At 42.0% G+C, this 214,992-nt stretch overlaps 1 protein-coding gene and 1 long non-coding RNA gene across 3 annotated transcripts; both read right to left on the minus strand.

Annotated features, from left to right (window-relative positions):
* Window positions 1-29,566: 29,566 nt before the first annotated feature.
* LOC123370205 lies at window positions 29,567-88,712 on the minus strand. Its single transcript, XR_006579308.1, has 4 exons — window positions 88,602-88,712; window positions 56,153-56,227; window positions 30,052-30,314; window positions 29,567-29,760 (listed from the first exon to the last, which is right to left on the minus strand). It is a non-coding gene; the product is annotated as an uncharacterized LOC123370205 (long non-coding RNA).
* A 26,490-nt stretch (window positions 88,713-115,202) lies between these two features.
* Window positions 115,203-208,473, minus strand: PAPOLA (poly(A) polymerase alpha). Of its 2 annotated transcripts, none has more exons than XM_045013933.1 (22): window positions 207,890-208,473; window positions 178,474-178,647; window positions 176,214-176,280; window positions 174,651-174,732; window positions 173,990-174,099; window positions 173,544-173,597; window positions 171,874-171,985; window positions 168,315-168,404; window positions 168,072-168,210; window positions 165,627-165,699; window positions 163,860-163,980; window positions 162,810-162,894; window positions 157,662-157,715; window positions 156,670-156,789; window positions 144,398-144,507; window positions 132,857-132,978; window positions 130,304-130,446; window positions 129,069-129,166; window positions 127,830-128,050; window positions 124,008-124,070; window positions 122,366-122,443; window positions 115,203-117,388 (listed from the first exon to the last, which is right to left on the minus strand). In XM_045013933.1, the coding sequence occupies exons 1-22, from the start codon at window positions 207,895-207,897 to the stop codon at window positions 117,293-117,295; spliced, it is 2,220 nt and encodes a 739-aa protein (XP_044869868.1). In that variant the 5' UTR covers window positions 207,898-208,473; the 3' UTR covers window positions 115,203-117,292. The 2 variants fall into 2 exon arrangements, with proteins under 2 accessions (XP_044869868.1, XP_044869867.1); XM_045013932.1 differs by having other exon boundaries at window positions 129,069-129,169; window positions 207,890-208,467.
* Between the last annotated feature and the right edge of the window lie 6,519 nt (window positions 208,474-214,992).

Consider the following 214,992-nt stretch of genomic DNA (forward strand, 5'->3'; position numbering starts at 1 on the left):
CAGGAAGCAGCTCGCTTTGCAAACATCTTGATTGTTTCACTCTCCATTGCAAACCCAGGAGGTGCTCTGATAGTGGGCTTGCAAATCAATGATCAGAAGAGAATGACTTAACCTTGACCTGAGCTGCTACTGTCCGGAAAGGGGGGGCTTCCATTTTTCAATAGAGCGGATTGCAGATTATTGGGATAGAGAGGACTAAAGAAGTGGTTCTGTGGAATAGTGAAATACTTCTGACTGACTCCTGGGACCTGAGTCAAGTGGAGCTGTGTCTACACTGCAAAGCAATGGTGCTCAGGCCTGGGTCCTGGCTTAACCCGAGCTCAGACTCTCTAGCCCTGAAGGGTCCCTTGGTCTGAACCCTCGGTTAGCACAACTGCAGTGTAGCACAGACTGAAGTACGGGCTTATGCTGCAGTGTAGATTTATCCTCTGTGGCCAGAAAGGGAGAGGACAGGGTAAGAAGCAGCTGATAGTCGGGTCACTGAATTACATTAGTGGCAAAGGAGGCCCAGTCAGCAAAGGCTGACCATGAGGTGCCCTGTAGAACTGCCCCTGCCAGACAACCTGACCCAAACTGAAGGATGCTGAAAACACCAAACCCAACACCTAAAATACCAAAATATGAATCGTTTGGAAGATCAAAACAATAAATTAAATTGTTACAGAACCACACGACTGCAGACCACCTCACCCCAGTGACATATGCAAAGCTAAGACAGACTCTGACCAAACACAGAATACCTGACCATAAATTAAAGGTGAGAACCATGACACACAAAGCACCATTCAAGCTAAGAAAACAACTGCAAGCAGACAGTGTGATAGAGGAAAGATTGAAAGGAAGAAGCAGTTTCTACTCTAAGGTCCAAAACACAGGGGAGTGTGAGAAAGATATTTACACTAATTATCAGAAATAATGAAAGAATTTTCATCAAAAAGTGATAAGGGGAAAAAAACCTGAGCAGAACTTTGTAAGAAAGAAAAGACATGGCAAGGAAAGCATCATGCTGTGTTGCAACCTGGCACCAAATCAGGAAAAGACAAATGGGCCCAGAGAATCAAACCTCAGACCCACTGAGCTGGACGTTTCATACTTTAGGACAGATCGCCTGGAGATCCATCCTTCTTTTATGGTCTGGAATACTTGTGTAGCTTGTCATGTCAGTAGAGTATTACTGAACTGAAAAGAAGAAAGGCTGGTTTTGTTGTTAAGATGGACAGAAGATCTGGGTTCAATTCCTGATTCTCCTACAGAACCCCATGTGACCTCGAGCAAGTCACTTCATCTCTCTGTACCCATCTGTAAAATGGGAATGATAATAATACATCCTTTCTCCTACCCTTTGTCTGTCTTGCCTTAGATTGTGAGCTCTTCATGGCAGGGACTGTCTCTTACTTATGTGTGTTTATAGTATGCCTAGTACAATGTGGCCCTGATCTCAACTGAGGCTATAGATGCTACCATAAAGTTCTACTACTAATAAATTGTATTAAACCATTCTTCATGACCTACAACTGACTCAGTGTAAGTGGCCAGTGTTAAAAGTGCTGAAAGCAAGCACCCCAGCCATTTCAAAGAGAGAAGAGCCTTCTCCGTTTAAATTAATCAAGTACATTTTGTTCACACACACTCATGCACACACACACACGACAGTTTTTCAAAAATGAGGATGCAGATGAGAGACTCAAGGACAGTTCTAACTTGCCCTCTGTCAATTTACAAGAGAATTTATTCCAGACTATTCATACATGAATATTTAGCATGGCAACAATTACATCCAATGACACCCATGAGATACATAGTACTGAAGACCCTCTCCAAGGAACATACACAATGCTTGATGTCAATTTTAACTGGTCTGACTGCTTGAAATGCAAGAATTAGCTTATTTCGTGAGATCTTTCAGTAATCCTTTTTTGAAATTGTTATATTAGTTTAAGAGAGTTTTCTGCCATGTTTGATACAAAAAAGAGGTGTTATCAATTCAGGGTACCAGAAAGGAGTATGTGATAGAAAGTTAAGGGGGGCTATGGTGGTTGCTCAGGTACATTAAATTAGCCTGTGGTCAATCTCATTCTTAATGCAAAGTCCTTGGTTTTGTTAAAAAAGGGGGAGTTGTTAGGGATATAAGCTGGTGCTTAAATACCACAATCTTAAGAACACAAGAAACAGAGGGTATCTACAAGCCACCTAATAAGGTATAAAATAAAATATAGTTGCAAACATAAGCTCACTATATATGGGTCAGGAGAACAAATTTTCTGTCTGTATGTTTTTTACTTTCCACATTTAAATACTCTCTTCCCATTCCTGGCCCTAGCTGCTGCTCAGCAGAGTGGTATCAATTAAAAAAAGAGGGGGGGGGGGGAGGGAATGCTCATTTATGATAAATATTCCACTTGCAAATCCAACAACATGAGCATGATTTACCCCTTCCTTTCTCATGACAGTTTGTTGCTGGGCTTCTGGTCTCAGGTTTTGGTCATTAATGTTTTTATTTGTTGTACAGAAACCAAGGGAAGGATACACTGTCCCCTTTGGCAGTTTAGAGGGGTGGTAAACTTCCAACACAGCCAGAGGAGAATCCCTCTGATGTAGGGACCGCATCCATGCACGTCCATATGCTGGTCCTCCCACAAACCTAATGGGGGGATGCTGGGAGTAGGAAGGCACACAGGGCCAAGGTTCATGCCACTGCAGCTATTCTGACTTGCACAGCAAGCCATAGGCAGAACCAGGGGGCTGCTATGACTTAGAGCGGCACCAGGGCAGTTCTAAGTTACCCTGGGTGTCATGGCAGCTTGCACTGCAGCCCAGAATTGGGAGGGCATAGAGGTGACTTTTAGTCACCTTTGCCCATCCCCTGCTGCATTTGGGCTGCCCCACCTGGGAGGTGCAGCATGGAATCTGACCCCAGGTGTTTTTGAAGAGGGGTGCTTAATACAAGATTTTTAAATACATTAAGGGTGAGCTTGAGTCTGGGCCTAGCTGGGTCACAGGGTATGGCAGGGGAGACCCTTGTGCTCATCACTCTGTGGAGAGGCTGGGTACAATCCCAGGCCTTGCACTCACATGAATTATTGTGTTTGGCACCACCAATAGAATTCCCCAAATGATGTGAGAGTGGGGCAGGCTGAAGACAGGATCACAACCCTGCACCTTCCTCTCTAGCCACAGGAGCCGCCCCCTTGCAGGGGGAGTTCATGTTGTGCCATTCCAAAGGTGCAGCACTGGCTGTGCTCCCCCTGCACTCCTGAAGGCATTCTGCTTCTGTGGATCCTCTAGTTCTCCCGCTGCCAGGGCAGGGATAGTATGCTGGGGCTGCTATAAAGCAGAAATAATCTCCACAGCGCAGCTCCCCAACCTCAGGGGAGAATTCCCCATCCTATGCAGGCTAGGTGCTAAGTCCAAAGTCCCAGGATATGACCCTAAATGTGTGACATGCTTCACAAGTGTTCATGTGATCAACATACTTATCATATGTAAAACTTACAAAATACATGAGTAATGTATTGACAGTTGTGTTAAAGAGCCCGGTAAGTCTCACATACATTTATAGGTTTCAGAGTAGCAGCCGTGTTAGTCTGTATCCGCAAAAAGAACAGGAGTACTTGTGGCACCTTAAAGACTAACAAATTTATTGAAGCATGAGCTTTCGTGAGCTACAGCTCACTTCTTCGGATGCATAGAATGGAACACACAGACAGGAGATATTTATACATACAGAGAACATGAAATGGTGGAAGTATGCATTCCTGTTGGTATGCATACTTCCACCATTTCATGTTCTCTGTATGTATAAATATCTCCTGTCTGTGTGTTCCATTCTATGCATCCGAAGAAGTGAGCTGTAGCTCACGAAAGCTCATGCTTCAATAAATTTGTTAGTCTTTAAGGTGCCACAAGTACTCCTGTTCTTTATACATTTATAGGTGTTTCCTTTAAAAAAGAACTATTTTCCCACCTTACAAATGGATTCCAAAGAAGACTGCTTGGTAGAAACTCTGTTCCTAACTTTTGTGCATGTGGTTTTAGTGCCTGTGAAAGATGCTAGTTTGACAGAGGCAAGGACTCGGTTTATCCACAGGAAACATGCAGCAAGTGTTCATGTGATCAACATACTTATCATATGTAAAACTTACAAAATACATGAGTAATGTATTGACAGTTGTGTTAAAGAGCCCGGTAAGTCTCACACACATTTATAGGTGTTTCCTTTAAAAAAGAACTATTCCTCTTACTCTGGGTCCTTGTGACAGGGTGTCATATAAAGTTCCCGTCACTAGGAGCAAAGTAGATTTAGGGCCATTTCAGCCACACTGTGGAGTCTGATAGCAGACTAAAACAGATTCCTCAGCAAAACAGTCTTCTACTGGTGCATCTTACTTGGCTAAAATAACTTTTTAATACTCCATCATTTATTCTATGGAAAAGATAGACATCTCTGTATGATCACAATAAATTGTGTTAGGACAATTAAATGTAACAATACTTTCTTGTGAGGTTTTATAGCCTTCTGGAGATGTGTTCTTCTTGGTAATAGTAACATTAGAGGCTCTTTTACTCCATCCTGTAAAAGTCACCATAGAGCATATTCCCAATAAGTGGGAATCATTGTGTCATCCACAATTATTTTGCCAATGGGATACAATCTCTAACAGAAACTGATTTAGAGTCCAAACTACACCGGCCACTTGCATGGCTAGGTATTACATTATGAACCCAGCTATGATGAGGTAAGAATGAATATGTTGCACAATCTTACTCACTGATTTAAAAAAACCCACCTAAGATGACGCAGCAGTTCTGGGTAAACCAGAAAGCTTGTCTCCTTCACCAACAGAAGTTGGTCCAATAAAAGATATCACCTCAACATAAGAACAGCCATACTGGGTCAGATCAAAGGTCCATCTAGCCCAGTATCCTGTCTTCTGACAGTGGCCAATGCCAGGTGCCCCAGAGAGAACGAAGAGAACACGTAATCATCAAGTGATCCATTCCCAGTCGTCCATTCCCAGCTTCTAGCAAACAGAGTCTAGAGACACCATCCCTGCCCATCCTGGCTAATAGCCATTGATTGACCTATCCTCCATGAATTTATCTAGTTCTTTTTTGAACCTCATTCACCTTGTCTCTCTAATATTTAAAAATCACACATTTAAAAGTAAAATACAATTGGAAGTCCTCCTGTACTAATAGGATAAGAAGATAAGCTATTAAGGGATTAGATACTACTGAACAGAGTAATGCAACAAAGTCAAGAGATGAGACTAAGCCTTTTGGCCCATCACTGCTCCTTTAAAACAAAACCACAATAACAAGGCACCGAAAGAGCAGAGCTAGCAAAGAAGAGTTAATGCCATCTCTGTGAAATGATCCTAGTCCCTGATCATGATGGGGAAAAGTCAGATATTTTCCCACCTTACAAATGGATTCCAAAGAAGACTGCTTGGTAGAAACTCTGTTCCTAACTTTTGTGCATGTGGTTTTAGTGCCTGTGAAAGATGCTAGTTTGACAGAGGCAAGGACTCGGTTTATCCACAGGAAACATGCAGCACCCGTAACAACAGAGCAGGCTTTCTTCTCATTGGGCCTAATTCAGAGTCCATTGAAATCAGTGTGACTCTTTTCGTTGATTTTAATAGGCTTAGAATCAGACCCATGTTACCCTGCCAACTTGCCTCAGCACTAGCCTCTAATAGTTTGAGGATCACTCCAGTCTTACTTTGCACTGAGAGGTGCTTGGGTCTTTGGCTGAGACTGCAAACAAAGACACCAGTTCTGCTGGTGGTTTTTGTAATGTGTGCATTTGTCCAGAAGAATGTTGACTGAGACCACAAATCCAAAGCACATAGGCCACCAGACAGATATTAGTGACTTTCTGTTACTATATGGGTCCAGTCTGGATCTGAACTGCTAATCCTGAGATGCCATATCCCACCTCTTGAGCCGTCCAGTCCTCAAACAACCTATTTTATATTTCTGTCCTGCATTCAAAATCACCCTGTTGTTCCATTTGCAGACTGCCTCCGTGTTACATTTGGGCCAATACTGCTACCCTTTTCCTCCACATACAGATGTACACGCTGTCCTTATTCTTTGGTCCCTGACCACTAATCTGTTCTCTTTTCGTACTCCGTCCTCTGAGATTCCTTTTATTTAGGTAATGCTAACTGGAGTTCAGGATTGACTTTCCCTGCCAGAGTATTCATTGGATCTGTTAGACATGGGTACTACAAGTCCTGAATGATTCTTATATAGTAAACATGAAGGACAATCTGTGCTGCAGGACATAGTAATTGGCCAGCGTAACCCAAAAATCCATAGAGAATCTCAGCTGTTTGCCCTTGAGTGTGTTTGCAAAGTGCACATTAAATGCTATTTGGCAAATTGATGCCTAATCTGTAAGTGAAACAGACCTTGGCTACTTCGTGCCACTTTGCTTCCTACAATCAACCTACAAGTTTCAAACCAATTTGAATAGTTGCTGCTTGGAAAAAAATGTCACTTTCACTTTAGAGACTGGCCCAAACCAAATCCCTGGATCTGAATTCCCCGAATCTTTGGGGAAGTTTATTACTATTTATGATTGATATAGTGCAACAGCATGCTGGGCTTTTTAAAGACACGTGCAGAGACCTGGGAATCCAAACTTAACAGCGGGTCCCTTATCTCTATAATGGGCCGATGCAAAATCTCAGTTAACACAATAATGAGATTAGTATAAATATACAGAGACACACATAGAGTGACTTTGGGAAAATTCATACCAGAATGGGAACATTGCAGCTCAGGCTAATCTTTATTTCAGTTCCAATTTAGGTATTTAATTGTACTTATTCACACGTATAAAAGTATTGATCCAAAACAAGCAAAAAAGTAACATGCACATGCTTCAAATTAACTGAGATGTGTAGTTTTTCTCTTTTGAGTGTGAATCCTCTCAGATGAGGCCACATTACAACTAGCAGTTTTAATACAATGGTGGTATGATTCGAGTACCTGAGGTTGTGCATTGTAGTTGGTTATATGCTGGAAGTGCAGAAGATCTTGTTATTGATGGAAGGCATTGAGGGTATAATGGTAGGGTGATGCTGGGGTGTTAAGGCACATACATGAGAGTTGCCTTAACTGGTGATTTCTTTGGTATTTTGTCACTGTATTGGTGGGATTTGCACTTGAGCAGCCTTAGTTCTAAGTAAACAAGGATTTGAGTTTGGGACTTGTTACCATTCTGGAAATTTTAAAAGTGTTTGAATATTTCTTTACTCCTATTACTTTATACTGGAGCTTTTTTATTCTGTTCCAGCACCCGGACTGGTGACACTATTTTCAGTTTTTAGCTTTCTCTTTTGCTCTTCCTCCACTTCTTCTGGAGTGTTATCACTGCTCATTCACTGTACTCAGTGACAGCTCACTCTGCTCCTGGGTTCATCACAACTCCTTGCCCTGGGCTTTTGCTTTTCCTCTCTCCTCAAAAATTCTCTATCTAGCTCTGACCCTGAAAACATTTGAAATATCTTGGGCTGTTCTGAATAAGTAAGTAACGAAGTATATACTGCCTTGAAGACTAGCCAGCGTTCTTACTTTCTTTTCATATGACCATTGGAAAAGTGAGACATTGGACTTTAATTGTTAGAGCTGAAGTTTAATGATAAAATGGGTGACATTGATCCTTCTTTGCCATGCTTAAAGAATAGACTCCCCTCACTATAGTCTGCAAATCATGGGTTTAAATCTCATGACTTCCAGGGGATTACAGAACAGTTACTATGGGTACAATTTGGTCCAGTATATTTACATAAAATTCAGCCCAATGTCTCTGCATGTTTTGCCATCCATCACAGGTCATCCTCAGCTCACTTTATGGCCCGGATCCCCAGCAATCAATGCCGCTCAGGCAGACTACTGCATCTACAGAGAGCTTTACTGGAGTCTATAATGAGACTTCCCTTGAGTGCAGGGATATGCCCATGCAAAGATCATTGCTAGACTGGGGCCATAGTGAACCCCCAGTAGCTTCCTTTCATTCAATCCATGAACTCATAGATTCCAAGGCCAGAAAGGACTCATTGTGATCATCTAGTCTGACCTCTTGTATAGCATAGGTCATAGAACTTCCCTCAAAAAATTCCTGCAGCAGGCCTTTTAGAAAAATATTTAATTTCGATTTAAAAATGTTCAGAGATGAAGAATCCACCACGACCCTTGGAAATTGTTCCAATGGTTAATTTACCCTTACTGTCAAACATTTACACCTTATTTCTGGTATGATTTTGTCTAGCTTCAACTTCCAGCCACTGGATTGTGTTATGCCTCTCTCTGCTAGATTGAAGAACTCATTATTCAATATTTGTTTCCTATATAGGTACTTATAGACTGTAATCAGTCACTGCATAATTTTTCTTTGTTAAGCTAAAAAGATTGAGTTCTTTGAGTCTGTCACTATAAAGCTAGTTTACTAATCCTTTAATCGTTCCCATGGCTCTTCTCTGAACCCTCTCCAATTTATTAGCCTCCTTCTTGAATTGTGGGCACCAGAACTGGACACAGTATTCCCGCAACAATCACACCAGTGCCAAATATAAAGGTAAAATAACTTCTTTACTCCTACACAGATCCCTCTGGTTATGCATCCCAGGATCACATTAGCTCTTTTGGCCACAGCATCACACTGGAAACTAATGTTCAATTGATTATCCACCATGACTTCCAAATCGTTGTCAGAGTCACTGCTCCCCAGGATAGAGTCCCCCATCCTATACGTATGGCCTACATTCTTCGTTCCTAGATGTATGCATTTACATATACGCTTCAAATGTTCGTGGTTTTGGTCTGATCGTTTCTACACTCATTTTTCTCCAGTGAGGCTAGCAGGCGCTCAAGAGCAGCAAGGTTCCCATAAGTTCTTATGATGAGTCTTCCCTTCACCCAGGAAGCACTGTGGCCCCATTCTTTAGTGGCTATTGATTATTGTTTCCAATTAATTCTGTTTTAAAGAGCTGGGGGATTGTTGGGGTCCAGTCCCAGAATCAGGCATATCACGGTTACTAAATTCAATGTCTGGTTGGGAAACCCAGTGTACACAACAGAGACACTCATACTGAGGGTAACACAAAGCTTTAACCACTTCTATTAGCACAATTAGTAAAGACAGAAAAGCTCCAAACCACATAGAAAGATAGCAAAAATACAGATTTGAGGTGATATCTTGCATCATTCCTCACACATATGCTTACACCCTTCCTTGGGGATCTGGTGGTAAGGGACAAAGATACAGCCCTGCCCCATGCATGCCAAACAAGAGTGATGGTCCAGATCCACCCACCCACCACGCACATACACCCCTACCTTACATGGTGGTCTGGCCTATTACAGGACATAGGGCCTGTCATGAATTCATTCGAATGCCCAGTCTCGCTTGTCCATATCTAACTTCCTTACCCTAATAATGTTGGGGTGCCTTTTATCCTATAGGTTAGTATAGATAATATGATTTTAGCTTATTACCATATACATCGACTCGTTGCCAAGGCAAGGTCGTGGTTAAGCATCTGCCAGTCTATCCTAAAATATCCAAGCATAGTACCAGTTCAATATTCCTGAGGTTACCTAGTATTGTTATGTATAAATGCCCCCCTACCACCCTCCAAACATGCTATTTCCAATTCCGCAAAACTCAGGGTAACTTTTGGGCCATTTATCTATGCTATAAGTGATAGTATAAAAGCTTTATGCTAACTTACTTATGCCATATGTTGACTGCTTAAGCTAATGTCTTACAGAATACAGGCCTGTAGGTTTCTTGAGTTACTGCTAAGTAAAAATAAAATGCTAACACTAGCTCTATGGGCTACAGCATGCTCACAAAAGTCTTCTTGTCCGTGCTTATTTTAACATTAAAGCCACTATACACCCCTCTAAAATATTTTGAAACCCTATAAGTTAAATAAAAAGCTCATTAAGAGAAGCAAGATGCTAACCAATGAGCAAAGGAAACAACTCAAGAAGCACTATCTGTATCCAGTTAAATTCAGTCGTTCACAGAGGTCCTCATGAAAGCACCCATTTACATCCAGACTCTGGTTTCTCAAAAACCCAACATATTTTGGCAAAGCAGAATATTTTAACCATTTTGTTAAAGAGAACTTTCAATTTTATACACCAGGAGCCCAGTTTTCTACACCATTTAAAGCTCCTTTTCGGTCTGTGAAAATAACCCAGTCAAACTCAAATAGTTGAAAGGTACAATGGTTTTTAAAGAGAGAATTAAAAAGAAAGAAGGCGCATTCTCCTTTGGAACTTGCCTCCCACTGAAGTTTCTTTTAGTCCCTTCAGATAATCACAACAGGTCTTTTCCCCCAGTGTCAGTTCACAGCAAATGAGCATCCCCACAGTCAGTGAGTTCCAGCAGTGTACTGACTTCTTCCTCAGCAGGACATTCCCACACAGCCAGGGTAACTGACCTACAATCTCCCTCAGCTTGGTACCTTTGAAAATCTCTTTCTGTAAGTCAGGTGGACATTTGGAGATTTGCTGATGAATTTTCCCACATTTTATGCCGAGAAACTGAAAAGGCAAATGAGCCAGAGGCATCAACTAACTCATATTAAAATGGTGAATAATACATATAATGTCCTTCCGCAAGTCAGTGGGCTCCAAAAGCACGCATGCAATGATTAAAGAGAGTATTGTGAATGGCATGCATCGGAAGGAGATGCAATATTACTCTGCCCAAAGGAGCTATTGTCTTCCTAGCCTCCACTCGGATAGTCAACAACGTTCGCTTGATCTTTAGTTATGTGTTTTACTCTGGAACCCCCTCAGTAACCAAAGATTGAGAGGAATTATAAAACAGGTCACTCAAATTACCAAATTACACTAAGCCACTGCACTAAAAGCCCACATCTACTCAGACTGGGAAGGGGGAATGTGAAGGGGTAGTGCAGAAGGAAGGGTGAGGGAGAGTCAGTTGTGTTTGGAGAGAATAGTTTGGTAAAAGGGGGTCTTGAAAGGTTGGCATCACTAGAGCACACAGTTAAAGTTGTGGTGCATGGCCCCGTGGTGTACAGTAGGTCTGGTAGTGGCAAGGGGTGTGCCTGTGGGGTAGAAGAATAGAGGACATGTATTCCGCAGCTTAACTTTTCCTTTCTTTGCTTTTGTGGGTTTGTGTCAGGTGTGTGGCAGCCTTAACTGTTAGAACACAGTGAAATATGTTTGTGTATTAATTTGATGTTGAGTCTGCTCATTCCTGTGGTCTGTAAACCTGAGGGTCATAGCAAATAGGAAGCCCTCTAGGTACTAAGAGGCAGCATATTGTCTGATGTCAGGGAATGGCCCTTTGAAATGAACTACTGGCAAAGATGGCAAGTGCAGTCCAGACTCCTGACTGGCGTAGAAAGGGCATAGGGATGCTAGTTGGCTTCAGATGTGAGCCTGCATTACTGACCTGTGCCTCAGTGGGGCTGAAGAATTCTTCCTGAGTTCATAGGAGGATAAGGACACCTGCTCCTCTGAGCCTCTAACTCCCTTGCCTGCCATTTTCTTTTGCTCAGTTGTCTCATTACATACAGCCGAACAACGATCAGACATTGCACTGCACCCTTTCCTCAGTGTTACCCTCTTCCCTCTCCCAAACATCCCCAGTAGCCTTCTTCCCCAAACTGTGGTATGTGTCCCCCAATTCTTTCTCTCCTTGTTTCTCCTTGCCCCTGCCCTAAATACTGACTCTCCTCCACCTTCCCTATACCAGTCCAGTCAGACCTCAGTAAATCCATCTCTCTTTCTTCATAGCTGACTCTCCCTCCCCCCCGCCGTCTTGTGGGTGTGCAGGGGGGATCCTTACCCTATGCGCTGTCTGTTTTCAGACTACGCAGGCTGCAAAAGACCCAGTATGAGGGTGTACTGGGGCTAATGCTTGAGCACATCCTGGTTGGGGAGCGCTTCTGACACAACTGCCTCATTGTCCTCCTTCAGATCCTTCTTTAAAACTCTCCTCTGCCATGATGCCTACAGAACTTAACAATGGCCAGGCCACTGGTGTGCTGAGATCACTGCCTATTGTGCTGACGGATATTGTCTCCTAGTTTTCTTGTACTCCCCCATCTATCTGTATCCACCTGTTGTCTCTTGTCATGTAGTTAGCTGTAAGCTCTCTGAGGCAGGGACTGTCTTTTTGTCCTGTGTTTGTACAGCACCTAGCACGATGAGGTCCTGGTCCATGATTAGGGCTCCTAGGTGCTATAATATTAATTATTACTTATTTCTATTATTGTAGCACCTCAGAGCCCTAGTCATGGCTCAGGACCCTGCTAGGAGTTGTACAAACACAGAGCAAAAAGACAATCCCTGCCCCAAAGAGCTCATAATCTATAAATAAGAAAAAATATAATAAAATAATAAATAATAAACAATAATAATAATTAATAATAAAAACACAACAACTAACTTTTGAGAGTTCAGAGAAGCCCTTGAGCATGCCAGGGCCTCTGAAAATATCGTTCCAGCATCTAGCTTCCAAATCATATCCCTGTATTGCTCCCTTGGAGCACTTGACAGGTTGGATGTCATCAAACACATGCACTGGGAACATGACAAGTGCTCAGCTCCCACTAGAGCCCCTAACTGGTGCCCAAACACCTTATTGTGCCCACTCAAATTTGCAAATGTTGGCCCCAATCATTCCGTGTTTCAGCTCTCCGCCTGTAAAACAGAAATACTTCCCTACCTTGCAGGGTGTTGTGTGTGTGATGCTTTTGAGGTGGTTGGCCACCATGGCTAGCGCTGACTGGAGGATGATCATTCCATTGACCAGCAACTTCCTGGGTTTCAAAATTCGATTTTGTTCCACATTGCAATGAAGACAAAAACCTTTCACAAAAATTGAGTTAGGTTGCGCACGTGTGTCCAGCCAAGGGGGTAGGACTCTGGCCTGGAATGTGGGAGCCCAGATTCAAGACCCTGCTCAGCTTGATTCAGAGTGAAAAAGGGACTTGAACCTGCAGCTTTTACATCCCAACCCATGCCCTACCCACCAAGCTGTAGAGAGCCATTTTTGTATGCACACAAGAACTTTGTTGAAATTCATACATCTCAGTGAAACATTTCAGCTTCAGTAAAACAGCATATTTCACCAAAAAGAAATTTCAGTGGAAATATTCCAAGCACCTCTTACCATGGTGATGAATGCTATGGAAAAGCCTATAAATAAAAATTCTTGAAATATCTATTTTAAACAATCCACATTTTCCCCAATTTCAACATACATTTCTCCTAGTAAACATATTCGGCTGGATTTTGATTTCTTCAATAGAGATACACTGATTTACACCAGCTGAGGATCTGGTCCATTATGTCGTACTTCTCATATTTTCAGAGTAGCTGAGAAGGTTTTGTGATTCTAAAGCAACATAGAGGTTTTATTAGTTTCCTGGAAGTTTCAGCAGTGTTCTCTCTCTCTCTCTCTCAAGAACAATCAGAATGATGGAAAATATACAATGTAGCTATGACTACATCCTGTTTATCCATTGGTCTAATTTTTCTTACGCTTTTGTTTATAGCTTTCTGGAAGTAGGAATTCTTCTTTGAACTAGAATCCTTAAAACAGAAATTATAGTCATCTCTCACCTAATGCATCACAGAAGAAGAAAGAGGATTTATTATCCCTCAAGTATTTTTTCACAAAGAATTATCCCAGCAGGTGGACTCAGGGTATGTCTACACTACCCACCCGATCAGCGGGCAGCGATCGATCCAGCGGGGGTCGATTTATCACGTCTAGTCTAGACATAATAAATCGATCCCCGAGTGCTCTCCCATCAACTCCTGTACTCCACCGCCGCAAGATGCACAAGCGGAGTCGATGGGGGAGTGGCAGCAGTTGACTCCACCGACGTAAAGACACAACGGTAAGTTGATCTAAGTACGTCAACTTCAGCTATGTTATTCACATAGCTGAAGTTGCGTAACTTAGATCGATTCCTCCCTCCCCCCAGTGTAGACCAGACCTTAGTCTATGTGGGGTAGGTAAGAGTAAAATCTGACCCACAGATTTTTGAGCTACTCTAAAATAGGCATTTATGTTGGTACCTTTACTAATAAGTGATTGGATTTATATTGAAAGGGATTAAATTTAAGTTCCTCTACTTCTTGATGAAGTAGACTTGGATAAGTGAGGGTTAAAACTATTTTGTGACTGAAAAGAAGGTTTATTTCCTTAGACAAAACTACATGTATATTACACATTAAGAAACGTTATCCTCTTTCTGATTTTGTATCCTCTATCTGTATATTAGCTGCTAATTTTTGAATTTATCAGTTAGTGAGCGGAAATGGTTTTAGTCTTTGCAGAACTGGTCAAGGATAATAATACCCAGCCTCTTGACAAAAGAATCTCTCAGCTCTTAATCTTCTAATTCAGTTCTAATTATTGAATCATTACAACGAGAGACTTTATTTTGCTTAGTCGATACTTTCATAGCAGTTGGATTACCGAAATTGCCAGTGGGGTTGTTATGGGTTCTACACTGGCACTGTCCTAGGCTTATAATAGAATTTTCTAAAGTAATAGCCTTTTCGTTTCATTCTGGAAGCAATCTACACATCAGCTGTTTTAAGAAGAACACTCAGAGCTGGCATTAGCATTTTTGGGTGGGCCTGGGAAACTTCCCAAGTGTAACTGTCTGCCATGCACCGTGTTCACAATTTCAGCACATCATCTCTTTGCCAAACACCCACAGAATAATGAGATGTCCAAGAGAACTATTCAGACAGAGAAAAATCTATTAAAGAAAGCTTAAATACCTATCAACCTACATTTGTAAGTGGCCTCCACATTATCAGAGCACCTGAAAATAAAGATCTTTATCTAGTTTTGCTGAAACTTAGAAATACGTGACAGAAGGATTAGCTTTTCCAGCACAAATGCTAATAGGCAGATGAACAGGGACTTCACTTCTAATAAGACTTGACTTACACAAACCCAGGGAAATATTAGACTTACAGATGCTATTGGAGAAAAAGCCAAAGAAATGCACAATATTATTGTTTGTTTGTTTAGCGATAGCATCTAGAGGCACTAATCAGGGATCAGGGCACCATTACACAGACATATATAACAAATTAAGTCCCTATGCCAGAGAGTTCACAGTCCGTATTAGAGACAGACAAAGCAGGTGAGGTATCTTTTATTGGACCAACTTCTGTTGGTGAAAGAGGCAAGCTTTCCAGCTTACACAGAGCTCTTCTTCAGATCCATATGACAGATATACTAATCCACTGGTCAAAGTGACAGTTAAGCAACCAGTCCATCTGAGAACAGACATTCACAGCTGGAAGCTAACAAAAGTTGTTACTCCCACAGCACAGTTGTGTTCCTATATTGTGGAAGCAGTCAGCGGTAGTACAGAAATCAATGAGATTTACTGGAAATGCCTGGGATGTCCCAGACACCTGTTGACATAGGATTAAAAAGGTGGAAACTTGATTCCTCAAAGAACGATCATGGAATGAGGTCATCTATACCAATGCCTGAAGAATTATCAGAGGTATCATGTTAGCACCACAAAAGTCACCACATGCATGATCATTATGGATACACTCATTGCCAAAGTTGCTAAATCCAAGCAGCACCTGGATGAAGCTAGAACATCATCATCCTGGAGTGAGTCAGGCTGAAATAAGCAACAATTAACTAATCAGATGACTTTGGAAAGTCATTTCAGGATTTGTTGGCCAGATGTGAGTTATGTTATTTCAAAATTAAGAGTGTTCTCTTCCTCATAGAGAAGAATTAAATGGGCAGAGCCTTTCTGCTCTCTTTGTACCACTCTGGAGCAGAATCTGGTCTTATGTTCCCACGTGGTGATTCCTGCTGACATGAGGGAGACTTCAGAGAGCACAGAACCAGCTTAGCTAGCTCCAATGCCATTCTTATGCATGCAGCTACAGCATAGGGCATCTGGAGAGGGAATGAATGGCTTGGGATGAGATTTATAATTGGAGATATACCCAATCTCCTAGAACTGGAAGGGACCTTGAAAGGTCATTGAGTCCAGCCCCCTGCCTTTACTAGCAGGACCAAGTACTGATTTTTGCCCCAGATCCCTAAGTGGCCCCCTCAAGGATTGAACTCACAACCCTGGGCTTAGCAGGCCAGTGCTCAAACCACTGAGCGATCCCCCAGATGTGCCCAGAGTGTTCCCAGCTGGTGACCATTACCAGCTGGAAGAGTTTAGAGCTGCTTTAAACTCCACCAGCACCTGCAACTGGCATAAAACAGTCAAAGAGTCAAGGAACTGTAACAATTTCCCAGACACCTATGGCAGAGGGCTGAGAGCCAGAAACTGACCCAGCACTCTGGTCACTGTAAGACCAGCTAAGTTTTCCTGGCAAAAGGCCTGATTGAGGGATGCTGGGGCTAATTACTAGATCAGTCTGAACTGGACAGAGCTAAGGAGCTCATTAATTCTTTAACTGGAAGAGTAGAAAGGCCCACCAGAAAAAAGTGCAAGGGGGGGATGAAAGGGAGATAGAGAAAGGGTAGCAGGCCCAGAGTAAAGGGAGATCTCAGCATGGAGAGAGCTCTTCCCTCTCTGCTCTCTGGCGAAAGGGGATGATATTTGTATGTCACTGTAAATAGAGTTCGGCATGGATAACACAACCAACCTACATGTTGGGGTTTACAAACCAGAGATGTGAAAGTCATTTGCACATGAAGATGGGAGAAGATGTCACAATGCCCCACCCCCTGCTGCACCCAGCCCCAGTAGCTAAAAAGGGGCATGTAAAGAGATGTAACAAGTGAACAGTATGGGAGTGACTACCCAAATAAGATTGCGCCATGATATTGTGGGAATGACTATGCCAGTACCTGTATTAGACCACTAATTAAATGCTTCCAGACATCTGACCAAAGCCAACATGTTGGTTGCAAATTCTGCTTAAGGCTGTTTATTTTTGTATTTGTTTCCCTTTGAGTTTAGAAAACAAAAAATCACAAACACATTCATGTTGGCCTTAGCCTCAGTAAAAGCTTATTTTTACAAAACCCATAATTTGAGTCTAATTTGCCCTGACAGAGTCAACTGACCATGCAACTACTTGGCATCTGCTGAATGCTTCCCCATTAAGCAAAATTTACGCTAATGAGCAGCGGTCACTACCACTTGCTATCATTCGATTAAATCAGTTACCTGAAACACCTTCTGATAAAGCATAAATCCTGATACCGCAAGTGCCAGGCAAGAGCTAAATTCTAAAATCTTTCTCGGTCTCCTTGATGAGCTAGATTGTACTTTCCAGGACCTCCTTCAGCCAATGGTGGTGCGCAATTTGCACCATCCCAGAAAGCTCTGTAACTGCAGAGCTGGATCAAAAACATTTGTATCAAAGAGGGGAGCGAGACGTCACTTTGACTTGAGGAAAAACAAATAAAACATAAGCTAGGTATATTGACTTGGACCAAGAGGCTTTACCTGAGGATGAGCAGTAGCACCCTCTACTAAGATACCACGGCAGGTGAATAATGAATCAAAAAAGAAGTAAATTTTTAAGGTGCAGGCCTGTATGCCAAAGATGCACGTGCACTTATCTATCCACATTTGTGTAGGCAAGTACCACAATTTCAACAACTAATCAAGTATTTGCATAAGGAAATGAGGAGCTAGGCATCTGCACATCAACCAAGTTAGCACACAGAATAGCAATGATACACACTAAAACAGGTACACATTTGCATGCGTATGTTTTGTGCCATTTAAAAACTACGACCCTTAAATTTCCCTGCATTTGCTAAAATAAACCTGATGACCGCATTGTATTATAGCAATACTTTTAAGAGTCATGATAATGAAAATCTGTCACTTTCCATCTATGGTGGATCTATTTTAGGCTATCATGAGCTGTCCATTAAAAGTGTCCTTTCCTCTGACAGGTTGTGTACCTAGTGTTAAATTCTTTGTACATAGATGTTTATTTTTAGAGATTGTCTATATTGTTTGTTATTGAATGCCTAACTTTCACTGAGGGTCAGAAAAGTCCTTCACTAAAGAAACTCCATATACATTAACAACTCTGCCATGATCTCTTATTTAAAAGAAAAAAATACATCTAATGAAAAAATAATTCTGAAAGAAAACAGATACATCTATTTCTATTTAAGCCTCAACTATATTAAATAAAGTTTACTTTTCTGACTATTCTGAATGACATATGTAAAGAATAACACCAGAGAATGTTCATTGTCTAAAATGGTGATGATAATGATTTTACACTCTGAGACAAAAAGCTTTGTGAGGTAGACTTAACGTTGTACATATATAGCAATTAAACTAAAATAACATGGTTATAAAATACATTTATTTAGTATCGAATTAGAATAAACAAAGGAAGGTCAAAAAGTTCATCCTTAAGGTTTCACAAGCATCCATAATCCTTACCCTGCATCCCTATACACCAGCTACTTAGCTTATAGTGTACTGAGGTCAGAGCTGGACTTTGCAAGTCTGTGGTGTATTCCAATCAATATAGCTTTTAGTGAGTGGATGAGGCTGACTGGGCTCTTTGACTCACAGCAGAATAGTGGTGTGGATCAGCTTTAACCTCAAGTCTGAGAAATCATCAAAGACTCCTCTTATGCAAAACAAAACAAAATAAAACCTTCTTGATCGAGGCGTTGATATTGGTGTTAAATATTAACAAAATACACACACACAGTCCAATTCTGAGTGATCAGAATTCTGTCTCAGAAGCCACCCTGCATTTCAGTGCCGGCTACTCAAATAATTCAAAGAGTAAACAAAAATAACCTACACTGTGCATAGACTTGATTTCCAGGGACTGCCCCCATCTCTCTCTCTAGGCACATATATCATGTACATCACCATGGAATCCAAACTAGTAGACTTCCTGAGCTCCTGAGGGAAATACAGAGCCATTCCCCTGGCATTTCCTTCCTCATAATGGCTGCCCTGTCTTTATGAGCACTGTCATTAGCAATGAAGTGCAGCTGTCATTTGTGGATCAAGCTCCAGCGGGACCCAACTGTCCTATGTTTACTCCCAGAAAGAGAAATTCCCCAGCATCCTAGCTTACCCTGAAGCTTTACCATCCCACTATTTACTACTACTTCCTTTTATTAGGGAACGCAGAGCAGGAATGGATTGTGATTATGAGGGCCCTTTTTAGAGTTCCAAAGGACATCTACAAACCATCAGAGCTGAATATGGAAGGATAGAGATGAGATGTTGGTACTGATCAGTCAGTGGGGTAGTTGAAGTGGAAAAGGGTGTGAGTTCAGATCCAGAGTCTTTATGTGATGTGATGTGATGCGAGAGGAGAGGGAGACTTGATCGATCCCCTCCCAGTGTAGAACAGGCCTTTGTTTCTGCAGTCTGACTGATGTTATTTCCAGTAGGCATTGTAGTCAAAATTTCAGAACCCCACTATTGGGGCAATCCCAGTAGCTCAGATTCTTTATACTTTGACAGGATCTCAAAGTGCTTTGAAATATTAATAAATTAAGACTCACAACTTCCCTGTGTGATCAGTATTATTATTGTTCATTTTATAGGTGAAGAAATTAGGTACTAAGTAACCTGCCCAAGGTCATGTAAAAAGTCAGTGCCAGAGCTTGGAATAGAACCAAGCTGCCCTGGCTCCCACTCCAGTGCTTTAATTACGATTCTATCAATACACTACTTGGCCCTGGTCCTGACATGTTTTAAGGAACCATAACATCCATTGAAGGCCACACCCCACTGTGGAGTTCTCTGGATGGTTGAGGCTCTGATGGTGGGATGCTGAACTGTCTGAGCTGCATCTGTCCAAGTCTACTAACCTTTCATTTCCATGGAGGGATATCTGCAGTGCCATTAGATTTGGTGTGCAACCGGTTTTCCACCACCCTTCTGAAGAGCACAATTAGCTCTTTACATCCTAATAGCATTCAAGTATGTTTTCAAACATGGTGTTTTGCCAGTGGGGCTTGGGCATCCCGGCGTAAATGACATTTGGTCTGGTGAGTCATAAGAAGTGACTATATCTTAGAAAAGTTCCCACGGTTCATAGAAAGTATCAAGGTGGCCTCAGAAATAAAGAGGGATTTTTTTCATTATCAGACTAAATAGGATATTTGGTGTGCTCATTTACATGTGATAGAATTGCTTGGGTAGCAACAACGTCTAGAAGCACATCTAATCCTTCTCCCAATAACACTGACTCGCCTCCTGCTCACAGCTATTTTGTAGCCCTGCAGTTGTGTGACATTTGAGAGCCAACTGAAAAATTTGGGCATGTTGATGGGTGGCCTGAATTCTTTTCTGCATTCTTTAAAAATAAAATAAAATAAAATAAAAATAAATAAATAAGCAAGCAAGCAAGCTTTTTTCAAGCTAAAATGCCTGAAATGACTTAAGAGAAAATGAATTGTTCGCAAGAATTCCTACTGAACGGGGGAGGGGGAATTGTCAGAACTATTTTTAAAAAAATAAAAAGCTTTAATGGACAAAAAAGAAATCAGTTATTTTTAAATGTTGCCTTTTGTGCAGTTTCTGGTTTTCCCCTCAAGCTGTGTCAAGTGGCATAATAAAGTTGCTGCAGACATGAGAGGTTGTAGTGCTTTCCCCCAGCTTTTCATCTCTTTTCTATAGCAGCCCCGCTGCTGTTAGTAATGCTCGTTTTGTAGCAAAGCTTCTTTGGGTGGGAGGGGAGAGGGTGGGAGAGCTGTGTAGAAGGAGAAAATTAAAATAACAATTGAGTCCTGTTGTGAGGTTCAACCTTCTGACACTGACTCAGCAGGCCTGTGTATTTTTGTCATGGGGGCAATTGTCCAAGTGACACATGCAGACCTGGTTGACTCAGTTAAAGCATTTGAAATGAAAAGTTGCTACAGACTTAAAGCCCTGTGGGGTCCTAAACTATGCAGTGTCTTCCTAAGGACTTGAGAAGAGCAAGAAATACATAAAGTGGGTGGGTGGATATAGGGAGAACTATAGAATGGACAGTAATGTTGCAAATCATTTACAATTTAATATGTTCAGAGGTTAGACCAGGGGAGTAAAAAGTGAAAGCACCACACAAACCATACCCACAATCCAAGAGAGGATGGCTCAGAGCCGCCAATTCTAGCACAGCTCCATGTGTAAAATTTCCCAGCGATAAGGAAAAGTCCTTGATTCCCCCCAAGCAGTGGCAGCAGGATGCAGACACCTATTCCTTACATACCTCAGCAACAAGGGGGATTGCAGAGGTGAGCCAGGAGTAGATGGGGGCATTGGGGAAGCCAGTAGGAACAAAGACATTAAAGTCAGGGGCTACCTAAAGAGGACACTGTATGAGACACAACCCCTGGGCAGCTTGGGAGGATGTTCCTGGGGGGCAATGTGAACCTTAGGCCCCATGGGGCAGCCCCCTCCATCTGGCCCCTAATTTCCCTTCCCTCTATTCTGTCTACCACTTCCTCTCTTCATCCTCCATCAGGTCCCTAGATGGATCTGTGGGCAGCAGGAGGAATAGAGATGACTCTGCCTTTCCTCAATCTTACTGCCTGAACCCAGGCATCATTACTGCCCCCAGAGTCCTAGAGGCATTGGGGTGAAGGGAGAGCTCAGTGGTTTGAGCATTAGCCTGCTAAACCCAGGGTTGTGAGCTCAATCCTTGAGAGGGCCACTTAGGGCAAAAAATTGGTCTTGCTAGTGAAGGCAGGGGGCTGGACTCAATGACCTTTCAAGGTTCCTTCCAGTGGGGTATATCTCCAATTTTTTTTATTACCACTGCAGCTGACTCCTGTAATCTGTCTTGTTGCAGCTGGGGTTTGGAAGGTATGAGGGGGCTGCCTGACATGACACTTGTTGGCAGCCTTGCTGGATATGTCAGCTAAAATGAGTGAGTTAACATTCTGTTGAGGTGAATGGGAGCAGTTCACAACTGCCAGAGCTATTAGGCCATATTTGGAGATGCTGTGTAAGAGGAGAGTGGAAGGGTTTTTCTACATGAACATTTAGTTGATAGCAAGATAGGATGTGAATCGACCCCATCCTTGCCTGCCAGGGACCAACTGTCCACATAAACCCTGCTGACATGCATTAACAGTTTGTTAGTGTGATTTGAGCTACTCCCCTTTGAAATGGGAATAGATCAAAGCACATTAACAAAACATTAATGAGTGTTTGCAGGCTCCGCACAGACAGTTAATCCATGGCCGGGAGTAGAGACACATCCCAGCTTTCTGCCAACTGAATGTTCATACAGACAAGCCCTAATTTACATGGGTAACATGGACATGTTGGAGGGAGTCTAGAGGGAATAATGTGAACATTTCACTAAATTTAATCTCCTTCTAGATTCACTTGGCCCTGGTCTACATGACCAATTTATGTCAGATTTAATTACGTCACTCGGGGTGTGGAAAATCCATGCCCCTGAACGACGTAGTTATGTGGACCTCACTCCCAGCGTAGACAGCGCTATGCCAGCATGAGGGCTTCTCCCATCGACATAGCTACCGCCTCTCAGGAAGATGGAGTTCCTACACCGATTGGATAAGCTCTCCCGTAGGCATAGGTAGCATCTTCAGCTTAATTTGTAATGAAAGACATGCCGGGGCCTCAAGCAATTTTTTTACATTCTTAACTGACGCAGCAAACCCAGAGGTGCCAGGGCTATGAACTGCCATGCCTAGAGGTGCTGGGGCTCAGCCCTGGCACAAATTAAGCACCAGCTCTGCAGTGGTGCAGCTGTGCCGCTGCAGCACTGTAAGCGTAGACAAGACCTTGGACTTAGCTCTGAAGGTGGCCTTATTGGACATCTGTCCGAAAACATGGACAAGCAGAATTGTATTCATTCACATATGGAAGGTTTTCATAACAGCTAGTCCAGAACACCATCAGTTACCACTGGACTCACCGTTGATTTGGTTGAAGTAAGCAATTTGCTTGAATTAGAAGCACTGATTTGCAGATTTCTCCACACTATTACCTGTTTTCTAAGGTTACATCATATACAGTAGCATGGGCTGATTTGGAATAGTCTCCTTGAAAAGAAAACATTTAATTATTGAAAAAGTTCATTTGGAAGCAATGTTGTGTAACACACTGAGTAGAACTGAGCTAACCGTTCTGAGCAAATAACTTATTGATTAAACAGTCTTTTTTTTCTGTTTGGCAAATCCATCCAGGAACAGATCATTATTTCTACATACTAGTTATTGTTAAAATAGCATTTCCTTCAAATGTATTTCAGGCTTCGGTTTTCTTCACGGAGACCATTGCTCTGTGCGAGCATTTAATATTCATAATTCTAAATTTGGGCACCTCCATCTCAGCTATTGTTTCTGTCCCCAAATTGGATGATTGTCAATCTTAGGCTGACCCTGGGGATTTTAGAACATTTATAATCATGTCTTTTTTGCTTCCGCATAAGTGCTTTATATTCTTACTACATACATAAGCTGGAAATTTAAAAATAGTTGGGATCCTTCTAACAGTGCCTGGAGCCCCCACCCTTCCTCACTACTGCTCAACTCTTTTTTTAATGACAATTGGTTGGTTGCGAGACAGCTGCCATCTTAGCAGACACCTCAGGAAATAAACCAGGGGCCTACAGAGATAAAAGCATGATCTACTACAGCTCTCTGTCGGGAATAGTAACACACTCTCATCCTCTGTGGATCCAGCACAGAGCTGGCGGGGGGGAGATCTGTAACACCACCCTCACCAATGGGTTATGTTTTCTCTTCTCATACTCTCCCTGTCTCCTACCATCCTCACTCCTAAAAAAGAGGATCTTTGCTTTGGTGTAAGCACTTGTGATATATTCTCATGAAAAACACATGTATACACATGTGATGCACATTTGCACAAATGTGAGCCTCTGCCCAAGCTCACCACTTCTGAAAGGTTGCCAACCCCTGGTATAGATCTATTGAAGTCAGCTGACAATCCGGTGCTGGCACTAGGCAGAGGGGGACAGAGGTATACAACATGTCTGAGCTGTGGTCCTGACTAGACTTGTTCTGTGAAACACCTCTTTAGTTTACTGTAGAACCACATCTTTTGTCTCAATTGAGCAGGACCTGGCACAACAAAAGTGAAATATTTCCCCTTCACTGCTGCTTAGGAACCAGATTCTACTCCCATTAAGGATAATGGCAAACCTCACATAAGCATCACTGATGTACAGTCAGGGCCTAGGTGTCTAGGGAAGAGAAGACTAGAGAAGGGATCTGCCCAGACATGCTCGACCGTGTCAAGTTAAGACCAGAATCTGAAAGCTGTGCCTTACCCTATTTTTTAATAGGGTCTTTAAGAGACTGAGATATGGTAGAGTGACTGTGGAGAATCCAAAACTTTGACGTTCATATGGGATGGAACTCATCCCTGTACAGGGGACTAGCACAGGAACACTTAATTCTTCCAAATAGGGTCTAAGTGGGATATAAGTGCTGCATAGGATTTCTTCTGGCCCTCTGCACTGGGGTGAATTTCACCCTATATATCCATTATGGCATACCAACTTGAAAAGCTCCATGTCTTATTTGTCTTTGAGATAAAAAAAAGTGTGAAATTTACCCCAGTGCAGAGGGCCAGAAGAAATCCTATGCAGCACTTATATCTCACTTAGACCCTATTTGGAAGAATTAAGTGTTCCTGTGCTAGTCCCCTGTACAGAAGGATGAGGCGTGACCTCTCAATGCTGGACGGTTCGCCCACAGATAACGTGTACACTGTTTTGCCCAGGGCCATGTTTTTCCCTCATCTGAAAAACTCTCTCTCTCTATTTTCTGTAATTATAAAGTTCTTTTGTCAATGATGAAGCCTTCTGCAGTAGTGCACATGTTCTCAGAGTAAACACTCAGTGCAAGTCAGGTACAGAGGTGTATGTTTCTCTGAAGCTGCCCACTTCAGTTTTCTCTTTATCAAATAAATTAAAGGCACTTCATCTATACTTATAAGTACATCATTACTTCTGAGTGCTATATCATTATTATCAAAGTGTTCTTACACCATCACAGAAAGACCTTGACATGCTGTAAATAACTTTGCCTCTTGCTTTGATACTACACAGACTCCTGAAATTGTGTTTATTGTCTGCAGCCATTATGGATGCCTAATGTGAAAGAGCTGGAGAGCACACACTCAAAATGAATGGATATATATTCTATTTCTATTCATAACCGTTCTCTCCCTCAGATAGGGTTTGATATATCTTCTCGAGCTTTGAGGCTGAAAAGGGAAAATAAACTAGACTGATTATTTCTTTGAGAAGTTTATCTCCCCTCCCCCACCTCGCCTCAATAAATGGAGGGGAGGAAAAGGATTGTGGGAATAGTGATGGCTGAACCTCAAAAGCTTCAGAGGTTCAGTCTGAAAGTTTATTCATAAACTTACCCTGACCCTCTTTGATTTGTGAATCTTGTGTGAAAGCCTCTATCATGAGATTTCAAGTACTTGCTACCCCAAGTTGGCCTGGACCTACCAGACACAGTCACAGTTGTTTAGTACTTCAGTGTCCAGTCCTAGACAAAACCAAGAAGTTCAGAGGTCTGGAAAGGAAATATATGAGAGCCAATTAATGGATCAAGCCCTAGATACACTGAAGACAAAATTTTGAGCTATGAACCACTATAATAGTTAGACTCCTCTGCGACCACAAAGCCAAGGATGAAGCATGTGGCAGCAGGGGACAAAGCATTCTCAGTCAAGGGGATTGGCTATGGAACCAGCTTCCAGAGGAGCACAGGAGAATCCAGAGTCTGTCCATATTTTGGAAACACTCTAAAACCTTCCACATTGAAAAGGCCTTTTCACCATAAGAACGACACAAACATTGACACCCTCTCAAAAAACCCCAGTGTGATGAGTTATTACTAACCCCACACTGGAGAGCAAGGGGTTAAGGAACAGCTCTGGACCCAGGCAGCCTCACCCAGCCACCCCTGAAAAGTCCACACAAGCTGGAGGCAGGGCTTTAAAAAGGGGAGCGGAGCAGTTCAGAGATGGGCAGTGGAAGGGAGCAGAGGGTTGCTCTGAGTGGAAAGTGCTGCCTAGGAACTCATTGCCTGAGAACTGACCACACAGACCTGTGCAAACCAAGTGACTGTGTGTGCAGGTCAGAGACTTGATTGGAGCAATTTACTCTGGGAAGCTAAAGGGGACTGGAATAGGAAGTGTTCGGGGAGGCAGCAGCTTAGCACCCCAAGGTATCAGGCGGAGCCGCCCGCCCTCGAGCCCTGGACCAGTGCCCGGTGGAGAGGGCAGTCCCGGGCTCCCCTACCCACTCTGAAAAGATACTGCAACACCTGGAGTCTTCACCTAGGTGAGAGATGGGCTGAAAAAGGCCTTGACTGCTCAAGGGCTCAGCCCCCAATAAAACCTCTGCGCTAAAGGGGGGGAATAGAAACCCTTGGGGCAGAGGCACTGAAGGACCAGACTGTGCTTTTCAATGGAGAGGTGCCCTGCCAAACCTCTGCCTAACCATTATGTATCACTCTTGGTGATTGTGCACCTTAATCTATACCCAGCCAACCCAAAACAAAAGTAAATTAATAAAATCTAAATACAAACAAAAACCCTCCCCTAAGCAGAGTTTTTACCCTGAAAAGGGAGATGGGCCAGACTCCATGAAATCCACTAGGGACTTTGCTATTGCTCTCAATTTTACATGCAGGCGCTCAGATGACAGGTAGGACATAGATTAGACAAATAGATCAAACATTTTAGAGCATTAAAGAAATCCTAAACACATAGGGAGGTCAAGTGTACAGTGAACCGTAAATCCTTACCCAGACTTTCCAGAATAGCCAACAAATAAGAAATGGCAGAAATATTTTCCGGCACTACTAGTGAAACAACTCGTATGTGGAATGTCAGACAAAGTCCTCGCACCTATTTTTTCCACTAAACTCTCTCATTCAGTTCTAAATCTTGCTCCCAGTAAAGGCTAATTGCCTCCAACAGACTATACCAGCCTGAGATCTCATAGCATCATCATATAAACCAATGGTTGACAAAGGATCGAAGGCAGCAAGGACATTAGAGTTCAGAGAAATGTCATAAAGCCACCAGTACTCCCACAGCAAAGCACCCTGGTGGCTATATAGCCAGTGAAGATGGAGAGATAGGACATTTAAATAATTGTTATTCTGGTTACTAAGGAATGCCATTCTGCTCACTAGATCTGTTCTACAGGTACATTTAAAAGCAGTTTTACTGACTAAAATAAGTTTTTGTCTCCTTTTCATTCCTGTTAAGGCAGAAGGGCCAATACAGCCTTGGAAGAGTCAGCTGGATTCTAGTCTGCTTTAATTTACTAAATATTGATTGCAGAACCTTTATTGTTGGTGAGATATAAACCAGAAATAACTCAGCTTAGAAAAAAACCTGTTTTTATTACTCTTTTACTTATTGTCTCTCAGTGATTCCATCTCAAGTCTGTCCAACAGGGGCTTGAACCTACACTAAGTGCAGACAATGGCAAAGCTCCCGTTGACTTTAAAGGTATGTCTACACCTACAGAGTTTTTGCGCTGTCAATGAAAGAAAAGCGCTGGTTTGTGTACTTACTTCCACAGGCATCAGGTAGTGTTTACATTTGCAGCACTTCCATCGCCGATGAGAGCAGCGTACCGAGGGCAGCTATCCCACAGTGCAGCTTTCTCCATTTTGATGATAGGTCTTGTGGAAAGTGGGGGGAGGGGGGAGTGCAAGGCATTCTGGGTCCCCGCTCAGTGACCTGTGATTCACTGCTTCATGTCCCAGCAGCCCCATTACTTCCTTGTTTCTTTCGCGGCATTTTTTAAACACCCCTTGCTATCTGGCTACTTCCCCCGCCACATCTACAAGCAGGAATGGATCCTGCACTGCTGTCCACTGCTCTGATAGCGGTCACTTGCATATCACGCGTGGCGGTGCAGCTGTTCTTTAACTTGCAAAGAGAACTGCAGTCAGAGAAGCCTGATGAGTTGCCTGAAATGGAAAGCAGTAACGTTCGATTGCTTTTGGCATTAACTGAGGAGCTGAGCACTGTGGAACGGCATTTTGGGGCTAAGGAAACTAGCTCAGAGTGGTGGGATCGTATCATTATGCATGTCTGGGATGAAGACCAGTGACTTCAAAACTTTCGGATACAGAAAGCCACCTTCATGGAACTGTGTGCTGAGCTTTCCCCAGACCTGCATTGCAAGAACACCAGACTGAGAGCTGCACTCACTGTAGAGACGCGTGTGGCAATCACGTTGTGGAAGCTGGCAACTCCAGACAGCTACCAGTCGGTTGCAAACCAGTTTGGAGTGGGGAGATCGACCGTTGGTGCCGTGGTAACTCAAGTGTGCAAGACTGTGACTCTTGGTAATGTGCATGACATTTTGGATAGCTTTGCAGAAATGGGCTTTCCTAACTGTGGTGGGGCGATAGATGGAATGCACATCCATCAGCAAATGTTGCCCCAGCCTACCTTGGCATCGAGTACATAAATTGTAAGAAGTACTTCATGCTTTTGCAGGCACTAGTGGATCACCATGGGCATTTCACTGATATCAACGCTGGATGGTCCAGAAAGATGCATGATGTACGTATCTTTAGAAACACTGGCATGTACAGAAAGCTGCAAGCGAGGACTTTCTTTCCAGACCAGCGGATCACTGTTGGGGAAGTGGAAATGTCCATTGTGATCCTAGGAAACCCAGCTTAGCCATTAATGCCATGGCTCATGAAGCCATACACTGGAAACCTAGATGTCAAGTAAGGAACATTTCAACAACAGGCTGGGCAGGTGCAGAATGGCTGTCGAATGTACATTTGGCCATTTGAAAGCATGCTGGAGATGTTTGTACAGTAGACTGGAAATGAGTGAGGAAAATATTCCCCTGGTTATTGCGGTGTGCTGTTCGTTACATAACATTTGTGAGGGGAAGGGCGAATGGTTTACTCATATGTGGAACGTGGAGGCCGAACACCTGGCTGCTGAGTTTCTGCAGCCAGATACCAAGGCTATTAGAGGGGCGCAATGTGGGGAAGTTAGGTTCTGGGATGCCTTGAGGGGAAAGTTTGAAAATGAAAATCATTAAACTTTGCTGCTGTGCTTGGGAAAGGAAGTGTTAACAGCATGTGCTGTGCTACATGGCAGTTCTGTATGTAATTTCAGTGAAGATGAAGTGCTAGTTGACTTGTAGCTGTGATGACATGTACAGAAATGTGAACACACAAATAAAGCTTGCTTCTTTTTGAAAAAAATTGTGCTTTTATTTTTTAAAAAAAAGAGAAAATACCACATTCACATCCTCAGTGATGGTGGTGAACAGGGTGGGGGACCAGTACACCTCACAGTTGTGTAGAACTCCAGCTGTCATTTGACAAGCTGTCTGTGGATTGTGGGGGAATGGAAAAAATTTGCAGCGAACCTATAAGAATGTGCAGTGGGAGTTTGGGGAGTGCATGGGAAAGAATTCTGCACTTGCTGCAATGGGGGGGCAGGCAGGAATCAGGTCACTCTGCAGTGTAATGAGAGAATGCAACAGATCTGTCTGACCCTCCAAAACCTTGATTAGCCTCTCCGTGGCTTCCCTATGGAATGTATTATTCTCTTTTCGGTCTCTGTTCTCTCCCTTTTCCCACTTTGACATGGTTTCTCTCCATTTATTTTTATCATGTATCTCCGCTTGCGAGTGCAGAATCACGAAACATGTCTGCTTTAGTGCATCTTGGCTGCTTTCTAATGCATCGCAGACGCTCTGCTACAGTGAGGGGTGGGTCTTCCAGAGTCATTTCTAGGGAGACAAAAGCAGCACATTACTGTGATACATACATACAGGAATCACTGTGTACATTGCAATACACCACCGGTAAGAAATCACTGTCTTGGTGACAAAAGTCAAGCACCCATGGTGCACAAGAACCCACCAATGGTGAGGGAATGCCAAGTTCTAGGGTTTATTGCATACACCCATTCTGAAAAGGGCAAGCCTGAAGGGAGGACACCCAGCACACAAACACAGCCGCCTTAGTACTCTTCTGTGCCCTCCACATGCATTATGCATTGTCAAAGCAAAGCAACTTACCAGAGCTCTGCTCTCCTGCCTCTGCCTCAGCAGACAGTGGCCGCTCACACTGGCTAGACACCTCCAGAGTGGAGAAGGGGTCCTGAGTGCACACAGCAACTGGCTCCACAGCTTCCTCAGCCTCCTTCTCTTCATCTATGACCTCCTCCTCCTCCTCCTCCTCCTGGCTAAGGCCACTTGCCACTGTCTCCGGACATGCAGACGTATCCACTGGGCTCTTTGCAATGGAGGTGGGGTAAACACTTAGGATTGCATCCAACTCCCTGTAAAAACGGCAGCTTTGGGGCGCAGGACCAGACTGAGGTTTTGCCTCCCTCACCTTGTGGTATGCGTTCCTGAGCTCCTTCACCTTCGCTCTGCACTGCAGGGTGTCCCTGTTATGCCCCTTCTCCTGCAAGCTGTGTGCAATCTGCTCATGGGTACTGAAATTCCTATGGCTGGAACGCGGCTGGAGCTGTACAGCCTCCTATCCCCAAACACTGATCTAGTCCAGTGGCTCGGCATTGCTCCAATCGGGGGATCGTTTGCTATGTGGAGCAGCCATGGCCAACTAGCCAGATGAGCACTTGCAACAGGAAAGGGAATTTCAAACTTCCCAGAGCTTTACAGGGTGAGGGGCGGACATCCGTTTACCTGGCGTCAGAGCAGCAGAGGTGCTGGCCAGAGTTGGTCACCTAGGAACTGTGGGTTAACCTCCAGAGGCTAAAAGCTGTTTACACAGGAAGAACATGTCTTCACTTACACAGCACCACAAAAGGATCAGCAGTAAGAGCTGTATGCCTCTCCTGGAGGTGGTTTTCTGTTTGTGGTGAAACTTCCGAATTTCATTGCAAAAAGTCATTAACCAGTGTAGATGTTCCCGTGGTTTTTGCGCAAAAAAGGGACTTTTTGCGCTTTAAATAGAAAGTGCAGATGTGCCCTAATGCTGCTGGTTTAAGTAAAAAGATAGCTAATTCTATCCTAATCTAGTCAGATTTTAATACTGTGTCTACGACCATGGTCTCTAAGCACCCTGCTAACTGAGCTAAGGCAAGTTACGGAGCCCAGCCAAAAACACTGACATACAACCAGCACAGCAAAAAGCACAACTGAGTCTACTGGAAATTTTGCCTGGGTAAAATCTGAGTAAGGATATCAGAATCTGGCAGCACTTCTAACCACTAATGTCAATCCCTAAGAACTGATTTGAAATGGACATTTTTAAACAGCACCTTAAAGACTAACAGATTTATTTGGGTCAAAGCTTTCATGGGTAAAAAGCTTATGCCCAAATAAATCTGTTAGTGTTTAAGGTGCCACTGGACTCGTTGTTGTTATCAGACTATGTAGAAAGCTTCACATTGGTCAATGATAAATCAATGACTTCTTGTTTTAGTTGTTTTATTTTTCAGGGAAGAGAGGTGTTATTTTCTACCCTGCTAAAGAAAAACCTCCCAGCATACCAGCAGATTGTAATAATGTCCTAATGTAATGCCTGGTAGGTTTCCTCATTGGGAATGAGACACAGTGGAAGGCCTAGTTCAGTCTAAAAGAAAAAGAAAATTATTCAAAATTCAATGGCACTACTCATCATATGATCACTGCCACCTAAGCAATTAAATTAGTTACCGTGGTAACCACAGGTTGCATCATTAAGAATTTTTAAAATGTTGACAGTTGGGAGGCAGAGCTTGAAACACTAGGAGAAGAGCAGGAGAGAGGAAGGCTTGAGAGAGGTATCAGAAGGAATCAAAGGGTTGAGTGCTTTCTGTAATGCAAGAGATTGGATAAGGAAACAATGTGGGGAATGGGAGGCATAGATATATTAAGTGCCTTTTCTGTTTTCTCTCCTAGAATCATCGAAGCAGAGAGGAGAGGGAGGGGAACCTATTCCCCTCCATATTTCTCCTTTGTCTCTCTTCCCAATTTGACAGACAGATGGACAGAAGGGAAAGAAAGAAAGAAAGAAAGAAAGAAAGAAAGAAAGAAAGAAACCTGTTAACTGCTAAGGTTGATTGCTAATAATCTCATTCTGCATTGTGCTCATGAGCCTAGTGAGAAATGTACACAGCTAGCCAAAAAACAAATTTCACCTCCATGAAAATTTTTGAATCTTTGGAAAAATGTTCATCCCAAATCAGGATGAAAAGTTGGAGACTTTAAATTTTTCACAGAACTGAAATCCTGCAATATTTTAATTTGGAAACACTAAAACATTCCCATTGCTGGAACTGTTTAGCATTTCTAAAATAAAATGTTTTCTGGGATTAGCAGTTCTCCTGTCCCAGAGCCAAGGAGTCTGGAAAGTGGAGATCTACCACAATCCACCCAACAGGCTGCCAAGGAGTGGGGGAGCCAGAGCCAGGAACAATTTTCTGATGGGAAATATTTTCCATGGACAATTTCAATTTTGTGCAAAGTGATTTTTCCATTAGAAGATTCCTCAGATGGAAAATTCCCAATCTGCTCTAGAAATGTAAAATGAAAACTTTAGGGCCAGGACTTGCACACACTCCCTCCTCCCACACCTGATTTTTCTTTTAATTTTTTCTTTGTTATATATGAAAACAGATACAAAAGTTTGGTTTGTAGAAAACATTAGATTTGAGTGTGTTGTTGTTCTCAGTAAGACATGGAGAGCTTGTATTTAATCAATTATTTTGCAGCATAGAACACAGTAAGCTGAGCAGCTGATCTCTTAGTGGCAGTCTGCAGTTGTTCACTGATCTGTCCCTATACCATCCTAGATGCCGCATGATCTTTGGTCTCTGAATCCATACCCCACTTCCTTACTCAGTGACAGATGTTCCACACATTGATATACAACAAGTATATTTATAACCACATGGCCAGATCCTGAGCTGATGTAAATTAGCATAGCTCCACTGATGCTAATTGAACTGTACCTGTTTACACCATATGATCATCTGTCTCACTCTTTATTGATTTGAAGAAATTTAGTCACAAAATCTGTATCGAAATATTACATTCCGCCAGACAATCAAACCTTTCTTTGCCTTCATTTTCTTTTCCTAACTCTTATTTCTCCATTATCTCCTTTGAATCTTTATAGAACCAATTTTCCAATGTTGAAACAGTTTCTTTAGTGAATTTCTAGGGGCATTGCCATAGTCAGCAGAGGAAATAATTCTGGCAAACCTCTCTACATTTTTAACATCCAAAAGGCTCTTACCTTGGTTCTGGGAGCTTTTCAATGCTCTTAATTGCTCTGAGGAAAGGTCAAGATCCTTTCATGTGTTTGTAGGTCCCTGTCAAGTACTGAGTTGTTATAACTTCCACAGCACACATGGGTTGCCTTGGTGGGAAACGATGACTGAGTGCTAAGGCGATGATCCCATGACTATTGTTTATTGTATCCTTATACTTTCTCTCTCTTCTGTTTCCCCATTTAGCAACTAAACTGAACAAATAATCGGGATAGTGACACAGCCTTAGGTCTGGTTTCTATCTGACTTAAGAAGGGGCGAGCTGGCTTTTTAGCCCAGAAATGAGTGGATTTCCTCTAGCCACAAAGACATTTTTCTTTCATTTCCCTACTTCTTCCTCCTACCTTCCCTGGTGGACTCATGCTGGCAGCAGCTGAATGAAGACAGCCAGTGAGAGTTGGAAGACAGGCTTGTGTTGCAGTTTTCAGTCCCCCACACCATTCAGTCCCTTCTGGCTTTTGCCTCACACAACCTTGAAGTTGTTTCTAACAGATTGGCTTTGGAAGTGAAAGTTGGAAGTTGGAGTGTTTATCTAGGCAATTTAATAGCAACATCTCAGGAAACGTCCAAAAGGAAGCCAAACGCTGCAGGAAGGTTTTGTGTTATTAGTTCCCTGGTTTTTACAGGCAACAAATACATTTACATTTGAATGCTGTAAACAGACATGAAGTAACATTCAGATCCAAATAGAAGTGAGTGTGTCCCATGACCCTTTGGGGAACAGAATCTCTCACTGAGAGTCACTGCCCTGTCCTTTATGCCAGTCCTGCATTGTCACTAAGTTTCTTCCTATCGACTGACTTCCAAAGCAGCCAGCTTTACAGTGTTTCAGTGAATCACATCCACTCACCCACCTCCTTGCAGAAATCTCTATTTGACATATGTAAGGGATATTTTTAAAACAACACTCACAATTTGAAAATCTTGGAATCCACAACTAGCAGGACTCTGAAAAAAATTCTAGCATTCAATGTGCATTGATAAAGTCTCATTTCCAGAGCCTCCTCAGACACTCAGTGGCATCTTTTAATTAGAGAATCTAATGTGTCTCGTGGTTAGAACAGGTGACTGGGACACAGGACTTCTCTGTTCTCATCTCTGTGAGGAAGCACCATCCAGTTACAGTCAGGACTCCTGGGTTCTATTCCCAGAGCCACAATTCGCTGGCTGTGTGCTTGGGAAAGCCTCTTCATTTCTCTGGACCAGCTGAGAGCAAGTTCTTGCAAGAATTTTGAAACAGTGCTGAACATGCTTTGGTCTTGGTTGTGCTTGCAGTCTAACCATGTTCAGCAACCATTGCTGACACCTGTTGTTAGAAATGAATATTTTCCCTAGCGTAAACCAAGTTAATACATTCATATTCCGAGAGTTTAAGGTGCAAATTTTACCTTCCTATGAGTTTGTCTGGCCAATCCGTTATCTTGGTATCAAGTAGCCCACTATGCCTGGCCCTGCAGGTTCGTAAGTATCACTCTAAAACTTTAGGAATATAAAATATGAATTTCCATCCAGCATTATCACTAATTTAGGATACAGGACTTAAACAATCATATTAGCAAAAAGCCTGGCTGCCGTGAAACTATTAATGGAGATGAACTTTAAAAAATACTTTATGAGTAGGTATGCTCATTTTGCTATGGAATAATCAATAGTTGCACCTATATGTTAAATTAATTAGCATACCTATGAAATGCAACTGTGCAATCAGGACAAGAATGAGTACTGGATGCATATTTTCAAATTAAGAATAAGCAATATGTCAGGAATATATTAAACTGAAACATTATCTATTTCTGTGCAAAGGTGGCTAGTTTGTTTTTTAATACATTAATTTGTCTCACAGATATATGCATTAACATGCCTCCTAAATAATACAAGAAGAGATCTTTCCTGGCCAGGGATAATGCCTGAAGTGGGTGTGGTTGTAAATCAATTGTAAATAACAGACAAAAAAATTAGGAATTTCATGCTAGCTGTACCAAATAAATGTGCATTACCGTTGTGATAATAACGAAATACTACTTCATTGGCACAAGTATGTGAACTCACTCTAATGTTTGAAGATTTACATGAAATTGTTCAGATTAAAAACTAATGAATAAATCAATCCAGTCCTTAAACAAACTACTTTCCTCTTAATGCTGTTAGAGGCATTTTAGTTTACAATGGATGTGTAATTTACAGAGTCAGGTAGATGTGTTTCCCATCAGAAGCTGCCTCACAAATCTGCTAGGACGTTCAAACTTTTTTTGCCATAGGAAAGATTCCATGGGAATAAGAGCTTCTTCCAAAATCATTTCCCCATTTTTGCTCTTTTCTAATATTTCCCAAGTTCCTTTCAACAGCTGATCTCAGATTTCAGTGATGATGAGCAATGATCAGATTCAACTACTCAGCTGATGCCTGTTTGACCCTTCTGAGGGGCCAATCCTGCAAGATGCCCTGACTCATCTCAGCAGAAATTGAAGCACTTTGCAGTATTAGAGGTTAGAGCTTAACTTTGGGCCCTGTCCTGCAAGATACCGAGGGGTCCAGGATGACCTCACTTTGAGTTAAAAGGGCTCAACACCCCCCAGGAGGTGCTCAGCATCTTGCAGGGGCCAGCCCTTTTTCAGGAAGCACTGTAGTATCTAAAGGGACAACCAACTGGAATTTTGTTGATTTCACTCTAAACATTTTCTTCTTTGTTACATACACAACATAGAGAAATTAAAGAAAAACATAAATACTGTTGCTGGAAGGTTGCAATATAATACTTCTCTGTATCTTACAATTCAGATCAATAAACATAAGAACCCAGAAACACACGGAGAAAAGAACAGGCTGCTCCATAAGGCAGCAAGGCACAACTCACCTCACCTTGTTTTAAACTGGCTCTTTCCAGGCTGATGGATTGATCACATGGTTTACTTCAGAGCCCCCTAGCCTGCAAGAAGGACCACGGAACTCCCCCCACCCCCTCTTCCCCTGCACCACACACACACACCCCACCCTCTTAAAGTAACAACTTGCAGTTCCAGCAGAATCCTCAATTCACCACATTTTTCTCTTATTTTGAGATTGCTGGCCAACTTGATCCACAGACCAAGATCATATTACACATCTACCCACATCTGAATGACACCACCTACATCACAATTGGTGGAGAAATGGAAGAGACTTCCACTGGATATTTCTATAGGGTTGGGACATCATAATGTCCATGAATATTCCAAAATATTGAAACAAATTGATTTGGCTTCTTTTTAAATTTGACTTTACCAAATAAAATTTTCCTCCCTGTGTCTTGCCTCTTGGGACAGGCAGTATCTGAAGCTCTATGATCTCTTCTATTCTGGCTGCCATACTTAGCCTCTTTTTATCCCAGCTTGAAAGTTAGGCCAAAGGCCATTTTTATCAGAGCCCATCCTCTCATCACTCTTAATTGGTTAAGTCCCCTCTGGAGCTGTCCACCAATTGTCAAACACGACAGCCGTTGATAAGGATGGCAATACAGCTCCCAGAAGGGGAGGCGAGTTTAAAGAGTGGCTTGCATCTAAGGCCTTGTCTACACTACAAAATTAAGTCGATGTCAATTAGGTCAATGTACAGCCACCACAGTAATTATCACCATTTTTCATGTCCACACTACCCTCCTTCTGCTAGTGGAACGCCTCCTCCTCACCAGGAACGCTTGCACCAACTTAAGTGGGGCAGTGTGGGGGGCTGACAGTCCGAGCTGTCAGCTGGGGCTGACAGGTGGAAGCCCGCCACCCTGAGGCTGACAGCTGGACCCCGCTCTGCTAGGGGCAGTGGGGGGGACTCCAGCTGTAAGCCCCACGCAGGGCTGACAGGTATAACTAGTATTCTGCCTCTCGCGGAGGTGGAGTTATTAGGTTGATGTAGTGGGTGACTACATCAGTGGGAGCAACATTGTAGCATAGACGCTTATGGAGTTAGGTCGACGTTAGCTGCCTTATGTCGACCTAACTCTGTAGTGTAGACCAGGCCTAGCTCTTAGCACAGTTCCTGCTGCCTATGGACCATAAAGCTTCTGGTTGAAGTCTCAGCTGTGATATTTTGAAGGACATTTACACAGCAATTCCAGACACCAGATGAGTGGCTCTGTTAATTGCTTTGTGTCAGGACACCAAAGTCCCAATACAGCAAAGCACCTAAGCATGTGCTTAATCTTAAGCATGCTCAATGAAGTCTACTTACAAGTCTAGACCCATTTAAATCAGTTGGTCTACTCACATGCTTAAAGTTAAGCACATGCTTGAAGTGCTCTCCTGGCTCATGGCCCAGTTACCAGATACAACATATATAGTCAGTCCTCAATTTGCAGATAGCCATTGCCTGAGGGCAATGGTTTAGCACTCTGCCCAAAGACCAGCAGAAGAGTGTCGTGAATGGAGACTAGATGCTACTTGAATGATTTGAATGATTCTGCTAAAGACTAGGCTAGACCTTGCATCTCCTGGACCATCTTATCCTACCCCAGCCAGGACACTTGAACCCAGCTCTACCTCATGGAGACTGTTCGGCTTTTTTTTTTTTTTTTAAATCTGTTAATAAAAGTGCTTTCCTAGAGTGCAAAAAGTACAAGGCAACAGGACATAATAACATGTATTAGCAGTCTCTGATATTAATAGCACAGATTGTCACATGATATGACAGTGATTAAAGTGGGCATGGATGGAGGTCTCCCTTTCTTCTAGGACGCACTGTTCCCCCATGCAAACAGAAAATAAACACAGCCCTTCCAGAGCATAAATGCCAATAACTGTGAAATTTTGATTAAATAATAGATATGTGTTCAGAAGCACTTCTTTATAGTATGTGATTAAGAAAGATAACTAGACATCCTTACAGCTATAATGATAATAATTACCACAACACATAAAGTGTAGAATATGACACTGGAAAGGCCATTATTAACCTTTCCCAGGGTTATTTTTTGGTGTGTTTTTGACACTATGGACAGCAGTGTTCAGAGAACTAAATAAAACTCTAGCCATGGCAATTCTTTCCAGCCGCCTCTCTAATATGTTAAAGAGGAGGGAGGGAAGAGTGAAATATCTTTTATTCAAAACAGATGTTTGTTTAATATCAAACATCTGGGCAGTTTTACAAAGATTATTGTGTTAAGATTTCTGCAACTATTGGTAATTCAAAAAAACTGACAAAAGGCTTCCCTGTTTACATTTTAGCTATAAATAATAGTGCTGTGCCTCAGACCCAGGCCCTTTTATTCCTAGCAAACAAGTTTTATGTCAGTAAAGCCCCATACCGCATTGTTCAGCATATCACATACATTATCAGGTAATGCTAATCTGCAAATTTCACATTATGACACCAATTCACTTTTGCAGCTCCAGTGGTGATCAAATCATGAGCTATTGATTAAAGTTCTACTTTGGTTCTTACCGGTATTGCTGTATATGGTTGGGCCCTGGAGAAAGGTTGGATTTAATGGCATCTTATACCATCAGGTTTTTTAGCATCAGAAACAAGGATCTGCAAGACGTTCTGAGAGTTTAACTGAGACCCGAAAGCAAAAAAGAACACATGGCCATAAAATGAATAGGCTGACCTGACACTGGTATGAATTGCTCCAAAATTTCCAAGGTTGAAAAAGTGAGAGCCATTTACAGAGCTTTTGTAATCCACCTGTAGGAAAAAGCTAGCCTCTGTAAATCAATCGAGGTTTGGGAGCTCACCACAAATGATTAAACAGCCTTCCATGTGTTCAGCTCCACTTTTCATATGATAAAAAAAGGCCCTATTAGTCAAGAGTCTTCGCATCTGCAAAAATCATTTTGCATGAAGGCAAGAAGATGCCATTACTTTAAATTATGGCATTGGTGTGTGATAGATAGAGTGTGGGAAAATCATAAATCCTGAGTCAGTCTGTTCTGTAGTGTCCTGTAAATAACATCAGAGAACCAATAATCCGAGTGGCACAGGATAGTACTTTGAAACGGCTCTAATTAAGTCAGATCGAACCAAACCCAACTAAGCCAAGGTTTCTTCAACAATTTATTATTGAAAATACAATTAGCTGGTGGCATTCAGAGGAGCTTTGTGAAATCAAAGGCTGCACTGTAACGTAAAGTAAGTTTCTAAGTCACCAACTCATTAATAGCAGAGAAGGGTTGCATGGCTGAAAGGCACCGAGTCAGATTTTAAAATATGGAACCATTGGTGTCATTTTTTGATCAAAATACAAATAATAAAATAATAATAATAATAGAATCATAGGACTGGAAGGGACCTTGAGTGTCTGTACACTGCCTTTTCCCCCTATTCTTAGCTTGCCTTCAATGCTGAAACTTAGAACTTATGTACATCTCTTGCCTGGATAAAGGGATGTGTCTGTTTCAGCGCTTGCATTAGGAGTTCTGTTCGATCCCCAGTTATATAGGTATATGTGGTATGAACTTCACCAACCTGCTGTTAAAATCCATTTAAAATTATTCCACTACTAGTTTGAAGTGGAGGTACAGCTACTTGCTTAACTAAGAAGGATTCTTCCTTATTCTTGCATTCTTTAGAACATCCACACTGTCCTTGGTGGGATCCCACACAATCATAAATGAAAGGTAAAAAAATTATGCATCATCTGCCATTGTCACAAAAGATTGACTTTCAATGAGACTTGGGCTCCTGAGTAGTGCGGTTTGGAAATGTTTTGTCAAACTTTTCTTTTCCTAAATGAAAAATGCCATTTTTGTTGAAATTGAAACAGTTCACAGAATGTCTATTTTGATGACAAGTCCCATGGAAAAATATTTTTAAATGATTTTTTTTTCCATTTAGGAAAATTTTCATCTCAGGAAACACTGAATTTTCTTTTCAAGTTTTCTTTTATGCATTGGTTTTCCTTTTTATATTGTTTTTATTATTTTAACATTATTTTATAACAACACTAGTAGTGCAATAGTGCATAATCCCAATCTGAAATGAAAACCAAGTTTGGAATGTTGAAATTTCCCACAAAACAGAAATTCTGAGTTTTGACTAGCTCTGTTCCTGGGCGCCTAAGTCACTTTTGAAATTGGGACCCTAAGTCACTGAGGACTAGGCACTTTTTAAAATGTAACCCTCCCCACCCTATGTTGTGCTGAAGACAGAGGGAATAGGATTTAAGGAGCTTCTTCCCAACCCCAAGTACACTCAAATGAACCAAACCCAAACAAGAGCTTTTTTCTGTGTCTCCCCTTTACTTGCAGGATTGAGCCAGGAGCAGAAACAGTTGACATACTACAAGTAAAGATGGTCTTGTCATATAACTTTCAGCATAGCAAGTACTACTAGAAATCTCACAAGAAATCCTATTCTGGTTTCATAATTTTCTAGATCCAAGAGTTTTCTATTAACCTTGCATTTCGGGGGCATGTTGCTGCTGTCTTTGGCTCCAGCACCTCCTGCTTGTGGCCCCAAGTCTTCTGCGAATCAGCCCTCCGGCCAAGTCACCTAAGACCCCTTCCAGGATATCATAAACAAGTCCAAACAAAAGTCCAGATGAAACTGAATAATTCTTTTCCCCTCTTGGGCTACTGAAGTCTTTCCTTCTCTACTTACAAACTATCTCACGGCTCTCTCCCACAGGATCTACTCTGCCCTCTGTGAGTTTCCTTCCATAGGAGAGTCCTGCCTCTTCTTCAGTCTCTCCCTTGTACATTGTCCCCTTTTTTCCAGGTTCCACCACAGAGACCAGTCCTGTCCTTATGGCCTTCCTTAGTCTGCCTACCCCGGTCCTCTATCAGAGAGAGGGGACGGAAGGGAACTCATTACGTCCTCTCTCCTGTGTCTTCCCTCCCCAACTGAGCTCCCTCAGTCTACGTATAAGACCTAACCCTGCCGCTTCTGGCCTGGATGCAATTAGTTAATCAGCCATGAACCAGCTGCAGCACATGACTAATTGGGGTTTTATCCCTTACCTTGTAGGTGATGGGGGTTAAGCCCCACCATAGGTCATTTACTCAAATCAATCTGAATTTTTATTTTCCCAAGCTATAACTAGCGGCTAATAATAATGAAATTGTGGGTACAAATTTGCATATTTCCATGCAAATACTTTGCATCTGCAGTGTTCCATCACCCATTTTATCATGAGTCTCATGATATTTGTTGTTTTTATCAAAGCCCCAGTTCCTGAAGTCATGTGACAAGAAAATCTGAGATTTTAAAAAAAAAATTAAAGGAAGTTTCTAGGTTGTGGAGAAAAAGTTGAAACTGTTAAATTGCTAAAGACTCAAAATCAGAAGACAAATGAAAAGAATCCAAAATACATCTTTTTTTTTATCATAGGAGTAGTCGTGTTAGTCTGGATCTGTAAAAAGCGATAAAGAGTCCTGCGGCACCTTATAGATTAACAGACATATTGGAGCATAAGCTTTTGTGGGTGAATACTCACTTCATCAGATGCATGCCTCATTATTTTTAAATCAATCTAATCAATTCTGGGGGCTTGGCTCATGGTTTATCAATGCTTGGGGTTGGCACTACTTTACCTGTAAAATTACAGGTGCCAATGTGGAGATCTGATTGAGTTTCCTTTGAAAATTTGCCTGTTGATGATTTACCCCAGGTTTGAGCTAATGATCTGAAACATCAGGCCAAATTCTACTCTTAGTCACACAAGTGGAACCACACTGATTTCATTCCTGTGAAATAGTATCAGTATAATATATATATATGGTGTCTCTATATGTAAGAAGTAATGGATTACCGTGTATGTACAATGCAATCATATGGAGTCAATGGAGTTGCACCAGGGTATATGAGAAGAGAATTCAACCCATAAAATTCAGGCAAAAGATCTAGTAAGGCCAAGAATACTGAGGGGCAAATCCTGAGTGGTGCTGAATAATTGCTTGATATCAGTGAAAGTTGTGATGCTCAGCGGCTCTCAGGATTTAGCCAGAAGTATTGAGAGAGGCTCTAGTCCCTGCTTATTCTTTGTATTGCCACAAAAATAAGGTACTAATGGTAAATGTATGATCTTCATAAATTGGATAAAGAAGCTTAAATCAATAAAATTAGAGTCAATAAAGACAATATGAAGTGGTTCACTTAGGAAAGGACTTACCTAATGCACAGTTACAGACTGTCTATGCAGTAGTTCCACAGAGGAGAATAAAATGGTTACTTACCTGTACAATAACTGTGGTTCTTCAAAATGTGTTGCGCACATATACATTCCACTCTAGGTGTATATATGTCCAATGCATTCGAGTCAAAAGACTTTTGCCAGCAGTACCACTAGGCCACACACTCGCCCCTGCTCTCCTTGTGCACCAAGTCAAGGGCATGATATGGGCATAGTTGCTGTCTCCTTCTCCATTCCTTTGCACCACAGTCTATCTAATGTCTAAAGTAGCTGGGAAAGTGGGAGGTTTGTGGAATGTATATGTGCACGACACATCTTGAAGAACTACAATTACTGTACAGGTAAGTAACCGTCTTTTCTCCTTTGAGTGATTGCTCACTTATACTTTCCACTATAGGTGACTCACTGGCAGTTCCCTGACAAGTAATGGGACTCTAGATTATTTGAAACGAGTTTGCAACTCTGACTTGCCGAAGTTGGTGTTGTCTCATAAAGCTTAGTAATAGTGCCTGGAGAAGGTATGAATAGATGACCATGTTGCTGCCTTGCAGCTATCTAGTACAGGACTGTTGCTCAGTAAGGCTGATGAAGTGGACTGAGTCCTAATAAAGTGGGCAGTTATCCCTGGTGAAGGAGAGACTTTAGCAAGGTCATAGCAAAGTTTAATGCAGTCTGAAATCCAATTCGAGATGCATTGAGCAGTAACTGTTTGGCCTTTAACTTTCTTGGCATAGGCCACAAAGAGCCTGGGGGAGGATCTGAATGATTTTGTGTGGTCCAAGTAGAATGCCAGGTAGAAGACTGTGGAGTCTTTGTTAAGCTTTGGAAGTGTGGGGTATGGGGAATAATACTGGAAGGTGGATGGCTTGATTGAGATGGAAAACTGATACTACCATGGGGATAAATTTAGAGAGTGGCCTAAGAGAAACTTTGTCTCAATGGAAGACCATGAAAGGAGTGTCCGCTAGGACAGCCTGAAGTTCTGAAAATCTCCTTGAAGAGATGATTGCAACCAGAAATGCTGTCTTGATAGGCAGTAGTGATAGTGAAGTTGTTGACAGAGGTTCAAAAGGGAAACCCATTAACCTAGATAGGACTAGATTGAGATCCCATGAAGGTAGTGGACTAGGAGAGAAGATGTTGACTAGACTCTTTAGAAATCTAGAAACCAAAAGGATGAGAAAAGATAGAAAAGCCATGCAGAGATAGAAGCCAAGTGGACTCTTAGTTTTTATCCAGTATATGTGTAATCTCTGTGTGATTAGGCAGTAACTGGTGAGACTGCACCCAGGTCAAAAACCTCATCCATTGTATGATGTATGTAGCCCTAGTGGAGTCCTTTCTGCTGCTCACTAAAATGGCTGAGACCTCTCTGGAGCATAATCTCTTGGGAGTATTCAACCAGAAATCATCCATGCAGTGAGTTGGAGAGACTAGAAGTAGGGATATAGAGACTTGCCCGGGTTTTGAGCCAGGAGATCCTTGAGTGGATGTAATTTATCAGGGGCTGGATGGAGAACTGAGGTAAGTCCATGAACCATACTTTCTTCAACAAGCTGGTGCTCTGAGGCTTAATGTTGCCTCGTCTCTTTTCAGTTTCCTGAATACCCTCAGAATGAGAGTAACTGGAGGGAAAGCTCAGAGCAGATGATAGGACCAAGGAGGATGAAAGGCATCTGCAATGGAACCTGGGCTATAGCCCACTATGGAGCAAAATCTTCTGCATTTGTTGAAGTTGGTTGCAAATACCCCTGCTGTTGGAAGATCTGAAGGAGACTGTCCTTTCTGTTTAATCACTCATGCTTGTCTATTAAGTCTCTGCTGAGGGGATCTGAAATAGTGTTCCTCACCCCTGGAGGGTGAAAGGCTTTCAGTGAGACCTTGTTTCTTATTCAGAGATTCCTCAGGTGGATCACTTCTTGGTACAGCTGAGACAACCTTGCACCTCCCTGCTTGTTCAGTTAAAACATGGCAGTGGGAACTTGAACCAGTTGGCTCCCAACAGTGGACATAAATGTCTTGTAGGCTCAGTGAATAGCTCGGAGCTCCAACAGATTTATGTGGAGCAACACCACCTGGGGTGACCCAAGAGCTTGCACCTGGAGTTGACTGAGATGGGCCACCCAGACTTTGATGGATGTCTCTGTTACCAGAGTCATGGTACTAGTAGCCAAAAATGGAACCCCTTGCAGATGTTCGCTCCCAACTCCACAAGAAACTGCATTTCCTGAACCAATACAGTCACGAGAGATGAGTCCATGAAAAGGACAGGGGAAGTGGGTTGGGGAAGGGGAGGGACTTGAACTGGATGATGTATCCCTCCTTTATGGTGTTGAGCACCCAATTGTCCTATATGATCAGTTTCCAAGCACTGTAAAAGACAGATAGGCATTGTCTAAAGGGAGATGAGATATGGTTGGTGTTCTGTCCTTGATGGAGCAATCAAAATTGCTTCAAAGCTGCCGTGATCTGACGAGAAGGGCCTGTTGTGGATGATGCCAATAGGCGATGTCAAGGAGGCTTAGTATTTCTTTTGAAGGTGTCCTGAGACCTCTGTTGACAAGAGGGTCTTTAGTACAGCTAAGCTTTAAACTGTTTCCTCTTTGTTACTGGGGTGTAAACCCAGAGTGAATGGAGGGTTGCTCAGAAATCTTTTAAGGTATGCATGATGTCATCCATTTTCTGGGGATACAGTTTGGACCCTTTGGAGGGTAACTCTTCAATGGAATTTTGCAGCTCCCTTGGGATGCAAAGGCTTGCAGCAAAGAGGAGTGCCTCATCGAGATGGCTGTAGCCATGGAGCATCAAGCCATGTCAGCAGCGTCAATGGCCACTTGAAGCAAGGTTTGGGCAGTGAGGTGTCCTTCAGAAACTATGGCCAAGTACTGTTCTCTGTATTCCTCAGGCAATTTGTCTGTACATTTGGAGATTGCGCTGACCAATAAATAAAGGTGCATTCAGACAACAGTGTCTGGCAATTTGACATTCCAATCTGAAGGCTGGCAGCAGTCTAGGCCTTCATGCTACATAGGTCCAGTCTTTTAAACTCCTTGTGTTTAGGAGAGGCCATAGCCACAAGAGAGTCTAGAGTCGGGTGGGTAAACAAATCATCAAAGTCTTGCTGATGAACCTGATAGTGTCTGTCTACCTGTTTGGCAGTGGGTGACACAAACCGGGTGTTTGCCAGAAGATTTTGGCTTCATTAATGGGAAGGGCGACCCTCCCTGGGGCAGGGGCCTGTAAGATATCTAGGAGCTTGTGTGGGTATCCTGTACAAGCTCTGCCTGCACTCCCAGAGATGTGGCCACCCTTCTCATAAGGGTCCTGGAACACTTTAAAATCTTCCTCCTCTGGAGATTGACAGCCTTGTCCAGGGAAGATCATGATGGGAGGAGGGGGGAGGGAGAGAATATCAAGTGGTTCCTCTGTTATCTTCCCTTCTTGCATAGGTTCCAGCAAAGGAGGAAGCTGATGGATGGTAGAAGGGGATTCTCTAGTATGGGTGAAGGCAATCTCCTTCTAGACTCAGAGGGGTAGCCGTGTTAGTCTGGTTCTGTAGAAGCAGCAAAGAATCCTGTGGCACCTTATAGACTAACAGACGTTTTGCAGCATGAGCTTTCGTGGGTGAATACCCACTTCGTCGGATGCAAGTGGTGGAAATTTCCTGGGGCAGGTATATATAAGCAAGCAAGAAGCAAGCTAGAGATAACGAGGTTAGATCAATCAGGGTGGATGAGGCCCTGTTCTAGCAGTTGAGGTGTGAAAACCAAGGGAGGAGAAACTGGTTCTGTAATTGGCAAGCCATTCACAGTCTTTGTTTAGTCCTGAGCTGATGGTGTCAAATTTGCAGATGAACTGGAGCTCAGCAGTTTCTCTTTGAAGTCTGGTCCTAAAGTTTTTTGCTGTAGGATGGCCACCTTAAGATCTGCTATTGTGTGGCCAGGGAGGTTGAAGTGTTCTCCTACAGGTTTTTGTATATTGCCATTCCTAATGTCACAAAGGAATGGCAATATACAAAAACCTGTAGGAGAACACTTCAACCTCCCTGGCCACACAATAGCAGATCTTAAGGTGGCCATCCTACAGCAAAAAAACTTTAGGACCAGACTTCAAAGAGAAACTGCTGAGCTCCAGTTCATCTGCAAATTTGACACCATCAGCTCAGGACTAAACAAAGACTGTGAATGGCTTGCCAATTACAGAACCAGTTTCTCCTCCCTTGGTTTTCACACCTCAACTGCTAGAACAGGGCCTCATCCACCCTGATTGATCTAACCTCGTTATCTCTAGCTTGCTTCTTGCTTGCTTATATATACCTGCCCCAGGAAATTTCCACCACTTGCATCCGAAGAAGTGGGTATTCACCCACGAAAGCTCATGCTGCAAAACGTCTGTTAGTCTATAAGGTGCCACAGGATTCTTTGCTGCTCCTTCTAGACTGGGACTCCAGTAAGGCCAGAGGGGATATTCCACTCTTAACTGCCCATGGTGATAGGAACCATATGGGGCATCCTTGTAAGAGTGCCAGTCAGGGATTTTAGATTTAGTATCTCCAGAACAAGGTCTATACAGTGATCTAAAAGACCTCAGAAGGGATATTAGTCACTCATAGTTCAAGTCCAAAAAGGAGTTGCAACTCTCCTTGGTAAATTGAAAACAGTCCCAACTGGCATTTGTGGAGGTTTCAATGTTGGAGAAACCCAGTGCTTCCCTATTGGCACGGACAGAGAGGAAGTGTCCAAGGGAGTCAGCAGCAGTGGTTCAGGCAGCCAAAACACCAATAGCTAAGTTGCTGCTGATGGAGCCATCATAATGATCAATATCATTGATGGCACCAGCGGTGTTGAGACTGAGACCATCGGTGCTGGATGGTGCAACAAAGGAAAGTCTGATACTGGCAAATGCAAGAAGTCCTTCCATGCAAAGAAGGCCCATGGAGTAGAAGGTACCTAAAAAGTTAAGTTTTCATCTAGCTGAGCCAACGGTACTGTGCCAATGGTGCTAGCATTGATGGTGCTGCAGAGAAAGGACCCAGTAATGGTGAAGACACTGGTCCTTAATGGTCCAGAGGAACTGGAGTCTACAGTGCCTGCAAGCAGTCCTCGGCACTGGAGGACTCACTCGAAGCCTGTGTGATGAAGGGTGGGACTTGACCATTTGTGAGGCGCAGACAAGGCTAGTTTAGAGCACTTTGAGGAGGTTGCTGGGGAAGAGGAGGAATGGTTTCTCTCTTCAGATTTAGGATCGAAAGCCAGGTGTTCCAAGGGGGCACTTCTTGTGAATGAAGTGTCTGTTCTCTTATGGTCAGGGTCTGGTTCTGAAGAAGGATGCATCACCTCCTCCATAAGGTGGTCTTTTGAGGTGGAAATCCCTCTATTTCTTGTTTGTTCCAGTAAGAAAGGAAGTACAAATCGAACATTTGTCCCTCATCAAGACAAATTAAGCAGCTTTTGTGCCTATCCATGAAAGGGATCACCTCCCTACGCATTGCACACTGCCTGGACCCTGTGGGGTTTTCAGGTTAAATCCACCAGTTCTTGGACTAACTATACTAAAATTAAACTAGAACTAAGAACTATATACTAGAACTTGAAGAACTAGGGGTCACCAAATGAAATTAATCGACAGCAGGTTTAAAACAAACAAAAGGAAGTATTTCTTCACACAATGCACAGTCAACCTGTGGAATTTTTTTTTGACAGAGGATGTTGTGAAGGCCAAGACTAGAACAGGGTTCAAAAAAGAACTAGATAAATTCATGAAGGATAGATCCATCAATGGCTATTAGCCAGGATGGACAGGGATGGTGTCCCTAGCCTTTGTTTGCCAGAAGCTAGGAATGGGTGACAGGGCATGGATCACTTGATGATTACCCGTTCTATTCATTCCCTCTGGGGCACCTGGCATTGTCCACTGTCAGAAGACAGGATGCTGGGCTAAATGGACCTTTGGTCTGACCCAGTATGGCTGTTCTTACAGTAAGAAGAACTCTTTATGAAGGCTGGTGTACTGAAGCTAAACAACTATGGGGCAGTCCAACTCTCATCACAAGTGATGAGACGGAACTGAGAGAGAGGTGGGAGCCACTCCTCTTTTATGCCCTCAGTTCAGCATACAAGGAGAGCAGGGAATGTGCAGCACCCAGTAGTGCTGCCCTGCTGGTAAAAATTTCTGACTCCAGCACACTCTGTGCATATATACCTACAGTTGAAGGTATCTGTGCACAGTCACTCGAAAGAGGACTAGGAGTTATAATGCCTGGAAGACCAAGGAGGAGTTATTATCATGAGAAGCTTTACTCATTTTAACCAGTACAAGAACAAGAATTACTATGTATAAATCAAGGGTATTTATACACCTTACTTGGCAACAGTTGGGCCCAAGTGGGATACAGTTTCAGGCTTCAATAGGAGTACCAGGGCTGCTTTCAGACTTGGCCCCTGTACTTTATAAAAGACAGAAACTGAAGAAAGCACAGAAAAAAACCAAAAGTAGTTCAAGATTTGAAAAGTAGGGTCTGTGATGGACATTTCGGGAAATGGGCATTGTTCACCCTATGGAAAAAAGGATGGAAAGAGGACATGGTTACAGTCTACGGCTACATAAAGGGATATTAAAAAGACCCCTTATTTTCATTAATTGATGAAGATACAAGAAGAAGAAGATGGGGTATAAACAGACAGAATCTTGTTTGAACAGATGTACACACACACCCCCACATATAATCCAAACTCATTCTTCTCCTAGTGTCTATAACCCTTCTGCCAGGTGCCTGAGATCTAGGATCCAGCAAGCTGGGAGGGTCCAAGAGCTCAGGCTGCAACCCGAGTCTGAATGTCTACACCAGTGGTCCTCAAAGTCAGTCCGCCACTTGTTCAGGGAAAGCCCCTGGCGGGCCAGACCGATTTGTTTACCTGCTGTGTTCGCAGGTTCGGCCGATCGTGGCTCCCACTTTCCACGGTTCGCCGCTCCAGGCCAATGGGGGCTGCGGGAACAGCAGCCAACACATCCCTCGGCCCGCACTGCTTCCCTCAGCCCCCCTTGGCCTTGCGCGGCAAACCACGGCCAGTGGGAGCCATGATCGGCTGAACCTGCAGACGCGGCTGGTAAACAAACCAACCTGGCCCGCCAGGGGCTTTCCCTGAACAAGTGGTGGACCGACTTTGAGAACCACTGGTCTACACCACAATTAAACAGCCCCTTAGCCCGAGCCCCACAAGCCTGAGACAGCTGGCATGGGCCAGCTGTAGTATAGACATGCCCTCAGGCTTTAGGCCACGAGGATTACACTAGTAACTCAAAAAACTAAACAAAAGTCTTGCCCAAGATCAAGCTGTCTTCCCAAGCTTGGCTGTTTCTAGGAATTTCTCTATCCCAGAACCTAGCTCCCTCTTTCCCATACAGACAGTCCAACCCCCTGTATGTTGTGATTGAGGATAACAGGATCCCCCTTCCACTATGAGTCTGCAGTAATTACTATACGTTTATTGCCGGATTCTAGATCCTTAGGTTTGAGTGACTCACCAAAGGAGTTCTCCTCTCCTTCCCAGGATCTTAGAAACTGTCACTCTGTTACCATCAATACAGGGCTTAAGATGCAGCAGGGAAAAGTGAGGTTAAGAAGATAGAAAGAGCTGCAGACTATAAAGACATCTAGGCAATGGAACAATTTGCTGTTTAGGTTGTGGATGGCTAGATCAGTGACAACTGAGAAATAATGAAATCAGTTCAGCCACAAGGCAGGAGGATGTATTAGATGACCCGTAAGCGGTCCTTTCAAAACATGATGATTTTATAAAGTGTGAAGGGATCAAGGAAAATGATTAAGTAAATAAATTTAAAATGTGCTCTCTAAATATATAACGATGATGGTGGTTGTAGCATGTATTTCTAAAGTACCCATCTTTCTCCACTCAGTCTGGGCCTGCTTGCAAAAAAATTTTCACGGACAAAACCTACCTCAGCACAAATTATTTTCAAGAGCCATTTGAATTGAGCTGTTATAAGCAAATATATAGCCAGGATTAATTACTGAGCTATTTGTAATTTTCTCTCCTGGTGCATCCCATGACTAGAGGTGCATGACATGGCAAATTTTTGTCTTTGATAATGAGCACATCACTTCTCAAGAGTGCAGCAAACAAAACAGAAACTAATTTGTAACTGCGACTAATCAGGCATCTGCAGGCAATGAGAAACTTCCATCAGTGTCCTTCATGGGTCTCTTACCGCTTTATGTTGCTGCATAGGATTATTCATTTTGTGAGGTAACCTCACTGACTCCATACACCTCAGTGGAGTTACAGCAGGATTGAATTTGGCTCTGGCCCAGGTCATCAAGGTATTTGGGCTCCTAATTTCCATGGATTTCAGTATGCAGTATTGTGATTTCAGGGAAGTTAGGAGCCTAAATACATTTGAGGACGTGGGCCGACGTGAATTGAAGCTAGTTTTTGAAACTACTAAACAAGAGAGAGGGCTGGAAAATGGCAATAAACAAACAAACATCACACAAAGCTTTATGGGAAAATGTGTATCTTGTCAAAAGCTTGAAATTTTGAGAAAATTCCACAGCTTCACTAAACACGGCATAGGAGCTTGATGCAGAAATTAGTAGTTGAGTTTCTATGGCCTGTGTCATGCAGGAGGTCAGCTGAAATGATCATAATGGTCTCTTCTGGCCTTCACATCTATAAAGCGATAAATGATGACGAATTTATATGATTATAGATATATTTATATATCTGCTACATCTCAGACCACCAGTTTTATTGTTGGGAAGACGGCTAAAGTGCTGATATTTAGATTGTTAGAGACTATCAAGAACATGGTGGCTAAGTAGCCATCCATCCAACCAACCAGATCTTTAGCTATTCAGTCAGAAGTGTATACTATACAAAAAAAGCAATTCAGACAATTCTCTCTCATTAGAAAAGTGGGATTCGTTCTGGCAGCGTCGTTATTTGAACTGTAACATTTGGTTAATATATAAAAGTCATATAAATTCTTCATCATTCATCGCTTTATAGATGTTAAGTCCAAAAGGGACCATTATGATCATCTCACCTGACCTCCTGCATGACACTGGCCATAGAACCTCAACCATTAATTTCTGCATCAAGCCCGTAACTTCTGATGTAGCATATCTTTTAGCAGGACATCCAGTCTTGATTTAAAACATTGATTGTATCGGTATATTTTATTTAAAGTACCGTAGAACCCTGTTTAGCTGATCTAATCGGGACCGGGGCCAGATAAGATAATAAAAAATTCAGATAAAACAGGAGAATGGGCAAAGAGCTTTCCATCCATTATTTTAAGATGCAGAGTTTCCTTTAAACTAGCTGACCCCTGCCAGAAAAGCATTAAAACATGCCTCCCTTCTGATCTACTTAACAGAATATACAAAACATTCGTTCTTGCAAACAATTTTTGTTCATGCAATAACAGGAAAACTGACATGAGTTTTTAACAAGTTGTATTAATCATGTTTACACTTTACCGCTGAACATTATAGGGACCATCTACAAAGTCTGTTTAATGTTACACAAGGCACCATCTCTAACATCACAAACAGTACAATTTTTAAAAAATCCAAAAATGATAGTAATTATAAAGCATTAAAACATACCCCCCCCCTCTTTTTTTATTTACAGAATACACACACTGTTACTCCTAGTAAAGAGTACCAGTTTTTTAAAACACAGAAACTATCATTTTATGTTGCACTGGTTGTTCGGTTAATACAGACAGCCGGATAATGGAGTCTTGGATAAATGAGGTTCTACTGTCTCTCTCTTATTTAGCACCTAGACACTATGGTGACGGGTACAGTAGCAATAGATAAATCAGTAGATTGAGCAAGCTGAGTTTTCTCACTGTAATGTAACAATTGCATCATGCAGTAACTATTTCCATTTATAAACGCCGACTTTATAAATGCTGCACAAATGAGCTCAGGCAGCTTTGTTCTGAAGTGAGAATTGGAGGCCTTACAACTACAGTTATAGTTTTGAGGGAAACCCATTCATGGATGAGTCTGGGTATAGACAAACCCAAGAAGGAACTGATAATCTCTAAGAATACTCCTGGATCATCCAACATGTGAGAATCCAGAAATGTCATACATCATGGAACTGTCTCCATAATTTCCATCAGGGACTGACTACTCCCTTCTCTAAGATATTGGTAACAAAACAAAACAAAACAACAACAAAACCTACTAGAGAAAGCCCTGCAGGGATGACTAAGTTGCATCAGTTCTCCCAGAGGTAAAATGTATACAAATCAAATCAAAATATAAATCATTCCACCCTGTTGTGGGGTTTATGCACAGTTTCTTTTAATAAAATATGCAAATATTTTGCAGTAAATTGATTTCCCAGTTTCAGTTCTCTTATCTCCATATTTATTATTCATGATCCTTCTACTCCCCCACTTGAGCAGAGGAAAAAAAAAAAAAGAGGGGAAAAAAGCTGTGTAGAGTTCACTTGCTTTTAGGAACTAGCTTTATTATTGTGATTATTAGCACAATTTTATACTCCTAGGAGTGAAAGATAAATGTAGATATTACTTCTAATCTCAGCCAAAGCTAAGAGGTAATATAATGACACCCTCTTTAATGCAAATCATTGCAATAAATGACTACATTGCCCAAGAACTCTACTGCATGGCAAATTGTAATGAAAGTTTGAATTGCCGGAGCAAAATGACTATTGTTTAACCTGCGCCCAAGCTGGATGGTATTACGGCTGTTGTTAAACGTGTATACATCATGACTTTACGGAGAAACAATCCATTAACCTAGAATTGTTACTGTAAAATCTTAGTGCTTTGAAAAGAAAAAAAAAAGATTTATTTTCAAGCAAATGAGCGGCTGAAATCTGCCTGTGACTTTTACATAACAGTAGTTAATGTAAATACTATCATTTCACATTACTTAGGAGGCTAATGTGCTCTGTGGAGAAGGCACCAAGTTTGATTAGACTGGGGAGCAGCAACCTTTGTTGTTGAAGGTCTCTGATGAAATAAAAGGAGGGGGGAAGCTGTTGAATCACATGACAGAGCATGCTCAGCCAGGCACATGCCATAGGAAGAGGGGAAGGGAAAGGAAAAAGCGAGAAAGATTTGGAAGATATAAAAGTGATGGGTCTCTCTCTTATTTACAAGCATGCCCCGATACACCACTCCGGCAGCATAAAGGGATCTTAAAGTGAGTGTAAATTATAGGTGTAAGTTACATTGCCACCTGTTGTAAGGCATGTTTGCACTGCTACCACTGTTTGAAAGGACTTTAGAATCAAGCCCAATGACTTCTCCCCATTAAGAATCCCACAATTATGGGTAGCACTTTCAAAACCACCTAAGCAACCTGGGGGCCTGAGTCCAATTGACTTTCAAAGGGACCTGGGCTCCTAAGTGATGTAGGTGCTTTTGAAAATGTTACCCTATACAAAGAGCAGGATTCTGCATATATGTGATGAAGGACTAGAGCTGAGCAAAAATCTGCAGGAAATTTTAGATTTTCCACTAGGAAAAATTAAAGAAAATATTTTGTTTTCATTTTGGATGGGTTTGACCTGAATAGAAATATTTTGGTTTGTTGAACTGACTCGAAACATTTTGTTTCATATCAGTTCAAGATTAAACTGTGTTGGCCATGATGGCATGTTACCTCATGGGCGTTGGAGTCTGGGTACATTTTTCGCAGAAAATTTAGATTTTGCAGAAACTGCATTTTCCATTGAAAAAATAATTCCAGTAGAAAATTCCATATCAGTTCTACTATAGAGTATTTGTGTGAGGGAATGTAGTTCAGGATCAGATCCACAGCATTAAAATTAGAGATCAAGTTTTCTGCTGGCACAACTCCATTGAAGTAAATGGATTTGGCCCTATGCATTAGGCCTGAAAAGTGAGTGCATTGCATCAGATCTCTCCAGTTAAAGTCTCTTGTGATAAGATCAAATACAGGGAAGAAAATACTTTTAAAAAATCACCAATTTCAGATATTTTTTTTCTGGGAGGGACTTTATTGGCCTGATTCTCCACTCCATCACTCGGTTTACACTGGTGAAAGTCCACTGGCTTAAAAGGACTAACAACAAAATAAAGCTGGTGTAACAGCATAGAATCATAGAATCTCAGGGTCGGAAGGGACCTCAGGAGGTCATCTAGTCCAACCCCCTGCTCAAAGCAGGACCAATTCCCAACTAAATCATCCCAGCCAGGGCTTTGTCAAGCCTGACCTTAAAAACCTCTAAAGAAGGAGATTCCACCACCTCCCTAGTAACCCATTCCAGTGCTTTACCACCCTCCTAGTGAAAAGTTTTTCCTAATATCCAACTTAAACCACCCCCATTGCAACTTGAGACCATTACTTCTCATTTTGTCATCAGGTACCACTGAGAACAGTCTAGATCATCCTCTTTGGAACCTCCTTTTAGGTAGTTGAAAGCAGCCATCAAAGAGAACCAAGCTCGGTATCCCTGAAAGAGCCTCCCACCTAGATCCACTAGTAAAGAAATCCCCTATGCAGTCTAGCAAAATTCTATTTGCTCACTCATCCAGGGCAAGTACTTTTTTTTTTTAAACAAGCAAGTGAAATACCATTTTTTTTTCATAATCACTGGTCATCAGATTAAAGGGCAGATGAACGAATTTTGTGCCTGGGTTGTTAAATTTTCAGTTTTACAGAGGCAGCCCTGTAGTATCAGCCTCCTTGAAGCTGATACTTGAAGTATCTTCTATTCATACATACACACCAGATTCTGAGGTGAAGGACAGCTTTGCTAAGATTCATATAGTAGCAGCATACAGTAACAGGCATTTACCATCATGGTCAACTGTGCTTCAGTGGTGCTCTATTATATCCAGTTCTGAACAATTTTTCAAAAGACATAAATTAAACTTCAAAAACTCTCTAAAAGAAAAGTCTGCTTAAAAAAAGTTTGTTCCTGTTGCAGAGTATTATCTGTAAGTCCTCCAGCTAGTCTAAAAGCCTCTCCCACTGCTCCATGGGATTTCTAGTGAATTAATAATGTCACTGATGAATATTCAAAAGTAGGCAGCTATTGTGCCTCCAAGCACATAATTAATTATTCATTACACATTTTTATTCACTGAATTAAAAAACACAGGGTGCTCTGGGAAATGAAGTGTACTTCACTGCAGGGGCATGAAATTCTACACTGTCCCTTTAAGGATTATTACTCTGTATTTATAGTTGCCAAGCAACATAAATGCTGGGCAATTAGATCATGGGTTGTCCCTGAAGACTGATGGGATAATAAGCAGTAGTCAAGTATTAAGTTGACCCAGTAAAGGTCCCACATGAATAAACCTGGGGTAGGACCACAGCTGGCATCTTTCAAATGAAACTTTTACATTAATACAGTATAAAAGGTGCTTCTTGTCAGGAATTTCACATAGGCAAAAATGCAAAGGCTGTGGAATGAGTTAACACCACTTTACACGGCAGCAGGTTTAATGCATTTGTCCTTCAGACTAATCTTTGATTGCAAAGTTATGAGCATGCTGAGTCTGAGAAAGGCTTCAAAAACAGAGAGGAAGTCACTGGTTTACCTCCCAAGAGCTGCCTGCTCTCATGTTGACGTAAAATTCTACCCCTAATTATTCAACAAGACTCATTAACAGGAAGAAAATACAGTTTTGTTCTTGGCTTTACAAAAAATCAGAAAGAATTGTTAAAATTTGTGACGAGGTTACACTTCTCAACTGGAGATAAACAGGGGCAGAGACAAAAGTGTCCTCAACAGAAAGACAGAGCAGAACAAACCTCTGAAAATTATTGCTTGCAACGGTGCCATAAGTAGCTATCGAATGGATCTCACTGGACAGTAATCCTGTAATCCTGAAACATAGAACAAATGGGGTCAGAGTGATTTCCTTAACCAGCTCTTACAGTTTTGTTGCAAATACAAACTTCAAATTGCAGCTGGCTACTAGCCATCTCTTTCTTCACAGAATTAATTTTTGCAAATCCTTCTACTTAATTTCAGACAATTCTCTTTTCTCTCAAAACTATTTTCAAGTGAAAAAAATCCATAGAAAAAAAACCCTCACTCACTTCAATATTTTCCCATTAATACTTGTTATTTTTTTAAGCTAAATATGTTTCAGTATCCCCACTTGTGACACAAGATGATGGTTTTATTGTACTTTTAGATCATTAATTTTGTAGAGGAAAATGAGAAATCATAGCTTATCTCTGTCTGCAGACACTTTGCTATGCTAGAGCATGAAATAGTTCTCAGCTGGAGATACAGCAAGGCTTTCTAGAGTTTTGTAATACAAGGCAAAAAGTACAATTCCCAGGAAGTATCATACATCCCTTAGTGTAAGAGAAAAGAGAGTATGTGCATGTAAATTTAACCAAGCACATATCGATATACATCATGTTGCCCTAGACAGTCAGATGTGTGTGTGTGTGTGTGTGTGTGTGTGTACGCGCACTCATTCATTAAATTATGTTTATATATTGCATGCTTGGTTAGTTTTGTAGTGAAAATATTTGGCAGAAAAGGCAAATGCACAAAATGATTTTACTGACAATATTATTTGCAAGGATGCCCCAAAATTTTGCAAATGTTTTATTGTTGATGTTTTTAAGCATTTGGGGCAGAATTTGAGCAGGAGATCAGAATAGATGTGATGCTTCTAATTTATTTTGGGGGTCACAAGTAATTCAACAGGTGATACCATTGACTATGCTCATTAACGGTTTGATCCTGCTCAATAACCTAGCCTCAACTTAATAAAGCCAATCATGTACTTGAACCTAAGCATGTGCTTAAGAGCAGTCACTGGATCAGAGCCCGAGAGAGCATCACCTTGCACAACTAAGCCCTAAAACTATTCACAAAAATCTGTTTACAAGGATACCCCTAGAAATCGGAGAGGAAAAAGAAATCTTATAAATATTGCAAAAAATAATTCAATAATATTGCACTTAAAAGGGCACCTAAGAAAGAAGGAAAAAAGGAATGTGGGGAAGTGGGTGTGGCTCGCCCATAGACACTCTCCCCTAATATGTGGCTCATCCACCCAAGCAAGCGTTCCACCTGTGAGCTGGAATCAACTATATGTTCAGCATGACCAGCACAGCTCAGCTAGGCTGGTGAGAGTCATTTTGCCATCAGGCAGGAATGAGTTGAGCCATGTGGGGCTCACCACCATCTAGTAGTGAAATCACACATGAAGTCAGCCTGGCTTAGGGCACAATCTTAATATTCCTTTTATCACTTATTGTTGCGTCCACTGCATATTTCTCACTGACAAGTCAAGAGATGCCTGGGATTATTTCTAGGTGCTAGATGTATTCACTTTAATACTTATAACAATATGGTTGTATTTTATATATGTATGCAGATGCTATATAACTGAAACCGTCTACTCTGAATTAATTTTGCTGTGTTCATCAATTTGAAAACCCTGCAAAAATTAATTTCCAGCAATCATTTTTAGCAACAGGCATAAGAATATTGGTTTGCAAAACTTGTATCCATTTGTTGGTTGTACAAATGCAAAAAAACAAGGGAAAGTGGTTTTGGGATGTTGCAAAGTTTAGGACACCTTTAAGTAAAACTGTACATTCATTGTCTGTAATGTTCTGATATTGACATTCATAGGTATCTATGGCCTCCAGCGCAGACTCATGGTTCTTCTGCTTGTGAAAGTTGCATGACCTCATGGCTTTGTTGATGGGTGAGCACTAGCAGGAAGAGTCCCGGGAATGGTGACGCAGGCACAAACTCAGACACAAAGGGATATGGATTTATTACTGGAAGAGGAGGCAGAGACAGCTGCCCTCCTGCTGCTGATGCTGCAGATTGCAAGACACTTTCACTTTCCCTCAGCAGGTTCCATTCCCAGGCGCCATCTTGCAGGGGTATGTCTTGGGTCAAGGAGCCTTTCCATCTGGAAGGAGGTGCACCCTTTAGGGGCTGTCTGTGCCACGCACACAGACCCAGCCAGCACCGTGACTGTTTCACCGTAACTGTTTCACTGCATTGGTTTGCCACCTAGGGTGACCAGATAGCAAGTGTGAAAAATCAGGACTGCGGTGAGGGGCTATAGGTGCCTATATAAGACAAAGCCCGGACTATTGGGACTGTCCCTATACAATTGGGACATCTGGTCACCCTGTGGCCCCATCTGGCTTGGGAATGGGGGTGGCGGGCTCTCCCTCTTTTCCCTGGGCAGACCTTCTGCCTGCAGAATCAAGCCCATTAGCTGTTTTAGTTAATACTTATTTAGAAGTAACAACAGTGACCCCGCTTCCCCTGCAATCACAGTGCCCTTGGGGCACTGCTGCTGTAATGTCCCTAAAATCCCTGGGACATTCTTCCTCCATGAAACTTCTCAAAGAGTCATAAAGGCAATTGCCCCTCTCACGTACACCAAGGCCAGTAGTGACAATGGAGCATATGCAGCTCCATAAAAATCAACCCTACCTGCCTCTTCCAAACTCAGTGCTTTCTCCCTCTGCCTTGACCGTCTCACCCCTCCCCCAGGTCCCTTCATGGCCTTCACATCTTCAGCATCAGAATGAAACGCCTCATCCACACCTTCAGGGTATTACACAGCCCAGCCCCTGCCTACCTCTTGTCTCCTGCTGCTTGGGGGCCCACACTTCGCTAATCTTGCTCTCCCTCTTGCCTCCCTTGTCCACTTTTCCCTCAAGCACGTACCATGCTGCCCTTACCCCTGAAGCATCCTCCCCCATCCTGTTACACCACCCAACCAGCCATTCCTCCTTCCAAGCCCTCCACAAAACCTTCTTATATTCTCTCCAGCAATGACCCACCCGCCTCTGCCAAACACCATCTACATTATTAATCATCAATAACAATAAAGCAACAGTAAAGGAACTAACATGACGTGCACCTTGAGAAGCTGAGCTGCCTCACAACCCTATTTTGTATAAAACCTCTTTCCCCTGCCTGTCTGGTGTCTTGCCTTATGAGTCAGGTCAGACGTATCTCATCTCGACTGAAATCTCCTCAGGGCAGTCATGTTTGTTCTCTCTGCAGAGTGCCATGTACACCAAGGGAGTTCTATATCAATGCTAAATGACAATCATACCGCTGCGTGTACATGCCTGGGATTCAGAATTGTGATATTACACCCACGTTCTGCCATATTTTTCCCCCTGGGGAAATAAAGAACATTCCAAAAGTCTGATGTCCAAATCTAAGGGAAAATCCTGCCCCTCTTACGAGGCTGCACAAGGCTCGAAGCCTGGTGGAAGCAGCCCTGGCACCCATGGAGACACAAGCCATAGAAAGACAACTCAGGAGGAATCTGCACTACAGCTGAGCGGTAACTTTTTTAATGAAACATTTTTCCATCAGAAAATCCTGATTCATCAAACACGGAAGTGTTTGTAGGGTGCATTGGTTCAGAGGAACCTTTCCTCAGGAAGATTTCTTAGGTCCAGGATAGAATTCTTGTAGCTTGGGTGGGAAACCTTAATCCCTGTGTGGGAGCAAGGCATCTGCATTTTTTTTAAAGACATCATTTTAGTCACTGTATTTGGATGGAAGCCAAGTACTGGAATCAGCAAGAAGCTCTGCTGGGCCATTTATCTCTGCTTCTGACCGCTGGGGAACTACTGCCCGCTGCCTGTTTCCTGGGGTCAAGCTGTGCTGCTGGCAGAATTCTGAGAAAAAGTAAAGTTTTAGTTTGCATCAACAGATAAGGCGGTTGTAGAGGGCCAGTTACAAGATACACAGGATCAGAGGGAAGTACAGGGAATGGATGGCACTAAAAGGTAGTGCCTCTTGCTGTCCTTGGAGAGTTACCTCGAGAAGAGCCATTTCCATGGGGAGATAAGAGGGACTCACCGATCGTTTCTGCTAGGTCTGGAACAGGCTAGGGCTGCAGGGGCATCTATAGTGCCTGGGCTGCTTCTGCACTGAAAAAGTTGTCTGCAGCACCCAAGTCAGTGCGGGCCTGCTGTGGAGGGAGTGGTTGGGGATGTCCCGGGATTCATAACTCAACTGGTGCTTGTAGGTGCAGTGCCAGTCAGTAGGAACTGGTGCACATTCCAGTCAGAACCTCAGTTTGGGGTTTAGGGGGTTGCTCTGTCATGATGCCCAGACTAGCCCCATTCTCCTAGCCTGGGGCTGGGCTCCTCATGGGGCAACTGGAGATAGCATAGTCCAGCTCACCACAGTAGTAACACAGATTAAGGCATCACGGGCCCTCTCTCCCTTCAGGGACAAGTTTCCGGTGGGCCATGTCTACCTTCATGGGCTCAGCGAATGGAGTGGAATCAGAAAGCAGGGGAACAGTTGTGATGCCCCTTTTCTTTCTTCCCTCTGCTCACTTAGATAATTGTTGATCTGGATAACATGATCTACAAAAGCATCCAGATCTGCTGGTGTCTCAACTAGAGCCAGTTCATCCTGGACCTACCTCATCCTGCAAGCCCGATAGGAACTGAAATAACTGGACCACCTCATTCCATTCGGTGGCTGATATGAGACAGAAGAAGTGAGCTGCATAGGAAGTGGCAGTGCCCAATCCTGTTGGAGTTTCCTCTGGGCAGCCTCAGTGGAGATGGTGCGGCTGGGATCATCAAAGATGGTTGATATGCCCTGCTGAAAGGCATCCCGGCTTGACAGCACTGGACGATAGCTTCCAACTGTGGGGAGGCCCAGTTCAACACCTTCTCAGTCAGCGTGCTGACTACCCGGCCTATCTTGGCCTGGTCAGAAGAGTATATCCGATGTCAAAGCAAGAACAAGTCTCCTGAAGCCTCAGAATTTGGAGCAACTTCCATCAAAGCAGTTAAGCAGAGGAATAGTGAGTCCCAGCTCAGATGACAGCATGGCTAGAGGGGCCCAGAGCACAGCATTCAGCACTTGGAGTGAATAGGCTTGCTCCCGCAATGCCTGATTCTCAGCAGCCAGCTGTGTGTTCTGAGCCTGCGATGCCTGCCTGGAGTTGGATCGCCTTCTCGTGCAGTGCGAATGCCCCTTGTGGGACAGGGAATTCCACTGGGGTCTATCCTCATTTGGGCTCCCTTGGAGAAGTAGTTAGGATCCGGGCAAGCTGTAAGGACTGGGGCATGAGTGGTCATGCCTAGTGGTTAGAGTTCGGGAACTGGAGCTGGGAGTCAGAGATGGAAACAGTCAGGAGTCAAGCCAAGGGTTGGAGCCGGAGTCAGAGTCAGGACAAATCAGGGAGTCAGAGTTAGGGATGCAAAAGCAGAGACCTGGGGTGAGGCAGGAAAGCAGGAACCAGGGCAGATGGGGATCTGGGATAGGGAGGGCAGGAAAAGTCTGGGAGGCAGGAACCAAGAGAAGACTCAGGAGTTAAACAAGTAGGCAGGGTCGGCAATGGCAGCCAGCCTGGGATACACCTAGTTGCTTGGAGAACTTCCTGTGCCTGCCTCGAGCTGCAGTAGTGTGACCAAGTGAATCAGTGGGACCAGACATCTCCCCCAGTCAGGAGCTTTGTAGGCAGAGCCCTTGTTGAGCTAGAGAGCTGCTAGTCCCCTTCTCCACGGGTTCCACTGAGCTGCTGTGTCATAGCCACAGTCTGAGCACTGCCTGGGGACCCTCATGCTGGGCCAGAAAACAAGAATTCCATTTCACAAAAAAATGTCCAGGTTTGAAATGTGGTTTTGTGCTGCATTGGTATGAAACTTGACACCTTATGGATTTTTTTTTTCCAAAAAAAAGCCCCATGAGACTGAGAGGCCTAAGGATAGTCAAGAACATGTTGGTTAGGGCACTGGCCTGAGATGTGGGAGACTATGAGCCACCAATGTGATGCAGCTGTGAAAAAGGCAAAGGATGTATCAGGTGAAGTATTACCCATAGACATAAGGAGATATTAATGCCATTGCACAAGGCATTGGTATGAGCTCATTTAGAATACTATGTAGAATTCTGGTCACTTATGTTCAAGAAAGATGAATTCAAACCGGAACAGGTGCAGAGAAAAGCTACTAGGATAGTCAGGGACATGGGGAGTTGATCTTACAAGAGGAGACTAAAAGAACTCGGCTTGTTTAGCCTAACAAAACAAAGGCTAAGAGGGAATATGACTGCTCTCTATCAATACACAGTGGCAGGGTAGGATAAACACCAGGGAAAGAGAAAAGCTCTTTGAGTTAAAGGGAAGGTTGGCACAAGAACAAATGGGTATAAACTGGTCATGAAAAAATTCAGGCTGGAAATTAGAAGAGGGTTTTTAACCATTAGAGGAGTAAGGTTCTCGAACAGCCTCCAAATAAGAGTAGGGGGGACAGACAACCTAACTAGTTTTAAGATGAAGGTTGATACATTTCTGAATAGGATTATATACCAGGGTTGCTTACAATATTAGGGGTCTAGACTTGATGGCCCAGGAGGTCCCTCTTCCAGTCCTATGTTTCTACTGGCCTCATTTGAGCAGGATTTGAATCTGGGTCTCCTATGTCCTAACTGTGAACCCTAGCCACCAGGCTCTTGGCAGGGTTTTTTCTCTTGCTTTGAGAACAAGCCTTGTTGTCAACAAGCCAAACAGGCTCTTCTTGGAGCATGTGTATGTCATGTCTGAATCCAAACTAGCCACTCTATGTACCTACTTTCAGCAGAACTTAGCCAAGGGTGTTATTTGTAAGTCCACCTCGCCCTCCCTTTTTTTTCCAAACAGTCCACACATAGTTGGAGACTACCATCTATTGGGCATTGAATCAGGTCACTATTAGATACCGGTACCCATGGCCACTAATCCCCAAGCTAATGGACTGTGGGCACTGCTCAGGTATATACAAAACTAGACCTCTGGGGGCGTACATCCTAGTACACATTAGAGCTGGGAACAAACAGAAGACTGCCTTCAGGACTCATAACAGTCATTCTGAGTATCTCACAATGTCCATTAGCCTGACTAATGCACCCACAACTTCCCAACCATTTATTAATGACGTACACTAGGACATTCTGGAGCAGTACGTGGTAGCTTTCCTGGGTGACATACTTATTTTTTTAGACAATGCCAAACAACACATCAAGCATATCCATTCCATCATGAAAGGCCTCTGCACTACCTTAGAAAAACACACCTTTGATCAGTCTTCCATAGAATTCCCAGGGTTCATCCTGTCCCACGCTGGTATTGAAATAGACACATGCAAGGTACAGGCAATCCTCAAGTAGGCAGCACCATGGAACATTCATGAACTACATTTCCTGGGGTTCACAAACTTCTATCAGCAGTTCATCCCAAGGTTCTCAGAGTGGATCGCTCCTCTTACTGCCCTGCTCTGAAAAAACACCAGTTTCCTCTGGTCTCCAAGGCCCAGCAGGCCTTTAAGTAATTAAAACTCATATTGACTTCTGCTCCCATATTGCTCCACCCAGGCACCACACAAGCTTCCATCAAAGCAGATGCTTCCAACTTGCCGATTGGAGCAATGCTATCCCAAATGCACAGTCCACAACAATTTGTACTTTCATGCACCTTATACTCCAGGAAACTCAGACCCATGGAACAAAATTTTGGACAAAGTACTCCTGGAAATTAAGACCATTTTTGAGGTTTGGCGCCACTATCTGGAAGGAGTCTGGTACCCCTTCCAGGAGTACACTGATCATAAGAACCTGGAATATTTGCATAGGGTCAAGGCCCTCAACCAGTGACAACTTCAATGGACCTTATTCTTTTCACACTTTGATTTTGTAATTGCCTATTGTCCAGGAACCAAAAATAGCAAGGCTGATGCTCTGTCCCAGAAGGAAGAATACTACTCTAATCTAAAGGACTTGAACCCCAACCCTCCTGAATCCTCAAGCCTCTTAAGTTTCTGGCACAGCCCCCCAACAAGACCTGCTCACCCTCATACGATCAACCTTGGTATGTGGGATCCCTCCTGACGAGCAGGAAGCCATAAGCAGAGAACCCCACAATGACTGAGACAAGGTAACCTACAAGGGCATGTGTACATTCCCCCTGTGCCTCTGAGGACTATAACCCTACAAGTATGCCACGAATCCTCCCTAGCAAGACATTTTCACTGTATTAACATTCAACACTTAGTTTCTCATCTCTTCTGGTGGCCTTGTATGTGGGCCACAGTGCAGGCCTTTGTGGTCTCTTGCAACGTATGCGCCTGATCCAAGGTACCACACAATAAACCTCTTCAAGTCTTGGAACCTCTCAAGACTCCACCCAGCCCCTGGACAGTGATTGCATTAGATTTTGTAGTAGAATTACACAAATCCAATGGGGTCATGACCATTCTGACAGTCAGAGACCACTTCACAAGGTTGGCATACTTCATCCTTTGCACTGGCTTACCTTCCCTCCCAGGTAACTGCCTGGGTCTAGATGGATCAAGCCATCTGCCTCCAGGGCCTCCTGGAGCACATCATCTCTGACCTCAGTCTACAACTTATCTCCCACTTCTAGGAAGAAGCTCTCCAGAATTTGTGCATCTGCTCCTGCCTTTCCTCCACCCATCCTCCTCCACCCAGGCAAAAGGTCAAGAAGAGAGAACCGACCAGATCTTGAGTAGTATCTTTGATGTTACATAAACTTCCATGACAACGACAGATCCTTGCAGCAACACCAGGCAGAGTTCACATACAATAACCCAGAACACACCTGTATGGGGAAATCCCTTTTTTTTTTTAAACTATAGGTTCCACCCTCAGTTCTACCTGCAACTTCCCACAACCCAGCAGCCCTTGACTGCATACAATAAATATGTCAAACCCAAGAGGAACTAAAGGCTTACCTAGAAGACACCAAGAAATGCTACAAACAATATGGGGATCATTGACTACAGGAGGGGCCCACCCTTTCAGTAGATCAACAGGAGGGGCCCACCCTTTCAGTAGGCAAGAGGCTATGGCTCTTGATAAAACATTTACACATAGACTACCAGTTTCTTGGTCCTAGCTAGCAATTTAACCCAGTCACCTTTGAACTTGACTTACTCTGTTCCCTCTGATTACACCCAGTTTTCCATACATCACCCCACACATTCAGGACCTAATTCCCATATTGCTCCCATCCACCACTGGTGCACTTTCAAGACCATGATGGTTATATTGTCCATGAGATCCTTGACACCAGAGTAAGATAGGATAGACTTTGGTATATTATGGATTAGGAAGGTTAGGGTCCTGAAGAGTGCTCCTGGGAACTGGCGGAGAAGATCCACACTCCTGGCCTGATAAATACCTTCCACAAAAACCACCCTGGAAAACCCAGCCCACTACTACCCAGGAGGCAGTGATGTGAGGGATCACTGGTCTCAAACCCAGACCTATAGGTACCCAGGCAGTGGTCAGCCTGGCCATCATGATCCAGCAGCGCACTGGAACTAGTGGAGAAGGGGGCTAGCAGAGTTCTCTCTCACCAAGGTCTCTGTCTACAAAGATCCTGATTGGGGGAGATGTCCAGCCCCACTGATTGGCCCAGAGACACTACTTAAGTCAGAAGGAAGCATAGGAAGTTGTCTCAGCAATTAGGTGCATCCCTGGCTGGCTGCCACTGTGAAGCCTGCTTACTTGCCTCATTCCTGAGCCCTGCCTCCCAATCTGTTTCTGTCCTTATCCCAGATCCCCATCTGTCCCCAGTTCCTGCTTTCCTCCCTCATTCTAGGTCCGTGCTTCTATACCCTAACCTGACTGATTCTGGCTTGACCCCTTGCTTGTCCCCCGACTCTGACTTCATCCCTTAGCTTCACTCTTGACTATCTCTGGCTCTGATCCCTGACTCCAGTTCCTGGCTCCCAATTCCAACTATTAGGGATGACTGCCCACACCCCAGTTCTTACAGTGAGTCGTGCCTCAGAGCAGTACTTTGTGGTAGCTCTGTACATGGCAGCACAGCGGGAGGTTGTGTCCAGGCCAGGAAAAAAACAGAGGGAGTCTGTAAACTACATAGGTTCACTGCTCAAACACACCATGTATGCGGAGTGGAGTGGGCCACAGTCATTACTGCCACAGATTGTAGGGGGAAGAATTCCTTCTCCCTGAACTCTTACATAAGAGCCTCCAGAAAGCTCATTTCCCTCAGAAAGTCCAAAAGAAAGTGCATAGGGTTGGACATCAGGCGGTCCTGTGTTCTAATCCTGCCTCCACCACTAAATCACTGCGGGGCCTTGGGCACAACTAATCCCTCTTCTGGCTCAGTTTGCACATGAGATGGTAAAATAGGGGAAAATAATACTTAACCACTGTTCTCATGGGAATTATTAGTCCATGCCCATACAGTGCTTTGAACATATAGACTCTCTAGTCTACTAAATACATTTTGCACTGTTTGAGTGGTGTAACGTGGATTAAACTGCCCTTAAATAGCCAGCGAAGAATAACCCCTGCCTAGGGGAACGCTCTGCTGGCAGAAAGCAGGCTGAGGTGGTGAAGCTGGTGCTGACTCTCCACTGTAAAGGGAAAGAGGGGAGGTGTCGGGGCATGCCCAGGGTGGAGTGGGAGAAGACTGGGGGTGGGGAGAGCCATGGCAGAGTAGAGCAGAGCTACGCCCAGTCCTCCACTGGTGTAAGATCACTGCTGGCTGTTGCACCAGTATGATAGTGCTGCTCCTCAGCAGCTCTAAAGTGTGACAACCATCTCCCTGCAGGCCCCACCCCCTCCACTCTGAGCAGAGCTCAGACAGGGTGGAGAATCGAGCCCGTCAAGTGCTAAGAAAATTCTAAGCATTAATTACTATGACTGGTCTTTGTGCAGGCAAAGCGGGTTTCGCCTTGAGTTACCTGCTGAGTGAAAAGTGTGTAGGAGGTGGGTAGATAAAGCCCTTGTGGAGGGTCTAAGGAATCTTGTCCTGGAAACTTGTTTCCAACATGACTGCCATTTGGTGCAAGCTGATGATTCCAACAGCAAAAGGGAAATACTCCCTGCAGAAGTGTCTGTTGTACTTCAGTCTCTACAGCATAAATGGTGTTAATTTCTAAGGGCCCTGCTCTCTCAGGAATTTTTCCCATAGATACAAAGTAACCCTTGACTCCCTATTCGCTAAAGGATTTTGAGAAAGACATTAGTGGACTGGGGAAGGGGCGAGCTTAGAGAAAAGGGTCCTTTTGCCTTTAGTATTATTTTGCTGGGATTGTCAAGATCAAACCTGTTGAGAGGCTGAGATGGAGGGGAAATGAGTGAGACTGTGTGAGATGAGATGAGTGACAGTGTGTGAGATTTGATTTATCAATTATTATCTCTTTACGTAGTAGACTCTTATCAGCAGCCTTTGCGTGGCCTGGACTGGACTATCAGCAAGTAGCAAATACAGCATTTAGCAATAAAGCCAACCCACGTGGCTTAACTTATCACCACAGGGGGGAAATTTTTCTCCCATGGATACCTCTGATGCTCCATCTTGGTGAAAAGAATTTGGTCCTGTGTCTTACTGACTCGTCCCTCACATCTGTGCTACCTAGGTAGCATGGATCAATGGATGAGCCTGGGACTGAGCGCCTGGCTTTGCTGATAGCATGGATATAACCCTTTACACTTATGTACTGCCAAATATCATTTATCTGTTCAGAGGCCTGGCCTCTTCTTTTCTCAGTGGCTGCTTGGCCACTGTATAACTGGTAATAATAGTAGATTATTACTAGATCCCCTGTTTGCCACAACTGAGTTTGAGCATCCAATTTGCTAAGCACTGCACCCAGAGATAGACCCATCCCCAAAGAGTTGCAATCTAAATAGACAAGACAGGCGGGAGGAAGGAAGTATTATCACTTCCATTTTACCAATTTAGGAAGTAAGAAACCCAGATTAGGAGCCTTGCCCCTCATCATACCGGGGATCAGTGGCAAAGCCAGGAATTGAATGCAAATCTTGTGGCCCTAGTTCAGTGCCATAACCACAAGAGAAACTCTCCCCCCTCCCCGCATTGCATATTGCAGAAGGATGTAGCAAAGAGAACTCAACCTGTCATCTTAGCTTTGGTTGTAGGCCCATTGGCTTTGCCTCACTGAAGTCATCCTTGGTTTACAACAGCTGAGGATCTGGCCCTAAAACTATACTGTGAGTTTTCATTATGAATAAAAAAGGAAGCTAACAAGACAGTGACCACAAAGACAGTCGCAGGGAGAAAGAAGGCGGCTTCTGAACAGGTATATCCACCCCTAGGCGTGTCAAAGGCACAGCAGTAGGGAAGAGAAAGCAGCAAAGAAGAACACAGCGTGGAGGGGAGAGGTGGGGGAACAGGGCAAACTACGCACTATTAAAGCTAAACATTAGAAAACTGTGATGGAAGAAAGTCTATGGCTCAGACCCGATGACGACCCAGCTAACTCAAGTCTTTTGGCTGATCCATCATAAGAACCCTTTGATATATTTCCTTTCTTAAAAGGAGTCTCTTGTGTAACTTAGCAGCCCCAGTTATACACAACCTATATATGCTTATTGCAAAAAAAAACACCACCACCACCAAAAGACATTTCAAGAAGTGCAGTTTCAAATATCTGCATTCCAAAATCTGTTAAAAAGTGGGAAATGGAGAACAAAATTAGAACTAGGATATTAAATGCCCAGCTCAAATGGAGAGAAATAAGTGCTATCATAAGCAACAAGAAGATACCGGTAAAATGAAAGGAAAAGTCTGTAAAATGGAGGGCCATCCAGTTTTAACGTTAGCGCTGAGCATTGGGCAACAAAGAAGAAAAATCAGTAAATGATCTGTTCTGCAGAAATGCTAATGTTGAGATGGATGAGTGGTGTAAGCAAGACAGACAATATGAGGAATGTGTATGTTAAAGACATGCTCAAAGTAACACCCATAAATGAAAAACTGAGGGAGTCCAGGCTTAGATGGTTTGGTCATGTGAAGTGCGGTCCTGACAACTATGTAGGTAAGAGTCCCACAGATCAAGACTGAAGGAAAAAGACAGCGCGGCTGACCCAAGAAGCAATGGTGAGATGTCAAAGGGAGAGCTGGTGACAGTCTATACTGGGAATTTACATTGACAAGCTACATCTCTCAGGGAGGTGAAAAAGCCACACCCTTCAGAGTCGTAGCTACGCCTTCCCAACCCCAGGTCCAGACAGCGCTAGGTTGATGGCAGAATTCTTCTGTCGACCTAGCTACCACCATGCTGATGGGAGAACCGCCCCTGCTGGTGTAAATAGTGTCTACATTGAAGCACTACAGTGGCACAGCTGCAGCACTGCATCTGTGCTGCAGTAGCATTTAAGCATAGACATACCTGAAGACATGTGAGCGTGAGGTCTGATAGAGGATATGGCATTGAACAGCGCACTTTGAGGACTTGTAGAGCAGACCCCAAGAAGTGCAGCTATACCAGAGGCCGGTAAAGTGAGGGGAGCTGAAAGCAAATGGCCTTTCTTATAACTCCCCATCATGAATTATGACACAGATAGACAGACAACAGAAAGACAGACATAAAAGGGCGTACGTGCTTTCAAAGGGAACACAATTCCCTGGCTCTATAGACAGTTCAGAGTTTTCGTACCAATAGAAACTAGTGATCCACAGAAAAGTGTTCACTTCACTGGAGGCTGCACCACAGCCTCAGCATCTGACACAGAGGAAAGTTGTTCTGAATTCCTTCAGGCGAGTTGGAAGGCAGAGCTGACTTGAGTAACAAGAGGCCTGGGGGGCTTGCAGATGCCCTCTTTGCTGAAAACTTTTTTCTTAGAAAGCAAACTTCATCTTCTCAACTTGTGTTTGGCAGAGAGGACAGGAATCCAGGCTTACCATGCATTCTAGCATTAGTGGATGTAGCCCCAAAGAAGTTAATAGCCCCTTTCCTCCTTGGAGCCTTTACTATCAAACTCTGCTAATCATCCACCCTACATTCCCATGACCTCCCTCTCACTCTGCCCACAACACTCTTTTAATCTCTTTCTCCCACCAACTTCTCTTCGATCTCTGTCTTCCCACAATCTCTCCCTTCCCTCTTCTGATTCCCTGCAGATATTCTCTGCCTTCAGGCAAAGCTGGTCAAGAAGACTGAAAAATTCCTTCTCTTCCCAATGTTGTGCCCTTGTGCCCAAGAAGGTTCACGCTCATCTGTATGTGAGCAGAGATATGATACACTTTGATCTCGACAGCTGAGCCATGGAAGCGTATTCAGAAATGTAAAAAGCTCATCAGGACAGGGAGCGTTTTTTCTTATGTGTTTGTACAATGCCCGGCATTAATGGGATCCTATTTGAGGCCTCTAGGCGCTATCCTACAAATAATTATAAAGCACTTTTAGGAATTCAGTTGGTAGGACTGGAGCACCAGCATTAGGAATCTCAGGCTTTGCTAACAGGGTACTGATTGCATGACACCAATCACAGTCCACTCAAGATCAGTGCCAAGTTTCCGGTATTGGTTTTCAGTTGACTGAGACAATTTCTTTCAGTGCTGATATTAAAGGTCTGCTCTGTCATCATCTTAAGCCATGTCCATATTTTCTTTGGAGCAATAATTAAAATAACATATTCACCAGCTGGTTTTTTTCCCTAGATTTAATCTGCTCAGGCTCTGATTTACATATTAAAAGCACTAATTAGCCCCTCAGAGTGTCTGAGCACGGATAGTGCAATAACTGGTCATGTAGTCACTGGAGACCACTCCCTAGTGCTTTTGGTAAGATCTCGTGTATACAGCCTCAGTCTCTGGATGGCGTAATGGCCATGTGTAAAGGGTTGTCTGCTTTGTTTCACAGCATTGAGGGACTGTAATGCCGGATTGCTTCATTCTTGTATTTTTTTGTCTCTTTGAAGTGTCGTGTTTGATCTGTCTGCCTGTCTGTCAATTTATCTTCCCCCGGTCCCTGCCTTTCCCCACCGAATCACGTGTCAGAGACAGAGAAAGGGATGGACAGCCTTTGGCCAATGCAGACGCTGAAAATTCCAATCCAATCAAAGGCACAATGGTCTTTTCTCCTAGCTTTGATGCAGCATTCAAATAAATAAGAACTCTACTTGAAAAAAAGAAAAAAAAACACAATCCAGTACGTCCTTTGAGTTATTCTTCCGGCTAAGGATATTTGAAGGAATAGTTTAATTTTCTTTGCATGTTTAAAAGTCATCTACAAAACTGTAATGCTGGCTCTGATTCAAATTGGCTCATTGGCCTGGAGGCAACACTAGGTAAGGGAGATAACCAGTTTGAATCCTGATTGTTCATTCCCCTATCTGGCTGGAGCTCTGAATCGAGTGGGGGAACATAGAGTTCTGCACTTAGCTCCTAGGATGCCTACCACAGCCACATCGGAGAACCGTGTTAAAACCAAAAAAGTGCTCAAACCCCAAACTCTGGTTCCAGATGTAATTTTGAACCCCAGCCAAGTTCCAGAGTGCACAGATCCAGAAGGGCCCATATCTTGAACAGATTAAAAACAAATCAGTGCCTCATTATGCAGCCAGTGTGTAGCATCAGGCATAATCCAGTGGGTAAGGATAGCAGACTGAAACTGGGATTCTAATCCCAACTCCGCCATTCACTTACTGTGTAAACCTGGGCACATCACTGCTGCCTATGATGATGTGTATGGCCCTCATTACCACAGTATCTGAGCATCTCACAGTTACTAATGTATTTATCCCCTCAGCTCCCTTAGGAGATGCAGAACTTCTGCAATTCCCACCTTAGAGATGGGGAACTGAGGCACAAAGAGACTACATGACTCGTGCAGGGTCACAAAAGGATTCACTAGCAAAGCAGGAATTGAACCCAGGCAGGGGTGAAAGTAACTTCAAGGACTTACCGGTACGCCAGAGTCTTGAGTGGGGTCGTGGCCTCAACCAGAAGAGGCAGGGCCTCTAAATACCTAGGCCCTTTAAATCAAGATATAAAAGCCCAGGGGCTCCAGCGGCATCTGGGAGCCCCAGAGCCTTTAAATCACCCCCGGAGATTCCAGCTGCAGAGGCAGCTGGGAGCCCCGGGGATCAGGGGTGATTTAAAGGGCCCTGGGCTCTGGCCGCTGCTACCGCAGTGGAGCCCCGGGCCCTTTAAATCACTGCCGGAGCCCTGCCGCTGCTACCCCAGGGCTACCAGCAGCAGGACTCAAGTGGCGATTTAAAGGGCCTGGGGCTCCCCGCAGCAGCTGGAGTCCTGCCGCCGCTACCCCAGGACTCCGGCAGCGGGGCTTGGGAGGTGATTTAAAGGGCCAAGGGCTCTGGCCACCAGCCTGGGGAAGCCAGTCCGGTCCAGCATGGCGTACTGGCTCTGCTGGTACGCCAGACCGGACCAGACCAGCTTATTTTCACCTCTGAACTCAGGTGTCCCACAACTCAAGTTAGATCCATAGCCACAAGGCCATTCTTGCTCCTCTTCCAGTGATGTCACCACTCTGTGCCTCATTTTTCCCCTTCTGTAATATGGGATTATTGATACTTGCCCACCTGTTAACGGGGTGCTCTACTCACCACTGAAGCACCTCCTTCTGGCCACATCTGGGGATTAGCTCTGACAGGGTGACGTCCCTTCCTGAGTTTGCTCACTCCATCACTCTCTCAGGATCCAACTGATCCTGCTTCGTGGCTTGGTCCTCCAGCCAGGTCACTATAGTTTTCCCCTTCCAAACAGTTGCGTGGGTATGGGTATATCAAAGTCTCTTGGGACTCACGGTCCCAGGCAGCCTTCTCTTACACTGCCTCTTAAAAGTGCCACTTCCCCAGTGGCTGGTAGGGGAACCGAGGCCCACCCTCTACACTGGGTTCCAGCCCAGGGACCCTGACACAAGCAGTCAAAGTCTGCACAGTCCTAAACCTTACTGCTGTATCCCTGGACTGGTTCCTACCTTGTCTTCCCTCACACGGAGAGTGACTGCAGCCTCTCTCTCTGCTGCCCCCTTCTGCTCTTAGCTACTGAGCTTTGTATAGGGTGCCCCACCCAGCCTCGCTCCTGTCCAGTTGAGGTTCATCTCTAATTAGCCCTTGCTCCCTGGCTTCTCCTCCAGGTACAGCCTAATTGGCCCACCTCACCACCTTAACCCCTTCAGCCCTTGTGTGGGGTGGACACCCCATCACACCTCCTTTGTAGAGTTTTGGGATCTATGACTGAGTAGCTCTTCATGGGGGAGCTAAGTATTATTAATAGTGCCCACTGACTTCAGTGATAGTTCCTCATCTGCAGAGACTGCATAATCAGGTCCCAGATTTATAACAAACTATGGCTGGGGCTCTCTGGGATGTACCGGGGGGTCCACTCTACACCATGCTTTTTTAAAAAGTCTGCAGACAGCCTTGGTAAGACCAATACTGGGATACTGCCGACAGTTGTGGTGTCTACATTTATAGCGGATGTAGAAAAATTGGAGAGGCTGCAGAAAAGGGCCACAAACTGTTCCAATGGCTGGAGAAAATACCTCACAGGGACAGATTTAAAGAGCTCAATCAGTTTAGCTTATCAAAAAGAAGAGTGAGAGGTGACTTGATTGTGGTGTATAAGTACCATCTTGGGGAGAAATCCCAGGTACTAAAGGGCTCTTCATTCTAGTGAAGAAAGGCATAGTAAGAACCCAGTGGCTGGAAGCTGAAGCCTGACAAATTCAAATCAGATTTTAACAGTAAGGGCAATTAACCATTGGAACAAACGATCCAGGGAATTGGTGGATTCTCCATATCTCAGTACATGTACCTCAAGACTGACTGCCTTTCCGAAAGATGTGCTTTAGTCAAACATAAGTTATAGGACTCCATATGGGATAGCTGGGTGAAATTTAATGTCCTGTGATATACAGGCAATCAGACTGGTTAATCTTTTGATCTCTTTTGGCCTTCAAATCTATGAATAAAAGAGTTGCAAGACAGGATTTAGATGGCTGAAGCCAATGGGTTCCAGGGCCAGCATTACAAGTAGGCTGCATAGGTGACCAGCTCAGCTTTGAATTTTTAGGTCTTCCCCCATCCCCACCCTACCTGCCAGGACTGTTATCAGCATAGCAGTCTGTCTCTTTAAAGCACCAATTATCCTCACACTAGCTGGGGGTGAGAGCCACTACACCAACGTGGCTCTGGCCTGACTACCACCACCTCCACTCCCAGCCAGGATGACAGCTTTCAAGGCGGGGCCTTGTCTAGGCATGAAACTGTTGGATAGGACCGAGGAGGAGGAGGGTTACTGCACCAACACTCTACATAGACATCTGCTGGCTGGCCAAGGGGAATGAACATTGGTCCAAGCCAGAGGATGGTGATGAGTACACAAGGCATGTATAGAAGAAAGCAAGACTGGGTGGAAGGGAAGAGGAGAAATACAGACTTCATGAAAACGCAGTCCTGAGCAGAACGCACTGCTGTTCAAGTTACTGATTTTGATGGAGTTATGTTTCACCAGCCTGGGAGGGATTGGGGGTGGGGGGAGGAGGAGGGTTGTAATACCACAGAGGAAAGAGCCATATGGCTGTTATGTTGTAAGCACTAGAGGGTTTGGCGAAAAACCAAGGGGGAAGTTGGCTTTGACACCATCTTTTTGAGCTATTTGCCTCCCTCTCTGACACTGTGTTTGTCCAATTTGATTCAGAAGCTCCATTTTGTTACCTAGATCACAAAGCTCCCAGCAGCCAAAGCTGCAAGGCAGCCTGAGAGCCTGTAAGTTTATGAACATGGCTGAGCTACCCTCTATTGGAGTTAAAGAGCTGAAATGATTCAGCAGGACGTCAGAGCAGGGTAGTGCTCACCTGATGTCAGAGTGAGGCACCCTCCAATTCCAGCAGACACACACCTTGGGAGGCACTTATAAACTTCATATGAAACATGAAACATTAACAATGAAATTGAACCAGAAGTCAACAAAATCCATGTCATTCAAACTAAGTACTCCCCACTCTTCCACGGGTGTAACCAAAGGTCTTGCCCCTTACTTGTGGTGACGACTGTGAGGTAAGAGCTGCTTGCATGATGCTGGAGCTGAGAGACACCCTCTCTTCAAAATTTAGAGTGTGGAATGCTCTGCCAAACATACTGCTCTGATTAGCAGCTTTGTAATTACAACAAAGCCTTCATTATTTGACCTTCACCCATCCCAGATGCATCACTCAGGGGCTTCAGGTAAGCGAGGCTCAGCTATGCAGCTGGCCAGTTTCCCCAAAATTGGTGGACTTAGCAGAGGTGTGGTCCTACTTCCCCTTCTTAGGAATGCTACAGCAGCAAAGCTTCAGCTCCAAGCAGACCTCTTTGGCTGGGGAGATGGCTGGGGAGAAGGAGGAAATCTGAGCAGAAGCTTATACTTCTTCTCCCCCAAATCTTTTCAAGAGAGGCTCTATTTACTTGGGTTAAAATAACTGAGAAGACTATAGGGTAGCCTGGGCTTGAACTTAAACTGCTATCCCAAGTTACAAGTCAAGTTGCCATGTCTTCACTGCTATTTTAACCTGAGTTAGCTAACCCTGAGTTAAGATCATAAGAACATAAGAATGGTCCTACTGGGTCAGACCAAAGGTCCATCTAGACAGTATCCTGTCTTCTGACAGTGGCCAGTATCAGGTCCCCCAGAGGGAATGAACAGAACAGGTAATCATCAAATGATCCATCCCCTGTCGACCATTCCCAGCTTCTGGAAAACAGAGGCTAGGGACACCCATCCTGGCTAATAGCCATTGATGGATCTATCCTCCATGAACTTATCTAATTCTTTTGGGAACCCTGTTACAGTTTTGGCCTTCACAATATCCTCTGGCAAGGAGTTCCACAGGTTGACTGTGCATTGTGTGAAGAAATACTTCCTTTTATTTATTTTAAACCTGATGCCTATTAATTTCATTTGGTGGTCCCTAGTTCTTGTGTTATGAGAAGTAATAAACATTTCCTTATTTACTTTCTCTACACCAGTCATGATTTTATAGACCTCAATCATATCTCCCCTTAGCTGTCTCATTTCCAAGCTGAAAAGTCCCAGTCTTATTAATCTCTCCTCATACGGAAGCTGTTCCATACCCCTAATCATTTTTGTTGCCCTTTTCTGAACTTTTTCCAATTCCAATATATCTTTTTTGAGATGAGGCGACCACATCTGCACGCAGTATTCAAGATGTGGGCATACCATGGATTTATATAGAGTCAACATGATATTTTCTGTCCAACAATCTATCCCTTTCTTAATTATTCCCAGCATTCTGTTCGCTTTTTTGACTGCCGCTACACATTGAGTGGATCTTTTCAGAGAACTATCCACAATGACTCCAAGATCTCTTTCTTGAGTGGTAACAGCTAATTTATGCCCACACCTTTTTTTGCAGTGCAGACATATCCTAGGATACACAGGAGCTCCATAGGAGCAGAGACCTTCATTCCTTCAAATCAAGGGAACCGTTCTTCATTTTCAAGCACCAAGTCCAAAGCCTGCTGTCCAGCTCCCCTTATTATCTGAATCTCCAATCCCCTGATCACTGGGGCCACACTGTCCGTTTTGATACAGATTCTCCCAAATAAAGGGACTTAGCAGGAAATACAACAGGAGCCAACACTTCCTGTCGACTGGAGATTGACAACCAATCATAGCCCATAACATTCAGAGCCACCTTTAGGATTTGGGGTGACCTGCATAAGATTGGTTTGGAGGGCTCCAAAGGTGTGATGCTACTTAACACAGTGACTCCAAAAAAACACACAAATAAATTCCATTCAAGCTAATTAGATTTACTCACCTTACAGGCTGTGTACAGTCTTAGGTGCTACTGCAGTATAAATAATAAACAACTTAACCAGCCCCTAAAACAAGCACAGCCCACATGCAGAAGTACCCAGGTCATTACAGTCACTTGAAAGCCTTGGTTGGCTGTAAACATTACAGTTGGGTGAACTTAGGCGATACGGGAGTGTAGGGGGTCCTATGTGCATTGTCTCCTCTTGCACTTTGCGTGGGAACAGCATCTTCTGGCATTACTTTGTATTTTACATTCCAGCCCTTCACAGTCACTAACAACTCAGAACAAAGCTCAGCTGCAGCCACAGAATCCCTACTGTTCCTGTGTCTAAGCCACATAACACTGAGTTTTGAATGGACAGTTTCCTCCCAGAACCCATCAAGCAGCTCCAGGTTCACACAGAAGGGTCGCAAACCCTTTCAGTGAAACTGGCCTGAGTTTGAGGTTTGTAACAAACTTAGATCCAGGTGAGTAGTGCACAGTTCAGTCTTTGCTGTGAATACCTCCCCCAGCACATCAGCTTTGTGGTCTTTCATGTGATTTATCAGTGTCAATACTGTATTATGGGTATTGACATTTCTTATAGGTGCTGAACATTTTAACAGCTTTCTTACCTAGGGAGTGAAATCTTGCTATCCATTGCACAGGCGTAAATCCAGTGCAACTCCATTAACATCCATGGTGTAACCAAGTACTGAATTTGATCCAAAGCCTGTTATTCAGCTGTGAAGTTTTCTGCTTGATATTAATCTCAGAAGAACCCAATTCTTCCTCTTGAGCAGAGGCTGCCACTTGTACTGCATTGTGTGTTGGTTTTTTTTAAATAATTTTTAAATTGCTACAGCTGTTAAGTGCAGGTTAAGAGGGTGCCTCGCAGTAATAAATAGGGCACATCTTTTCTCTCCCTGCAGCAGGCCTGATTCAACAGCTTGCATTTAGAATCAAGTCAATTTGCAAGCTCACAAAGCAGTCCTTACCAAGCAGGCCAAAGTCCACAGTTCTGCGTTTCAGTAGCAGAAAGATGTTGCTGAAAATAATTGGGCCTGGCAGCACTGGATTTGTTTCCAAAACCAGTCCAGGAGTTCCAAGGCTCGCTGAATCTTTGGTCGCTCTGTAAATCAGCCACATGCCTAGATATTGTGCCCAATTAATCTGGAATGAGTCTGACTATAATAACATACATTTGCAACAAGCTGCTTCTGTGGGGGACTTGGGGAAGGTGGGGGGAAGTGGCTCTACTCCTTCTTTTGAGCCCAGCTCCACCCTTTTCCCTTTCTTTTGTCAGCAGCATGGCTGCCAGTGCCCACAGGGATTCCACAGGGATGTGGGAAGAGACACAGCACAGTTGGCTTAATGACAACGGAGAGCTGTCATGCTGTTAGCCATTGACTAGCGCACCATGGCTCTGGAAGGCAATATTGCTGGAATACATTCTCTCCAGAGAAAGCCATCCTCAGAACTCACGACTGGTGCTGAAATGTTCCCAGTTCTCACTGCACTTTGGGGGGCTTCTTTTTAAAAACACATTCTGAGCACCAGGGAGCCAGGCGAGAATTGTGAGTTTAACATTGTTGGAAATAGCGCAATACACATGCCACTATATTCTCCCACATTCACTTCTGGAGTGTTTTTAATTCCCTTTGTGCTGCACCCCCATCACCACTAACATTAATTGGCAGAGGTTGAGAAGGTTCTAAATTAATGCTTTGTCCTTCCATTTTAATTTAAGACATCACGCCCATGAGAGGAATGAACTGATTTCATCGGTCATGCAAACTCAGATAAATGCAACAGAGCCAGCATCTTATTGTTGTTCCCCGATGCCTTCTCTTTGCTTGTTCTAGTGTTCTCCAGCATGTGCTGCATTTAATCACACCTCACTCTGTTCCACTAGCATTAGATACAGCAATATCAGGGGGGAGGGATAGCTCAGTGGTTTGAGCATTAGCCTGCTAAACCCAGGGTTGTGAGCTCAATCCTTGAGGGGGCCACTTAGGGATCTGGGGCAAAAATTGATCCTGCTAGTGAAATAAGGGGGCTGGACTTGATGACCTTTCGAGGTCCCTTCCAGTTCTAGCAGATTGATTGGTATATCTCCAATTATTATTACCTATTACTTAGCTCCATATTGGGAAGGGCACGGTGTGGCAAAGATATCCTTCCATTCTACCCAGCAGCATTCTACCTTCCTTAGAATCCAAGGACCACACTGGTTACACCAACGTAACTCCTGGGCCATTCCACTGAAGCCAATGGAATTAGTAACTCAGGGCAGAATACAGCTCCTCCTAACATGCAGCACAGTGGGCCGAACTGATGGGTAGCTCGCTGGCTAGTGTCTGTCTCAGTTGTTTCTCTTTTGCAGGAATTGTTTGAAGAAGTGAGCTAGAGCTCAGTGAAAACACCAGCACAAAAGATGGTCTCTGTGAAGAACACCTGCATCATAACTGTATGGCTGTGAGCAGCAGGAAGGTTGAGGTTTCAGCTATTTGCTTTTATTAAACTATTATAATGATAACATAACAGAAGAAATCAGATTTAGTGTCTTACTCAGAGACCCCAAACTCTGTCTCCATGTCTCTCTCTAACCTACTTTCCCTTGCCTTGTTAGCTACAAGTAGGGGCCACAAGATAGCACCATGCCACATGAATGGAGGTGAACTAGGAGAATAACACAAGAAAGAGTTAGTGTCTTGTGCCTCATGGAGATTCACAGCTTTGTATTAGCATATGTAATACCCTCTTGTACTACTTTGGGAGGAAAGGGGCTGTATTCAAACGCAGGTGTCCATGTACAAACTGCCAAGTCTCTGTTTCTGAGCGAGCATTATCATCCCCTCTCATTCGATGCTTGAAGGGATCGGCTAGATTGTCTACTTCCAATTCCTTTTCCTGCTGAACAGCTCCCCTCCTTCCCTTCCAAGAGACGGTGTCTGGAACAGGGGGTTAGCGTCCATCTTTTGGCTCCCACCCCAGGCAAAAAAGACAATGCAGAGGGAGCACTTACCACCTGCTGGGGTTTTCTCCCCCTTCCCTAAGCCCCTCCCCAAACAGCGTATCATTCAACCCCTGAGGACAGCTCGCATTTCTGACCAGATTGAGCACTGGGTTCCAGCAGTCGCCTGGAAAGTCACTCCAGCAATTAAGTCTTGGTAGCAATTTTTTTTTTTTTAGTATGAAGGATATGCCCCACTGTGCGGGGTATTGCAACCACCCTCCCTGTCAGGCCGTTTCACAGTAGTATTGTGGCGCCATGGAGAGGAGCTAATTGGATTTGTTGTCACCTCCCGAAGCTGCCAGGAGCTCACGTCTGCTCTGGTTACAGATGAAGACATCACGGTGACAGGCCTAGAGATGGCTCAGCTGGCATCCTAGGGCCACTAATAGAGCCATGTTGATTTAATGTCCGAGTGGAGAGGTGCGGACAAGCTGTTCAAGTTTTCTATTCCAAACAAAGCAGAGATCTGTTAGCAGTTGTCTGCTGGATCAGTAAATAAACTTCCATGTGGCTCTCGCAGCACCTAACCGTTGCTACAGAAGAATGACAAAGTATTTTAACATTGAGATGGTGCTTTTAAATGAGAGCACTGTCTCTATGGTTTATATTGCCCTGAGGGAAATCAGTTAATTCCTTCATACATAAATTTTACTTAACTATGTAATTATGGATGAATCCTATTAGTCTTTAAATTGCTCACTAGTTAAAAGGTGTGTGTGTGTGTTTTCTATGTCTCTTTTTGCGGAATTTACAGATCATCTGCACTTATGAAGATTAAAAGCCTATTTGCGGGATGGGTTCCCCCCCACACCCTTCTTCTTCCCCAAGGGAAAGCACAGAATTTACCCAAGGAACATTGCATGCTTCCCCTCCTTGTACCTTACTGGGATACTGCTCGTTACACCGAGTACCATTCAGGTTGTGTTTCTTTAGTTCTAGCCCTTTAGGCTTCTGTTGTTAAACATTCCTCTGGCCTGTAGCTAAATTATAGCTCTAGGGCCTAATTCTTTGCTGCCCTGTACCTACAATGGTCATTTACACCGGTACAACGTGGAGGTGAAAGGCAATGACTCGGAATAGTATCCTTGTAAACCCACTTTGCACTGCTCTAAAAGCCAAGTCTTCAACGGAGCTCGAGGCCAGGTGGTCAAGTGCTCGGCTCTCAAAACTGCACCAGATTGTCAATAGAGCTCCGTTCCCATTTAGGCACCTATGGGGCAAAGTTTTCAAAAGTGGTTGAAACCCCGTAGCTCCCACTGAGACACATTATGGCCAGACTGTCCGAAGAGTTCACCACACTCTGGCTCTGATTCAGGTGCCTAAATGGGAGCTGGGTTCTTTTCAAAACTTAGTCCTAAATAACTGCACACGGTGCCTTGGTGAATCAGCTCCATGGTTATTAGAAATACCATTTCTATAGCACCTTCCATTCAGCAATCTCAAAGTGCTTTGAAAACATTGACTGGTTAAGCCACATCCCCCAGGACAGGTTAGCAGTAATTACTCTGCCTGTTTCCAGATGGGGGACACCGAGACACCAAGGGGTTAAACAAGTTACCCAAGGTCCCACAGCAAGTCTGTGGCAGATCCAGGAATGGTAAGCAGCTCTCCTGAATCATTTCCCCTCCACATGGTGCTATAAAGGCTCCCAGGGTCTTAGAACAAAGCCCCATCTCTGCTCCAAGCAACATACATTACTACCTGGCAGCACACAAAAACAAACATGTGAGGGGTTTTGTGCCCTCCTTATTTAATAACTACCTGACTGTAGCATTTTTTACCCATAGGTCTCAAACTGCTTTATCATGCTCCCCATTTTACAGATGGAACAGAAGTAAAGTGACTTCCCCAAGGTCACACAGCAGGTCAGTAGCAGAGTCAGGAACAGAACCCAGGGATCCCAGACCAGTGCCCTCTGCCCTAGATCACCACTGCCTCACCTTTAAACATAGTTAGTCCCAGCTCACTTTTATTTGAAGTGTGGGCAGGACCTTTGCAATACATAGAGCACATTGCACAGTGAAAACAAAGCAAAAACGATCACCGAAGACTAAGCGCACAAAACCTTTCTTATGGCATTCAGCTTCCCAGGTCTTCCTCCCCTGTGTGTGGGGGCTGGGAGCACTGTGGACCTAGCGTGCTCAGTTTAGCCTTCAGGAACTCTAAAGGGAATCAGCCAGCCTTGGTTGGGCAGAGGGGCCAACCACGCAAAAAATCAAGACGTTTCTAAGCTAAAGGCTAGCACAGTCTCTTAACTGGCCCCACTGTACGGGGCTTTGCAATGTGTCAGCTCAGTTACATGCTACAGCAATACACGTAAGACAAGTGAAGGATGGAGTGCAGGCCCTTACTCACCGCTTCAGTGTTATCTACCTGGAGATTTGGGGGCATGGCTTCCAGGGCTCAGCTGGAGGAGAATGGGGGTGAGGGGACACACACACAGGTGTCCTTGACCATGTATTAGTTTAATTCAGTGCTAATCAATTGTGGTCCATGAATCATGAATGGTTTGCAGAAGCCTTCCTGGTGGTACAGACAAAGAAAGGGTTTTAGAGCCAAGTGGTAGAGGCCTGAGGTATTGGGAAAGGAGGGAATTGTCCTCTTCTGGGAGCCGTCTCCTTCACATAGGGAAATTCTATTCTAGATAGGTTCTCTCATCACTGTAGCAGCCAAGTCGGAGGACAACTGGTTTGAGAAACCGAGGGAGATGACAGAGGGGCCCTCCTCTTGTCACATATTCACAATCTGTGCCCTGGTTAATACTGTAGCCTAAGATTTTCAAAGGCTCAGGGAGTTAGGAGTCCAAATATCACTAATTCAATGGGAGTTGGGCACCTGTCTCCCTTAGCCTGGAATTCTCAAAGGCTCCTTAGTGTCTAAGTGTATGAAGAGTGAAATCCCTCCCAGAGGTGGAGGTGTTCTCTGATAGGGAGGTATATGGAGCCTGGGGAGAATCATTTGTCCCTGGACAATGCCTCAGTGGTCTGAGTTAAAAAAAATAAAATAAAATAAAATAAAATAAAAAGTTGTTACAGCTCCGAAATAAACCTTTTAAAACAATGCTTTAGACAGATTCACTTTGTTCTCATGTGAAAAACATCTAAGAAATCTCCTTCTTCCAGACCTCGCGGTGGCACAATGGACAGAACAACATTGTGCTATCCTAACTCCTGGAGAGCAGTACTCTTTCTTCTCCTCAGCCTCTTGCCGATGAGCTTGTGTAATTTCAGTTTAATATTCAGAGGTGAAAGTAATATTAAACACTTACCCGTATGGGGCCCCGGCTCTGGGGCCCCTGAAGGGGCGGGGCCTTGGGCAGAAGGGGCAGGGCTGGGGGTCAGCCTCCCCAGCCAGCCCATCCACGCTGCCTGGCCTGTGCCACCTGGGGCTCCGGCGGCAATTTAAAAGGGCCGTTGCCAGGGTAGTACTTTCACCCATTAATATTAGAGACATTCTTGATCAGAAGACTACAGCTCAGTGGGCTTGATGAACTTTTTGGTCTCTTCATACTAGGCTCTGACTCCAGCTGCTTTGGATGTTCTCTCCAGAGGCTTTCAGGACAAATGATTCAAAGTGCATTTCTATTCACTCATACAAAATGAGCAAACTTGCTCACAGTACAACTCCTGACCCACTTAAAGAAAACCACCCAGCTGGAAAAGCAGCTGCAGGACGCTGGGTTCTTCAAGCTGACCGCTTCGTATAACAATGAATTTTTGAAAAAAAGAACAGGAGTCCTTGTGGCACCTTAGAGATTAACAAATTTATTTGAGCATAAGCTTTCGTGGGCTACAACCCACTTCATCCGATGCATAGAATGGAACATCTAGTGAGGAGGTATATATACATGCAGAGAACATGAAAAGGTGGGAGTTGCCCAACCAACTCTAAGAGGCTAATTAATTAAGATGAACTGTTGTCAGCAGGAGAAAAAAACTTTTGTATTGATAATCAAGATAGCCCATTTAAGACAGTTTGACAAGAAGCTGTGAGGATACTTAACATGGGGAAATAGATTCAATGTGTATAATGGCTCAGCCATTCCCAGTCTCTATTTAAGCCTAAGTTGATTGTATCTAGTTTGCATATCAATTCAAGTTCAGCAGTTTCTTGTTGGAGTCTGTTTTTGAAGCTTTTCTGTTGCAAAATTGCCACCTTTAAATTTGTTACTGAATGGCCAGAGAGGCTGAAGTGTTCTCCTACTAGTTTTTGAATGTTATGATTCCTGATGTCAGATTTGTGTCCATTTATTCTTTTGTGTAGAGACTGTATGGTATGGCCAATGTACATGGTAGACAGGCATTGCTGGCACATGATGGCATATATCACATTGGTAGATGTGCAGGTGAATGAGCCTCTGATGGTCTGGCTGATGTGATTAGATCCTATGATAGTGTCACTTGAATAGATATGTGGACAGAGTTGGCATTGGGCTTTGTTGCAAAGATAGGTTCCTGGGTTAGTGTTTTTTTTCCTGTGGTGTATGGTTGCTGGTGAGTATTTGCTTCAGGTTGGGGGGCTGTCTGTAAGCGAAGACAGGTCTGTCTCCCAAGATCTGTGAGACTGAGGGATCATCTTTCAGTATAGGTTGTAGATCTTTGATGATGCGCTGGAGAGGTTTTAGTGGGGGGCTGTAGGTGATGGCTAGTGGCGTTCTGTTATTTTCTTTGCTGGGCCTGTCTTGTAGTAGGTAACTTTTGGGTACTCTTCTGACTCTGTCAATCTGTTTTTTCACTTCAGCAAGTGGGTATTGTAGTTTTAAGAACGCTTGATAGAGATCTTGTAGGTGTTTGTCTCTGTCTGAGGGATTGGAGCAAATGCTTAGAATGTATCTTAGAATTTTTGGATTGAGATCTTGATTAGAAGAATTAAAAGAGCTCTGATCCCCGAAGTCTAGTTGTGAGGCTGCTTCTCCTCAGGTATGAGAGAAAGTGAAAGTCAAAAGAAAACAATATACAGAGTAACTGAATCCTGACTGAAGTAGCTGGAAGGAAGGACATGGCTAAATGCAGCACCTAGAGGCTAAATGACAACCCTAAATGCTGGCTGTCTAGCACAGATTTAAAGGGCCAGCCAGGAGAGGTATTAATAGTGTAAACCCTACCTGAGAAGTACAGTAGATGTCATGCAGTCAGTATGTAGTGGGCTCTGAATTCAAATCTTTGTTTGGGCCAGAGATCTGTAAAAGAGGCAGATTTCCAGAACAGTAGCCTCCTCTAAGGTATGTGAACTAGTTGCATCTGTCTTGTTTTGTTCTGACAGACAAGTTAATACATATCCAATCCCTTTGGGGCATCAGTTGCTTCTTTGGAAGGGGTCTCACCATCCCACTAATAGCTGGCATAAGAACAGATGAACAGCCATACTAGGTCAGACCAAAAGTCCATCCAGCCCAGTATCCTATCTTCCGACAGAGGCCAATGCCAGGTGCCCCAGAGGGAATGAACAGAACAGGTAATCATCAAGTGATCCATCCCCTGTCGCCCATTCCCAGCTTCTGGCAAACAGAGGGTAGGGCAGTAGTCTTCAACCTTTTTATGGCCAAGATCACTTTTTGAATCTAAGTGCAACTCAGGATCTATCCCACCCCTTCCCCAAAGCCCCACCCAGTTCATTCCCCCCCCCCGTCGCTTGCTCTCCCCCATCCTCACTCACTTTCACCGGGCTGGGGCAGGGGGATGGGGTTTGGAAGGGGGTGCGGGCTGGAGCCGAGGGGTTCACAGTGTGAGAGGGGGCTCTGGGCTGAGCCTGAGGCAGGGGGTTGGGTTGCAGGAGAGGTTGAGGGGTGCAAGCTGGGGCTCAGGTACAGGAGGGGGCTCCAGGCTGGGGCAAAGTTGGGGTGCAGAATGGGGTACAGGGTGCTGGCTCTGGGAGGGGGGTCAGGGCTGGGGCAGGGGGTTGGGGTGGAGGAGGGTATGGGGTGCTGGCTCCGGAAGAGGGCTCAGGGATGGAGTGCAGGAGGGGGCTTGGGGTGCTGGCTCTGGGAGGGGGCTCAGGGCTGGAGTGCAGGAGGGGGCTTGGGGTGCTGGCTCTGGGAGGGGGCTCAGGGATGGAGTGCAGCCTCCCGCCAGGCAGCACTTATCTCCAGTGGCTCCTGGTCAGCGGCAGGCGCAGCGAGGCTAAGGCAGGCTCCCTGCCTACCCTGCCCCCACACCACTCCCAGAAGGTGCCAACACGCCTCTGGGAGGGCAGGGGGCATGTGGCTCTGCGCGCTGCCTCTCTCTGCAAGCACTGCCCCCATAGCTCTCCCAGCCAATGGGAGCTGCAGGGGCGGTGCTTGCAGGCAGGAGCAGCGCACATGGAGAGCTGCAGTGGCCACTTCCGGGAGCGGTGTGGGGCCATGTTAGCCTTAGCAGCAGCCACACCTCGCTGCCACCGGAGATCGCGATCGACTGGGAGTCCCTCGAGAACCGACCAGTCGATCGCGATGCACAGGTTGGTGGCCACTGGGCTATGGACTCCAATATTGCCTGATTAGTTCACTTTGGTCTATCAGAATACTCTTCATATTGGACAAGTGGCTAGCTTACTACCAGTTATAGAAGGGCCAGGTTTTGTTCTGTGTTATGCTGGCATGTGTGGAGTTGCACTGAGGTATGACTAGTGAGATTAAGATCAAAATCTGGCCTGAAGTTTTAGACTTCAGAGAGAGAGAGAGAGAGAGAGAGAGAAATGAAGACTGAACCCAACAAACTGGGGGAGTCTATAATTTGGCCTTTAACCAAACTGAAATGAAGATACTAGTAAGAAGCCAGGGCATGAGGAACTGAATGCAAAACATACATTCTCATTTACAGTACTGTGTGTTGCATCACCACGTTTATGGTAATTATTGGGAATGTCAGCTGTAGAAAGGGCCGAGCAATCTGCAAACAAAACCCTACCCCTTTCCACTGGCTTTACAAAGTGGAAGGATGGGAGAGATCCAAAGCTGAACTGGTAGCAGTTCTCTCTTGTCAAATTTCCTACATTTCCCCCGCAGTTGGACTGTGTAGCTATAGGGCTTTTCTAAAGGAATCAGTCTCAAAGAAGTTTGGTTTGGAGTATGCGCTTTTATTTCCATTGGCAGGTGGGTTCCAAAGAATCAAATGCAGACTGTTCTACTCCCTGCTTCTGTGTTCTAGCCAGCAGCATTTGCCAAGAGGGCTCTAACAGCCAAGCTATTAGGATGCCCACTTAAAATTCCATATCCCCTCCCTCCATCTAGTTACCACTCTATCCCTGCATTTTGAAGGCTAGGCAGTCTTTGCTGAGCCAGGGCCAAATCTGTACAGCTCATATTTGCTATTGCACACATCCAGCTTAAATGAGCGAGCCGGGAGGTGTATTCGTGCCCGAGTTCGACAAACCCAATAGGTTTCTGCAGATTTGGCTCTGGGAGGTTACTCTGGAGCCAGAAGTACTAAGAAGGCTGCTTCTTGTGACTACTAAATTCATCTTCTCCTCTGCCCCATTCTGCTTCCTCAGATTTAGGGCTTAATCCAGCAGCCACCAAAGCCAGTGGAAAGACTCACATTGACTTTAACAGGCATTGAATCAAGCCCTGAGAGGACTCTTCTAACAAACTTGGCCACGCATATGCAGATACCAAGGTAGTCAGTGAGGGAATCCAACCTGGGATTTTCAGCACTCAAAGCACTCTAGCTATTGAGCTAATGCAGTAACTGTTAGCTGTGAACAAGGGGCAGGCTGTTACAGTCACTCAGAAAGAAGTGATCACTCATATTAAACCAGTGCATTATACACTCAAACCCCAACAGTTCATAATCTGGAAGTCCTCAAGATGGACTCAAATCCAGGTCTGCAAGTGGTGGTGGAAGGCCCTGCCTGTTGACCCATTAGGCTGTCCAAGTATAGGTGGGTTTGATAATAATGATGAGTGGCATTAAAATTGCACCTTTAATTTAAGATCCCAAATTGCTCAGCAAGCTGATTATTAAATTTTAAATACATATAATTCACCCATCACTGAAATGAAGTCACTAATGGTATGGAAGACCTGAAACCTTTGAACAAAGCAAATCAGCATGAATTAGCAGTTCAGAACAGACAGTGAAGATCACCATGTGAGCAGCTCCAGAGTCCCTCTTCACTCTGATTAGGCAATATGGACACAGAGGGAAGAGTGCCTCCTACTGAGTCACCAAAACCAGTGGCTGCAATCTGGTTTTCCCTTGAAGTCCTTCTCTTGACTCGCCCTACTTTGTTTGTGAGAGGTGACCGGGTCATAGCACGGGGCACTATCACTGCATCAAGTAAATTCCACCTCATGTTTCCTCCAGTGCAGACTTTCTATCCAGCCATTGTTAAAATGTTGATTTTTATCTCCTAAGAAATAAGTACAAATTCTTCACATTTGGAGGATTTAAATATAATTGAGTCATCGGATAATTTACATGCATTAGGAGGTGATAATGTTCAGAGCCAGCAACCCTGAAAGAATAGAAGAAAGACCTTATGCTGCTGCTGCTGTTTCTTTTTACAGAACACTTTTAGCAAAGTTCACTAATGACACTTCAAAGTGAAAAACACAGTGCTGGCATTAGCACTCTCGCCTCCGGACCAGAAGGTCCTAGCTTCACATCCCACGTCAGGCAATGGGCTCACACGCAGTGCTGACAGTGTAGTGACATACAAGATAAGTGCTGTACTCACCTTCACAGGGCCAACCTGAGGACATACAGGCCTCCTATGAACATCAAAACAGTGGCCTTTTGCCTCCAGAAGAATACTCCAAGTTTCAAAGCCTGTTCTCAGTGAGGAGACCCTGCTAATTTGGGGCTGTGAGTATGCAGCTATGAAACCATGAGGACTTTGTTTTCTGCATGCTCTTTGCACAGGGAGACAGAGCAAGGCCCTCTGTGGTTGCAGGACTCACAGGTGCCCCACTTCCTCACAGGTGTGTCTGCTTTGGTTGACGTTAAACCAAGACCTTCCCTGCCCAGCTCAGCTCAGCTCTGCTGGGTGGAAGGACCCATCCCCCTTCTGGAAAAGGGCAGAGAGAACCATGGTGTCCAGCCCCAGCAGTTCCTCCCTCAGTAATCAAGTGCTTTCCAGGAGGGACCAGCCTAACACAGCTGACTCTACCCTGCTAACTCCTCCCAGGCTTAATCAATGAAGGGGAAAACACAGAACCTATTGCCTCTTCTTGTCCCAGGGAAAGTGAGTTTAGTTTTCTTCCCACTGTGAAAGCTTTTTTTAAAATCACATCACTCAGAATCTGCTTACTTTGCCCTCTGGGTCTGAATGCACTTCTGCAGCTCCTCAGATTGGTGATATTCACTCAGGCATGACAGGCCCATGCAAGCACCCATACTGGAGCTGCATGGAGACAGGGCCTGGGTGCAGAAACTATGCACCTGCTCCACACCACAGACAGGGTGTCAGCCTTGCATAGGCTGAGACACCAGCTATGTGGGTGGACCTAGATAAGAGCCATTTATATGCACTGATCCCAACATGCCACACAAGGCATGTAGAGCTCCAGCAGGTGCTATAGCCAATTGATTAGAATAGCAGCCATGCAGGATACTGCACTGAAACCTTGCTTCTGGGTGAGGTGGAGGATGGATTTCACCTCCCTAAGGCCTGCATGTCTCTCTCTCTCTCTCTCTCACACACACACACACACACCTCATTCCTTAGTAGGGTGAAATTAATATCCCCTGGGGTGCAAGCAAACCTGGGCTGATTTTAAGGGGATATCTAGGAAATTAATACAATAAAAACAAACTTATGTACTAACACATATTAATTCTCTCTCTCCCATATAGAACCATATAAATGTAGGACTGGAAGGTACCTCAGTAGGTCCATCTAGTCCAGTCCCCTGCACTGAGGCAGGACTGATTATCATCCAGACCATCCCCGACAGGTGTTTGTCTAACCTGCTCTTAACATTTCCAATGATGGAGATTCCACAACCTCCCGAGGTAATTTGTTCCAGTGCTTAACTACCCTTCTTTCCAGGAACATAAATACTTCTGTTTATGCAGAGATTCTAGTTAACCATACACTATAAAGGTTTTGGACCAAACTCTTCCCTCAGCTACAGCTGTCAATGAAATGCCACGGCTGTACTAGGAACAAAATCTGACCCGGAATTCACTGAATGTGTTGATATTTGTAACTGTAAGTGAAACCCTTTTAAAGAAACAGCCCACCCAGCTGTCCCTGCTCTGCTGATACAATACCAGTTTTTCAGGGTTGGTACCAAGTACATTAGTAAATTCACCAGTTTCCCAGTAACCTCATGGTGGGTTCCTGACAAAGGCTCCATTGCCTCTCTCCTCTAGTCCTTTATTAACTCTCCTGACCCTCCTTATCTTCCCAGTGTTATTGACATTCAGGGTTGTCCTATTTGAATTGCATCCATTTCTCTCTCCGGCTTGAATGCTGGAGGGTCTGGAGTAATTGCTATAAGCATTAAAGTTATCATGCAAATAAAACGTCTGCTGCAAAAGACTTTCTCATGCCTTCACTCTTCAGTGGGTTTCCCTCAGCTAGAGGAAGTGCTTTTGCTTTCAGTAGTACATATACTCTTGGCAAAGTTCTGTTTTCCATGCTTTGCTGAACTCCTGAACACAGATGTCCCATTTGTGTTTCATTAGTACATCAGCCTCTCTGAGGCTTTCGACCTCTGCACTAGGCAATAATTACCTGGCTCAGACCCATTCCCTCACCAGCTGGCCTGGGAGCTGCTCTGCTCAGACCAGGGCTCTCTCTGCTGTCAGCCCTTTCCAGTCAACTGGACAGCTCAATCAGCAGAAAATATCAAATATGGTCATTGTTTGAGCTCAGCCAGCATTGTTTCTGCTTGATCTGACAATGCAGCTCCAAAGAAAGATTATGCTTCTCAAAGTCGAGACAAGGGAAAGTGGAACTGGGGCATCAAGAGCTGAGAACGGTTTGCTGAATTTGGAAAACTCTTTCTTCAGGCAGTTTGTTTTAAACACCTCCTCCCTGACCACTTTCACTTCCCTTCCCCCCTGTCCAAAGATTCTAGACTGGAAGGAGCTCTTATTTCGCTTTAGCAATGCCAGGAGAAATGGCTAACACGGGTGGCAAAAAACAGATCTGACAATATTTTTATTTCATGAAGGGGATTGCAGGGAAAAAAGTCTGGAAGGAAACTAGTTGTAAGAGGGCAGCATAGGTCACATTAACACTTTTCTTTGGGCTGCATTGATCACAGGGCCCGATTGGCAAGGTTTGATTTAAACAGTCACATTCTCAATGTGGGCTGCCAACTGCCAGCTGGCCTAAGAGACCAGGATTCTGTTCCTGACTTTGCTGCAGACTCACTGTATCTCCTTAGACAAGTCACTTAACCCAGTTTCCCTATCTATAAAATGTGGATAAAATGTATCTCTACATACCTCCCGGTGGAATTCCGAGGCTTAGTATTTGTAAAGGACTTTGAGATCCTTATAAAGACAGAACTGATGTTCATGTGGACAACCACACGGTATTGTTATTTTATACTTGCTTCTCCAGGGCAAAGAAAGAGGGCAGCAGCTCCTTCACCAAGACCACAGACCACACAGAAGTCAGTAATTCTCAGCTCTGTGCCCAGATCAGGAAGTGACACTCCTGGCCTCTACACCCCAAGTTACTAGACAGTGCCTACAGCTGAAGGGCTTCTGCTAATATGTGCAAGCTCTGTTGGGGCAGGTGAAAGTGGACTTCAGATTGGGACCAATTTTCATGCAGATGAAATGAATAGAGTCCCTGCAGCCGCTGTTCCAGCCTACAGACCCAAATAGCGGCCATGGCCTCCTTACACCACTTGTGCAGGGTATTGGAGCCCCTGGAAAAATGTGACCCCTGTGACTTCCTCCCCTGGCCCACCTTCTCTGTGCTGTCCCAGGGCACAGGGCCACCACGTATGGCCTCACTGCTAGCAGCCTCCTTCACATGCTCCCAATTCAGGGGACACTAAGGGTGGGAGGATCTCATGCAGGCCAGAGCAAAATTCATCTTAGAAATCACCTTGATCAATGGTGTTTCAGCCCTCATATAGATTGTGCCAATCACAACATGTCTTCTATTCTTCTTGTATCCTGGCCTTCCTTCTCCATGTGTGGCCATGTCTTTTCACGATGAAATCTTCCCATCTCCTTGGAGGTCAGCTGAGTGGTCATTTCAGTTCCCGTGGGTACCACTCAGTGACAGCTGCAGTCCATTGATTGTCAGTGAGCCTTGTTATATGCCCGGCCCATCACATTTTATTGTACCTGCTTTCAACAACGATGTCCTGCACTCCACCCTGCTGTCTGATCACTTCATTGGGGACTCAGTCATGGATTGAAATCCCCAGAATTCTTTCCATCGCCCTCTCCATGTAGGAGACCATCAGTTGCTCCTCTCTCTTTTGCTGCCGTACAACATTGCTGGCAGTACTGTTGAGTTGAAGAGATTGGTGTGTGTTGCCTTGTTGATTTTTCCTTGGAGGACATCCTTGATAGAATTGAATGCTTGTATCTTAGAAATGCTTAGGTTTAAAATCTATATAATAGAAACACACTTCAGTTACATTCTCCATATACAATAACTATCTTAATGAACCTACATTAAGGGAAACCAGAGTGTCTCACAAAGCAAAGGATGAAGGAGACAGAAGAATGTGACAGGTAACAAAGAGGAAAATTTAGTCGTTCAAACCTAGATTTCAGCAAACACCCAAAATCTATGCTGTTCATGAGTTAGAGGATGATCATACTGAGAAGAAGCCACAGACAGAAGATCAACCAACTAGTGGTATAAAGACACAAGGATATGACCAGTGATCCGACTGCCAGAAGCGAGCAGCACAGTCCTGGATCTCTCTGATTTGGATAAAGAAAACAGCATGGTTTGCTGGTTCCTAAATCAATGGCAGATATTAGAAGAAGAGCACCCAGATGCTCCGGAAGAATGCTGAGGAATTTCTATTTGTCAGAGTACCTTATAGTCCCATGTAGTCCCGGAAACAAAGGGCATGAGTCGGTGTATATGATAGAATGAGACTACTTTAGGAACTGGTAAAGAAAAGAGAAGAGAGAGTTGACACTAACGATCCTGTAAGTGCCTCAGACAAATGAAGCTAGAAAACGATTCTGGAGACCAAACAATGGTGGGGAATCATATATCATTGGAATATCTTTTGTGATGAGGTAACTGCTTAGAGTGGATGGTTGCCACTTAAGCGGATGGAGTACCAGGTTGCTGGCTTCAAAAGCAGCACTCACCTAAAAGTAGGATTTCTTCTAGGTACAAAGGAGTGAGGCTCTCATCTCACTAAAAAAATCCTCCAAGGTCTCTACTTTTAATATTAAGAAAAGATGTTCTGCAACAAATGATGAATAATAATTTTTGAAGGAATATTAACATATAGGATGCAAGTGCCTCTTCACAAATGGAAAAATGGAGGAATGTGGGAAATAAGCCAGAACAGCTATAAAGGATAGTGAGTGATGGATAATATGATCTTGTGGGCCTAATGGAAACTTGGTGGGATGAGTGTCATAATTGGAATGTCAATATTGATGGGTTCAATCTATGCAGGATAAAACAACAACAATACTTAGCAATGGTACAGGGCTTTTCATCTTCAAAGCTCACTAACTAATTAATCTGCACAACACCCTTGTGAGGCAGGTAAGTCTTATTGTTGTTATCCTATAGGAGAAGGCAAGCACAGGAAGAAGAGGGGGAAGGTGGTACCATGAGCCAGAAGTGTTTACAAAACCAGTGAGCTGTAATTTGATAATGGAGTGGGTGGGGGCAAAGTCAAATCCACGAATGCAGCAAAAGGGCTGGGGCATCCTAAAAGGCACCACAATTCAGGCACAACAAACTAATTCCACTCTAAATGGAAAAAAGCCAGGAGCAAGAAATACAAGAGCAAGGAATTTGGTCCTCCTTCTAGATCAGAGGACAAATCAAGGGATAAGGATTCAAGCAATAGACAGTGGGGTATGGTTTGCATTAGAAAGAAAAGGGCAGCAAAAAAGCACAGCAGACTGAGTTAATTCCAGCCAAGTGGGGCTAAAAGGAATAATGGGATTTCACAAACATACCCGATAGGAAAACACTACCACAGAGATAGTAGGTTTATGCACACACTGAAACTAAGGGCCAGCGACCATGGGCATTCATTCTAAAATGACTGAGCTATTAAATTGGACTTTAACAAGAAAAAATGAAGCCTAGATCTATGGACAATTAAGAACTAGCAAAAACCTTGTCAACAGAGCTAGTGATAAAATTTGGAATGCAAGGATGAAACTTGGATCAATTGTATATATAAATAGTGACTGGCTCACGTCACATGAACCCCTTGAACTGGGATGAATCAGCTAAGGAAATTACTGAATTATTGGCTGTTACATTTTAAATGCCCAGCACTGCTGGAAATTTCATTTCAGGAGTTTCAAGTTGGAGTCTCAAAAATCCAGAATCATAAAATTATTGGGTATTTCAGAAGATGGTGACTGTAACCTTTCCATTTCTCCATCTGTAAAATGGGGATAAGATCACAGTTGTGAAAGGCCCTATACAACAGCAAAGTATTAATTATTAGAAAATAAATCTTGCTGAGATTCATACATAGACACAAGGATAATTTGTCCCTGAGCCCAGCCTATGTTACAGAATGGCATTATAACAACATCTTTATAGTTTTATCTTCCAAAAGGGAAGCCAGGCAGATTATGGTAAGGAAGGCCAGTGGCAGAATTAACTAAGGGGAAACAATCAGGGGTGAGGAGCCCTCGAAGGCTGTACATTCTCTACCAGCTTGGACCTAGATTTTGTGATAAAACTGTCCCCCATCTGGACCCTAAGTGGAGTTGCAGATTCTCTCTGTTTGGGAGTGTAGAGGTTCAGCTGTGAAACATTTCTCAGAGAGCCGGCTTTGCATTTTTGGTTTGATCTGCCAAAAAAAACAACATTTTTTATTCCCTTTCCCCTCCCAAATTTAGCAGTTTCCCTTCCCACCCCTCTCACCCTCCCTGCATCACAACACTGTGGACAGGGGCAGCCTAAGAATTTTGGGGAAGGTTAGCAAGCTGCTGCTTGGGGATACACCCCACATGTAATAGAGCTATTTTACACATGAAGCATGTGTAATGACTTTTTTTTGTTTTGGTGTTCTCTGCCACCGGCTGCAGTGGAGGGGGAATCCACTTACTTGTACCTTTCAACCCTTGAAATCAGCTCTTACACTCATTTATGTTTTCCAGGCTATTTTTGCAAGGAGAGGAGTGAGAAACTTGCTTTTGGATTTTAAATGAAAAGTGAGTCTCCTTTCTATGTCTAGTTCCCCCAAATCTGGGAGGAACTGGGGCCTGGGCTCTGTGGGGCTTGAGAGCTCTTTCTGCTTTTCCAACACAAAATGAAAGCCGCTCCACAGAATGAACCAGTAGCATAGGATGTTTTCAAGATCCGTGTGTTTTTCCTCACTGGAGTGACCTTTATGGAGCTACCAAAGCTGCTGCAAACTTGCTGCTGCAAGTGTCCCCTGCAACTACATTATAATTTCACACTGAGTCTGTCCATTATCAGCAGATAGCACACAAGGGATTGCCACAGCAATTACACAGATTTAAAAGGTGCATAAAAAGCATGCAACTTGTCCCCTGCTGCTTCCTCTGGGCTGCATGATGCCTCCACTTGTGCTCTGCAGTATTTGGAAAACACTGTTGTATATCCATACAGAAGGTACTAAATCAGGAAGGGGAGTGTCTAATGCAATGTGAGGAGTTCTATGGCACAATTTGCCACATTCTCTAACCTTGATAAATTGATGCTGTCTCAAGGCACAGTAGTACTCTCCCCCCTCTAACCATGATGGTACATTGCACACACTGGGCGCTATAGACTCAGAGTCATGCTACTTTCTGATACAATAAGACAGCCATGTTGGATAGATGCTTTCAAATAAAACGTTGCATGCTGAAGTGTGTAGTCTTCCCCAAACCACCCCTACACGAAAAATGAAGGCAGGTACAAAGTGGCCTGTTTTATACATACACCTCTACCTCGATATAACACTGTCCTCAGGAGCCAAAAAAATCTTACTTCGTTATATCGAACTTGCTTTGATCCACCGCCGGAGCGCAGCTTTACCGCATTATATCGGGTCGCGTTATTTTGGGGTAGAGGTGTATTAGGTATGGCCCTCACTGTGGCAAAGTGTGGACACCTGGATAGTTCTGATAGGAAAGAAATCCCTCTTTTCCTTATTACATAATTGAGAAGTCTTAACTTACACATTATGGGAAAGGCTTATTGACTTAATAAACTGCTTCACTACTGTGGAAAAAAAATCAGATCTTCTCCTTGGGGAGAAAAATATATTTTCTGTGCTTTTCCTTGAGTGAACTGTATAGATGAACCATGTGTAGGTTGATCTGAGTAATCTTTAAAAAAAAGATTGAGACCCGAATTTTGGAGTATGTGCTTTTGTGCTATTCAATACCACTGATACAGACGGGTAAGGTTGAAGTTCAAGGCAAGCATGGAGAAGTGTAATTTCTCCCTGCACAGTCACAAATAAAATAAGGTTCAGCTCTACAGGATTAAATTAATTAAAGATGGATCTTGTGCTTGATGGTAGTTGATAGAACTGGAGTTTGTAGTGCTTGTATCATGAACATAAGTGGACATCTCTAGTGGTTAGCTAGTATTTTCTTTATACTCCTGAGTGTTTGCTATGGCACACAAATGTTAACTGGTTTTATCACACAGTCATCATATCTCCTTTCTTTCTACTATTCAAGGTGTCGCTATTGCAAGATGATTTTACTATCAGCTCAAGATTCTATCTGCTTTATTGGGGGTGGGGTGTGTGTGGAAGGATAGCTCTCTGTTATCTATGCTGTTAACCGTTAGTCTCTCCAGTCCTCAAAACACCAGAATTTTTTTTTTTTTTTAAAGCTGCATGTTAAAAATTGCAAGCAAGAAATAGCCACACATTCCCTTGAATAAACTGTGAACAGCTTGGAAGGAAATACATGCAGTGTGAGTGTTTATCTGGAAAATTCAGACCTTATGACACGCACCATAAGATTAAGCAAAGAGTCTTCCAAAGGTGACTTTAAAGTTGAAACCATAAGATTTAATCTAACCTAAAAATGAAACAATTTTACCAAGAGCTGCAAAGTTTGTATTGCTGTTCAAAGCAAGGACATTTCCTCAAGCATGTTCTGAACACTAGAGTTTCCTATACAAGGGGGACTGGGGATACTGGAACCATACAAATAAATGCCTTTTAACTTTTCTTCTTCTCCCTTGTTTTTGAGTAAATATTAAGAGAAAAAGATTTTTTCCTCCTTTTTAAATACAAGAATCCATTTGAGAGTTTCATTTGTAGCCTCACAGTGTTTAGTAACTAACATTAAGGAGGTCTGGCATTTGGAAGGTTAATTTTCTTATAAAAACTGTACGAAATCCTAATTTTGCAGAGTAGCAATTTGGAAAAAAAAAAATCAGCAATGGGAAAATGTTGGTTATGCAGCACTAGACATTCAGTACTCAGGGGATCAATTATAAAAACACTCATTCAGCTATTTCTATTCAAATGAACACCTGAAGAGGAGGTCTCAATGGTTTTAAAAGTGTGTGGATATTACTGGATAAATGTTAGTCCAATAAAAGAGATCATCATCTGCTATTTGTGTGCATTTAAGTTGACACTAAAAAGATCTTTGTGGAGTATTGCTGCTTCTTTTTCTTTTTGTGTGTGCATCTTTTATCTCATATTCCCTTAACACTTTGTGAACTGAAGAAAACAGACCAAATGAGCTGTTCTTTAAGATTAAAGGGGCAGCGTTTAGTTGAACACACCTGAATGTGGAAGGAGTCTGTTTCCCTCACACTTATGAATATGTAATGATGTGCTTGGAGGCACAGTCACGAACCCCTAATAAGAATTCACGAGTCTGTGTTTGAAAACAGACATTTGCATTTGCCCTCTGGTCACACTACATGGGTCATTCTTATTCAAAAATTTATTTGCCTTATTTTTACATTCTCAACTCCCTCTCTTTGCCACCTCAAACTATTTTCTCATTTCTAGGTTTTATTTTGAGCAAAATTAAGAAGATGGATAAAACCTCCAGAACAGTCAAAATTCAATTAGAGAGCGCTTATTCAGGAATGTATATATTTATACATGCAAGTGGAATGTGTATTCCATTGTTTGCTTGCCTTGAAATGTTTGTCTATTTCATGAAGCTTACAGAAATCTCTGAAAAGGGCTTAGGTAAAAAGCAACATGGGCACATAAAACATAGAATTTACCAAGCCAAAAATAGAACGGTCAAGGAAATGATATAAATCAATCTATACTTAGGATATACTTTTTAAATTTGTGTAAATACACTGAGAACAGTATCATCCAAAGACAAATCCAAAGAGTATCATAAAGGTTAACATAGTGTGCTAATATGTAATATACTGGACTACCAGCTTTGAAGATATGGTAAACCAGGGGGGGAATAGCAGGCTGTTAAGACTGGCACTTAATGAGAATATTGTATTTCTATTATAAATTTCTTGCATAAATAGCTTTCAATGTGTCATTGTGAAATATACCCATGAAGGCATTATTTTGGTTTTTGCACTTTCAGGACCAACACATAGTAGTTCTATAAGGGGCTGGAGGAAGAAAGCTTGTTAAATCTATTCCTACAGCTTCAAATAATTAAAGACTTTTTTTTTAAATTGTTTCTTTCAATTCCACCCCCACCCTTTTTTTTCCTGCTTTCTAATAGAAGTACGTTACCTATCATCTGATAGGCCTGATTCTTGTGTCAGAGTTCATATTGTATGTGTAAGTATGAGCCAAACACTGTGAGAAGAAAAGAATAGAATGTATTTATATACAATCGCATGACTGGGCTATTGTAAATTACCGTAAACAATTTCAGATGTTCAGTATCAAATCACCACGTTAACGTTTACACATTCTAACACCCTACTGCAGATTGCACCATCACTTTGCTAAGGGTCAGCGGAAGTTAAATACCAATCCCAAATCAGGGGAGATTTTGAAACATTTTCAGTCTAAAAGTAGTATGTCTAACTACATTCTTTCTGAAGAGACATTTAACTTTACTTGTAGAAATGCTGATGTATTTATATCTACTCATATATAAAACAATACACACGCCCCCATTTATCCATAGATATATAAGGAGGGGTCTAATTATACTTTTTGTACATTTCGTAGACTTTGCATTGCTATCACAAGTATGACTTTGGTAGGAGAAAGACTCCATTGTGACAGCAATAGTTAAAGAGCAAACCTTTATTTCAGATCTAATAGTGACACCTGCAGTTGAGCCCAACACACTGACGTGCAAACATTTTAAAATTAAAAACATATAGACATATTCTGAATCAAACTGTTCCACCCATACACATCTCCTGCTTAATTACACGGATGTACCTAAAATTTGCCTCTCCCAATTGGCAGCACTATTAGCATCCACCAGCATGATTCAGCTTTTTTCCTGTAAGGCAAACGGCCTGCCATAATGTGTATAAATAGACTAAAAAAACATTCCCATGGCTGCTCAGGGGAGGATAGCTACCCATGCACACGCATATCCACAGATTCTTCCTGAAGAAACACCCATTTAAGAAACAGTCAATTGTATTCTCCACCTGAATTCCCTGCCATATGAACTAGACATTTAATCATCTTTTTGTGCAGTGCAATATAACATTTTTGTGTTTGGTCTGAAAAAGGACTGTGGGTTTAGACGACAAGATGATTCTCCTGCACTTACCCCCCCCTCCCTTATTTTTGGTGACAGAAGCCCATGAGTATCAGTAAGTGTGGCCTCTGTCTCTGCTCCCCTCCTCTTTCCCAGATGCTCCAAGGACAGTGGATTTTTACCCCTTCACTCATTCTTTTCCACCTATTGTTTAAAGTGTACCAGAAAGCTAAAAGGAAGAAAATCCTATTAAAGTTCTTATTTTTCATTGTTGTTTTAGAGACTATTGCTAAGGGGGCCTGGATTCACATATGAATAAAAATTAGAAGGTAAACCTTGATCTATTATTTGTTTTCCTCTTTCGCTGTTTATTATTCTGCTTCATCACAAAGCCTGTGATAGAGAACATGCACCTATCTCAACATCTTAAAAGCAGACATTGCAAGTGAAGGCAAAGCCACCACTTTGCTACAGAATAAGCATATTCCTTTTTTACTATCAATCTTATTGACCCACTTTCACTGCAACAGAAAGATTCTAACAAAGTTCAATACCCCCCCACCCCTAAACACTGTATGAATGAATTTGATTCTCTCCTTATGGATTTGCTTTACAGCTCTTATATCCATTTCTTCCTGCATGTAAATGTCTGCAAGTTTGTGTTTATATGCGTGTGAGAATGAACAAAAAGATTTCTTTATAACTTTTCTCAATATTCTGCTGATTGCTAGTTCAGTAGCAGATGTGCTATGCTTAATGGTGCATATACAAGAAGCATTCCCTAATCCCTAAATGAACTTCTTATCTCTAAATAGATACAGGACAAGCTATATAAACTCAATTTAGTCACTAGGCTATTAAATCTAACAGAACTGAAAAGTGATAAAATATTGTTAAAGCCAAGCACCTGTTAGCAAATACTTAACATACTAATAAAATTAAACAAAACCTTGATGACCACAAGTAAAAACAAAGCAGTTACAAGCCCACAGATTCATTTCTTCTATCATTTGCACCCCATTTACTCGTAACAGAAATACATATATACAGTTCCAAGCAAACTCTTCCGGGTTTGCTAGCGCCACAGTGTGTTAGTCATAATTCATTGCCAAAAAATGAACTGTCTTTAGCCTTCCTAGCTTTGCATGAATGCAGATGGGTCTATTACAGGATTTAAGAGAAATGCATGACAGGAAGTGTCATCTACTGGTTGGAGCTCAAAACTAGGAAGCCCAACTCTGATAGTTCCAGCTGCGACACTGACTTTCTTTGTGACTTAGGGCAAGTCATTTAACATCTGCACCTGCATTTCCTTTTTTTAAGAATGGGAATATTCATCTACCTTATAGCTGTGCCCTCAAGATCTGTGCACAATGGTCTTTACCTCACAGAAGGGTACGTTTTGCCTGTCAGACACACCTGCAACAACATTCCCTCCTTTCCCTGTACCCTGCAGAGGAGTGAGTAGCCCCAGGGCGGTGCTGGGGAATGCCTGTCCTATCCCCCGATGGCCCTGCAAAGATTCCCTCAAAAAGATAATGAATCCCAGAACACTGTCATATTGAGATTAGAAATGGCCTTTAACATGAGACCCCAGGGGTACCTGCCAGCTAGAGAAGCCCTATCAGCATGGTTCCAGTGGAGCCACAACAGTAGGGAAGAGGGGACACCAGTGACCCCAGAGTCTCCATGCAGACAGCCCTGACCTATTGCTAGTCTCCCAGCATTACAGCTATTCCACGCATGGGGCACACTCCAATCCGATGGAAGAACTGCAGGGAAGCTGTACAAAATATAGAAATTTCCTCTTCTAGTCCCCCTTCCATCGATTTTTTGCAGGAATGGTAAATCAGGTCCAGAGTATTGAGAGGCTGGATTTCTTAATCTTTGCACTGAGATCCAATGCAAGGAGAGAGGCGCCCACTCAAAACATACCCACGTTTGTGTGCTCATCAGAAAATGAGCACTGCAGTCTTGAACTCCATTGTTATGCCCTGTGCCATCTTGAGAGAGAGAGAGAGAGAGGGAGGGATTGGCACTGACTTTTCCTATCATAGGAGTAGTTATAAACTAAGTGGTAAGAATACGCAGAGAGCACACAGTAACGGATTAAACCTAAAATGGGGCCCTTTGTTTAGACTGCATCCAGCCCCCACTAAATAAATTGGTGTTCACAGCATTCTTGGTTCCTGATGCTACCTGCTCCCTAGTCTCTTTGGCAGATTCCACCACACTCCAGTGGGTCATCTCTGTCCTAGAAAAGGAGTCTCTGATTCAGGCTGAGAGAGTTCATAGGCCCCTAAACCTGGATCCACTTTAATCAACATGCAGGTAGTGAAGTAGCACTTACAACTTTTATCTTTGCAGACCTGGGTTTGAAGGTGACCTAATTCCCAAGCGAAATTAGTTGATGGCTTCCCCGGAGACAACTGTGCACGTAACAAGCGAACCATGAAGATGACCACACCTCAGCACAAAAGGAAGGCCCCAGGGCTGGGACAGGAAGAGGGAGTTGCAGGTGAGTGCTGAGGTGCATGTTCAAGAGTATCTCACAGCTCCTGCCCACATGATGCTCAGCTCTGGCCCATGTTAATGTCTTGTCACCTTGGCTAAACATTAAAAAAACATTTAAAAGAAAAGTCTTATGCATATGCAAAATGGATTCAAATATTTTCAGATTACACCATAGAAAAGCTGTGGCCTAGTTTTTGAAATACACATTTCACTTTCTGTTGCACACAGCTGGGTTTATATTGGCACTCACACTAATATGCAAAATGCAGTATCTTGTATTCATAAGAGACTCTTTATAAAATGCCAGGAGGGCACCTGTCTTCTTTTAAGTCTATATCATGACAAATAAAAAGCATGTATTAATGGCCAACTTCCAGCTCTGACCATAGCCTAAGAGGATATATGCCAGCTGGGTCTGAAAGAGTGTTTGAAGTAAGCACTGTCCCCTGGTCAAAAGGAGTTACGTACACTTTGTGGGAAAAGAGACTTGTTAATTAGAAGCAGAGTATTGGAGAGGAAGTGTTTGACAAAGTTGACCGCGTATGGAGCAATTATGGAGAAGTGTATACAAACTCATACACATAGTAGACACAGTCTGATCACTTGTGTAGAACGATACGAGGAGACCTGGTTCATTCAGATTAAGCATATAAACAAAAATTAATTGTATGCAGATCAACAAATGTAGCAAAACATCTGCATTCAGTGGTTATCGGTGTTCACATAGCTACCAAAAAAAATCAGGCAAAATTACCATGAGTAACCTGGGAAAATTGGTGGGATTTCCTATCTTAAGAGTCAAATATTAAAAGTGTCTCATCCCAGTACTTTCAAAGGAAAGAAACTGGTAGCAAGGTATTTGACATGACTGGCCTTCATCATGGGAAATTACTCCTCTCACCTTCCCATTTGACAGAGCCTGGATGTTTTTATTTTCAGGTCATGATGCAAGGCTCATCAATTTTCCAGGATTTTTACTGAGAAGATGGGTTGCAGTATATGAAATAATTTGACAAAGAAAGCTGGTTTTTGAAAGCTTGATTAAATGGGCAATTTTTATTTTAAGAGATGGATTGAACAGCCAAGCCTTTGCAATGGGGGCATTTAACGTCTGGCTTTGTACATTGTTCAATGTTTGTACAAGCACCTAGAGCCTCAGATAGTATATATTAATTTATTTTAAAAGCCCTAACATTGCATCACCCGTCGCATATCAGCCAGTGTCTCTCAAAAGTGCAGTGCCTTTATCATTCATTTGATTTATTTCACAAGGTTTAGGAAGGCAGAGTTCTATTCTCCGTGATGAAGTATTTCTTTTGAAATTTATAATTGTATTTGAATTGTAGTTAACCGCTTTCAATGCCTGATGCTATTTGAGGCATCCTCACTATGAGCAGCAGAATCATGCTGCACCACTGTCCCATCTTTTGTCATATCTGAACAAGTACTTCACATTGGTAAATCACTTAGAGATAAAAGTCATCAATAGCAAGAGCTCTGCCTAGAAATATTTGCATACAAGAGAAATGCACAGCAACAGCACAGGAGAAGCGTGCCTCGTATGTGGTATCTCAACAGCTCCCCTCGCTAGCCTTTGTTCTTCCCTGAAGTTTGCCATCAGATCATTCATTGCTACCATAGCCTCTCCCTCTTTGCTTTTAATTCAATATACTAAAGATATCAAATCATGGAAATCAAAGATGGAAAAGACCAAATAGGCCACGTAGAGACTGCAGTACAGGATAGTGCCATACAATGTGTTTTCTGTCTTCTTTATCTAAATTACTTTTAAGGTTGCCCTTTAAAAAAAAAATTCTGCTAACCAAGGACATCACAAGCTCAACTCCCAGCAGGATCAGCATAGACCACCATCCTTCCACAGAAGGTAGGGTACCATAAGGTCAGGTAAGATCTTGTTAACTCCTAGTTGTGCTTTAGTCAGGACATTAATGACCCCATCCAGGGCAATTTTCCCTCACTGTTGTGCAGCACTGTGTGCACTACTTGGCTGCCATACCAGAAATAAGTGACGGAGAGTCCTGTGGCACCCTACAGACTAACACCTTATAGACTAACAATCTACAAGGTGCCACAGGACTCTCTCGCTTTTTACAGATCCAGACTAACACGGCTACCCCTCTGATACTTGATACCAGAAATAGCTGTATTTCACTAATGATATATATGTGCATACATTATATATTGCCAAGTATCAAAACAAAAGAAGTCTGTCATCCTCTAAAAATGGAGAAGATAGTGCACAATCCTGATGTAAGGCAGCAACTGCTTGTGCAGTGTTATCTAATGTTCATTAAAGGAATCTCGCTGTGATCATACTATAACTGACACACTCATGTTTAATAAAATAAGCAACCTCAGGGCAGCTCCGGGACAAAGTCCCTGCCCTCAGGCCATGTCCTGCTTCCTGGACCAAGGAAGGAACAGCATAGGGGAGAGGAAGTGGGACTCAAAGTGGGCAGGATTGGTTGCAGGCAGCAACTCAGCAGCTTCTCTTACCAAGAGTCACTGAACCCTCCTTTCTCATTGCCACAATGCTTTACGGTGGCCTAACAGCCCAGACATTAGCCAGTCTCCAGGTTATATTCCCTGCATAGATCAGTGGGCATAAAAGCAACAACCAGAGGCTTTGTGGGGGTTAATATAGTAAGGTGCCTGGAAATTCCTGGGTAAAAGATGTAAGTGTAAAAAAATGCATTAATTCTACAATACTTACAAAAGCCTGCTTTAAAAGGGAACATGAGGAGATGTTTGTTAACAATTAGCTATAATCTAATAAAGGTCTTTTGACATTGATGCAGGGAGTGTGAATTTTATGTTGATCAATTAGGCTAACCGTCTTGGTTAGCCATTTTACTGATAACAAGAACAGTCAGGATCAAAGCCTACAATGAGGGATATATAAAATATAATGCCTCCCCCCCTCCAAAAAAACCTATTATGCTACAAGGACTCACAAAAAGGAAGGATAAGATGAGGACTTTTAAGAAGGGCAGTGTGCTATAAAGGTGGTAGAGTAAAGATACTGCTTTAGTTTCACTTGGTAGTGAGCCATCATTTTGCTAAACGGGGTGTGCTCTTTTTATAACTAACATATGACAATGTCTGTCCGGTACAGAATTCAATACAGAATACGAAAACTTCATATGTAAAAGAATCTGTTTAAACAACTATAGTCATCTTACATGGGCCTTCATTTTTCTATTTCCCCATTCCCAATTACTGCTAATCCAATTCCTGACTCAGATTATATTTAAATTACAGTATCTCTCTGCATTCAGTGAAGACAATGATCAGAAATAGAAGGGAGACTGTGCTGTCAAAAAACAGAATGCATCAAAACAAGAACAGTTTGTTCTTCCATTATAGTTGGTATATAAACTGGGTAAAATGTGGGGTGGTTATTTTAACAGAGGCTACAAACAGCAAGGATTCACAGAGCTCTACATGGTTAAGAGCTACATTCATTGCCAGCATTTGGACCACAGAAATTTGCTGATATTACTTTTCCCAGTATAAACGACTGGTTGTTGGCTGTAACAATCCAGGGGATATAAAAGACCTAGTGGTTAGAAATTAGGAGTAAGTGATTACTTATATTTTCAGCTCTATTGCTGAATCACTGGGTGACATTGGGCAAGACATAATCTCTATCTTTATTTACCCATCTAATATATGCGTCTACTACTATATTTATTTAGCTCATAGGGGTGTCATGAGACAATTAATGTCTGCCCAAAGCTTTGAGATCATCAGATGAAAGGTGCTTATATAAAATATTATAAAGACAATGAGAAAAATGGATCAGTGCCAAGGCAGTCAATTGGACAAACGGCTTCTCATATCAGCATTGTCCATATTTCACTTTCTAGTTTATCAGTGGAAATATACACTGCTGTTTAAATAAAAACTCATACATATTCAACTGTGTACAGACCCAGTCACCACAGTTTATAGTTTGAAAACCATTAGAAAGCTTTAAGAGAATTGTTAGCAAGACATATATTGTACCTTGAGTCCTAGCTGTAAATAGTCCATCTTACAGTGTTTGTACACACTAAGGAGAAATTTCCTATGGCAGCTACCAGCATGTATGTGGGGTTTAAGTAAAAAAAAAATTTATACACTGTAATATTTGATCAATGGGCACTGGAATTGCTTTCTCTTGACTGTTTTATGGGCAAGAGCTTGAATTTAGTATCTACCAAGCACATCACCAATGCCTAAATAAATAAGAATCTTTTACTTCTCCGAGGATACCCATGTCTTAGTATTGAGACTACAGGCATTAATCTTTTACCAAAGGACTGGAGGGAGGAACTCCTTTCAGTGCCTTAATGGGCTGGAGGGACCACCAATGAATGGAAGACCATCTCCTATGTTTCTCCCGCAATTTGGTGATGGGTAACCATAGCTGATTAAACAGCATTCAAAGCCGCACTGGTACTGTAATCCAAAGTGCAAGCCACAAAATAGGTGAATCTCATGCCTGAACAGCTGTAATATGGTTCTGCCCCCTCAGTCCTTAGCAGCAATAGCCTCATGCCTCACTGCTATAGATAGGGCTGGTTCAGCCAAAGGTGCCAAAACTTCAGCTGCAAGGGTCCTACCATTTCTGGTATGATCACTACTCATGCTCCCATGGGGCTAAGCATGAGCTACTTTTTACCTAATTCCAATGAGCTCTATAACATGGAAGTAGTCCCACTCACAATAGTGGTAAGCACTGGTGAGGCCTCATTTGGAGTACTGTGTCCAGTTTTGGGCCCCACACTACAAGAAGGATGTGGATAAATTGGAGAGAGTCCAGCGGAGGGCAACAAAAATGATTAGGGGGCTGGAGCACATGACTTATGAGGAGAGGCTGAGGGAACTGGGATTGTTTAGTCTGCAGAAGAGAAGAATGAGGGGGGATTTGATAGCTGCTTTCAACTACCTGAAAGGGGGTTCCAAAGAGGATGGATCTAGACTGTTCTCAGTGGTAGAAGATGACAGAACAAGGAGTAATGGTCTCAAGTTGCAGAGGGGGAGGTTTAGGTTGGATATTAGGAAAAACTTTTTCACTAGTAGGGTGGTGAAGAACTGGAATGGGTTATCTAGGGAGGTAGTGGAATCTCCTTCCTTAGAGGTTTTTAAGGTCAGGCTTGACAAAACCCTGGCTGGGATGATTTAGTTGGGTTTGGTCCTGCTTTGAGCAGGGGGTTGGACTAGATGACCTCCTGAGGTCCCTTCCAACCCTGAGATTCTATGATTCTATGATCTGTTGATAGCAACACATTTCCTTGTTTCTTCATTGCTGTCTTTTGTAAAAAAAACAAAAAAACAACACAACGTGGCTCTTTTTGTCCACAGATTTCAAAGTGCTCTACAACATAATAAAAAATGATCTTTACGGTACAGATGGGGAAACTGAAGTGCAGTCAAGTTAAAAGCCTGAAAACGTAATAGCAGATTTTTAAAAAAAAATTGCTATGTAGTTGTGCTCCAGAACTAAACTTTCCCCAAAATTAAAGCAGTTTCCGTACAAATGTGAACCATGTCCAAAAATACCTGCCTGAGGGCTTGTCTACACTTAAACCACTATAGTGGCATAGCTGAGCCACTGTAGCACTTCAGCATAGACAGTACCATGCCAATGGGAGAGATTCTCCCATTGGCATAGGTAATCCACCTCCCCAACAGACAGTAGCTAGGTCATCAAAAGAATTCTTCCACCATTCTGCTGTCTACACCGGGAGTTAGGTTGGTATTGCTATATCTCCCAAGGGCATGGATTTTTCACACCTGAGACACGTAGCTATATTGATGTAAATTCCCAGTGTAGACCAGGCCTGAGTCTGCAGACAGCATGACACTTCAGCATTAGAACTCACTGGTTTCTGGACTGAGTTTTGCTTCTGCCTAGTCATTTGGGGTAGGTCTACACAGCAAAGAAACCCCCTGGCTGGCCCATGCCAGCTAACTCAGGCTTGAGGACCCTGTAGGGTGGGCGGGTCCCAAGCCTGGAAGTCTACATAGCAATGAAACAACCCTGCACCTTAGCCAGAGTCAACAGGCATGGGCCAGCCACAGGTTTTTCTCTGCTGTGTAGACATACCCCCACGAGCCTAGATCAACATGACACCAAGAAAAAGTTTTGTACTAATGGGAAGCCATCCTCAAGTCACTTACCAGACTGCCCAAACTTCAGTATTTTTGACTTTCAGGAAAGTTACATTTACTTGACAACCAAGACAACATTCTACTCCCTTCAGCCCTCCACCATCCTCTTCCAGTCTACAGAGTATACCTTGTAAATAGAAACTTGTCCTAATACAGTGTGGCATAAAAAAAATTCCCCAACCATCCCTGTAAGGTCAGACCAAAAACTTAAAGCATCACCAAAAAGGAAATCATAGATCCATCTGGATGTTCATGGAGCTGGAAGAGTGGATTCACTATCTGGAATACAGCAGAAAGCCCTGTCTCCAGTACACTGAAAACTGTATGTCTCACCATATAATATGTCTACAACACCTGCTCTGTTTTGTTAGAAGCATGATAGTGGTATACTCCAAATTAATTCTGAGAAGTACAATTAGTGTACTGTACCATGCCAAAAAACCCACGTTTTTATACACTGATGAAAACATGAGGAAAAACCTGCTCTTAGATGTGGTTTCACAATATAAAAATGTGATTTAAACAGGGAAACCAGCCATAGTTAACTTGATAAGATCTATATTATTTTATTACAGTAGCACCCTCAGTAAGTAAGGCTGAAATTTAAGATTACAGATACGCAAAAGGAAGGAATACAACATCAGACTAAACAATTCAGGTGGTAACTGACTATAGTGGTAACTAAAAATTAACTAGTGTTATCTATCTAAAGAACTCTAGTTTAACTTCAAGATCTCACCTGAAAGGAGAAAGCCACCATGAGATATGGCTGAGCTGTGATTTAATAAACACCAAGGTAAAGCAATACTGAATTGGCCAATCTCAGTTTTTATCTTCTCTGGGAGGATGTACCTATTATTCATATATCAGATGCCACACATCTGAATTTACAGATACAAAACCAGGTAAATCTAAGACTACAGAGCCCCTACTGGTGTGTATTACATGTACAGTAGGGTTCAAATAATAATTTTACAGAATCTTCCTTATGAAGATTCTCAAAATACTTCACAAATATTAGACCTCAACATTCCTGTGAGGAAGGTCTGAAACATTCTCATTTTACTGATGGAGAAACTGAGGAAAAAGATCAAGTGACCCAATCAAGCTTATATGTTCATGCCCATCTCTGGACTAGATTCCCCACACCCCTCTATCTCCTGACTCAGTGTTGTGCACTGATCATTAGAAAATGCTGCTTCCAGTGAAAGTAGGGAATCCAAAGAAATGTTTAAATTTTTATAGTACCCATACATTTTAAGTCATTTTTCCCCCCAGATGTAAGGCATGGCATGGCATGCAACGTATTTTGAACCTTGAAACAAAAATGTAACTTTTATTCACACAGAATTTGAACAATCAGCTACTTCTGAAGAGACTGCACACATTTCTATAGACCACACTGCATAAGAGGAAAGGCCTTACACTGTGCAAAGAAAAGCTGATGCAGCTGAGGAATGTATAGAATTTTTGCTAAAATACTGACAATTAGTTGACTGTCCCATAGATAAAATTAAACACTTAACAAAATGTATCAATATAAATTATAGAAATTAAAAGTTACCCATATTTGGACATCAAGAGGTTTGAGTCCAGATTCAAAGTTTTAGCACCTACTATATGTATGACTAAATGAAACAATGTGACAGAACCTAAATTAACACACACAAACATAAAAGTTATAAACAAATAAGTAAATAAATTCCCCACTTTACGTAAATAACCCCAAACTAGAAACTTATTTTCAAGAAAAAAAATCCTCAATTTTATGTTAATCTTTTAATGATTGTTGGGCCAGACAGTAAAAGCAACTTTGTGCTGTGGCTGTAAAGACTCAAACTGTGAATTTCATGCTTCATTATTTTTTTTTAAATACACCCCACAGTAATCAATTCAAAGTATTCTCACTGCTCAAAAAGCAACCAATGGTGAGAAGCCCAAACTTGCTGTTTAGACTTTATCTGCAAAAGGGAGAACATCTGGTGCACTTCTGGCTAGATAGGTTTTAGGGGCAACATCACTGGAGAATACAATGCAGATCCCAGATCTCCAAAGGAAGGATAAGCGTAGAAATGAGAATCATATAGCCACAATAGAAAAAATTTCTTGGGTTTCTTTAGTCTTATAGCAGGTGATTGGTAGAACCTCAGTAAGTAAGCTGAGATTCTTGGGACTCAAACCTGTTTTCACATGCTCAAAGATTTCTGAAATGTTCTCTTGGAGCTAAGATTTCACATGATTGATCCTAGCCAAGATGTAAAATATGGAAACTTAAGAGCAAAATCCTTTCAGTCATATTGAGCTATTGCAAAAAGGCGTTAATTAGGATTTTTCTGATGATTAAAGAGAAAAACGTAAATTCTTTTTTTGCCAGCCTATAAATCAAAAAAAGTACATGCTTCAAACTTTACATGCACACAGTCCCTTTGTAGAAATTGTAACCGTTAGTGGGTTAGGAAGAAGTGTACAAGGATGTAATTTGAAAAAATCACTTCTGGGCATGCTTAGTAGGAATTTACAGATTTTTTTTTTTTTTTTTTTTTAAAGCAGACTACTAAATCTTTGCCCCCTTTGTGTGATCATAATGTACATTTTCCAAGTCAGGGCTAGGCTCTCCTGTTAGGATAACATTAGAATACTTCTGTCTTATGTTATCTGTGCCATTCTGTCTCAAAGAATGAGTTTCCACTGCACAAAGTGGGTTGGCACAAAAACCAGAAGAATATAAAGACGCTCCCTCCTGCAAACAAAAAAGACAACACACTAAATAAGATTGGAAGTGGGTATAATAACCCCAGACTAATTATTCCTGAAAATAAGGAAAGTAGATTTCTCCTCAGATGGTTACAACTAATATATACTGTAAAAATGTTCCCAGCAGACACACTACTTCTAGTAGTCAGAATAATTTGATCAAGAATAAACACAAAGCCTGTGCCCTCCTCAGAGTGAAGATTAAGAACAGCTAGAAATACCATTAGTACACATACATAAGGCTGCACAAACATGGACAAACTACAAATGTTATATCAGTCTTGCCATTCTCATATTGTGATGGATTAAAATTATTCACAATAAACTGTGGCTAAGACACTGAGCACATCCATCCATCATTCTAGGCCACTCTTATTCCAACCATGTCATCGAGTTGAATCAAGCTTATGACACATCTCGGCAGGGAGATTCCTAAGGAAGCTAATATCTAGATTGAGTACATGAATAATGCATTTTTCCATAAAAGCCCAAGATGTTAGCTTTAGCCTTAACAAGGAAACAGAGTTTTACTTCATTGAACAGGACCAAAATGGAAAATTCTTAAAGTCCTAACAGAGCAACCTCAAAAATATTTCAGGATTGTACATTTAGAATGGCATGTGTGTCATATTTCAAACTGAACTTTCTCTTATGCCATGAAACTAATCAAAACCAGTGTGTGAAAAATAGCCCAAATTAAAATGGATGCCAGAAAGTTAAAAGCTTGATAGAAATCCTGTAGTAAAGCTGAAGATTCTTCTCTCCTCATGCACCTAACAGTCTTGGCACAGTGTCCAGGAATGGCCGGCTCTCTGCTGGGGGCAGCATTCTTGGCTCTGAAGGTAGAGCATGCCCTGTCACTCATGAGCAGCAGTCCCATCTAACTGTCTCTTTTCAACAACTTTATCATCAATCTCTTTATTAACAGCTCCATTGCAGACAGAGAACGTAAACAAGAACCAATGCTCATGCCATATTTCTGGAAGGTAAAGAGTACCAGGCACCATGCAGTGTGCAAGTTTGTAAAGAGGGTATTTGAAGCAGAAGAAACTGAATCCATAAAAAACTGCTTTTGTTTAATTGTATTAAAAATACACATTTTATCATGCCGAAGGTCTTAATTTAGAAGCAATCTAAAATTGACTGATTTTGAAAAAAAAATCAATTAAAGAATATTCCTCAACTTCAAACTCCAGAAACTTCCCTCAATTGATTTCATTTTGCAGCTCAAATTGAACTGTCATATTAGTCAGGGCTACATGATCTAATATACCTTTCAACTTTAATAATTCACCATTCATGCAAAGAAAGTATTTTATGTTTTAAATGCCTTAGGACTGCATATTATTACTATAGAAGCAAACTTATACCATAATATGAAGAAAATTGTTTTCAGTGAACTCTAATAAATCTATGTATCAATTAAAACAATTGAAGATTTTTTTTAAACTACATAAAATGTGACCCAGAGTAGCCTTATCAGGAAAATTTATTTTTAAAAGGACAAAAGTAAAATGTATTCATAAAATGAGAATTGCTAGCTTGTAAATAAAACATACAAATTAGAGGCAAGAGGCAAGTAAGATATGCTAGCTTGTGAGATGTCCAGTGTCTGTATGGGTCACTGGAATTATGGGGCTGTTTGAAAAATAGCCAGTACTTTTAATGTTAAAAAAAAAAAAAAGATTCAGCTTACTTAGCCAACTAAGTCTGAATTTTTACCATCATGCATTAATAGCATTTGCTTTATTATTCTTTTCCATTACAGCTGAAAGTCTCATCTGGGTACAAATTCTTATTTAAAACAGTAATTTACTGGAACACTGAGTTTGAGAATATCTGCATATACCATTAAGCACAGTTTTTCCATCCATCAAGAGGTGGTTTTATTTGAATTAGTTTTCTCATTCAATATCTTTAAAGCTTGTTTTGTTAGTTTTTCATTAAAACACATGTAGGAGCTTTTTACTTGCACTTAGATGAATTAGAAACATTTGACTACGATACTAGACTTATGTATACACAGACAAGTGGAATAATTTTAGTGAATGTGACTTGACCCAATTCTCTAGATGTGAAACCCCTACCCCCGCCCAAAAAACTGCATTATAGAATATAGTGAAAACAGAATATGACTAAACTTTATTAAAAAAAAGTTTAAATATCCAAATAAACAGAGGGGACATCCAGCAGTAGTTCACTGTATTATTTTTTAAATAATAATGCATGCTCTCTGAAGTTTGATATCAAAGTTAACTTTTTTTGGTGATGACATTGGCAGATGTTTGATGTTTATAGATATTTCAATTAGTAGTTTGAACTTTGTACACATATGAAATTGCATCTGCCTCCAACAACAAATCCATGCTTTGTTTCTAGTGAACAGTTAAAAAATATTTAAAGGTGATTAAAGTAAACTAAATAAAAAATGGCTATTACTGCTATGTTCTATAGCATGAACATTGGGATCTTTGAAAACATGCACCTACAGGGCATATTCTTTATTATTTTTATGGAAGAGCGTAGAAGTGGAGATTTACTTAATTCCGTGACTTCCAATCAATTGTTTGTTCACCTATAGTAATGGTCACAAGATGTAAAACACTTCAGCTGCTTTTCAGGTGGACAACTCCAAGGAATTAAAATGAGTAAGCTGTAGTGACCATTTGAACATATGAGAATTCTTTTATAAGTAGTCACATATTTTCAAAGAATGTAAATGGAAGAAAATAAACTAAAGGAACAAATATTTACATACCAAAAAGCTATTTTCCTTTCACTGTTAAATTTAGTTGGGATGAGAGAATGGACAAGTTTAGCTTTTGGCTTAAAGTGATGTCAAGTCCAGTGTACTCTCTATTGCAAGTTTGTTTTGTTATTTCAGCTGTAGAACTGTTCAGCTTTTTTTTTATTATTATTTAAACATAGCACTTGAAATGAAGCATAAGAACAGTTAGATTTTTCAGGGTACATTTAGTGATTTTCTTTTTATATTCCAATTACTACTTAAAGCTACTGCTCACTTACCACCAGAGGCAATGCTATGCTGCTCTTGGAGGAGCAAAAGGTGTGATAAGAGAGTGTAAATAGAGGTCTAGAGCACTCACTGATCCACAATATAAAAGCAAAATTTTAGCCAACAATCACTAGTTCAGTGAAGCCTAACATACCCAAAGCGACCTAGTTGTGGAAATTAGGTGCTATTTTTATTAAAAGCACAGTAGTAACAGTACAAATTTAAGTCAATTTTAGGTCACATTTCTAAATGTTTGCTGGATTGGGCCCGCAAGCTAATAAGATCAATGAAGTGATGCACAGCTACTGGCACCTTTTGAATTTGTAGTTTCAGTGCATGCTGGAGTCAGTGGAAGAAAAACAAGAGAAACAGTGCCATCTGCTGATCCTATAATGAACTACTTCCAAGACAAGAAGCATGGTGCATTTTACAGAGTACACCATAACTGTTTCAATTAATATTTTTACCTTAGAGCAGTGATGGGCAACCTGGGGCCCATCAGCGTGCTGGCCAGTGCTTCCTGTAGCTCTCATTGGCCAAGAACAGCGAACCGCAGCCACTGGGAGCTGCGGGGGGGCATGCCTGTGGATGGTCAACGTCAGTAAAATGCCTTGCGGCCTGCAATCAGATTACCCTGATGGGCCGCATGTGGCTTGTGGGCTGCAGGTTGCCCACCACTGCCTTAGAGGATAAAAAGTTAGATCAAGTTTTTTAAAAAAATAATAGTCTACATAAACTGATTATATATGCTATTTTTCTAGTTTTGCCTACCCCAGTCTTTAAGATTTTGAGGCAGGCACCCAAGTCAGGGAACAAGAACGGGCTGCTATTCAAATGGATTTGTTCTTTTTAAAACAAAGTGACAACAAAATAGCAATTTACATTTTTCTTCTAAAAACAGACTAAAATTTAGCATACTGCTAAATGCCATTTTTTAAATCCAGACCATTTAAAAGTGCATTGTTCTTATCAGGCAGCATTACATTCTATATCAGCAGAAACAATTAAGTAATTTAACTGACAAGTCTGGAATAAAAACAAACAGGAAAAGCAATTTTGGACATTTGAAGAAAAGTCAGGCAAATGTGGGATTGTGCTGTTTTTTATTGTGTTTTCAATGGAGAAATACATCATCTGTTTACAAAATAGCTCTTGAAAAATACAAGGAGTACAGATACTATAAAACAAAGCAAACTCCAGTCATGAGACACTACGTACATCATGCGAAAGCAACAGTCTGATCTCCAGGTTATGAAAACTAGAATTAAAAAGTCACTATACAGAAAGATTCCAAGTTCCCAGCTTGGCAAAACTTGGGTGCAGTTACATGAAATGTTTAATAAAATGAAAAAAAGATTTCCCAATGTGTAAACAAAATGACAAAACTAAATTTGTGCCTGGCAATTTCGATCTAAACTCCATAACTACACAAAATACACAGACACCTTGTACACTTCAATTGTTAGTATAACCTTTTTCGAGGTGGATGACAGCAGGCTGCACAGGGCAAGGGAAAGAGAAATATTGTATACTAGACATCTTAGACAAATGGCAAAAAGAAAAACCTCAGTTACTGCACAGCCTAAGAAAAAAAAAGTAAGCTACACTCCGTCTTTGGAAAATTAATTTAGAAGGATATGGGGAGAGAGTGTAAGTAATTTAATTTTAACATGAAAGAAGCACATGTAATAGGATGGAGCACAATGGGAGGAGGAATTCATAAAACATGCTAATCAGAAAGTATGGGAAGGATGATTTTTACCATCCCAGTTATTTCAGACTAAGTAATAATAACAAAGTTTGTTATCTACATCTGGTATTATCACCAACATCCCTCATGTTTCCTAAACACTGATGTTCTGCTGCTTAATCATGAGAGATTCAGTTCTTTTAAAGAAAAGATTTGCTGCTAATCCTTTTTTGCTAGGACTACAGAACAAAAAGTAGGAGGAGTAGAGAGAGCTTGCTAGATGTCAAGTGCTTTCTAGAAATATGATTGTTAAAAATTCAGTGTTGTTCAGTATGTAAAACTACTATTTTTGATAAGCCATCTAGAAATAAAAAAAGATTAAAATCGCTGGGGAATTTTTTTTGCCTTTATATTTAAAATTTGAAATGTTTTAATGAAGACAGGACTTTTATGGAGTGTACAAAAATTATCTTATATTTAGTGGTCAAAAGGCCATCAAGACAGGTGTTATGCTTCACAGGCCCAGTTTATTCACTCTGAAGTTTTAGCCATGGGACAAAATTTGGTGTTTGTGCCTTTGGGCCCCAAAGTATTGGGTTTATCTAATGTCATGAGTTTAGGTTATTAAAAAACAAACAAACAAAAAAAAATTTGTTTTTGACCTTTGTCCTATTTTGTGCATACAAGCTGCAAAAAACATTAAACACAAAAGCTTTTTCCAAGAAATATGGCAAGGGGATCAGCAAGGGAGTAAGGAGTTTGATTAGGTCAAAGGAAAGTGTATTTGCTGTTTGATCGCTGATCTGTATGCACCATAAAATAATCCTATAAATAAAAATAGATCACATCTTAATCATGTCCCATCAAATACCAAATGCTTCCCAATTATTTTCTCAACATATGTCATATAACCTCAAGATTTGACATTTTATTTTAAAGGTTTACTGCTGCTTGATGGTAATTTAACTAGATATACTGTACACTTTGTCTTCAATGTACAGTATATCACAGAATGTTATCCAATTCGCAGATTACTAGTACTGAAGAATCTCTTCAATAAAAATGAAAGAATATCAGTTGAATATCTAAAATTAGTCATACTCCAATAAAAAAGGTACATAAAAGTGCATTTAAGGGATTCTTATGCCAGTTTTAGCTCAAAATTTTCAAACAATGCATCAAACATAAATCCAATCAGAATGTCAATTATGGCTACAAATAGTGTTCATGTTTGTTTTTAAAGGCAGTAATCCTTCGAAATATTTAATGCAACTGTTGCTAACACATTAAAAGTACTCCTGGCTTCACATACTAACCTGGACTTCCAAAGAGGTGGTGATTACAGCCCAGTCAGGGAAGTGCACAAAATATACCTAAATCCATTTGCAGTCATGTTCTAGTCTTGCACCCTCCGTTCTCCTTTTTTAGCATTAGAAGACAACAGGTTGAGTTGGCAGATATTGTTTATGGACCCCTGAGGTTGTTTTTACCGATTCAATCTCAGTTTTATTGAATTCTTGATAACAGGAATAGGATTTGCAGGGAGAGCAGGGATATCTGAAAGGTCTGTACTGGGTGTTTTCTGACATGAAAGAGGAAAAAGGAAAAATGTTACATGTATTTTAATTCTCCAAAAATATTAGTTTAACAGGAAGCAAATATCTGAGCACCAGGTTTTAAAGGTTTATGTTGTAATATATTTTGATAGGGTATTCAGAAATATATACCAAAAATAGTGTTAATTACAACTTTTATTAGCCAACAGAAAATGTGATAGTTAAGGAAAGAATGTTTATAATAGTCCCTCTCGTAGCATGCATTTAGTTTTCTACAAGTTGATGAAATAGGAAAAATAGAGCTCAACAACAACATACCTGAAAAACTCCCACACATAGGTTTATTGCACGAGTCCTACAAATGCTATCTGAATTTTTCTTCTTCTTTAGGATGACTTTAAACTATTTGATATCTGAGATTCCCCCCTTGTGGAGGCACAACGAAGTACAACTGGAACCTATTTATCATAATTTCCTATTTCAGAAATACACTGCTGATACTGATAAAGTTACAGGATTTTGTAGTTTGTTCATGAAACCAAACTAAACCGCACACTTGAAAAATCAATGCTCAAACTGCGAGTAAGAATTTAAAAACTGTTTACATCTAAAAATTCGAATTGATTATATTGTGTCTATATTTAAAAAATTTGCCAAAAAATTTGTACTGCCAACCACTGCCTAACATCAGTTAGGCTTTCCATATTAAAGAACGGCAAATAGTATAATACTGTTTGATGGCATTAAGAAAATTTATAACGCTCAAAACTGGACTCAGAGAAAAAGATGAACTAAGCTGGCTTCTCCTCATTTGTGGAAATTTTTTTAAAAAAAATATTAAAGAAAGTTAAAACTAATGCAGCACGACTCATTAGTATAAAACAAAACAAGGGAGCAAAACAAAGAACACGGGAATCCAAAGATTTATTATGAACAAAAAGGATATAATTTACCAATATGTTTAAGAAACCCTGTATTTTCTATACTTAATTGTCAAATTTTTATTTAAAATAATTTTCAGTTGCCCCTCTCCTGACCATATCACTTTAGACATCATGGTGCTCAAATTATTTTGTACTGCTTTTCAGAGTTTATTAGGAAAGTTTCTCTCTTATATGTACGGATGGTCAAAATTCACACAAGTTTTTCTGTGCACAGGGAAAAACGGTGCACGGTACGATGACTACTGTGTTTACTGACCTTCCCCTATAAATGAACTGAGGTAATAGTGATAGATACGGCAGTGAGTGTAACAGAAGCAGAGCTCAGACAGTACACAATAGCTGTTGTATCTTTATTCACTTCAAACATTTTCTTCTGCTTTTCCCTAAGTTTACTCCTATTTTCTGGCTTATGTTAGCCAAACTTTCTAGAGCTTTTGAATTGTCAGGAATAAGCAGGAGCACGCTTCTATGACTTACTCTGTGCAAAGCAGATAAAACTGGGAAATATGGTGACAGATGTAGCAAGACCTAGATCCGTGGTGGGAAACCTGTGGCCCATGGCCCGTCAGGGTAATCTGCTGGTGGGCTGCGAGACAGTTTGTTCACATTGATCATCCACAGACACAGCCGCCCACAGCTCCCAGTGGCCGCGGTTTGCCATTCCCGGCCAATGGGAGATGCAGGAAGCTGCGGCCAGCTTGTGCCTGCGGATCATGCCACTTCCTGCAGGTCTCATTGGCCCCGAACCATGGCCACTGGATGCTATGGACAGCCGTGCCTGCGGATGGTCAACGTGAACAAACTGTCTCGCGGCCCGCCAGCAGATTACCCTGACGGGCCGCAGGTTGCCCACTACAGACCTAGATAAAGCCCACCAGAATTTTGCAACATCCAAACTGCATCTCTGCCATGATTGCAACAAATCATTTTCTGAGATGTCAGAACTAGGGAAACTTAATAAAGAACATAGGTCTTGGACAACTGAAAACTTTTGTTTATTTCAATATTTGTTACTAAGTGAGCTATAAAGATGCTGATTTCTGTGAAGCAAACTATTTTATCTTTTTTGCTGAGCATATACAATACATGAAACCTAGTTTGTCATAAACCATCTTGGCACCTACATAATTTGTTTACTGCTTACCTCATTTCAAATCAAGTTAAGTGACCTATGCAGCAGTGCAGCTATTTAGACAAGTACGTGTCTACAAGAGGTTTGCAATGGTGCAGCTACATTAATGGAGTAATAATAGTGTATTAAAACCCCAGTGTAGACTAAGCCTTGTTTTAGAAATGTTACAAATAATATGGAATTTCAAAGGAAAAAAAACTTAATTATGGTGCTAGATAGCTGTATAGTTGAAGACTCATTCTTTTCAGGGTATCTACTGAGAAGCAACATGCAGGTAGGAGAATATGTGAAGTTCTCTATTTAACATATATTTGAGAGCAGCTGTCTCTGAATAGGAATTATTTAACTGACTTGTTAGAAGTCCTCCCCCTCTTAGATTACATCATAAAGGGAAGAACAAAGAAAAAAAGTGAGCCATACTTTAAAAATGTTGTTCTGTCAAATAAATATTAAGGGCACAACTGAGAAAAGATAAGAGTCAGTCCAGCTTTTCTAACTAGCAACACAGGCACTAAGAAATAAAATACATATGTAAGATGTAAATGTTGAAGTAAGCACAAGCAACCTGCTATACAGATATCTATATGAAAATGTTCCATTATATATTTCTTTGCTGACATAGATCATAGAATATCAGGGTTGAAAGGGACCTCAGGAGATCATCTAGTCCAGGGGTAGGCAACCTCTGGCATGCGTGCCAAAGGCGGCACACAAGCTCATTTTCAGTGGCACTCACACTGCCCGGGTCCTGGCCACCGGTTCGGGGGGCTCTGCATTTTAATTTAATTTTAAATGAAGCTTCTTAAACATTTTAAAAACCTTATTTACTCTATATACAACAATAGCTTAGTTATATATTATAGACTTACAGAAAGAGACCTTCTAAAAATGTTAAAATGTATGACTGGCACGCGAAACCTTAGAGTGAATAAATGAACACTTGGCACACCACTTCTGAAAGGTTGCCGACCCCTGATCTAGTCCAACCCCCCTGCTAAAAGCAGGACCAATCCCCAGACAGATTTTTACCCCAGTTCCCTAAATAGCCCCCTCAAGGATTGAACTCACAACCCTGGGTTTAGCAGGCCAATGCTCAACCACTGAGCTATTCCTCCCCATATGACGTAGAAGCATATCTCCTCTCATTCGAAAGGACTGTTTAGTGGGAGACGTGGCCCCAGTGGGCCAGCAATCTTGTCTCTTTTTTGTGCAGAGAGGCCCAGAAGGCCTACTTTGATTTGCCTGCCATGGATGCCACTGACTATACCTGGCTGAAGGCAGAGATCCTAGCACCATCAGAAGTGACAGCAGCAGTATGGGCCCAGAGGTTCATTGAGTGGACGTACCAGGAGAACAAACCCCCGAAGTCCCAACTATTCAACCTCATACACCTCGCACGGAAGTGGTTACAGCGCGAGGTGTGCAGCCCAGAGGAGATTTTGGAGACCCTGGACATGGATCATTACATGCGAGGAAGCCACCAGATCTCTGCAAATGGATAGGCCAGAACGATTCATCCATATATGACGAGATGATCATGCTGGTAGAAAGATGCATGACAGCCAGAGAATTGACACGACTACTCAAGGAAAGCCCCTTTCGAAGCAAGCACCCGACTCCAACCCCGGACGGTGGAACAGCCAAACCCCTGGGGAGTCCTAAGTTTTTTTGGGGGGGAGCGGGGGTGAAAACCAGTGGGGACCCACGAAGGAAGGGATTGGCCTGAGTAGGGGGAACCCTGGGACTAAACCCACTAACCTCTGTGATAGGGGAGTGATTAGAAACAATTATAGATGTTATGCATGTGTGGAGTGGGGACACATAGCAGCACAATGTCCCAGCATCGAGGAGCCTATGCAATGCAACTTGGGAGATTGGGAGGTCCCGTGCTCCCTTATCCACCTTGCAGGCATTGGATTAGCCCCGCATAACTACACCAGGCCGGTGAAGACAAATGGAGTAGAGACTACAGCGCTTGTGGACTCAGGGAGTGCTATCACCCTTATATCGGGTGAGCTGGTAAAAAGTATCCAGCTGCTACAAGCCAAATGCATAGCAGTGACACGTGTGCATGAGGCCATGATCCATTATCCCACCATCCCAGTGGAGATAGAGGTTCAGGGGAACCCCATTGAGGTGACAATGGGTGTAGTTCCTAAACTCCCATATCCTGTAGTCATTGGAAGGGACTATCCAGGGTTTGATAATTTACTCCCCCTGGAGAGGCTGCAGGGAGGTGGGGACCCTGATGGCAGCAACTCATCGCTGGGGGAATGTCAACCCCCAATATTCACTGAGATGTCTCAGGATCTATTCTCAGGCCCCCAAAAGACCCGGAAGACAAAAAAAAGAGGAAGGCTGCGAAAGCTTTGGGAACCCGGATCCTGACCCAGGGCCAGAAGACCGCCCTAGTAGGCAGATGGACATGAGCAGCCATCGGAGAAACTACCACCACGGAAGGTGAGCCGGAGGCCGACCCCAGCCATGACAGCGGCGAGACACTGGAAGAAGCAGAAGCCAGCCCCTGGGAGCTTGGGCAAGTTAGTCTCGGGAGAGAGATTTTCAGGCGGGACCAGGCGGAGGACCCTAGATATGATAACGTCAGGAAAGAGGTGGCCGAGATAGATAGGATACCAGTGGAGGGGAAGGTCCGGGGTCCAGGACCTTACTTTATAGTGAAGAAAGATCTCCTGTACTGCGTGGTGCAAATGCAGGAGCAGGAGATACATCAACTTCTGGTGCTACGAAAACATCAAAAAGCCATAATGAGTCTCGCCCACAGTCACCTAGGGGTAGAGAAAACCTAGGCACAGATCCTGTAGAGGTTCTTCTGGTCATTATTTTTAACATTTGCATTTACTGTAATCTCAGTATTAGGTCATCATGATTAGAATATTCACAATATAACACTTCTTTAATGTCAATACCTGAGGAGCTTGCAGAGATGCCACTGTCTGAACAGTTTCTGTTTGAGAAGAAATATTTGCTTCTGCATCAAGTTGTTCCTTTAAAAAAAAATAAAAAAATTAACTGCTTGTATATATCCCTTAGAAGCTACACAAACAATATTCTAATATAGCCCAATGTATCCCAGAATGAGCTGCACACAGGCAGTCTCCACCAAAACCAGAGTGGCTCTGCACTGGTACAAGTATCTGTCTGTGTACATCTCAATGCAGGATCAGGCATATGCATATTACACAGAAGCAGATATGACTATCCAGTGCATCACACAACATTTTTGTACAACAAAAAATTAATTGGTTACCTATTAGAATGCCCTGTAGCTTGCCTAATTTACATAGTTCCTGATTTGTCACTTACAACTTTTCCAGGAATCTTTCACATTTGGATCCATGTGGGTGGAAATCTTTAAACAAGAAATTATCTCCACATTTTTTTGGTCCAACTCAAAATAAAATGTTAAGGATTTTTTTTTTCATATTCTGTTTAGCATATCTAAGCATAGGAACGTGTAAAGTCACAGCATTTGCTGCAGATTCCATTCTTTGCTCTAGCCCTATTCCATTGAAGAGAAAACTTTAAAAACATGAACCAAATGTAAAACATTGCAGACTTTGGAAGATAATACTGCAAACAGGCTGAAATAATAGCTCTGAGATGTGAAATGTCCTCAATGGGATACCTCTGAAAAATAGAGATGTTAGTTTCCATAGTAGCAGTAATACCAGTCAATATGCTTTCACCTCAACCCCAAACTATTGTGCAAAGTTCTAATAATTCCCTATCCAGCCTGGTATCTTACAGTACAGTTATACATAGTCAGTAAAAATCTTCAGCATGTTAAAAGAAAATTTGAGGACAGAATAAATTAATTTCAATTTACTATCAGAAGTCTTCTGTACCAATTATTTAATCCATTAATGACCTCGATTTTTCACTTTAAATGAAGCATCTGAAGAACCTCCGATCTGACATATAAGATTGCCAATGGAACGCAGGGGCCAAGAAACAGAGTTTAGACTAGTTTACTGTGGATTATATGGGAGTCTGGTTGTAAATCAAGTAAAGCACACATGCCACCTATACTGTCTGTTCCATTTATGATGCAAAACATTTTTAAAATTCCAACTTGAAGTCACAAATTACACTGTGTACAGCCAGTTGTTGGCACAGAACCATGGAACCAGCTAGTCCTAATACCGCTAGACTAAGCAACACTGGCATCTGAAAGAAAATCAACATGTATCGTCATGTCAGAATTAAATGGAACAAAATGCAAGTTTTAGGGAGTTTTAGGGCTAGGTGGTGTAATGAGTTATTATTTGTATTGCAGTAGCAGAGTTTTCAGTCATAACTGAAAGGTGTTTGAATTTAACTTAGTCTAAAGTGGAATATTAAAAATATAATGGAATTGAAAATTAGTGCAATATCAGCACTTGCTTGCAAGCAGCCCAGGAGCTTTTAAATGAACACTGCCTTATGGAAGAAGCATGCACAACACCAACTGCCAACACTAACAGCAATAGCTAGAAATATGCATAGTCTAACTTGTATGGACAACACAATATATTCCACTCTGTTTAAAAATTTAAGAGTCATATATACCTTAGTTTCCATTTTATCATGATCACTCGTATCAAGACAACTAGCATCTTCATTTATTTCATCCTGTTAAAACAAAAACTTTTAGTAAAGTACATTAAAATAGGCAGAAAAATAAAGTGACAAGAAGAAAACTTCTAATGGAACTCAAGATAAACCAGTTTCACAAGCAGAATTTACAAACACTGGTGGTAAAATTGTGTGTTCTTAAGGACAGAGTGTGGAATGTGTTTAGTATGTGTGTTATTGTTTGGAGTATAACAAATGACCTAAGAAATTTCTGGCTTCAAACAATTCTGGTTTCACTACTGTTGATTTCGAATTCTGTGACTATCAAGGTCTCCATGCCCCTTCCCAAGAACATCTAGTCCACTCCGTTACACTGAGGCAGGATTATGCATACCTAGGACTGCCTGACAGATGTTTATCTGGCCTGCTCTTAAAAACCTGTAATTATGGACATTCCACAACCTCCCTTGGCAACCTGTTCCATTCCTTAACTATTCTTATAGCTAGAACGTTTTTCCTAATATCTCACCTAACTCTTTCTTGCTGTAAATTAAGCCAATTACTTCTTGTCCTACCCTCAATGGACAAGGAGAACAATTAACCACTGTCCTTGTCATGAAAACTTTTTACTTATTTGAAGACTTGTTTCCCCCTCAATCTTGCCTTCTCTAGACTAAACATGCCCAATTTTTTCAACCTTTCCTCCTGAGTCATGCTTTCTAACCCCCTTGTCATTATTATTGTTCTCTAAACTCTCTGATTTGTCCACATCTTTCTTCAATCGTGGTGCCCAAAACTGAACACAGCACTCCACTTGAGGCCTCACCAGTGCCAACTAGAGCAGAACAATTACCTCCCATGTCTTTCATCTGCCACTCCTGTTAATACATCACTGAATGACAGTTGCCCTTTTTGCACTAGCACAGGGGTCGGCAACCTTTCAGAAGTGGTGTGCCAAGTCTTCATTTATTCACTCTAATTTAAGGTTTCACATGCCAGTAATACATTTTTAGAAGGTCTCTTTCTATAAGTCTAATATATAAATAAACTGTATGTAAAGTAAATAAGGTTTTATTAAATGTTTAAGAAGCTTCATTTAAAATTAAATTAAAATGCAGAGCCCCGCTGGACTGGTGGCCAGGACCCGGGCAGTGAAAGTGCCATTGAAAATCAGCTCATGTGCCGCCTTCAGCACGCGTGCCATAAGTCGCCTACCCCTGTACTAGCACATTGTTGACTCATGCAATTTGTGATCCACTCTATCACCCGACCCTTTACTGCAGTATCACTGCCAAGCCAGTTATTCCTCATTTCATATTTGTGCATTTAATTTTTCCTTCCTAGAGTGCAGTACTTCACACTCGTCTTTATTGAATTTCATCTTGTTGATTTCAGACCAAGTCTCCAATCTGTCAATATCTTTTGAGGATGGGATTAAAGTTCAAAAAGTGTTTGTAACCCCTCTGCAGTTTGGCGACATCTGAAAATGTTGTAAGTGTACTCTTCACTCCATCTTCCAAATTGTTAATGAAAATATTGAATAGTACCAGACCCAGAACAGACTCCTGCGAGACACCACTTGAAATGCCTTCTCTGTTTGACAACAAACCATTGATAACTACTTTGAATATAGTTTTTCCTCTTGTGTACCCACCTTACAGAAATTTCATCTAGACCAGTGGTTCTCAACTACGGGTCCGGGGACCCCTGGGGGGCCGCAAACAGGTTTCACGGGGTCCTCCAAGCAGGGCCAGTGTTAGACACACTGAAGCCAAAGACTGAGCAATTTAGCGTCACGAGGGCCCCTGTGGCATAGAGCCTCAGGCAATTGCCCTGCTTGCCTAATGCTGGCCCTGGCTTTTATATGCAGAAAACCAGTTATAGTGGCTCAGATGGGCCGTGGAGTTTTTATAGAATGTTGGGGAGCCTTGAGAACCCCTGATCTAGACCATATTTCTCTAGTTTGCTTATGAGAATGTCATGTGGGACTGTGTCAACAGCCTTACTAAAATCAAGATGTATCACATGTACAGCTTCCCCTCCCATCCACTAGGCCAGTAACTGTATCAAAAAGAAAATAAATCTTGCTGAACCAGCCTAATTTCTCTTACCAAATCTATGTTGGCTATTACTTATCACCATATTATCCTCGAAGTGCTTAGAAATTGATTGTTTAATCATTTGTTCTTTCATCTTTCTGGATATGGAAGTTACGATGACTGGTCTATAATTCCCTGGGTCTTCCTTTCTCTTCTTTACAATGTAATCTCCCCATAAAACATAAATGTCCGAGGTGAAGTACAGATAAATCATTCAGCTGCAGACCAGTGAGAGGTTTACGGTTCTAACCCAAGTCATTGAGGCTAATGAATACTATACCCCAATGGAAAGGTATAATTCTCCACTTTCAATGGGGGTACAGAATTTGCTTCTAGACCTGGAAAGTATCATAAGACCTGCAAATTCTGAAGTTCTTTCCCAAGGTCCTGTATAATTAGAGTCATGGTAAAGGCAGTCTGGTTAACAGGTAGAGGGAGATAAAACTACTGTTGATACTTCTTCCTCAAATAAGTAAAATGTTTGAAAAACATTTTCTGTAAAATATATGTCACATATATAGCATGTGCGAAGGTATAGCATAAGAGACTTATTAGCAATTGCATGGGATGACTTCACTCATAGCTCTGCCACTTGTAAGCAATGGGGACACCCCAAATTTATGCAGATAACACCTTTAACATACAAATGTATTCTATTGACAAAATAAATTATTCAGTTATATTTGGTGACCTTTGCCGTAGCGCTGAAGTCCCACGCAAAGTTTAGAAAAAAACAGACTTTAAAATGAGTGAAATCTTGCACAACATTATCACATTTAAATTTCTTTTGTCCTTAAATATTTATTCCCTTACACTGAGATTTTCAAAAGACCCAAGCAGGTACAGGCATCCAAATCTCACTGAAATGCAGAGCTGTCTGTCTAACTCCCTTAGGCTCTTTTGAAAATCTCTGCCTTAATTCTTAAAATAGGCAGTAAACAGGATGTTAAAACTCTTGATAACTGCACTCCTAAAAATTTAGAAAGTCTCTCTCACACTTTGGAAACAACAAAAGTGTGTTTGTTCATGCATTCATAAGTACATTTTAACCTACTGACTTAACAATTAAGAATAATAGTCAATAAAAGTGATAGTTGCATTGCAAAGTTCAGTTTATTATTTAAACTTTAAACAAAGTAATTAAGGAAGAAAATTACTAGGAACTTTTTTAGGTAATTCCTTTTCTGTCAATGCTGCTTATCTTTTAAAAAAAGATTTTGAACTATTTTCTGTCAAATTCCAGAAATAAGCTAAATACATTTTGACCAATCATATAAAGCCAGTGTAATGGGTAATAAAAAATGAACTCAAGACTGAGTATGCTTTTAAGTTATCACAATTCAAATCTGCAACTCACTATTGACAAAAATCGTAAAATGCAGGGCCAGATTCAACTGATTCAACTTGATTAACTTCTATCCTTGACCCTTGGTTCTGTTTTTATTGTGAAGTGCCTTGAAATACATTAGCATAAAGTACATGTATGAAACAAGTTCTTAAAGTTCATTTAACACTAACACCATAAAGATGACCTACTGACACTTAACAGAACTGATTTATTTTACATGTTCTTATTAAGGGTTATCCAGCCAGAGCAGAAAGACACACAATTTAACAAGATGTCTCACTGCAGTACCACATGTACCAACTCTCTGAGCTGGCAACGATAATACTAATTTCTTATGCGTGGATACAATTACAACCAAGGATAAAATACCTCTTCTGTTTTTATTTTCTTGGGAGACTCTTCTTTATGAGGGGAAGATGTCCTCTTCACCCCTACGACAGGGCTAGGTATTTTTGTTGCTGTGTTCCCTGATGGTCTTGGTGATTGGTTTGCCAGACGTGTTGAGGAAACAACTCTAGAGATGGTAGGCTTTGGTGGTGGAGAAATGGCTGGCTGTGTGGCAGTTTGAGGAATGCTTTCACTTGAAGTACCTATGAAATAAATAGGATACATTTTAAAATAGTTTCAGCATTTACATTTAAATTTGGAACACAGACTACCTGAAACCACAGGTTTAAAATCAAAGAATAATTAAAATTTGGACTATCAGTCTAACTAGATAAATTGAACATTCTGCAGTTTACTGTGTCTGAGTTTGGAGAAAATCTTAAAGGAGACTGGAAGGTCTCTGTTGTGTAAGAACATTACGAGTAGGCTTCATGAGAAAAAATGCCCCTTTCTCTCAGTGTTGTATCACATGCAGTGAACTAATTAGCTGCCTCAATCTGATAACTAAAGATGGTTGCACATATGCAGTTGGTGTAGCCCTCTGGGCATGTTTAGAATGACAAGCTAAGTACAAAATTATAATAGTGATTGCTCATCAGCATGAATGGGTCACACCACATAGCTGATTGAGATGAGTGAATTAGCAAATCAGGACTGTTTTTGTTTAGATCTTTTTCCAAAATCCAGAGTAGTGTCACCCCTGACCATCTGTAGCACTGGCTAAAGACACGGTTGCTTACCATTGGAGGCAACAGTGATTTATATGACAGAGGACAAAGTGGTGAAATCAGGTCATCCTCATTCAAGTTTTAATTGTACTAGGGAGTAGACGTACCTAAGAAAGTGGCACTGTTAGGGCTTTAGCCAGTACCTAGCCACTCTCTCCTTCATTGGCCTAACTGGGAGCACAACCATCATCTATACTGGGTTTGCCCTGAGCAAAACTGTGTCGCTATTATGAACAGCAAACATGAATATCCATTTTTAGAGGATTTGCAACTGACAAATGTAGATAACTGAAATACGAGTATATTATGGCTATTTTGATCATTATATCAAAATATCCTGAATCCTACAGGACATGGTTAATGTGTAAATCAGTTCAATGAGATAAGGATACAACATGCAGTAAATTTAGATCTTCCAAATTATGATGATACATCTTTAGTAAGATACTCTCTAGAAATGAATACTAACAATATAGTATGGAATTTTCCCTACCCCCTGAGCTTTCACTGGAAATGGTTGGTGGCACAGTGACTTCAGAAGCCTGTATGTTGGTCACGGATGCTGCTGTTACAGCTGGAGCAGGACTGCTTCTGCTAAAACATTGAAAAGGCAAAATGGATAACACTGACAAGTAAAATATGCATATGGTATCATACTATTCGCCTTTCATGATATAGCATCTGCACTGCCAAAGACTTGCACTGACATGATTTAGCCAATAGCATCATCACTACAATGTTAGAAAAGGCCAAGTAATATGATTGTAATTTTATGAAATATAATGTGAAGATAAGCAAAACAGTGTTAGCAACATTACTGTTATAAACTTGCACTACGTGAAATACTACAGGAGAAGGATTATTTAATATAAAATTAATCAAGTTTCAATAAAGTTTTTAAAGCTATTTGAAAGGGAAGAAAAAAATAATATATATTTTTAAAAACCTATCATCTCCTTTATCTTCACAATAGAGCAAGCCAAGTGGAGAAGGCTGGCATGATAAGCATGTGCTAATATCCCATAATATCACATGCACATCACCATTACAAACTCAGTCCATGGATTGCCTAATCAAGAAATTGGGATTTAGCAGGATTGCAGCCTTGGTTTTCGCATTATAATAGATTTTGTTATATCAAAAAAGATGGGGGCATGATGTGTTAAAAACCAAAATGTAGGCTACAGTAGATTTCAGCCCTGAGAACCATGACAGTATGCTTAACTGTACACTTTCTTTCCCTTCCCCTCCCCCCCCCCTCAAGAAGAGTGCTAAGTAATGTAAAAATCCTGGGAATAGTTTAACAAATGAGAATGATTAAAGAGCAGCTGTCACAGGCATTAAGAAAAGCTAGCTACTTTTCTTCTAAATCATACTCAATGTTTTATAATTTAATTTGTATATTGCATAGCTGTAGAGAGTCCACATTATCATCAGATATTTTGCAAATTAACATAAGGATATGAAAGTGACCATGTTGTCAAACAAAGAAAGCAAGAGACTGAAAAAGTGTATCATTAGAAATGGAATCTAACAGTGCAAATGAAAAAGGTTTTTATTAGCTGTGGACAATGAAGACATAGTGCAGTGATATCCCCCCCCAGTTAAGTCTGAGATAAACGATGATAATATGCCCTCTGGCAATATACACAGTAAACACATTCTCCAACAGATGTAACTTTTAGAGTATCAAACTTGAATATCAAAGGTTAAAATTAAAATCATTACCCCTGAGAGCTTCCAGAACTGTTCAATGGACTTGTCTTCATAGCACTAGTAGGAGAAGGCACAGACGTGCTGTTATCACTGTCCATAGATAAGTCTAAGCTGCTGTCATTCAGGACTGTCAGTCTGACCCCTTCTGTTGAATGCTACAATCAATCAGACAATAAATCACAGGTGTTACTTATCCCATTAAGGACTGAGAATCAGTTGAAAGTCAATGAAGCAGTATTTCAATTATACTGATAATTTTGTGGAAATCAATTAGCTTGAGCTCAAATTGACGATATCTAAAAAAATTTAAGGTTAATTGTCTTGACATCAGTTGCATAGATAAAGAGCATTTTTAGAGAAAAATAGCATTGATAAGTTCTAGAAGGCACACCAAAGAAGCAAACCAAAACTAACTACACTGAGTGGCTTGAATCTCAAATACAAAGGCTTCTAAAAGTCATACAAAATAGAGATGTGCAGAGTTCTCAGACTTTTCTACATGCAAAGATTCTACTGGCCTGCTACCAGAACCACTTAATTCCTATGTTCAAAATTAAGGCCAGAACTTGAATGATCCATCATTTGCGCCCAGATAATGTAACATACAAGACCAATTTCTCCTGTACTACCTGTGTATCTAGAATTCCAGCTTCATTTCAAGTTTCTTTGATTTTGTGGAATGATAATATCTCAGTTTCAATCAATACAAGTGTACTGTATCAAGAACTCAAAGAAATTAGGAAGCTGACCTGTGGTCTGGGTCATTTTTATCTATCAACAAGGCTATCAATCCTCATGCTGATCACCAAGTTTCTGTCCATGCTCCAGAACTGCCTAATCAGATGCATTGTGTGAGGTTTATATTTTCCTCTGAAGCAGCCAGCATTGGCTAATGTTGGAGACGAGATACCAACCAACTAGATTCCTACTGGATGTGTTTCAGTCTACCATGTGCAAACTTTGCTACACAATTTAGAGAGATTTTTAAATGGTGACAATGGTTTTAAAGGATACTAATCTTATACTGAGCTATTTATATGCATGCAGACAAGAAAACAGCAATACATAACCATGACATGCATGTTTCCAAAAAGACTTATTTTTTTACAAGTCAGCTTTAATATACGATTGCTCTCAGACTACAGTCAAACAGTGAGGCAGGGACTTTTTGCATTACTTACTTGGCCCATAAACACTCTTTTCTGTGGCAATTAATCATGCTCAAACTAACCAAATAGCTTGATATTAAATTGCTGCTGCCCTTCATGAAATGCTGTTTTGCAGGCTGCCCTTCTTCTCATATATGATCACATAGGCCTACCATGCATTTAAGGGGAAAACAACTTTAGATAGAAAACAGCCCCTTACTAAAAATTTGCTGTACAAGTATAGCAGCCAATTTTCAAGATTCATTAACTGTCATTTAAATCTTTCCCATCCAGGAGTAAAAGGTTATATCTAAGACAGAAAAAACTGTCAAGTGGAGACCCTTTTCAAGTTTTAGGCCAGAGCATAGTCAGTCACATTAACTGCTGAAAGCATTCTCTAACCCACAGCGTTAGTTATACGAGCAAATATGTGTATGTTAGCTACAAACGTTCAAAGCATACGAAGCAGCAAAGCATTCAACATTCTACTGAGTCATAAGAGGTCATACAATTTCTTTAGTAATTGTGTGTAGGCCATAAAATCTCAAAACTATTAGTACCACAAGGAGATGTTAGAAAACAAACCAAATTCTTAAATTTATGTGCATCAGATAACCTTTGTTAATCACAAAAGTGCTGTGTTGTAAATATTTCCTTAACTTGGCTTCCAAATTACACTAGCAAAATAGCTTTGAATTCTCTAAATCAGTGTTTCCCAAACTTGGGACACCGCTTGAGTAGGGAAAGCCCCTGGCGGGCCGGGCCGGTTTCTTTACCTGCCGCGTCCACAGGTCCGGCCAATCGCAGCTTCCACTGGCTGCGGTTTGCCACTGCAGGCCAATGGAAGCTGTTGGAAGCGGCAGCCAGCACATCCCTCTGCCCACGCCGCTTCCAGCAGCTCCCATTGGCCTGGAGCAGTGAACCACAGCCAGTGGGAGCTGTGATCGGCCAGACCTGCGGACATGGCAGGTAAACAAACCGGCCCGGCCCCCCAGGGGCTTTCCCTACACAAGTGGTATCCTAAGTTTGAGAAACACTGCTCTAAATTAATCAAACTTAAAAATCTGTTTAGTCTAGTATTTCCAACAAAAATTATGTCACACCTGCATGATTTTAAGGAGAAGAAATGAAATCAGAAGCAGATATTTTCAGGAGGTAGGAAGAGAGGCATGCATGAAACACATATACAAATAATACAGTATTAACGCAACTGGGAACTATCAATGCATATCAGGATATCAGTACCGTTGTACCAGATAGGTTAGAAAGTTTGTGTAGGTGACAAGTAAAACTGCCCTTTTAAAGTGGGTTTTAGATATTTTGTTAGCACACCAAAGACCTTTGGGAATCACTAAATTATAATGTAATTAATTATATTATAACATTAGTTATGTTTGTCAGTAATTTGTAGGTTTACCTTTTTCTTTTTCTGAAGCACATGATTAGGTAGTAGTTGATGAAGTTGCTTTCGTTTTACATGCATTGCAGCAATTTTCATATCCATCTCAAACATCTTGCTGTTTATTGCTTGCCTATAAACTACACAATTAGAAGAATAAGACGACATATTGAAACATTGTGGAAAATGCAGTTACTGGAAGAAAGGATTGGCATTCCAGAGTATCACTCAACAATAAGGCTAATATTTCCTCAGTCTTGAGAAAAAACGAACAGCCCTTCCTCCCGCACTGACAGTTGCATCACATCTGATAAAAAAGTAAAGTATATGAGTTTGCTTATTTTTAAAAAAAGGAAAATCCATTAAAATGTAAATTTCCTCTCTGAAATATGGGACTGAAAAAGTATTTTAAAAAGTATGCGAGCCCCTTAGTATATTTATGGAAGAATAAATTCAAAGATGGAATCAAGTAGAGTCAAAAGGTTCTCATCTAACTTGATATAAATTAAAAGTTAAGACACATTTTGCTCTTCATGTTGTTATTGTGTTTGTATCAGTGCCTGACACTGATGGCCTTGATACATGAGCAGGGCCATTAGGTGCTGCTGTGATTATTGGGCCTAAAAATTTACCCTTATTGTAAGTTCAACTGTAAAAAGTATGTGAAAGTTCATAAGATGTCACAATAATAAATTTTTGCCTGTTTGGGAATTAACTATGGAAAATAGGTCAAGCTGTTTTCAGTAATGAATGCTATGAACAAGTGCAAGAAAACAGACAGACTGAATTAGTCCAAACAAAAAGAGGCCTACTGACATGATTCAAGGACTGTGCTGAGGTTGAACTTAATAAACAAGAGATATCAGTCCTGAAATTAATGGACCAAAATTGTTATAGCAGATAGTAGGCCTAATTGATGGACAAAATAATGAAGGGATGAAATAAGACACCCACTTTTTAAAAATATCTCAAAAGAGTCTAGACATTTTTTCCCCGCAAAGTCTCATCCCAGCTCAATGCATCCCAGAGCTCTCATCTTGTTCCATCTCATCAATGCACCTCATCTTCCCCAACCCCAAGACAGAGGGAGCAAACCTGACAGAAGGATTCATTCCTGAGGAAGAAGGCTGTGATGGGGTGGCCACCTTACACTGGTATGGAAGGGGTTAATAAAGCCCTACAGAGACTGTGCAGGAAGCAGCCAATAAAAGAGAGACTGGGAGAAGCCGCCAAATCAAGGCCCAGCAGGCTCATATAAAACAAGCAGCAGGCCAGCGCAGGATCAGTTACTCCCTGGAACTCAAGGAGGGAGGGACTGAGTGCCTTGCAGGCAGAAGGAAGCTAGCACCCTGGACAGAGCAGTGCTGGACAGGAACAGGGGAGCCAGAGGAAGCTCCTGGCAAGCTGCTAGGACTGGCATGCTGAGGTCCTGAGGCAAGGGTGAAGAATGTGCTGGAACCATGGGAAAGTGGTACAGGGAAATGTACTGAAGAGTTGGAGGGGATGCGGTACATGGCTGCCCCCTACAAGGTCCTTGGCCTAGGACCTTGAGTAGTGGGCAGGCCCGGGTATCCCCCACACTTGCCACTCAGTGTATTTTCTGAAGTGTACCCAAATCAGGATCTTAAACATGAGATCCTCTCTCTACTCTTCCAATCATCTACCTTACTGACTGTCCATCTTATGCATTCAATAAGGGAAGGGTCCTGTAGAACAAATACTTTAATTACATGGTCACAGTATTAAAATGGATATTTATAAAGGGGCTGAATTAAAGTTGCATACTGAAGGAGATGGCTGTAGTGCTCCACTAATTCTTGGCTATGGAGAAGCCCATATGCTGTTGTGTAAGAATGGCTCTAATATATGCACCCTATCTCATTCCAAGGGCTGCACTGGTCCCTGAAGGTAGCCCAGATTCTAGGAGACACAAAGTTTGCCTACAGCCATTTGCCTCCTCCCACTCTCCTCCTGTGAGGTGTAGTACAGAATCTGGCTTCTGGAGTCTATTGTTTTACTAGATGTGAACTTTTGCAACCCTGCTGTTACCTCATCAATTGGAAGGAATGACATTTTCCCCGCCTCTAGGGTAAGGTTATTACATCTTGCATAACAAGTGCTGAGAAGTGCACTGAATTACTAACACCAGTCCATGGAAGAGAGACTAGAACTAGATAAGTTCATGAAGGATAGGTCCATCAATGGCTATTAGCCCGTACGGGCAGGGATGGTGTCTCTAGCCTCTATTTGCCAGAAGCTGGGAATGGGTGACAGGGGACGGATCACCTGATGATTACTTGTTCAGTTCATTCCCTCTGGGGCACCTGGCATTGGCCACTGTCAGAAGACAGGATACTGGGCTAGATGGACCTTTGGTCTGACCCAGTATGGCTGTTCTTATGTTCCCAACTGATCAAAGCAGATAAAACACAAGTGGGAGCAGTTAAGTAGGTGAGGGAGCTGCAAAGGCGTACTGCTCTTCCAAACCTGGGAGGAGGAGAGGCGCTCTCTCTCTGCTTTTAGTAGAGGAGGGGAAACTGAGCTCTTCTTTAGCCTAAGAGAAGGCATATATTAAAGTAATCTTTCACCTAGGTAAAGGTGTGACTGCCGCAGTTGCTGCTACTATTGCTTCATCATCCTGTCCATAAGGATCTCTAGCTGTGCTTAGGAACATGCATAATGAGGCTGGCACTAGGGAAATTCACTGGGGTGGAGGATGCTCGGTGCAGATGGAATCTTCAGAGGTTCAGCAGAAGTCCATAACAAGCTCTGAGCATATGCAGATAGCAATTTTTAGTGGCTTATAACTTGGACATATGTAGGTATATTTTCATAGGAAAAGCAAAAAGGACCTCCCGACACCACGACTATGTCCCTCACAAATTTCAATTCCAAATCCTGAGCTCTTCAAATAATAATAATATTATACTAAATATACACTAAACACTGCAAAACGTACCTATTTCCCTCTAACCTGATTCCTGAAAATAGCTGGAAGCTAATTTAAGCAAAGAGGCAGAGAGCAAGCATAGAAAGTTCCAGCAAAAATGGTTGTGTGGCAAAGTTATAAGCAACCAAAGACAGTGGTTTATAACAAAATGTCACACAATCTTAACATTAGGCTCAGTAATGATGTCGTCGTCTGGGGAAGGATTTGATAATACCTTTAGATTCCTGGGTGAATTGTGGTGTGAGGAGTCTTTGGGTAGTTTATAGCAGGTAGTGTTGGAGTGGTGTTGTTTGCCCTCATTAATGTAATCTCACATTTGAGAACTATGATGGCACCCCCCTTTGTCTGCTGGTTTGATCACTAGCTGGTGGTTGATTTCAGGGACTCCTCTCAGCAGTGGAGCGATTGTGCCGGATGTGATATTTGTTAAGGATTTCACTGTTGATTTTTAACCCTGAAGAAATCAATGTAATGATCAAATGTGTGGCTTTTTCCACTGTGGGATGTCCAGGAAGATGATTCTTTTTTCTTATGATTGTCGGTGGGGACGTAGTAGTTGTGGGTGGCAAATACCGGTACATTGTTGTGAAAGAATTCTTCGAAGCAGAGTTAGTAAAAGAATCTTCTAGTTCTCCACCTGTTTGTATGGTTTCAGGTTCTGTGCAGCAGTTCAATCCCCGGGACAGTACAGATCATTCAGCTCTGGTTAGGAGTAGTCTTGACAAATTGATGATGCTGGGGTGTGCGTAGTGTCCATGTGGTAAGGTCTTTGTGCCATGGTTTCTCCTGGGGATGGTGTTCTGGGGATTGTGGTAGTTAGTTCCAGTTTTTGATTCTGGGTTGAATGGCTGTCATTAGATTTTTTTGCTTTGTTTGTTTTTTAAAATAGTTGTTTTGGGTTTCTTGAATGATATCCAGGTAGGTTTCCTGATTTTTTCCTTCCAGTGCGTGGGACTTTATGATGACTTTTTGTCTGAGGTGGCTCCCTTTTTGAGAACTTTGAGGTACAGAAAATAGTTCCTCGGTTTTTCTGAAGTCCTCTTTCAGAGCTGTTTGGCATGTATGTAGTGGTCAGAAAGTTATAGAGCAGGGATCAGCAACCTTTCAGAGGTGGTGTGCCGAATCTTCATTTATTCACTCTAATTTAAGGTTTCGCATGTCAGTAATACATTTTAACGTTTTTAGAAGGTCTCTTTCTAGAAGTCTATAATATATAACTAAACTATTGTTGTATGTAAAGTAAATAAGGCTTTTAAAATGTTTAAGAAGCTTCATTTAAAATTAAATTAAAATGCAGAGCCCCCCGGACTGGTGGCCGGGACCCAGGCAGTGTGAGTGCCACTGAAAATCAGCTCGTGTGCCGCCTTCGGCATCTGTGCCATAGGTTGCCTACCCCTGTTATAGAGGGTGAGTCTTCTGGGGATGTTTTATTTCTTGCATTTGCTCAGGAAGCAGATTTTGCTGGTAAGTTTTTCCTCCTTTTTCTTCATGCTGTGGAGTTGCCATTTCAGATGGCAAAATATGATATCCTCCATTGTTGTCTGCAGTTTTGTTGTGCCCACATTGGCCACTGGATATTAGAAAGGTACGGTGGGTGAAGCAATACCTTTTATTGGACCAACTTTTACTGGGGAAAGAGACAAGCTTTCACGCTACACAGAGCTCTTCATGTTTGGGAAAGGTACTCAGCAAGTCACAGATAAATGCTAGGTGGAACTTATTGTTTTCCAGTAAGTAGTTTACATATACTGTAACAGACCACTGAAGAGGCCAGTTAACACTTCTATAGTCATCGGACAAAAAACGGAAGTTAAGTGGGTTAAAGACTGTTGTAGTTAGACATTAATCCTGTGTCTTTATTAAGACCATGATTTTTAGTGTCTAGCAAAATTATAAATTTAAGCACCCAACTTCATCTTTTGAAGGTGTTGTGCAGGTTTCCTTTGAGATGAGGACTGAGAGATCAGATATAAAGTGATTGTTTTGTGAAATATGTGTGCCCACAGGTGATATGGTGTTTCCAAATTGTCCATTTACTTTACAAAAATTTTTTTGTGGTGGCTCATATCTGCAAAATGTTTTTACAGCCGAACTCCAGATTTCTGTTGTTTGCTTTGTTGAGTGCCATTTATTTTATTTTTGGGGGGTGGGGGGGGAAGGCAGCTAATGGTTGATAAAAGTTTATACAAACATATAGAGCGATGTTTAAAAAAGTATAAATATCTGCAAACAGCAATATTTCTAAAAAAATACTATTAGTAAGCACCAGGCAGCTGGTGTAAGGTAGAGAGGTTTGGGTTTTATTTTGGAGGATGTACGGGGAGTGTTGGCAAAGGAGATGAACTGATGAATGGGAGCACCGGTAGGAAACCGGAAGAGAAAAAAAAAAGTCAAGAAGCGGGAGTTCATGGCATAGGAGAGCATGGAGCCATTCTCCCTAGTCTGACAATGGGAGAAGGGGCAAAGGTTATGGATAGTATACTAAGAGTCTTTTCTATAATAGAAATTTAAGTGTTTGAAAAAATTCAAGTGCTTAAAATTTTACAGATGGATATAAAACTACCTCTTCCGCCCCAAATAAATTCAATTCCCATCCTCCCATAGGCTTATTTAAGTCTGCAGGAGTGGTCCCCTGCTTCAGGGAGCCTCACCATGTGTTTGCAAGGGTAGCCAATGCGGCTCTTTTACAGTTAAAGTGTAGCTCACAGAGCCCATCATGCCCCCGCCCCCTATTCTCCATCTACTAGACTTGGGGTGAGAGTGGAAGCTTGTCTTCTACCCTGCGGCGGGAAGGTGAGGCTAGGGGCTTCTGCCCAATGGGGAGGAGGGGGTCTCAGGGCTGAAGGTCCAGCAAGTGCCTCCCATGGGGCAGAATTCTCTAGCCCCACCATCCCGCTGCAGAGCAGAAGCTCTGCAGGGCTGAAGCTCTGGACCCTGACAGGCACGCCTGACTCTCGAACTTCTGAAGATTATTGTATGTGGCTCAGAGGGTCAGTAAGTTTGGCCTGGTGTATTCAAGAGGGTTCCCCTTCTGCAGACCTTAATGAAAATTTAAACTTCTGGTGCTCCTTGAAAAGACAAAGGAAACACCACAAAAGAAAAAATATTCTAAAAAAGAGTTAAGATTGAGAGTATATTACGTTATTGTCCAGCTAAAAGCCCTCCCAAATTACACTTTGACAAGGAGTCTACAGCTTCAGAAAAAAATATTAGAAGCCACGGTAATTAACAGTTTAGGGATCCAGTATAGTAGGAGTTGGGCGTGATGGGCCACGTAAGTACAGGCAGCCATGTGGCCTAGCAACCTTAGGCAAGTGCAGGTGGTGGTGAGCAGGTGGCCCCTTACCTGGGAAGTTACGTCTGACATGGCTTGGAAATGGGCCTCCAGAAGGAATGCCCTGTCCTGTGTGGAATCAAGGACTACTCTGATGAACTCTATCAGTCACACTGCCATGAGGCTCGATTTCTTTTTGTTCACTAACAGGCCTAGGTAGCTGCAGGTAGAACACACCAGATCTAGGCTGCTCTGCACTTGATCCTGCGATCTGCCCTTGATGACTCAATCGTCGAGATAAGGATAAACCTGGACTCCCCAATGCCTCAGGTAAGTAGCTACTAGGGTCATACACTTTGTAAATACCTGCTGGACGGAGGAGAGGCCAAAGGGAAGTGCCGTGAACTGGAAATGGCGCTGGCCACCATAAAATGGAGGAACGGTCTGTGACCTTGGAGAATATGGAAATAAGTGTCTTTCAAGTTGAGAGAGGCGTACCAGTCTCCCGGATCCAAGGAGGGGATGATGGAGGCCAGTGAAACCATGCAAAACTTCAACTTCTTAAGTCGTCGCAGGTCCAGAATGGGTCTTAGGCCCCCTTTTGCTTTTGGGATCAGAAAACAGCTGGAGTAGAAACCTTTCCCCCTCATTTCCTGAGGGACCTCCTCTACTGACCCCAGTTGTAGGAGGCTGTCTACCTTCTGAATGAGGAGTTGCTCATGAGAAGGGTCCCTGAAGAGGGATGGGGAAGAGGGGGAATGGGAAGGAGGGTGGCTGAAAACTGGAGGGTGTAGCCCAGCGACAATCTCTAGCACCCAGCGGTCCAAGGTGACTCTTGACCAGGCCGAATGGTAGGGATGGAGATAGTTGAGAAAAAGATGGGGCAGATCCGGGGAGGTGACCAGGGTGTTGCTCTCATACTTCTGGTCCCCCTGGTGTCTCGCTGGGCCAGGCTGCGCAGGTGACTGGGGGGAGGAAGGGTGGAGGCAACTAAAACCAGTGTCCCTTCCCGTGGTAGATACTTGCTGAGGCTGCCACGGCCTTGGTGGCAGGAGCAGCCAGAATTGCTTCCTCACCAAGCATCCTGTGGCACCTTATAGACTAACAGACGTACTGGAGCATGAGCTTTCGAAAGCTCATGCTCCAATACATCTGTTAGTCTATAAGGTGCCACAGGACTCTTTGCTGCTTTTACAGATCCAGACTAACACGGCTACCCCTCTGATACTTCCTCACCAACTGAGACATATGCAACCCGAGAGTGGAGGGTAGTCCAAGTGTCCTTCAGACTGTGCAGCCTTGCACCCTATTTGTTCTGCAAACAGCCCAACTTCATCAACCAGGAGATCGTGTATCGAGGACTACATCTCCTGGGATAGGCCTGCGGTCTGAAGCCAGGAACTGCACCTCCTCATGTCCACTGCCAAGGCAACCACCCTGGCCACCGAATTGGCAACATCCCTTACGTCTGTGCTGCTGCTGGCGGGGCACTGCCTTCAGAGCTGGGCACCTGGCCAACATCCGCCACTTTCCAGCCACCCAGCTCTGAAGGCAACACAGAAGTAAGGGTGGCAATACTGTGACTCCTCCTAAAATAACCCTGCAATCCCCGTGCAACTCCCTTTTCGGTCAGGACCCCCAGTTTGAGAAACACTGGTCTCCCCCGTGAAATCTGTATAGTATAGGGTAAAACACACAAGACCAGATTTCACAGCCTGACACATTTTTCATGGTCGTGAATTTGGTAGGACCTTACGTATAATTATTTGAACCCCTCGGCAGAGACAAAATATTTTTTCTCAGTTCTTTTGGAAGTGGGCGGGATGGAGGACGGGGTTTGCCAGAGGAGTTTGGCAATATTTAGGACCCCTTCATGCATTGGCAGCATGACGCGTGTAGGGGTGGATGTGGAGATCACATTGAACAAAATGTCTGATTGCTCCGGCATCTCTTCTGCTTCTAGGTCAAAGTTAGTGGCTACCCTTTGGAGCAGGGCTTGGTGCTCCTTAATGTCATCTGGGTGGCTAGCGGGGGAGGGCCCCTCCACCGCTTCGTCTGGAGAGGGGGACAATGACTAACCACTGGGAGAGGGCCTCAGGCATCATCCCATGCAGGGGAAGGGTGTCTCGGGGTGGGCACCTGTCCCTCCACCTCAGAGTCCACTAGCGCTTCACGCACTAAGCCCATTGCCACTGGTGCCGATTGGAGTTTGTCCGATGTGGCAACCGATGATTGGCGAGATGGGGGCATCAGCTTAACGGCATGCCCCAGGCATTCCAGTAAGACCATTGAGCTGGACACTGGCCCTGCTGCCAGGATGGCATTACTGAGGTGGATGCAACCTCAAGAGCCCAGTCACGACGGTGCTGTTTTGGCGAGGAGCTGGACTCCCTCTCTGTGCCAGAGGAATCCTCCCCTTTGGTGACCAGGGCTGGTGAGTAGGGGGAGCTGCACTCTGTTGAGGAGCATCCCCAAGGTCTCAGTGACAGTAATCGTCGGTGTGGAGTGGGTCAGCACAAAGATGACTGCTGCTGACTATATGGCGACCAGCGCTTCCCTCTGGGTGCGACTTGACGTGAGGGCAGAAACCAGGAGCGCAGTCCAGGCAATCTGTGGCAGCGAACCGGTGACCTGGGCTAATGCAGAGACCAGGGATGTGGTGACAAAGGGCACTGCTTCGGCTCCGGAGACCGGCAGTGCTCACTCGCCTTCTGGGAGGCTTTCACAGCTGGCTTGCCCTTGTAGGGAGCCTTTGCTGGTTCCATTGCTCCGAGGCTGGACAAAGAACAGCCTCCATGAGGAGGGCCCTCAAGCAAATGTCACGTTCTTTCTGTGTCCTGGGACAAAAGTTCTTACAGATGCGACACTTTTAACGTGGGATTCCCCCAGGCACTTCAGACAGCTACCTTGCGGCTCACTAACAGGCATAGGCCTATTACGGTCGGTGCAGGGCTTAAAACTCGGCGACCAGGGCATGTCCTGCCTGGGGCAAAGTCCCTGATGGAACCTTAAGTAACTACAGTACTTAACAGCTACTTACTAACTAATCTAAAATAAAACAAAACTATTTATAGATGGAACACAAAGTTCGAAAGGGAAAGAAACCACTGGTAATTTGCGATGCAAGGGAGAGAGGCGCGCCGAGCAGCTACCATGCACAGTAAGAAGGAACTGAGAGAGGGCTTAGGGCTGGTGGTGCTTGATATACTGACACATGAGTGCGGCACTCAAGGGGGTGCCACAGCCAACCCTACAGATACTGTTAAGGCAAAAGTCTCTGACAACTGTGCATGTGGGTGCACATGCACCTAGAATGGAATCAACATGAGTGAACATTTGAAGAAGAATGTATCTTTAGTCTGTATTCCTAACAAAAATAATTTAAAAGTTATATAAAATCAATATACACCCAACAGCATATTACCAACAGATAATAAGAAAGGAGTAAATTCAAAGCTGAAATTGGTAGTGTATCTCAGGTGGGATGAGTACTGAAAGTAAGCACTGAAAGATTATATAGCAATGGGGAGCTGGATGAATCTCTTGGCTGTTCATTTCCAAATTAACATCTGGTTAAGATTCTCCATACCTCGGAAAGGAACATTTTTGGAGGTATTTGTTAAAACTCTAACTAAAAGTTTTGGTTTGGATATAGACTATAAATTCTACATATAGACCTCCGTGTTTGACAACATAGATATTCAGAGACCATTCAGAAACATAAGTCTTGAATGCTGTTTTCATAGAGATAAGAATTTAGGATCTATTTGTAACGAGTATATTTGCCATTCCAGTTGAGGGCAGAGCTTTTAGATTAGATTTTAGATTGTAAAGCAAGAAAATTAAAAACCACAAAGTAGGACGAGTGCTAATCAGCCTGTCTACATTCTCTAGTCAAATCAAACAAGTGTAGCATTCGCTATCTTTAATCAAATAGGTTATATTCACTGTTTTGCGAGAGCGAAAGCAATTTCTTTTTGATTGAGAACAGATGTTACCTGCACATAGAAGCACCAAGATTTTCGAACAACTCCCTTCAAAAAATGTATGAAATCTAAATAAAAGTGCTCTTTTTTTTTTTTTAAAGGGGGAAGGACAGGGAAACAAAGAGAAGAGTAATTAAGGGATGACAGAACGCAAGTCATTACACAAATATCTCAAATCAAACTAGTTTAATGTTTAAACTAGAGATTTTAAACATTTTATGTTGGACTGGGAGAAACATCCAGGTCCATTTACAAATGGCTGAATCTTGCATTTCATGTTGGGGGTGTGGTTTCTCTCCCTCCCCCATTTAAGGCAACTTCATTACATTATTTTAGTCCAGTTTAAGATACTTTTCCACATTTTATATTTAACACTCACTGTGACTATATTACTGTATGCCAAATTCATAGTATTCACTAAATAAGCCTCAACTTGGGAATCCATAGACAGAGGTTTGTTAAGAAATGCTTTATCGCACACACTACGGAAGTAGTGAAACTATACTTAAAATTGTTGTCATATTGCTTCAAAACAACACTGTCAATACATCTAATCACTCTTCCACAGACCACTGCCATATTCTTAATTTTATTCTCCAGATGTTATGTTGCAAATTTCCACCAATGTTGTCCTTTTTGGTTTGTTAAAAGCAATTTAAATAGATTGTGAAGTTAGCATGACTTGTTTATTTTTGTGTTGTGTAACATCTCTGAATATAATCATATAACACTAGGAATGAATTAAACTTAATAGTTAGTATGAACTCCAACATATTGGATTAACGGCAGCAATGCACAAGGTATATTGTCTAGGTTCTACTATTAATCTGTTTTCAGTAACAGATATAAACATGGGAAAAGATTTAGACTGAAACATACATTTTCCATTAGATTGTAACATAATCAACACACATGACCTAAATAAGTATAAATGTTTATACTATCACTTAAGGCCATGTAATTTACTATGTTGAATAAGAAACATTTAAAAACTTATAGGTATCATTTAATACAAGTTTTACCTTTTTCAGTGAAAAGTATGTTGCAAATTAAGCCTTAAATGAGGTACAGTTTCTGAAAAATTTAAATTCTTATGACCAAATTGGTCAGTTATGTCCCAAATGTAAAGGTGTCTAGTTGATTGTCCTGCCAAATGTCTCCAGAATTAACATACTGCAGCCAAACAAAAGTTTTGCTACTAGTTTTCTATACATCAAATAAGCAAGAAAAATACCGATATTATATCCTTCCACCTAGACCCATCGTAGAATATTTTTAAACAAAGGCCATATAATCATACATTCAATACAAATGAATTAATTTCAAGATTTTAGAGAAGCTAAGCTTACCTGTGTCAGTGAAAGACTGGATGTCGTATGTAAGATCAACACTCAGATTTTCAGAATTTTCTGTCTTCTTAAACACTAAACCAATCACCCACATTGTACGAAATTCTTCCCTGAAAAGTGTTATAAAAAGAATCATGTAATATTGGAAGAAAGAATGAATTTAAGTTACTTAATCTAAAACTCAGATGATGTGGTGGTTTGTAACACTGCTGCAAAATTTGATAATGTGGTTGGTTACATTTTAGCTCAACTGGCATGAAAGAAGATTAAAGTACCCAGAGATCCAACTATTGAGAACTCCTACTAAACCGTAACAGAAAACAAAAAGGTCAATTTCATACTAGCTACTAATCAGTGTCATTAACCATATTTTAAAAGGTATAAGGCTACTACAAAACACTTAAGACTTGCTTTTTCAGTTTCAAGTTTCATCTGTTTACACAAAAGACTTCAGACTTAACAAGAAAAGTTACTTGCCTTTAATTGTTGTTTGCCTACACAGATTATCACTTAAGATTTTCACTACATGCTTTGGATGTAAGCTCAGAATCCTCTAGCAAAGGGCAACTGTTAGGAGCAATGCATGCACTTGTGTGGATCCACACATCAAAGTAAAGGTAGATAAAGGACCTTGGGTCCAACTGTCCTCATTTTTTCCCCCATTAATGTTTAAAGAGCTTAAATTCCAGAGAAGGAAAGGCTGTCATGGGTCTATCTGCAATCTATTCAAAGAACTACAGTTACAAGTAAGGCTACATCTACACTACCACTTATGTTTGCAAAATTTATTTTGCTCAGGGGTATGAATATTCCACCCCCCAGAGCAACAGAAGTCACACAGGCATAAGCGCACATCTTTTGCCAGTCACTGGGATGGTTTTTTAAGGCTTACGAGAGAGCTCTCCCATTGGCATAGAACGTCTTCACTACATGTGCTGCAGTGACATGGCTGTATAGTGTACATATGCCCTAAGTAACCTCTTTTCAAGCACTGCTTATATATATTCTCCCACTCTTGGTAGAGTGATTAGTCATTACAATCCTCAAATGATATGGGTCTAAACTATTTAACAAAAAAAAAAATGCAGGGACTGCTCTTCCAAACCTGACATCAGACCTAAAAGACAAATTAAAAGAGCAATACAGATACGAATTGACCAATGCACAAGATAAGTCACATTTTCAATGATGTTTCCATCCAAATTTGCAATAGAAATTTATTAAATATGCTGTATAGAATTCTTTGAATATGGTATAATGCTTTGATTTTTAAGGTACTGAAATATCCCTGAGGGTTGACTATAAAGTGTAATACATTTGGATAGCCTGGAAATTTGTAAACTGAACTAGTCTTAGAAGACTCCCCATCACTTCAAGAAGTCTCTTTACTTTGTCAAGTATGAAATCTAGAAAGAGACACTGGCAGACTGATAAAGACTGGTTCAGAGCAAGGCCAGATCCAATTGATTTCAAATGAATTTAGGGGCAAAATGTTAGGAATCCAGGTTTGAAAGTTGTGGCTCATATTAAGGGCCCTACTAAATTCACGGCCATGAAATCTGGTCTCCCACAGTGAAATCAGGTCTTTTGTGTGCTTTTACCCTATACTATACAGATTTCACAGGGGAGACCAGCATGTCTCAAATTGGGGGTCCTGACCCAAAAGGGAGGTGTGGGGGGGGTCACAGTATCGTTACCCTTACTTCTGCGCTGTCTTCAGAGCTATGTGGCCGGAGAGCAACGGCTATTGGCCAGGAAGCCAGCTCTGAAGGGAGTGCCCTGCCAGCAGCAGCATAGAAGTAAGGGTGGCAATACCATACCATGCCACCCTTCTGCACTGCAGCCTTCAGAGTTGGGCAGCTAGGGAGTGGCGGCTGCTGACTGAGGGACCAGCTCTGTACCATACCATATCATGCCATCCTTCTGCGCGGCTGCTGGTGGTGGCTCTGCCTTCAGAGCTGCGTTCCCAGCCAGCAGCTTCCTCTCCAGCTGCTCAGCTCTGAAGCCAGCGCCACAACTAGCAGCACAGACAGAAGTAAGGGTAGCAGTACCACCACCCCTCCTACGATATCTTTGCAACCCCCCTACAACTCCTTTTTTTGGGTCAGGACCCCTACAGTTGCACCATAAAATTTCAAATTTAAATAACTGAAATCATTAAATTTGCAATTTTCAAAATCCTATGACCAAGAAATTGACCAAAATGGACCGTTAATTTGGTAGGGCCCTACTCACATGTATAAACTTGCTTTACACTTGGAAATTAATCCACTTGTAGAAAAGTTTGTCAGCAGTAACTCCCCTATTAGGTGTGGTTTACACTACAGTTAGGTTGATACAAGGTAGCTTACAACCTAGTTGTGCATGTGTCTGCACTAGTCTCCCACCGCTGTACTGACCCTTACACCAATACAGTAACACCACCTCCCCGAGTGGCATAGAGTCAATATATTTAGGTCAACACAGGGCGAGTGTAGACACAGCATTCGTTATGTCAAACCAGCACTCGTTATGTTGGCCCAAACTGTCTCAGAGTGACCCACACTAACTGCTCTGGTCACCATTGTGAACTCCACTGCCCAGGGGTCATGGAAACCAGAAGTTCCCTCCCCTTTAAATCCCTGCAAATTTTTGACATTCCTTTCCCTACTTGCACACCTAGCAGCTCTCCACTGTTTGTGGAGCTGCCTAGCTGACCACGCTGGCTACATGCTTCTGACATGGCCCGGCCTGGAGTAGACAGGAGTTACTGGATCTCCTGGGCCTGTGGGGAGAAGAGGCCGCGAAACAGCCATAGAAATGTTGACATTGATGAGCAGATTGCTCAGTGGATGCAAGAAAAGAAGTACGACAGTGACCAGCAGCAGTGCTGCATAGAAGGAGCTGCGGCAGGCATACCAGGTGGCCAGGGAGATCAATAATCCAGCTGGTGCCAAGCTGCAGACCTGCTGCTTTTACAAAGAGCTGCATGCCATACTCTGCAGAGATTCCACCCACCCACAGCACTGTGGATATCTCCAAGAAGCCCGAGTGACAAGCCCCTGCTGTGAATAGTAAGGAAGGTACGATAGTGAACAGGAAGAGATTTATGGGGAACAGGTGACTGGGGGCTCCAGCTGTACAGCGAGCCAGATTCTGACAGATCATCACAGACCAGCCAGTCAAGCACAGGGAAGCCCAATGCACAGAAGGAATCTTAGGTAAAAGTATGCAGATAAATTTTCAATTACATGGATGGCACCCCCAAAGTAGCAGAGCACAGTATTTTGACCATTCATTTCCTTATGCTAGAAGAAGTAGTGGTTCAACCAAGAGGGGTAGAGTTGCTCTCAGCTTTTTCACACCCCTGTAGAGTTGGAGGAGGGACATGCCATGCAGGGCAGTTTATATACATACACAGGGATGTCCTCTGAATGCTCCTGAGAGATCTCAATGAAACTTCCATGGAGGTATTCTTTAATCCTCTGCCAAAAGGTTTAGAGGGAGGGCTGCCTTATTTCTTGCTCCATGGTAGAACACTTTCATACACCACTCAGTAATAACTTCAGGAGGCACCACTGTAGTACACAGACTACCAGCATATAGACCTGGGAAGCTTCGGGACACCAGCAGCAGCTGTGCTCTCTCTGCCTTTGTTACCCTCAGGAGTTAGATATCAGCTAAAATCACCACCACCTGTGGAAAATGGTGCCAGTATTCAGTGCCATTGCCTTCTGCTACTAGAATCATGCAACCAAGCAATTCCCTCATTTTCCCGAACCTCTGGCAGCCATACTCACCATGGCTAGTGCAGTGACTGGTGCTGTGCACACGCAGTCCCAAACAGAAGTGAAAATCGAGTGCTTAAAACTTTAGGGAAGCAAGAGTGAGTTAGTTTAGCATCTTAAGTTTTGCTTTCTGTAGTGAATACACTAACAATGGTACCGCTTTGTTTTATCTTCTGCTGTCTTTGTGGCCTTCAGGGTCTCCCCCTCCACACTTGTGGAACTCCTGAACCAGATAAGGAAGAGGAGGAGAAAAGAGGATTCAGGATGACATGTTCAATGAGATCCTGCAAGCCAGTACCGCAAGGGACAATGAACACAGGACCTGGAGAATGAACACTGAGGATAGCCTGGAGAAGGAACAAATGGAGAGGAGAAAGTCCCAGAGAAAGGAGTCCCAGAAGGAAAAGGAAGAGATGCACCAGGCCACAATGGGGCTTCTCAGGCAGCAAACAGATGCTATAGACACTGGTGAACCTGCAGATTCAACAGTCCTGGGCTTGTCTCCCCCTGCAACCCATTGAGAACTCAATATCAGGAAATCCCAATAACCCCTTCACCCCACATTACATGTGGCATCATAGTTTGCAGCACTACTCTTACCACTCCATCCCACGGGACATTAAAGACAATCACAAGCTTCATATATACAGACACATGAAAGCCTTGGTTGGTGTATATATAGCTGTAGTGGACATGAATTCTTTCCCTTTCATAAGTTCAGTGGAGATCTCGAGCTTCTCAGGTACGAAGCAGAAACAACTTGCAGATCGAACACCGTGCCATGATCTGAGTCTCGCTGAGGCAACAGACACTCCTCTGGTGCTCGTTGCTCAGAGAAGGAGCGCAGGCAGGATATAGAGTTCTTGAACCCTGGGACACGGGCATAATCCCCAAGGGAAGGGGCTGTCTCTGAATGGGGATGATTAGCTAACTTACCACTAACTACTACTAACGCTACAACTATTAAGTACGAGAAGAACTGCAAAGAACTATGAACTACTATACACAACGGAAGAAGTCACTCTTAGTAAAACCTAAGAGCGCAAAGGAACAGGGCTTCTGACTCAGGCCATGCAGCAGTAAGAGAGAACTGAAGAGGTATCAACTCGCATGGCCTATTATGCCCTTGACTGAACATGAGGAGATGCACGACGAATGTGTGGGTCAACCGACACTGGTAGGGAAAACCTTCTGGCTCTGGTGCATGTGCAACCACGTTTGGAATACATATAGGGACTATCACTTGAAGAAATCTGGCTGATTCATTGAGCTTTATTAAGTTTTTAATATATTTGTTTTTAAATTGCATGGGGGTTTTTTGGCACCAATTTTGTTACAGAATAAAATTCTATTAATAATCTTTATAAGTTCACATCATATGCTACTGAGAGCTGAGCAGTTCTGAAATAAATCAATTATCTGCACAGTGTCATACAACTCAGAGGGTCAGTCACAAACAAAACAAATAGGTTCACTGATAATGTTACATTCCTACATGTACAGCAAATCACCACACAATTCCTACCAGGCCACAAAAGGGCAGGGGCCAGGTAGAACATACCAACACTACTCTCTCACTGTTAAATTGGTCTTTCAAAGCCTCCATGAGCCACAACAGCATGCACTAAGCTCTTATAATAGTCCTTGTACCCGGCTGTTCAAATTCAGCAGGCAGCCTCTTCACTCTGCCCTCCATCTGGATGGCAACTTCTCCCCCTTTGCTTCACATGTATTATGCAGGACATAGCATGCAGCTATAATCACTGGGATATTTTTCTCACGGAGATCCAATCTTGTGAGTAAACACCACCAGCGACCCTTCAAAAGCACATTGAGCTGTCGCTCTCCATCGGCTGAACCAGTAGTTGAACTGTTCCTTGGTGCTGTCGAGGTGGCCAGCATATTGCTTCATGAGCCAGGGGTAGGCTGGGTCCCCATGATCACTACTGGCATTTCAATATTCCCAGTGCTAATCCACCAACTGGGAAAGAAAGTCTTCGCTTGTAGCTTTCTGAACAGTCCCCTATTCTTGAGGATGAGAGCACACCATGCACCTTTCCTGACCAGTCCACACTGACGTCAGTGAGGCATCCCCAGTGATCAAGCAATGCTTGCACAACCATAGAAGAGTAGCCCTTTCTCTTGATGTACTCAGTGGCAAGGTGGTCTGGCGCCAAAATAGGGCTGTCTGCTGTCTACTGCCCAACCGCAGTTCAGGAACCCAACTGCTGTAGATCCTCCTATGTCCTGCACATTGCTCAGAGCCACGGTCCTGCGTAGTAGGAAGTGATTAATGCCTCTTCACATTTGTCCCAATGGCCTCTCCAGTTGATTTCCTGACCCCAAATTGATTCCTGACTGACCATTAGCAAACTGACTTTGCAATCACACTGTGGAAATGTGCCACTCACTTCTCCACTGTCAGTACAGCTCTCATTTTCATGTCTCTGTACTGAGAGGCTGGGGCGAGCTTAGCAAACAGATTTAGGAATGTGGCCTTGTGCATCCAAAAGTTTTGCAGCCATTGCTTTTCATCCCAAATCTGCATTATGATCCCATCCCACCAACCAGTGCTTGTTTCTCAGACCCAGAAACAGTGCTCCAACTACAGCTGCTCCATGAACTCCATCAACAATCTTGAATTGATTATCACTATGCCCTATAGCAAGGAAATGTCATGATCCCCGCTGATTGAGTTCTTCTTGAAGCTCTGCAAATACTCCAAGATCGTGCGCCCTGTGCTTGCAACGCTCACGATGATAATGAAGAGTTGTGCAGGCTCTATGCTTCTGTCAGAGATAGTGGACAATGAGGAGGGCCATGCAGGTTTGTGAGATTTTGAAAAAAGGTAAAAAAAACCCTATTGGATACAGATAACATTATGGGATGGACACAGCTACAAACTGGGAAGTTGACCCCTTGCTCCCAGTCACCCCTTGGGTGATTTGTTTTGGCCCTACCATGCACTGCCAAATTTTCCCAAAGGACAGTGCACTGGACGATGGCAGGTTGCACAATGGGATACCTATCCATAATGCACTACACGCCGCATCAAAACAAACATTCCTGGAGAGTACATGCACTGCCAACACAAAGAGCCAAGTATGCATGTGCACAAGTGACGTACTCACTGGGCGGCTGTATGCAGACATAACTTGAGTCGACATACGTTTGTAGTGTGGACATGGCCTTAGTGTAGGCAGAGCAAAACTAATTTCAAATATGCTTTTTGTAAGTGAAAATGATTTTGACACATTTAGAGCATTAGTCAGACCATTTTCAGCCCTGTTTCAAGAGGATCTGTTAGTAACTACTTTAAACAGGTAATTTCTAGGGCTGTCAGTTAACTGCCATTAATACGTAAGATTAACACACAGCATAAATAACGCGTTCATCTTTTTAAACGTGCGTTAATCGCAGGCAATGGTGGGGGGGCAGCATCAGCTGCTCTGAAGAAACTACCTCAGGTCAGGCGCAGTAACGCAAGCCACCACCAGAGGGCGGGTGGAAAGAGAAGAGGCTACAGAAAGACATGGTTCTCATGCCAGCTCCAGCAGAGAAGTATTTTTTAAAAATAAAAACAGGACGGCCAGGGGCTCACCTGAGCCGCCCCCGCACTTGCAGGGCTCGCCCCAGCCACCTGCCCCATGCCTCCACCAACCCTTTGCCACCCGCATCCGAGGTGGAGTCCCCCTGAGCTCTGCACTGCCCACAGCGGGGTCTCTCCCCCCAGCCCCCATGCCACCCGCAGCTGGTGATGATCCTGGCTCTCCAAGTTTGGGAACTCACCCCCCTCCTGAGCCCCATGGCATCTGAAGCTGGCTGGGGCTGGGGTTGAGCCTGAGCCTCCCTGCCCCGAGCTCCGCACTGCCCATGGTGGGGTCTTCCCCCCAACAGCCCTGTGTTGTCCACAGCTGGGGCTGACCTCCACTCCAGAGCCCCATGCCCCCAGAACTCAGGAGCTGACACCCCCCCACCCGAGCCGCCTGCAGCTGGGGCTGAGCCCCGCCCGAGCTCAGGAGCTGACCCTCACCCCCCATGCCTGCTGAGCTCCGTGCTGCCTGTAGTTGGGGCTGAATCCCTGCCTCCCCAGCTCTGCACCTCCTCTGGCTGAGGAGGATTCCCTCCCCCCTCCTTCCCTCGGCCAGCTCTGCGCCACCCAGGGGTCAGCTCTGAAGCCAGCACTGCCCACCAGCAGCAAATTTCTCCGCTTTCCTGCTGGCGGGCAGTGCTGCCTTCAGATGGCCCTCGTGCAGAAGCTGTCACGCTCTGCTCTGCCTTGAAGCCAGGGAAAACGCACAGTTTTGGTGAAAAAGTATGGATGGCCAGGACAGAGCTGAGAAAGAGAACTGTCCCGGCCAAAACAGGACATATTGTCACCCTAGCTAGCCCCGCGCCCTACTGTGCCCAGCTGGCTCCTCACTTGTGGGACCAACTCCCCTGAGTTGTGCCCCATAGCCCCTAGCCGGCCACTCACTCCGGGAGTACCTCATAGAGAACATTGGCCTGGTCAGCTCAGCCTCCCTGCACCAGCCTCTCCTCCCCTGTAGTATGATGAGTCCCTGAGGTAAAATCCACCCTCCCTTGCAAACAAGGGCTCACTCAGCTGAAGGGAGCCCACCTAGCTCAGTAAAAGGAGGTGAACCCAGTACCAGAAGCTACGTTTCCAGAAGCAGCAGCAAGAAGCACAGCAGTGGTGTTGTGAGCTGATTGTTTACGGTATGTCTGGTCGCGGTAAGGGCGGAAAGGGGCTGGGTAAGGGAGGTGCTAAGAGGCACCGCAAGGTCTTACGCGATAGCAGCAGCAAGACACTCCCTCAGCCTCCTCCTGCACAAGTTATTGTGAGCTCTTCCCCGTTGTGACCCCGTCCTCCCAGACCCTCCTCCTGCACAAGTCTTTGGTTAATTCCCCCCTCCCCTATCCTCCTCCAACACTGAATGCAGATTTCTAAGATGAAACTCTCTTCGGACAGGAGGTGAACCTGGTGAGCTCAGAAACCCAACCCAACCGGAGCAGCATCAAGAATTCACCTTTCTCCTGCATAACTCTCACCCTCTCTCATCTCCAGAGCACTGACTTTCTGAGATTATAAAAAAAAAAAAAAAAAAATCTTACCCCTTCAAAAAGCCAAGACTCCTTTAAAGACACATACAAAATAGCATACAAAAGGCTAATCCAGCAGCAGCAAGAGAAAAAAAAAAGCCTCCTGGCACAATTCACTCCCCTACTGAATGTTAATCCTGAGGTAAAAATCTTTCCATATCCATGGCAAGGACTCTTTTGAACAGGACATAAATATATTGATTATATAGAAGAATTTATTGAATTATTCCAGACATTGATACAGTTCTACTGTGTTTTCATGATCTGGAGTGATTAAATATCAGAAAAAGTGAATGGAGCAAAGCAGCAACAGTTCAGGTCTTTTGAATGGGAAGTTTATGTTTAAAATACTTCCAGATGCCTTTTTATCTAAAAAGACTTAACCGTGAAATACCTAGAGATGAATCCCAATACCATAGAAGCACGTCAAGTCTGCAGTACCATCTACGTTATAAGCATGCTTTTTCTTCTGGATCTTGTGCTACAGATAACACACCACCGGCAAATGAATCCAGCCAACCACAACAGAGTACAATTACTGAGTTTCAGGATCGCTACAAGCCCATGGATTAAACACAGTACAACACCTTAACCAATACTATTGCAAAGTGGATAGCTATGGACTGCAGACCACTCAACATTGTAAACGTCAGAGGGCTAAGAGATATTATTCAAATTGCATCTTCCAATCAGTTATACACCTTGCCCTCCTGAGGAACCATTGCATCACAAATAAATGACCTATATGACAACGAGAAGACTACACAGTTGGAGCTTCAGAAAAATGCACAGGGTGTTGCTTTGACTGGTGATCACTGGACATCCTGGAGCAATCATAACTATCTTGATGTCATGGCACACATTATTGATGCTGCCTGGACACTGCAGTTGTTTGCTGTAACAGTAACTCATACTGAAGAGAAACATTATGCTGAAGCATGTGCAGAGCATTTCATGGATGTTGCGAAAGAATGGAATATTCAAGAGAAGGTAACAATTAGTACTGACAGTGCACGTAAAATGGTAGCAGCCGCTAGTCACTTGCCTTTTGAACACATGATATGCATTGATCACAGTCTGCAGCGATCAATTACAGTAGCACTCAGTGATGGTGGTTTTGAAAACATCCTGGTAAAATGCAGAAAACTTGTGGGCCATTTCAAACACAGTCCAGATAACAGTACAGAGCTAGGAATACAACAAGCTGCAAATGGACAGAAACAAAAGCCTCTTGTATAAGATATTTCAACCAGACGGAACTCCACATTGGCTACGATTCAGCGCTGGCTTTGCAATAAAGCCGCTATCACATCCACATTAGCTCTTCAAAAGCACAATCTATCAGTGCCGACTCATAAGGATTTTGAAAAACTGCAAAAACTAGAAACACTACTTGAGCCTTGGAGGTTTGTGACTGAACTCGGGGGGGTGGGGGGGGGGAGAATACTGTATGTCTCCTGCTCTGTGGTTTTACCCATATTCCACCTTACAGCAGTCTCTGATGATGACCCAGCATATGCTGTTCAATTTAAGAACACTTTCATGACAGATTTTACAAAACGTAAAGAAGGTACCAATCTGAAATTTCTAAAAATAGCCACAGCACTAGACACAAGATTTAAGAATCTTTAGTGCCTTCCAAAATCTGAGAGGAACGAAGTGTGGAGCATGCTGTCAGAAGTCTTAACAGAGCAACACTCTGATGCGGAAGCTACAAAACCCGAACCACCAAGAGAGAATCAACTTTCTGCATCTGACGCAGACGACGAAAATAAACATGGGTTGGTCCCCACTGCTTTGGATCATTATTGAGCAGAACCTGTCATCAGCATGGACATATGTCCTCTGGAATGGTGGTCGAAGCATGAAAGGGCATATAAATATTTAGCACATCTGGCACATAAATATCTTGCAATGCTGGCTACAACAATGTCATGCCAACACCTGTTTTCACTTTCAGGTGACCCTGTAAACAGGAAGTGGGCAGCATTATCTCCCACCAATGTAAACAAGCTTATTTGTCTGAGTGATTGGCTGAACAAGAAGTAGGACTGAGTGGACTTGTAGGCTCTAAAGTTTTACATTGTTTTATTGCTAAGTGCAGTTATTCTTTTTTACATAATTCTACATTTGTAAGTTCAATCTCTTTACCACGAAAGTTGTACTACAGTACTTCAATAAGGTGAATTGAAGTTTTTTCTAGTGCAAATGTTTGTAATAAAAAAAATAAAGTGAGCACTGTACACTTTGTATGCTATGTTGTAATTGAAATAAAATATTTGAAAATGTAGAAAACACCCAAACTATTTAAAGAAATGGTATTCTATTATTGTTTAATCTGGCGATTAATCACAATTTTTTTTAAATCTAGTAATTTCTTATTTTAGACAGAGCTATAAATACTCTTGCCCAAATTCACTTTTTGGGCATGTAACTAAATTATGCTTATAGCAGCCACCAATGGGCCCAATCCAAGAAGCCACTGCCTTGCAGAATAGCCTATGCAAAAGGTCACATGGACTTTCTGTAGATATTTCATAATGAAATGAGCATTGATTGTAAAGCTAAATTCAATATGAAAATGCTTTACACGCTACAGACAACACAGAAATCAAAATGTTACACCTGCAAAAATACACGTTAGAACTGTTCACAAAAAATTATTTCCCAACCTCAGACTTGATAAATAACCTCTCACTAATCTGGCTATGGCAACTGATACATAGAAAACACCAAGTAAAGTGCAGTTTTCTGGCCAAAAAACAAACACAAAACAACCCCCAAAATACAGTCCTAACAGTCTGGAAAGCAAAATAATAGAACCAGAACTCGCCAAACATCCTAATGTCAGTTTTGAAACATGCACTTGCTTTATTCCTTCAGGTACCAGACATTAGTGTTTCCTAAAACATTAATCACTGGCAAGTTAAAGCACAAAAACTATTAGCTATAGATGTATTTCAAAACTCCAAATCTAACTAAACTGTTTTAGACTGATAATGAAATCAATAAGAGACTGAGTCTGCGATTCTTGCTTGACTCTCCTTGCTACTAATAAAAGCATAACAGACTTTGGTAATAGTCACCCAGACAATTGCAGCACAAGAGGGGAATACCCAGGTTAGTATTATGGCAACTTTGCACAGTATATACTGTGCTAATTAGCAAGTTGTATCACTCCATTAAGGTATTCCTACTGCTACAAAAGTATCTGTATGCAAGCCAAGTGATTTTCACTTAAAGGGAATAATTGCTGACAACTCAAGTCATTAGTCAACTTTACTTTCAATTAAATGTTCATCCATTTCAGTAAAAGATTTGAATAACGTAAATTGTAAATTTACAGTTATCTGCATAAAATGTCCTTCAATTATTGCATTAAGGAGCGAGGATTTGGCTTACTTGTCAGGATTCTCCTTGGGTGCTGGGAATGACTGAGGATTCACGTGAGCCAGTGTAATGAACTCATTCTTTTCCAAGCTTCCAACTAGAATACGGATTTTTGACTCCACCAAGCCCACCCTAAATGAATAAAAAACTTACTAATAAGTGGCAATTTAAAAATACCTGAAATACAACTACACACTTCTGGAAGGAAAAAAACCAAATTGTTCTGGTTATACCAATATCTGGAAATATCAAGTAACTAACTACCCGGCCAGACAAGCTCACTGCAGACCAATACTCTAATATTACTTTCCAACAAAGCCACGTAGCTTTGTTCAGTGGAATTCCACATCATCTTATCTTGAAGTTATGATGACCTTGTCCAAACTGCCTGTGCCCAAAATGACACTAACAATGAAAGATTTTGCTGGGTGTAGTAATTAAAATACTATGCATTGGTAAGTCTTCAGAAATCAAATATTACTCTAGCCACGAAAGGCCGAAGGCAGCAAATTGAGAGAGGAATTAATTTATATTCAAATGAAGGTTTGTTTGTTTGTTTTTAAACAGCTATTTTACTCTAATGCCTAAACATGTGAGAAAAAGATATATTTGTTGAAGATTCAACACCTCTGCCGCTTCAACTAAGGTGAGAGAACTCAAATATCTGAGAGCCCCAAATAAAAATCAGGGGAGAGGGAATGATATCTAGCTATTCAGGCCTTCTCCATACATCATAAAACTTTTTAAATCTTTGCAGGTTCTTTTAAATAGAGTACTGCAGCCAATAATATTCTCCTTCATTCTGTTTCCTTAATGAATCTCTGGATTAATGAAAGATGAGCAATAAAATTAACTGTCTGCATCTATTTAATTCTGGAACACAGAATCTTCACTTTTTTTTTTGCAAAATATGTATTACTTGTTCATTTACATCCCAGGTTGGTTGGATAAAATTATTTTGAAATTTGGGGAATTAAAAAAAAAACAGCATGCATGATACTCACCATTCTAGTCGCTGTTTTTCTGTTGGTGCACTTGCTAGAAGTACAATGTAATGCCTTTGGAGATAAAGACAACAAGCTATTCTATGTATGTCTGACACTGGACATTCACAGTTAACAACATCCTTATTAGTTTAAGCTACAAACCCAGACAGAAGAATAAAACAAACAGTTAAAAATAATATGCACCTTATACTAAAGAGCTTAAACAATCTACAAGAGGCTGCAGGAGTCTGGTATTAGATTTTTTTCCAAAAAAATTTCAACTCACATTGATGTCCACAGCTGCATTAATATCAACAAAAGGGTAATAAATGCATGGAAATACAGTAGCACTTAAGCCAGAATCTCAACTAAGGGAGACTATGACTTAAATTGCGAATTGCAGAAGGCTACTCACTTTGTGCAAGCGAAAGAAATAAAAATAAAAAACAAATATTCAGAGTGCAGCCATAAGGAAGTCTGATGTTTTAGTCACAATTACCTTATTTCTCAAGACATAGCTAGATGACTGATTTGATACACTGGTTTGAATATTTTATCAAAAAGGTAAATATAGCCATGAAATGTAGTAAGTAATGTCAACTTTAAGAGTTTTTCCAAACAATTTTTCCTGAAGCTTCCTAAAGAGTCTTTCCTCTCCCCATTAATCTGAGATTTCAGGTTTTACTCTAGAATAATCTTTACAGGTTTTCAATATATTGAGTCAAAAATCTCTAACTGCATAAAACTCCAAAATATTTTTAATGAAGGAAGAACTAGAATAGTTAAGCTCAAGGGAGGTGGATGGTCAAGGGAACTTCATTTAAAGACAAGGATTGAATTAAATTTTGGTTTTTTTTTTTTTAAAAGATTAGTGGAATAATAATTTGAAGAAGATCTTGTAAAATGATCTCAGAAGCTCCATCCTACATGCCTAAGACCTGAACCTGCAAAGATTTAGACATGCAAACCTATTCAGTGTATAAATTTACTCACACTGTGTAAAATTAATGCATACTTAAATCTTTTCCGGATTGGGGCCTAATTTTTTAAAGACAGGAAGATTAGGGGCTATATCATAGTATATTTCAAGGTTAAACATACTGATTTTTTTTTTAAGTCATTGGATAAATAAGACTGTCCAGAAAATTGCGAGGTCAGTCTACAAGTCACTATAAAAGTAACTCAAAACCAACAGATCAATGTAAGGTATGTGCGTGCATATTGATTGGTCTAAGGGGAAAAATGGGCTAAAAGTATTCTGGACTAATACAATTCAAAGGCTTGTACTTTAAGAAATGAAAGGGGGGAATGGAGGAAGAAATTTATTCTCTTTTTAAAGTGGCTAAAATGAAATTTTACTGTAAGATTCATTTGGTTATGTTAGTGTTATCATGAAGCACTTGATGCTAAGAAATGTTCTGTCTTAGTAAGCAATTTTATCCGTTTTTAAGAACGTACTTGTGAGTAAACACTAAGCCATTTAAATTCCACAGAACTAAAACACTACTTAGAAATGTGCAGTGTCAGTTACAGACAGTAACTGATTCTTTCCAGAGTGCTATTCCATGAATTCAGCAGTTATTGCACAAAAAATCATGCACCTGAAGCAGAAAATGAGGTTCTTTTAAATATTACTACTATATTATCTGACTTTATACTGTTATGTAATTTTAATACCAACTCCCCTTAATGAATACTAGATTTTTTAAATTGTTCTACTTGACACACCAACAGGATCTCTCACAACGGGAAATGAACCTTACTCGTAAAAGATTTTTATAGTGAAGTGGACATATTTCCAGGTATTTAAAAACACTCATTTTCTAGTGGTTTGTTGAAAGCTGCTCTTTAAAGGAGCTTTAAAGGCCTTTAAGAATAACTCTATGAAAGTGGCTTGATAAATCTAAAATCCTTGCCTGGTTAGTGAAGGATGCTTCATATTCTGATTATAAATCTCAAACAATTAAACCATAGTTACTGAAATCCAAATTTTAAATAAACTCAAGTCTATTAACAATCTTTGTTTAGACAGAGTCAGTGAACGCAGGTTGGAATTGAGGAGAAGGCAAAAATCAAGATAACCAGATTTTGTGATTAAGGTAGGATTTTGTGTTGCATAGCAGGGTGAGAAATAATTTCATCACAGGATATCCAGTATTTCCAGCTTTCCAGTGAGAGAGTATTAGTTTCTAGCCACTGATGCTTCACAAAACATTGGACCTTAAAAGCTGTCATGGGTCCTATGACTAATAGCAAATAACATCTTATTGTAATTGATTCTTATATAATTCTTTTAACTTTACAATATCTTTGTTGCTTTACCATGAGGTCAGAAGAAAATACTAATCCAGCTATTACAATAATTTTTTTAGCAGTGTGACCACTATTGGGAAGTATAGTATATTCCTTTCAGAAACATTTGAGTTTTCCTGCATTATGCCTCTTCCTGAACAATTTTTTTAAAATCAAGACTACTGAATGAAAATTTAGTGAACTGCACCCCATTTTTAATATCCATAATCACATAAAAAGCCAAAAGCCATACATCCTATTGTGCCTCTTTTATTCAGAATATTTTGGAAAAAATATTGTAATGAACAATTGAGGGTACCCATCCGGACTTGACCACTTTAAATAAGGTTTCTCCAAATCTAGGTTTAGTTATATTTAGTCAATAAATGTAAGTCTTATTATGTGCACAAGATACATTAATAAGTAAAGTACCTCTTTAAAGTTTTCTATATTTATTAGAACTGATATTGTTTACTGAAGTTTGTACAATGTGTTTAAAGTCATTGTATATGGAGAGTATTACCACCATACACTTTTTATTTTTAAACTCTAATATGGAAAGAGTCCAAACCATTTCACTTTGTCATGTAACTACAGTCAGATGTTACACCATGCTGGTAACTTTGTTTGTTAATTTTTGTACAGGCACACAGTCCAGATGTGATGTTTTCTGTTGTCTCCTTAACACAGTTCTCCCATCAAGAAAATGGAAACAGTAACAAGTGCAAACAGCCTGAGCTCTGGCCTCTCAAATTTGAAGCGAGTTTTGTCAACTATTCAGACAAATCAGACAATCTTTTCTATTTCGAATCCCCTGCAATTCAGGATACAGTAACCCCCAAAGTTCTCTAAGACTATTTGGAATTCACTTGAATTTTTAATTTATTTGGGAGAAATTAACTGTCTATTCCGCTGCTGATGTATTGTTTACCAAGGCAATTCTCATTAATAGTGATGCACATATTTAAATCTATGCATTTATGGGTAAGAGTCAAACAGGTTTGCTAAATTATTTTAAAAGGTGAACTTCAAGGCAGGAACCATGTCATCTTGTGTCTTGTACAGCACCAAACATGTTTAAGTTTCAGCAATAAGAGGTTTGAACCGTACAAGGATAAAAACAAGGTTGGAAAAAAAAATCTAGTTTTCAGATCAAAAGGTTTGGCCAAAGTAGCCCAAGTTTCTTATTATTTATTATTACTGATAATGCATTTGTAATTAGAGTTATTAAAACTGATTAATCAGAGTTTTAGAAGACCAATAAATCTCTTCTATACATTGTAATTATTACTTTCAAAGTCCTCCCAATTCTGAATATTAATAGGCTTCCGTGTACCACTCCATAGTCAAGAAATTGGAAAGTCAGTCTTTTTAAGTAGAACCTACAAAGCTCGTGCACTCACTGATTGCAGTGACTACGTCCATTTCTGTGCTGCTGTAATTACTGATGCTGGTGCACATGCCAGGATATAAAACTATATTAAATGGGTCTTATTTCAAGTGAACTCAGTCCTGTTAGCGTCTGTTACTTTCAAAACCAGGAGAGAGCATTTGGCAAACTGGAAAGGGGTGTACTTTCAGCCTTTTTAGAGGGTAGTGCTAACAGAGTGCAAACAAAAATTCACGTCATAAAAAATGAAATCACCTTTATGAAATCCATTAAAAGGTTTCAAACTGATTCTCCAAGATACAACATAAAAGCTGTTCAGGTGTTTTAAAACTTTTATCATGCAAAAGATACAGAAACAAAACACAGACACATTATGATGGTCATCAGTCTTTTTTTTAATGGGGGAAAACTGTATATTTCAATCTTGTTTGATTAATACATAACCACCCAAAACAGGAACAGAATTGCAGAAAATATTTAATCTTAACTCCAAAAGTGGGTCTCCAACAAAATTGAGGGCAAATAAAATGTAGTCCATATAGTTTAATAATCTGTATTTATTATAAATTACATTTTTCAGCAAATCCAGTATACATTTAAACAAGCTTCTCCCCTACAACCACAACATACCAGTAGGAACCCTTAAAATGTCTGTTAAGCCTCAAGAATTCATTTCCTAGATTTCTCTTAAAAATAAATGTTTAAGGGTAAAAATTCTGCAAGTCTTTTCCCTAATGTAAAGACATTACACGGCAGTTAGAAATAAACTAGCTGCAATAAGGATTAATATATTCTGAAGCCTTGATCAGCTTTATTTCTTATTGAGGAAAAACTAGTAAAAACTTTACAGTCCATTGAGCAGCCAGATATACTAAAGGATATATTGTATTATTAAAATTTATGTTGTTTACGATTATAGTAAAAGAAATACATCTTTCTAGTGGAACAGGGCTAATTTCCTCAAAAAAATATTTTGTTTGTGGAGAGGCAGACTTCATTTTACTTTACTTGATTTTGGGAATCTATAGACAATAGTAGCTCATTACCACCACTTAGAACATTTCAGCAATTGGTCAAACCAACTTCTAACTCAAGTATCCTAGTTTTAACATAGTAATTCTTTAGCTCTCTAGTAACAGTCTGCGTATCTGATCATGGTCTATCAGGACGGTGATCAATTATACTATGGAAAAGAAGAAAAGCAGTATAATCATGTTATTTAAATTACTTTAATTTTTGTTAAGAAAGAAAGGCAAAACTGATCTCAAAATTAACCAGGAGAAATACCCTCCAACAAAATGGAGAACTTTCAGTTTTTTTTGTTTTGTTTTGTTTTAAAAAGATAACACTTTAAAGGTTTCTAATGGAAGTGTTCAACCATACTTAATGCTACTGATGCAAGTGCCTGTCTATAAAATACCATTAATTTTGTTTTGTAAATGATAAAAAACTTAAACATGTCTGCCATGCCATAAAATACATACTTGTACTTTTGAAAGAAGTTTGGAGCTTCAAAAAGTTTGGACCACTCTGCCTTACTCAGCAAAATTTCATCTGTGATAGCAAGACCTGAATTATAAAAACACATTTAAATCTTTTTCACACAGTTGATCCACACCAAGTATCCACAAAAACAGTCCATAAACTAAACGGTTATTTCAAGTTAACTGCTAATTTGCTCTTTTTTAATCCAATGGTCTTCTCTTCCAACAAACTTTGCTCCCAGTGATACTTTGTATGTATGGTAATCAGCTACTCAGTGTGTGTTAAAAATTTTCTTACAAGATTAATTGGACCAGACTATTGTATTGCAAAGCTCTACTACACCACCAGAGAATTTTATTCTCTCCTGGTTCTTGTTCACTTTCTTGGAATAAGGCTGAACACGCTGTAGAGGAAATGTGCTAAACCCAGGAAGGAGGAAAACGTTTTCCTTCTTAAATCCTCTTCGGGAGGAGGGTTACGTGTTGCGACAGATGACTGTTAGAAATGGGAGAGTGAGCACAACACCCTGATGAGAATTATCAGTATTTCCCCACGTGCATCAAGGCATCGTCTGGCCAAGACTGTCTCAGTAAATGTCCTTTGACTGTCAGAAGGTTTAACTCAATTAAGGCAAGGTACTATTCTCCCAATTTTCTTAAAGAGCTATGCATACTGCCTCTTTAGCACCACTAGCACCTGCCAGCAAAGATGACAGAATTGCACTGCAGTCTTCCATATGGTAATGCAGACTGTAAGACCACTGAAACAGCCTAGAAAGACTCAATTGTCAGGCTATGATTCCCACTTACAGAGAATGCTACTTTCCAATTAATAATGATCAATTTCTGGAAGGAAGAAATAGGAATTTTTATAAATATTCTATTAAATTTCAAAGTTACAGACAAAATATGAAGCAAAGATGACTGACTGAATCAGTTGCTTTAGGAAGGACGCCTGTTGTCAACTAATTATTCTAAAACAATGTTGTGCCTATGATGGAATTATTTTAAAGTCTTTTGGAATATATAAGAGCATAAGATAATACTTACCTTGTTTAAACTCCTCAACCATGACCATCCGTGTAGAAACGGACACATTGTAGGTAGAGTTCTGCTGTGGGTATGCTGGTGTAATTATAGGCATAAGATGGTACCTATCACTGGGATTTACCTATATATAACAACAGCCAATCAGTTTTCTTCAAGCACACACAAAATAAAAAAATTTGGAATTCTCTCTTTGCTAAAATGAATCTTAAATTCCAACGTAACAAATGAGATCTTAGTATACAAATTAGACTGAACAACTGTGAACAGAAGTTGAGAATACTGAAGGATAACATCTTGTCTGCATATTCCTACAGGTAAACTATATTGTGGAAGTTATTCCAAACTCAAATGGAACAGGGAAGATCATAAACTATCAGCATGCCTCACTGTCAATACTGGGTAGTTTTTAAAGATAAAAAACACCAACTGAAATAGATCAGTGGTGAATTTATTATTACATCTGCAATGGAAGCTGTGATCATACTGAAACACGAGTACCTCGTTACCACTTGAGCACCTTGGACACCTTCAGAGAAACAGCTGTCTTGAAACCCTTTGAAATATGATGTATGTTTTATTCCTATAACACTATTGAAAATAAAGAGCCAGTCTAAGAGGAAAGGCTCTGTGCATCCTGAGAGAAGCAGCACTTGTGTTATTATATCCTTTATTAAAAACCAGCAAATGGGGAAATAAAAGAAGGAAACAGCAAAGACAAAACTACATTTAAATAACGTTAATCTAGTGATCTTGTGTTTTGTCAGGTTGTAAATTTAAAGTTAAGGTTGAAACCCTGTCCTTAACTTACCCTGTTTTGTTTAGCTACTACAGGGCATATGGTTCGTAACATCACACACTGACCTCAAACCCCTACAAAAGGAACAATAGGGTGACTTAAGAACATTGTTTTAATCTTACTTTACATCACAACCCAGACGCTATTTAAATGTAGACTTTTGTCAAAGCGGAAAATATATTTTAAAAACATAGGTCAAGCAGTACAGTCTTCAAGCCTATTGTGCTCACACTGGTCCACCCACCCTAAGAACATTTCACGATTGGTGAAATAGTACATTTCCCGTTTGACAATACCACCTATTTACACCTTAAATAATAATAGTTTTATGTTTAACATAGGATGTTATTCTGAGTCCTTGCATTTTTTTCATCTTTTAAAAGTGAAAAATATAAATGATGGAGATGCTACGAAGTAGAGAGATCAAAATTATGGTAACTGAAAGAAAGGCAAAAGTTAGTTTTATTTTGTTTTGTTTTTTAATGTTTATATTCCCCTCTGGTCCAAACCACAAAGGACATATTATTGCAAAATTTACAACAAATACACCACAGCAGTTAAAATACAATTTTGAAACAATTTTGAAAATAAGTTAATCACCCAGAAAGAGAAATGTCGTGAAGAAGTGTGATCAATGTTCTAACAAATTGCTTTAGTGTATGCATCTATTTATATAAAAATTGTACAGGGAGCATTTAGCAAGCATTTATTTAGATCACTTACTGCTGAAGTTGGACAAGAAGTATAGTTAGTGAGAAATCTGGAGTTTAAATGTAGTTTACAGAATGTAAACTCATTATGTTCTGTGCAATATAGAAGAATTATAGATGAAGTTACCAAAAAGAAAATGTAATATCCACACATTAAGTTCATTTATAATCTAAAAATAAAGTTTCCCTGGGTTTCTTTAAGCAGTTGATTTTACTCTACTGTACAATGTAATTTATAGGGGGAAAAAATAATACACTAACCCTTGGGTCCCATACAGGCAAATTAAGATTGCATTCTTCTGGCTGTTTCAATAGCACTGGATTTGGCCATTCCCTGTTTAAAAAGATTGTAGCACTGAATAAGACTAATGGATATGACGACTTATTTTGTAAAACATACAATACGTTTGAATGTGATTCTTCTTCATTTTGCCCTCCTGGCACAGCATCAGATGATTTTTTTTTTCCCCCTTGAAGTCAAGTCAGTCTACTGTCGGTTTTCAGTTGCTGAGCTAAAGACTTTACGTGGATTTATAACAATTTGCTCCAACACATCAGCACAAAGCGCTTTCTGTGCCTCTTAATTAAGGGAATGAAACAAACAAGTAGCTGTAAAGCAAACTTCTTTAAATTGCTCTTCAAATATACTCAGACTTTAAGGTCAGAAGGGACCATCCTGATCATTTAGTATGACCTCCTGCACACTGCAGGCCACAGAACCTTGACCACTCTTGTAATAGATGCATATCCTCTGGCTGAATTACTGAAAGAATCACCTCTGAAAAGATGTACTACTAATTCTGTATTCGTGCTAGTTCTGTTCATCGACAATCTAGAGAAGAAACTATAAGTTGTGACTACGGTACATTGCTGTATGATTAGTTATTATGAACTACATGCACTCAATTTTAAAAGGTTTTTCCATCCAGATTATTAAAGAAAAAGCATGCCGAATGAAACGCTTTCTAAACGAAATGCAACACTTCTCTTCAAAACGCCCTTAACCCTATACAGCACCGCCAATTAAGAAGTACATTTAATAGTCTAATAGCCACCAATTAGGTTTTTTTAAAATTAGTATTATAAAAATGACAGTTACCCGCAATGGGGTTTCTCAATATTTGTGCATTATGCTCTTGGGCAATGCACATGATTAACAATTTTTAAAGTCCTCACATAAAACTGGCAATGCATATGCTTTGAGTGTACAGTACCCCATAAACAGGGAGTTTCAATCAATATGCTGAATCAGCATCGTGTGACATGAGGTCAACAACTTGCTACTTACAAATCAAACCCCTACAAATACAGGTCCATCAGACCCTATGAAGCCACTGGACTTTCAGAAAAAGTGAACTGTAATAATGGTCTTCATGTTAGCAAGTTAAAGCAGACATGCTGAACTTAGTATCTAGTTATCATTTGGTACAAGGATTTTAGAAAGTTTCCCTCAACATCTCACATGAGGGACCACATAGCTCAAAGTTACAGATACAATCCTTGAGGGAAATTGTAGTCAACTATTCTCTGCAAGTTACATGTTTTGCCAAATTTACTTTGCATTTTAATGAACAATCCCCTTGCATACTACCACCATTCCTTAATGTATATTCTGAGACAATAATTCTTGAACATTTTCATGCTCTTTTGGATTTAGGACAATGCAAGGGTCACATCTGAAAAGTGACAGAGGTCCTGAGTTACCCCACACATTTTAAAACCTTCCAGTTAAAAACCTGCAAAATTTTATTTTTTGTTTGTGGTTTTTTTAAAAGGCTAAAGAGTACGCCTCTACCCCGATATAATGCGGTCCTTGGGAGACAAAAAAATCTCACCGCGTTATAGGTGAGACCCTGTTGTATCCAACTTGCTTTGCCCCCCCCCCCGCCACCGTTCCTTGTTCCCTGACCGCCCCCTCCAGAGACCCCTGCCCCAATCGCCTCCAGGATCTCACCCCCTACCCAACCCCCCTGCTCCCTGTCCCAACTGCTCCGACCCCTACCCACACCCCCTGCCCCCTGACAGGCGCTCACTGGCAGCGGGAAGCAGAGCAACATGGCCCCAGCCCGCTCCACTCTGCCACCTCCCACCCACAGCCCTCCACTTCCCGCTGCCAGTGAGTGTGGGGAGGTTGGGGAAAAGACGCCTTCTGCACTCACCGGCACTGGGAAGTGGAGGGATGCGGCTGCTGCCGGTGAGTGCGGGGGGATCCCTTTCCCCAAGCCCCTCCCCACAAGCGACACGGCTGGGGCCGGGGTGAGGGAAGCAGAGCGAACTGCTCCCGGCCCCCCACTAATCCCCCGGGCCAGTATGGGACTGCGGGGTGCCCAAAATTGCCCCCCCTCCCACAGCTCCTACCTCCTAGACTCTGGGGGGGAGCCTGACTGCCCCCGAGACCCTCTGGCCCTTATCCAACCTCTCGGCCCTCAGAGCAGCGTGTCAGAGCTTTACCGCGTTGTACGCAAACCCGCGTTATATCGGGTCGCGTTATATCGGGGTAGAGGTGTAGTATGTCATATAACCTTTAACAAAAGGCTATGTTTTCTACCTCACCATATAACACAATTCACTAAAACAGAGGCAGCAATATACTTTGTAAACTATCAACTTAACCTGATACCAGCTGAAGAAATGCCATAGAAACAAGACTAAAATTCAGTGTCTACAAACAATTTTATTTTAGTGTAATCTAAAATTAAAACATACCATTTAGAAAATACCAAGAAAAATTTATGTACAAGAGTTGATGCTATTGCATTTGGATAAAGCTGGCAAGTTCTTGCTACTAACATAGCCCAGGAAACACCACCAAGGAAACCTAGTATATTGGAATAGATGTTGTGGCCTGTTGATGCAGGGGAAAAAAAAAGACAGAAGAGAGTTAGTCATCATCATCAGTCACCGCTGATAAGAATTTATTGAGAACCTGTTTTCTGAGACTAAACTTACGTTTTGCCCACAGTTTGATAGCTCTCAGTGTTAACCTGAAGTTGTCGATGTTTGGTACTAGATGTAAAATTTCATCGGTTACCCTGCAACCTGGCCAACAAAAAGGATCTGTTACCTCCAATGGTTAACGATAAAGAATCTGCCCTCACTCCACCTTCAAATCTACTAAAGATTAGCACAACAAGAGATTACGTTTCACACTTGGCTCACTTATGTTTTGAATGTGAAAAGGGTGTTTGCTTTTAATACATTTCCATATGCTTTTTATTATGTTGTACAGCAGCAGCATTTTGGGGAAGAAAGGATAATTCATATAAAAATTAGGACTGTCAATTAATCGCAGTTAATTCATGCAATTAATCACAGTTGTAATCACTTTTAAACAATAGAATACCAACTGAAATTTATTAAATATTTTGGATTTTTTTTTACATTTTCAAATATATTGATTTCAATTACAACCCAGAATACAAAGTGTACAGTGCTCACTTTATATTATTTTTTATTACAAATAGATGTACTGTAAAAACAACAAAAGTTATTCAATTCACCTCATGCAAGTACTGAGTGCAATCTCTATGGTGAAAGTGCAACTTACAAATGTAGATTTCTTTTTGTTATGTAACTGCACTCAAAAACAAATTATATAACTTGAGAGTACCAGTCTACTCATTCCTACTTCTTCTTCAGCCAATCACTGAGACAAACAAGTTTGTTTGCATTTGCAGGAGATAATGCTGCCTGCTTCTTGTTCACAAATGTCACCATAAAGTGAGAACAGGTGTTCGCATGGGAGTTCCGTAGCTGGCATTGCAAGGTATTTACGTGCCAGATAAGCATGAAGGGACATACAAATGTTTACCGTATCTGGCACGTATATACCTTGCAATGCTGGCTACAGAACTCCATGTAAACGCCTGTTCTCGTTTTATGGTGACATTTGTGAACAAGAAGCAGGCAGCATTATCTCCTGCAAATGCAAACAAACTTGTTTGTCTGAGCAACTGGCTGAACAAGAAATAGGACTGAGTGGACTTATAAGCGCTAAAGTTTTACATTATTTTATTTTTGAATGCAGTTACAAATATAGAATTATGTATAAAAAGTAAGTTCAACTTTCATGACAAAGATTGTACTACATTACTTGTATTAGGTGAATTGAAAAAATACTATTTTGATTTTTACAGTGCAAATATTTGTAATAAAAATATAAAGCGAGCACTGTACACTTTGTACTCTGTGTTGTAATTTAAATCAATATATTTGAAAATGTTAAAAATCAAAAAATATTTAAATAAATGGTATTCTATTGTTTAACAGTGTGATTTATTGCATGATTAATTTTTTTAATAGCTTGACAGCCCTAATAAAAATTAAAACATACAAAAAAGGGAGGTACCTGCATAACAGCAGTATACAAACACAACAGAAATATGAAGAGCAGCGATGTTGCACACTGACTTCTTATAACTAGGATCAGATTTTTAAGCAATTTCATTGCTATGGAATTTGACATAAAATTGGACTGCAGAATATAAACAATCATGTTGAAAAATTAAGCTTGTAGCCCTCATGGTTGTGAAATCTTCCAAACATGAACCATTGCAGTGGTGAGTTTGCAAAGGAACAGCCTCAAACAACAGCTCAGAGATATAAACAACACCTCTACCCCGATATAACGCGGTCCTCGGGAGACAAAAAAAATCTCACCACGTTATAGGTGAGACCATGTTATATCGAACTTGCTTTGCCCCCCACTCTTCCTTGTTCCCTGACCACCTCCCTCCCTAATCACCCCCAGGACCTCACCCCTACCCAACCCCCCTGTCCCCGACTGCTCTGACCTCTATCTACCCCACCACCGACAGGCACCCACCGGCAGCGGTGGGAAGCAGAGCAGCACGGCCCCAGTCCACTCCACTCCACTCCGCCAGCTCCCAGCTGTGGCGCTCCGCTTCCCGCCATGGGCGAATGCGGGGAGGTTGGGGAAAGGATGCCACCCCCAACACCTGTGGTGGGAAGTGGAGCTATGTGGCCCCAGCCTGCGCCACTTTCCTTGCCCCAGCCCCAGCTGTGTTGCTGGGGAGCAGCTGGGGAAAGGTTCTGCACTCACCTGACCGGTGGGAAGTGGAGCGAGGCGGCCCCAGCCCAATCCACTCTGCCAGCTCCCAGCCATGGCGCTCTGCTTCCTGCCGCCGGTGAGTGCAGGGAGAAAGGACACCCCCGCCCCACGTACTCACCTGCGGCGGGAAGCAGAGTGCTGGGGCTGGGAGCCGGTAGAGTGGAGCAGGCTGGGGCCGGGCTGCTCCACTTCCACCACTGCTGGTGAGTGCGGGGGGGGATCCCTTCTACCAAGCCCCCTCCCCCACTAATCCCCAGGGGCACTCTGGGACTGAGGGATCCCCAAAAGTGCCCTCCCCACAGCTCCTTCCCCCCGGACCCTGGGGGAGTGAAGCTCCTGAGACTCTCTGGCCCTTATCAAACCCCTCGGCCCTGGCCTGGCCCGACACCCTTAACACACTGCTCAGAGCAGCGTGTCAGAGCTTTACCGTATTATATGCGAACCCGCGTTATATCGGGGTAGAGACGTATACCATTAACTCAATGGAGTACCAACTCTGAAGCTTACGGATGCATTATAGTACTAACTTTAACTGCTTCATCAATTTTAGCTAAACTCCTCTAGTTAATGTATGGTGGCAACTATTGCTGTTAAACTCAGGGAGACAGCTAGTTGGTGGGAGCCAGGAGTTCAAGGCCCCTTCACAAGACATTTCACACAAGCAGAAGGCACAATGGTGCTGAAAATTTGAAGGCCAAATAAAATTGACTTTAATAGAACAAGGAATACTGTCCTGATTACATTTTTATTCCATATTTAACCTAATAAAATGCCTATTTTTTAAAATGTATTTGAAGCAGTCAGAAGTTCCTATTTGCCACAGAAACCAAAGAGCCCTTGCTTCAGATTTTATGCCTAGTTTGTGACAAAACATGTGATCCCGGGTATAGAGTTGCATTATATAAAAACGCAATTTTCATCTACACTTACATTTTGATGTGTCATGAAAATGCTTATTTCACACCTCAGAAGTTAGATGAACTATAAAAACTCGCCAAATTTATTGAGGGTCTGACAGCACCTAGCAAGTAATCCTGATACTAGGTAGGCCACAAATCAGTAGTGTTTTGACATTCCTAATTTGCCATGGAAGAGACTGCTTATATATATATATATTTCATGAATAAGTGACTAGTGCTCTAGGTGAGACCTCCACAACCAACCCAATTTGAAGTTTCTAGGCTTCGACGTTTAAGATGTGATTTGACAAGGAGGCATAAGAATCTAACAGAAAGAACAGCCAATTTTTCAATATACCATATCATAGTATTGGCTTGCACAAGTTACTTTAAATGTAGGCAAGTTGAGCCACCAGGAGTTCACTTAAACTTTGCAACTCAGCTACATACCTATTGTACTGCCTCTCTCCCCCACACCCTAATAGACACTAACTTGACAGAGAAACTGATACTCAAAAATCCACAGTTTTATACATACCGTTAAGACTTCGTATGCATCTAATGTCTAAATTTTTAAGTAGGCTATCATCTCGAAGGTCCAAATCCTCAGGAATAGTCTGCAGTGCTAATCTTGCAAACAAAATATCAATCTAAAAAAAAAAAAAATCCACAGAAAAAAACAAAAATTGACTTTTAACCCTCAATCAAGTTATTTAGTGAATTATTTTAATCAAGTTTTCTATCATGACAAAAAAAGCACTTATTCCCTTTACGGTAACTAATCTCTTTCCACAAACTAAATGGCCTAAGCCTGAATGCCTTTACCACTAATAAATGTTAAAGAAATGCTCTTAGCATCCGCCCTGCTTCCTATGATATTACCTCTAAGTCAACTCTAGGATGCAAGAAATGACCCAATTCATCTAACCTGAGATTGAATAGGGAAATCGGTCTGAGACAATTTTCCTTGCAAATACCATTGAATTGCAGAAAAGAAGTGAATAATTTGCCTGGCACTGAACTTGCATTGAAAGTTGGGATTGTGAGTCAGGGATCCCAATAGCTGCTGCAGGTTGGGGCACTGGTATTGACACTCCTGCTGTTGACTCTGGCTTTTGTATTTCTTTACAGATGCTGTTTTGGAAAATCTTTCCAGCTGTAGGAGGAGGCAATCATTCTCTTCCTGTACTCATAACAAGGGGTAGGAGAGAGACCTGACTAGAAGGGATACAGGATGAGGGAGCATAACTCCAAGCTAAACCTGGGGGCAGGGGGAGGAGTTGTGATTCAAAAGAGCAAAAGATGAGAGAGTATTCCCATGCAAAGGATTCTGAACCTCCTAAACTATCTGCCAGTGGATAACCTAACCCAGTCAAAGGGATTTGATAAGAGCTCTCTGGAGGCAGAGAGTTGGCATATTATCAACAAAGGAAGCTAATGGGTTGATAGGTGGTCAGAGAGGAGACTACTTTTAAGAGATGTAAGCCACTCACTTTTGTTTTTTCAGTAACTAAGCTGAAAATACCATACCTAAAATGTAAATCTAGATATAAATCTAGCAAACTCTCTTTTACTATTTTCTCTGTTTTTAATAAATCTTATCTTGAGTCCAATTGCTTGTGTCCATACAACATCCCCTAACAAAAAAAAAAGTCCTGTAATTTGTAAGGAATAGTGCTGAAAGACAATGAATTTCTGGAAACTCCCACCATCTCTGTTAAGAGGCCTAAAAAAAGGCAACCACCACTTGCAAAAAGTTGTGTTTCATTGAAGTAGGTAAGCAGAAAGGGAGAAGCCAAAAGACCAAGTCGAAGACAGAACGTGGCAGTGTTGTTAGTCAGAGATGTTAAATGGAGTTTGAAAATATTGGGCCAAAAGGATCACCTTGTTCTCTTTTACCAAGAGATTTAATTTTTGAAGTAATTTTGAGTTTGAAGACTGGATAATTAAGTGTTAATTTTTGCTAGTACTTGTTAAAAAAACACCATAAGAATTTGTCATTGACTTGCAGACAAAAAAGTACTCTATTAGTACTAATACTTGCAACATTCAAAAGGCAGCCTTGTGTGATTGGCAGTTCACACAAGCAGTCACCTTGACATATAACTAATAGGAATTACACACACATCACGGGGAACCCTAGAAGTGTTAATGTTTTGATTATGACTATACTAAAACAAGACTCAAAGACAGCTGGCTAAACCTTACCTCTATCCCATCAAAACACAGTTTGATAACTGGGACAAACGCCTCTTCAACAGCCTGGAAAAATAAATGTTCGGTATTATTTTCAACATGGAAAAGAGTATCCACAAATAACACAATGACAAATTTAAATTACTACAACATTAGAATTTATATTGAAATTTCTTCTCCTTCAGACTCAAAATGATTGCAATAAATAGAAGTAACTGACAAATCTTAATACACAGTAAAAGTTAGATGCTACCATTTTAATAGATAAGTTATAGCTATTTTCAGTTTATGTCAACTAAAATCGTGGTGTGAATCCTGTGGGATTTGACGGCAGTCTTTCCTACTCTTAATAGATGTAAACCACTTTTGCTTTACTTATTTATTCTGTATTTTTTCTGTTCACTAATTTTACATCATCATTTGTGTCCAAACAACCCTTTGGTAGAGGACCAACATACCCTTAAGTCTTTTACTTCTTCCTGTAGTTTCAGTTTTTCATAAAATGAGGTGAAAAAGTCACTCCTGTCAACATGCCTTGGTGCAACACATAATGCATCAATATCAGCTCCTAAAACACATGTTCATAAATACCATGAGGCTACAGACACTCTATACAAATACATAGAGAATACCAGCAATAGCCTACAACATAACATTCTATCAACAAAGAAAAATGCAATAGTTATCTTTCATATAGCTATAATCTAAGTACAAGATATTTCAAGATGCGCTCCAAAAGGAACAATTAATGTGTCTTTACACCCACTGGACACATTGAAAATACCTACATATATCTCTTTGGTAAGGGAGGTTTACAACAGTTTTCAGTAACTGTACATTAAAGTCCTGAGAATCCAGATATACTCATTCCTCATACAACAAAATTATGTGCATCTCTTTGTAACTTAGCCCTTTTACCTCCCAGACCTTGAACAGAAAGGGTTCCAGGATCTTACTTTGAACTGACTCAAGGCATCAAATAAAATCACATACTTACCATGGCCACATGATACTTCAAAACCAAAGTAACTTTTCTAATGTCTTACATATGACATTTTATAAATACTTCATTAGGTCAAATATATAATTTTGTTCCATAAGCAGCAAGGTAAATTTTACCTTTTGTGTGCACCCCTAGTCGGTAGGATCCAAACGTAAAAATTTTTCCTCCAACATTTTCTATTACGGATTGTGGAAGATTCTAATGGAGCAAATATACAACTAGTTATTGTATAAGCAAAGGACATTCAGACAATGGACAAAAGTTACAAGAGAAAACATAATGCAAACAAAGAAAATAGATGTTAAATTGCATATATTAAAGCTTATTCCTGTTATGATAGTTTGTTCTCATTTTAAATAAATACACCAATAGCTAGAAATTACCCAATTATCAACATTAGGTCACAATAATGGAATTTGGTGGAAGACAGAGGTACTAATTTGATACTCAGGAACCATGTATGATGTGACAAATATATACTATAGTGCTAGAAATTCGATGATGCTAGTTGTCACCATTCTATTACTTGCGAATCAACGGTCGAAAAATGGTTTGTGGACACAGTGTTCTGCTTAAGCTTGCTGTAGTAACGTATTTAGCACATCCGAGAGACAGGAACTCAGTCTATTGCATAAAAACTAAGGTGTATCTGATCTAGTATGCATGAAACCATTAATTATGTTTATAATATTATACAGTTATTTCTTCAACTGTGATTTACTTCTAAGAAACTTGCTAAATATAAATGTATCCAAGACAAAAATCATCAACAAGATGGGCAAGTATAATATTAAAAACTACCAAATCCATGCAACCTAAGCCCCACTTGCCAATTTTGGTTTTACATTCATTTTTCACTTTTATTTTAAGGGTTTTCCTCTTCTGTTTAATGTTTGAGTAGACATTCACATAAGGAAAACCAACTATACAGAGAAAACAGTAAAATCAATTACACACAAAGTAAGTTGAAAAAAGGCTTTTAGTTATAGTCATCTTTGGTCTTAAATATATTATGTAAAAATTCAAACAGAAATGTGATTTTCAAGTTCGTATCTCTAAGAACTAGAAAATGAGAGTAGCTTAAAAAGTATGGCCTGACAATTTCAAAGAGCATTTTAAAAAAAATTAAAAAAACATTACTGCACTAAGAAAGTAACAATGAAAATTGTAATTAGGTGCCAATTTAAGTAAGTTCTGAAGAGTTAAACTTCATAGGAAATGTTAAAATAGCTCAATGTAAACTATAAGATCTTATATTTTGCTCTATCACAATATATATTTATCTCAGTCTCAAAAGAACTTTATTACTCCCAACCACCAGTTCAAATGATCAGACAAAAGTGTGTTGATAATTTTAAGCATGAAGTTAAAATTCAGTTTTTAATAAGAATATATAATAAATTCCAATTCCACTTGAGATGAATAGCTCCCCTCTCCGATTTGAAAATTAAGCATCAGCTAAATATAAAATCTCTCAACATCCATTAACACAGAAGTTTCAGTCTTGCACACCTATCTAGTAAGTGTTTACTAGAAGTGAAATCAAGAATATTAATCTTACTTTTATTTTCTAGTGAGATAAGTGAAATACATCTCTTGAACTAGGAATACATGCTGGAATTATCTTGTATGCAAGAAATTTTAATAAAAGTAACTCTACAAGGAAAATACATCCATACCTTGATTTCACTGATTTCCTGTATCCATTCCTTTACCAGATTATTTAACTTTCCCAAAATTAGAATCCTGTTGATACAATATCAGAATTCACAAACAATAAAATTACAGCAAACTAATGAGCTTTACTAAGATTTTGATCACCATTACATAAAAAAGTAAATAGGGTACATTGGAAGTTAACAGCAAATCTTATCTGTTTTAATACAGCTACAGAATTGAATACATTCTGCAACTATTTCCACTATTTTTGTTACTCTAGTTGAACAAACAAATATTTCAGTAATTTGAGCCAATAAGGGCTCTTTGGGATACACATATGAATGAACTGTACACAGATTTTTAAGTGTGTGCATCCCAAAGATGTCAACTTTCTATCATTTGCTCAGGTTCACATTTCCTGCAGTAATGAACAGTAGAAAGACATAAGTTTCAGAAAGTTTTAACAGGAGATGTATAGAGCAGGGGTAGGCAGCCTTTCAGAAGTGGTATGCCGACTCTTCATTTATTCACTTTAATTTAAGTTTCCGCGTGCCAGTACAGTAACTCCTCGCTTAACGTTGTAGTTATGTTCCTGAAAAATGTGACTTTAATTGAAACAATGTTAAGTGAATCCGATTTCCCTATAAGAATTAATGTGAGAGTGTGTGTGTGTGTGTTAGGTTTCAGGGACATTTTTTTCACCAGACAAAAAACTATATATTATATAGATATACACACAGTGTACCTTTTAAACAAAATTTAATACTCTTCACAGCTATGATGATTGTGAAGCTTGGTTGAGGTGGTGAAGTTAGAGGATGGAAGAGGAAGGAATGCCTTACTGCTAAATGATGAACTAGCACTTGGCTGAGCCCTCAAGGGTTAACACACAGTTATATATATTATGGAGATATACCTATCTCTTAGAACTGGAAGGGACCCCGAAAGGTCATTGAGTCCAGCCCCCTGCTTTCACTAGCAGAACCAAGTACTGACTTTGCCCCAGATCTCTAAGTGGCCCCCTCAAGGATTGAACTCACAACCCAGGGTTTAACAGGCGAACACTCAAACCACTGAACTATCCCTCCCTCCCCCAGCTGTTGTTAATGTAGCCTCTCACACAAGGCAGCACAAACACGAAGGAGGGCAGAAGGATAGCAGACAGAGATAGACACACACCTTGTGTGGGGGGGAGAGAGAGAGACGCATACTGCCCCTTTAAGTAAGGTGACCCACTCTTAAGTGCATTGTCTTTTAAGTGGATCAGGAAGTTGAGACAGCAGCTGCTGCCCCAGGCTCTCTCTGTCTCTCTCCGTCCTCCCTGCTCTTTACGGAGAAGGGGTAAGTGTGGTGCAGGAGCAGAATGGAGGGGGACACCCTGACATTAGCCCCCCTTTTCTTCCCCCCTGCACAGCAAGTAGGAGTCTCTGGGAGCAGCTCCAAGGCAGAGGGCGGGAGCAGTACATGGCAGTGGGGGGGGAGGGACTACTGAACTGCCAATTGATAGCCTGCAATTGCTAGCCTGCTGGACGGCTACAGCACAGGGAACTTAGGGGAGCGAGGAGCTGACAGGGGGAGTTGATAGGGGGTCTGCCGGTCCACCCTGATTACAAGCCCCCACCAGCTAGCTGCAATGGGCTGCTCTTCCTGGAAGCAGTGGACAAAGCAGGTGGCTGCCAAACAACTAGAAGGGAGCATTGCACAACTTTAAACGAGCATGTTCCCCAATTGATCAGCAACATAACAATGAAACAACGTTAACCGGGACGACTTTAAGTGAGGAGTTACTGTAATACATTTTTATGTTTTTAGAAGGTCTCTTTCTACAAGTCTATAATATATAATTTAACTACTGTTGTATGTAAAGTAAATAAGGTTTTTAAAATGTTTAAGAACCTTCATTTAAAATTAAATTAAAACGCAGAGCCCCCCAGGACCCGGGCAGTGCAAGTGCCACTGAAAATCAGCTCGTGTGCCGCCTTTGGCACATGTGCCATAGGCTGCCTACCCCCTGGTATAGAGGAAAGTAAATGGGAGTAATACTAGAAGAGGGAATACATAAACTAACACTCCCAAATACTAGCCTTAACTTACGGACATTAAAAAACCGTTAGAGCTCTGCATTCTGAGGGATTTTTCACTGATTCCTACTGTTGAGGAGAAAGAGTCCAGATTCTTCCAATAATGTTGTTAATTTTGAAAACTGAATTTAAATATGATTTTTCATTTCACTGAAATACACTTTAACATTAGAAAGGAACTATTCTAGCATTCACTCACCTGCGCTGCAGTTCCTCCTCTTCTTCAAACACACCAAAGGGCTTTAGGGTATCAATTAATTTCTGGGTAAGTATACAGTCAATCTCCTTGGGGGAAGCCAAACTGATAGGTGAGGTAATGCCATAATGCTTCTGTAGTTGCTGTGTTTGTTGTGATCCCTGGGTTGTAACTGGACTAAAAGATAATTAGATAAAATTTCTGTCAGAAACATGACAAATTCTATTTTCTTTATTCGATGATGAATCAGCACAAAGACAGATCAAGGAAAAATCAGGATAAATCTTATTTGCAACCATTAGACCCCATAACCAAATTAAGTTGTCACTTTAAGGTGAGTTTATGTAATTATTTTTATCTACTCTTGATCAAGGAGCGATTATTTACTGTGAAAAGTTACTATAAATTGTCACATTAGTCAGATCTGCTCCCTAAATACTTTAAAAGTAAAGTACTTTTGAAATCAATATAAACTAGTTGAAAACCAATGCACATGTCCACCAGTATAATTAAATTGATTTTAAAACAATTGTAATTAAACTGGTGCAATTTGTGTGCATGAACAAAGCCTCAATGATGTTAAGAATGAGAGAAATTTGCCATCAGGAACAGTTTTCAGATAAGCAAATGAGGGCAAATATGGTCGATCATGTACTTCAGAATTAGGAAAAAAATACAACTTCAAAAGAAATCTACAAAACAAAATCAAGAACCAATTAATAAAATTTGAACTGATTATGTGGAACAGTATTATTTTAAAAGAAGATCAAGTTTTATTACATAATACAGAAATTGTTTGGTAATTGACCTATAAAGAAAATCCTGAAATATATAACCACCTTTGAGCACAGATGACTGACGTTCATATGAAGACAATAGTCACTCAGATTAAAATTAGTGAACAGAATTAATATTTTGACCCAAAACTGTCATATCTAAAGAACAGAACAATGAGCAGTGAAAAGATGTTTTGACTAAAAGATTATTCTCTGGAACATATATGAGCAACAAGGTGGATAAAAATCAATCTTTTAAAAAAAAAATTGGATTTTTAAAATTTAAAATCAGATTTTTTTTGATAAAATGCTTTTTCAAGAAAAACCTATCTAAAGCTAGTTTTAGATAAGATACAGTATAGCTCAAAGATATCTCATCATGGAATAGGGATTATAACTTCTAATTCTACAGTATGAGACAGTATATTCATGTAATGTTTAAGAAAAGTTTTGTAAATGAGTTCCAATAGTTCATGGATTAGGGATCCAATCTGATGGAGTTCCAGGGGCTTCTGTATAGATTATTTAGGTTAATCTTTCTATCTACTCAATGGGACTCAGTACTCAGTCTAGAAGATACCCCCAGAGATGCTTACTTTTGTAGTTCTCAAACTATGGATGTGTGTCTCCAAAGATAACATGCTTGTTAACAGCAAATAAATAAATAAATATTTAGAGGTGAGAAATAACAGACCTCAACCCTACTGTCCCTCTGCAAATTTGTGTACGCAGAGTCAATCCCTTACCTCTCTCTAAAAGTGCAAAGTTTCAAAAAGTTCAACGAACAGAAGATTGTTGGGGGCGGAATAGATCTGGACAAGGAGAAGAAGTCTGGAGATAAATGTGAGAAGGGAGGGACAGGTAGTAGAAACAAAAGTGAAACTTTTTGAGCAGCATATTCCAGACGTCTTGAGGTCCGAGTGTAGCCTTCATTGATTTGAGATCTACCATACTATTCTCTCACTAGAAGGGAAAACCTGAAATTGCAGCAGTTTGGGAATAAGAGACCCAGTTTGGGAATAAGACTCATTCAAGAAAATATCTGTTTGCTGATGATGTTTTAAAGAAAGTCACACAGTGAACTGGTGGAAGTCACTTTATCACTTCAACAGTCTCTGAATCCAAGTGCTTATCTCACTTTTAACCAGGGCTTTTGGAGCCATGCTCTGGCTCCACTCTAGCTCCAGGCTCTGCTCCAAAGCCCTGCTTTTAACAGCAGTAGCTTCTTCTGCCAGTGTAGAAAGAATATTTTCTTCCTTTGGATTAATTCACTCCAAACTGAGAAATCGTTTGGGACCTGGAAAAGCAGGAAAGCTTGTTTTTCTTTTCCAGATTATGAACAAACAGGAAAATGGAGGTGAAGATGACTGATTTAGCTGCAGAAGCCAATATTTTAAGTTTCTCATGTTGACCTGGCTGACAGTCTATTTTAATTTGTGTGTTTTTTTAATATTTCATTTAACTATTTTAAACAATTTTAACAAAAACAAATCTGATTTTAAAAAACTTGAATGTTTAACTAAATAAAAAGTTAATATGCTTGTTTTGTTAAAATATTTTATGTTTTCTGTTGAAGAAAAAAATCCAGAATACATAATGTTGTTGTTTTAAATGTCTGCCAGGTGATGTTCTCTTCCTAATACAGCATGGCAAAAAAATCCTCCAAATATTAATGATTAACCTGTTGAATTGGAGATAGTTCAAGTCCAACCACTTAAATATCTGCTTCATTTACCTTTGGTGAATGAAATAACCAATCATTCATTTCCTGATACAGCTGCAAAACTAATCTGAAAAGTTTTCAAAATAAAATCACTGTTTAAAAATATATAGTGTGTACCTTCTAAAAATGAAACCTACATCTATCTCTGAGTTGTGAAGAATATGCATTAAGGTTATAACAACCAGCAAGAATGCACTTTTAGGTAGAAATCCATGATTAAATTGAGTCTTCCTGACTAGTTACTTAAATCATGATTTAAATCAAATCCACCCTGATGAGCAAGACAAACAGCAGGTCAACAGCAGACTACAGACTTATTTAGAAGCCACAAAAGTTGACAGGCTACAAGAGGTAAACTAATATTTTTGTTAAGTATTTAGCCATCAAATTTCTCTGGATCTGATTAACTTCTTCTGGCTTATATTACAACAAAATTGACAGCATCCACTCAAGTTAAGTTGCAATATGTTTTCCCTTGCAGCCCAGCCCTCGCGTTCCCTCCTTTTCCAATTGCTCATAACTTGAGAAATGAATGTTTGCACTGAAAGTTTTCCATGGTTCATTTCAGCACAAGTTAATTTTTGAAACAGTAAGCTATGTTTGAGAATTGTTGTTATAAAGGTAGAACTCAAACAGCTTCATCAAATGTTTCACACATGCATAACCAGACAATAACCACAAGTTTGATCAAAATTGATTTGTACGGATCTCACTGAAATCTAAGAAGCCCACCCTGAAGGAAACTGTTTGTGGATTTGAAATTATGAGCATTGAAAGTTTACTCACATATGCATATAGAATTTTCAAATAGGACTATTTGCTTCGTCTACAGTTTCAAACAAGGATTTTCAATCTACGCCACCACGCACAACCCTACAACCAGCCAAAAGTTTTTGCTGCCACTTAAAATATCCCTTTGTGATAACATTCCAAAATCATTTGCAGCCACAATTTCTAATTTTATAAATATAAAATAACAGTTTAAAAAAAATTAAGTATTGATAGGTTGGAGGATGAGGAGAACAAAGAACAAACAGCAGTGCATGCAGGCGAAAAGGAGGCATGAAGAATTATAACAGGGGCTAGAAACAGTAGCAGGAAAAAAGCCTGAGTCTGCTTGGAGTGGGTACTGTTAGCAGAGGACCTCCACACACAAAAGTCCTCTCCTAAATCATCATCTTTACCAGATGACTCGAGGATAGCTAATGCAACACCTATTTTTAAAAAATGTTGCAAAGGCGATCCTGGCAGCTACAGGCCACTAAGACTAACTTCAGTACCAGGCAAATTTGTTGAACCTATAGTAAAGAACAGAATTATCAGACACAGAGGAGCATGTTACATTGGAGAAGAGTCAACACAGCTTTTGTAAAGGGAAATCATGCCTCACCAATCTATTAGAATTCTTTGAGGGATTCAACAAGCCTTTGGAAAAGGATGATCCAGCTGAAATAGCATAATTTAACTTTCAGAAAGCTTTGACAAGGTTACACACCAAAAATCTCTTTAGCAAAGTAATCAGTCATGGGCTAAGAGACGGTCCTCTCATGGATCAGTAACTGGTTATAAGATAAGAAACAAATAGTAGGAATAAACCATCAGTTTTCACAATGGAAAGTAGGAATACTGTAGCACGATTCCCACAAGGATCTATAGTGGGACTAGGACTGTTCAACATATTCATAAATGACCTGGAAAAGGGGGGGTAAAGAGTGAGGTAGCAAAGTTTGCAGACAATACAAAATTACTCAAGAGAGTTAAGTCCAAAGCAGACTGAGAAGAGTTACACAAAGCAACCTCATGAAACTGGGTGACCAGATAACAAAAAAATTACAGATGAAATTCAGTGTTGATAAGAGTAAAGTAACTCATATTGGAAAACAATATTATATATATACACACACACACACACAAAATCATGGGGTCTAAATTAGCCATTACCAGACACGAAAGAAGTCTTGGAATAATCAAGGATAGTTGTCAGAAAACAACTACTCAATGTGCAGCAGCAATCAAGAAAGCTAACAATGTTAGGAACCATTAGAAAAGGGAGAGAAAATATGAAAAAATATCATAATACCACTACATAAATCCCTGGTAGTCCCACATCTTGAATACTGTGTGCAGTTCTGGCTGCCCCATCCCAAAAATGTATATTAAAATTGAAAAAGGTACAGAGAAAGGCAACAAAAATGATTAGGGGTATGGAACAGCTTCCATATGAGAAGAGATTAAAAAGACTGGGGCCTGGTCTACACTAGGACTTTAATTCGAATTTAGCAGCGTTAATTCGAATTAACCGCGCACCCATCCACACCAGGTAGCCATTTAATTCGACATAGAGGGCTCTTTAGTTCGAATTCTGTACTCCTCCCCGACGAGGGGAGTAGCGCTAAATTCGACATGGCTCTGTCGAATTAGGCTAGGTGTGGATGCAAATCGAACTTAGTAGCTCCGGGAGCTATCCCACACTGCACCACTCTGTTGACGCTCCGGACAGCAGTCCGAGCTTGGATGCTCTGACCAGCCACACAGGAAACGACCCAGGAAAATTTGAATTCCTTTTCTTGTCTGGGCACTTTGAATCTCATGTCCTGGTTGGACATCGTGGCGAGCTCAGCAGCACCGGCAACGATGCAGAGCTCTCCAGCAGAGGAGTCCAGGCAATCCCAGAATAGAAAGAGGTCCCCAGCATGGACTGACCGGGAAGTCTTGGATCTGATCGGTGTGTGGGGCGATGAGTCTGTGCTTTCGGAGCTGCGCTCCAACAAACGGAATGCGAAGACCTACGAGAAGGTCTCCAAAGCCATGACAGACAGAGGATACAGCCGGGATGCAATGCAGTGCCGCGTGAAAGTCAAGGAGCTGAGACAAGGCTACCATAAAATCAAAGCGGCAAACGGACGCTCCGGAGCCCAGCCCCAGACATGCCGCTTCTACGAGGCACTGCATGCCATTCTCGGTGGGTCTGCCACCACTGCCCCACCAGTGTGCGTGGACTCTGACGAAGGGATAGTGTCGACGGCCAGTTCCTCGTCGACGTTCGCAGATGGGGAAGATGAGGAAGGAGATGAGGAGGGGGAGGCAGTCAACAGCGCTTACAACGCTGATTTCCCCGACAGCCAGGATCTCTTCATCACCCTCACTGAGATCCCCTACCAACCCTCCGCAGCCGTTACCACGGACCCTGAATCAGGAGAAGGATCAGTCGGTAAGTGCTTTAAACATGTTAACATTTATTTCTTAAAAGAACAGGAAAATAGACTAGGCGAACAGAAGGTCTATATGCAGGGGAATGGAACAGGCATCTTCCGCGGAGATCTCCACGAAGCTCTCCTGGAGGTAGTCGAAAAGCCTATGGAGGAGGTTCCTGGGGAGAACTGGCTTATTGGGTGCTCCGAGGTAGCACACTTTTCCGCGCCACGCTCTCAGCTGGTACTCCGGGACCAGTGCCTTGACGAGCATCACAGCATAGGGACCTGGTTTGTGCTGGCTTTCATTCAGCATGCGCTCTCTCTCTCTCCGTGACACCCTCCTCAGGGTGATCTCGCGCGCAGACTCCTGCATGTAAGTAGAGTGATTTGTGTACTATTACTATTGGTAGTGCTTCACTGTTCCTTAGAACAACAAGAAGCGTCACTTTAGAGCCACGTGCTGGAGGCTACAGAGTGGCAGCATACAGGGATCTTTTCCAAGGGAAAACCACGAGGGGGTGGAACAGGGGCAGAGTTTATGCTTTCAGGATTGCCTGCAGCAAGAGGACAGAGCTGGACATTGACTTTTAAGCAGCCAAAAGCCTTTGGCTTACCATGCCTGGCTGCTCCACGGGTTCAGCTTTCCTGCCCCGCTTGTCTGGTCTGCAGTGCAATACCCCAGGCAATGAAAGCGAATGCAGAGAAATCGAACTTTCCCTGAGTGAGTGCTCAGGAGATAGGTACCGTCCATGGTCTGGTTCACAGGCAATGAGTAGACTATGTTTCATTTTTAAGAAAATGCATCTTTGTAAGCAATTCACTCCCTTTTCCCCCCTCACACAGCTGCAATAGTATCCCGACCTGCTACACCATGCCCCTCACAGAGGCTAGTGCAGATTAGGCGTCGTAAGAAAAGGACACGGGACGAGATGTTTGCTGAACTTATGGGCTGCTCCAGAGCAGAGGCGGACCAGCAGAGCCAGTGGAGGGAGAACCTCACACAGCAGCAGTGCTCACACAGCGAACGGGAGGACAGATGGCGTCAGGAGGACCAGCAGGCGACTCAAACGCTGCTTGGACTACTGAGGGAACAAACGGACACGCTCAGGCGCCTTGTCGATGTTCTGCAGGACCGCAGGCAGGAGGACAGAGCCCCACTGCACTGTGTCTGCAACCGCCCTCCCCCGCCACACACTCCAATACCCACCTCACCCAGAACAACAAGAAGGAGGGGTACCAAGGGCCGTGAAAACCGTCACTGCACCACAGCGGACTGCTAAATTACCCAAAAGTTCTCAGTCCCTAGATTTTGAAAAGTTCTCACCTTTACTGTGTTGTCAAGTATTAAAAGTAGTTTGCTGTTAATTACTGTTTCTGTCATGTTTGTTTGCTGAAGACTTTCTGTGAAGGGGGGAGAGGGGTTTGGTAATTGCATAGGACAGTCACCATGAACAGGGTACAGACATGGGGGCAGGATCAACAGCAGGTTACTCACTGAGTGCAGTCACTAGGCACCCTGGTCAGTCTGTGAGGTGTTTTTAATGTTCTGTTCATAGGCGGCAGGTGCCCTGCTCCAGGTATACTTGGAGGTGGGTCTCTCCCCTGGCCCAGCCTGGATCGGGCCCTGGCCCACGCGGGTCTCCCCCCGCCCTGTCAATTCCCTGCCTGGAGCAGGTCCCAGCGCCCACCTGCCACCCCCCCCCCCCCGCGCTGCGTCCCTACCTGACAGAGCGGCTACCGGCACAAATGCTGTCTGCTGCCCCATGATCCTAGCGCCTGCCATCCACAAATGGCAAGGCAGGTTGCCATCACCCTGCCCTTCTACCGTTGCCCTGAGCCTCCACAATGCCCCAAACCCTCAGCCCCAGCCCCAGCCCGCAACCCCCTACACCTCCTCCCCCTTCCCACACACCCCTCACCCCTTCCTACGCCCCCACCCCCAGCCCAGAGGCTGCACCCAAACTCCATCCCAAAGCCTACACCCCTCACCCCTTCCTGCACACCCACCTGTAACCGTCCTCCCCCCAGAGACCGCTGTAGGAGCAGTAGCCTATCATTCCTAGAGTCTAGAAGCGGTCTCTACATCACTGCACACCCTACCCACCACAGTCCGCGTCCCTGTTTCAACCCTTTGACGCGAAATCATTATTAAAGAAAAGGTTTTTAAATAACAATGCTCCATTACCTTTATTTTTACACGTGTGTTGGAAGGGAGCAAACGGGGTATGAGACTGCAGAGGAGAGTCAACAGTAAATGGGTAAAGAAACATGGCCAGGTTCAGCTTCTCTGTAAAGCAACTGGACAGTCATAGGTTACCCTGCTCTCTGAGGAACCTAGCTTTCAAAGCCTCCCGGATGCACAGCGCTTCCCGCTGGGATCTTCTAATGGCACGGGTGTCTGGCTGAGCGTAATCTGCAGCCAGGTGATTTGCCTCAACCTCCCATCCCGCCATAAAGGTCTCCCCCTTGCTCTCACAGAGATTGTGGAGCACACAGCAAGCTGCAATAACAATGGGGATATTGTTTTCGCTGAGATCCGAGTGAGTCAGTAAGCTCCGCCATCTCCCCTTGAGACGTCCGAAAGCACACTCCACCACCATTCTGCACTTGCTCAGCCGGTAGTTGAAGAGTTCCTTCTCACTGTCCAAGGCGCCTGTATAGGGCTTCATGAGCCAGGGCATTAGCGGGTAGGCTGGGTCCCCGAGGATCACTGTAGGCATCTGCACATCCCCAACAGTTATTTTGTGGTCTGGGAAGAAACTACCTGCCTGGAGGCGTTTAAACAGACCAGAGTTCCTGAACACACGCGCGTCATGAACCTTGCCCGGTCACCCGACGTTGATGTTGGTGAAGCATCCCCTATGGTCCACCAGTGCTTGCAGCACCATTGAAAAGTAGCCCTTTCGGTTAACGTACTGGCTGGCCTGGTGGTCCGGTCCCAAGATAGGGATGAGAGTCCCATCTATAGCCCCACCGCAGTTTGGGAATCCCATCGCGGCGAAGCCAGCTATGACGACCTGGACGTTTCCCAGGGTCACTACCTTCGAGAGCAGGAGTTCAACGATTGCGTTGGCTACTTGCATCACAGCAACCCCCACGGTAGATTTGCCCACGCCAAAGTGGTTCGCTACTGACCGGTAGCTGTCTGGCGTGGCAAGTTTCCAGAGGGCTACGGCCACTCGCTTCTGCACACTCAGGGCTGCTCGCATCCTGGTGTCCTTGCGCTTCAGGGCAGGGGACAGCAAGTCACACAGTTCAAGGAAAGTGCCCTTACGCATCCTGAAGTTTAGCAGCCACTGTGATTCATCCCAGACCTGCAGCACTATGCAGTCCCACCAGTCCGTGCTTGTTTCCCGGGCCCAGAATCGCCATCCCATAGCATGAACATGACCCAGTGCCACCATGATCTCCACGGGGCGGCGTCCTGTGCTTTCTGACAGGTCTGTGCCAGTCTGAGACTTCATGTCCTCACCGTGCTGCCGTTGCCTCCTCGCCCGATTTCTCAGCATCTGACTGTTGAAGAGGTGTGCGATAAGGTGCGAGGAGTTGACAACGGCCATAAGTGCAGCAATGATCGCAGCAGGCTCCATGATCGCAGTGGAGTGCTGTGGCGTCCGCGCTGTCACTTATAACAGGAAAAGTGCGGGAACTGATTTCCCGCTGGCGGGAGTGACGGTTGAATGCTGACAGTTACCAAGGATCACCCTCGACACAGTTTTCCCCCCCCAGCATGCATTGGGGGAAATCCCAGAATTCCAATGGGCAGCGGCGAGTGCGGGAACTGTGGGATAGCTTCCCACAGTGCACTGCTTCCAAAGTCGACGCTTGCCCCGTTACTGTGGACTCGCACAGTCGAATTAGTGTATTTAGTGTGGATACACAAATTCGACTTCATAAGGTCGATTCCACAAATTCAACTTAAGTTGATTCGAAATAGTCTTGTAGTGTAGACATACCCTGGGATTGTTCAACTTAAAAAAAAGAGCATATGATAGGGGTCCATAAAATCATGAATGTGTGGAGAAAGTGAAGAGCGAAGTGTTATTTACCCCTTCTCATAACACAAGAATCAGGGGTCACCCAATGAAATTAATAGGCAGCAGGTTTAAAACAAACAAAAAGGATGTGCTACTTCATACAATGCAGTCAATTTGTGGACCTCGTTGCCAGAAGATTATTTGAAGGCCAAAAATGTAACGGGGTTCAAAAAAGAATTAAGTTCATAGAGGATAAATCTATTGATGGCCATTAGCCATGGTAGTCAGAGACTCAACCCATGCTTTAGGTGTCCCTAAACCTCTGAACTGCCTGGACCTGGAAGTGTACAATAGGGGATGTATCACTCCATAATCCCCCTGTTCTGTTCATTCCCTCTGAAGCATCTGGCACTGGCCACGGTCAGTAGACAAAATATTGGGCTATGTGCACCACTAGTCTCATTCTTATGTTGTCGTAGTGATGCAGGCAGGAGTCCCACTGCTGTTGGTCTTCAGATTGGCTGCAGCATCCCTGCTTCTCAGCTCCCTGCTCCCTTTTTCAGGTAGGCTGGAGACCAGTCCAAGAGGCAGGAAACCTTAGCCACTATGACAGTAAAGGGCTCTCTGTGTAGCAGTCCTCATGCAACCCCACTGTGGAGTTAGCATAACTGACTGTTAATGAGAAATTGCCAGCATTGAGAAGGGCAGCATAAATTGTTTTACTTGGCGTTTGTGGGTGGGAGAAGTAGCCTTAATTGGAAGCTCCAAGTTCAAACTCAGAGGAGATCAGGATCTTCAGTCACAAGAGGTACCTGACAAGCAAGGGGCATGTGATTTGGTGAAACTGGCAAAGTTTTGCTGATAATTAGATTTATTGCCTGGACTAGTAAGTACTAGGTACGTTTTTCAAGCTTAGTATTTGATCTACAGACTAATGGTGCATTTAGGCTCTGATGCAGAGAATGGCTTAGCAGTCTGCTCATCAGATCTGGCATCAGATGCTCACTGAAGTCAAGGTTAAAGTCTTGTAGGCAAGAATGGCTCTGGCCTTCATTCTTAAATTATATAAATTTGAGTTCCATGCAGTTTCTTGCATGAATTTTATTATTTTCCCCACAAGACATTTTAAAAAAAAGTAAAGCCCTGTCCTTTCTGTATGGATAGGGAAGAGCCTATCATGGATTTTGTAAGAACAGGAACCTGCTCCAGGGGTACCGTACAATCCCCCAGCTCTCCACAACTGTTACATCTGATGTTCTAGTTAGCTGCTTTCCTCCACTGCAGAAACTGGTGCATAAACATCAAATATTACAATATATTGTTCTTATCTGGGACACATTTAATCAGAAGAACTTTAGTGGGACATCTCCCAGGAAACTGTCCTAGCCTAATTACCTTTTACTATCATGACTTGTCTTAGTTGGGACAGTATTAGTAACAGTAAACTTTCAGCAATAAGTTTAATCCAAATCGTAATTAATTTCAGGGCATGCTGAAAGACCCTCCTTTTCAGTAAAACATTTCTACCATAACTGGCAAGATGATTAATACTCTGCAAGCAGTCTCTCCCAGGAGTATAGCAGGAGCAGAAAACTCAGTGTTCACTAGGGATTTTCACCATGCTGATTTAGTTTATAGGAAATGTTTAAATACTATGACAATAAATACTAAAGAAAACCCTATGGCCTTGCCTCCACTAGAGAAGTCAACAGTTTGTAAGTGATCTGCTACCAAATTCATGTAAACGCAAAAAGCTCAGTGTGTCCACACTAAACATGCTGAATTAATTTAAGAATTTTTGCATGTCTACCCTGCATCAACAGGAGCGCTACTCTAAACAATCTCAGGCTATGTCTACACTAGAGAGCTGTACCAATGCAGCTGCACTGCTGTAAAATTTCTCATGTAGCCGGTCTATGCCAATAGCAGAGAGCTCTCCTGCCAACACAGCTGTGCAGACTAGAGCTTATGCCCGCATAACTTGTGTCGCTAAAGGGGTGGAATATTTACACCCGAACGACATAAATTTTGCTGACATAAGTGGAAGGTAAACATAGCCTCAGTAACAATTTCCTCTAGGTACCGGCAGAGCTTCCAGAAGCAGTGAATTCCAAGAGATTTCAGAAGGCTGAAGGTGAACTGTAGGGCTGTAATGGAAGAACTAGTTGAACCATACCAGCAATTCTGTCCCCCTCAATTAGATCAAAATATTTCAGGCTGAAATTTTGGCTATTCCAAATGATAATTACCATTTTTACAAGCCACTTGGAGCACTTTTGTGTTAAGTCATTTTAGGAAAAACAAATGGTACACTGCATGACTATAGAGGCACATCTGTGCCACAGCAGCATTTCAAGTGTAGACAAGCCCCTACTATTCCCACACAGGCTTAAGGGGTATGCCTTCCTGAGTTTTTGTGGTTCACAAGCTGTTAAGACAAACAGATCCAGAATTTTACTAGCTTCAACAGCAATTATTAGTTTATTGAAAAAATCTCATAAAATACAACAAATGTAAATGCAATATTAATGTTGAGAAATGAAACACCAAATGTCAAGAAACACAGAATCATGGTTAAAAGCTAAGACGACTTGACAAAAATTGGTTTGTGTTGCGTTTTCCTTCTTTATGATGTAAAATGGTCATCCCTCTTCATTGCACTCCCCGTGTATATACATGTTCTTGATGTGGTTAAAAACCCAAGCAGAACATCAACTCTGGTTTTCCCTGGTTCTCCTCATAAAATCTTTGAGGTTTTTTTTCCTTGGGAGAGGGGTTGAGGGGGATAGAGGGAAAAGAGGTGGGAGCATGTGTTTCGGAGTTAGTTCTCTGATTGATGGGGCAGTATATCCTTCATCCAACATATTAGCCACTGAAGTTATGCATTAACAAAAAGCAAGAGTTTTAAACAGTGACTAAAACTCCCTTCTCAACTTTCACTCTTCTCAACTGTGATGTCACCATTTTACTAGTGCTAGTCATTGTAAAGTCTTCCAGACTAGACAAAGCATGCCTACTTAAAGGTTTTTGTTTTTTTAAAGCCTTCATTATACGTCATATAGCAAAAAAAGTAAAATTTTTATTTTGCCCACCACCTCAACTTTGTTTTGTCTAAATTTAGTCTCTAATAAAAGATGTCTCTGACCCTTTTTTGAGGAGGTGGGGGCGGGCGGGGAGGGGAATGGAGGAGAGGGGTAAGTTACAGCACAGAACGATTTTTGGACCTGATTTGAATGTCTGAAGACAGCAAGTTGAAAAATTCATTCAATTTACAGCCATAACTCCTGTGGTTTACACTACTGGGCCATATAATTGTAAACTACCTTTAAAACTATTGAATTTTTTTTTAAAACTTGGCTTGATTTTTAGGGCTCAGTACAATCAAACCAAGTTGAATATTCTGTACATAAAGCTGCATATGAAATTCTAGGCTGCATTATATTGACAGTAGTATGACTGAGGGTATGTGTACACTGGCACTATATCAGATGGCACACTGGCACTATATCTGTCATGCAGGGGTGTTATACCCTCCTTCCCATCACTCTCCCCCAAAAGATAAAAGCTTTACCAACGAAAAGTGCCGGTCCACAGGCATGTTCTCCTGCCAACAAACAGCAGCTACACTGTGCGGCTTTTAGCGGCACGGCAGTAGCGGCACAGCAATGTCGCTAAAAGCTGCATAGTGTAGCCATAGCCTGAGAAAGATCTTTCTCTTCAAAAGCAATGTCACAAAGCTGGTGGATCAGAGTATCTGTCCCCATCTATATGCATACTGCTATGTTGTACAAAAATAAATAGTTACACTAATAGTTACCATTGTTACAAAACTGTAATAAATTTTGTACAAAATATGTAATGTGAGGTATCTATGGAAAAAGTTGTGATTTTCCAAGTATGATTATCTTGTTTATATGCATGCATCTTTGTATCTGTTATGAATATTAGCTATGTATTTCTATCTTTTAAACATGTGTTGTATTCCTGGGTGACCTCCCCCAGCCAGATTTCCATCAGGATTAGTCAGCTGTGTGTTCAGGGCCCATTAAGGATACTTAACTCTCACAATGGGCCACCGAAGAAACACCTCCAACCCAGATACTATAGAACCTCAAAGTTAGGAACACCAGAGTGACGAACTCACCAGTCAACCACATCTCTCATTTGGAACTATAAAGTACACAATCAGGCAGCAGCAAAGACCAAAATAAAAAAAAGCAAATACAGTATAGTACTATTAAACACAAACTATTAAAAACAAAAAACAAAATAAAAAAACAAAAAAGAGGAGTACCATTCTTCTACTAGGTAAACTTTCAAAGCTGTATCAAGTCAATGTTCAGTTGTAAACTTCTGAAAGAGCAACCATAACTTCGTTCAGAGTTACCTTCCTTAACTCTAAGGGCTAGACTACACTGGCAACATAATAACGTAGCTTGTGTAGTCGTGACAGAGTGCTAGGAGAAAGCTCTCCCAGCGTTGGTGCACTGTCTATACTGGCGCTTTACAGCGCTAAACCTGCTGTGCTCAAGGGGGTGTTTTTTCACACCCGTAAGCGAGAAAGTTGCAGCGCTGTAAAGTGCTAGTGTAGACAAGCCCTAAGATTCTACTATAACCCTCCTCATGTGATGTGGATGTGTGACCTCGGACTCCATTTTCGTCAGTAACTGTCCATACACACAGACTGTGAACTTTGTTTGGGACAATAAATTTCCATACATGTGGGGATGATATAAAAGATACCCGAGACATCTCCATTTTGCCTCATTCCTGCTCTAATGCTCTGGACTGCAGATTTACAACTAAAAGGAGTATTTTAACTATGGACTGAGGACTTTCCAATCTTTAGAAAGTTACCAGTGACACTTTTGCAAGCTAGCAGTCTATATCATCACTGCTATAAACCTGATCTAATCATTTGTATGTTTATGATCTATTAATCATTTATATCTCTATTCTTTTCTTAAAGAATCTTTAGTTTACTTATGATTGGCTGACGGCGTGATATTTGGGTAAGATCTGAAATATATATTGGCCTGGGGGTAAGTGTCCGATCCTTTGGAATTAGTAGAATCTCAATATGGTGAACTGAATTTTCAGTAACTTCTCATGACAGACTTGTTCGTCTGGATGGGAGCCAAGTGCTGGAATGCCTAAAGGGGACTGAGTTAGGGCTTGTCTACACTGGCACTTTACAGCGCTGCAACTTTCTTGCTCAGGGGTGTGAAAAAACACCCCCGAGTGCAGCAAGTTTCAGCGCTGTAATGCGTCAGTGTAGAAAGTGCCCCAGCACTAGGAGCTACGCCACACAAGCCCTGTTATAGCGCTGCCGTGGCAGTGCTTTAACATTGCTAGTGTAGACTGGCTCTTAGGCTTCCTGTTAACCAGTGTGGTGCTACAGAAGCTCTTTTGCTACTAGTTTGGTGAATCTAATCATAGAATAAACCACCAATTTTGGGGGACTGTCTTCCCTGTTTTTCGCAGTCTGCCCTGAGTTGGCACTCTCAGCGTGGTCCATCCCAGGCACCCCGGCACAGTACCAGTAGATCTTGGATTTAAAGGAAAAGCCATAAGTAGTAGTGCCATGTCTCCCCCCAAGCCCAGTGAAAAAGCAGCAGAGTGGAAAGAAATGAAGCTTCTTGTATATCTTATTTTATAGCTCCAGGAAGTGCTATGAAAGTAATAATGGAAATACATGTACAGGGTTCCCACCATAAAGAGCATGCAGCCCAGCTTTCAGGATCAGTCCTATATTGATTATTTTCCATAGAGTATTAAACATGTATAACGGCTTAAGGGTTCATTTTAACCATTACACTACTGAGTGTCATCCATATAAATGCACTTGCTCTGAAAAGGGAACTTCTGATGGAACTTCTGTGCAAATCAAACATATTAGGCATATTACCTATTTTCTAGTCTTCATTATTTTCAAGCAACCGAAACACTGAAGCCTTATTACATATCATGCTTCAACTGATAATAAGCACAGTATGTACTTGGTCCACCCTCAGCGCAGGGAGCTGGACTTGACCACCTCTCAAGGTACCTTCCACCCCAAAATTTCTATGATTTTATTAACAAATTCTGCCACTGAACTCTACTCAAGCAGCCCTAAGTTCCACTCTCACGCCCAATCATAATGAAGTTAAATAAAAGCTAGTGTTAGCACAACAGCTCAAATGACTGCAACCAGAAATTTGTTAAAACTAGGGCTGTCAATCACAGTTAACTCAAAAAAATTAATCGCAATTAAAAAAATTAATCGCAATTTAAAAAATTAAATCGCCATTAATCGCAGTTTTAATCACACTGTTAAACAGAATACCAATTGAACTTTAATAAATATTTTTGGATGTTTTTCTACATTTTCAAATATATTATTTCAGTTTACAACACAGAATACAAAGTATACAGTGCTCACTCTGTATTATTTTTATTACAAATATTTGCACTGTAAAAATGATAAAAAGAAATAGCATTTTTCAGCTCATCTCACATAAGTACTGTATTGCAATCTCTTTATCGTGCAAGCAACTTACAAATGTAGATTTTTTTCCAGTTTCATAACTGCACTAAAAAAAGAAAACATTGTAAAACTTTAGAGCCTACAAGTCCACTCAGTCATACTTCTTGTTCAGCCAATTGCTCAAACAAGTTTGTTTGCATTTGCAGGAGATAATGCTGCCCGCTTCTCGTTCACAAAGTCACCTGAAAGTGAGAACAGGTGTTCACATGGGACTTTTGTAGCCGGCATTTTAAGGTATTTACATGCCAGATATGCTAAACATTCATATGTCCCTTCATGCTTTGGCCACCATTCCAGAGGACTATGCTGATGATGCTCGTTAAAAAAATAATGCATTAATTAAATTTGTGAATGAACTCCTGGGAGGAGAACTGTAGGTCGACTGTTATACCCACATTCTGCCATATATTTCATGTTTAGTAGTTTTGGATGATGACTCAGCATATGTTGTTCGTTTTAAGACCACTTTCGCTGTAGATCTGACAAAACACAAAGAAAGTACCAATGTGAGATTTCTAAAGATAGCTTCAGCACTTGACCCAAGGTTTAAGAATCTGAAGTGCCTTCCAAAATCTGAGGGGGACAAGGTGTGGAGCATGCTTTCAGAAGTCTTAAAAGAGCAACACTCAGGGTATGTCTACACTTACCATTTAAAGTGCAGAAAGCCCCTTTTTTGCGCTAAAACCATGGGAGCATCTACACTTGTTCATGACTCAGAAGTTTCACTGCAAAAAGAAAACCACCTTCACAAGAGGCATACAGCTCTTACCACTGTTCTTTTTGCGCTGCTGTGAAAGTGAAGACACGTTCTAGCAGTGTAAACATCTTTTGGCCTCTGGAGGATATCCCACATTTCCAAAAGCGACCACTCTGTCCAGCATCTCCGCTGCTCTGATGCACCCACGTCCGCCCCTCTTCCTGTAAGCCCCAGGAAGTTTGAAGCTCCCTTTCCCTTTGTTTGTAGATGTGGCAGGGAAAGCAGCCAGACAGTAGGAGGTTTTCAAAAAGATGCCACGGAAGAAACAAGGAAGCAATGGGGCTCCTCAGACATGAAGCAGGGCAGCACGAGGCACTGAGCAGGGACCCAGAATGCCTTCCACTCACCCCCCTTCCCAAAAGACCTATCCAGAGAGCTGCACTGTGGAACAGCTGCCCTACAGCACTGCTCTCATCAGTGATAGAAGTGCTGGTAGTCTAAACGCTCTCTTACACCTGAGGAATTGAGTGAGTACACAAACCAGTGCTTTGCTTTCATGGGTTCCCTATCACCGGTGAAACTTACAGCGCAAAAACTCTAAGTGTAGACATGCCCTCAGATGCAGAAATTACAGAACCCAAACCACCATGAAAATCAGATTTCTGCTGGTGGCATCTGACTCTGATAATGAAAATGAACATGCGTCGGTTCACACTGCTTTATATTGTTATCGAGCAGAACCCGTCATCAATATTGACGCATGTCCTCTGGAATGGTGGTTGAAGCATGTAGGGACATATGAATCTTTAGTGCATCTGGCATGTAAATATCTTGCGATACCTGCTACAACAGTGCCATGCGAAAGCCTGTTCTCACTTTCAGGTGAGATTGTGAACAAGAAGTGTCCAGCATTATCTCCTGCAAATATAAACAAACTTGTTTGAGCGATTGGCTGAACAAGAAGTACGACTGAGTGGACTTGGAGGCTCTAAAATTTTACATTGTTTTATTTTTGAGTGCAGTTATTTTTTGTACATAATTCTATATTTGTAAGTTCAACTTTCATGATAAAGAGATTGCACTACAGCACTTGTATTAGGTGAATTGAAAAATATTTGAACTGTAAAAAACAAAAGAAATATTATTTGTAATAAAAATAAATATAAAGTGAGCATTGTACACTTTGTATTCTGTGTTGTAACTGAAATCAGTATATTTGAAAATGTAGAAAACATTCAAAAATATTGAAATAAATGGTATTCTATTATTGTTAAACAGTGTGATTAAACGAGATTAATTTTTTAAATGGCTCATCAGCCCTAGTTAAAACAAAATATTCTCAGGCATATTTGCTCACACCATTAGTCCATCCTTCCATTGGGACTGTTTTCATTCATTGTGTTACATGTATCAACAAGTTTGTAACCTCTCTGGGATAGGGTTCTTCTCTTATTTTATGCTTGTGACATGCCTTCCACTTACGGTGCTACATAAGTAAAAGTAATCCTTTTATGATGAGTACACTGTATTACCTATACAACATTCAGACACATACTAAGAGTAGCTGAGATGGCTAAAAGCAAATATCCAATTAAAAACTGTAAAAAACAGGAAACAGAAATCCACATGAGCATCATTTTAACTAATATAGTTAAAATCCTTCTGTTATTAACTCAATGAAAAATGCAATTATTAGCTGACATTCTCTAACAATTCATGTACTTAATGCCTTATTCAATACCCCCATTTACTAAAAAGTGTGATATTCTTGCTTGTGTGAGGAATTTCAGGACTCTGTCCACTGATTTTTCATGAAGGCAGCTCAAAAATAGGAGAGACTTCAAGTCAAGTCTTTTTAAAAAGCCATGCTAATTTAACTAGATAAATTAACACTTGCTTTATAAAATTCAAAAAGGAGCTGATTTGTAATTTTAAAATATTTAACAAAAAAGTAAATCTGTAGAGAAAAAAAGTCCCATGAAAAGGAAAATCCTGTGCAGCCTTAACCATGGAGCTGCTGTCTGCGCCTCCATAATTATAGCAGAGCAACAACTCTGCTAAAGTTATGGTGCAGCATCACTTTCTGTTTAAAGGTGGATTATTCATGGTGCCTTAAAACCCACACATTGATGCACAGTCTTGAAATTTGCTGTGCCTCATGATGATAGTGAGCAGAGCTAATGGTCCAAACATCTAAAATACAGCCTCCGCTGTAAAAAAAACAAAAACAAAAAACCCCAAAACCAATATTTTACAAAATCATGTATTTTTTTGGCTGCACACCTGAGGCTCCAATTATGGTTCTCATCCTCCCAAAACAGAACTCAATTGCTTTGGATTTATTTAGTGTATGGCACCTGCTGCACTTTTGGTGGCCCAAGGTGATATGCTGTGGTTATTGAACCTGAGCTGCATGCATGTGCTGGGAGCTATGCTTAGCAGCTTTCAGAAAAGTTGTCTTGTGCATATTCCTTGCTCTCTGCCTGCATTTAGAGAAGAATTTTTCCAGTGTTCTAAAAACCATATGCAGACTCAGATTTTACTTAAGTACTGCCAAAGAAATTAGCATTAATTGAATAGAGGGAAGAAGAAAGACTTTTGTAAGCAGTTAGAATAATGTAATCATGCTTCTTGAACAAGGGGACCAATGGTGATCAAAGGAAAGCAAACTGTTGGGTTGGCTGGTCAAACAGTTCCTGATACACAGATCCTCTTAACATGAGCTGCTCATAATATTTTCAAGCCAGGAGGGAGGAAATGGTGTAGCTGGGGATTCGGCGCAGGAGGCCTATCACCTCCACATTCTCCCCTCCCATTTGAAGGGTACGTCTACACTACGGGACTATTCCGAATTTACATAAACCGGTTTTGTAAAACAGATTGGTGCGCGCAGCCACACTAAGCACATTAATTCAGTGGTATGCGTCCGCGGTCCGAGGCTAGCATCGATTTCTGGAGTGTTGCACTGTGGGTAGCTATTCCGCAGCTATCCCATAGTTCCCGGAGTCTCCCCCGCCCCTTGGAATTCCGGGTTGAGATCCCAGTGCCTGATGGGGCAAAAAACATTGCCGCGGGTGGTTCTGGGTAAATGTCGTCAGTCACTCCTTCTTGCGGGAAAGCAACGGCAGACAATCATTTCGCGCCCTTTTTCCCTGGATTTCCCTGGCAGACGCCATAGCATGGCAACCGTGCAGCCTGTTTTGCCGTTTGTCACTGTCACCGTATGTGTACTAGATGCCGCTGACAGAGGCAATTCAGCAGCGCTACACAGCAGCATTCACTTGCTTTTGCATGATAGCAGAGATGGTTACCAACCATTCTGTACCGTCTACCTTGCCACTGTAAACTGGCAATGATGACAGTTACCAGTCCTTCTGTGCTGTACTCTCTGCTGCTGTCATAGGTGCCCCTGGCTGAGATCAGCCAGGGGCGCAAAAGCCAAAATTGGGAATGACTTCCTGAGTCAATTCCTCCTTTATGGTATCAAAAAATAGAATCAGTCCTGCCTAGAATATGGGGCAAGTGTACTAGAGATCCAGTGTATCAGAGAACCAGAGAGCACTGTGGGATACCACCCGGAGGCCAATACCGTCGATTTGCGGCCACACTAACCCTAATCCGATATGGCAATTCCGATATTAGGGCTACTCCTCTCGTTAGGGAGGAGTACAGAAATCGATTTAAAGAGCCCTTTATATCGATATAAAGGGCCTCTTAGTGTGGACGGGTGTGGCGTTAAATCAGTTTAATGCTCCTAAAACCGGTTTAAATGCGTAGTGTAGACCATGCCGAAGTCACCACCCCTTCCTCAGCCCCACTCTATTTTTCCTGACTGGGCATTGGGGAAAGATACCTCAAATTCACAGCCACATCCCTCAGGGAAGTGACCACAGAGGGTCTCGCCTCATTCACAGGGTGGGGGAATGAGGCAGCAGTGACTGGGGGAGAGCGAGGACCCTCCCCCTGTGCGAGCTAGTATCCTGGGGGCTCTGGTTTTCGGGGGGAATCCTTGCTCCCTTGTGTGTTAGCTAGGATCTGGAGGGTTATAGACCTTCTCCCTGCATTAGCTGGGATACTAAATGCCCAAAGGAGGAATGATGAGAACACCCTCTGAAATGAATGGAGCAGTTCACATGTCTCAGAGCTATTGTTTCAGGGTGCATTTCCTCCAGTGTGTGTTCCTATTCAGCTGAGAACATCTCACTGAGATGACTAGGTTAACTGCACACCTCTCTGGGCCTCTTATGCTTAAGGCTCTGTGAGAGACAAAAAGGCATCCTTTAAGAAGTGGAAGTTAAATCCTAGTCAGGAAAATAGAAAGAAGCATAAACTCTGGCAAATGAAGTGTAAAAATATAATCAGGAAGGCCAACATTTTTTTGAAGAACAGCTAGTCAACACCTCACAAAGTAATAGGAAACAAAAAATTATATATTATATAAGTACATCAGAAGTAGGAAGCCTGCTAAACAAATAGTGGGACCACTGCACAATTGAGATGCTAAAGGAGCACTCAAGGACGATAAGTCCATTGTAGAAAAACTAAATGAATTCTTTGCATTGGTTTTGGAACAAAAGCAAATTGATAAACTAAATTGTAGTAAGTCACCAGGACCAGATGGCATTGACCCAAGAATTCTGAAGGAACTCAAATGTGAAATTGCAGACTAAACTAAATGTAGTTTGTAACTATCATTTAAATGTGAAATTCTGTACCAAATGACTGGAGGATTGCTAATGTGATGCCAATTTTTTAAAAAATTTTAAAAAGAGCTCCAGAGGTGATCCTGGCAATTACAGGCCAGTAAACCTGACTTCAGTACCGGGCAAACTGTTGAAACTATAGTAAACAACAAAACTGTCAAACACATAGATTAACTTAATTTGTTGGGGAAGAGTCAACATGGTTTTTGTAAAGGGAAATCATGCCTCACCACTCTACTAGAATTCTTTGGGGGTTGGGGAGTATCAACAAACATGTGGACCAAGGGGATACAGTGGATATAGGGTACTTAGATTTTCAGAATGCCTTTGACAAGATCGCTCACCAAAGACTCTTAAGGAAAGTAAGTTGTCATGGAATAAGAGGGAAGGTCCTCGCATGTATTGGTAACTGGTTAAAAAATAGGAAACAGAGGGTAGGAATAACTGGTCAGTTTTCAGAATCGAGAGAGGTAAATAGTGGTGTCCCCCAGGGTCTGTATTGGGACCAGTCCTATTCAACATATTCATAAACTATGTGGAAAAAGGGGTAAACAATGAGGTGGCAAAATTTGCAGATGATACAAAACTATTCAAGATAGTTACTGTATATACTCGATCATGAGCTGGCTCGTTTATAAGCCGACCCCCCGCCCCAAATGGATAAGTAAAAATGGAAAATTTTTATAACCCGTTCATAAGCCAACCCTATAATTCAGGGGTTAGCAAACTTTGGCTCCCGGGCCGTCAGGATAAGCTGCTGGTGGACAGAGATGGTTTGTTTACCTCGAGTGTCCACAGGCATGGAGGTAAATCTAAGTAAACAAAGTGTCCCGGCACGCGAGCTGCTTACCCTGACGGGACAGGCCAGCAACTGGTGGGGATTTTTTTTTTCAGGGGTGGGGGGGAGAGAAGCTGCAAGTCAGGGGAGTAACCCCTGTGACTACCCCCCCACATGACCCCACCCCTAGCCCGGGACCGCCACACTCTTACCATACCATCCCTTCCAACTTCATCTGGGGAGGATGGCTCTGACCTGGCTGGAGCTGCTCCGGCTGGCCAGACCAGGCAGAGCGGCCACAGCATGTTCCAGTGGGCTGGGCCAGGTGGCACAGCTGCAGCGTGCTCCGGCAGGTGCGGCTACAGCCGGCTTTGGGGGGGCAGGGCCGAGCGGCATGGCTGCAGCCTGCCAGCCCCGGAGTGGAAGGACTCTGGCCCCACATCTTCCCTTCTGGCTCTGCTGGCTGTGCTGTCTCTCCTTGCTCCCTCTGTTGGGGGGAGGGCCTGTTTATATCCGTTCATAAGCCAACCCCCTTCTCTGGTGCTGCTCTTTTTTACTAAAAAAATTCAGCTTATGAACGAGTATATACAGTAAGTCCCAAGCAGACTGCGAAGAGCTACAAAAGGATCTCATAAAACTGGGTGAATAGGCAATAAAATAGCAGATGAAATTCAGTGTTGATAAATGCAAAGTAATGCACATTGGAAAACATAATCCCAACTATACATATAAAATGTTGGGGGTCTAAATTAGTTGTTAGCACTCAAGAAAGATCTCTGAGTCATTGTGGACAGTTCTCTAAAAACATCTACTCAATGGGCCACAGCACTCAAAAAAGCAAACAGAACATTGGGAATTATTAAGAAAGGGACAGATAAGACAGAAAACATATCGCTTCTATATAAATCCATGGTATGCCCATATCTCGAATACTGTATGCAGATGTGGTTGCCCCATCTCAAAAAGATATATTGGAATTGGAAAAGGTTCAGAAAAGGGCAACAAAAATGATTAGGAGTATGGAACAGCTACCATATGAGGAGAGATTAATAAGACTTTTCAGCTTTGAAAAGAGACCACTAAGGGGGAATATGATAGAGACCTATAAAATCATGACAGGTGTGGAGAAAGTAAATAAGGAAGTGTTATTTACTCCTTCTCCTAACACTTTAAGCGATGCCCCAAAATGCCAACACCACATGTACTACCACTCTATCCTCACAGATACTGCAGAAGACTTTGGGAACAGAGCACATGAGCACTGTAGGACAAAGTCTAACCCTTCTCTTTGTTAAGCCAAATCTTCATGTTTAGGTGAGGTGCAGCAAACAGAAACTACCTATACCTACCCTGCACTCAAAGAATGACTTATTCCACACAAGCGACCTCAGACTTCAGTGTTACCAACCCTTCACACCCTTTCACTGAAGATTCCTTCTGAGACATTACCCTTAACTAAGCCCTGGAGACTACTGTGACATATGCAATCAGGCTACTGACAATCCCGTCAAAAAACACTACTATGTTTGTGCACCCTTACTGATACAAATTTAAAAAATTCAGTTCGGAAGTGAGGCATACTTTATCTCTTGAGGTATACATGCACATGCCAAGATGCTTCAACTTATCCCTCCAACAATCAATACAGCTATACCTAACACAGTGAACACAGCTGGAGTGCATGCAGATAAATGCTGGAATTCAAAGCTGTGGAACACAACACAACAGCACATTCTTTGAGTCTTTATTCATATCTACTTACTGTAGATTCATAGATTTTAAAGTGACTCCTATATTGAGCCTTGTAATTTGTGATTGACTAAGGCATCTTCCAGTAACATATCCAATCTTGATTTGATGATACCAAATAATGGAAAAACCTACCACTTCCCTTGGTGATTTGCAAACTTTTTCATCACCTTTACTGAACCATTCCCAGTGGCTTTTGCCAGCTCCTGGTGGAAATAGGCAGAATTAAAGTTGCACTGCAGGTGTGGTCATGCCCTAGTTTTCAGATGTTTACATTTAGCCACACTATATTCTGGAATGGCACATGGCCCCACTGGGCAGCCTTAACACTGCAATAACCAAGTTTTGGGGTATTTATCACCCCCATTACAAGATACCAGGTTGCATTCCTGCTCAGAGCACTGTTATAAGCTCCAGAGGAAAAAAAATCTGTCAAACTTCTAGGGAACTCTGCATGTGTCATCAGTATCATATTAGCTTAGAGACAATCACTGGGTTAGTGTCCATATACAAGTGGCAGAGCATTGGAGAATGCTTTCTGTTTGCTAAAAGGTGATAGCTGTAGTAGAATTGAGGTGGATAGAAGCTCTACAAGTCCAACTCATAAATTGGAGTATGCAGCATTAGAAGGACTTAGCAAGAGATATTGCAACAGTATTTTACTTCAGACACACAAGATTATCTTTGGAAAATAAGGACTAGAAACCTGATTTAAAAACATTATGTTCTTCGGAACGCTATTTCCCACTTGGCACTGTTACACAGGATTTGAGAATTCCACTTAACATTACCATATTAAAAAATTACTACAGGACTGAAATTGATATATTAAGAAGGAAAAAAGAAGAAAATTGTGGGGGTGGGGGGGAAAGAATCACATTGCTAGTGCAATTGCTCTGCACTGTGACTATGGCATAATCCTCAATACAGAGACTAGGAAGATAATGATGAACAACTGATTTTTAAATTTTATTCTTGAGAAATAAAGCTTGCCCATTGAGTTAAGACACTGGAACAGAAACAAGCAACTGCATAAAGACAAAACTGGTAAGTACACTTACTTCTCTCCAACACACATACCATCATTCATAAAACACTGATTTCAGCCCATTCACAAATGCAAAATTCTTCCACGCCCAATAAATTCAAACTAGTTTGAATGTGACCTCAACTTACTTATATCATAATTACAAGCTCTTGCTTTTTTTTTTTTTTTTTTTTTTTTTTAAGTAAAAACCACCACAGATCTATACTTTTTTGTACCTGAGTGGTTTAGAAATGATCTTGTGTTTTAGGTAGCTAGATATTATAGTGACCGAAGTGGCATAAAAACTTTAGATTTCTGGAAATATGAAATGAGGATTAATTAATAAAGTTGAGTTTAAGTACAAATAATTTAATTCCAAAACTCACAACTTGAATCAGGTGAAGTCTGACGCAAACAAAGGATCAGCCACTGCCCTCAACCCAAAATGGAGCTCACATTGACAGCAAAGACCATGTACATGTGGACAGTATATATTTGCATTTTTATAGCACTCTCAGTAGCTAAGAGTGACCAGATAGATGGCCCAATGTAAAATAAAAATAAATAATAATAACTGGAGATATACTTATCTCTTAGAACTGGAAGGGACCTTGAAAGGTCATTGAGTCCAGCCCCCCCGCCTTCACTAGCAGGACTAAGTACTGATTTTTGCCCCAGATCCCTAAGCATCCCCCTCAAGGATTGAACTCACAACCCTGGGTTTAGCAGGCCAATGCTCAAACCACTGAGCCATTCCTCCCCCATCTATTTTTCTCTTTTTGTCTTCTTCTGGTGATTTTATCTATTACAATAAAAACATATTTTGACAACTTTTTTGATCATGTAAACATTCACAGGCCAACTTATATTATTAAAAGTGAAAGAATTCTACAAATCCACTTTAATAGCCATTATTCACAGTCCATTCACTCTTTGTATTTCTCATTAAGGATAATAAAAATGAGGCCAACTCGACACCCAGAGATTGCAGCAATTTAAATCAATTTAGAAGCATTTTTATACTGCAATTTCTCTGTGCAGGCCAGCCCTAAGGGAGCCTGTCTCCAGTTTACAGTCAGTTTCAGGTTCTTACTGTCCCAATGTTTCCATTTCAGACAATCCAGAGGCACTCATGTTTGTAAATAGCATTATAACATTTTTTTTAACTGGGGAAACAGCTAACTCTCTTCAGTTTTATAAAAGCTCTCAACAAAATTTAAGTTGAACACATTCCTTTAAACAGCTTTCACCTTCCACCCCAGAAACAGTATCACAAAAGTGATGGATTAAGTGACAGCCATATATCCCTAAAACACAAGTGTTTGTGAGGCTTAATGCTTATGAGGCTGGATCATCAAATCAAAGAGGCTATATAACTTTCAGCTAATAGTATTGCAAACAGAATCCCAGTTTGTATCTTGGTGTTTGAGAATGCCTTAAAATAAAAATAAACATTCTTTATGTTGAGTTTTTGTTTACTGAATTTTGGTTTTTTTAGTATTACACGCTTTTGTATGTTCTCACTCGAAAGAGTTATAATTCTTGGGGCAAGGGAAAGTCTTGTGTCTGGATGTATAGGGTTTCCTGGAATGGAAGCAAAATCCTGATTGGGGTCTCCAGGCGCTATCATGCAAAACTAAAAGAAGATCTACAAGAAGTTCATAGAAAAGTTAGGGTGACTCTACCTACACATGCTGACAAGTAACAGAGGGTAGCTGTGTTTGTTGTTTTTGTGGTTACAGACTAAGAGTCCGGTTCAATGCAGAAGTGAGGTTTTTTTACTCACAAAAGCTTACGCCCAAATAAATCTGTTAGTCTTTAAGGTGCCACCAGACTCCTTGTTGTTTTTCTAACTACACACATTCTGAAAATGGACTGAGTAGCAGTGACTGAGCCAGTGGTGTATGTGTGTGTAAGAAATCTACTAATGTTAAATGCAAGTAAACATTTTATTTTCCACTTGGCATGAAGGTTAATGCCTATTTGCATTCAACAGGAGGAAAGCATAAGTATCAAGGGGAAAGTAGCATGCTAAGTTTTCAAAATAGTGAGAGATTTTAACTAATGCCACTACTGACCTAAAAGAAGTCAGAGGTACCACTTTATAAATTCAGAGATTAACTAACATTATTGATTGCTTATATTGTACCAGTTTGTTTGGAGTCATGGCTGTCTAATGAATTTTAAATTCCCAGTAATTCCCCAGTCATACAAAGCACCAACCACTACAGGGATTTTTAATGAATAAAACTTGTCAGTCTTTTCTAATTAGATAGAGTAACAAATTCATTTAAGAGATCAACAGTGCAAGTTTTTTAAATTATGATTTGTAAAATTACTAACACTTCCTAAACAAACTATATAATAATGTATTACAACAGTCCAACTGTACCATGCAATACATTAAATTCCTTCATTTTCTATTTAAAAAAAGTTCTCAGGATGGAAACCAGTATGACAAGTTCAATCTGGAAAAGATTTTACAATATCAGAGTTAAACCCTATAAATAAAAAAAAACATGGTAATAACCTAATAATGTATATAATTTCAAATTTGTACTATATGTGAAAGAGTTTGGGACTCACCTACTCACAGGCCTACATGTGCAATGGTGCAACTTTAGAATGGAGCCACAAATGGAAAAGTAGGTACAAAAAGAATTACTCACCTTAATTTCATTTTCTCGAGATATAAAACCCACTATGGAATTATCTACTGTATACGAGACCCATGCTTTTTTGCAGTCTTTTTATAAAAGCCTTGCAAAAAAATCTTATAATGTACACCCCCAACCAAATATATTCAGCCACTCTTATCACAATGACAGTAATGAAAAACACTGAATATTAACTCAAAAAATGTATATCCACGACACTCAAATAGTAAAAAAAAAAAAAAAAAAAATAGCCTTGGTGTGTTCTGTTTCCTCACTGAACATCCCTTCATTTTTATGCTGTCAAAATCCTAGATGACTTCAAGCTCTGTGGGACATGGACTGTATGTATATTATGTTGTGTTTGTTCATTGTGCACAAGGGCGGGTTCTGGTCTACAACTGGGGCTCTTAGGCACTACCATAATACAAGTAAATAATAAAACTAACATTTGTATAGTGCTTAGCACAGTGGGGTCTCCTGACTGGGGTCTTTACATGTTACTACAATCAAATTAATGTCACAGGAATACAGTGTTGCTCTTTTGAAAAAAACAACCTTGGAATTTAAAAAGTGCATGTAGTTCCTTATTGAAATCTGAATCATGTCTTTCCTCAATACTATCAAAAAAATCTTGTGTAAACCAACATGCCTGATCTTTCAAAAATATTTAATTAGCCGCCCATATTGAGGTATCCACTGAATTTAGACAACTGTAATGGGCCTATGCCAAACAAGAACCTTCAAACTACTAAAAGGAAACAAAGGAATGCAAAACTTCATCTGTCTCTTACACCGTCCCATCATTAAGCAAGGCTGCCAAACCTGCTGCAAAGAAAGAGCTACCCAGAGCACCAGTCCTAGTTGTTCCAAAGAACTGTAGCCAAGAGATGCAAAACCCCACTGTTTTTCAGAGCTGGAATGGTGGTGGGAAGTAGAGAGAGAAGAGTACGACGGACTACTAGCTACTAGCTTCCACAGGGCAGGGGGCGCTAATGTCATGGGTTTACAGAGTAATCTGAACTGAACAGCCTTTTTCCAGTCTAGTAAAGGGATTGGAGAAACATTTGCAGGACACCGGATTAGTCCGAAGGAAGCACACATTAGAAATGGAGGTAAAAGGGGCAGCCCTTCCACGTGCATCGCTTCTGTGGAAGAGGCTCCCTGAAGGCCGCGCTTACCTCCTCGTTGTGTGCGGGGGAGGAAGGCAGGCGTGCGGCCCCCGCCGCGCGGTTGCTTGAGCACGGAGGCCGCGCGGCCCCTCACAGTGGAAAGGAGGCCGGCTACAGGGAGCCCTGGCAGAACAATGTACGGGCTCTTCCAGAGTCTGCCAGGGGGCCGGTGCTGCACGGCTCCTTCAGCCCTCCCATCCTATCATAAGGGAGCTCGGAAAGATCAGAGGCCAAAGGGAGCGAAGCCCGGGAAGCTAAGAATCCGCGGCCCCTCAGGCTGCGGCACCGGAAGAGTCTTGTGGCCTGGGAAAGGGGGAAGCCCGAAGTCCCGCTACGCAGAGGAAGGGCTTGGGGGAGCGAGCCAGCCCCCGAGCTGGAGGAGAAGGCTAAGGGGAAACAAGGCCCAAGCCTTCGAGACACCCTGCCGGGTTCCAACTTACAACGGCATCGTCTCTCCGGCTCCCCCGCTGCCGCCGCCTCTTCTTCGTCCCCCTCCTCCTCCCCCGCTGCCGCCTCCGGACCGGTTACTCGTCCCGCCGGGAAGCGGAAGCCGTGAGCATGATATGGGCCGGAGTAGGGCCCTAGAGGGAGGAGGGAGCTGTTCGCTGGGCCGAGCCGCTGCTGCCGCCGCTTCTCCTTCCTCTTTCCCTCCGGCCTCCTCCTAACATGGCGCCCGGGCGCTACCACAGCAACGTTCTAGAACGGGGGCCTACGCAACGACGCGCCCCCCTCGTACGCACGACACGCAGAGCCGCCGGCGCATGCCCACTACACGCGCGGCTGGCCGGCAACACGGGATTTGTAGTTCTAGGCAGGGAGAGCGGCGGTGGGTTTTGAAAACAAAGTTCTAACGGCCGCCAGGAAGGGGAAGGAGACGCGCACGCGCAGAAGAGGCAGAGAACACAGCTTTGTGGGCGATTCCGGGGGCGGGGGGAAGCTCCCGGTGAGCCTGTCGTTCTGTTCCCTTTGAGGCCAGTGTGGCCCTCGCCCCCCGAGGCAGGGAAGCCCCCTCAGGGAGGAGCCTGTGCTGTTGCGGAGCGGCGCAGTGCCTCCCTGCGTGACGGTGGCCGGGCAGCCTCCCCCTGACCACGGGGCTAGGAGAGCGCTCGGCGTGGAGAGAACGGGCTTCCAGAGAGCCCGTTGCAGGCGAGCTCCCTGGGCCCGGGTGATTGGCAGAGCTGCAGTCAGCTCCGGGTAGCAGAGTCTGTGCCTAGCGCTCCCCCTGCAGCGTGTCGGGATTGACACAACAGCCCGCCTTCCCGCCTCGTAGCACCCGAGACTGCACACCCACGAGACTCCTCTCCTCTCTGGGGAGTGAGCAGGTGACGCCCTGACGCGACACGCTTTACACATAGGTAAACAAGGCAAAGCCACAGAGAGAGGGAGTCATTGTCTCATTCAAAGCGAGGACTCCGGACAGCCATCCTGCTTCTCATGCCGGTGCTCAGACTACTCGGTTTCTCTTTTTATACTCCATCCAGAGCAAAGTTTTTATGGTCATGCCATATGGAAGGCCCACCGCGCATATGTTGCAATGAAGTCCGTTTTTGTACCTTGGAAAGTTGAAGGATTGAGTTCTATCATTTAAAAAAAAAATCCCTCCTAGATGGCTAACGTTTCAACAGCAGTCAGGTTAATACAGTATTTAGTGGTGTGGTGTGAAACTTTATTTTATTCACATAAATCCTAATAAGTGTGGACTGCATAAGGAAGAAAGAAAATTCAGTTTATTGTCCAAATCAACGCTTAGTCTCTGTAGGGATTTATGCAGTAGAGTTTCTGTTGGGAAGAAAAATCACTCTCAGGGCTGGTCTACACTGGGAGGGGGGATTGATCTAAGATACACAACTTCAGCTATGCTATTCGTGTAGCTGAAGTCGAAGTATCTGACTTACCTGGCTGTCCTCACGGGGGCGAGTCGACTGCCGTAGTTCCCCCATCGACGCTGCTTACTCCTGCTGAGGTGGAGTACGGGCGTCGATTTGCGGATCGATTTATTGCATCTACAAGAGACGTGATGAATTGATCACTACCCCCCCCCCAATCCAGCAGGTAGTAAAGACCAAACCAAAATCCACTTTTGGTCAAGTTTCCTATCAAACACAGGTGTCCCACATTATGAGATTGTTTGAATGGTGCTAAAGACTTATTAAATAAGAGATACTTTTAAAATTGTCTCCAACTGAATCCCAGGTGAATAATTGGATGAGCTGTCAATGGGATTTTTAGATCCACAAAACGTTTATCTGGTTAGAATACACACATTGTTCCTGGCTCTGTCACTGACTTGCCACGTGATCTTGTGCAAGATATGTAGCAGTGATTTCCCTACACCCCTCCTGAATTTCCCCAACACTCCCCCCCCAGTTTTGTGAACTAATTACATGCCAAACCTGGTGGCTGAACTTTGCAACTTTGTCCTCACCCACAATTATTTCACATTTGGGGACAATATATACCTTCAAGTCAGTGGCACTGCTATGGGTACCCGCATGGTCCCACAGTATGCCAACATTTTTATGGCTGATTTAGAACAACGCTTCCTTAGCTCTCGTCCCCTAAAGCCCCTACTCTACTTGCGCTACATTGATGACATCATCATCATCTGGACCCATGGAAAAGAAGCCCTTGAGGAATTCCACCATGATTTCAACAATTTCCATCTCACCATCAACCTCAGCCTAGACCAATCCACACAAGCGGTCCATTTCCTGGACACTACTGTGCTAATAAGCGATGGTCACATAAACACCACCCTATACCGGAAACCTACTGACCGTTATACTTACCTACATGCCTCCAGCTTCCATCCAGGACACACCACACGATCCATTGTCTACAGCCAAGCTCTAAGATACAACCGCATTTGCTCCAATACCTCAGACAGAGACAAACACCTACAAGATCTCTATCAAGCATTCTTAAAACTACAATACCCACCTGCTGAAGTGAAAAAACAGATTGACAGAGCCAGAAGAGTACCCAGAAGTCACCTTCTACAAGACAGGCCCAACATAGAAAATAACAGAATGCCACTGGCTGTTACCTTCAGCCCCCAACTAAAACCTCTCCAGTGCATCCTCAAAGAGCTACAACCTATTCTGAAAGATGATCCCTCACTGTCACAGATCTTGGGAGACAGGCCTGTCCTTGCTTACAGACAGTCCCCCAACTTGAAACAAATAGTCACCAGCAACCACACATCACAGAACAAAAACACTAACCCAGGAACCTATCCTTGCAACAAAGCCCGATTCCAGCTCTGTCCACATATCTATTCAAGTGACACCACAATAGGATCTAATCAGCCACGTCATCAAGGGCTCGTTCACCTGCACATCTACTAATGTGATATATGCGATCATGTGCCAGTAATGCCCCTCTGCCATGTACATTGGCCAAACCGGACAGTCTCTACGCAAAAGAATAAATGGACACAAACCTGACATCAGGAATCATAATGTTCAAAAACCAGCAGGAGAACACTTCAGCCTCTCTGGCCATTCAGTAACAGATTTAAAGGTGGTAATTTTGCAACAGAAAAGCTTCAAAAACAGACTCCAAGGAGAAACTGCTGAACTTGAATTAATGTGCAAACTAGATACAATCAATTTAGAGACTGGGAATGGCTGAGCCATTACACACATTGAATCTATTTCCCCATGTTAAGTATCCTCACACCTTCTTGTCAAACTGTCTTAAATGGACTATCTTGATTATCACTACAAAAGTTTTTTTTTCTCCAGCTGACGATAGCGCATCTTAATTAATTAGCCTCTTAGAATTGGTTGGGCAACTCCCCTTTTCATGTTCTCTGTATGTATATATATCTCCTCACTATAAGTTCCATTCTATGCAGCCGATGAAGTGGACCCAGAAAAGCTTATGATCAAATACATTTGTTAGTCTCTAAGGTGCCACAAGGACTCCTGTTCTTTTTGCGGATACAGACTAACACGGCTGCTACTCTGAAACATGCCAATTTAGTGACTGTTTGGAAATTTGAATTGAAATTGAAACATTAATACTTTAAAAGCATATACAGTGTATGATAAAATATGTGTATCTGAAAGTATAATAGATTTGAAAAGTATGAACATAGACTAGCTTCCTTATACAGCTGTTGTTTTTATGACAATGTCCGTGCATTCATTTCGGTGATGTTGGCCAACCTAATAATTCTAAATGATGATTTGTAAGCAAAGTCTAAATGAGCTGTCCGTGACAAGTAATGATGAGCTGGGGGCTGGGGCGAAAGGCTTCAGGACCAGATTGTATTTAGATTCACACCTAATCTACCTAGGTATCCAGCAAACAGAGCTGTGTTGCCCAAGTGATAGATTTTGGCTGGGGTTGGGTTACAAGTCACTTGAATGCGCGGGGGGGGATGAAATGTTGTTGTTCTTATTGTATGAGTAAAGGGCAGTAGAACTGTACTTAGCCTGTCCTGATTGAGGGCATCAAAACAGAGAGGTTGGGGACCTGTCCCTCTCCACTGTTTAAAGACAGAGCTGATTAGGCTCCATAGATAGTCTTTTGTTCTGTTAAGTGACCACTGCAGCTGAAATCACTGATAATCAGGTCCAAATTGCTTAGTCCTGCTGTGGGGACAGTGCTCCTGTGGGGACAGTGTTTTTGTGTAAAAGACAGCCCAGACTGCACTAGCAGCGAGGTTCCCCCACTGAGAGCTCAGCTGAAATCACTGAGAGCTAGTGGAACCTCAAGAGACCAACTCACAGAGGTCAGAGTGGCAGGTGGCAGCAGAAGGTGACTGCGCAGGGCCATTGGCAACAGAGTGGTGGAGTGAACGGTGGCACAATGAACAGCCGTGGCCAGAGCGTACAGTGAGCAGCTGGAGGAACGAGCAAGGTGCCTTCTTGCCCCCCATCTGTACTCACTCATGTGAAAGCACCTCCAACGGCTTAAATAAGGGGCACGTTAAATAAACATTTGTTTGTTGGACTATATTTTAGTGACTTTGCTCCAGAACGCTAGATTTGTGACTGGGAATGGAAACTTATATAAATATGTTTCCTAGTAGGCCAAGATTTTTAAAATGCAGTATTTGACAAGGTTGTTATCCCACGTTGTTGCTAGCTTGAGAGATCATTATGTTGGGGAGTTTCTGTACTAAACATTTTTATTATTATAATTAATTTTTACATAAGAATGGTCATACTGGGTCAGACCAATGGTCCATATAGCCCAGTATCCTGTCTTCTGACAGTGGTCAAGTCCAGGTGCCCCAGAGGGAATGAACAGAACAGGTCATCATCAAGTGATCCATCCCCTGTTGCCCATTCCCAGCTTCTGGCAAACAGGCTAGGGACACTCAGAGCATGGTATTGCATCCCTCCCCATCCTGGCTAATAGCCACCGATGGACCTATTCTCCAGGAATTTATTTAGTTCTTTTTTTAATCCTGTTATAGTTTTGGTCTTCACAGCATCCCCTGGCAAAAAGTTCCACGGGTTGACTTCACACAACATAAAGAAGTATTTCCTTTTGTTTTTTTTTTAAAACCTGCTGCCTATTAATTTCATTGGGTGACTGCTAGTTCTTGTGTTATGTGAAGGATTAAATAACATTTCCTTATTCACTTTCTTCACACCAGGCAAGATTTTATAGACCTCTATCATATCCCCCCTTAGTCGTCTCTTTTCTAAGCTGAAAATTCCCAGTCATTTTAATTTCTCCTCCTGTTTCATACCCCTAATCATTTTAGTCGCCCATCTCGGTACCTTTTCCATTTCCAATATATCTTTTTTGTGATGGGGTGACCAGATTTGCACACAGTATTCAAGGTGTACACATACCATGGATTAATATAGAGGCAATATGATATTTCTGTCTTATTTCTATCCCTTTCTTAAAAAAGCAAAGGTTTCAGAGTAGCAGCCATGTTAGTCTGTATCCGCAAAAAGAACAGGAGTACTTGTAGCACCTTAGAGACTAACAAATTTATTTGAGCATAAGCTTTCGTGGACTACATCCGATGAAGTGGGCTGGAGCCCACAAAAGCTTATGCTCAAATAAATTTGTTAGTCTCTAAGGTGCCACAAGTACTCCTGTTCTTTTTAAAAAAGCAAACAGAATGTTGGAATCATTGACTGCCACTGCACATTCAGTGGATGTTTTCAGAGAACTATTCACAATGACTCCAAGATCTCTTTCTTGAGTGTTAACAGCTAATTCAGACTCCTTCATTTTGTATGTATAGTTGAGATTGTTTTCCAATGTGCATTACTTTGCATTTATCAACATTAAATTTCATCTGCCATTTTTGTTGCCCAGTCACCCAGTTTTGTGATCCCTTTGTAACACTTCGCAGTCTGCCTGGGACTTAACTATCTTGAATAGTTTTGTATCATCTGCAAATTTTGCCACCTCACTATTTACCAATTTTTCCAGATCATTTATGAGTATGTTGAACAGCAATGGTCCCGGTACCAACACCTCAGGGATACCACTATTTATCTCTCTCCATTCTGAAAACTGATAATTTATTCCTACCCTTTGTTTCCCATCTTTTAACCAGTTATTGATCCATGAGAGGACTTCCCTCTTATCCCATGATGGCTTACTTTTCAAAAGTCAGTTTAAATTAAATACTTTTTTTTAAAAAAATGTTTTTAGAAATCTAGGCCTGTTATGTGTTTTGGTGTAACTTGCATTATCCTTATGTTAAATTTTCATTATCCTAACAAAACATTTACTTTATTCATATCTCTTTTATATATCTCATCGGTCCTGACACCCCCCCTGTAAATTCGAACGCCCCCCTTAATTTCAATTCCTGGGGAAACCACTGATATGTAGCATGCAGAAGAAGGGTTTTGTGTGTTTGAATGGGGACACAGAATTAATAAAGTCGTATATTAAAAATAAAATATTTTGCAGTTATTATATGTAGTATTAATAGGTCATCATCCTTTTTAGAAATGTTAGATGTTTTTGTTTCTCTTTTTCTTTTCAAACAGCCCTCATAGGCATGCTTTCTGTTTTGGGATTATATTGTGTTACGTTTTCTATAATAAAAAATATGTGAAGATTAATTCTATCAAAACCTCATCAGCTCAAGATAGATGGTTTATTTGGCCTTTTCTTTGACAATATACATTAGGTCAATACAAAATCAAAATAACCAAATGAAAGCCATCCAACTATTGTTGAGAAACTAACTGTGACCAACCCAGGAACTCTTTAGATTCTCCTTCAAGAACTGCCACTATGGGAATCTTAAAGCAATGCAATAAACTTCAATGGTACAGAAATATTGACTATCCTTTGACTATTAAACCGAATATTGATAATACCAAAACAACACTGAAAATTAAGGGCAGATCCAGATTGGATCACCAGGCATTTACGCAGTCACTTTAGTGGATTGGTATGCTTCTACATCTGGTACAGAATGGCAGCACTTTGTGCTCCACTGTCTGTCTGCTCTTGTGTAACAGGCAGATGGAGTGAAGCCCAGGTCAGAATTACCCCTTGCTCACTATGCGTCATGTAGGGTGCTCAAAACCCCTGGCCCGAAAGC

The sequence above is a fragment of the Mauremys mutica genome, chromosome 4 (genome assembly GCF_020497125.1).
Source record: "Mauremys mutica isolate MM-2020 ecotype Southern chromosome 4, ASM2049712v1, whole genome shotgun sequence".
NCBI classification, from domain to species: domain Eukaryota; kingdom Metazoa; phylum Chordata; order Testudines; family Geoemydidae; genus Mauremys; species Mauremys mutica.

Bases quoted from the DNA above. Each gene is read 5' to 3' on its own strand.
- PAPOLA (XM_045013932.1), bottom strand. The intron at 174,100-174,650 runs GTAAAATTTACC...CATGTGTTTTAG, and splicing joins ACTAGGGGTGCACACAAAAG to GAGCTGATATTGATGCATTA. The intron at 156,790-157,661 runs GTGAGTATCATG...TTATTCATTTAG, and splicing joins GAAAAACAGCGACTAGAATG to GGTGGGCTTGGTGGAGTCAA.